General features: G+C 45.2%; 8 protein-coding genes, 2 long non-coding RNA genes, 2 other non-coding genes and 2 pseudogenes across 68 annotated transcripts; 4 read left to right on the top strand and 10 right to left on the bottom strand.

The window, feature by feature from the left end:
- Nucleotides 1-4,331: 4,331 nt before the first annotated feature.
- Il6r (interleukin 6 receptor) lies at nucleotides 4,332-51,976 on the bottom strand. Its single transcript, XM_085678193.2, has 10 exons — nucleotides 51,625-51,976; nucleotides 26,921-27,157; nucleotides 25,749-25,872; nucleotides 21,917-22,101; nucleotides 21,423-21,589; nucleotides 20,799-20,934; nucleotides 11,482-11,525; nucleotides 10,509-10,584; nucleotides 9,609-9,708; nucleotides 4,332-7,573 (listed from the first exon to the last, which is right to left on the bottom strand). The coding sequence occupies exons 1-10, from the start codon at nucleotides 51,707-51,709 to the stop codon at nucleotides 7,357-7,359; spliced, it is 1,371 nt and encodes a 456-aa protein (XP_085534319.2). The 5' UTR covers nucleotides 51,710-51,976; the 3' UTR covers nucleotides 4,332-7,356.
- A 20,323-nt stretch (nucleotides 51,977-72,299) lies between these two features.
- LOC125414629 (protein arginine N-methyltransferase 9 pseudogene) lies at nucleotides 72,300-77,484 on the bottom strand (annotated as a pseudogene).
- A 3,499-nt stretch (nucleotides 77,485-80,983) lies between these two features.
- Nucleotides 80,984-103,272, bottom strand: Atp8b2 (ATPase phospholipid transporting 8B2). Of its 6 annotated transcripts, XM_085678194.2 has the most exons (29): nucleotides 103,126-103,272; nucleotides 101,127-101,194; nucleotides 100,303-100,375; nucleotides 99,047-99,105; nucleotides 98,616-98,729; nucleotides 98,397-98,495; nucleotides 98,212-98,273; nucleotides 98,040-98,112; nucleotides 97,545-97,615; nucleotides 97,233-97,312; nucleotides 95,094-95,252; nucleotides 94,917-95,005; nucleotides 93,651-93,847; nucleotides 90,754-90,962; nucleotides 89,944-89,987; nucleotides 89,330-89,495; nucleotides 88,994-89,182; nucleotides 88,738-88,853; nucleotides 87,461-87,625; nucleotides 87,266-87,377; nucleotides 87,011-87,116; nucleotides 86,783-86,927; nucleotides 86,365-86,548; nucleotides 85,965-86,188; nucleotides 85,072-85,155; nucleotides 84,539-84,784; nucleotides 84,312-84,450; nucleotides 82,955-83,085; nucleotides 80,984-82,714 (listed from the first exon to the last, which is right to left on the bottom strand). In XM_085678194.2, the coding sequence occupies exons 2-29, from the start codon at nucleotides 101,184-101,186 to the stop codon at nucleotides 82,436-82,438; spliced, it is 3,675 nt and encodes a 1,224-aa protein (XP_085534320.1). In that variant the 5' UTR covers nucleotides 101,187-101,194; nucleotides 103,126-103,272; the 3' UTR covers nucleotides 80,984-82,435. The 6 variants fall into 6 exon arrangements, with proteins under 6 accessions (XP_085534320.1, XP_085534321.1, XP_048311685.2 ...); XM_085678195.2 differs by lacking the exon at nucleotides 100,303-100,375; XM_048455728.3 differs by lacking the exons at nucleotides 100,303-100,375; nucleotides 103,126-103,272 and adding an exon at nucleotides 102,063-102,081.
- Nucleotides 103,273-104,661: 1,389 nt separating this feature from the next.
- Nucleotides 104,662-108,419, bottom strand: Aqp10 (aquaporin 10). The gene is made up of 6 exons (XM_087897416.1): nucleotides 108,321-108,419; nucleotides 107,307-107,433; nucleotides 106,046-106,183; nucleotides 105,807-105,925; nucleotides 105,386-105,603; nucleotides 104,662-104,877 (listed from the first exon to the last, which is right to left on the bottom strand). Exons 1-6 carry the CDS (start codon nucleotides 108,417-108,419, stop codon nucleotides 104,688-104,690), a joined length of 891 nt encoding a protein of 296 aa, XP_087753542.1. The 3' UTR covers nucleotides 104,662-104,687.
- On the bottom strand, nucleotides 107,784-107,946 carry LOC125415152 (U1 spliceosomal RNA). Its single transcript, XR_007236538.2, has one exon. It is a non-coding gene; the product is annotated as a U1 spliceosomal RNA (small nuclear RNA).
- A 58,618-nt stretch (nucleotides 108,420-167,037) lies between the features above and the next one.
- On the bottom strand, nucleotides 167,038-170,773 carry Hax1 (HCLS1 associated protein X-1). The gene is made up of 7 exons (XM_048455969.3): nucleotides 170,616-170,773; nucleotides 169,817-170,073; nucleotides 169,471-169,658; nucleotides 167,843-167,894; nucleotides 167,632-167,738; nucleotides 167,426-167,516; nucleotides 167,038-167,302 (listed from the first exon to the last, which is right to left on the bottom strand). The coding sequence occupies exons 1-7, from the start codon at nucleotides 170,666-170,668 to the stop codon at nucleotides 167,217-167,219; spliced, it is 834 nt and encodes a 277-aa protein (XP_048311926.1). The 5' UTR covers nucleotides 170,669-170,773; the 3' UTR covers nucleotides 167,038-167,216.
- Nucleotides 170,774-170,920: 147 nt separating this feature from the next.
- LOC125414191 (uncharacterized) lies at nucleotides 170,921-178,718 on the top strand. The gene is made up of 4 exons (XR_007236180.3): nucleotides 170,921-171,682; nucleotides 172,243-172,354; nucleotides 173,122-173,245; nucleotides 178,483-178,718. It is a non-coding gene; the product is annotated as an uncharacterized LOC125414191 (long non-coding RNA).
- Nucleotides 172,208-229,075, bottom strand: Ubap2l (ubiquitin associated protein 2 like). 29 transcript variants are annotated; one of them, XM_048455800.2, is made up of 29 exons: nucleotides 228,936-229,075; nucleotides 224,561-224,690; nucleotides 221,716-221,793; nucleotides 220,378-220,488; nucleotides 216,282-216,483; nucleotides 215,821-215,916; nucleotides 211,782-211,827; nucleotides 211,215-211,327; nucleotides 208,150-208,209; nucleotides 205,688-205,740; nucleotides 203,816-203,901; nucleotides 201,123-201,294; nucleotides 195,462-195,660; nucleotides 193,367-193,644; nucleotides 193,028-193,200; nucleotides 191,313-191,502; nucleotides 190,630-190,684; nucleotides 188,981-189,155; nucleotides 188,528-188,600; nucleotides 187,090-187,285; nucleotides 186,917-187,005; nucleotides 184,534-184,587; nucleotides 182,407-182,488; nucleotides 181,750-181,967; nucleotides 180,977-181,082; nucleotides 175,624-175,691; nucleotides 174,262-174,459; nucleotides 173,800-173,850; nucleotides 172,208-172,322 (listed from the first exon to the last, which is right to left on the bottom strand). In XM_048455800.2, the coding sequence occupies exons 2-29, from the start codon at nucleotides 224,648-224,650 to the stop codon at nucleotides 172,284-172,286; spliced, it is 3,351 nt and encodes a 1,116-aa protein (XP_048311757.1). In that variant the 5' UTR covers nucleotides 224,651-224,690; nucleotides 228,936-229,075; the 3' UTR covers nucleotides 172,208-172,283. The 29 variants fall into 29 exon arrangements, with proteins under 29 accessions (XP_048311757.1, XP_048311777.1, XP_048311794.1 ...); XM_048455820.2 differs by having other exon boundaries at nucleotides 216,315-216,483; XM_048455747.3 differs by lacking the exon at nucleotides 172,208-172,322 and adding an exon at nucleotides 172,356-173,003.
- On the bottom strand, nucleotides 182,563-182,698 carry LOC125415166 (small nucleolar RNA SNORA58). Its single transcript, XR_007236542.3, has one exon. It is a non-coding gene; the product is annotated as a small nucleolar RNA SNORA58 (small nucleolar RNA).
- A 196-nt stretch (nucleotides 229,076-229,271) lies between the features above and the next one.
- Nucleotides 229,272-241,061, top strand: Ltap1 (lipid transport auxiliary protein 1). 5 transcript variants are annotated; one of them, XM_048455977.3, is made up of 7 exons: nucleotides 229,274-229,570; nucleotides 229,915-230,016; nucleotides 233,007-233,124; nucleotides 233,317-233,370; nucleotides 235,930-236,096; nucleotides 236,180-236,238; nucleotides 239,972-241,061. In XM_048455977.3, exons 1-7 carry the CDS (start codon nucleotides 229,505-229,507, stop codon nucleotides 240,165-240,167), a joined length of 762 nt encoding a protein of 253 aa, XP_048311934.1. In that variant the 5' UTR covers nucleotides 229,274-229,504; the 3' UTR covers nucleotides 240,168-241,061. The 5 variants fall into 5 exon arrangements, with proteins under 5 accessions (XP_048311946.1, XP_048311934.1, XP_048311939.1 ...); XM_048455974.3 differs by having other exon boundaries at nucleotides 229,275-229,570; nucleotides 233,314-233,370; XM_048455989.3 differs by lacking the exon at nucleotides 229,915-230,016 and having other exon boundaries at nucleotides 229,272-229,570.
- A 611-nt stretch (nucleotides 241,062-241,672) lies between these two features.
- Nucleotides 241,673-245,730, top strand: Cfap141 (cilia and flagella associated protein 141). Its single transcript, XM_048456008.3, has 4 exons — nucleotides 241,673-241,795; nucleotides 242,142-242,182; nucleotides 243,362-243,491; nucleotides 245,365-245,730. The coding sequence occupies exons 1-4, from the start codon at nucleotides 241,751-241,753 to the stop codon at nucleotides 245,464-245,466; spliced, it is 318 nt and encodes a 105-aa protein (XP_048311965.1). The 5' UTR covers nucleotides 241,673-241,750; the 3' UTR covers nucleotides 245,467-245,730.
- Nucleotides 245,731-252,248: 6,518 nt separating this feature from the next.
- Nucleotides 252,249-280,485, top strand: Tpm3 (tropomyosin 3). Of its 16 annotated transcripts, none has more exons than XM_085678202.2 (10): nucleotides 252,255-252,399; nucleotides 253,202-253,327; nucleotides 265,913-266,046; nucleotides 267,227-267,344; nucleotides 267,429-267,499; nucleotides 268,114-268,189; nucleotides 269,457-269,519; nucleotides 269,639-269,708; nucleotides 270,826-270,904; nucleotides 279,155-280,485. In XM_085678202.2, exons 1-10 carry the CDS (start codon nucleotides 252,286-252,288, stop codon nucleotides 279,156-279,158), a joined length of 855 nt encoding a protein of 284 aa, XP_085534328.1. In that variant the 5' UTR covers nucleotides 252,255-252,285; the 3' UTR covers nucleotides 279,159-280,485. The 16 variants fall into 16 exon arrangements, with proteins under 16 accessions (XP_085534335.1, XP_085534333.1, XP_085534332.1 ...); XM_085678203.2 differs by lacking the exon at nucleotides 279,155-280,485 and adding an exon at nucleotides 271,749-272,415; XM_085678209.2 differs by lacking the exons at nucleotides 268,114-268,189; nucleotides 270,826-270,904; nucleotides 279,155-280,485 and adding exons at nucleotides 268,725-268,800; nucleotides 278,038-278,445 and having other exon boundaries at nucleotides 252,249-252,399.
- On the bottom strand, nucleotides 257,162-258,919 carry LOC146891354 (uncharacterized). 5 transcript variants are annotated; one of them, XR_014997761.2, is made up of 4 exons: nucleotides 258,488-258,919; nucleotides 258,042-258,145; nucleotides 257,715-257,825; nucleotides 257,162-257,309 (listed from the first exon to the last, which is right to left on the bottom strand). It is a non-coding gene; the product is annotated as an uncharacterized LOC146891354 (long non-coding RNA). The 5 variants fall into 5 exon arrangements; XR_014997762.2 differs by having other exon boundaries at nucleotides 257,165-257,309; nucleotides 257,426-257,825; XR_015735200.1 differs by having other exon boundaries at nucleotides 257,165-257,309; nucleotides 257,482-257,825.
- Nucleotides 280,486-281,763: 1,278 nt separating the features above from the next.
- On the bottom strand, nucleotides 281,764-282,231 carry LOC148119504 (ubiquitin-ribosomal protein eS31 fusion protein pseudogene; annotated as a pseudogene).
- Nucleotides 282,232-284,010: the final 1,779 nt, after the last annotated feature.

Genomic DNA, 284,010 nt, shown 5'->3' with positions numbered 1-284,010 from the left:
ACTGTAAAAACAAAACGCTCGTGGAAAATGTCGCTAGGAAAGACGCAAGCACACGCCCTCTTTGACGTCCCAGTGTTCTTAGAGACTCCGCTGGATGTAGTTCAGGCCCAAGGCAGGTGCCCCAAGAAGAGCTGCACAGCAGCCACCAGCCCCTTAACAGCTGCCAGAAACTGCCTGGTGGTGAGTCGCACCCCCACTTTTGCCCCCAGGACATTGCCAGCCCTGGAGAAGAGGGGGCAGAAGCAGGAAGATCAGGGTTCAGGGCCGTTTGGAACTTCCTAGCAATTGGAGGCCAGCCTGGGATACCTGAGACTCTATCTCAAAAAAAATAAAAAATAAAAAATAAAAAAGGTGGGGGTGACACATTTAGTTCAGGGACCTTGCTTCGGTTTTTGTTGTTTCAGAAGCTACAGAAACCTCGTATTATAGGCTGCAGAGTTGACTCAGTGGTTAAGAGCACTAACTGCTCCTTCAGAAGACCTGGGTTCAATTCCCAGCACCCACATAGGGGCTCACAACCACCTGTAATGGGATCTGATGCCCTTTTCTGGTGTGCTAAGAAAGTATCATTATACATAGCATTCAGAAATAAAGAAATCTTTGTTTGCTTGGTTTTCAGTTTTTGAAGGCAGGGTTTCTCTGTGTATCCTTGGCTTTCCTGGAACTAACTTTGTAGACCAGGCTGACCTTGAACTCACAGAGATCTCCCTACCTCTACCTTCCAAGTGCTGGGATTAAAGGTGTAGGTGTGTGCCACCACTGTCCGGCCCAATAAATCTCTTAAAAGAAGGGAAGGGAAGGGAGGGAAGGGGAGTGGAGAGGAGGGGAGGAGAGGGGAGGGGAAGGGAGGAAAGGGAAGGGAGGGGAGGGGGAGGGGAGGGGGGAAGGGAGGAGAGGGGGGAAAGGGAGGGGAGGGGAGGGGAGGGGAGGGAAGGGAAGGAAAGGGAAGGGAAGGAAGAGCAAGACCGGGTCAGGTGTGGCACCCACCTTTAATCCCTGCACTGGGAAGGCAGAGGCAGGCGAATCTCTGTGAGTTCAAGACCAGCCTGGTCTACATAGCGAGTTCCAGGACAGCCAGGGCTCCATAGAGAGACCCTGTCTCAATAAAATAAAAACAAAGAAAGAAAAAGGAGGGAATCTGAAGTCCCAGCTTCTGCCAGGAGGACAAGTCCTGGCCTTTAGTTAGGCTTGGAGGTCAGAGAACATTGAGAAAGCCCAGCATGTCAGGGAAAACTATATTTAGCCTTAGCCTGACTCCAAAAACGAGATAAGAAAATAAGAAAACCATGCTTAGTTCCAGACTGCATATCAGAGTTAAGAGGACATGGGAGTTCAGGCTCTTGTAGCCTAGGCCAAAGGATTGCACCAGGGACAGTTGGTTAGAAACAGAAACAGATGGTTTGTTTAAAGGGGAGTGGGGAACTCCTGAGACTAGAAGTGGCCTAGTGAGCAGAGGGACAAGCCCTTAAGTCAAGCACTTGTTTGTCTTGAAACTGGCTGGGTGTAACTCCCAAACAGGGCAGGCTGTAAGGGAAGAGCTGTGAGCTGGAGGCCAGCCTGGGCTACTAGAAAGACTCTGCCGGGGAGGAACTAAAACAAAAGCCTCCTAAGGGGCACTTGGTTGCTTTCATCTTGTGAGATCTGAAAGATCCCAAGTTTGTAAGTCCCCACGTGAGCCCCACCCACAGGAAGCCAGTGGTGAAGGCTCTTCCCCTCCTCTCAGTAAGGCGTTTCAAGAAACTGAGAGATGGTTCTCAGAAACGGCTGTGATTTTATCCTGAGTGCTCCGTGTGAACATTTCCGAGATTTCTGGGTTTTCCGTGAATGATTTTAACCTTCTGGGAGAGCGCCTGGTGCTTCCTAGCCACCAAGCCGCCTTTCCAGTCCCAGATTTTAATGCATTTTATTTTATTTGTGTGTATGGTCTATCACATATGTGCATGTCCCCAAAGAAGACAGGAGAGCTGGGAATAGACTTAGAGAAATTGTTAGAAATTTTCTGAATCAAAACTTCTGTCTTGCCAGGTGGTGGTGGCGCACGCCTTTAATCCCAGTACTTGGGAGTCAGGTGGATCAAGGCCAGCCTGGTCTACAAGAGCTAGTTCCAGGACAGCTAGAACTGTTACACAGAGAAATCCTGTCTCAAAAAACCCAAAACAAAACAAACAAACAAAAAAAACTGTCTTCTGCTTGTAAAAAGTTCAACTCAGATGTTCAGGTTGGCCTCTTAGGTTGCTGGCCTTTCTGGGCCACCATGGGACGGAGCCCCACAATCCAGAGCAGAATTGGAGGGCTTTTAAAAGTCCATAAAGTATATGAAAATAGTCAGCTAGCAAGGAGCACATCTCACCAGGTCAAGTCCAGTTGAAAGGGAAGCCCCTGGCAACCCATAATAAGTTTAAGGAAGTGATCTCCGCCCCTTCTCTTTGGCTCTGACTCTTCAAGGTCAACCCTAGGCTACGCCTTTCCCGTGGGACTAGACTTCCAGTAGGCTCAGCTGTTGGCCTCATCTTGACAAACCAAGTAAGAAACCCCAGTGTCCCTGGCTGGAGTGCATGGGAGAGCACATGGCCTGCAGAAAAGACCTATCAAAGTAAGTCACCACCCGCTGTGGGACCTGAGCCCGTGATGAGGAAACAGCACCTGTCTAACTTTGGGGTCTTATTAGACCTCCTCACTAGAATGGGTCTCCTGGACCACTCTTTACCTGCAATGAACCTCAACTGCCACCTCCAGCCCTCCTGAGTGGATTCTGATAGGTCAGCTCTGCCGAAAGCTGGATAACCAAGAGGGTGGATGACAGCCCCTTTCAGTACCCATGCGTGTTTCCTAGCTGTTAACTACTGTGGCCAAAATTCCTTCCTTGGCAGAGAGTGAAGCAATGTCGGCCCCTCCTCTCAAGGTCCCAACCACAAACCCAAACCAAGGCATGCAGGAGTCTGGCAAAGTTTACTCTGGGGACCAGTTAATTTATTGGGTTTCCCTACAGAGTCTCAGGGAGGGGTGCTTACAGGGGGGGTGAACCTGCATCCCCCAACCAGCTACAGCTGGAAAGGCTTAGTGAACACCAGGCTCTGTGGAAGCCTCGTGCTCACTCACTCTGCAGCCCGTCATTGCCCCAGGAGAGCCATCTGGAGAGTTCATGTGGCTTTCTGAGACACACATTCGCCCTCAAGGGGAATATTCAAACTGATCTTGATAGAGTATTTCCTAGACTGGGCGTGTGAGCATTTCATGGCCTTACTGATTCCCCCCCCCCATTAAGGTGTCTGTGCAGCTTTGTGCCACCATTACCAATGTATGCAGCGCCAAGGGTCAAACCCAGGGTCCTGGGCATGCTGGGACTACATTCTGCCAACCGGGCCACATTCCCCATACCATTTTCTTCAGTTCTGTATCTTCACCTTGCCCCACTCCATTCCACCTAAGCTCTCACACAGCACACTGCCCCCCCACCCAAGCGTGACCACTGCAGTGGGGCCTACAATTCCCACAGATCTACAGAAAATTTAATTCCCTTGTGCCTTCAAGAGAAAAAAATGCTTCTTAGCAGAGACTTCCAGCATCTGCTCCTTGTGGAGAGTCACCATCTGCTCCCTGCGTCATCTGGAGAGCACAGGGCTGGGGTTAGGGGGACCTGGTCTCTTCACTCCCACCCACATAACCTGGCCACCAAGGAGCACATGACTTCTGAGTTGCTTTCCCAGCATTGTCTGAGTGGAGGCCTCTCCCTGGAGTGTCCTCTCCCTCCACCTACAAAGCGTCCACATGGGCTTTTCTTCAGTTTAGAACACTGGGATGACTGGGGCCCAGGTTTTTCTGGTCCAAGGCCCTTCTTAGCGTGGAACAGACTCAGTCTTGATAACCAAGAGTTCAGGGTGGCTCTCAGGATGCCACTGTCACCTCCACGATCCAGTGGACGCCTAAGTCGTGGGTCTTCCCAGGCCCACAATCCGGTAATGATGAGCGTTATGAACGCGACAGATACACGAGCCTCCTTCCAGAAATTTCAGGGCTTGGTATGGGAGAAACTTATTGACTAAAGCCTTTTGAGAAATTGCTAGTTCCTGGTCCTGGTTTTTTGTTTGCTTGTGTGTGTGTGTGTGTGTGTGTGTGTGTGTGTAAGTGAAACAGGGTCTCACTAGCCTCAAATTCGGAGAAATCGTCACCTCTTCCTTTCTAGTGTCAGGATTTTAGGAGTGAGCTACCATGCCCCTCGGACACTCCTACTTAATCATACTTAATCATTTAACCTTCCACACTCTGTACCCCCGTTAATCACACGAGGTTTTCCTTTTAATGAAGAGGTTCCCAAAGCAAGATACATCAAGTGCAGTTTGAAAAAGTATTTATTTCAATTACAGTTTTCACTTTTAAAAAACAGTGGTTCCCCCCCCCAAAAAAAAACATTGAAAAAACAAATTACACTACTCTGCCGAAAGAGCTTAGGCATCAACTTGCTGGTAACACGGGTAAAAAAAACCTTAAAAACACTGTCTCGAAACAAAACACATAGCATTGAGGTATTCTGCGTAACGGATATGATCTCTAGCCAAGAAAGTCTCTGTCGTTCCAGCATGCTCCACGGTCCTAGTCCTTCCCCTGCACACTAGATCTCCATCTGAGCATACGTTCACAAAAATGACAATTTTCCTTAATAAGCATCAAGGTTGCCATAGAAACTCCTGGAACTGGTACCCAACCTCGCGAGGACTAGAGGCTGGAAAGACCTTTGGCAGACCCTCCCCAGCACCAGCCCTAGGACCTGAGCCAGCTGGCCAGCCACTTCCAGCCACAGCCGCACCATAGGCTGCAGCATGGGAAAGGTTCTTGGGGTGACCCTGTAACCCTGAAGATAGGTTTCTCAGCACCTCCACCTGCAGCTGAGTGTGGGAATCCTCCCCAACTAGGTCAGGCATAAAAAGGAGGCAAGCCAGGCAGTCCTCAGACCTGCAGATCAAGGCCACAGCTGGCCTACCGTGCTGGGCTCTGCTCCCACTGGCTCCAGCCCAATTCCAGCGTGAACTTCACACCAGTTTCCTTTCTCCCAAGACACCAGGGACACAGCAAAGACTTGGTGTGAGCATACAGCCAGGTGAGAAACTGCAGAGACCACTCTCAAGGAGAGAAAGCATTCGGTCTCCAAGCGTCTCAGGTGCACAGCCCCTGCTACTCCCTTGAAATATCTTAAAGCTGTTTTACTAATGCTGTAAGAATCAAAGATCAGTTTAGAACTTGAGCCGGTCTGTGCTCTACTCTTCCCACCGTGCAGCGAAGCTCATGCTTATATGGCCGCCACATCTGCCTGCCTGATCCCTGACTGCGGGTGCCAAGTGACTCCAGTGACACAGATTACCTGTGTGTCTGAGCGAAGCCGGGGCTCAGATGAAACAGACTTCATTGACATTAGCTTATTAAAAGTCAAAAGGAAAAAGGGGGGAGGGCTAGCCTTTTATAATAATAGTGAAAGCAATAACAACTTGGGGATTAAAGCTATTTAGCTTTCGGAGATAATGAGTTATCTGGATTTCAATCTTCCACCAGCTTGTTCCGCCCGGCTTTGGTAACAGTGCGCGGGCAAAGTCAGGTGAAGAACTAAGCCTCGCGTGGGCTCAGTCGCCTGCTCCCTACAGATCGCTATTTCTAATGCTCCCTTTCACAGCGTTTTTGCTACTCTGGAGTCCCAGAAACTTAACAAAGGGGGGAAACATGAATACCTGCCTGGTTTTTGTCAGCTTACAAACTCTTTTCTAAGACAGCAACAGGCCCTGAAACACACAAAACCTGAAAAAGAGACTAAGTAGCGGCTTGGGGCAGTGGCACCTGGATCTGCAGGTGGAGAGCGCAAGGGCAGCCTCGGGGCTCCACCTCCTGTCCCCTGGGGGGGGGCATTTTCTGAAAAGGTAAGCTCCTAGCAAGTATTGGGATCTGGTAAATGATTGCAAGGCTCACTTTAATCCCAGCACCACTGCGGTCTCCTGGGTGACCATCAGTGAAGGGAAAGTGACGAGGGTTCTGTGAAGGGAGGAAGGCCACGGTGGCAGTGAGGTCTAACAGGAAGTGGACACTCTTCTTTCCTAAGCCTGGCACGTATTCCTTCCCTGAAGCCGAGCACAGACTACTTCTACACTTAAGACAGAAAACAAGACACAGAACGAAACTGAAGTCTTCTCTGTTACAGGAAACATTTTTCTCGATTTTCACTTGACTTGGCTTTTGTGCTAAACAAAGCTACTGTATCACCCCGCCATCCCCCACCCCACTATCATCTCCCACCTCCTGGGTGGTTCATATACCAGCACACAGTGAGTGGCCTCTTCCAGGGTCAAGAGAAAGGGGCAACAGTTTTCCTTCCTTGTTTGTTAATTTGTTTGTTTTGTTTTCCAAGACAAGGTTTCTCTGTGTAGCTCTGGCTGTCCTGGTACTCACTCTGTTAGAGGCTGGCCTTGAACTCAGAAAGATCCACCTGCCTCTGTACCCCAAATACTGGAATTAAAGGTGTGCGCTACCGCGCGGCTCAGACAACAGTTTTGCAAAAACAAAATGAAAATACATTCTTGCTAGTTAAGTTTTTCTTTTTTCATGAATATTGTCTTTCCCAGTAGCTCAGGTCCAGTTGAAACCAGTATGAGCAAGGCTGGAGTAAAGCAGCTATACTCTCTGCCCTAGCAGAGGGACTCACTAACAGCACCCTCCCCTGGGAGAATAGCGGGGGACAGAAAACATGTTTCCAGAGGCTGTGTCCCCTAGACTACAAGGGGCACAGTGGAGACCCGTCCTTCCCCTTCCTTTCTGCGTCTCTTCTCCTGAAGTCCTGAGTTCAAATAAGAAAATAAAACTTCTGCAGTCAGCAGTGCCTAGAATTATCATTCACATCTGAAGCTTCTTACAAGAGATTAATATTATTCTGCTTAAACCACCAGGCCCTGAGAGATTCGTCACAAGCGGGACTCCAGCTGCTTTTCCAGCGGCTTTCCAGGTATTGAGAAGGAGAGTGGGCATGAGTTCCTCCCCAGCCTTAGCGGCCTAGGAAAAGAGAGGGCCAAAGGTGCTTGGATTTTAAGAGTTCAGCTAAAAGGTGGGTTGGGGGAGTGAGTCAGAGCTAGGCAATTAGGGCAACCTTTGGCACCCCTACCTGAGGCTATCCTGAGGGTGTGGAGGCCATGTCCTCATGGGGGCCTGCGTCCCTCACAACCCCTGCCTTCGGAGCATGTGCAGCACACAGTCCTGACCCCCCGCACCTTCTGCAAGGCTCTCATGCGAAAGGGAAGCTGCACCCCACCCGCCACTCCCGGCCCAGGTGAGCAGGAGTGGCGGTGCTGACCTGACACCCGCTGCCAGGTCCCGTCCAGACAACTAGCTGTGGCATAAGCCGTCCCTATTGCCGGTGTCGTAAGGGCTCTGCAGGTCTCTGACACCCGGACAGCTGTCAGGCCTGGAGCTGTTGTGGGGCCCTGCTGAGGCGAGGAGAGGAACCAGCGTGAAGGCCGGCTTCAGCTGTCCCAAGGAATATGGCGGGGGAGAACTCGCCTTGCTTTCCCGCACAGCCGGTGACTTCCACGTCCTCTTGAGCCTTTATGCAAACACACAAAAACAAACAGACAGACATGAGCTCCTTCTCAGGTCAATGTCACGGTGAAAAACACCAGCAGCTGCTGTCTGCCCTGGTTGCTGGGTGTGCTTACAAATAGTCAGCTTACAAAAACGCTGACTATTCAGATCTCATATCATCACCAGAGGTGTCCTAACAAGACCGCATCTCACTGGCCCCATTTACAAAGGGAAAGACATGTGTGTTCCTCAATGCACTCCACGTGTTCCTCAATGCACTCCAAATGTCACCTGACGGCCAGGGATCAGCCCTGTGCCAGGTGTGAGGCACGCATCCTCAGTTCCCCATCCATTCACGCAAAAAAAAAAAAAAAAAAAAAAAAAGGAGAATATTCTTTCCGTGGGAAGGGAAAATGGAATTCGGTCCAACTAAGGCAGGCAGAGGGCAGCTCAGTCACAGCCGGCCATGAATGGCAGAAACAGGCTGTGTGGTCCCTGTACTCCGCTCTCCCCGTCTTGGGCAGTCAGGTTCCCATCCACCTCCACCCACCCCACCCCCAGGAGGGAGAGCCGTCGTGCCCGAGAAAGGCCCCACTGGGCACGTGTTGATTCATCTGACAGGAAAGCCGATGGTGGGCAGGAAGGAGATAGGCATCGCTCAGATCACAGCTCCTCAGCGTGCTGGCTGGGCCCCAGGCCAGACTCAGCAACCAAGAGAAAGTCAGCTGACAGCCTGAAGAACACTGGACTGCAGATACCGATCTGATCTGCCAAGGTGGGGGTGGGGGGCTCCTTCCCAAGGGGCCTTTGCTAGGTGTGCTAGACCGGGACCTCCTCTTCTCCCTTTGACCTCCTTCTCTATGGCTGACCCCCAAAGGGGGAGGAAGGTGAGCCCCCCTCAATTTCATTACATGCCAATTACCCAAGGAAGCGCTGTGAGGGAGGAGCGGAAGCCAACATCAAAAACAAGATCTGGGCATTTTCTTAGGCTTTCTGAACCAGCAGACTATTCTTGTTCTTGATATGATAGATGATTGACAGCTGGCTCTGAATCTGCCGTTGGCTCTTGGCCTGTTAGCCAAATGGCATAAACAATCTGCAGACTGTTGCAGTGGATGCAGGGAAAGAGCCCAGCAGGGCTGTAAAGGGAGAGCGCCCAGCGGCTGCTGAGGGCATTCTTTCTGTGAGAGGACACACCGCCTGCTGCCCCATGCACTGCAAAGCACTCGGCCCCTCTAACCCAGGAATTCACGCTCTGAGAAAATACCCTAAAAATGACTGGCGGTCTGAATAAGAACAGCCCCCATAGGCTCATATATTTGAATGCTTAGTCGCCAGAGAGTAGCACTATTTAAAAGGACTGAGAGGTGTGGCCTTGTTGGAGAAAGTATGCAGTCCCCAAGTGTTGACACACTCTGTTGACACACTCCTGTTTGATCTCAGGGTATAAAGCTGTCCCAACCCATCAGACCCTTGTCTTCTGCGCAGTCATTGGACAGTCTGCTCCCTACTTTCCTGGAAGTCACGGTTTGAGACCAGGCCTACAGCTCAGGCCAGAGCCCCTGCCTGGCCTTGGATTTGAACTCCAACACTAAAAACAAGGAAAGGAGGGAAGGATAAGAACAAGAACAATCCTGGGCTGTGTTAGCTGTCAGTCAAGCCGGCTCAGGGCCACTGTGAGGACCTCGAGAGCTAGCGTGTAGAGAACTTTCTGCCAAAAGTCCTCCTCTTCCTCCCTACCATGGCCACGTCAGTCCTTCCCTGTCAGGGACTGGCTTCCTCACTAGACAGTACCTATCCTTTCCCCTGCCTCCTGTAGCACCCAACCCAGGGCTCAGAGTAGCTGTATGTGTGTGTGTGCATGTGGTGGTATGTGTGGGGTGTGCGTGTGTGTTGTGTGTGTGTGCATGCATGCGTGCGTGCGTGCGTGTGCATGCATGGTGTGTGTGTGGGGGGGTGCTCATTTGCTAAATAAAGAAATGAGTGAGGTTCTGACAACCACAGGGCAGATGAGAGCTAAGACACAGAGGAGGACACACCCCCAGGACCCATCTCACCTCAGGATGATGAAGACACAGAGGAGCAACCCAAACACCAGGCTTCCTCCAGCCACCAGGAATGTGGGCAGCGATATCGAGGAAGAATCTTGCCCTAGGGCTGTAGGGGGGGGGGGGTAAGAAAGGGAAGGAGGTAGGGAAGGAGGGAAAATAAAGTCAGTCAGCGAGTACAGAAGCAGATGATGCTCTGGAAGGCAGCAAAACTGCCAGCTTGCGGACCAAGGCCAGCTCCTGGAGCCCCGTGCAGGCTCCTAGCATAATAATCACTCACAGGCTGAGACGGCTGAGCAGCCAACTCTCTGGCCATTTATTCTCAGAGTAACTTTCCTGGTGTCCTTGTATCGGCAGAGTGCTCTCGAGAGATATGGCTCTGAGGACTCCGTGGTGGTAAATCCACTAGGCTGGGTGGGCGAGGCACAAGGACTTCCATTCTCCACTGTCATCGCTTCCCTATCCCCAACGTGGCATTCAAGCTCCAGACATGCCATGTCCTTTCTCCTGCAGGGCTCTCCCTGATCTCCCTTCCGCCCAGAATGTTCCGTCTCCCTTTGCTGAGCCCCTTTGCCGCCCAGTCCCTGGAAACCTTCCTGAGTCGAATGAGAGCCCACACTCTTGGCTGGGCCAGTGCAACTACGTGAACAAAGCCAGCAGCTCCCTAAGCAGGCTTCCTCCGCGGACCCTCCTCCGCGGTCTCTAGCAAGGACGTCCACAGTCTGCTCAGCCGGACTGCAGTTAGCTCACGGGCAGAGGCTTGCCTAGCATGCTCAAGGCCCTGCCTGGGTTCAGTCCTAAATGCTGCGTGGAGTTACGGAAGACAATGGAAGACTGTCGCTGCCTTTGCTCAGTGTCTGAGCGCTCGCTCTTCTGCACGCGGAGGAATACAGAGACACTAGCGCTTACCGGGGAGGCTTGTCGCTTTTACAGGCCGGTTGTACAGCTCCTCCTCCTCCTCCTCCTCATAGTCTTCATCAGAGACCTAGGAGACGTGAGGTGACCATCATCAGCTGTTCGACAGCCATACACACTTCTGCAAAGCCACCACCTCTGTCTCCTGAGCCTCTCCGAGCCGATCTTTGTCAACCATCTACCTGTCGCTGGCATTGTTCGTGTGCCCCCTTCCCCATTCCAGGTGCCTGTCGCTCCGCCAAAGGCACAGAGGACGTGGTCGGTAAACAAAGCAGTTGTCCATGGGTCTGTTGCCAGGTGCCGTCCCAGCATCCCAACCCCACTCCCTGCTAGCTAGCTACATGATCCCTGAGTTCAGATAGGCTTAAGGTCTGCTTCTGGATCCAATTTTGAGACTTTACCCACACAGTGGAGAGGTTGGCCAGCCCTCAGCTACTATCGGTTCCTTAGGACCTGCCTGGAACTCTCTGGCCCACAAGGCAAGAACTCAGCTGCTTTTGCCCGTAAAGCCCCACATGGACAGCCCCCTGAAGACATCCCTGTGAAGCCAGCATGTGAGGCCCAGACCTCTGCCTCCTTCTCTGTGCTTTGGGGGGCAGAGGGACAAAGGCCCCAGCTCAGTATTGAGGGAATTAAGGACCACGCGAGGAGATAGAGCTGAGTGGGAAATTGGATTAGTAAAGGGATTTGTTAAGCAGCTTCAGACGTAATCCTCTTTCCAATACTTCATGATAGCAGGCTGCCACAGGGGAGGCCATGGATAAATTGAATCTGGTCTCAGACCGAGCCATCAGCGGTGTCCAAACAGCTCAGGATGAAACAGTAGCCACCAGAGCCAGGCAGATGGCGCCTTACAGCTTTGAGGGACAGGGAACTGGCCCACAGTCACACTCTGGAAGATCCAGCCGGCAGGAAACCAGATTCTGGCCTGGAGTAGTGCAGTCCTGGCCCTGCGGGGCAAGCTCACCTGTGTGGGGTTCTCCAGGATCCCTGTGGGAGTGCTCGGGGGCTCTGCAGGTACAAAGAAGGGCTGTGTTAGGGGTGACTCGTGGAATCCAGTCAGCTCAGCACAGAGCATGACAAAGAGCTCATCTGAACCCTAACACTCGGACCTGAGGAGTAATGTCTCAAGTTCAAGGCTCGTACTAGGAGACCCTGTCTCAAAAAAAAAAAAAAAAAAAAAAAAAAAGAAAGAAAAGAAAAAAGAAAAAATCAAGGCAAGGTTTCTCTGTATAGCCTCAGCGGTCCTGGAACTTGCCCTGTAGACCCAGCTGGCCTAGAATTCACAGAGATCCACCTGACTCTGCCTCTCTAGTACTGGGATCAAAGGCATGCACCACCACTGCTGAGAAACACAATGTCATCTTTAAAAAGCAGGATGCTGGGAATAAGGAATTATCCAACACTAGAGGACTAGCTATTTTATTATGATAGTCATTTAAGAGAGTAGCCTGAAGAAACCCTATTTTATGTTACACAATGTAAATGTGTATCACAGCGTTCCATGTGCCCACAATGTGCCTGATTACTCTGCAGCTGCTAAAAATAAAACTTCAGGGTACATGCCTTTAAGCCCAGACCTTGGAAAATCAAAGCCAGACTGATCTACACAGAGCATCCCAGGCCAACCAGGACTTAAAAACAAATAAAAAAATAAAACTTCAAGGGGGCTGGAGAGGCAGCACAGAGGTTGAGAGCACCAGCTGCTCCTCCAGGGGACCCGGGTTTGATCCCAGCACCCACGTCAGCTCAACTACAACAGCTCAACCCGCAACAACTACAGGCTGCCTGAAGCTCTGGCTTCTGTGGGCACCGCAGACAGGTGGTGGACAGTCACAGGTGCCGGCAGAACACCCACAGACATAAAACAGAAATGAAAAAGTTAAAATGAGAAGAGATGAAATAAATCTTTAAAAATAAAACTTCAGAATGTATATTTTAGAAAAATGTTGAAGATATGATGTATTGTGTAGAAGGAAGACATGCTTTGATCCAAAGTTTCTAAGACTCATGTTTATATTATCATATATTACATATTACAATATACATGCAGGAAGGAAAAGGCCAGAAGGATACATATCACAAGATAAAGCACTATTAACAATTCCTTACAGTCAGTTTTTTGCAATAAAATATATGAAGGATCATGCCTGGGATGGGTGAAGGACACCCTGATCAAGAGGGGTAGGGACAGAGCGGCAGAGGTCACGCTCCCCTGGGAACTGCTTTATACAGAAATTGCTGACCCAAGAGCAAGCGCAGAATCAAGGCTGAGCTGGGACCCAAGGGACCTGGCTCTGACCCTGGGCAGCAATAGTGAAATGACTCAGATTTTCTTGTCGTCTCTTCTTTTTCCACCAAGAAGTTAAAAATATCACCAAGTATAAGACATCAAGCATCCCCAGCCAGGAATAGACTAACAAATCACTAAGGGGTGGAGGACAGGGTGAGCCTGTTTCTGCTCAGGAGAGAAATTTCAATGGCTCTGCCGTCTCCAAGGAGAGAAAACCACACAGCAACACTGGAGGTGTTGAAAAAGAACCCACTCACCCGCTTCCTTGTATAAAAAGGAAATGGGTTCAGAGAGAGAAAGCAATTTGTCTAAGTTCACACAGCAAGTTAACTCAAAAACGAACCTCAAACTGTGGCAAGGACTCAGTATCTCCTACCTGTGTGCACCTCCCAGCTGTGCCTAAGAAGAGCAGTTCAGCTGGGCGGTGCTGGGGCACACCTAAAATCTCAGCACCCCGGCAGGGGAAGGCAGATCTCTGAGTTCAAGGACAGCCTAGTCTACAAAGCCAGTTACAGGACAGCCTGAACTACAGAGAGAAACCCTGCCTGGAAAACAACAACTCAAAAACAAAAGGCTAAAACCAGGAGGGCAGCAGTAAACAGATAAATAGATCCAACCACTGATGGCCATCCAGCCCAGAGGTTCTCCAGGTCCAGGCAAGATCAACCTCACATGGAACCTCTCAGGCCCATCCGTCGGAACCCCGGGAATAAAGCCTCACCGAATCCCACCAGAGACTGTACATGTGTGATGCTTGATGTCTTATACTATGTGAGACGGGGTCTCTCTATTGCCGACGATAGCTCGGAATGTATAACAGGCTGACCTCTGACCTTGAATTCCTGTTTTAGCTGGGATTACAGATGTGAACCACCACATCATTTCCTCTCCTGTTTGTTGTTGTTGTTTTTGGTTCTACTGTCCTGGAACCTACGATATAACTCAGGCCGACCGCAAGCTTGGATTGCTCCCCCTGCTCCGCCTCTGGGGTTGCGGAGGACACCATGCCTGGTGTTTTGTCATTGTTTGGATCTTTGAGACAGGGTCTCATTCTGAAGCCGAGGCTGGCCTGGAACTTGGAGCAATCTTTCCGTTTCAGCCTCTCAGGTGCTTAATTATAGGCGTGAGCCATCACACCTGGCTGGGATATTTAAAGATGGGGGTGGGCCGGAGAGATGGCTCAGCAGTTAAGAGCCCTTGCTGTACTTGCAGAGTTCCCAGTACCCACACAGCAGCCCCAAATCAGCTGTAAATCTAGTTCCAGGGAATCCAATGTGTTTTTCTGACCTCGCTGGGCACCAGGCACCAATATGGCGCACATACATACATGCAGGCAAAATACTCATAAAATAAAATTTAAAAAATAGTACGGAGTGTGCCAGCAAGCCTGCTCAGTAAAAGCGCTAGTAATACAAGTCAGAAGACCCGAGTTCCAAATACAGAGCTGGGGAGGCGGAGGGGGGATAAATTCCTGGAAGTTGTCCTCTGACCTCTACATGTGTGCTGTGGCAAGCATGCCTACTCTCACATACACATCCTATACTAGAGGGAAAAACATTTTTTAAAAATTTAAAGATGGGAAAATTGAGGCAAGAAAAAGGAAACTAACTTTCTCAAAGTTAGTAGAAAGTGGCAAAGCTGTAATTTTTATATGTGTTCCTGTGTGTGTGTGTGTTTGCCTGTGTGTGTGTGTCCATGCAAGTGTGTAAAGGCCAGAAAACATCAAGCATCCTGTTCTCTCTCCTCCTGCTCCCTCCCTTCCCTGCTCTGCACTGTCTGCTTCCCTGGAGACAGCATCCCTCACTGAAAACCGGAGCTAGACTGACAGCCAGGTCCCCTTGTCTCTCCCAGCAAGCATCCCCATCTCCTCAGCTCCCAAAAAGACATTCAAACCAAGGCTGTTTAGCTCCAATAATGAACATTTTTTAAGGTTTTAAATGCCCACTTTGGATCTAGAGATGTAACTCAGATTGGCCCTCAGCACTGCTTGCGGGGGTGGGGGGGGTGGCACTGGCCAGGACGCTCTGTAATCCTAGCACTGGGGAGGTTGGCGGCATGAGAAGAGAGGAAACAGCCACCTTTAATCCTAGCACTCTGGAGGCAGAGGCAAGTGGATCTCTGTGAGTTTGAGGCCAGCCTGGTCTACAAGAGCTAGTTCCAGGACAGGCTCCAAAGCTACAGTGAAACCCTGTCTCGAAAAACAAAAAGCAGAAGTGAAAAACATGTCTTGGAGTCCTGGTGAAAGCCAGCACACAGCCGGCTCTTACTGCCGCTTTCCACGAGGCGCTGGGAGGCAGGTGCTCGGTTTGGGTCTGAGAGCTGGCTCTGTCCCTTGCTGGTACGACTTTGGGGAAGTACCTAGCTCAGCCCCAGTTAGATTATTTGTCACTCAGGAGTACTGACACCTGCCTGAGAAACCCAAACCAGCACCTGCCCTGAGCGCCTCGAGGCTCTAGTGCCGTGGAAAGCGGCAGTAAGAGCCGGCTGTGCGCTGTGCGCTGGCTTTCACCCAGGACTCCAAGACATCTTCCTCTCTTCTCATGCCGCCAACCTCCCCAGTGCTAGGAGTACAGAGCGTCCCAGCCAGTGCCCCCCCCCCCAAGCAGTGCTGGGCCAATCTGAGTTACATCTCGAGATCCAAAGTGGGCATTTAAAACCTTTACAAATGGGGGTGGTGTAATTTAGACTCCCCTTCTCCATTTTCCTTGGTCAATTTTTGTTTCCTAATGCAGGGAAACTGAGGCAGTAGGCTTATAGCCTAAGAAGTGCCCCCCCCCACGTGTCCTGAAGTACAAACCTCTGGCCTGTGTAGTTCCCTTCCTGGGGACTGTGACAGGGAGCACCTAAGGCTTCAGTGCAGCTCAGCCGCCAAGGAGCCTTTGCACCGCAGGTGGGCCTCACTTCCCGCTCCAGCCTCTGTCTCATTTTACAAAACCAATTGCCAATTTCCAACCTAACCCCTCTGGTCTGAGAAGCACCCGAGCCCCTCCGCTGTACCCCCAGTGCAGGATGGCAGAGGCTTCTCTCTTAGACATACTGCCAGGTCAGAGTGGCTCCCCATTCCCGCCCAGGACGGGAGCTCAGTCTCTGGCTCGAGTGAGGAGGCATGGGCTCTGTGCAAGCTCACGGGGTCACCTGTGCTGGACCCCAAAGCTGGAAAGTCCAAGACCCAAAGCTGGCCAGGTGGTTTCCACCCCCGACATATCACTGGCCACCACCTTCCACCAGGGATTCAAGGCTAAGAGACTAAACAAGTGAGGAACCCCAAACCCTCCCAGGCACTCAATGGTCCGTGCGTGGGAGCAGCCCAAGCGGAGGCAGGTCGTCCAAGAACCCCAGGAGAGTTCAGAGAGCAGAGTGTCCAGGGAGCCTTCCTGCGGTTACTCCCCAGGGCAGAGTGAGATCAAACCAGGCCAATGCTGAGCTCACATAAGAAAGGCCTTTCTGCCTGAACAGACATTTCTCTAAAGGCGATAATAGTGGAGTGTGATGGTCGTGATTTAGTCTCTGTCTCAACAAAAGAAATCAGAAATGGCAACGACTAAAGAAAAATGGGCACTAGGTACACTAGGTACCTGTAGCCCTAAGCCCTAGCTACTAGAGAGGCTGAGACAAGAAGACAGTGGCCAGACTAGGAAATGCATGTGCATGCGCGCACATGTGCGTGCACACACACACACCCAAGAGAGAGAGAGAGATTTACATAGGTAGAACACAGTGTCAATAAGCTGAAGAGAAAATGGAAGGTTTTTAATCCCAGCTAATGGGAGGCAGAAGTAGGTGGATATCGCTATGATTTTTGAGGTCAGCCCGGTCTACATCGTGCATTCTAAGTCAGAAAGAGTTATACCCTGTCTCAAAAAGAGTGGGGGAACCATGGTGAACTCTCAAGGAACCTAAAGTGGAGCAGCCACTATAGAAAGCAGTGTGGCATTCCTCAAATGCTGCAAACAGAGTCGCGTGGACACAGTGAGGAAGCCCACATCTGGGCACATACACAGAAGAACTAAACTCCAGCGGTCAGTAGACTGTTCACAGCAGGTAAGTCACACACCACGTGTCCACTGTCAAACTCAGAGAAACAAGACACTCCCCAGTCTCTACCAGGAAGGAAAGGCTGACCCAGGCGACGGCTTGAGTGGACCTTGAAGGCACGGTGCTGAGCGAGATAAGTCAGACACAAGAGGTTTTCTATAACCCCGCTTATTTGAAGTGTTTAAAATAAATTCAGAAACAGAAAGTAGAATGAACATTGCTAGTAGCTAGGGAAGAGGAAGGGGAGTGGGAAGTGACCGTTTAAGGGCCTGGAATCTGAAGGTGGGTGGTGGAGACCGGTGGGCAGCCTTATGAATACATTTAACGTTATTGAACAACGGGTAAAATCAGGGCTGGCCTTGCAAGCCTGGGGACCTGAGTTCAATCCCCCAGAACCCATGTTAGAAAAAACCAAAACAAGCCAGGTGGTGGTGGCGCACACCTTTAATCCCAGCACCCAGGAGGCAGAGGCAGGCGGATCTTTGTGAGTTTAGAAGCCAGCCTGGTCTACAAGAGCTAGTTTCAGGATAGGCTCCAAGACTACAGAGAAACCCTGTCTCAAAAAAACAAAAAAAAAAAAAAGAAAGAAAGAAAAAGAAAAAAAACAAAACAAAACAGGTGTGGGGGCGTGCCTTGGGGTTAGGGGGATGGGGGCAGGAACATCCCAGGGGCTCTCTGCTCTGCCAGAAGAACCCACTCAGCAAGCATGGGGGCCAACGAGAAAAGTTATAGCAAAAAGAGACAGAGAGAGAGAGAGAGAGAGAGAGAGAGAGAGAGAGAGAGAGAGAGGGCGCAGTACATGAGGAAGAACACAGTAGGTTGACTTGTGGCCTCCAAACACACACAGTTATAATAACAAGGGGTGGGGGCGTGCGCCTGCAACCCCAGTGCGGAGGCCATGCAGAGCTAGAGTTCAGGACAGCCTGGCACACACGAGGCCCTACCTCAAAAATCTCCTGCAAGAGCTTCCAAAGTAAATTTTATGTCGTGCACATTGTGCCACAATCAAGAAAAAGCTGTGGGTTTTTGTTGTAGCTGTTTTGAAACAGGATCTCACTATGTAGATCAGGCTGGCCTCGAACTCACAGAGTGCCCCTGCCTCCACCACACCTAGCCAAATTTTTTTCTTTTTTTTTGAAGAAGCTGTTTGTGGACTGAGCCCAGGGATGTGAATCGGTGGCAGATATAAAGCCCTGGGCCTCCTAGCACAGCAAACAACACAACAGGGGTCAAGATTCTTAAAAATCATGTGTGCATGTATGCACGCGCATGTGTATGTGTGTGTACATACACGCATGTGTGTGCGTGTATGTGTGTGTGTGTGTGCGCGCGTGAGTGTGTGTGTGTGTGTGTCCATGCTGTGCAGAACCCAGAAGAGGGTGCTGGTGTTACAGGTGTTAGTCACCAGATGTGGGTGTTAGAAGTAAACTGGAATTCTCCAGAAAAGCAAATGCTTTATCCACTGAACAACCTCTCTAGTCCTCAAATAGGAAGTTTTGTTTTTTTTTCTCCCAGACAGGATTCTCTGTGTAGCCCTGGCTGTCCTGGAACTCACTCTGTACACCAGGCTGGCTTGGAACTCACAGAGATCACCTGCCTCCACCTCCCAAGTGCTGGGATTAAAGACATGCATCAACACACAGGGTCCAACCAGGAATTCCTGTATTTTTGGTTGAGAGCCTAGCCTTTAACGCCTGAGCCATCTCTCCAGCCTGCAAACAATAATTCTAGAGCTGCTTATGACTGTCTAAAGCTCATGACTGGGGCAGGGGGTGTAGTATAATCTATAGTGTCCTTGTCTAACATACACGAGGCCCTACGTTCAGCACCGTATGAACCAGGTGTGGGGAGATACACTTGTGATCCCAGCATTTCAGACATAGAAACAAGAAGTTCAATATCATCCTGAGCTACAAAGTGAGTTTAAGATTAACCTGGATATGAGACTGTCTGAAACGAAGTTGTTGAGACAGGAGGCAAACCGACTGTGGCCTGTACGGGAACGCCTTTGCACAGTGCCATAAGCCACACCCCTCACAAAGTGACTAAGACAATACTGTGCCCACATGTCAGGGCTGGGTGGTGAAGGCACACACCCTTAACCCAGCACTTAGAGGCAAAGGAAGGCGGATCTCTGTGAATTCAAGGCCAGCCTGGTCCACAGAGTGAGTTCCAGGGCGGACTCCAGAGCTACAGAGAGAAACCCTGTCGAGAAAAACAAAACAAACAAAAACCAAAACAAGCCAAAAAGGTGGGGTGGGGGTAGGGAGTGTTGTTGACCACGGTAGGAGGGTGGGAGCCATGGTTGGGAAATTGCTAATCGGTGACAATGAAGACAAGGATTTTCGGGCTAAAATGTAATCAGGACTAGTTTGGTTCAAGTATGCTACAGGATTGGGGAGATGTAAACGCCCCCCCCCCCGAAAGTGAGCCCAGACCCATTCTAGATCAAATGCTGAAGACAAGGAGATGCCCTGCTACAGGGATGGTGAGCCATGCATCTCTGGGAAGTGACATCATAGAAGTAGGGTGATCTCTCTCTCTTTCTCTCTCTCTCTCTCTCTCTCTCTCTCTCTCTCTCTGGTTATAGTAATGGCGTTTGAGGCATGGCGTTAATAGGGACATTAGCAGACACAGAAGAACTCTAAATAGCACTGGTTCAGGAAAGCGGGAACCAGCTGACGGGCAGAATCATGAGTCCTTTCGAACTCTTTCCCATGGGCACGTACTAATTGATAAAAATCTCAGGAGATGGGAGTGGTGGCACTTGCCTGTAACCTCTCAAATTGGGAGGCTGAGTCTGAATTTGAGCCCAGTTTAGGTTACCTACTGAGTCCTGAAGCAAAGCCAATTGCTGATAGTGACTGTCTCCCTCGCGTCTTCCTGGAGTGGAAGCGTGCGTTAGGTCTGGCTAGGAAGCACAGGTGACCCTCACCTGCCGTGGGCTTGTCTTAAATACAGTGCAGTAGGCAGAGCTGAGGCCCCGCCTCTGCCTTAACCTCTTCAAATTATTACTGTTGTTTTTTCAGACAGGGTCTCACTATGCAGCTCTGGCTGTCCTGGAACTCACTCTGTAGACCAGGCTGGCCTGCTTCTACTTCCGAGTATTGGGATTAAAGGCGTGTACCAACATGCCTGACTTGGAATCATAATGTGATATTGCTGGGAAGTGGGAACAACCTGGAGAAAGCACTTCTGAGTACCCCCTTGACGGGGACATCCTGTCCTAGTCGGTTTCTCCTGCTTCCTGTTTCGGTGCCCGGAGGTCCACAGCTCGGGTCTGTCACACCTTCTCTGCCACTGTGTTCTGTCCCACCTCAGACCCAAAGCAATGGAACCAGCCAAGGGGCCCCAGTCCTCTGAAACCCTGAATCAAAAGAATTCTTTTTCCCTTAAGCTGATTTGTTCAGACTTTTGTCATAGCAGGGAGTGGGGACTCACATACATGCTTTGGGAGCTTTCAATAATTCCCCCAAAGCATTATCACCTTGTCATTTCCTAGAGATAAATAGTATCACACCTATAATTCTCTGGAGAGCCTCCCATCCTTCTGCCCTCACCCCCTGCTGCCGTCAACTGAGGCGCACCTACTAGGAAGGAAGGAGCACAAGGAGAAAAGGGCCAGACTCCGATGAGCGCCACCAACACCCAAGTGCAGCTAGACCCGGACCCCGGACCCTCCAGGTCTGAGAGCAGCTGCATTAGTGACGTGCAGACAAGCTGGCAGACTCGGGACTGCGGCACACGGAGTGACCCAGTGCTTGGGAGATGAAGGCCGGAGAATCAGAAATGTAGGGTTTTCTTGACCATATTGTAAGTTCTAGGACTGCCAGGACTAAATGAAGCACTCTCTCAACGAAATGAAATGAAGGGAGGCTGATCAGCATGGCCTGCCATATTAAACTCGTACGCTGAGACGCACACCAAGCTCCCTCCACACAGCCCCAGGTACCTACCTATCCAAGGAGTGCCAGTGGCCTCCGCAGACCATTCGCTCCACTGGCCAGTCTCAAGGTCCTCCTTCCCACGGAGCTGCACCGCGTGCTTCACTCCTCGCAAGGCATCATGGATGATGCACTGGTGCTGGGCCACCTGGAGCAGAGGACAGAAACACAATGAGTCCCAGCGGCCATAGTGGGGCAGCACCACAGGGGGAGAGCACCCTTGACCACCCTATGCTCCATTTGGCAGACAGGCTCACACCACCCGGGAGGCTCAGTGACATGGAACTGTCCTCAGCCACAGGCTGAAGTCACTGTGGGTTCCAGAACCCTACAAGCTGCAGCCTTGCTTTACATAGAGCCCAGCACAGTCCTCACGAGTAGACAGGTCAGGAGTCTGGCCTGTCATTATCAGCCTCATTTTACAAGGACACAGCCAAGACTATGAAGAATAGAAAGGTACAAAGTTAGACCCAGAACCCATTTCTTTTCATCTAGGGGGCATTTTTCTGTTTAGAAATAGTTTTGCTCTGGGCACTTTAGTAATTACAGCACTTAGGAGGTTAAGGGGGGAGCATTGTCATGAGTTCAAGGCTACTACAGGGTGAAACTCGTCTCCAAAAGAAGAGAATGAATTACCAGCCACACCGTGAACGTCTTTGACCACACAGGTCGGTATCGAAGCTCAAACTTCAACATGTAGTAACGTGAGTCCCAGGACTCAGGGTCTTGCCAGCTGACTTTGAGCCAGCGAGGCCTTCCAGGTATGGCGGACACCACAAGATTCACAGGGGGGTCAGGCCGCACTGTGGAGTGGGAACAGGGCTTCTAAGCAGCAGAAAGCATGGTACAGAAGAAACCCTCAAAGGCTCTGCAGACATACCACCCCCAGGCATACGGCATACACCACTCCCCAGAAATGTTTAAACTGTATTTATTGAGTGAAAATGGAACCTAGAGGCTTGCACCCAGTAAGGCAAGAACTCATTCAATGGATCACTCCTATGTTCACCCTGAGAAGACCCCATCCGTGTGTCAGCAATGCCCCTAAAGACCCAGTTCCCCCCTCTGCACACCGTCCCTGCCTCTCCCAGAGGTAGACAGAAGCAGCTGCGGGGATGGGACTTGCTTACCAATTTTTAAACTATGAAATGCCACGTTGCTGCTGGATCTGCTCCCGACACTGTTTGCAACGCACAGCGACACTACGTGGTAATTTCTGTCGCCCTCTAGGATTTCCACCTGGCAGGAGAAGCTTCTGGACTTCTGGGAATACTGGCAGGGCAACTGGAAGCCATTCTTCGGGTTGGTGGTGTTGCTGTGTGATACAACAGAAGGGGCACACACATGCTAGCAAGTTCTGTTCTTTCTCAAGAGAAGTAAGTCTGGCCCAGGGGTTGAAAGCTTGGAAGTGATGGTTGGCTTCTGGGCTTCACCTCAGCTGATGTCTGCTCCTATTAGTTTCTGGACAAGTTTTTCAACCCAAGTGTTTTTCTCCCTAGAAAATGAGCATGCTAAAGGCATCAACACCCGCCTCATCTGATACGGTCTAAGGCAGAGCTCAGCCAATGCAGGAGGGGTGAGGGGAGGGACCCTCTAGAGCGCACTCTGTGTCCGTCCCTGTCCACGTCCCGTGTCCGTTCCCCACCCCCCCCACCCCCACCCCCGTCAGTGTTTCAGGACCTCTGAGTTACTTCCTGGGTCTTGTCCTTCACACTATAAAGAAAACAGAATCTAAAAAAGAAAAAAAAAGAAGAAAAGTCCTTCCCTGTCCCAGGGCTCAAAAAATCTGCCCTCAGGTCATGCAGCAGGCTTTGGAGGTGTTCTCAGGTTACCAAAGCTCACAAAACAGAAGGGAGGAGATAGAATAAGAAAGAATTCTGAAGATTGAAGAAGGTCAAGGAAGGTCAGAGACCACCCTGCCTGACCTTCCACCCGAGACACCCCTCCCCCCACTTCCTCTTTCCCTGCCACCAGAAAACAAGTAACCAACTGAGACTCAGGTGAACCTTGTGACCACTCTTGCTGGTCACCACACTGGTTCTTCCACCTGTGCTGGGGGTTTCCCCAGGCCCTTCAGTGAGAGACCTGAGAGTGCCACGCCCTGCCCTGGCACACCACGGCTTCTGATGTCCGGCAGTAGAGCCACCTCCCAGGTGACTCTGTTCTGGTGCCTGCTCCCATCACTGCCTGCTCCCCATCACTGCTCCCCATCCCTGCTCCCCATCACTGCCTGCTCCCCATCCTGCTCCCCATCACTGCCTGCTCCCCATCACTGCCTGCTCCCCATCCCCATCACTGCTCCCATCACTGCCTGCTCCCCATCACTGCTCCCATCACTGCCTGCTCCCCATCCCCATCACTGCCTGCTCCCCATCCCTGCTCCCCATCCCTGCTCCCCATCACTGCCTGTTCCCCATCACTGCCTGCTCCCCATCCTGCTCCCCATCCCTGCTCCCCATCACTGCCTGCTCCCCATCCTGCTCCCCATCACTGCCTGCTCCCCATCACTGCCTGCTCCCCATCCCCATCACTGCTCCCATCACTGCCTGCTCCCCATCCCCATCACTGCCTGCTCCCCATCCCTGCTCCCCATCACTGCTTGCTCCCCATCACTGCTCCCCATCACTGCCTGTTCCCCATCACTGCCTGCTCCCCATCCTGCTCCCCATCACTGCTCCCCATCACTGCCTGCTCCCCATCACTGCTCCCCATCACTGCCTGCTCCCCATCACTGCCTGCTCCCCATCACTGCTCCCCATCACTGCCTGCTCCCCATCACTGCCCGCTCTTGCTACTCTTGTTGGGACCAGGCTTGGTAATCACAAACACTGACAACCAGGTGACTAAGAGCTCTGTGCGATTGCACAGGTAGCCTGGGCGGGACAGCAAGGGATTATATAAGGTTACTCAGAATGACACAACTTAAAACATGTATTTGTTTACTTCTGGAATTTCCACTTACTATTGTGGGGTCGTAGTTGACTGACGGCAACTGAGCCCACAGAAAGGACCATACTCTGAGCACTCAAGTTTTATTACAAATATCTGGATTTAACAGACTCGGCTCGGGTATGGAGATTACACTTCTACCTCCCTGGCTGAAGCCAGTTCAGGTCCCAACTTCCCGCCTGGGTGGGTAGCGCCCACCTCCCGCCCATGACCACTCCCTGCTTTCTGCCTTTAGAAGGCTCACAGGGTCAAGGCTTAGGTAGCAGCCTTCCATCCCACACCCTACCACCCCCACCCCCACCGGCCATTCGCACTTTCTTTAGGGAAATGCCCCAAACTTTGAATCTTGATGTAAATTGGGCAGCCCATCCTGAGACTGGGTCCTCTTCCTGACCACCAAGAACCACTTCCTAGCTAGACAACCTTAAGCAAATGAATCCATACCACTGAATCCCAGCACCCACTTCCCATAACTGAATGAAGACCATGTCCGGCAGAGGGCTCACTTCCGTCATTCCAGAGGGATTCTTTTATTTATTTTAAATTTTGGAGTAAGTGAGGATCAAAGACAAGGCCTTACACAGGTCATGTGACAGGTTTGGAATAACTTTCTACTGCTAAAACATTGGTCCTGGGGCTGGAGAGATCGTTCAGTGGTTAAAGGCACTTGTCACTCTTGCAGAGGACCCTGGATTCAACTCCTAGCACCCACATGGTGGTTCATCACATCCATCCATAACCCCAGTTCCACGGTGAAGAGTCCAAGAGAATAAGAAAATAAAAATGTAGATTCCAAAAATAAGAATGTAGAAATAAAGAAATATAAAGTTATAAGTCTAGGAGAATGAGAACAGAATGTCAGCAGCTTTCTCAGCAGATCAAGGATCAGTCATTCACAGTGAGCTATTTTCTCGGATGCTTGGGAAGCCTCCATCAGCCTAGGTCATTTCATTTTACAAGTGGCTGTTCTATTTACAAGGCCAGAGCTTCTCCCTGCAAACTGAGAGTAGTGTCCTGGCCAGTCTTGATAAACGACAGATGTGAACTGAGTTAACCGTTAGGAGACAGAGATGCTGACCTCTGGGTTAGACACTGTCTCTGTTATGGGAAACTGGCACCATCAAAGGGGAGGATGGGGCTTCAGTATACACTGCCTGGAGGAACCAGGAGTGACAGTGGACAAGGTAGAAACACAGGTTTGACTAATGAGCTCTGATAATGGAGGTTGTAAAGTATGGCAGTCAGTATCTGAGTTTTACCTTGAGATAGTGTGAAGAACTTCATGCTATCTTCTAAGTTCTCAGTTTAAGAACCAATCACTCTGATTTATCAACCCTCTGATATTACTAGCAGTCCCTTTATGACTAATTGCTAAAGACACCTTTTTTTTTTTTTGCAATTAGTGACTTTCGCTGTAATCTACTCTAAAACGTATTTCATGATAGCTGCCTAGTTACCCATTGACATTAAAATTCACTCCCCTCCTTAGGGTCTCCGTTGACTGACCCACGGGTCAGGGCAAGATCATAAAAATTCCTTTGTTCAGAGCTAATGCTTGATGCCCTAACTATAAAAAGGTGGGTTCCGAAACTGGCCTTTTGCCACAGCCTAACAAACACCATCTCTGGTTGTGGTCTCAGCTAGCTGATAAGCTTCTGTGACCCGCGGTGTTTTTTTATTTTTATTTTTTATTTTTAAGTTTGCTTCTGGTTTTCCTGGGATCTGGTTTCTGAAATAAAGTTTGCTTCTGGTTTATTAGATTTGGTGGTGTTCTCATCTTTGTGCGATCCCCCCCCCCCCCCGGACCCAACACACGGGATCTGATAGGCATGCATGCATGTCGTACACATACATGCACGGAGGCAAAACATTCATACACACAAAGTAAAAGAAACCTAAAAAGAAAACAATGGTCCCTGTCCAGTCAATCCGTCGGTGCCCTGCGGCCCCCCCGACCTGTGCCCCCAGCTCTGGAGCCCTGTGAGCATCAGCTCAGCCCCACCCATCACTTACATTTTTTTCACAAACAGCACAGCCTTGGTCGTAGGAGAGGGGGTGCTGCTTGGGAACCACTCACAAGTAGCACTTACAAGGGGGTTCTTCCGGGAGCAGGAGAGTTTAGGCTGCTCTGGCGGAACTGAAAGAGAGTTCAGCAGGATGAAGGGGGTGCAAGGCTCCCTGCGCACATCTGATATGTACATCGCTCCCCCCCCCTCCGCCTGAGGGGCTACCTCGTTCACCCTGGAGCCACAGACAGGCACACACTGGCCACCAGATCCCCAGCGAGGGAAGAAAGGAAACGTCACCTCTGGGGCTTCTGTCCCAAACTATGACTCACGACCCCTCTGCTAATCCTCCATCTCCAAAAATATTTACATTACAATTCATAACAGTAACAAAGCTACAGTTATGAAGTAGCAATGGAACAACGTTATGGTGGGGGGGTTCGTGCAGCATGAGGAGCTGTGTTAAAGGGTCTCGGCATTAGGAAGGTTGGGAGCACTGCTCTGTGTTAAAGGGCCTCGGCATTAGGTAGGTTGGGAGCACTGCTCTGTGTTAAAGGGCCTCGGCATTAGGTAGGTTGGGAGCACTGCTCTAGAGGGTTGAGAAGATGACACAGAACCTTTACCTTTGACCTCACACAGACTCAGTCAGCCCCTTCAGTTTCCTCACCTGAAGTTATCTGATTTTGACATAACACAAACAGGGACACTGGAAGGATCAGATGAGATGCAAGGGAGAAGGTGGCTGAGAGCAAGGCCTGCACAGAGGGCATGGGCCCTCCAGTCTCCACTGGAAGCCAGGGAGTCCCTAGCCTGATAATCCTCGGGGTGTGCCATCTGAGGCTTTCATGTGTGGTTGGGCAGAATTTTCACCCTCACACTCTTAATCTTGTCAACACTCTACACAAACATGATGACGTTATTTTATTTTGCCGGAGGAATCTGAGGGATGCAGCAGGAGGTGAGCCCGGATGCCTGGCTGTGAGTCCAGCACCAATAAATCTGCCAGCTAGCATCCACCACCAGCCACATCCTCGAGTCACAGGCAGAGCAATAGCTTCTTTCCCAGAGCAACAAACTTAAAGGCTAAATCGGGGAACCTCTCTGGAATGCAGGGACATGTTTAAGGACATTGGAGCTGCCCTAGGAGCCAATTCCAAGGTCACTGAGGGCAAAACTCACCATCTACCAGCAAGGGCACAGTCCCAATCAGGTGATCACCCAGGAAGCATGAATAGTTGCCCGTGTCGTTGAGCTGCACTGCCCTCAGAAGCAGTGAGTTCCCCGTGGTAGTCCACCGTCTGTGCTGTGAGCCAGAGTACATCCAATGAATGGTGGCATTGCCTTCTGCTTCCTTCCCAGGGCAGACCAGGGTGACGGTGGCCCCGGGCAGGCTAATCACCGTATCATTTGCTACCTCTGCAGAAGAAAATACACAGAATGAGCCTCAGCAACCTGAAAATGGAATATTGCTTGTGATTTGGAGATGTCAAAGGCCTCCCGTGGTCCAGCCTGTATCACATTTGCTTGGTTTTCCAGACCACCCAGCTGTCTGCTAAAGTATACCTTCTCAAGCCGTGACCCAGCAACCCAGTTCCCTTGATTAGAAAGCCCTTTATGGAGACAGCTGTGGTGTCTCCCATAATCCCAGCACTTGGAAGACAGAGGCAGGTGGACCTCTGTGAGATCGAGGCTGAGGTCTCAAATTGGTCTACATAGCAAGTTCTGGGACAGTCAGAGCTACTTTGTGAGCTTGCCTTAAAGGAGAAAACAGACAAAAGCATGACCCTGTCCACAGAATGAAGATCCAGATGATCCGTAGGACCTAGGGCGCCTTCCACCCATTCCTGGCCTCTGGGCCTCCTCTCGCCGCCAACTGGGAAGGTCCAGAGTGTCGCTCTCTGTGCTGTGCTCTGCCTGGGTCCTAATGCTCCCCTTCCCGGTCCCAAGCCATCCTCACAACAGAATATCACGTGCATTCCAGGTCTCAGCCTCACACCCTGCCCTAAGCGCTCTTCCCTAGCCCTAGCTGGACGTAAGCCCGTATTTACATCAGCTTCCCCTCTCTGCCACCCACCACACAGGTCACACAACCAAATGCAAATCTGTCTTTACCTCAAGACTTTACCACAGAGCCAGCAAGATGGTTCAGCAGGTACAACCGCTTGTCATGCAAGCCCGAGGACCCGAGATGGACAAAGAGAACCAACTCCCCAAGTCGTCCTCTGAGCACACGTACGCTATGGCTGGCACACACACACACCCCCATACACACAATAATATTATTATTTATGCTTTATTATTAAATAAACATTAAAAATAAGCTGAGCGGAGGTGGCATATGCCTTTAATCCCTGCACTCAAGAGGTAGAGGTAGGTAGATCTCTGAGTTCAAGGCCAGCGGCCAGCCTGGTCTACATAGTAAGTTCCAGGACAGCCAGGACTACACAGAGAAATCCTGCCTCAAAACAAAAACAAAACACACACAATAAAGAAAACTACTCCCTAACTTAAAAATAAAGAAAGAAAAGGAAGGAAGGAAGGAAGGAAGAAAAAAAGACTCCAGGTACCACAAAAGCAAGCACCCTATTTTATGTGAGTGTCTAGAATAGTGCCTGGCACATGGCGGCCACCCTCTTGCAACTGACAAAACGCACAGGTGAACAAGTGGAATTCACCCAGCAGGAATCCAGCATGCGCAGACACCAAAGTCTCAGTGTCGCAGGGCGCACACGGGCCCAGTCTACAGATGGAAACCAACATAGAGGATTAGTATTGGTGAGGAGAAAAGAGCCAGGGCTTTGGACTCTCTGCTCCAACCAGGAATCTAAACACCCACTTATCTTATAAACATCTGGGCACAGTTGTTTTTATTCTAGGAACCAAGTTGGAAAGTAAAAACTAACAACACATCTTTTATTCCCTGAAAAAAAAAATTATGGGCTACACACAAGGAAAAAAGAGACTAAAGATTCAAGAAACACTGAGTCAGGCAGGAACAGTGACTCATGTCTGTAAACCCCACAGTTGGGAGCCTGAGGCAGGGAGATCACCAAAGGCTAGCCTGGGGCGTCTCAACCCACTTAGTTCAGATTAAGAACTCAGAGAATCTAACATAAAAATGAGACCAAGTGCCTGGGTATAAATTAACACCACTGGCTGGGGAGATGGAGTCTAGGAAACATGGCCTTTTCAGGTTAGGCATGTGTGACTCTTCAAACCAAATGTCACCAAGCAACAACAACACACCGGGCCAAGTGTAAAACGCCAAATGAAGACGGTCCTGTAGCTCCCGCCACTACAGGACTGCCAGGAACTAAGCTGGAGACTTAAAACCACATGCACACACAGACAGAGACACAGGGGAGGGGGAGAGACGTGGACACGGTCATCCTTGACACAAGAACGCTCAGGGGCAGCTTATATAGGGATCCCTAGCCACACCCAGCTCTCGGAACCTTTCAGCTGCAGGCCCATCAGTCTGCCATCAGGGTCTCCTGCTCAGAGCAACTGCAGGCAATGAAAGTCAAGGGGCCTGGGATCTATAGCTCCCAACAGCCAAGGATTCAGAAAAGCCACCTGCTGCCAGAGGGCCTGATCTCATGTCCCTCCATGTGCTCCGGACACTGAGGATAAACACAAGAGTCTCGTTTTCTCTGGTGCTTGGCCTGTTCTTTCTTGTCAAGCCAGGGCAACCTGACTGTCCGCAGCAGCCCAGGGTTCGGGTACCCTGCATCAGAGAATCAGGGCTTCTGCCTGGCTACACGGACGCCCTTCATGCCTCGTTCCCACTTTACCACCTGGAAGATGGTAGGATAAGCGCAACACCAGAATGGTGGTCACTTTGCTTTTCTCTTTACCTCTTGAGTCTTTAGACTTTGGCTGGAGAGATGGCTCAGCGGTTAAGAGTACTGACTGCTCTTCTGAGGACCCAAGCTCTCCTAGCACACACATAGGGCAGCTCACAACTGCCTATAACTTAAGCCGGTTCAGAGGAACACACACACACACACACACACACACACACACACACGGTATACACTTATAGACATGTATGCATGAATAAAAATAAAACAAATTAATTTAAAGAAATAGGAGAACACCTTTAATCTTCTTCCTTCTCCATCCTCCTCTATCCACCTCTTTCCTCCTCTTTTCTCTTCCTTCCTCCTCCTTCTACCTCCTTTCTCCTCCTCCTCTACCTTCTTTTCTGATTTTTTTTTAAGACAGTGTTTCTCTTTGTGTCCTGGAACTCAGAGATCCGCCTGCCTTCTGCCTCCAGAGTACTGGGATCAAAGGAGTGGGCCACACCACCCAGGTTGGCCTTTAATAGAGGCTAAGTGGGTCTCTGTGAGCTCTAGAACAGCCAGGGTTTCAAAGTCTAGACCTTGTCTCAATAAGATAAAATTAAATTGAATTAAAAATAAATAGCAGCTTGTTACCTCAGCCAGGTGGGTCTGAGGAGGTTCCCTCGACCTCTCTGGCCCATAGTGCGTAAGGAAGCCTTCCCCGGGTCAACCAGCATTCAAGCTGGGCTTTGCTTTGTCTTGTGTTTGAGACAGGGTCTCCTGCAGCCCAGGCTGGCCTCAAGCAGTTGGGGGTGACCTTGATACACACCTCCACCTTCTGAGGGCTGGGATTACAGGCAAGTACTTCCACGCCTGGCCTGAATGAGGTGAAGTTTAGCTCGCCCAATGACCCACCAAATTACCATATCAATATTCTTCGCCTTCCATTTTCCATTGGATAAAGCAGCTATAAGGATAAAACTTAGCACAGGCATCAAGTTCATGCATTTATTTTCCACATGTAGGAGCTCAGGTAGAAACGCCGACAAGAGAGAGCTCCCTGCTGGCCGACGGCTCCGCTGCAGTGCGGGCAACAGCCCTCTGCCAGCAGAAGAGAAAACAGAATTCACAGGGCAGTCTGGCAGTACCAGGGCACAACAGATACAAAGTAGTGTTCACGAAAGTCCAACAGCCATGGACAGCTCATGCTTTCTTTGGCATTTGCACACGCCACTGTCCTGAACTAGTCACAAGATGTCTTGGTCAACCACAGGCCACACAGAGTAAGGCCCCGTAAGATAATTAGTGTGGTTCGTGGCCAGGGATGTAGCCATCATGAGGTCACACCACACACGATACGTACATGTTCGCAGTGCCGTTGGTGTGCCCCAACTGCTGAGTCAGATAAAGGAGGCTCAGGAATCAGCTCTGGCGTATGGTGTGTTTACCTCCCATCTCCTTTTCAAGTTTTAGCCAGGCACAGTGTTCTATTGCTACAGAGACACCACAACCAAGGCAATTCTTATAAAAGACTGGAGGCTTGCTTACAGTTTCAGAGTTAATCCATTACCATCATACCAGCAGGTCCTGGAGCAGCAGCTGAGAGTTTCCTATACTGACCTGGAGGGGGGGGGGGAGGGGCTGCACCTACCCCTGGTGACACAACTTCTCCAACAAAGCCACACCTCCTCCGAGGCCACACCTTAGGAATATGTGTGACTTAACCCTTCCCCAGCAGTGCCACTAACTGAAGACTGAGTGTGCAAACACACCAGCCATTCAAGCTCCACAGCATCTGTAATCCAAGCACTTCTGAGGTGGAGGCAGGGGGATCAGGAGTTCTAGACCTTGCTCTCCTATGGATCCAGCCGAAGGCCATCCTGGGTTATCAGAGACTGACTCAGTAAGACAGAAACAGCAGGCCAGCAAAAGGGCTCAGTGGGTAGAAACGCTTGCACAAAGTCCTGACAACCTGAGTTTCATTCCTGGATCAAAGATCCCTGGATCCGAGTTGGCAGGATAGGACTGACTTCTCAAGATTTGTGTCCTCTAGTGTCTACATGTGTGTGTATCTGTGTGCATAAAACACACACACACATAATTTAAAAAAAAAAAACAGAGCTGGGGAAATGGCTTCATCTGTATGTTTACCACACAAGCAGGAAGCCTTGAGTTTGATACCCAGCACCCATGTGACAGCTGGGTATAGCAGCAAGTATCTGTAATCCAGTGCTAAGAAGGCAGAAGTAAGAGAACCCCTAGTTAGTCAACCTCGCTGAACTGGCAAGCTCCAGATCCAGTGAGACACCCTGTCTCAAAAAGTAAGGCGGTGAGAGCCAGCGAGCTGCCTCAGCTGGGGAAGGCACTCACTGACGAGCCTGAGAGCCGGGTTTGACCCCTGGAAGCCATGGGTGGAAGGAGAGCCAACTCCTGAAAGCTGTTCTCTCACCTCCATGTTCACAACACGGGATATGTGCACCGCACACTAAATAAAAACAGGCGTGATTTTGTTATTGTTTTATATTCTGAGACACGGTTTCTCTGTGTAGCCCTGGCTGTCCTGAAACTCACTCTGTAGATGAGGTTGGCCTTGAACTCAGAGATCTGACAGCCTCTGCCTCCCAGGCTCTGGGATTAAAGGTGTACACAAGCACCGCCTGGCTTTAGGAGTAGTTTTTTTTTTTTAATAAAAAATAAATTAATAAGGTGAAAAGTAACTGAAGAAAACACCCTATGCCACTCTCTGGCCTCTACATGCATATGTACACATACTATTTTAAATAAAATAAAATTTTACTATAAAACAATATGTCATGTTATGCTTGCAGGAGACATATCTGCTTACCGCATCTCTTGAATAATATCAAGAGACTACGTCAAGTGATTGGCACATAATTTCTAGGATTGTGCAACTCTATCTGCTCATCAACAAACCATTAGACATTTCAGAACATGTCCCCATTATCAAGTGTTCCTAACTGCATATACAGGCTCATAACTACATATACACGGCACATGTAAGCCATGGCTACAAGACTGTAAGGTCCAGCGAACACAACGGGTGCCTGTTAGATGCCTGTCTGCGATAGGACTCTCACAGACAGGGTCTCCCCATCGCACTCCCAGGACCAGTGGTGGACGACAAAGTGGCCCAAGTGGAGTCCTTCTTGAGGTGCAGTGGGCAGATCCTGCACTGGGGACCAGTCAGGAGCAGCAGCAGCAGAACGGGTGTGGGGGAGGGGGGCTCTCTTCTGTTTCTGCCCTTGTCAGTTCCAGGAAAAACGTTCCTCTGGCCTCTTCCCTGTCCCTTTTCCTTCCAACAGAAACCTTTGCCTGTTTGGTGGGCAGCTCGCTTACCGCACTTGCAGACAATGGCTGATATTTAGGCAACTTGGAGAAACACCAACCCCTTCCCCAGAACCTTTATTTTCTCCTCCACAAAAGCAGGGCAGAGGTAAGGAGCCACATAATGGCCACTTCCTCTGCCAAGAAACCTGACTAATGGTCTCCTGCAGCGTCAAGTCCAGTCACTGGGTTTTGCTTTTAAATCAGGAACAATTCATTATAAAACACCCATCTGTAAGTGGTACCAGCCAACCCACTTCAAAACATTTCTTCTGGGGCCATGAAAAAGGCTGTGTGAACTGTGATCTCAGAAGCATGCCAGACCTGACGACCAAAAGATGCTCTTACTGAGGAGGCGGGGACAAAGGAGCCTAGTGCCAGTCTAAGGACCTCCCCACCCCACCTGCTCTGCCTCCTGACCCAGCTCAGCCAGTGCCCAGGTCATGGAAGTGTTGCAGCCACCTCGGTGGTGGCTTTTTGAAGGGGAAAAAGTGCCAGGCAGTGGTGGCGCACACCTTTAATCCCAGTCTGGTCTACAAGAGCTAGTTCCAGGACAGGCTCCATCCAAAGCTACAGAGAAACCTTGTCTTGAAAAACCAAAAAAAAAAAAAAAAAAAAAAGCGGGGTGTGTGTGTGTGGTGTGATGGTCTTGGAAGCATCCTCCCTGGACTTCTGTCTGCCTAGCCAGAGGATGGACCAGTAAGTTCTTCCCTTTCCCTTTATCTTCCAGTCAGCTTTGCTACACTTTCCAAGTGTAGCAAATCCCTGGTTAAAGAGATCCTTCTAGGGGCTGGAGAGATGGCTCAGAGGTTAGAGCACTGGCTGCTCTTCCAGAGGTCCTGAGTTCAATTCCCAGCAACCACATTGTGGCTTACAACCATCTGTAATGAGATCTGGTGCCCTCTTCTGTCATGTAGGCAGACATGCCAACAGCACATTGTGCTGGGGGAGCTGGGACAATGGACATAACCTGAGTTTTCCAGGTTTTAAAGTTCTACCCGTGTCTTGTCTTATGCTTTTACATTTTTTTCTTTAAACAAAGACACATCACTGGGTTGTGGTGGTGCACACCTTTAATCCCAGCACTAGAAAGGCAGAGGCAGGTGGATCTCTGTGAGTTTGAGGCCAGCCTGGTCTACAAGAGCTAGTTCCAGGACAGGCTCCAATGCTACAGAGAAAAACCTGTCTCAAAAAAACAAAACAAAACAAAACAAAACAAAAAAGAAAGAAAGAAAGAAAGAAAGAAAGAAAGAAAGAAAGAAAGAAAAGAAAGAAAAAAGGAAAGAAAAGAACCAAAGGCACATTAAACTAATCTGGGTTATTAGGTGTAGAGGGGTATGGCATGCGTGGAGTGCCGGTGACAGGATGGACTCAAACACTTTCAGACTGGAGTGTACACCCCATCTTTGTATGTAGTAGCTCTTTTCAGACTGCACCCCAAGCCCACCCTTCCCAGTAGGTTTGACTCCCCAAGGGAAACAGCCTCCATTTTCCCCATCTGAGCATCTCGTCCTAGGAAGGTGGCCAGGCCTCTGCCTCAGTAGGCCCCACTGGAGGAGGCACAGCAGGTAATCAGGTGGCTAGGTACCCGGGGAACACCCTTCCTGTGAGGTTGCCCCAGTGACCATAGGCTCCCTCCCAAACCCGGAAGGCAGTGCGGGGTGTGGTCGCTGCTACACAGACTGAAATTCAGCAAAGAGCACACAACATCTGCCCTTAAGCAATCGCTCAGCCTGGGAGACTCACGCAGCAAGCTTGTGCCTGTCTCCTCCTGAAGAATTCAAAAACTTCTGCACAGCAGAACACGTGAGGCCACAGGTTCCCCGAGGAGAGAGAACCGGCAGCTACGGAACACCTGCTCTGAGCCGTGAGCCGCGTTATCCCCACCTCTTCCATACCACTATCTTGTTTAAAACGACCGGTAACCCGGCTACCCTGAAATAAAATGTTCCTGATGCTGAGACCGGAGGAGAGAGAAGTCGTTTGTTCTAAGGGGCAAAGAGAAACTTGAGAAATCACCGGGAGTTTGATAAGCAGACCCCAGAGAATCAGCTCACAGAAAGAACAGAGTCCTGGGGGCGGCTGGGGGCGGAAGCTTCCTTATACAGCAAGGAAGCAAGGGAGCCCCACAGGGAACAGGGAGTGGGGTGCATGAGTGGCCTCCAACAGGATGGCTCAGCACTGGCCCTGCTGGCAAAGAGGCCCCGGCTAAGATACGTTCAAGCTCAGTGCCATCCCACCTCTCACGCCAGCCGCCACATTTTTTTTTCCTGTTTCTTCATTAACCTTGAGAAGGAACCAGTTCCCCACACCCAACTCCTAGAGCATCAGGAGCACCACAGGCAGCCGAGGAGTGGTCGGTCGTCCTGGGCTTGCCAAGGTGTGTCACACGCAGAAAGGGACCCTTCATCCCAGGCTCTTGACAAGACATTGCAGGGAGGACAGAAAGACAGAAGTTGGGAGTAAAATCAGGAAAGAAGGCAGAATGCCCCTGCCAGTCTCCCAGAGTGTGGCCTTGCCCGTCAGGGGCGCTGGGTGTCTTACCGAGCTAGCCATAAGCTTAGCCGCTGGCTGGCTGGTTGGGGTTAGGCTTCCATAGTATCTTGCCTGGTCTTGTCCATTTTTGAAACAGGCTCTTGTTACGTGTCTCTGGTTGACCTAGAACTCATAAAGACTACGCTTCTGTCCTCAAAGTGATAGTCATCCTCCTGCCTCAGACTTCAAGGGGCTGAAGTTATAAGCACGTAGTACCCATGAGTTACAAAGAGTGTGGGTACTCGTAGCAGGACCCACTTGCCTTCTCTGAGCAAAATGAGTTCAGACTGTGGTCAGGAGGCCTCCGAGAGTTCCTCTCCTGAAGTCTGGTACCCCATCCCTTCCCAGAGGGCAGGAAGCAGCTCTGTTTCCCATGGGCAATGCCCAACTTGAAACATACACTTCATCTGTGGATGGTTATCATGGGTTGGGGGACGGTTGACGGTCAGGTCACCCAGGGGCCTCAGAATGATACTTTTCCCTCCCCGGACAGCTCTAGGGCAGGGAAATTTCCTCTACATTCCTTGCTTCCCTACCTGTGTGGCCTCCATCAGCCTACTCTCCGGGGCACTAGCCCCACCACCACCCAGACACCCCAGCTCTGGAAAGTGGAGTTCTCCCCCATCGCGACCTCAGGTCTGGTTCCAGAAAGCCAGAGCGCTGCTGGTGCTCTTGCCCGGCTCCTCGTCCCCGCTCATGTAAACTTGCAAATGTCAATAGCCAGAGAGAAGTATGCACACGACGACATATTTCTCAATTTCTCCCGAAGCTACAGCTGCTCTTGCCAGTAAAAACAAGTTCAGCTTCCTGGCCCTGTTTATGTAAGCAGCAAACCGACTGCCGGCCTGTCACGGAGGACAAGGGTTTACCATGTGCCTGCTAATCCCATCCCACTGTCCCACTTCAAGCAGCCCGGGGTGGCCTCCAGCCTCTTGGGTTGTAGGGCACAACACTGAAAGTCCTCTTGAGGCACTAAAGCATTTGATCTACAGGGCATGGGCGCACAACTGGGCAGTGTGAGAGAGTGAGAGACTTTGGAGCACTCGGTCCTAAATGGGCCTTCATGAGAGCCCTCCCCTCGGGGCTCAGGGAGCTGCTCAGAAAGGAAGTGAAGAGAGGGGAAGAGCCGGAGGGGACAGATAACTCCAAGGAAACTGCAGTCTGGACACTGAGGCACTAGTGAACTCACAGAGACTGTGGCAGCAGGCACAGGGCCAGCACGGGACCAACCCTGATGGGTCCCAGTGCTGGGAGGGGAAAGTGGACCGGGCTCTAACCAACAGCTAGCTGCAGCAAAGGAACTAGTCTTCTCCAGTGGAGGCTCCGTGGGATATTAACCACACCTCAGGACAGTCCACGCTCAGCAACAGATGACACAAGATGAACTCAAGGGTGTTCCTGTAGACTCCTTGTCTTACGTAGTTAGTTCTGCTTGAGGTTTTTGGCTTTGTTTTGTTTGTCTTATTAGTTTCAGGCTTGCATATTTGGTTTCTGATCTTGTGTTTTTGAGATACTGAGTGTGTATTGTTTTTGTTTTGTTTTCTTGGTTTTTGTTTGTGTTTGTTTGTTTGTGTGAGACAGGGTTCTTTGTGTAGCCCTGGCTGTCCTGGAACTCACTCTGTAGACCAGGCTGGCCTAGAACTCGGATCCCTCTGCCTCTTCCTCCCCAGTGCTGGGATTAAAGGCCACCACCACCTGGCAGGTTATTTGCTTTTTAAGGAGGGAGGAAAGAAAAGGGAGTTGGGTGGGTAGGAGGATCTGAAAGTGGCCAGGAAAGAGAAAAAGCACGATCAGAATATATTGTATGAAAACATTTTCTTTTTCAGTCAAAACACAAAAAAGGAAAAGGATCAGAGCAACAGAAAAAAAATAAAAGGGAGGTAGGAGTGGAGGAGTTGGTAGGTGATGCCAGGAGTCCGTGGGCAACTCACATTCAAGCAAAGCAAATGCAAACTTAAGTCTCAAGGGGTTAGGCAGCACCCCTCCACCCCCTGCCCAGTGTTCCAGTCTATTTTTGCATTAGCCACACAAGGGCTGGAACCCATCACCCACCTTCTGGTGTGGTGACTTTTAGGCCATCTTTATGGAATGCTCACTGCATACTGGGTGTTTCTCCGAGCTCTCAGAAGGCCTATAGGGCAAGGGGGCGCCATCCATACCATCCCCACCCCTGGTCACACTGTTGAGGCAGCGAGGATCAGCGAAGTTAAGGAACCAAGCAAGGAATAGTACCGCCTATAAACCCAACACTCAGGAGGCCTAGGTAGCAGAATTACGAGTTCAAGTCCAGCCTGGGAAACATAATGAGGACCTGTCACAGAAATGAAATAGGATTGCTAAGGAATTGGCCCCAAATTCCACAACTAGTGAGTGGGGCATGGACACTAGGCATGGGGGGGCAGTCATCCTCCCACTGTACCCCAGGGGCTTCTCTCTAACTCTCTGACCCCGACACACACACACACACACACACATACACACACACGTGACCAGCACCCAGCTTCTCTCGGATCTTTCTCACCCCCACACCCCCCAAAGACGACGCCCACAAATCAGCTGGAAGCAGTCTTGAGAATTCGCCGCCCCAATTCCTTCAACCTGTAATGTCTAACCTTCTACTTTTTATTATAAAAAGGATCCGGGAATGTTATTCTTTGCTATCACTTTAAGAACTAACCACGCCCACCTCAGCCACTTCGGCCCTCCCTCGCCACCATCTTCCTCTCTCTCTCTCTCTCTCTCTCTCTCTCTCTCTCTCTCTCTCTCTCTGGTGTGTGTGTGTGTGTGTGTGTGTGTGTGTGTGTGTGTGTATGCGTGCGTGTGTATATGTGTTTTTGTTTTGTCTCGTATGTACCTGTGTCTTTGTTTTCTCTCTGTTTTCTCTCCTTTAAGCAATAAATGTCTCCCTCTTCTTTAAATAATACTATGTCCTATGAGCCTTTTATCCGCCGTAACCTCCCGCCTGACTCCCTGGCCGCATGGCACTGCAGGGACTCACGGCCATCCTTGCCGGACTTCGTGAGCCGCCCGGGACTTTCCATCATCATATTTATCATAAAAGAACAAAAACACACACACCTAATCTCCCCTCCCCTGTCAGCTCTCCTCACATGTTCCCAGCTTCGGTGGCGTCTGTGCAGGCTGAGTTCTAATGAAGTGGGGGGGAGGGCTTTTGTGCGCCACACCGAGCGGACCCTGGGAGTTGGGGGGCTCAGGCTCTCTCCCTGCCCTGCACTAACAGTGACTGTGCGATGCCTCCTCTCTACCTCTGGATCTCCCGCTCGACCTAGTTGTCCCACTCCTGCACCTCTTGATTTCTCCAAGACATAGATGCCAAGAGAAGCTTTTATGGCCCACAGATCACAGCCAGACAGTACTTCCAGGCTCTGTGTCAGAGTTCATACCCCTGGTCTGAGTCAGCTCCCAAATGCTTCTCAAATGAATGGCTCCTGGCAGGACATCAGCCCTGCAGCCCACTAATGGGCTGTACTCCTTGTACCTGCTTGTATTTGCCTTGTATTTGGCAGAGTCAGTATTTACCTTGGCTAGGCCTTCCTCCCATCTACCCAGTGGACCATACCCCCATGGGAGGGAGGCCTGGGAGAGAAACTCCTCTGGTCCCACCGAAAAGTAACTCTGGGTGGGTTCTGACTCAGAGACCCACGGTGTGACCAGCTCCAAAACAGAAAAACACTGGGTCCTCCCTGGCTTCATCAGAGAAAAATCACCAGGCCCCAGGCCAGGAAGGTCTGGGCAGGCTATCTCTCCAAGATTATGAACTAATTAGAGGAAAGATATCTGGGGAGAGGAGTGGCCGCCACATCCCCACCTGAGGCGTATTAAGGGATGAAGAACTGAGAGGCCAGAGGAGGCCCTGGCACTACTTCCCCCTCACAGGGCCTCTGGGGACTTTGTCTAGAAAGCCGCTGTGGGGAGGAGCTGCCTCAGAAAGCAGACGCTGGGACAGACACCACTCAAAACCTAAGGACGCCTGCTGCTTGCTCCACAGAGTCAGACCCAGAAGTCACAGCGTGGTTAAAACTAAGTCCTGGGCTCGCAACTCTCGGTCCACGTCCACCCCACAGCTACCAGCTTTCCCAGGCTCCCGGGCCTCAGTCTATGTCAGCCACACAGCTGTTGGCCTTCCCAGCAGTACATTAAAGGGCTCTTCCCATTCTGATAATCTGGTTTTAGGGCCTGACCAGGACCCTGGCCTATAGCCAGGGTTTTCGTATTTCTGGAAAGTGGGAAAAAGTGGTAGGGAGGAACCTTCTGTATCTCCCTAAGGCCATCCCAAGGTAAATCCACCAACCCCATCCTCCTTCAGGCCTCACACCCACCCCTTTCGGAAAGAGGAAGCCAGCTCTAGAGCTAAGGGGGCAGAAAGAGATAGGAGTGCCCTTGAAGGGGAAGTCTCTGCTCAGGCTGCAGTTCCTACTGAAGGGCTTCATCTCCCATCAGCTCCAGAAAGCTCCCTCAGGGTCGCAGGCTCCCCTCACCTCCAGGGCCCCGCGGACCCCACAGAGTAGTCCTGTAGGCTGACAATAACACTCAGTCCAGCTCAGAAAATACACAGCATGGGACTGTCAAAAAACAAAACCCTTGTAACATCCAGGATGGAGTTACACCAGTGGCTGTGGATTTTTGTCCAGTGTGTGGCCCTGGAAAACCCTGGGCCCAAGGTTAGGAAGGATAATAGCCAAGCAGCCTTAGAAGGTGGTGATGGAGGGCTGGGGAGATGGCTCAGAGGTTAAGAGCACTGGTTGCTCTTCCAGAGGTCCTGAGTTCAACTCCCAGTAACCACATGGTGGCTCACAACCATTGTTTAGGACTTGATGCCCTCTTTTGGCCTGCAGGTGCAAGGCCAAATTGCAAAGCACTCATATACATAAAATAAAAATTAAAAAAAGAAGGTGGTGGTGGCTAAGGTAGACACTGACCACCACACACTGTGCTGGGGACAGTACCACTACCCGTTAGAGGCCTTCTAATGGGCTGCCAGATGGAACCTATTTGGGAAGGAACATAGGCAAAGTCACAAGTAAAATGTCCTCACCATGTTGTGGAATATTTTACCATACTGTGTGAAGATGTGTCGCTATTTTACCTTGCCTGCCTAAGGCACTTGGTTTAATAAAGTGCTGAGCAGCCAATAGCTAGGCAGGAGAGAATAGGCAGGACGGCTGGTCAGAGATAAGAACTCTGGGATGAAAAGAGGTGGATTCACCAGTGAGACACATGGAAGTTAGAAGTACATCATGGAGAAGAGGCAATGAGCCACGTGGCAGAATGTAGACTAAGAGTTACAGTTATAAACTAACTAAAATTAATTTAAGTTATAAATTAACGTATTTGGGAATGAGCCTAAGCTAAGGCGAGCTTTTATAATTAATAAGAAGTCTCCATGTCATTGTTTGAGAGCTGGAGGTCCCAAAGGAAAGCCCGACAGCAGCACCTTCCCTCCGTGGCCCTCCCTTCTACAGAGCCTCTGTAGGCCCAGCCGTGCTCCATCAAAAGTCTCCAAACGCGGGAGTTAGCAGTGTTCTGGAGCAAGTGCCGCTCCATGACCTCCACTGATCTGATGGATCCTCCTGCCCAGCTCCTTTGGTCTGCTGACTTGGGGCCTGTTGTTGTTTCCCCAAGATGCTACAAGGATGGAGGGAGCCACAGTTCAGCGTCCATCTCCATAGTCCCCTCTGTTCTGACCCCTGCATTTCCCTTTCTTGCTGTCATTTCATAAAAAGAAAAGAAGGAAACAAAAGGTCACCAGGTCGTAGGTCTTCAATAAAGAACAATATGGGTGGGGGCACAAGAAAAAGCCTTGGGGTCGGGAAGATGGCTCACTCAGTGAAGTGTCTGCATAAGAACATGAGTTTGGGTCCCCAGAAGTGACATAAAAAGCCAGCAAGGTGACAGGTGCCTGCAGCCCCAGCATTGGGTGGGGGGGATACCTGAAGCTCATGGGCCCCGTCAGCCCAGCAGAACTGAATATTGGTTCAGCGAGCCACCATCTCAAAAAAGGTGCAAAATCAGCCAGGTGTGGTAGTGCAGCACTCAGGAGGCGGATCTCTGAGTTTGAGGTTAGCCTGGTCTACAAAGCAGTTTCCAGGACAGCCAGGGCTATGTAGAGAAATCCTATCTCAAAAAACCGAAATAATAATAATAATAATAATAATAATAAATGTGCAAAATCATCGAGGAAAGACACATATCAGTCCATCTTTTACATGCACAACTGTACACATTTCTGCATACATATGTGCACACACGTACAGTAACATATACCGCACAACAAACACACACACACACACACACTTAAACAACAAAGGAACAGTGGATTGCATTTATAACAGCAGCCCTTAGGAGATCAAAGCATCATGGATTACAGTATGAGATCCTGTCCTTAAAGAAAGGCACAAAAGGGCCCCTCCCCGGACCCTCAGGTGCTTCTGCTGCAGCTGCCTTTGGTTCTGTGTGGTTCTGTGAGTACATCTGTGAGTACATCTGTGAGTACATCTGTGAGTACATCTGTGAGTACATCATCTGTGAGTACATCTGTGAGTACATCTGTGAGTACATCTGTGAGTATATCTGTGAGTACATCTGTGAGTACATCTGTGAGTACATCTGTGAGTACATCTGTGAGTACATCTGTGAGTACATCTGTGAGTGAGTACATCTGTGAGTACATCTGTGAGTACATCTGTGAGTACATCTGTGAGGAGTACATCTGTGAGTACATCTGTGAGTACATCTGTGAGTACATCTGTGAGTACATCTGTGAGTACATCTGTGAGTACATCTGTGAGTACATCTGTGAGTACATCTGTGAGTACATCATCTGTGAGTACATCTGTGAGTACATCTGTGAGTACATCTGTGAGTACATCTGTGAGTACATCTGTGAGTACATCATCTGTGAGTACATCTGTGAGTACATCTGTGAGTACATCTGTGAGTACATCTGTGAGTACATCTGTGAGTACATCTGTGAGGATCCAAGAACAGCTAGATTTCTGCTCTTCCAGGGACCCACTCACTGCCACCACACAGCCATACACAGGTTCCCAAGTCCCCACCACACCCCATGTCCCTCACTCTACGTGCTGTGAGTTTGTTTATGTGCACACACCCACTCCCTGTCACCAGAAAGGAAGCCTTCGGGACAGCGGGACACCTGCTGTTGGTGGACGGTGTCTGGCTCTGCGGCCCCAACTCAGTCCCAGCGGGGCTCCAAAAGCAAGAACATTGCGTTACAGAACAGTAACGCTCCTGGAGCTCTAAGGTTTACATTAATAAAAAGGCGGAACTGCGGGGACACACTCTCCCTAAAGCCAGCAAACGTACAAAGTAAGTTCTTTCGTCTGTTTAGACGTCTGTTTGTCTGAGGCAGGAGTCCGTGGTTGGCCTTGCCATGCAGCTAAAGATGACCTTAAACTCCTGACCCTCCGTCCGCAGCTCCTGAGTGCTGAGATTATAGTCATGTGCTCCTGCACTGGGCTCCACAGTGTGTGACCAGCGAGGGCGACCTAATGAAGCCCTGTGGGGGTGGGTGGAGAGGACACACAGGACTTTTTAAAAAGGTAGTTAAGTGGGCAAGTTGATTACAAAGCTCACATGGAAAAGTAAACAAGTTCAGATAGCCAGGACATCTGAAAAAGAAAAAGGTGAGAGTGAGCGTAGTCCTGCCCAATCTGTAGAGGGATAATAATTAAAACAGTGTGGCCACGTCACGTGATAGAGACCTAAACTGTAAACATGATGAGAAACACAGGACTCAATGTGGAGGCTATAGCTCAACGGCAGATCACTCGTCCAGCATGCTCAAAATGCCCAAATCTCCGGGTTCAACACGGAGATTGCCAGCACGGCAATCTCCAGCACGGGGGTGGGGTGCTACTGAAAGGCTATCTTAAAAGTGGTTGAGGGGATACCTCAAGTTCCAGGCCAGCTTGTGCTGCATGACAGCTTGTCTTAAACGAGAGAAAGGAAGAGAGGGAGGCAGAGAGGGAGGGAGGGATCAAAAGAGAAGAAATGTATCTCTGCAGAGAGCACTTGCCTAGCATTTGTAAAGCTTAATCCCTAGTACTGCAATTAACTAATTCAAATCAGTGGAGGAAAATTGGCGTATTCAATAAACAATAAAGGGATCTCACTGACAACTGGAAAAGCGGCAAACCTCACACGTCATTCTTTGATTAATTCAAAATGAATTGAACATTATTATTTCAAATGCATTTCCTTTTATTGTTTTTGTTTTTTTCAAGACAGGGTTTCTCTGTGGCTTTGGAGCCTGTCTTGGAACTAGCTCTTGTAGACCAGGCTGGCCTCAAACTCACAGAGATCCGCCTGCCTCTGCCTCTGAGTGCTGGGATTAAAGGTGTGTGCCACCACCGCCTGGCTTAAACGCATTTTCTTATTATGTGTATGATGGGTGCCTGACATTGGTGTGTGACTGTCATCGTACATGTATGGAGGTCAGAGGACAACTCTTGTTGAGTTGGTTCTCTCTGTCCACTTCTATATGGGCTCAGAGGATCAAACTCAAGTCACCAGGCTTGTGTCTCTGGTACCTTTACCCACTGAGCCATCTCAACAGCTCTAAATTCTTTTCTTTCTTTAAGATTTTTTAGAATATTGTGTATTTGTGTGTCTGTGTCTGAGTGTGTGTGTACACGCATGCTCATGAGTACAGGTGCCCACAGAGGACACTGGTAAAATCCCCTGGAATTAGCATTATAGGCAGATGTGAGCCACCGGTAATGGGTCCTGGCAACTTGGGTTCTCTGCAAGAGCAGTACGTTCTTGTAACCACTAAGCCATCTCTCCAGTCCCTTTAAAATAAGTGTGTGTGTGTGTGTGTGTGTGTGTGTGTGTGTGTGTATGTATGTGTGTGTATGTGTGTGTGTGTGTGTGTTAGGTTTTTGGAGACAGGGCCTTTTTAACTTGACTGGCCTTGAACTCCCAGCAATCCTGTTTCCCAAGTTCTAGGAGTATAGATGTGATTTTTTTTTGGTGTGTGTGTGGTTATTCGAGACAGAGTTTCTTTATAGCTTTGGAGCCTGTCCTGGAACTAGCTCTTGTAGACCAGGCTGGCCTCGAACTCACAGAGATCCACAAAGATCCGCCTGCCTCTGCCTCCTGAGTGCGCCAACATACCTGGCTGGGGTCACTTTAATGGCATGCTGGCAGGTGTGCAGACATAGGCTTGTATTTTGCTGGAGTATAAATTGGCACAACTTCCCCTCTCTCAAATTACAAAACTCATGGCATTTGACCCTGGAGGACTTTATCCTGTGGATGTGCTTCTGAAGTATGAAGGGTGTCAAAGTTATTCCCCACAACACTGTCCGCAGCAGCGAGGTGGGGTGTGCTATAGTGTCCACCAAAGGATAACAGTGTGGAGACATAGCTCAGTTGGCAGAGTGTTTGCCCCAGCTTCCATCTGCAGAGGGGACAGGCAAATAAGGTGGAAACAGTCATCTAATGAAATGGCCAAGGAGAATAAACAAACAAGCGCTGTTTAGGTGGTGCACATTTGTAACCCCAGATTTAGGAAGCATAGGAGGATCGTCGCAAGTTCAAGGCCGTCCTGGTTTCCACAGCAAGGACACACGGCTCTTCCCTCTCAGAGTGGAAACCACGACTGCTGTCACTTTGAATGGTTGCTGTGAGGGTAGCAACCATTGTCTGAGGTGAAGCCCTCTGCCTTCACAACACACCTATTCCTACCAACGTGAGCTGCTGTGAGCTGCCATGACCATCTCTTGCACTTCTGCCTCTTCCCCACCGTGTGAAAAGCCTTCACACCATGGCCTTCCGCCTCCTACCAAAACAGGATCCTAAGATCAGCAGCAGCTGAGCCTGCAGTCTTGTCTGTATCAGAAAGTACTGTTGTATCTTGGAAGGTATAAAGTGATGTCCTCAGAGGCTGCTGGATGGCCGAGCCCTAAAACTCAGGTGCCTCTCTTGGAGATGGAAGAGAGAGATAAAGTGGTGTGACCGGATCCTGAGGGGGTGTGGGGGTGGGGAGAGACTACACTGGGCTGGCTAATACCGCACCACGGCCTGGAGTATTCTTCAGCTCTTAGGAGAAGGCAGTGGAAACTTCTAGGGGTAGGAAGGGGACACTTGGTCACACTAGTCAGTATAGAATGAGGACACTGGGAAGAGAGGTGACCTTGTCCCTGTGTCCTGGGATCGTTGACAAATACATACAATAACAGGGGGCCTGGGGAATGGCTCAGTCAGTAAAGCCTGCACACAAGCGGGACTTCAGGTCCCCAGCACTCACGTAAAAAGCTGGGCACAGGGTACACATCTGTAATCCAAGACAAGGTACAGGGGCTAGGGCGAAGGCAAGCAGACACTCTACGCTTGCTGCCAGCCAATCTACTCAGTTGGGAAGCTCTAAGTTCTGAGAGACCCTGTCTCAAAAAAACTAAGTTGGAGAACATTAGAGGAAGACATCTAATGTCTGCGACTTCTTTCATATGTGTGTTGTGTATGCCCTCCACACGCATGCACATATATGTGTTTGTGAACCTGCTGCACACACATACCTTGGTCTGTCACATCCTTGCTGTATAACTGTGGGTCAGTTTCTTAGTCTCTCTGGGTAGCTCTCTCCTTCCTACAGACTCAAGGACACTGCCCCACCTGCCTTTACTGTGGTCTCTAGATCTTTACCATCAACTTGTACAAGTATAGTTGCAGATCCCAACTCAGGGGGCGATTGCTTGGTTCTTTTGAAATTAAGATAGCTCATTCTAGTAAGTCTGTGCCCTCCTGATAGGTGGTCAGGGATGTGCAAACATACTTCTGCTCCTTCTTTAGTAACTAAGAGGTCACTTGGGGAGGGAGGTCTTTAGAATAGTGACCTAGAGCACCTTTGCTACCTAGACAATAGAATGCTAATGATTTGATGTCTCAGAGTGATAAAGCCATTGACTGTGTGAGTTAGCCTTTGTAGCATGTTAATAAAGTCTTTTGTTACCCCCATCCACTCCCACCCCGGTTTATGTTGGGTATAAAAGCTGGGGGAAAATAAACGCGGGTGAATTTCAGGATTTCAGTCACTGGAATGCCCTCCCTGATACTTTCTAGGTTTCTGACCTATTATTTTTTATGAGTCTTTACATTCTTTACTTATATTTCTTCAATTCCCACGCCCCTACTCTGGTAAGAAGTATTTTTGTTGAGGCCGGTCCTCGGCAGGCTCCGATGGCCCCTTCTGGCCTCTTTGAGCACCATGCATGCCAGTGGAGCGCAGACATACATGCAGGCAAAACATATAAATGAATAAAATAGAAATCAAGACTTGACTCAAGATTCTGGACCTTGGTGTCTGGGTGGGGGATGCACACAGTCTCTAAATATCTCCCTACTTCCTTCAGGCATTCACTGAGATATGTTGTCAGGGAGACTCCCGCTAATGTACCAGTTCTGCGTCCATCCTATCCCTACCTGCCATGCAGTCCCACCCTTCCCCCGCACTTCTGCCCTCCACATTAGTCACTGCCACCTTTATCCCGTGCCACTCTGCCAGGAGGCTGCTCCAGCGAGCCAGGGGTGTCTGTCGGTCTTGTTCACTGCTACATCTTACTTCTTACAATAGTTACTGCAACTCAGTAGGAATTCAAACTACATTTCAAGACTAAATGGATTCGTAGTCACAGACATCTGGGCACTCACTCTGTACCAGAGACTGTTCTGGACACTGCCTAGCACCTGACTTAGCCCATTTAATCCTCATAGCCACCTGCGAGGCAGCAGTGGTCCTCAGGACTGCCACTGGTTTCAGGATCATCCTCCCAGACACCAAAACACAAGGATGCTCTTGACCTCCTACAAAATGATGCAGTCACTATGGGTAGCCTGGTACATCTTATTTTCCCATCATTTCTCGAGTATGCCTAATACAGTGTAAATGTCAGGGCAACAGTTGGCATCGTGTGCTCTTTAAAGAATAATAAGAGAAAAAGTCTGTGTACATCCTGAACATGCAGTTTTGTTTTTTTTTTTCCTCTCTCTCTCTCTCTCTGGTACCTTCAACATGGGTTGTCAGGATGCAAAACCTGCAGGCCAAATCTATAAACCATTTTGAGACAGGATTTCTCTGTGTAGACCAGGCTGGCCTTGCCTCTGCCTCAATCAGGTTTACAACCCATTTTTTCACTGTTTTTAAGATTTATTTTATTTTACATGTATGAATGTTTTGCCTGTGTGTATGTATTCACACCGTATACATGCCTGGTACCTGAGAAGATCAGCAGAGGGCACTGGATCCCCTGGAAGCTGGAGTCAGATAGATGTAAACCACCACGTGGGCAGTGGGAACTAAACCCTGGCCCTCTGCAAGAGTTGGGCGACCTCTCCACGTCCAATTTTATCTATCTCCCTATCTCTGTTTTTCCTAGATGAAAACACAAAGTCTCGGGCTGAAGAGGCGGTCCAGTGGCTTAGAGTACTAGATACTTTTCCAGAGGGCCCACAGCTGTCTGTCAGTCTAGCTACAGGGGATCCAGCACCTGCTTCTGGCCTATCAGGGCACTCATGTATACAGATATACATGCAGTCAAAACACTCCTACACACAAAGTAAAAATAAACAAACCTTAAAGACACATATAGTTATCGTGGGGTGACACCTGCCTGGCTCCCAAGCCTCGGCCATCACAAAAACAGAATGACTTCAAGTGGAGGAGCGACAGGGTCAGGCAGAAGGACGAGAGCAGCAGAGAGCTCTGGAAGACCCTGCACAGCTCTCTAGCCTGCACTGTCCAGTCCACTTTCCTTGATCTGGGAATACTCATGAGCAGCCCCGCAGAGCCATGCTGGCTTCTGCTGGATGCCGCACTGAAAATGACTGGGGGTGAAGAAGTCCAGGCTTGCTCTGTTTTGTTTTTTATTTTAAGGATCCTCCCCTACCCCACCCCCTTTCTGTCTCTGTAGCTTAGGCTGGACTAGAACTTGCAATCCTCTTGCATCAACTTCCTATATGCTAGAATTGCACCATCAAGCACATCTAGAGATCACTTTTTCCCTCTTTCTTGAATTTGTGTAGATCAGGCTGACCTCAAACTCACAGAGATCCACGTGCCTCTGCCTCCTGAGTGCTGGGCCTAAGGGAATATGCCGCTATACATTAGCTTTTTTAAAAACTACATTTGTTTGTTGTTTATGTGCATTAGCAAGCCACAATACACATGTGCAAGTCAGAGAAACAGCCCTTGGGAGTACTGCTACCTTCTGGGTCCCTGGATCATCATGCTTGCTAGCAAGTGCTTTTCTCTCCTTCTGAGTCATTCCACCTGCCCATTTGATTTTTCTATTAACTTAAACTGTAATAGCTACCAATGGCCACTGGCCCATCTGAGACAGTTTTAGCCCTTGATTCAGTCTGGTGACTGGGTTTGTGGCGCTCAGGCCTGCTGGGACAGATGAAAGGCTTGCAGAGGGAGGGAACATGTGTTTGCAGCCAGGAACTCTGAGGTTACTTTGCTTATGTAACACAGCAAGGGCCACACTTGTCTACAGTTTGATGAGGGTCAGATGAGGCAGAGAGCAGGCAGGCTGTTGATACCCTTGGGTCCCAGTCAGAGATGGTCCCTCTCTGCCTAGCTGCCTCCTGGGACAATGTGTCCCTGGAGAGTTGGTACCCAGTGCTCAAGTCAGAGAGAATGAACCATCTCTCTCCAGGATTTGCTCTTGGCCATATTCAGGATCCTTTTAGGGTGGAGTCTGAATGACGGATCTCACACAGTCCCCAAGGGCTTTAGGGGAATCCAGAATGTGAGCAGCAGTGAATAAACAGGGGGAGAAGCCAAAGTGGGGAGAGGTTTCTGGTAATGGAGCTGATGAGGGAGGAGAGCCTTTACTCAGCTCTTCAACCATGTAGGCAAATGTTCTCAACCCTGGCAGTGAATTACGAGCAACAGTTTGATTTTTAAAAATCTAGAACTTACTCTCTGATACTCTGATACAAGCTTAGTGAATGGTCAAGGACCAAGAATCGTCACTTTGGGTTGAGTACAGTGGTGCACTTTGATCCCAGCACTGAGGCAGATGCAGGTGGATATCTGAATTCGGGGCTAGCCTGGTCTACAGAGTGAGTGCCAAGACAGCCAGGGCTACACAGAGAAACCTTATTTCACAACACCGAAACAAAACAACAACAACAAAGTTTTAATTGTCATTTTTACAAAAGTTCATCCTTCCTAGTTAAAATCCAAGGCTAGACAAAATAGTATTCTCCAGAAAAACATTGGTAGGACTGCAGGTGGGTTTTATGGACAGAAAAGAGGTTGCCCCAAAGGGAATTCAGAAGTCGAGAGGTGGCTTAGATACTTAGGCATCTATGCTGCTGTGTGTTTTCCTGCCTTGCAGAAGGAAGGGGGAACTGAAGTCACCCATACTCAGACGGTCCTTAGCCAGCAGTACCTAGAATGTTGACCTAGCAGAAGTCTCAATCCCAGGTGGTCCAGGACCTTACCTAGGTAGCAGGACACTTAAGGGGTTCTGGGGGACCCTAGCAGGGAGACCGAATCCCACCGATGGGTTTTCCCTATGAGCCAGCTGCAGCTGGCCTCACTTCTCCAAAGCCAAACATCTCAGTCATCTGCTCCACACTTCCTGTTCGATGCTTGTTTCTTGATTGTCACTCTGGTCTGTACTGTGCAAGTGTGGGTGTGGGAGATGAGCTGGTACTTCTCTGCATTTTCCTTCTGAGATGGGAGCTTTCACTTCCTCCCCAGACTCCCAGTTCTGCCTCCTAAAGGCTGTTCAGGTCAGAAGATACCCCACCCTTGGGGGTCCTTTCCGAACCACAGGAAAACAGAGCTCGGTTGTCCCCAAAGTGCCTTGCGACTCCTCAGTAACAAAGGAAAATGGCAAGGGCGGGGGAACAGAAACTGAGGCAGGCAGAGGGGCCCACTCCTGCTCTCCCATCCGTGCCTTCTGCCCCAGAATTCCGCCACATGAGAGTGATGCTCAGCTTGCCCCAAATGCCCTCGGCTCTGCCTGCTGGCCTAGCTCAACAGTGAGAAGTATTAGGGAGCTAGGGAATGCTGAATCATGAAGGGCTGGGGATCCAACAACAGGCCTGGCAGCTTCCCGTCCCACCTTCTGCACCTCAGGCTCCTCTCAAAGCTTTATGTCAATCCAGTAGAGGATTAAAAATATGTGTAGAGCCGGGTGGGGGTGTAACATGCCTTTAAATCCCAGCACTCAGGAGATGGAGGCAGGGGAGACACAAGTTTGGGGCCAGTCTGGCCTAAAGAGAAAGAAAGAGAAAATATATGCCGTAGTGTCAAGCCGAGCATGTGGGGTTCTGCCTTTCAGAGAGAGAGAGAGAGAAGGAGAGAGAGAGAGAGAAAGAGAGAGAGAGAACTAACAATATGTCCTCCACAACCAACACAGCGGAAATCTCCCTAGTGACCCTTGACTCCACGTCCTCGCCTCGCAGAAGTCCTCAGCCCCTAAAGCCAGAGCCCACAGAAAGGCCTAGACCCTAGAGCCAGAGTGCAGCGAAGCCAAGCACAGTGGCACAGTGCCCCTGCCCTGTGCCTGGTCTACCCGCTTATCAGGAAGGGATGGGGCGGGGGCGCGGGGTGGGGGGTGGGAGCACAGCTCCAAAAGGTCCCACATCCCTTGCTGTCAGACTCACAGGATTGGGGTGGGGGTGGGTGTTGGCATTCTGCGTGCCAGGGCTAGTACTAAGGACTAAATATGTGAGGCGGGAGCACCCATGACTCAGAACCCATGATGTCAGACCCTTCACAATCAGGTCACTGTCAGTACACACGACAGGACAAGCAGTGGCACTGAGAGTCAAGCGGGGTGCCACAGCTAAAGAGGAAGGAGCTAGTGGCCCAAAGAACTCTCCAGAGGGACTACTACTCCGCTAGGGCGCGCCCTTTGGGTATCTCCCTTCGGAGTGACCCGAGATGCAACTGAGTAAGACACATGGGGACACTGGGAATCAGACACCAGAGTCAGGTTTCGGGAAAACAGTCCTGTACACAGTCAGACTTTAGGCAACTGCCCAGACAGGAGCGGGCAGCCAAAGGTGCTAGACGCAGCAGGGGGCGCGCGAACCACCATCGCGTCCGCACAGGTGGGCCAGCCCCAGGCGGGCACCCCGTGTCCGCGTGGGCTCTCGCTGCCCACGGAACGAGCCCATGTCACATCCCCCTCTGCCCGATCCAGGTTGTCTTACCCAGCGGGCGGCAGCTCCCGAGGACCAGCGCGACCGCGGGCGCGGCCAGCAGGGCGGCCAGCAGCGCGCAGCCGACGGCCAGCATGCTTCCTTCTGCGCCGGGCGGCGGGGCGGCTCGGCAGCCCGGACTGGGGGAGGAGGCCGAAGGAGGGGAACCGGGGTGGGGACGACTGGGGCCCCGAGAACTGTAGCCGTCCGCCTTGGGCTCCGCACTCAGCGCCGACTGTGAGCGAGCGCTTGGCCTGGCGCGGCTCAGCTCGGTGTCGCCGCGACTTCCCACTCGCACGTGACGCGGAGCAGCGGGCCGTCCTGGCAACCGCGAAACATTTGAGGAACCGGTGCAGAAGCTCCTCTTGGCAGCCCCAGCTCGCTGTTACGAAAGCCGGGCTGGATGGCGCAACCGCCCGGCGCTCCGGGCCACTGGAGGGGGTAACTTCCTGCAGCCACGCCACACCTGAGCCGAGCCGGCGAGGGACCCCCACCAGGGCCCCTCCCCAGCTCGTGACGCTGAGCGCAGGGGAAATAGCGCCCGGGGTTTAGGTTTTGCTTTCCTTAACAGAGTTCTGGAGGTTAAGTGCCTCTGGCGGTTAAAGTAGAGCGCAGGGCAGCAGCACCCCCCTCCCCACCTCCCCGTGCTTTCACAATCTCTATGGGGAGTCCGGAAAGACACCGATGTTTGCGTCGACCCCAGAGGCTGTGATTTAATTGGTCTGATGGAAGACTTAGGCATCCGAAACCTATTTGAGGAAAAGGTTTCCTCTCGCCTTCCAGCAGCCCCTTTGAAGGCTGCTGCAGAAGCAGCCAGGCAGTGTACGCTTTGGAGTCCGAAGCAGAGAGACCGGGACCACCATCTTCAAGATTACAATTTCAAATCCGGGCGTCTCAGTTTTCTCACCTGTGGGATAGAATTGCTGTTGTGTGTGTTGTTGTTTTTGTTTTGTTTTGTTTTTCTTAGGCCCATGAAGATAGAGATTTTTTAAAAAAAAGTCCATGGAAGATTCCTGGAGACACCATCTCTAAGTACCTGAACCCCAAGCACTCAATGAGTCAGGTCTTGGCTTCCCTCCTGACTTGACTGGACAGAAAGGAACTGATGCTTTGGATTCACCAGGACAGGCAAGGTTCCCCACAGAGCTTGAAGCTACTGCACAGCTTCACATGCAAATGCGGAGGGAAGGAAAAACACTGAAAATAAAATTTAGACGAGAGGCCCCTGGACTTGCACCTGTGTGTTATTATGTGCTCTTCCACTTTGGGCTTCAAACCGACTAGAGTCCATGGGGCAACTGGAACGGGGGTGTCCTGACTGAACTCCTAAATAAGACATGATACGGCAGGACAACAACCAACATGCAGGCCTCAGACTGTATCCACACTGTCGGCGTGAACCACCCTTCAGCAATGGCAGAACCAAATCCGTGCCCAGGACCATGGGACTGGATTAGATGGCCCCTTTTCAGTCATTGTCCCCCACTCCAAGTGCAAGTACTTGGGAAGCAGAGGCAGGTGGATATCTGTGAGTTCGAGGCCAGCCCGGCCTACACAGCAGATGCCAAAGCAGCCCTTCTACACATAGAGACCTTGTCTTAAAAACAACACAAAACAAACAAACAGAACCCAAGCAATCCTCCTCTCCCCCCCATTAGAGATGGATTGCCGGTGGGTGTGGTGGCATGCCTGCCTATAGGCCCAGCACTCTTGAGCCTGAAGCAGGAAGATCCAGAGTTCGAGACAAGCATAGTTGACACGCTCCCTATCTCAAAAATAAAATTAATTTCCAGCAGGCTCTCATTGTGGTGGCCCTTTCCTTTCTGTGGGGCATGGAGAACTGAAAATAATTGCGGAGAGACAAGTTGCTGGTCTGAGGCAGGAAGGCCGCAGAATCTGCCAGCCCAGATAGGAAAGTATAATGAAGGAATGTTGAAGGCAAGAACAAGCATCTCAGGAATGGCCTGGCATCTGTGCCCAAGTGGCTAACCCCTGTTTTGATCCTAGGAGGGGGTAGGGAGTGTGTGGGGGGCACTGTGTTCTACAGTCAAGCAGGTCTGGTAGCCATTCCAGGTCTGCTGCTTGCTGGGTGTAGGATCTGGGCAAATTATCATTAATCTCTTTGAGCCTTACTGACTTCTAAAGGAAGATTTTGCAATATGTTTCAAAGCCAGGTAGGATAGCTCCTGCCTTTAATTCCAGCACTTGGGAGGCAGAGGCAAGCAGATCTCTGTGAGTTCGAGGCCAGCCTGGTCTACAGAGTGAGTTTGAGGTCATCCAAGTGAGACCACCTTCACTTTCCCACTCTTTCCTGCACCAAAGCCATGCATGTGTTGTTCATGGCTTCTCGTCTGCACGCCTTACTCAAGCTTTTCCTTCGGCCAGGCCCTCCCTCCCTTTGTCCTTCACCTTACTTGCTTCCAACAGATGTGCTGGTGGATGCTTGTAATCCTAGCACTCAAGAGGCTGAGGGGAAACCTTGGCAAGGACAAGGACAAGCTGAGCAAGACCTTATTAAAAAAAAAAAGCCAAGCATGGCTGTGAGCACATGCATTCCCAATTTTCAGGAGGGAGGGAAAGGATTTCCCCAAGTTTGAGGCCAACCTGGTCTATATAGCCAGGAAAAAAGGAAGGAAGGAAGAATGGGAAGGAAGGAAGGAAGGGAGGGAGGGAGGGAGGGAGGGAGGGAGGAAGGAAGGGAAGGAAAGAAGGAAGGAAGGAAGGAAGGAAGGGAGGGAGGGAGGGAGGGAGGGAGGAAGGAAGGAAGGAAGGAAGGAAGGAAGGAAGGAAAAAGAGTCAAGCCTGTGTTGGGAACTGTGGACCTCAGACCCTGAATTTTCTATGACCCCTTGTCTACCAGAGTAAACACCTTGTTTTCCTGTGCTGCAGCTGCTCTGGGCCCGAGACCCTCATGAGTTCCTGATGGCAGGGGAGTGGTTTCTGCTGGGCTTGCATCTGAAAAATCCCGAGAGCTAGGACGTGACCATTAGTCAAGGAGAGCCCCATATAAGCTGCCCTGGACCACAATAAAATTGGCATTCTTGTTTCAAGAGTGACCCGTGTCTTTGTGCGTTCTTTAATCTCCAGACCCTTGCTGGGGCCTAACACACTTTGTCCTAGGTGAGAAAAGAGATTCCTCGGGGCTCTGAGCAGATCTCCTGGAGGCCTGCCTGAACTCCACACTTAGTGGAGGTTCAGTTTGGGAGCCAACATTCCAGGTTGATGTGACAAACACTGATAAGGAGGGAAGAAAACATCTGTGGATATTAGCCTTGCTGACAGCTCCCACCATCTCCCAACCTCCCACTCAAATCAGACTGAGTTACCAGCTCCTCCTGTGTGACTGCCAACCCCAGGAAGAGCCCCTATTGGTGTAGTGGAAGAAACAGCAGGCAAATTTCAACTTGGGAACGGAGACATCTGGCTTCCGGGAAGCAGCCGAGTGGCAGCTGAGGCTGAAGTACAGGGCATTCAGACAAGCCACTATGGCTGCAGCAAAGGAACAGAAGACTTTGCATCTGAACCAGGCACCTCTCTTGGCACATTCTCTCAAGAACACAACCAAACACCTTGGAAATTCTCAGCCCTAAGAGCTAGGAAGCATTGTTGCATGCCAAATAGACTCAGAGAGGTGAAGTTATATCTCCTCTGTCAGCTGTGGGCTGAGGTCTGGCCCAGGACTCTCACTGAGAGAGGTCTCAGTAGACCCAGGACCAACTTTGTCTACCCCATCACAGTAGACACCAAGGGACTGCACAGGCCGGGAGGGATTGTGCAGTGGCAGACTTGAGTTAGGAACGCTTGCCTCTTCAGGTCCCCAGTACCAGTGTCGCTGCAGTTACTCCCCTTGTCCCCTAAAGGGAAAAGCCCGGGCGGACAACCAGCAAGCAAGACCTCTCTTACCTTTGACCTGAATAGATTAACCTGCTTTTTAGGGACAGAACAGGACCGTGTGGCCCAGGCAGGCTCAAACTTGCAGCCCTACCGCCGCCACCTTCCTAGTGGTGGGACTTCGGGTTGCTTACCCCAGGTCTGGCTAACTAAGTCATGGGCTCCACTTCTCTTGCTTTCTAGACAAGAAAACTGAGACCCCAGAGGTGAGCTAAAGATGGTAAAGAGGACAGACAGTATGGACAAGAGATGTAAGACCCAGCTGCCCTGACTGGAGGTGGGTGTGCTGTCTTCAGTGGTTTGGTTTCTGTTGTTGTTTTTTAGTTTCGTTGTTATTTGTTTATTTTTGCCACAGGTTCTCCTGTAACTGAGGCTCGCCTTGAGCTCTTTGTCTCTGTTTGTTTTTTCAAGGAACTAGCTCTTGAGACCACACAAGCCTTGAACAGAGATCTACCTCCCGAGTGCTGGGATTAAAGGCCTGTGCCATCACTGTCCAGCCCTTGAGCTCTCCTCGACCCAGGATCCGGCCTCCACTTGGCCCTGCTGGGAGTAGAGGTTTGTATCACCACACCCTACTCCACCAGTTTTTTGTTTTTCAAATAAATCTCTTCCCAACGCCCTTCTCCAGAACTGATCTGAGAGCTCTGATAAGAGCACTCAGTGACCTCCAGTCCGGGTCCCATTCTCGGTGAGGGACAGGGTTTTCTCTGTTCACCTGTGGTACTGAGGAACTGTCCCCTGATATCTGATGCTGCAGTCTGCCCTTGCATAGGAGGTACAGCTTCTCTGGGGTTTCTCCCCAGGAGGGGACAATGTAGACAAACATGGGGGCAGTACCCTATAAGCAGCAGAGCTCCAAGTGCCTGCCTAGGAGACTCAAGCTCGCAATGGGGGCTGCAGATGGTAGATGATATTCACCATCGCCAGCCGAGGCCACCCCAGAGACGGGGCTGCTAAGACCTTTCTCATAAAGAAGTTATAAGCACCCCCCCATAAAAGTTATCGAATGTTACGTTGTTATAAAGATCCACCCCTAATAATTACGGAATGTTATGTTTTTATCATTTTATTTTGTTTGAAACAGGGTCTCGCCATGTAGCTGGATGACTTGGACTGTTAAGGTGTTAACTGCAGCAAAGCATCACACCTAAAATTAAGCATAGATGGACTTACTGCTCAAGCAGAACGTACTTGTAGATTTCCCCGACCTCATAAAGGGCCAAATATTCTGGCTACACAGTGAGACACTGTCTTGGAAAACAAGCTGGGCAGTGGGGTCTCACACCTTTAATCCCAGCACTCGGGAAGCAGAGGCAGGCAGATCTCTGTGAGTTCAAGGCCAGCATAGTTTACAGAGTGAGTTTCAGGACAGCCAAGGCTATAGAGAAACCATGTCTTGAAAAACCAACCAACCAACCAACCAACAACAACAAGCAAATGAACGCCAGACGTGGTCCTCACATCTGTAACCCTAGGCCTGGAGAGGAAGAAACAAGAGACTGCTGAGGCAAACAGATCTTCCTTCTGCTTCCAGCCTGAGTTCCTTCCTTTCCATCTCTCTCCCAAAGAGGTAGTTGCTGCCGTGGCTCCTCTCCCTCCCTTCTCTCTCTCTCTCTTTCTCTCTCTCTCTCTCTCTCTGCCTCTTCTCTTCACCCCCCTTCTCCCTCTCTTCCTTCCCCTTTCCCCTTCCCTTCTGTAGCCCACTTAATAAATATCCAACCTCACCCTGCCTCTCCACCTCCGTCTCTTACCCACCATGCGGCTTCCTGCCTGGGACTTGCTGCTCCTCATGGCCCACTGCCACCACCGCAGTGCCGGGACACCACACACCTCATAAACTCACTAAGTCTTACTTTCCTGTCTGCAAAGTGGAAATCGTAAGGGCTTTTCCCTGCATGGACGTGCTGTAAGGAGTCTCTGGCTAGAAATACGGTCAGCTCAGTCCTGGCATCGTTCAATAAACGCCAGCCGGAATAACTACAGAATAAATAAAGTAATTAAAAAGAATCATCCCAGCAAATAGCAGAAGTTGGGTGGCATTTACTCTCTAGTTTTTCCTTATCAGCTAAAATTCCCCTTGTAGGAAAAGAAAACCACCTTTATTTTCTAATATTATGTATGAGTTTTTGAGATGAGGTATTATGTAACCCAGACTGGCCTTGAATTCACGGTGTGGTTGAGGATGGCTTTAAACTCCTCTTCTTCCAGTTTCCACTTTCCGAACGGTGGTTTTACCAGTTCCTGCCGTACCAGCAAGATGAACAAAGGAGCGGGGTGTGAGACACAAGCCTTTAATGCCAGCACTCAAGGCAGCAGCCATTCCAGACTACCAGGACTACAAAATGACACCCAGCTTCAAAAACAAGAACACCCGCCAGACCAAAAGAAAAAAAAATAGATAAAATTTTGTGATTTACATTAACCATTATTTAAAAATTAATTTAATTAACCAATATCAGAAGTGCCTTTCTTAAATGAACTATACAGTTTTCTGACTTATAAAATGGTCATACCGAACATAACTTCCTTAACTTTGAAGTAATGTGCAGTAGTAATTAGAGACTTTCAGATAGCTAGACTCTAAAAGTCAGGTGGGAAGCCAAGCTCAGTCAGATAGGAGCTGGGGACAGCTCAGCAGGACAGGGTGTGCTTTGCTGGCTCAAGGCCCTGGTTCTGTAGCACCAACCAACAAACAAAAACAACCCAATAAAAGTGCAAAAGGAGAACACGTAGCCACTGCTGGTGGGAATACAAAATGGCCCCAAACAGTGGAAGTTCCTCTCATGACTAAACGCGGAGTCAGTCACCATATGACCAAACAACACCTCCAGGTATTTGCCTAAAAGGACTGAAAACCTAGACACACTAACTTGCACAAGATTGCCCAAAGCAGTGTTGCTCAACGGTCAAAACGGAAACCCATGGTGTCCACGAACATGGAAGCACGTAGTCTATGTTTACAATAGGATAATACTGGGCCATAACATGAGTGTTTTTTTTTTCATTTCATTTATTTATGTGTATGTGTTTTGTCTGCATGTTTATCTGTATACCACATATGTTCCTAGCACCTGTAGAGACCAGAAGAGGGCATCAGATCCCCAGTCTGTAAGGAGTTACAGAGGATTATGTAAGCAGCCAAATGTGCCAGCCCACATGAAAGAATTTTGAAAACATTAAATGAAAGAAATCACCAACCACCAACAATGTCCACATATCCTGAGTCCATTACTATGGACGTTCAGAACAGAAGCCAGACATGCTTGCCCACAATCCCCAGCACTCAGAGGCAGAGGCTGAGGGTCAGAGTTCATCAGTCACCGTCATCTGTCACCTGAGGCTTTAACCCATGAAACATGCACTAGGAGCCATCCCGTGTCTCCCTTCCCTTGCCATGTCCACACTCCCCATCCCAGGAACTAGGGTAGACCGTTATTACTCCTTGCAGCCTAGCAAGCCCTGCCCCCTCCCTCTGGCCATGGCCAGGGTCTGGTAAGGACTCTCTAGTGTCAAAACTCAAAGCCTTCACTCTAGGAGGTGTATGTCCTCACATCTCTACCTTCTCTGTCCCAGTGGGAAATGCTCAAAGTATCTGACCCCACAGCCAGTCAGTCACACAGGGACAGGGACAAAGCCAACAGTCAAAGCCTAGGCCTTGTGGCTTAGAGCTTTATGGCTGGCTTATTGCTGCCTCTACTTATTCTGTCCGCAGGGTCAACTCATCTGCTACCTCTCTACGTCCACCTTGGTTCTCGGTGCTGTGATCCCCAGACAGTCACAACAAACGTAGGATCAAATGCATACACAGTTGGGAGCTGTTTTCTGGGCCTCCTCTCCCCATCTCTGGTCTCCAGGTAGTAATGGGATGTTGGGCTAGTGCAGGCTGGACAGATGGAAGAACCTGCCTGTTTCTCTCTTCTGACTTTTGTTTTGTTTTCCAAGACAGGATTTCTCTATGCAGTCTTGGCTGTCCTGGAACTGGCCAGACTGGCCTCGAACTCAGAGAGATCCACCTACCTTTGCCTCCCTAGTGCTGGGATTAAAGGTGTGTGCTACCACTGCCTGGCAGGGATGCTACTTTTACAGTTAGCATCAAAGACTGCAGACTCACTGTTGAGAAAGAAGGACATAGAGGTGTAACAGGCTTTCTTTCTGGGCCACCAACAGCTCCCAAATCATGACACAGAGACTTGTTATTAGTTATGAATGCTCGGCCTTAGCTTAGGCTTGTTTCTTTTTTTTTAATATAAACTGATTGGCTCATTAGCTCAGGCTTCTTATTAACACTTATAACTTATATTAGCCCATTATTCTTGTCTATGTTAGCCACGTGGCTTGGTACCTTTTTTGGCAAGGCAGTCACATCTTGCTTGCTCTACCACTGGGTCATGACTGCAGACTGAGCTTTCCTCTCCCAGAATTCTTCTGTTCTCATTTCCCTGCCCCTACTTCCTGCCTGGCTGTCCCGCCCATACTTCCTGCCTGGCTAGTGGCCAATCAGCATTTTGTTAAAATACGATTGACATGGTACAAACCATTGTACCACAGTACTCCCCCCACCTTTTTTAAAACAAGAACTCTGAATAGAATCTCCTTTGTTTAGCTTTTCTTCTGACCATTATCCATAACAACTTGTAACCAACACTTTAAACAAAGGCAAACATCCATAATCCAGTTTTTGGGAATGTGGTGTAGTTTTCTAGGCTACTTCCTGCTGATTGGGGGTGCTGATAATCTTATGGGGACCTAAAGAAAATTTAGAATTATGATAAAGTCCTGACTGGAGTATCCTGTGAAGCTTGATCATCTCAGGCAGCAGTTTTGAAACTGTTCTGGACGTAGAACTCAGACTTCTGGGCCATCCGTTTCTCAGGGGATCTTCCTTGATCAACCCTATTTTTCCTTAACCTGGGATGAATCCACAGCCTCTCATTTCCTGTGAAAACAAAAACAAAACCTCTTCTCCAAAGTAACATACCTTTTGACTTCAATTTTGAAGTCAAGGTAATTTCAAAATACAAACCTGGCTCTAGAAAAATTCCCAGGAATCCACAAGGATGGCCCCAGCTAAGATCCTAAGCAATAGAGGAGAGGGTGCCCAAAACTATCCTTTCCCTGTAGTCAGACTGATGATTATCTTAAATATCACCATAGAACCTTCGTTCAACAACAGATGGAAACAGAAGCAGAGGCTCACATTGGAGCACTGGACTGAGCTCCCAAGGTCCAGTTAAAGAGTAGAAGGAATGAGAATATGAGCAAAGAGGTGAGACCATGAAGGATTCAACCATTGAAACAGTTTACCTGAGCTGATGGGAACTCACCAACTCCAACTGGAATGGGAAGGAAAAAGCATAGGATCAAATTAATCCCTCTGAATGTGGTTGATAGTTGTATAGCTGGGGCAGACTGAGGGGCCACTGGCAGAGGCACTGGGATTTATCTCTGGTGCAGGACAATTGTCTATATTCTGTCAATTATGTTTCAAATAAATGTTGATTGGCCAGTAGCCAGGCAGGAAATATAGGCAGGACAACCTATAGTAGTAGAAGTGGGTCAATGAGAATAGGAGAATTCTGGGAAGGAGGAAGCCCATTCCTCTGCAATCCTGTCTAGACACAGAAGAAAAAAGATGTGACTTTCCCTGTCAAAAAAGGTACTGAGCCAGGTGGCTAACATAGATAAGAATAATGGGTTAGGCCAGGCAGTAGTGGTGCACGCCTTTAATCTCAGCACTCAGGAGGCAGAGGCAGGCGGATCTCTGTGAGTTCGAGGCCAACCTAGTCTACAAGAACTAGTTCCAGGACAGGCTCCAAAGCTACAGAGAAACCCTGTCTTGAAAAACCAAAAAAAAAAAAAAAGAAAGAAAGAAAGAAAAAAAGAATAATGGATTAATATAAGTTATAAGAGTTAATAAGAAGCCTGAGCTAATGGGTCAATCAGTTTGTCATTAATATAGACCTCTATGTGATTTTTTGGGGGGACTTAATGACTGTAGGAATTAGACAGAACATAAAACTCAGTCAACAAATGGTGCCCATGTGGACAACTATATCCACAAAAAACCTGAGAGATCTTGGGAAATAATTCTAGACAGAAAAGAATAGAGTAAAGCATGGCTTCTTGGTAGCAGCAATTTCTCGGATCTGCTCTGCTTGCTAGAGGCAAGAGCTCTCATTTAAGAGAAGCTTCCTGACTCAACTTTAGCTGCAAAACCCTGCAGCTCTTTAAGAGGTCTTTTCACAAAACACTTAAATGGTGTTGATAAAAGCTGACTGCATGCTTATTGGTTTTCAGTGATAGCAGGGAAAAAAAAAAAGCTGTGCCATTTTAAAATGCCGGCTTTCTGGGCTGTCCTGCCAGTGCAAACTCTGACTCTTTGAGGCAGGAGGTCTGGCTACAAAGAGAGCATTTGAGTGTTGTTTGTGGACACACTGTTGCAGCTTGCTTGCTGGCAAGGACCTTGAAATGCCATAGAGTTGTGGCAATAAACATGGTTCCGGCAGGTACCTCTGCCATGAGCCTGGAATTTCAGAAAGCTAAGGAATGGGCTGGATCCGGCTGTCAAAGCCACGGCTTTAATCCTCTTCATATTGCTTAGCAAATTAAAGACTCATGTGGTCAGAAAAAAAGAGAGATATACAGTAAAGAGAGAGTCAAAGATGAAGAAAACCTCTAAATGGTTTACAGTGTGTTAAAAATATATGCAGGCTAAAGGTTAAAGTTCTTGAAATAAAAAAGAAAGAGAGTAGTTGGGTGTGGTGGTACACACCTTTAATCCCAACACTTGGTAGACAGAGGCAGGCAGACCTCTGTGAGTTCAAGGTGTGGTGGCACACACCTTTAATCCCAGCACGTGGGAGGCAGAGGCAGATGGATCTCTGTGAGTTCAAAGATTGGCTGTTCTGGAACTCTGTCTGTAGATATACAGAGAACCTGTCTGAAGAAGTAAAAGTAAAAATTAAAAAAAAATAGAGGTTAAAATAAAGCCACGTAAAGATGAAAAATACACAGAGAATCTTGATACTGTGTGTTATTATGCTCTCTTTGAGTTGTTTGAAGGAGCAACAGCTGCTAAAAGATATTTGTTTATAAATCCTGCTAAATTAATCCAAGATAGGTATTTTGAAAATACCTTGACTTCAAAATTGAAGTCAAAAGGTGTGTTACTTTGGAGAAGAGGGTTTGCTTTTGTTTCCACAGGAAATGAGAGGCTGTGGATTCGTTCTGATTTAAGAAAAATCAGGTTTGATCAAGGAAGACCACCTGAGAAATCTCTGGTAGGAACAGATAGCCCAGATGTCTGAGTTTTACACCCAGAACAGATTCAAGACTGCTGCCTGAGATGATCAAGCCTCACAGGATGCTCCAGTCAGGACTTGATCATAATTCTACATTTTTGCTGGGTGGTGGTGGTGCACACCTTTAATCCCAGCACTCGGGAGATAGAGGCAGGCAGATCTTTGTGAGTTCGAGACCAGTCTGGTCTACAAGAGCTAAGCTAGTTCCAGGACAGGCTCCAAAGCTACAGAGAAACCCTGTCTCGAAAAACCAAAAAAAAATTCTAAATTTTCTTTAGGTCCCCATAAGATTATCAACACCATCAACTAGCAGAATGTAGCCTGGAAAACTATGCCCACATTCCCCAAAAAAATGGACTATGGATATTCTTGTTTTTTTCCCTAAAGCCTGCAGTTTGTAATGTTCTTGTTATTTAAAAAAAGGGGGGGGGAGTGGTGCAGGACAATTGTCTATATTCTGTCAATTATGTTTTAAATAAATGCTGATTGGCCAGTAGCCAGGCAGGAAGTATAGGCAGGACAACCAGACAGGAAGTAGAGGCGGGTCAATGAGAACAGGAGAATTCTGGGAAGGAGGAAGTCTATTCCTTTGCAGTCCTGCCCAGACACAGAAGACAGAAGATGTGACCTGTCCTGCAGAAAAAGGTACTGAGCCATGCGGCTAACATAGATAAGAATAATGGCTTAATATAAGTTATAAGAGTTAATAAGAAGCCTGAGCTAATGGGCCAATCAGTTTATCATTAATCTGTGTGATTTCTTTGGGACTTAATGACTATGGGAACCAGGCAGAACAGAAAACTCAGTCAATATATCTCTACTGCATGTACTGACTTTTGGGGATCCTATTCTCTTTGAATGTATACCTTGCTCAGCCTAGATATAGTAGGGAGGGCCTTGGACCTTCCACAAAACAAAGTTAGGTTCATTTCTTGTCAGCTCTTGTAACTTATTTAACCTGTTTCTCTTCATCTATATTTTGCCTCAGGGTTTTTACCTTTCTTTCATTCTGTATGTCCTACCTTTCCTGCTTCTTCTGTGTCTGGCTGGCTAGGCCCAGGCATCTCCTTCTCTTTTTCCCTTGTTCTCTTTTCCTTCCCCTTGAGCCTAGATTCCTCCTTCTACATATTCTGTCTGCCTACCAGCCCCACCTATCCCACTACTACCTAGCTATTGGGGGTTCATTTTTGTATTAGACCTATCAGATGACTTAGGCAGGTCACCACTCCTGGGTTAAAATAGTCATTTTTGGGCCAATGAGGTGAGTAAAGTTATATGGGACATTCTGTATATGTGTTGTTTTTATTTGCTAATGAATAAAGCTGTTTAAGTCAATGGCTTAGCAGAATAAAGTCAGGTGGTAATCTGAGCAGAGATACAGAGAAAAAGAAGGCAAAGTCAGATTAGACTCCAGCCAGTTGCCAAGGGAACAAGACACATAGAAAATGAGGTAACACCACAGTCACATGGTAATGCATAGACTAATAGAAATGGGTTAATTAAGATGTAACAGCTGGATAGAGATATGCCTGAGCCATTGGCCAGTGTTATAATTAATATAGTTTCTGTGTGATTATTTGGGTCTGAGCAACTGGGAAACAAAAGTATATTTTTAGTTTAGAAATGGCACCCAATATGGGGCAAAAGTTTCCACAAAAAGCCTGAGAAAGCTTTAAAAAAAAAAAGGTGCTTCTAGATCTACAAAAATGAGAGTCAATTGCAGCTTCTTGGTAGCAGCCTTCTTTCAGATAGGCTCTGTTAGCTGGCTGCAGGCAGAGGTGCAGTTTCTTTAAGAGACAGCTTTCTGGTTCATGCTGATAGTACTAATGACTCTGGCTATTTGGGGAGGTCCTGCTATAGAGCACTTAAACAGAGTTTGTGAGCAGTGTGCTACTAGTTGCTTAATGACAATATAGACCTGCTGCATTCGTGGAGCTGGGGTGGTAAGCATGGCTCACAGAGGTAGTGAGAATATCTCTGCCATATTGATGGGGTGGAGTCAACAGGCAAAGCTGCAGTATTAGTCCACACCCACTTAGCATTTAAAAAAAAAAACACTCCTGGCTTTACTTTTCTGACCTTCAGGCAAGCTTTATTTATTAAAATACAAATGAAATGCCACTACATAAAGGTGCTTCCTGCCAAACTGATGACCTGAGTTTGATCCTTGCACATGGTAGAGGGAAAGAACTGACTTCCACAGGCTGTCCTCTGACCTCCATGTACTTGCTGTGGTGCACATCTAACATACACCCCACACAATAAATAAATACATTTAACATTTTTTTCATTCTCTTTTTCCTTTTGCTGTTTCCAGAACTCTGTGCTAAATTCCACTTTATGTATGTAATATTCAATGCACTCATTCCCCCAGCATGTGCATGCTGGGTCCAGGTTCTGGGTCCAGATGTAAGGACCATGGGGTGTACAGGCCATGGGATGTAAGGGTTATGGGGTGTAAGAGCCAGGGATGTAAGAGCCATGGGGTGTAAGGACCATGGGGTGTAAGGGCCAGGGATGTAAGGGTCATGGGGTGTAAGGGCCAGGGATGTAAGGGCCATGGGGTGTAAGGGCCATGGGGTGTAAGGACCATGAGGTGTAAGGACCATGGGGTGTAAGGGCCAGGGATGTAAGGGCCATGGGGTGTAAGGACCATGGGGTATAAAAGGGCCAGGGATTCTGCTCTGTGTAGCAGCTGTCTCACCTTGTGAGACCCTAAGATCCATTCCCAGTAATACGAAAATAGTGAAGTATATGTATATAACCTATACATAACTAACTCTCTCTCTCTTTCTGTGTATGTGTGTATATGTGCGTGTGTGTATATGTGTGTGTGTGTGTGTGTATGTGTGTGTGTGTGTATGTGTGTGTGTGTGTGTGGTTTGTAGATGGATTTTTTTCTTTAGGCTGTCAATTCACAAAAAGCAACACAGAAGCTCACTATTAATTATGAAGCTTGTCCTATAGCTTAGGCTTGTCCAACTAGTTCTTATAACATGACTTAGTACATCTCTTCCATCTTGCACCTCCTGTTTACTCTCTGTGGCCTTTGGCATCTCTCCTGCACCTAGATTCATCTCCTCTTCTCTCCCTGCCTGGAAGTTCCATCTAACCTCTTTCTGCCTAGCTATTGACCATTCAGATCTTTATTAAACCAATCAGAAGTTGCCTTGTCAAAGACACATCTTCACAGTGGAGAGAGAGAGAGAGAGAGAGAGAGAGAGAGAGAGAGAGAGAGAGAGATAGATTATTTCACAACATTTCCCACTTTTGTCCAAATAGAAAGAAAGGTTTTAACTCCAACTCCAACACAGGGAAACTATAAACAACAATATCAGATATTATCTAAATAAAAAGGGAAGGTTTTAACCCTAACACAGTTAAACTATATACAATAAGAACAGTTATAAAGTAAGAATTGCATTCAAAATGTCCAATTCATTTGCATTTGGCAAATTCAGAGAAAATTCTCCATTATCTGTCTTTTATTGGTGAGTTCAAAGTTTTGTACTTAATTTACTTTCTGCCATAACCATGGAAAACTGTAACTGTAACTATCTAATTTTCAACACCATGAGAGACCTGAGGAGGATATAATACTAACTGAGTAAACAGGAAGTGCAGAACAAACAACTTCCAAAACTATGAGAAATGACAGAAGCAGAACAGCTGCCTGGATGGTCGCCCCAGGTCCAATGTTGGAGTATCCATCTTCATCCTACAGACACAGAATAGCTGACAGACTTTTTAGTGAAGTCGAAATTTTGAAGGCCTCACCTACCTTGTCTTGGCAAAGTTTGACAGTTATCTTCTGTTGTGTCTTGGTGGTTCAGTTTTGGACAGCAATCTGTCATTAGTCAAGGCAAGGACAGTTTCTTCTTCCAATGATTAGCTTTTTCCACAAAGCAAGCAAGCTCCATATGGAGGTTCTTTGATGCCCATCATCCTTTTTTTTTTTTTAAAGTAAATTGGTGCTGCCAGGAACAGGTTTATCTCACTGTCATGAAAAGCTCTAAGTTATTAAAACAATAAAATGTTTCAACAGTAAAAAAATTCTGGCGGTCTCTGAAGTGTTAGAAGACTATCTATTTAAAATATGTCTTTGATTGACCTTGAAAACACCTAACATGACACAAGTTTGATTATTATAGTTGACTAACTACTAACCTGTAATTCTTTATTCTCCTAAAAAACTTTCAAGGACTAGAACTTTATATTACACTTCAAAACAAGCTGTATAGGTACAACACCTTAAACAAGAAATAGAAACATACAATACGGTATAACAAAAACAGCCTTAAATTTTGTATCAGTCTATAAAAATCCAGGCCATTGTAAAATACTTGAGATTAATAGTTGCTTTTTAGTTTAAAGTAGAGGGATAATTGGATGATGGGATAATAGATTGGTATTTGTGACTTATTGTTTTTAGACAATTATATTAGTATAGATTCTTATATATTGATACAAAGTTAAATTTATTGAATATTGTATACCTGTATGCTTCTACCTCTGTTTGAACCATTGTTTATGTATTGACAAATATATTTATCATATTGCAGTGTATATTACTACCTCTAATCAAAATACTTCTACATTGTTTACATTTGAAGGTCATTGTCCTCATTATTGCATAGTTGTTTATTGTCTTAGTCTTTAAGTTAGATAAGTATTAAAAATTATAGATCAATAGTCATCTATGCTTGTCACATTTATAATTAGGCTAATCAGGTTCTTTAGATACATAAAGATTATATTCAGTATAGATAGTATAATCTTCAATCTCTTCAAAGAGCTGTAGAAAATGGCCTGTAATCTAACCTAGAGTTCTGTGGTAGTGAGACACAATCGCTCCTGGCAACACTGATCTATTCCCGAGAGAATGTTGAACACCAAAAACACTCCACCTGGAGCCTTTTTTCTTGGCAGAACAGGTCTTTGGGCAAAGAAATGCCCGTACCTCAACCACTGACAGAGATACAGAGTATCCGTAAATGATAAAACAGGAATGTCATATCCTGCCAAGCCAGTTCTGAAAAGTTTCTATTCTAGCCTTTGAAAATGGTATGTCAGTTACATTAGGCCTTAGCCAAAGTTGGTTGCCTCAACATTGCAAATGAGACTTTGGGTGATTGCCCAGGTAGTCAGTTGTCTCTGTCATTTGTTGCACATTTTGGAAGTTTCTCGATTGCACTTCCTGTTTACTCAAGTAATATTGTTTTCCTTCTCAGATCTTTGATCGAGTTGAAGATTAGATAATTATAGTTACCTTCCTCATGATTTAGCCAAGCTTAATTTCAATACAATATTTAGACTCCTTGAAATAAAATGTTTAGTAAAACTTTTGTTATGCGTTCCTTGCTTAATATTGTTTATTATTTGTAATTTTATATTTGGTATCTGTTCCTATTGTATATAGTTGCATTGGGTTTGGATCGATCTTGTTTAAACAAAAGGAGGAGATGATGGGGAAACTCTATCAACCAATCACATCTAATTAGGGTGTCGCTACCTGGGGCCCAGATAGAAATACTGGGAGAATCCAGGTGTGCACTCTCTCTGCATGGATCACGCTGGATGGATAGGAAGTTGGACCTCCCATTCTTGTGGCGTGAGTTTCCCCTCATAACCATTAAAGTATAATTGTTACTCTTGAGCTGGCCTGGTTATTTACTGTACCTACCTATTTCGCAACATATGTTAATCCACATTTTGCCTCATGACTTTTTGTCTCTCTTCCACCTTGCACCTCCCATCATCTCCTCTCCTTCTCTCTCTGCTCGGAAGTCCCACTTAACCTCTTCCTGTCTAGCTATTTGCCATTCAGCTCTTTATTAAACCAATCAGAAGGCGCCTTGGCAAAGACACATCTTCACAGTGTACAAAGATTATTCCATAACAATGGATTATGTACGGAGGTAAGAGGGAGACTCTCTCCTTTCACTACGTGACTTCTGGGGAATCAAAGTCAACTTGTTTGTTTGGCAGCAAGTGTCTTTATCAACTGAGCCATCTCACCATCCCAATATATCTAATTTTCATAAAGCAAGACGTACGATCAAGCAAATAATAATCCTTGGGGCTCGAGAGATATCTCAGTGATTAAGAGCACCAACTACTCTTGCAGAGGACCCAGGTTCAGTTCTCAGCACCCGCTTGGTGGCTCACAACCACCCATAACTTCATTATTTAGCAAAACAGTCATATACATAGTACAAAGTAAAATATACATAATACAAAATAAAAATAAATTTTAAAAATTAAAAAAAAATAATCCAGATGGCAGTTCACACCTGTAATCCTCACACTTGGGAGGCAAAGGCAAGATTTCTTCAAATTGTAAACCAACCTGAACTACTTAAGAGATTCTACTTCCCAAAAAAGTTTAAAAAAAAAGAATCTAGGGCTGGAGAGATGGCTCAGTGGTTAAGAGCATTGCCTGTTCTTCCAAAGGTCCCGAGTTCAATTCCCAGCAACCACATGGTGGCTCACAACCATCTGTAATGAGGTCTGGTGCCCTCTTCTGGCCTTCAGGCATACACGCAGAAAGAATATTGTATGCACAATAAATAAATAAATATTTTAAAAAAAAAAGAATCTAGGATGAGGGCACAGGACAATGACAGATCTCTTACCTAGTGTGTGTGAGGCCCGGGTTTGAACCCCTAACACTGAAAAAAAAAAGTCCTACCCTCCAACAGCCACAGTTGTACTTCTGTGGCCTGAAGTCAGCCTTGACTCAAAAATACTAAGGAAGAAATTCCAAGAATAAATAATACTTTATTGGTTTTTTTGAGGCAGGGTTTCCCTGTGTAGTCCTGGCTGTCCTAGAACTCACTCTGTAGACCAGGCTGGCCTTGAAATCAGAGATCTGCCTACCTCTGCCTCCAGAGTGCTGGGATTAAAGGCATTCACCACCACAACCCAACAATAATTCTTAAATTTTAAATAATCAGAATCTCTCATCCATCCTGACCAAGGATAGTCCTGTGTCTAGCGCATCCGGGCTGTGTATTATGCAAGCGTTTGCGTTCAAAGAGCCCACTGCTCAAACCTTAAGCAACACCCTTGAGGCTCTGACCCTCCAAGCGCTTTGTCTCCCATGCAGGGATGAATTCACAAGAAGATGAGTGAGCACAGTACTATGAGACGGTTTCAACAGGAGAAGCCACACTGGGCTAAATGCTCAGCTAAGTCTGGTGACCTGAGCTCTATCACTGGATCCCACTAGGTAGAGGAGGAGGACCGACTCTTGCTGATTGTTTCTGACCTGCAAAGGCACACATGCATAAATAAATAAATAAATAAACTTTAAAAATGAGAAACCATTTTCATTTCTTTTTCTTAAGATTTATTTAGTATGTATACAGTGGTTTGTCTGCATGTGTGTCTGCAGGCCAGACCAGAAGACGGTACCAGATCACATTACAGATGGTTGTGAGCCACCATGTGGTTGCTGGGACTTGAACTCAGGACCTCTGAAAGAGCAGCCAGTGCTCTTAACCTCTGAGCCATCTCTCCAGCATTTTCATTTCTTCTATTACACTCTATGTACCTACTTCCTCACCTTAGGGGAGACAGCTGCGATGGAGTCCCAGTGTTGCCATAGAGACTGTAAGGATGAAGAGGAAAGGGTGTCAGCCCAAGCCAATGAACTTCCATCAAAGTTGCTGGGGCCTCTACTGTTGTTAGTTCTGATGAAGTCACAAACTGGCACTTTGCCGTGTGTCAGAGGCCTGCGTTCCTGCTCTTGTTGCAGGAACACAGGGCCCAAAATACCTGTCACTGTGCTAATTCCTTCAGGCCTGGACCCCATACAGTCACTGTAATGCTGAACTGTCACTGCCATTGCCACCGATGAACCCGTGCCGAGGACACATGTGCCTGCCACCATCACCACCATCGCAAGAACACCACAAGTCAAGAGAAGAGGAAAGCATGTCTCTGTCTCTAGTTTTCCATCCAGTCTGCCACCATGACTTCCACTGGTAGCAATCAGTAGCCAACTGGAAAAAGTCAGCGGAAGTTGAACACAGGCTCTCAACAGCCACTGTGCACCGCAGCAAGAAAGGGCTTTGATCGTCATGTCTACCCTGGGGTGCCCTGACTGTGGCCCGGGCACTGTTCTGAGTGTGTCTGTGGCATGTTTGGAATGCAATGACTCAACAGACTGAATGCAGCAGGTCTCCCTGCTGTGGATGCATCTCATCCAACCCATGGCTGGTCTCAGCAAGGTAGGAAGCTGGAACTCTCCCAAGGAAGATGGCATTGCTCCTGCCTATGCAACTCAGAGCCGAGAAAGAGACTTCTTCCAACACGGCTGCCTTGAAATGACCCGTGAGCACCTTCAGAACCCTCAGACTGAGGTGGGACTGTCTGTTCTCATGACTCAGACCACTGGGCCAGCAGAAGTGACACCTTCTGTGACATGTGTTCTGCATGCTGGCTCACCTAAAGCTGTCTGGGTTTAGCCTCCAAAAAAGGACAAGCCAATTTATTGTGCACTTGAGTGTGTGTGTGTGTGTGTGTGTGTGTGTGTGTGAAAGAGAGACAGAGACAGAGAGAACTGTGTGAGAGAAAGAGAGACAGAATGATATGCCTCTCTGCAGAACCTTGACCAAGGCAGGCAGGCAGGAATGGAAGTGGGAACAAAAAGGCCACTGCAAAGGCCACATATTGGAAATGCCTGCTCAGCTCTGAAGGCAGGCATCCCTTCCTTTTTATGTGGCCACTCTAACCCTATAGCTCGTTCCCAGCCTTTTCCACCTATCATCTTTTCTCTCTAGTCCATTTTTACTTTATTTAATTACTCACTATTTATTCATTTCTTGAGACATAGTCTCACTATGAAGCCCTGGCTGCCCTGGGACTCCCTATATAAACCAGTCTATACTTGAACTCACAGAGATCCACCTGTCTCTACCTCCTGGGTTCTGAAATTAAAGGTTTGTACCACAGTGCCCAGTTGTGGAATATTCCTTTACACTATGTCAAGATATGTCACTGTGATTGGTTTCATAAAAAGAATTTGGGGGGCAGAGAGAACACTGGGAAGAAAGCGAGATGGGCAATACGGAGGTGAGGTAATAAAACCATGAGGCAGAAAGTAAATTAATAGAAACGGGTTAATTGAAGTTATAAGAACTAGTTAGGAGCAAGCCTAAGCTATCAGCCGAGATTTCATAATTAATAAGAAGTCTCCATGTGGTTATTTGGGAGCTGGCAGGCAGGACAGAAAGGTCTGACTATAGTGCCTTCTTTTTTATTTTTTAAATTAATTAATTTATTATTTTATGTGCATTGGTGTTTTGCCATGGGTATCAGGTCCCCTTGAACTAGAGTTACAGACAGTTGTGAGCTGCCATGTGGGTGCTGGGAATTGAACCAGGGTCCTCTGGAAGAGCAGCCATTGCTCTTAACCACAGAGCCACCTCCCCAGCCCCTCCATTTTTATTTCGTTTTTAAAAGCCCGCTACCATGCGCTCTATTAATGCTTTACTTTGACCACGACAAGGAAATGTACACTCGACCCGTGATGCTGACGTTGCTCTTGTGACGCTGCACTCTGAGCACAAGCTCCCCTCCCGCCTGCACCCAGATGGGGGTGTCCAGAACCACGGCAGCTTGCTCCAGTGGGAGGCTTCACCCGAGGTGTCCAGCCTGACCTCATCATCAAGGCACAAGTGAAACCAAAACGGGACAGCGGTCACTCGTCCAGATCTACACATGCGGACATTCACTTCTCTACTGGAAGTGTTCAGATATGGCGTCATCAGTTCTAATCTTAAGAGTCCCACTGACTGACTTAAAGGGACACATGGCCACGAAGATAACTCCAAAAACACACGGATAGGCCCTGGAACTGGCTAATAAAGGTGCTGTGCTTAGCCCAAGAGTGTGCTCTGCTCCTTGAACAGCGCTCTCTTCTACCAGTGTCTGCGACTCCACGAGCATCCCGAGCATCCAATATAATTATGCTCCACAATTTGTCTGGTTTGGACCTTTGCAACGCAGCAACTTCATCTTCTCTATGTCTCAGCCAAAACTCAAGAGTTTCCTTAGGGAAGTGATGGGCTTCAGATATGAGGTCCAAAGCAACACAATGCTGGTCTTTCTCCACGGAACTGTAGGGTTTAACCTCACCCAGAGTTCCAGCAATTACAGGCAAAAGAGAGAAGCCTTCGGACACATCAGCACAAAGAGAGGGTCAGAGGTGCTCAGTGCAGTAGACTCTGTGCACTTCCAGAGTTCATCTCAGAGTTCTGACACTGAGGATCCATAGGCTGGCACAGTTTCTCTGGGGCCAGTGAAGACCTTCATGGCCATCCTAAAGCCTTCATGATATGGAATGTTATTGAGCAAAGCAATCTCTGCAGGTTCTAACACATGGGGCTGTTCCAGATAGTCTGAAGATTAGCCAGAGCACTTATTTCATTTTTTTAAATATTTATTTTGTATACAGTGCTCTGCCTGCATGTATGCCTACACACCAGAAGAGGGCACCAGACCTCATCACAGATGGCTGTGAGCCATCGTGTGGTTGCTGGGAATTGAACTCATGACCTCTGGAAGAGCAGCCAGTGCTCTTAACCTCTGAGCCATCTCTCCAATCCCCCACTTTTACTTTTATATTTGAAGTTAGTGCCTTTTTGAGACAGTATCTCCCTGTGTAGCTCTGGCTACCTTAGCTATGTAGACCAGGAGGGCCTTGAAATCACAGAGACCTGTCTGTCTCTGCCTCTCAAGTGGTAGGATTAAAGGCCTACATTACTATGTCTTGCTTTAAATTAAAAAAAAAAATAATTTGTGCACATAGGTATTTTGCCTGTGTGTACATCTATGTACTACATGTAAACAGAGACTGCTTGCTCATTTCCCAGCTGCCCAGATCTAAATAATCACACAGAAACTGTATTAATTACAACAATATTCGGTCAGTGACTCAGGCATATTTCTAGCTAGCTCTTACATCTTGAATTAATTAAATTAATTGAAATAATTAATTTCTATTAATCTGTGTATTGCACGAGGCTGTGGCTTACAGGAAAGGTTCCGGGTCCTTCTCTTTTGGCAGCTACATGACACCCTTGACTCTGCCTACTTCTCTATATCGCTTTCAACCTGGATATATTCTGCCCTGCCATAGCCCAAAGCAGCTTTTTTCATTAACCAATAAAAGCAACATATATACAGAAGGACATCCCACATCACTACATGTGTGCTTTTTCCCCACAGAGTTCAGCAAAGGGCACTGGCTCCCTGGAACTGGAGTTACAGATGGTTGTGAGCTGCCATGTGGGTACTGGGAATCGAACCCAAATCCTCTTCACAAATTCTCCTGGAGGTCAACACTGTGATCCCCAAAGAAGCAACTCTCCCTGGTGAGCATGGCCTCTGCTCTGGCCTGGTCTACAGCAGCACCGCTGCCACCACATGGCTCTCTCTCTGGCCTGTGAAACTCACAACCTTCTGCCCATGAGAGCTGCTTATGGTGGGGGCCTTGAGCTTGAAACCTGGCACCCAGCAGCAAAGGGTTCCTTCTGCATCAGCAGCAGCTTGGCAGGGAAAGCACACACTTTAAACCTGCACCAGCATCTGATGCTACAGAAGATGAGTTTGAGGGTCACGCAGGGAGATCATTCCCAAGAAAACAAACAAACAAAATCAAAAATTGCAAATGTCAATTGTGTTTGTTTCGTTGTTTTAGAAGTGAAACTGAGTTGGGCTGTGGTGGTACACACCTTTTAACCCAGCACTCAAGAGGCAGAGGCAGGCAGATCTCTGTGAGTTTGAGGCCAGCCTGATGTACAGTGTTCCAGTTCAACCAGGGCTACAGAGAAACCCTGCAACAAAAAACCCAGAACAAAAACAGAACAAAAGTACAGGCTGGGCACAATGGCACACTCCTTCAGTGTCAGCATGTTGGAGGCAGGGACAGGTGGATCTCTGTGAATTTGAGGCCAGCCTGGTCTACAAGGTGAATTCCAGAAGACATACAGAGGAACGGGAGGAAGGATGGGAGCACCAGAGGAGTCAGGGACACCACTAGATCACGACCCACAGAATCGACTGACTGGGACTCATGGGGGCTTGCCTATGCTCTCTGCATATATGTTATGGCTAAGTAGTTTGGTCTTCTTGTGGGATCCCCAGCAGTGGGAGCAAGGCTGTCTCTGACTCTTGCCTACTAGTGGGACCCTTGTCCTCCTACTGGGTCGCCTCATCCAGCCTTGATGCATGGTATGTGCCTTCTCACTTTATTAGACATGTTAGGCCGTGTTTGTCTGATTGTTTGTTTGACTCTGAGGTCTGCTCTACAGAGGCAGGGGTGGGGCGGATCTGGGGTAGAGGGGAGGTGTGGAGAAGAACTGGGGGAGGGGAGGGAAGGGAAACTGTGAACAGGATGTGATATAGGAGAGAAGGGAAAAGAAGAAAGAAAAGCACCCACCGTGGAGCGATGGAACCCCTGCTCTACCCACACCTCAGCCAGCATTCACCCAAGGTGGTGTCCTATACTGATATTTTGTGCCCAAATAGCCTGTGCCCACTCTCAGAGCTGTATACCTAGCAACAGTAAGAGTCAGGCGCAGTGCCTGTGAACCTCTGAACTGGGCTGAGGCTGTGCCGAGGCAGGCTGCCTCACAGTCCCATTGAAGAAGGAAACACCCGAATCAAACTGGAGATATTATCTCCTCCCTTGCCCTGGGAAAGCCAGGGCCAGTAGCCCCCACCCCCCATCGCCTGCTGCCTCCGGTGGACAATCAGCCTCCCACCCCTGCCTGAGCTACTGCATCACCAGGCCAGCATCCCTGCCCACGCGAAGGGTGGGACAAGTCCTTTCTTTCCACCAGCTGCCACGTCCTCCCTCCTGCGGAATATTGAGTAAACCTAGCATGTTCGCCCCTTCTCTCCGTCCTACTGACGCCTGGAGACAAGAGAAGTCTTTCCCAAGATAGCTAAAGTCTCCCAGGCCTGCCCCCAGGGAGACACTGAAAGACTACACACAACATATCCAGTCTGCAAAGTTGAGGATCTCTTAGTCCAAAGAAAACCCTTGTTCTCTGTCCACAAATAATTTGCTGGTGTTTGTGGTGCTGGGGATGAAACCTAGAACTCAATGGAGCTGCACTGCAAACGTACACCCGTCCCCAGAACCCAGCGCGCTCGCTCTCTCTCTCTCTCTCTCTCTCTCTCTCTCTCTCTCTCTCTCTCTCTCTCTCTCTCACACACACACACACACACACACATATTCAGTTCAAACTAGGTCTGCTATTGAGCTACACTGCAAATGCACACCCGTCCCCAGAACCCAGCACTCTCTCTCTGTCTCTCTGTCTCTCTCTGTCCTCTCTCTCTCTCACACACACACAAAACAGGGTTTGTTTTCAGTTCTGTTTTGAGACAAATCCTCATGCTGAGTGAACTCACTCACTATGCAGTGGAGGGTGACCCTGAACTTCTGGCCCTCCTCCCTCAAACTCCCAATTCTTGGAATTAGAAACTGATCACATCCACCACACCCTCTTTAGAGAAGAAACACCTGATACATTTTTTTGCTGTTATTTTGTGGCACAAGGATTAAATCCAAGACCTGCCACACCTGGCCTGCAGCAGCCCGAAGCTCTAGGCAGCACAGGGTGTCCCGGCTGACCTTTTCCCCTCCACTTCCCGTGGCGCTTTCATCCTACCGAAGGCTAACACTCTTGCCAAGATCTACCTGATCTTCCTGTCCCTGGAGGCCTCTTACCAGACCTGTAGTGAGGATTTTCAGGGTGGAGGAGGGTTAGTCAGCTACAAAGAGAACCCCCCGCCCCCATTTTCTTTTTGGTGAGAGTGCCTTGTGTAGCCCAGGCTAGTCTTAAACTCCGTGGAATGCGGGGATTACAGGCATGAGCCACCAAACCTTTTGTTTATTGAGACAGGTTCTTACCAGTAACCTAGGCTGGCCTGGAACTCCCCGAATAGACAGACTAGAGTGACCTTGAATTTGTATGAGTCCTCCTGTACCCCTAGTTCGGAGGTGTACCTCCACACCCGCTCCAGGCCTCGGTGCTGGCTGACGTGCCTTCCTCTCCTTGCCTTAGCCACACTTTGGTCTCCAGGTCCCTTGTGGAAGCTGGCGTGCACTGGAGCCTTAAAGTCTCCTCCGCTGTGGTCCCAGAGCCTGTTGTAACTGTGGGAGCCACCTTGGACGTCTACACTGTTCTTCAGCGGCAGCTGTGTTATTGTTCATTTTTTTACTTTTTATGTGCATGTACTTTTTGAGCTAGGGTCTTACTCAGTAGCTCAGGCTGGCCTCCTTGATACTGGGATCATTCATCTCAAGCAAACAATCAAATGGTCACCCCTAGGCACTCCACTGTGTTCGAAAATGGTTCAATCTCTGAATTTCAGTCTAGAGCGTGACTTTCAGGATCCTGGCGTGACTGTGACCTTCCCTTTAAGCACTTCCTTTCATCCCATCATTTCCTGTCCTTGTATGGTGTGCATACCTGTATACACACCCGTGCGGCCGGTGAGCGTTAGTACCTGTGCATATAGTCCAAAGCAGGCCTTCCTCTGTTGCTCTGTACATTACCGTCTCGAGGGTCTCGCACTGACCCGACCCGGAAGTCTGCCCTTACAGTTGGGCCGCTGGTCAGAGAGCTGTCAGAATCTGTCTGTCTCTTCCCTCACCCATGCTGAGTCTCAGACACTCACAGGCTACAGCTTTTCCTGTGGTTGCTGGGGAAATAAACTCCTGTCCTTGTCTGACCCAGTGAGCTCAGGGTCTTGCTGTGTTGCCCCCGCCCCCTCTAGTGTTCCTCCTCCGTGGCCTTGAGTACTTCAGCAGTTGTGACCGCCACCCTGAGCTGTTGGTGACGGCTACCTTCAGCTGTTGGTGACTGCCACCCTGAGCTGTTGGTGAGCTACCTTCAGCTGTTGGTGACTGCCACCCTGAGCTGTTGGTGACGGCTACCTTCAGCTGTTGGTGACTGCCACCCTGAGCTGTTGGTGACTGCCACCCTGAGCTGTTGGTGACGGCTACCTTCAGCTGTTGGTGACTGCCACCCTGAGCTGTTGGTGACTGCCACCCTGAGCTGTTGGTGACTGCCACCCTGAGCTGTTGGTGAGCTACCTTCAGCTGTTGGTGACTGCCACCCTGAGCTGTTGGTGAGCTACCTTCAGCTGTTGGTGACTGCCACCCTGAGCTGTTGGTGAGCTACCTTCAGCTGTTGGTGACTGCCACCCTGAGCTGTTGGTGACGGCTACCTTCAGCTGTTGGTGACTGCCACCCTGAGCTGTTGGTGACGGCTACCTTCAGCTGTTGGTGACTGCCACCCTGAGCTGTTGGTGACTGCCACCCTGAGCTGTTGGTGATGGCTACCTTCAGTTGTTGGTGACTGCCACCCTAGGCTGTTGGTGACGGCTACCTTCAGCTGTTGGTGACCACCACCCTTAGCAGTTGACTTTCCAGCCCAGCTCAGGCTGTGACTGTGCAGTGTGAAAGGCTGGTGAGGAGCCCAGAACCTGTGCTCACATGATGGGCTCCCCTTCCAGCCGGTTTTCAGCGCAGCGGCCTTCACTCTCCTTGCCCTCCCTTTTGCTCTCCTCCCTACACTTCCCACCCTCCCCTCAGCACTTGGTCTGTCCTGTCTCCACTTTGCAGAAGTAGCTGTTACAGTTCCTACACCAGTACCTCAGTGACTGGACCCACTAACTCTGTCCTGAAGATAGACTGTTCATTGAATGTGTGCAGCTCTGATTTTTTTTTTTTTTTTTTGTCAGCTTGATACAAGCTTGGGGCAGGGGGTTGGAAAGAGAAAACCTCAACTGAGAAAACGCCTCCATCAGATTGGCCCGTAGGGAAGCCAGTGGACATTTTCTTGATTAATGACTGATGTCGGAGGGTCTATACCACAGCGGGCAGTGCCGCCCACACCTGGGCAGGTGGTCTTGGGCAGTATGAAAAGCAGACTGAGCAAGCCATGGAGAGCAAGCAAGTAATCAGCGCTCCTCCATTGTCTCTGCTTTAGCCCCCACCCTGAGTTTCTGTCCTGGCTTCCCCCAGTGATGAACAGTGATGGGGAAATGCAAGCCAAACACCCCTCCTTCCCAGGACGCTTTGAGCTAGGAGAGTTGAGATGCAAATGAAATTCTCTAAGCCAGCCTGGTGGCTCTAATCTGCTGTCCCACTATGAGTTTGAGACCAGCCTAGGCTACATAAAGACTTCCCGGAACAAAGGAACATTACTAAACGGTAACTAGGACTTGATACACCACCTTCCCAGAGAACAAGACTAGAGCACCAGGCTAGCCGGACAGGCAGCTACAGCAACCCACTGTTGCCAAGGAGGGCACACAGGAGGGAGGTGCAGAGGAAGAATCAAGACTGTAGACCTTGCCCGCCAGCCTAGAGGGAGCTCTGTCGCACTGGCTGCTGAGTTCTGCTGAAGGGAGAGGCAGAATTCTCCCTCACCTCTGGTCCCGAAACTGCATCTGCACCTCTGCTGCCAAGTGGCAGAGTCTGAGTTTTCAGATTTGTGCCTCCAGGGAGGCTGAGGTGAGAAAGACTGGCTCTGCCCAGCAGCAAAGGGTCCAGTGCGCTGCTTCAGAGAGTAGACTCCTCTGACTCACCTCTCTTTGAGACTGTGCTCTGACCTCAGTGAGGACATGGACTTGTCTGACCCTCCCAAAGCTTTCCAGCAGGCTATCCAGTTCTCAGAGATGCCAGGAGCTGCCCCGCCCTGTACCCAGCAGAGGAGGGGTGGGTAGCCTGGTCTACCTGAGACAAAAACAAACAACAACAACACAAAACCAAAGACCAAACAAACAACCCAGACTGTTCCTAGGTGTGTGATCCCTCTTCTTGTCCTGGACTATTTGTAACAGAGTCTTGCTGATATTGCCAAGACTTGTCTCAGTCTCAGAGCAATCCTCCTGCCCAAGCCTCCTCTCCCCTCTTGAAGGAAGACACTGCTCTTTACGTCTTCCTTCTGAGCTTAGCATCTGCTAGGAACGCCTGAGAGGGAGAAAGCGCTGCCCGGGCACCGACAGGTTACACGGGGTGGCCCCAGCGGCAGGTTAGATTGCCAGGCTGAGAGTGCCCGGCGTCCTGGCCTACTACCTCAGCCTGAAGTCATGGCCTACAGTGCTTGGTTGGGCTGATACTCACCGGAGAAACCAGTTAACTGTGAGGCTAGGAGGACGCTCTCAGAGGAAAAGAAACCAAAGAAGATTAAAACGAATAATCCTTGAGAACATGGTGAATGCCTGCAATCCCAGCTACTCAGAGGCTGAGAAGGAAGAGGACACCTCAAGGCGGACCTGGACTTATCTGGGACACTTGGTGAGATTCTATTCATCTCTAAATAAAAAGGTTTTAAAATTGAAAAGGAAGGTTGGGGGCTGTGGGTGTAGCTCGGGTGACAGTCTTGCCTAGCACGTGCCAAACACCACACAAACATCACAGTGGTGCAGCCTGGGATTTGAGCACTGGGGCTGCAGAGGCAGGACAATTCCAGATCACCTGTAGCTATGCTGGAGGCCATAGGGACGGTTGACACCGCTGTTGCTTCTTTAAGGTGGTGGTTAATACAGAAACTCAGAAAGTGACAATCACTTCCCTCTAAGCCTCAGGGAATATGGAGGATGAGTGGGCAGGGAGAATCAAGAGCCAGGGGCTGCAGAGATGGCTCAGTAGTTCATAGCACCCCCATGGGGCAGCTCATATCCACACAACATCTGTGCTCCTCAGGCCCTGCACTCGTGGATCCATGCACACACACACACAAATTTAAATCTCTTTACCATGCTCAGACTCTAGGTTCAGTCATCCCTGGAAGTGGAAATTAGACCTTACAACGCTTCCTAGGCATTTTCCACGCACCCTTATCTGCATGTGTGTCTGCCGTCTGCCAGGGACGTGGACTAAGTTCGTCTCTGTTTACAACGGCAGTTGTAAGTCAAAGTCCGAAGCATCACGTGGCCACTAGCTGAACACAAAGTCCACGTACACTGTCTCAGCACTGCCCACAGTCCTGCTGAAATTCAGAAAACAGTGTGTACAGCTGCTCCCCCAGGCTCAGCTTCCACCCAGACCCACCCACAAATCCCACTGCAGACTTTCTGCCTGGGCTTTTTTTTTTTTTACCCTCAGTCTTAGGCAAACATCAAAAATGAGACAAATTACCCACATCTCAGAAATTGGAATTTTATAAAAAGGCATTTTTCTTTTATACCCATAAAATGATATAATTTTTGCAATTATAGAAATGTCATAAATTATACAGAATGTTCCTTAATTACAGCTCAATGCACTCAATGCAACATGGTTCTTTCCTCCCTCCCTGAAAAAACGAGAGAGAACCAAAAATAATAATATATATAGCTATCTATATATATGTATTTATATAATATAGACAAACAAAATACAAAAAAAATTCATTTCCTCTTTGGTATAAAAATCAGACTTTCCTCTTAAGAGACACACAAACAGACATGATACTGGGCTTGTAAACTGTGTGGCCAGAAGGGGTTTCCCCGTCCAGACTTCCCCTTCCTACTCCCCACCCAAGCAGCCCCTGCTCACGACAACCTCCCTCCAGCTCCACACCATTCTGCCCCCTTACTCTGCTGCTAGCAAATAAGGGTTCTTCTGGGAACTGACAAGGTAGCAACTACTCGAGGAAGGCAGGGTCCCTAGTTCCTGGGACAAAGCAGCAGAGGCCAGCTTCCTTCTCAGTCCCACCTCAGGGTAGGCAGAAACAGCACCGGAGAGGAGAGGAGAGGAAGGAGGGAAGTGGGAAGTGGCTAAGGAACTGGAACTCCCTGGACTCCAAGGACACTACTGCCCCGGCTCCCTGCGTCAGCTCACTGAGAGCGATGGGCCTGTCTGGGCTGCAGCCCGGCACCAACAGGGTTTAGGTAACCCAAGAACTCACAAGTGCCCTGGAGAGGCAGGAGCAGGACACTCTTCCTTTCCATTCTCCATGTCTCTGCCTGACAGTTCTTCCCTACCTGGTAGCTCCTGTACCCATAAGGACAATGGCACCCTAAAGGTGACCCATGAGATGTGGCCCCTCCCAAGCCACTCCACCAGGTAGGGAATCCCAGTGTGCGCCCGTCTCCTCTTCCCAGAAGAGTTGAGACACTAACCATAACATAAAGTCACATGAAGGCCTCCTCCGCTTACCAAATAAAAAAGACAAAATCAAACAACACAAACACAAACCAAGAGGACACACGATGATGTGAGGGGCTTGGAGGCCCCAGCAGGTCTCTGGCTTCCCGGCATGATACATTCTTGTGTAATTCAGGAACAGGGCACAAGGGCCCCTCTGGGTAGTAGGAGTAAAAAAATACGGAGATTATAGTCTCCCTGTGGATTCCAAGCAGGACAGGGGTGGACCCAATCTCATAGTTTTTCATGGTTTTTGGTTCCACAGCTGGTCCCTCACTGCGGCCCCTGTCCAGGGCCCAAAGCCCTGGTCTTCCCCTGGGGCCCACTCCCTCCCCTTCCAAAAGCCGCTGAGATCTGCGGGGCAGTCCACCAGACAGAGGAGGCAGGCTGCTGGGAGGGAGGACGAGCAGTTTCCCGACACCGGCCCGCGAGCTCTGGTCCCGGGCACAAAGGGTCCCAGTCCAGGTCTTTAGCCCTTGAGGGGCTTCTCAGCCCCTCCACTGGGGCTGTTGGCACCATCACTCTTCTTCCTGCGCAGGCTCTCGATCCAGCTGGAGCTGGAGCGTGTGCTAAAGCTGGAGAGGGCCAGCGAGCTGAGCCGCATGTTCTTGCCAGACATAATGAGCTCCCCAAAACCTTCCTGGTGTGAGAAGGCATAGCCGGAGCGCCGGGAGCCCGTGCGGCCCACTCGCCGCATGCAGCGGTGCTGAGCCTTCTGTTTCTTCCTTACCAGCTGCGTGTAGCGGACCTGAGGAGGGCACCAGGAAGGGGAACCCTTCAGTGTCTGCTCACAACATCAGGCAGCGCCATGTACAAGGACCCAGAGTACCATGGCGGCTCATCACAGGAACTTCTGTAGCCATGTGCAGCATGAGCCCCCAGCGTCCCGCAGCCCAGACAGCTCTACAGCACCCAAGCAAGAGAGGCTTTTCCTGTCACATTGCAGCTGCCCCCCAAGGTCTACGGCCAGCTTTGCCAGGCTTCTCACCGTGTCGGAGAGATCAGGCTTCAGGCTAAGCCTGAGGAAGCGGAAGGCAACCACAGGCATGATGCAGACCGCCGTGGTGAGCACGATGGTGAGCCACACGGTGGGCTGGGCCAGGGTGTTCTGGGCATTCCCTGGGGGACAGGAGTCACCAAGTTGACAGAGGAGATCTTCTCACTTCCCCGTTGCTATTTCTGATGGTTCCATGTCCTCAACCTCAGAGCCCAAGCCACCTTGGACTTCTCCTTTCTCTCTGGGTTTAGCTCTAGATCTGTCTCTGGTCTCTAGCTCTCCCCAAACACCAGCCCTGCTTCCTCAACCACCTCAGTGAAGCTAGCTCTAGGCTAATAGGGCCTAAGTAACAGACAGTCTCCTCCTCCACCCCAAATCTGCTCTGTGCTTTTTCCAGCTAGGGAAGTACTGCCACCCACCTGGGCTGAAACTACACTCACTCCTCCCCCGCCCTCACACTCACAATCTAACCAGCTGGCTTCCTTTTGTAGATATCTGAAGAATCCCAGTCACTGGGTTCCAGGATCCCACCTGTCCTGCTGAGGTAGAGGGCCTAACTGATCTGTTTCAGTATGGTAAAGCAGCGACTCTTTAAAACAGGGCTTGGCCTCTGCACCTCCTGCTCAAACTCCGGTGGAGCAAGGCCTTTGTGCGCATTAGCCAAGCGCTCTGCTGCGTTCTATCCGCAAACCCGACCGCCTCTTTTCTACACACACACACCCCTTTTTCTTCTTAGAGACAGGACTTCGGGTCGTTCAGGCTATTCTGAAACTTGTTATGCAACAGAAAAGGGCCTTGAACTCCTGGCCCTGCTGCCTCTACCTCTCAGGGGCTGGAACTGGAGGCCTGTGCTAGCCGACATATTTCCTAAAGGGATCTTTTGGAAAGATCAAAACAAAAAAGAAAGTGGCCTTTGATACCATGGGTCTCCTTGCTCTAAGGAAATGAAGACTTCAGGCAAGGCAGAGCAAGGCACACTTGAGCCTGCCATTCACGGGCCTTTCCTTCTCCCTCTGCTTCCCCAGGCTTCTTGCTCCACCCTAGCTCAAGGACCCTGAACTCAACACTCTGCTCACTGACAGCAGTTTCCTCGACAGGGCTATCCCCAGCCATCCCCACTGGCTCTCACTCTGCTAACCATGAAGCCCGCCACACCCGACTTCTTTGGAGGTCAGGCAAGGGCTGCTCGTCACTGTCACGGACACAGACTCTCCTTGGCAGCAGGGCCTGGGTCAGTTACCCCTTGGTAATACATTGTACCTTGCAAGATACCTGGCATTAAAGTATAGTAAGTGCTGTCTACCCTGCTGTTCCCAGAACTGATTGGAAAGGATGCTCAGGGACTCACCCACAAAGCGGAACTGGTTGGGAAACATGTCAAAGAGCCCATTGCTGTGCATGGCGAAGAGGATGGCAAAGTACACAGCGAGGCTGCCCCAGATGAAGAAGTGGTTGATGGCTGTCCAGTAGCCTGTGTCCAGTCCGATCTGCGGAAAGGAGCAGTGCAGGTAGGAGGACCCCCAAAAACCCTACCTGTCAGAAACAGTGACGGAGTGCCGAGGGCGGCCCTCATACCTGCACACTGACCACGATGACCAGTGATGTGGCCACGGTGACTGCGAAAGACTGGTAGTCTGCCAGCTGGGTGCCATCATCCCGCGTGGCCTCCGCGAACACCCCGTAGGGGATGAAGAACATGAGCACAGAGGTGTAGATGCCCTGAGCGATGCAGATGAAGAACTCGCGCTTGTTGAACAGGAGGTTCAGCTGGCCTGGCTCATACAGCTTCGGGTACTCCATGCTTCGCTGCTCTGGGACATCCTGTGAGGGAAGGGCCCCACAAGTTGCCACAGTGATGCTCTCCAGTCAAGGACAGACAGATGCTCGCCCTGGCTCCCCCTTCCGAGTATCTTAGATAACAGATTCAGGCTCAAGCCAGATTCTCCCTATCAGTGTTCGGCAACCCAGGAGAATTACAGGTTCTAGCCACAGTGGAAAGAATCCTATGTCCTCCCCAAGTGGAAGTGTGCACTGGCCGTGGGCCATTGTCCCACAGCTGCTACGTCAGACAACTTTCCCTCCAGTCTGAACACTGACCTCCCCCATACCTGGTCAAAGACCCCCATGGCCAGCACTGGGAGTGACGTGTACACGATGTTGTACAGGGTGATAAAATACTGGTCATACACAGTCTGGAAGAGAAGAGGGCGAGAGAGTGGGCGACCAACCTCCTCTAGGAATCAGGCGCAGAAAGATAGCTCCACACCATCAAGCAGCCCTAACAACTTCCCCCAGGTCCTAAGATCTCTACTCTCCCAGTGAACACTGTCCTTTTAGGTTAGTTATTTAAGACAGGGTTCACGTTGACATGGAACTCACTATGTAGCCAAAAATGACCTCAAACTTTCAATCCTTCTGTCTCCACCTACACCTACTGAGTGTTTGGATTGTAAATGTGCACACCATGCCCAGATTCAGAATTCAAGGTCAACCAGTGCTACATAGTAAATAAGAGGGTCAGCCTGTGTTACATGAAACCATGCCTCCCCACTCCAAAAAAAAGAAAAGAAAGAAGGAAAAGAAAAGCAAACATTTATTGACTGCATGTACTAACCATGAGGTCAGCTAACAGGAGAGATGTAATATCTGCTCCTAAGAGTTTATTTATTTATCATGTGTATAAGAGAGATGTAAGTGTGCCTGTCTGGGAACACGTGTGCTACGGAGTGTGTGCAGATCAGAGAACAACCATTGTGTCTCAGTCCTCAGCTTCCTGCCTTGTTTGAGACACAGTCTCTGCCACTGTGCAAGCCAAGTTAGCTGGCCCACAAGTTTCTAGAGATCCTGTCATCTCCAGCTCCCACTACCTATGGGCACAGTGGCCTACATTGCGGCTTCCACAGAGATTCTGGGGATCCAAACTCAAGCCTTCAAGACGGCACAAGCACTGGCCTCTCCCCAGCCTAGAAATGCAGCTTAGAGTTCTAGAAACACTTTCTACCTGGGCTGAGAAGCCACAGAAGAAGCCAAACCAGAAGTGGACCATGGTGAATGCAAAATTCTTGTAGAAGAAATAGCAGAGGAATTTGCACATGCGCAGGTAGGACCAGCGCCCATGCACCAGCAGGAGGCGCTGCAGGAACTTGAACTGGGAAAAGGAATAATCTGAAGCCAGGACGGCCTGGATCCCTTCCTGCCCGCTGATGCCCACACCAATGTGAGCAGCTGCAGAGACAAAGATGACATGAAGAATGACCATAAACTTCAGATCCCACTAGTTACAGACCCCACCCCTCAGTCCTCCATCCTAGTTATAGCCCTGCCCCTCACTGCCCCCCAACTCTTCCTAAGAACACTGCAGCCTTCCTGCCCAGCCCACCACCCGCACAGCCCACACTCACTTTTAATCATGCTGACGTCATTGGCCCCATCCCCAATGGCAAGCGTCACAGCCTTCTTGTATTTCTTAACCAGCTCTACCACTTGTGCCTTCTGCAAGGGTGTCACCCGGCAGCAGATGACAGCTTTGCATGCACATGCTGTCTCCAGAAATTCTAGCTCCATGTCAGCTTCCAAGGCATGGGCCTGAAACACGGGGACACCTCAGCTCTTCTGGTCACTGATGATTACACCCCCACCCCTCAAGTCAAGGGAAGCTGTGAGCAAGATAAGACTGCAAGACCATACTGAGAGAGGGCATAGCCAGTGACCACAGTCATCTCTGAAGAGGGAACAGAGGAGTTGTGGGCAAGCACTCAACAAGGTCTGAGCATTCCCCTGTCTGACAGCCTGCTCCAAGCTAGAGATGGCAAGTCTTACCAGGCTGTGCCCATTGATGACCAGGGCATACTCCCCAGCAACAGCCTCAAGGACAGAAGTGAGCTTTGAAGAAGAGAGTTTCCCCTGGTAGGTGAAGCCATTGCCCACAGTGTGGGATGAGTCCACCATCTTCTCCCGGGCTTTCCTGTGAAGGCAGGGATGAGGAAACTAAAGCCTGCCAGTCCCCAGGCATGTTCAGGGCATCTGTGTCCCCAGCCCTTTGTTTACCTGAGCTCCTCTCGCACCTCCAGAACAGTGTGGCCCGTGACTACGAACACCTCTGTCATGTCATCAGTCAGCATCTTACACGAGTAGCCAATGTTCACAGCTGTCTCTGCCGAGAGAGATCAAAGGTGCACAGTCAGGTGACGACCAGGGACCGCATGTGTCGTCCCGTCCCCGTCCCCCCCACCGGGGCCCAGCTCCACACAAGGGCACAAAGGCATGAGAGCACCAGTGTGCCCATCTGCTACCAATTCTCACCTTGTTTATCTCCAGTGAGCACCCAGATCTTAATGTTGGCCAGAGTCAGGAGGGCAATCGTCTCTGGAACTCCCTGCTGAAGCTTGTCTTCAATGGCCGTGGCACCCAGCAGCTGAAAACACAAGGGCCCCTGAGCACCCTGAGCAGAGCTGCGCTCTCCACCGTCTCGCCTCACCCTGCCTGTCCTGTCCATACCATCAGGTCAGTCTCAACCTCTTCGTAGACGCTAGCCAGCCTGTCCTCTCGGCTGTCGTGGGCCAGGCTGGCCTGGAGGCGTCTCCTGGCCCATCCCTCATAGTATTCTTCATCCAGGTCTTTGTAGGCCAGCACCAGCGTCCTCAGTCCATCCCCTGCATATTCCTAGACGAAGAGTTGGGGGAGTCAGATGAAAGGAATTCTAGAAAACACAGCAAAAGAACTGCAACTCAAACCTCAACAGACAGCTTAGATAATCTTCAGTTGAATTTTAGACAATGTTTAACATGACTTTGTTATTTGTGTGCATATGTAGAGGTCAAGGAAGTAAGCCACCTCCTCCCACCACATGGGTTCTGGGACCAGACTCATGTCATTAGGGTTGGCCACAAGTGCCTTGGCCTCATGGGCCGTTTTAATGATCTTCCTGGTTGGTTTATTGAGACCAAGTCTCATGTAAGCCAGACTAGCCCCAACTCCTCATCCTCCTGATTCTATGTGCCAAATACTGGAATCATAGGCACAATGCAATACCAGCCTGGCTCATATTCCAGGATAACCAGGACTGTTACACAGAGAAACCCTGTCTCAAAACAAACAAAAAGGAGGAAGAGGAGGAGGAGGAGAAAGAAGAAGGAGGAGGAGGAAGAAGAAAGAAGAAGAAGGAAGAAGGAGGAGGAAAAGGGAAAGAAAGAGCAAGGAAGTAAGGGAGGGAGGGAGGGAGGGAGGAAGGAAGGAAGGAAGGATGGACAGACACTGTGGGCTGCTGAGATGGCTCAGCAAATAAGGGTGCTTGCTATCAAGCTTGAAGATATGAGCTAAATCTCCAGAGTCCACACGGTAGAAAGACAGAACCAATTCCTTCCAGTTGTTCTTTGCCCTTCACATGTACACTGTGACATAAGCACATACATCAACTACAAAATATATACATACACATAAACACACATATGTATGTGTACACACACACACACACACACACATTTTTATTTTAAAAAGGACAACATGGGGTTGGAGAGATAGTTAAGCAGTTAAGAGTACTTGTTGCTCTTTCAAAGGACCTGGGTTCAATTCCCAGCACCCACATGGCAGCCTACAACTGTCTGTAACTCCAGTTGTGGGGGATCCAACACCCCCACACAGATAGGAATACACAAAAAATACCATGGCATATAAAATGAAAATAAATAAATCATTTTAAATAAATAAATAAGGAGAGCATGCCCTGGCCACCTCCCAGTGCTGAGAACTGAAGAAGCCCAGGGCGTCACACCTACATTCAGGTGGTCAGTGGTACTGCTGAGCAGCTCCTGCGTGCAAGGGTGGAGTCTGTCTAGCAGGATTGTGTCGGCCCCTTTGCAGTAGAGTCGGATCTTACCCTCTGGATTCCGCACTGTGAAACACAAGGGAGAAGAGTGACAGAAAATTCAGACAAAATCTAAACTAAATGGATCATCACGAGTCCTCCAGAGCCATCCCCACCCAGGCCTGCCTGCTGCCCCAAGTCTCCTCAGCTCCCTAGTACCGCCTCACCTATAACTGACATCCGCTTGCGAATGTTGTTGAAGTCCAGTATGGCCAGCAGTTGGTAGGTGATGGCTGTACCGAGCTCATGGACAGTGATTGTTTTAGGGGTACGGGAACGGAACACAAAACCAAAGTTCCTGGCTGCGGTGACCAGAGCCCCCTCATCCGGAGACTGAGCTTTGTAGTACAGCTCTCCTGGTGGGGACAAGGACCATGTGCAGAAAGTGGCCACTGTCCAGCCACCTACCTCGCCCAGGAAGCCCAGCACAGCAGCATGGCAGAGCAGCAGTGCCCATGAACATGAGCTGGGCTGTGCCCGCGCTGGGCTGTCCCTCAGCTCACCTTCGTTCTTTTCTTCTGACATGACGGTGTGACACAGGGAAAGGAGACGGAAGAACTCATGCGTGTGTGGGTCCCCCATCTTGACAGCCTCTAAGAGGCTTGGGTCCCAAAATAAGAATGTCTTGTCAGCCAGAGGATTAAAGGAGAAGTCCACAGGCGCTGGTCTCTGGAACAGGCAGGAAGCCTCTTGAGCTGCCAGGCGACCCTCAGGGAAGTCACTGCCCCCCCCACACCACTCAGCCAAAGAGCCAAGATCCTGGCTGCCTTGGGCCTCCAAAGTCTAGTTGGCCTTTACTTTTATTTTTCCCTCTTCTTTGAAACAAGGTCTCATTATGGAGCCTGGGATGGCCTGGAATTCTCTATATAAGCCAGGCTCGCTTCAAACTTGTGATCCTCCTACCTCAGCCTCCCGAGAGTGCTGAGATTACAGGTGTGCACCATGCCTCATCTAGCAATTCCCACCCTGCTTCCAGTTTTCCTCTAAACATCCGCGTCCCCAGTGTCTTCCATTTTCTGCCCAGATAGCACACTGCTCCCATCTATGCCTGTATTGCTAGCCAGACGCCCAGACTGTATCTAACTGGGATAAAGAATATTCAGAGACTGGATCTTACCTCTCCCAGTTCAGCTTTGTGTCCCAAGACATCAAACACGTCACCTGCATACACCCAAAAGAAGGAAAAGCACGTCAGCACTGGACCGCGCCAGAGCAGCACGGGAAAGCCTCGAGTACAGACCCCATGGTCTGTAGGACCCTCAGGCCTACTCATCCTGTAGATGCCACCGCCCACATCCTGCAGGTACCCAGGATTCCAGAATCCAGAAACCTGGCCACAAGGGTCGTAGGGCCCCCCGCTCATCCCAGCCACCTCCCAATAGCTCTCCCCACAAAGGCAGCTCCAACTCTCTACCTGACCCCAGCACTCCAGGTCTGTGAGGTGCCTGGCACCTTCCAAGCCCAGAAAGCAGATAAAGCCTTATACCCTGACAACAAGGTCTAGGTTTAATACAAAAACCAGCTACCTGCAAACACCCTGCCCCCCACCATCCCCGCAGCTCAGCCTCAAGGCCACTATGACAGGCCCATACCAGGAAGACTGCAGTTACAGTCCAGAGATTCACAAGGGCCCCTTGCAGCAATAGTGGAGGCTGTATTCCTTTGGGCAGCCAAGGTAGGTCGACCCTGGCCAGGATGCCCAGAGGCCAGTGTCTTGGGGCTCATTTCAAATAACCAAGGTGTTCCCCTGGCGCAAACCCCAAGATTAGTGCAAGGGCTCAAGGGAGGGCAAGAAAGGGATTCTCAGTACAATCTCAGCACAGGGCACAGAGTACACCCTTTCAAGGTCCCTCATTCCTAAACACAAAAGAAGTCAAACCCAGTGTCAGGAGTGATGGAGCCCCAGCCCCCAGTAGTGCCACATTACCATAGCTGTGGCCATTGATGGAGCACTTGTTGAACACCATGATGTTCTGGGTGAGGGTGCCCGTCTTATCAGAGAAGATGTACTCCACCTGGCCCAGCTCTTCATTCAGAGTGGTGGTACGGGCCTCTGCAGGCGTCCGCTTCTTCATGCAGAACATCTTCTTGTCCCAGTTGATGAAGTAGCTGTGGCCCAAACGAATGACTTCCACACTGCATAGGGGACAGGAGGTGAGGCCTGGGAAGCAGGAGGGAAGGAAATATCCCACTCACTGGGCCTTAGCTGCAGGTGCTCGGCCTGGGAGGAAAAGGAATGAAGACACCCGGGCAGGGAACCTGGACGGAAGGGGCAGGGAAGCCTGCAGGTGGAACTGACCATGTACCACTGACAAAGGTCCAACCCGACCCTCCTGATGCTCTTCACACAGAAAGGGACACAGGCCCCGGGCAGGAAGGACAGATGGCACAGGCAGAGAAGGAAGAGGGACCAGACACAAGGCACTCGGCCAGTTCTTACCTCAGAACTAAACACAGAAACCATGCAGAGAAAAATAAGAGAAAGTGCAAGAGGGAAGGGAAAGAGAAGAGAGAGAGAGAGTGAGGGTGCTATGCAGGCACAGCGGCACCAGAGGCTCCCAGTCCTGTCATCCCTCACTGCCTAGCACAGACAGGGCTCCACTTTGGCGCTGGAAAGCAGAGGTCTAGAAACGTGGGGGTGACAGCACGTCACAAGCGCAAGGACTCTCAGCTGATCGTTACTTTTATGACCTGGGTGTTCACATTCCCAGAAAAGAGCCCTGTGTTTGGTCCCGGGTGGCCAAGCAGTGGCCACACATCTGGAACCTTCCTTCAACATGACTGAGGCTCCTATCAGGATCCTGCTACTGGGCAGAAAAGTGAGATAAGCAGGAACGTGGTCAAGGCTGTCCCCAGGCGCTAGCCAGCCCTACTTCCACCTTCCCCAAACCTTCCTCAGGCAGCTACCAAGAACTCCAAGCGGACTAAGATACAAGGCAAGATCAGCAAAGCACAAAGTGGGAAAACTAAATGAGGGCATAAGCAAAAATTTAAATACCAGCAAAGAAGCAAAGTGATCAAGACAGCGTTAGGGAAGTAACCAATACTTGTAAAGGGATTTGTTGCTGTTGTGGTTGGTTTTGTTTCTTATTTTGGGGGGATGCAATGGGGTGGGGACAGGGTCTCGTTCTGAAGCCAAGGCTGACCTCAAATTTGTGGTAATCCTCCTGCTTGAGCATGTGCTGTGAATACAGGCATGAGGCGCCAGGCCAGACTGACACAGTAACCTAACCTTTTATATGTATTTTCCAATCCAGTGTCTTCTACCAAAACACCCTTATGAAGAAAGAGACACAGGCATCGCGTGGGAGGCCCTGGGTGACTGGGCGAGCCTGAGGCCCCGTGGCTAAGCAGGCAGCGGTCATTTTCTCACAGCTGGCAGCACTAGGATTTGGGCTGGGGAGCAGAGCTGAGCAGTCTGGGCATTTCTGCTAAGTGAAATAAAAGCTAGGGAAGAATTCTGAGCAACTGGATAAATATCTCCTTAAAAATGCATAGGCCGAGCCCGTGTGGCATACAGACCTGTGCTCCCAGCACTAGAGAGGCTGAGGCAGGAGGATTGCCAGCTCTAAACTGGCATGGGATACATAGTGACTGATTAGAATACAAAGGATCGCAGGCTCCCTTATCGTAAATGCAAGGCACTGTAGGAGACTCCTCCACCTCCGCCCTCTCCTTCCTCTGTCCTCACTGGCCTCGGCCCAACATTCTCCTTCCTTTTAATGTCCTATGAGTGCCCACAGCCCATCAGCGACTGCTAAAGCATTCCTGAAGACTTTTAGATCACAGCCTTCAGGTGTTTTCAAAACCCATTCCTAAAGGTCCCCAAGCAAAGGTTGAAGACTCTGACCGATCAATCCAGTCGAGACTTGTTTCCAGACCCCTCCCCTACAGCTCCCAACTGCTCCTAACACCTCAGCTTCTCGTCTGTACACCCTCGTTTTCCCTCCTGCTCCCCAGCCTCCACCTACCCATCCCCCTCCACCTCCGCAGTCATCTCCGTGTCTGAGAAGTATGCCTGACTGCTCAGAGCAATGTCTCCCTGCCCTCAAGAACGGTGCCTGCCGCTACCTCAGGGGCTGGCACTGGTTCTAGTCCCGGGTGAGCCAACCTGCTACTCTGAGGGCAGAGAAGACCTGCACAGCTTAGCAGCCCCAGCATTCCACAGAAGACTCATGGGAGAACAGCTTCTATTCTGTGACATGCTTAGGGCGTCCCTCCTCCACCATATTTAAGCTTTACAAGGGAAGGAGATCAATTTTTTTTTTCTGTGCATCTTTGTGCTTATTTCCCAGAATGCAATAGCATGTGGTGCTGAATAAATCAGTATAGTTTCTACCCCACTATAATCCAAAGCCAGGAAACTTTGAGAAAAAATAAACAGGTAACATAAAATGGCCACAGTACAGAAAGGACTCCATATTCCTTGTCAAGGATTTCATCTTCCTGGAGAAGTTGGCAAGGAAGCCCCTGAGCTCCTGGAGAGAGCCACGGGCAGGGAACACACACCTGACATACAGGGAGACAGGAAACCACGGGCAGAGAACACACACCTGACATACAAGGAGACAGGAAACCATGGGCAGAGAACACACACCTGACACACAGGGAGACGGAGAGCCACGGGCAGGGAACACACACCTGACATACAGGGAGACGGGAGAGCCACAGGCAGGGAACACACACCTGACATACAGGGAGACGGAGAGCCACGGGCAGAGAACACACACCTGACATACAGGGAGACAGGAAACCACAGGCAAAGAACACACACACACACCTGACACACAGGGAGACGGAGAACCACGGGCAGGGAACACACACCTGACATAGAGTGAGATGGGCACAACGGTGTTGAGGATGATGATGTAGGACCAAAAGGAGAGGAAGCCAGAGAAGAAGGCACTGTCCACCGCCTCATCCCAGGGCAGGTAGACCTGGAAACGTGTCCCGACTTCGTGCTCCCAGATGGCATTGCCGATGGCCAGGATCACTCCCATGCAGACCAGGAACCCAAAAATCTGAGAAGGAATTAAAAGCACAGATAAGGCCAGGACTTAGAACTAGGATAGCTACTTCTGACACAATTAAAAATCTATTCCCTGTGCTAGCCCACACAAGGCCAACAGCATACTCCACAGATTTATTGTATAGAATGCCTTTTTCCCTTCTTGGGAATTAAACCCAGAGCCTTGTGCATGCTAGCCAATCTACTACTAAGTTACAGCGTAAGGCCTTTTCTCTCATTTTTGATTTGAGACAAGGCTGACTTCAAATCTGTAGCAATTTGAGGCCCTCAAATTCTGAGATTTCGGGTGTACGCCACCAGACCTGTTTAGGAAGATCGAGCGGTCAAGGACAGTCTAGGCTACAGAGCAAGACTTTTATCTGAGTGAGACAGGGGACAGGGAGGGAACAATGGAGTCCACTGTCTGGTGTCCAACGAGTACTTCCAAAATTGCACCTATGTTCTGACTCTGAAAAGCAGGTATCATCCAGGTCAGCGGCCACCAGGGGGCGAGAAGAGTCTTTGTAGGAGGAATTAGCCCGACGTCAGCCTGGGTTTCTGGAAACCTCTAAAGCTAAGAGGGGCAACTCAACTGCACTGTCCTCAGGCTTCCCAAGATGGCGTGTTGGAAGCAGGCAATTGGCAGGAGGGGCACAAAATGCGGAGGGAAAGCCCAAGAAGGAAACCCAATTCTGGACAGACAGGAGAGCCCAAGAACTGCCAACACAAGCACAGAGACTTCCTCTTGGGAGCCTGCATTCTTAGAAGCCGGGGAAGAAGCTGCTAACCATCTTCCCCATGGGAGTTTTCCTTTAACTCTGACTCCATCTCCATGAAGGCCTCCTTGTCCCCGGCAAGAGCTAAGAGGTCCCATGTGTATTCAGATGCCACCATAACCAAGCCACAGAGGGTGGCTTAGCTTAGCTCTCTTTAAGTGTTCCTAAGGTTTTTAAAACAACATCTTCCAAGTCTGAAAGGCGTCTGAAACAAACACTGCCCCGAGAGGCCAAGCCTGGCTGCTGCCTAGAAAAGAACCAAGGGGCAGAAGGGCCTATCGGGAGAGCCTCAGCTGGGAAGCTCACCCAGAGGACCAGCGTGTTCATCAGGCGGTCGATGCTTGTCCTCTTGAACTTTGTCCTGCCACTGTTCTGCATCAGCTTGGTGTCAGGGCCTTGGAAATAATGGGAAGTCAAATAAACACGGTGGCATGCGAAGCCGGAGCAGAAGCGCTAGGCGGGAAGGGACGCCAGGAGGCCCACCGGCAAAGATGACCAGCCCGAAGCACCACTCGGTGTTTCTCAGCACACAGCCGCGCAGCAGCATGTTCTGGTTGCTCAGGGGGAACTTGTTTTCCTTCCAGTACAGTGTTCCACTGAATTTGTCCAGCTTGTTGTTGGGAGGCTCACAGATTACTTCACCTGGATGGGAGACAAAAGTGCCACTGCTCAGAGTTCAGTCACATGATAAGGGGACAGAAAAGGTAGTGAGGGGGCTGGGAGAGGCTTAAAGAACACTTCCTGTTCTTCCAGAGGACCCGACTGAGTTTCCCAGCATCCTCGGGTACCTCACAACCACCTAGGGGATCTGACACTCCCTCTGGCATCTTCAGGCGTCTGCACACCTGGCACGCGCGCGCGCGCACACACACACACACACACTCATGAATATTAAAATAATACAATTTTTTAAAAATTTAAATACCCAGACTTAGTGGTGCACCCCTTTAATTCCAGCTCTGGGGAGAGAGAGGCAAATGGATCTCTTGAGTTTGAGGATAACCCAATCTACACAGAATTCTAGGCCACAGGGCTCCATACTGAGACCTTCTCACACACACAAAAAAGTTTTAATAGAAAAAATATCTGTGTGTGTGTGTGTGTGGCAGGGGGGTGTGCTCTAAAGACATGAGCTATTGACATACTGCTTGTAGGACTTACTTAACACCACATAAACTGGGTGTGGTAGTGCCTGCCTGTGATACAGAAATCTAGAGGGTGGGAAAGGACAGTCAGGAGTTCAAGGTCATCTCCACAACATAGGAAAAAAATAACAGGGTGGCATGAACTAACATTAAAAGTACACATATTCATGCCAGGGATGTAGCTCAGTGGAAGAGCATTTGCCTAGGTCCTGGGTTCATCCCTAGCAGCACAGAAAAAATATGTACACACACTTAGATCCCGCAATACTGTGTGTGTGTGTGTGTGTGTGATGTCGGCATGTGCCACCCACATGCACATGGAGCCAATGTCCACACAGTAGTTTCTTCCTCCATCACTCCCACTTTACTCCTTCCTATTGCACGTATTCATGTGTGTGCGCATATGTGTGGACAAGCATGCGTGGACACACATGTACCATGGTGCACACGTGGAGGTCAGAGTCCACTGCAGGATTCAGTGCTTTCTTCCCAGAAATTCAACTCATGTAGGTAGGCCTGGCAGCAAATCACCCACTGAGCCACCTCACCAGCCTCTACCCATTTTCTGGGGCAGGGTCTCTCCCTTACTGAACCTGGAGCTCACCGATTGGCCAGCCTAGATGTTCACAAACCCTAAGGAGCTCCTGGCGTGGGACTGCAGGTGTGCTGCTATGCCTGGCTTTTAATGTGGGTACTGGGCATCTGAGCTCAGGGCCTCAGGCTTGTACAGGAAGGACTTCAACAACTGATCCATTTCCTTGGCTCCCCAAAACCACAAAGTTGAGACTATTCTACATGCAGAACCGGTCACAACACTTTTTACTTATCCTTCAGCATCACTGGAACAAAAGACTAAATGGCTGAACAGTGGCAATCTACGAGCACCGGTCACTAGAGAGGACAAGGCGGACAGACTCCTTCTGTGGCGGCCAGGCACAGCAGTGTGACAGCAGTGTGCCAGCGCTCCGAGGGCAGAGGCAGGCGGATCTCTGAGTTCCAAGTCAGCCTGGTCTACGTAAGGAGGTCCAGGCCAGCCAGGCCTTAGTGAGGCTATTATATATCAAACACATGTACTTAACAGGCAAGTAGGCACGTTGTAGAGATTTTAGAAAGGTTACACATGTAAGTAAACTGTCAGCTAATACAGCGATGAGGAGGCAGAGCTGGAGAGGAAGCGAGAACATGGACTTCTCATGCACATCTACACAGGCTGACTGGTTACGAGGAAGAAAAGCCCTGTTCTTGGCTGATAAGAAAAAGGAACATGCTGAATTTCTCTCAGTACACCATCAGCCACGAAGCTCGCCTGAAATAACCATCAGCTCAAAAGCTCAGGGTACCACCTGGCATTCCAGACACGGCCCTCCAGAAAACCTCCAGAGAACTTGTGCCAACCAGAATCCAGAAGAAAAGATACAACAATGGACTCCAACCCCAGCCCACCGTCTCTCTCCAATCTTGCTCCAGGACTACTCACCGTCAAACTTGGCCAGCTTACTGATGTCCCCCAGCTCCGAAGTGATTGGAATTGCCTGACGCACTTTCATGTTGGTCTCTCTGGAAGAACAATAAATACCCTTGAGTCCTGGCCGCTCCCAGAAGCTGGAATCAATCCTTGGGCACCTGATCCTAAATGTCTTGGCCTAGAAAACTCCGACACATCTAGAGCCTTTCTTACTCCTCAGTTTTCTAAAAGGTACAGAGCCCTGGCCTGGGAACTGCCTTCAAACACATCGTTTCCCCTAAGGGCGCAAGGAGAAAGGATAGTGACAGCAAGCACGCCACTCACCCGTCCAGTTCTGCGGTCTCTATGTAGCACAGCCCGTGGGGCTCGCTGCTGGAAAGGAGGAGCAGGTCCGCCTACACAGAAAGCCTGATGAGAGCTCCATGCACACCTCTGCCCTCTGTGGGCTCTTAGCAGCAATCACCCTCCAGTGAGCAGAGGAGGTGGTCTGGGCTCTTCTGAGACAGTGTCTCTCATTGTATACAATCCTGTTTGGTCTGAATTCATTATGCAGACCAGGCTGGCCTTGTCTCTGCCTTTGCCTCTGTCCTGGGATTAAAGGCCCATGTCATTGTGACTGGTATAGAGGTATATTCTTTTGTTTTTAATTCAAAAAGCATGAAAAACTAATCTGAGCATGTTAACATGGCCCAGAAGCCATCATCTGGAAAATCTCTTTCCATGAGTGTTAAGAGGCAACAGAAAACCAGGAAGGAATCGTCCTCTTCAACCAAAGAGGACAAACAACCCTGCAGACTGAAAAGGCACCTAGGCTCTTACCGCCACAAACTGGTTATTTTCTAGCTTGATAATATCACCAACACAGACATTCATCCATTGCTCTCGTTGGAGGCTACAGCAAAGAGAAGACAGCAGAGGCCATCAGTCACTATGAAGGTTTCCATGGAAACCTCCTTCCTCCCCAGAGCCCTGGACGCCAACAGCCACTCACACGCCATTGATCAGCACCTGAGAATGCCGGTTATTCACCTGGTTATCACTCTTGTGGCGGAACTGGAAGAGAACTGAGAAAAGTGAGACACCTTCCCTCTCCCCCCACCTGGAATTAGATCAGAGGAGCTCGGAGCATCCTGGGAACTCTCCCTAAAGGCGGTTGCGGTGGGGGTGACAACTCACGTAGTCATCAGTGGCGTCTTTAACAGCCGTGATGGTGAGGACAAGAACCAAAGGCACAATGGTGGTGAACCAGGACAGGGACGAGATCTGGGGGATCAACTGAAACGAGAGGCGCGCTGTGCTGAAGTCCCTGTCCAGGGGTTCTTGCCCCTGATCCCGCCTCTTCTTTGGCTTAACTCAGTTATGTGAGTGACAGAAGATATAAGACAGGTCACTTACCTGCAGAATGAGAAGGAACAGGAAGTAGGTGTTGGCAACTTCCTGGAACTGCTCAAAGAGGTTGACAGGCAGGAAGGTGAGGATATTGTACTTGGAGGTCTTGATGCAGTTACTCTATGGCAGTAGGAGGGGAGATAATGAGGAGGACACCCTCACCCCAACCGAGTCAGGCTGGGGCTGCCTCTTCCTTCTTTATACCTCCCAAACCTTCTGCACACTCTCCCCTGGCAGCACCCCAGGTGTGGCACAGGGAAGAGGAGGAGGAAAGGAAAAGTCTCTCCAGGCCAATGTACTTTGCTTCAGTGAGAGCTGGAAAATTTAGCCCAGCAGATGGAAATTGGCCAAAGCCGTTTCCCTGCCTCGCCCAAGTCCCCTTCCCTCGGCCTCAGCTCCTGATATTCTTTCCCAGCTCTGGAAGAGGGAACACGTACCGCGTACTGGAACTTCTCGTTGTATTCACGGTCATTAGCCCGCGCCCTCCGCTCTTCTTCTGCAACAGAACAAGGCTGTGGTCAGAAGGCGCGAACGATGTTAGCCGTCTCTGCCTTTGTGAGGGTTCCACTGAGCAATGCTTCTCTCCACAGAATACAGCTTTGGTATTACTAGACTCTTTGCTCTAGCCCACAGTTGGCCAACAGCTTGAGAGCACACGGCCCTGCATGTGGCTCCCCCACTTCCCTTTTAGAGACAAAGTCTCACTGTGGCATGCAGGCTGGCCGCGGTCCTTCTCAGCCTCCCTTGTGCTACCATTCTTCAGGTCGAATCACAATGCGGGACAAGTCTCTGTTCCTGTCATCCCCTCCCCCGCCACGCACATTCCCCAGGTCCCTCCGCTCTTGTTAATAACACATCCATCATCATGGTCAAGGTGTGGGGCTGAGGTACAAAGTTCCCTCCCATGTGGAGACTACTGCAAACCTACTCCTGGCACTGTCCTCACCCGAATCTGGGGAGGAACACGGTGGGTGGTGCCAAGACAGAGGGTCACAGTGCCCTGGAACTGCTCTGCGGCAACATCCCAGGCCCACGTGCAGTGTCTCTAAAGGAGCCTCTTGTCACATGTCACCATAAGCAGTTTCTGACTGGTGGACAATGACATCATCCTATTGCAAAGCGCATCTTCAAGTGTGGGGGTGTGTGTGTCAGAGATGTGGGTCATGCGGACTGAACAGAACAGAGAAGATGAGAGGCAACTGCAATCTTTCTTCAACCATTTTCAGATATTTTTCTTAAAAGGAAATGTCACTGTTACCGATCCTTATTTAGTTACACCTAACAGAAACCCTGAAGACCCAGGCAGGCTGCAGGTGCCAATTTCAGGGACAAGAATAAGAGATGTCCTATGAAGGGTTCCCTCCTCAGACCTAAAAGGGAGTAGTAAGCCCGCCACCCTATATCTATCTGACAGAGAATCCAAGGTAATATTCCAGACCTCTTTCCCCAACAAGCACAATGCAGTAACAAACCCCAGGCCACAGAATCACCAGACAAACGAGCCCTTTGAAAACCAGAAACTTCTCTCAGAGGGTCCCCTTTCTACTGAGACTCTAATCGCCAAGGGCCATGCAAAGGAAGAAGGAGGATCCCAAAGGGCCAACGGAGGAAGGGAGGCTCAGGACAAGGGAATGCGGAGGTCAGAGGAGGGAAATCACGGATGTGAGAGCTGCCAGACACTGCCTCCCGTTACCTGTCCCCCAAGACGGCTTCTTCTGATTCCAAGATGGAGGCGCCCCGGTCCGGGCCCACTTCTCAGGCATCTCCTTGGGGACCGTCATGATCCCGTTTTAAGAAGGTGCACTGTCTGTCGTTGGCCTCAGCGGCGCTTATGGGGCATAGGCGGTCCCCCGGGGAGGCGCAAGAGCTGCGGCCACGCAGAGGGGAGCCCCGGCCGCTGGGCGCGCATGCTACCCGCAGCCCAAACCATCCTCGCGGCCACCTGCGCCTGGGACCACCAGCTCTGCAGGAGCTCCACTCCCGAATCCCAGGACAGAGGCGGGAGGTGGAGCTTTGGGTGGCCGGAACGGTGCCCACGCCCCAGGCTCCGCCCCACCTGCTCCCACTGCAGAGCTGAAGTCTGCCAGTGCCGCGTAGGCGAAAGCCAGCGCGCGGCCCCGCCCCCTCCCCCAGCCAATGCGGGAGAGAGAACCGCCCGCGTTGTCCAGGGCAACGGCTTTCATCCCACACCCCCCTCCTTCCGCGGGAAACTGAGGAGGACTCCGGTGGGTAGGCAAAGGAGGCCAGAGCCCAAGAGCCCAGACCAAAGAGTAGAATCTGCAGGTGTTTCTGAGCAAGGGGCTGGTGATTAACAGTCACGGCTGAGTTCCAGCCAAGGATGAAATGAGGAATTCGATTTCTCAGGCTACCCCCCCCCGCCCCCGCCCCCATGCCTGGCAGCCTTAACCGCGCGCCCCTTCAGAACCATACTAGCAATCCCTCTTCCCTTGGCTCCCTAAGTCATAATGACAGCCCCTTTGATCATGGTCCCAGAGACCCACTCCTTGCTGCTCTTACCTGGGGGGCGCTTTTTTGCACACAGTGCCATCTCACCCAGCAAGGTTCCAGCAATCCCATGGGAGACCCTGCAAGAAAGCAACAGACACACGTGGTCGAGAATTCTGCATTCCCTTCTGAAGTTTATTCTAGCTATGGCCCTGCCATCCCCCACAGCCTCCAACTCTACCAAAACTCTCCTCTTCCTGCTGATATGGATACTTGAGTGTGTGTATGTGGGGGGGTGTTCTTCTCTCTGTCCTGGATAACATGAGGAAACTCAGAATTAATAGAAACCAAAACCTACAGAGAAGGGCCTAGAAGAGACCAGATATTGACAAATGCCACGCAGCTCTCAAGGTATCCCCTCAGGAACAATGGGTGGCCCGTGTGCACTCCTGGTCGAGACGAATACTGCCTGTACTAGAAAACAGAATTTTCCCAGCAGGTTGGGTGGAGATAACATGAGCCAGGAAACACCTGGCAGAGCATCAGGAAACAGGGAGGGCACGTCCCACCCTTCTAGAAAGTTCATAATTTCCCGCCCCCACTTTCATTACTGGGTCTCCCATTATCACCTCCTCCCCAGGGTTCGCATCAGAGGCATGGCCACCACTTCCTGCAGACAGTCCCCAAACCACTTCCTCGCAATTGGGGCCATCGGAGAGGTCTTCCCAAGCCTGCTGAAGAGTCCGCTTTCTCTCCCACCCCAGGTCTAGTCCAGCCAGTGTGACACTAGATACAGGCTCAGGAGCCTCTGCTTCCTTCCACCCTTTCATGAACTTTCTCCTAAAAAGGTGCAAGTCCTGGCCAAGGAAGCTCTTCCTTTAGATGGAAAATCTTCCCCCTCCTTTCAGCCCCAAGAGCTACTAATTGCCTGTCTGCCCAATCTCTATAATTACTGACTTTGGTCCCAGCCCAGTCACCCACACCAATTCTCCCTTCACTAACACATACTCTCTCCTTGACCTCAGAGCAGACAATCCTGAGAGGCATATGTCCTTTTCACTCCTGACTCTCCACGACCGTGGCAAGCAACGGTGCTGTCCCCTTGGCTCGGGAAGGAAACCTCAATCACATTTCGGTGATGCCAAGGCCTCTTCCAGGGCCCCAGCCAGGGTCTCCACCCAATCGAGAGCATGAGTCATGGGAGGGTGGGGAGCGAAGCCAGAGGTTAAAGAGGATGGAGGGTGGGCATTACTGGCTCCTACCTAGCCCCACCCCGGTGGGAGGCTACCAAGCATCGTTAGCCCTAAGATCTGAGTCTTCCTCCTTTGGAAGAGTTAACAGTAGAACTAGCTGACCATCAAGAGTCAAGGCTGGACACGGGTCAGGAAAGTTCTTTTACCTCTAAGACCCTGGGGAGACTGAAAACAAGTTTGGCCCCAATCCTCGAAGGGGACACAGTAACCAGAAATCACTGGCAACAGGGTCTCCCTCTCAGGATATCCTGGGTTTTCTAAACCGGGTAGGCCCATCAGCCACGTCGCCTTGCCCCGTCACCCTACCCCAGCCCCCTCTGCAGCCACATCTGGGATAAAAATAGCCAGCCCTGGGAAGGAGGCAACGCTCCACGAAGGAAAAGGGCTCCTCCTTTGGGTCTGGCCTCCGCTCCTTCCCAACCAAGAGTCTCTCCCGAGGAAGCTAGCAGGTCGGCGAGGCAGGAGAAAACAATAACGCCAGGGGCCAGTTTCCTTCCCCGCCAAGGACAGTATCCAGGACCCACTGCACAGCTCTGAGTTGCCAACGCGAACACCCCTGGCACCCTTGGTTTTCCTGGGGCACAGAGCCCTCCACCTTCGCGGGACAAATCCGATCGTCCCCAAACTCCCTCTCCGGGCACCTAAAAGGCTGGGACCAGGGTAACTCCTCGCACCCCAACTCTCCGCGCGCCCCATCTTCCCAGGCTGCGCACAGCGACCGGCTCTCTCCATCCAGGGGAAGCCTTCGCCCCAGCCTCCCCAGCCGCTCCCCGTGGCCCCGCGGCCCTCCGGGTCCACACCCCCGGCGGGCGCCTCACCTCAGCGCTCGGCGCTCGGCGCTCCGCCCGGCGGCCCCGTCCAGCCCATGCCGGGGGCTGGGGCGGGGGCGCTCGGCTCCGCTGCCCGCAGGCTCCCGCCCCCCAGCGGCGGCCCGGCTTCTCCCCACCCGGGCCCCGGCCCGCTACTTTGTGTCAGTTTCGGCCGCGGGGCGGAAGTGACGGCGGCGGCCGCGGGCGGGGGGCGGGAGGGGCTTTGGGGAGGTGAGGGGCGCGGCGTGCGCCATTTTGGTGCGGAGGGGAGGGTCCCACGCTCCAGCCCCGGACACGCAGGCATTCGGCGAGGCTGGAGAACGCCGGGATGCTGTTTCTTTATTTTGGAAGCCTGAGACCGAGAGAATGCTGCTGTCTCAGCCAGAGAACATCTGCGGGGAGGAGCCTGATGCGGGAGAGGCGGCGAAGGAGCCCGTAGCGCATTTCCCTCCTCGCCCTGGCTCGTCTCCTGGCCTTTCACCTCCTTAAGTGGCACAGCCCCGCATTGCCGGGGTGTTGTTTTGTGCCTCAGTTTCTCTGCCTGGTTGTCAGACGCTGGGAAGATGGCTCTACCCTTACCACGCCCCTTGGGTGGTGCGCGCGAACACACCTTTCTAGGAACCCTCTTTCTCTCTCTCTCACTCTCTCACTCTCTGTCTCTCTGTCTCTCTGTCTCTGTCTCTCTCTCTCTCTCTCTCTCTCTCTCTCTCTCTCTCTCTCTCTCTCACACACACACACACACACACACACACACACACACCTCTAAGAACCGTCTAGGGGTCTTTGGAGTACATTGGAGGAGCCCTTGTCTGGCCAAAGATCGAAGCTCCGAGATTGTCTGGACTGGCAGCCAGAAGACAGACAGACAGCTCCGAGGAAGAGCACTTGCCCAGGCCTTGAATTCAATGCCTAGTACCGCAGAACTTTAAGGGGTTTTGGTGTGTTTTGTGTTGTTGTTATTTGTTATTTTGAGACGGGTCCCACTCTATCTCTGCCAGGCCTGGACGTCTCAGAGATCCGAGTGCTCCACCACTCCCGACTTAAATTGCTGTTGTTGAGTTTGTTTTTTGTTTGATTTTTTTTTTAAAGAATCATTCTTGTTGGGTCACATGCTGTACTCCTACAGTGGAGTCTGAAGTCAAGGCCAGTATGGTCTACATAGAAAGTTACAGGGTTACATAGGGAGACTTGTCTTAAACGGAAAAGGGCGGGGGGGGGGGGGGGGAGGGGAGGGAGGACGGGACGGGGAGAGCATGAGGGAGCTGGGAGTCAGAGCAGTGGAAAACAAGCTTCCCTCCCGAAGCCCCAGGGCCCTACCCCTCAAAGGATGGTAGTACCCCTCCACCCAACAGATTCTAGAAGCCTTCCCAAAGCTAGCACACACCCTGGTGTGGCACACCCCCTGACGGCCACTTTAGGGCAAAGACCAGCTTGAACAAGGAAGCGCCAGATCATGTCTTCTGGTTCTCCCCAGTCTAAGCGGCTCGGAATCTGGCATATTAACACAGAGAACATCTGTCTCACAGGTTGCCAGCTCCTGATGCTCTTGCAGAGTGAGATAAGGTTGGTAATCACAGTTTACACTCCAGCTGAGCTGGAGTTCCCAAGACTGAAGCCTCGAGTTGAGCTGCTGTCATCTTTGGAACTGGCTCTGGATCCTCAGGGTGGTGCAGAGCCACTAGGAGCTGGTATGTGGCTGTGCCGAGGGTGGCCCCCACCATAGGAGCCACCACAGGCACCCACCACCAGCCATTACCAGCACTGCAACGGGAGGACAAACGGACAAACAGGAGATGTCAGAGGTGTTTCTCCCAGACACACTTCCCCTATGAGCTGGGAATAGTAAGACAGGTCCCACAGTGAGCATGGGGTCATCTTCATTAATGGGAAGCACTTAGGAGGGAACCTCCAGCACAGCTTAGTCCAGCCTCTAGGGGAACTAGCTGAATAGACTTGTTTTATGGATGGGTCACTAAAGCCCCAAGAACTAGTATGACAGCCAAGGACACTTCTCTATCTGCTATTTCCATGGAAAGGGTTGGGGAGCAGGAGAGCCATGAAGGAAGGGAGACTAGTTTAAGAGGAGAACTTGGACTGGGCATGGTGGCACATGCCTTTGGTCTCAGCATGTGGGAGGCAGGAGGATCTGAGGGAGGTCAGCCTAGTACATAGTGAGACCCTGTTTCAAAATGGGAGGGGGTAGAGAAACCCAGACAAAGCTATTAATAAAGGTGAATGGAGGACTGTACCAAGGGAGACTGTGCCCTACCTGAAGACTTCAGGGCCCCAGCCAGCCAAGTAGGTGAAGAGCCGTGGGCCCAGGTCCCGGGCAGGGTTGAGTGGAAAGCCACAGTTAGAACCCATGGCTAGTCCGATGGCGAGGATCAGCAGTCCCACCACCACGGGCTCCAGACCTGCAGGCACGCCTTTATTGCATCTGTCTAGGATGGCTAATAGCCCTACAATCAGCATCCAGGTGCCCAGAACCTTGGGTGATGGTGGTAGGAGGAAGTCCATCAACAGGCAGGCAGGTGCTCCATCTGCCCTCCTTCCCTCAAACTCTTCACCACCGCCTCCCTGCCATCTGCCCAACAGAAGCTAGGGATACCAAGGTAGAACTAACCTTGGGGTCCCAGCAAACAAGGCAAAGGTTGGGACTCAGTGCCCCAGGCCCTTCCCTCCACACTCACCTGATCCAAGAAGCCATTGTTCAGGGACAGATAGGGGGACGGATAGGTGGCAAAAATGGAGGCTGTCTCTTTGGGACCAGTCACTGTCAGGTTCCCACCTGTGTAGTGCTGGAGGGCATCTTCAGGAGAGAGGGGGAGAGAGAGAGAGAGAGACTCGAGAGTTTCTGTCTGTGTTTATCGCAAACCACTGCGAGGCACCCCTGCCCACAACAACTGCCCTGGCCGTGTTGCTCTGTTACCATAGTAGAGAATGTAGGTAGCTCCTGAGGCACAGAAGGCAGACAACAGTTGCACAAAGCAGTAGATGGGGAGCTTGGTCCAGGGCATGCATCCCACCAAGCACATGGCCAGAGAGAAGGCTGGGTTTAGGTGGGCTCCTTCGCAAGATCAACGGGGGAAAGACAGGATTAGGTACCACTGCCAACCCTCTCACAGCACCAGGCTCTCTTGTACAAGGCTTATCCCCGTCATACAGTTTAAACAATTAGGTCTCAAAAAGAAAATGATTTGGGGACTGGAGGGATGGCTCAGTGATAGAGAGCACTGGTTGTCGTGAAAAGGACCTTGGGTTATCAGCACCCACGTGGCGGCTCCAAACAGTGTGTAACTCCAGTCCCAGGGGATCCCATGCACTCACACAGACATGCATACAGGCAACACACCCAAACATACATTTCTCTAAGTGATGTATCAGAGGCCCACAGTGACCCCAGGTTCTGAACCTGAGCAGATTTCCTGGTTCCCCTGCAGCACACTGTGTCTCGAGGTCAGGGCCAGGCACGCTAACACAATATAGATTGAGCCAAGCTGATGAGGTCCTGAGCAGAGAGGAGAGCTTCAGGTGTGAGACACAAAATAACAGTAATTATCCTCAGTGCCCTGCTATAGATTATCTGTTTGAGCGAGGCAGGAGGCTGCTGTAAAGAATGATGTCTTAGTTAGGATTTCTATTGTTGCAACCAAACACCATAACCAAAGCAACTTGGGGAGGAAAGGGTTTGGCTCACACTTCCATATCACGCTTCATTCACTACCAAAGGAAGTCAGAACAGGAACTCAGGCAAGGCGGGAACCTAGAGGCAGAGCTGATGCGGAGGCCATGGAGGGGTGTACTGATTACTGGTTGGCTACCCTTGGCTTGCTCAGCCTGCTTATAGAACTCAGGGCCACCAGCCCAGGGATGGTTCCACCCACAGTGAACTGGGCCCTCATTATCATTCATTAAGAAAATGCCTTACAGCTGAATCTTATGGAGGCTTTGTCTCAACTGAGGTTTCCTCCTTTCAGATAACCCTAGATTGTGTCAAGTTAACATAAGACCTGGTGGGAAGTTAGCTAGAGGAAGGAGAGGGACTTGATGAGGTCAAAGGCATATCTCAGTCCCGGGCACTGGCCAAGCTCAGGGAGATAATGCCCACGCCGAGTCATCAAAAGGACCTGCTTTCCCACCACTCATTCACATGCACATCTGCTCCCACATTCAGGCCCCACCCTGCTCACCTGAGACATTGCCTGCCACGTAGATAGCTATTGTAACAGCCAGAGAGCCGGCCAGAAATGTCGTAAAGAAGTTGCCTTTGTCTTCTTCACTGGTGACAGCCTGGGCCACAGAACCCTGTGTGAGGAGCTGATGGAGAGAGGGGCGATGGGGAGGGAGCACCCAGGAGACCAATGGGAGAGAGAGAGAGACAGAGCGAGAGAGAGAGAGAGAGAGAGAGAGAGAGAGAGAGAGAAAGAGAGAGAGCGCGCAGCTGCAGGGACCCACCAGGAAAAGTGAACAAATCTGAGAGACTCAAAAAGAAGAAAATAGGAGAACTGGAGAAAAGTGAGGGATGAGAGAAGGAAACTCAAAAGGGAAAAGGAGCTGCCAGGTGTGTGTGGTGGCACCATGCCCTGTCTCAGCACCCACGGGAGAGTCTGCAAGTTCCACACCAGCCAAGGTTAGATAGTAAGAAAATAGGTAATTTCTTTTTTCTTTAGGAGACAGCATGAACAGAGTTACCACTACCACAAATTACACAGTTGAGTTTCCTATATCTTGGAACATCTCAGGGTTTAGCACATCCAGGGTGCAAAGGACAAGCCTTGCCCTGAGAAAATCACCTTCATGATCATGGCCTATCCCCTGCTAGGTAAGAATAGAAATAAGAAAGCTTTCTTTTTTGGGAGCCTGTCCTGGCACTAGCTCTATGTAGACCAGTCTGGCCTCGAACTCACAGAGATCCACCTGCCTCTGCCTCCCGAGTGCTGGGATTAAAGGCGTGCGCCACCACTGCTCGGCAAGAAAACTTTCAAAAAAGTGAAAATAGGCTACGCTGGGAGGTTTGTGGAGGACCCAGCCTAGGATACAAAGCAAGACCTTAAAAACAAGGTGAGGGAGTAAAAGAGAAAAGAAGAGATTGAGAGAAGGAAAAGAGAAGAAACTGGGGCGAAAGGAAGTGGGTTACCAGGGGAAAATGACACCAAGAAGAGCCAGAAACCCTGACCCTCACCTCCCTCAAGTACCCCACTTACCAACAGCACAAATACACCCAGAAACTCTGCCAGGCACTGTCGGACCACGAGGCTCCGGATCTGGAGGTGGGTCCTGATTTCACTCAGAGCACGAGCCATGGTGGGCCCCTGTCTCTGTTCACTGCTCCCTCTGTCTGCTCAGATACACAACTGCTGCACACACAATTAATGCCTGCGGAGAAAGAGATAAGGAAGAGACTTTAAAACCAATTATCTCAGCTTTGAAATAATAGTTATTGCTGTGACACGCGTCACCTAGAGAAAAAGGCTCTATCTGACATGCAGACGCCAGAATGTAAGAGGTTGGTCAGACTCTATCTTTGCCCTTCACCCCCCGTTCCTCATGAACTGGCTTCCCCTGTACTGACGGGAGGGACCCTACCGTGCACGTAGTTCTCTTGGTCCTGAAGACAGCACTGTAAAGTTGTACTGAGGTAGGTTAGAAAGGCAAAGTAAGGGAGCCCGAGAGGGAAAAGCAGCCCTTCACCCAGGATTCTAGTTGGAGCGTCTCAATAACTAAGCAGCAAGAGCCCAAGACAATTAGCAATTGCTTAAGGCAGTCATCACTTCCCCTCTAAAAACCTTCATTTTCTAGGACTCTAACCAGACACTGTTGTACAACCTTGGTGCCTCCTGGCTGTACTTTATCAGATTATAATTTCATCCAAGGCTCCTCTGCAGCTCTAACTTTGCTTACCAAGAAAGAGAAATTGTTTTGTTAAGTTTCTATAGCAACCCTTTGAGATATAACATGCACACCGCAGAAAATGTACCTATTGACCAGTGCTGAGACAATTCTGACTCTCCCTTGAGGAACCACACCCACCCCTAAGCATGCCTTATTTCTGTGACTCTCTATTTGAGAACCCCACACCCATGCTAAAATATCTAATAGCCAGGCATGGCGGCACATACCTGGAACCCAGCACTTGGGAGGCAGAGGATGTGGATTCTCTGCGCTTAAGGTCGGCTCGGTCTACATAGTGACTTCCAGGACAGCCAGAAAGAAGCTATAAAGTGAGACTCTATCTCAAAAAACAAAATACATTAATTAATTTTAAAATATTTAATAAAATCTCCAATTCACTGAGTATAGTGACGCGTTCCTTTAATTCCAGCATGGACAGACAGACCTCTGTGAATTTGAGGACAGCCTGGTCTATACATCAAGTTGCTGGCTGGCCAGGGATATATAGTGAGACCGTGTTTTTTTCTAGGGAGTGGTCCAGACAGGGTTTCTCTGTTAGCTGTGGTTGTCCTAGACCTTGCTCTGTAGACCAGGCTGGCCTTGAACAGAGATCAAGCTGATCTGTTTCCCTAGTGCTGGGATTAAAAGCACACTGAAATTCTTTTCTGTATCAAAACCATGCATCCTGGTTTGATCTCAGTCAAGGTCACCAAAAAATTAGAGAAAACTTCTCATACTATTAAGAATAACAGAACCTAGTCTACAGAAGAAAATACTGAGCCCATGCAATTCACTCATGACCACACAGTGGCTAAGTGAATTCAAATCTAGGTCTATCTGTCTGGTTTTCTCCAATGCTTCTCATATGTAATATAACCTGAGCTACTTGGATGCATGAAGAACTTGAAAGATATCTAGAGACACTGGACTGAAGACTGTTGGCTATTGTAATGATTGTTGAGTTAGGTCCAGGAGCGAGACAAGGTCTTTCCAGGTAGTCCAGACTGCCTTGGCCTCTTGCATGTTAAGATCGCTTTGACTGGGTGTGGTGGCGCACACCTTTAATCCCAGCACTCAGGAGGCAGAGGCAGGCAGATGTCTGTGAGTCTGAGACCAGCCTGATCTACAGAGCTAGTTCCAGAATAGCCAAGAGACCCTGTCTCGAAAACAAAAACAAACAAAAAGATCACAGGTGTGTGCTGTTAAACAGCACTCCGAATAGAACCTTCTCGGGACCAATACGCCCAGCTCTTGGGAATACAGCTGCTGATACCACACAGTTCCCTCCCTCACTGGGCAGTGCCTTCCAAGACAGGGCATTGTGTCACTCAAAGTTTTATGCCCTACTTCAAGGCCCACATGTCAAGACTGATTGAGGCAGTGATTGTAGCTTTTCTTTGGTTACCTCTATTTGGGAAACTCTAATGGACCATTCCACCGCCAGAGTGTGCAGTTAATAGGACCAACTAAGGCTACTGCAGGACAACACTCTTGTACATTATGAAGCTGTGTCACCCGTATTAGTTTAATAAAATGCAGATTGGCCAGTAGCCAGGCAGGAAGTATAGGTGGGGCAACCAGACTAGGAGAATTCTGGGAAGAGGAAAGAAAGAGACGCAGTCACCAGCCAGATGCAGAAGAAGCAAGATGAGAATGCCTCACTGAGAAAAGGTACCAAGCAACGAGGCTAAACATAGACAAAAATTATGGGTGAATTTAAGTTGTAAGAGCTAGTTAATAATAAGCCTAAGATAATAGGCCAAACAGTTTATAATTAATATAAGCCTCTGTGTTTCTTTGGGGTCGAATGACTGTGGGACTGGGCGGGACAGGAACTTGCATTGACACAGGCTTTTGATATGACTTGTCAGTTGGTGCAGGAGAATTGTCTGTATTCTGTCAATCATGTATTTTAATAAAACGCTGATTGGCCAGGCAGGAAGTATAGGCGGGTCAACCAGACAGGAAATAGAGGCGGGGCAATGAGAACAGGAGAAGGCTAGGAAGGAGGAAGCCCATTCCTCCATTCCTTCCCAAACCACAGAGAAGCAATATGTGACCTGCCCCCGCTGGAAAATGTACTGAGCCACATGGCTAACACAGACAAGAATTATGGGTTACCATAAGATGTAAGAATTAGTTAATAAGAAGACTAAGCTAATGGACCAATCAGTTTTATAACTTATGGAGATCTTTGTGTGATTTTCTTTGGGGCTTGCCGGTTGTGGGGTATTGGGCAGGACAGAAACCCAAACAAGCAAGCTGGCCCTCATGTTACAGTCAGTGAGTTTCTCCTGGGCCTGAGCCTGCCTTCCGAACTCCCTCACAGACTGCAGTGGTTTCTCTTCCCGGTGCTGTGATAAAACAGCTGACTACAGCAACTTGAGGGAGAAAGGGTGTGAGGAGCAGGGTAAAAATGCCTCTCAGACACGTGAACATAGCTGTCAGGAGCCCCACTCTCTCTGGCTGCTGCACCTGATATCCCAGGGACAGCACTCAAGATAGCCAGACGCACGGCTGGAACTCCACAACACCCACTAGACGGTATATAGGTGGAAGCCAAGAGCAACACAGCGCTCTGCACTCTTCAGGACTGCTGGGGATACTCTATCCTGCATCTGGAGAGTCTCCCCTGGGATCTTGATCCTTGAACTGGAAACTACCATGAGAGACTGGACCTGGCCTTCGGTTCAGGTGTGCTACACACAGGTGAGCAGCCTTGGGGAGACAGGCTGAGGACCATGGTGAGGACTTAGAGTATGAGTGTTATGTGATACCTCTCGGAATAGTTTTTTGCTATACCGACTTTGCTTACCTACCTTCTTGCTTGAGACAAAGGGCTTATTTTATCTCACAGTTCAAGGGTACAGCACCCAAGTCAGAGTCCATTGTGACTAGAAGGTCCTGGCCGAGAGGATGGAGGCAATGGGTTGTACTGCATCTGCAGTCAGAAAGCAGAGAGCAGTGAATGCTCACGCTTAGCTAGCTTTTCTCCTTTTTACATCGTCTGGGACTCAAGCTGATGAATAGTACTGCCCTCTCAGGGTGGGTCCTTAACCCAACCAAGACAATCCCTCATAGGCACAGCCAGAGATCAAGCTAGAGAATCTGTCTGTCAAGTTGAGACGATTAGCTATCACTTGTGTGTTTGAGTCCTAACACTCCTCAGTGAATCTTGTGCCTGTACAATCTCCTCAATCTAATGTGTTTCCAGAGAGCCCAATTTAGGATGGTTGGTGTGAGGAACCAGTAGAAAATGCTCACTACTGGAGCATCTTCATGTAGTTCAGCACTCCATGGGACTTTCAGGCTGGATGTGATAACCCACATCTTTAATGCTAATGTTTGAGAAGCAGAAACAGGTGGATCTCTATGAGTCTGAGTATAGCCTAGTCTTCTTAGCAAGTTCCAGGTCAGCCAGGACTACATAATGAGACCCTGTATTAAAAAAAAAAAAAGTCAGTCACAGTTAACATAACTATGTAGAAGATCTACATAGAAGTCCTTATATCAGCCGGGTGGTGATGGCGCACACCTTTAACCCCAGCACTCAGGAGGCAGAGGCAGATGCACCTCTGTGAGTTCAAGCCTGGTCTACAGAGTGATGTTGAAGGAGGCTGCTTGTTAGTTCCTGGCTGCTCAGCCCTGAAATAACCACACCGAAGCTATATTACTAAAATCACTGCTTGGCCCATTAGCTCTAGCTTCTTGTTGGCTAACTCTTATATCTTAATTTAACCCTTCTCCATTAATCGTTATATAGCTGTGAGGCTGTGGCTTACCCGGTACAGTTCTGGCATCTGTTTCCGGCGGGGCTACATGGCTTCTCTCTGACTCTGCCCTCTTTCTCCCAGCATTCAGTTTAGTTTTTCCCACCTACATCTATTCCCTGCGCAGGCCCAAGAAGATTCTTTATTAACCAATGCTATTTACAGCATACAGAGGGGAATTCCTCATCACCTCCCCCTTTCTGTTTAAATAAAAAGAAAGATTTTAACTTTAATATAGTAAAATTACAAACAACAAAATAGGTATCAAGCAAGAATTATAGTTACAATATTTATATCTATTTTATCTTTTATCACAATTAACAAAAACTATATCTACTTTCTACCTACTCTTCAAGTCCATCAAAGACACCAGAAGAATATAATATTACCTAAGTAAACAGAAAGTGCATTATCAGCCACTTCCATAACTCTAGAATTGACATAGACATCTCGCTGCCTGGACAGTCACCCAAAGTTCTTCTGTATCATTGGGGCATCCGTATTCAGCCCACAGGCCCATAATATCCAGCAGACTTTTCCATGATGCAGGAAATTTCAAAAACAGTTCTGCCTACATTAGCTGTTTACCAGTCACTTTCTTCTGTGTCCTGCAGAATGTCTGACAGACTCTTTCATGAAGCTTGAATCCTGAAGGACCGTCTCATCTTTAGGCAAGTTCAGCAGTCATTTCTCTGTGGGTCCTGCATGTCCAGTTCACATAGCATACCATCAAGCAGTCCAGGCAAAGGCAATTTCTTGCCCAAATGGCTAACCAACTCCATAAGGAACCTCTTCAGTGCCTATCTTTCTCTTGAAGTAGATTGATGCTGCCAGGAGCAGATGTGTCTCACTGTCATGAAAAGTCCTAAGTTCTTAAAACATTTCAAATGCCATATTCTGTCTTTGAAAGGTTTGAAGAATGTCTGTCCATCTGAAATACATCTCTGTCCATCTAGAAAATCTAACTAACATCACTACAAGCTTGACTATTATAGATGATTCTCCATTAACCTATATTTTTTAATTAAACATAACACTTTTAAATGGGCTGCACAAACAATATTTGGGAATATGGGCATAGTGCTCTCCAAATTGTTTCCTGCTGTTTATTGGGCAAAATAATTTTTGGGGGTGTTCATAGCAACCTTTTGGGGGGTCTTGGTCCATCAAGCCACATTAGTCTAAAAGCAATCCATTGGTTCTCATCTTCTGTGGAAACAAAAGAAAAACCTCTTTTCCAAAGCAACATATCCTTAGACCCAAATTTTGAAGACAAAATACCTCTCAAAGTATATATGTTGGTTTAGCTTAGCAATCCCCAGAATCAAATGTCTCTTTGCAGCCAAAAAATTTAAAGAAAACACAATAGTGCTGTGTGAGTACCTTCCACTGCTTCAGCCAATAGTCGCTGAAGCACGAGCCCACTGGGGCATGGTATATTTCTCTTTAAAAGAAGAGTGGCAAGCTCGGCTCAGCCTCTTGGTTCTGGCTCCTGCTCCTGCTCCAGCGACTAGGCTCCCTTCCTGACGGTTTATGGTGTATGTAAGTTCTACCCCCCAAAATAAATACCCCTTTAAAACATAACTGGTGTGGGATTGATTCGCCATTACAATAGTATACATAATCCAGACTCTTTGAGTATATTTCATCTTTACATGGCTTATTTGTTTTTACTCTATTACTTTTTAATATTTATTTTGTTATATTTACCCATTTAATCTATGACTGTCTATACTCTGTCTCTTTAAAGACTTTACCTTTTTAAAAAAAATCATTTACTCCTTTTTATAACCCTCTATACTCCTTTTTCTCTCTCTCCCAAACCGATGTATATTTATCCAACACTATGGCCCATTTAGAGGTCTTCTTAATCTTAATTTGTCTTTATTGTGTATTTATAATTATTTTCTGACAAGGGCTGCTTCTTAAAATACTAAGTATTTCTTAAAAACCTAAGCTGTAAAGCCCTGCATCTGCTCAATGCTCTACAGTATGGTATATGAGTCTCGGAGCTGGACTGGAGATTTAAACACATAGACAGAGATAGGCACAGACACAGGTCATCCTTGATACAAGAATGCCAAGAATACCAACTTTATTGTGCTCAGGGGCACAATATATATAGGATTCTGGCCACGCCCCAGCTCTCGGGATCTTTCAGCTGCAGGCTGCTCAGAGCAGGGGAAAACAAGTTGTTTACAAGAAATTCAGGGTCTGGGGGGTCCACAACCCCAACACTAAGCGGCGGCATTGCTAGGGTATATACAGCACTGCCTGCTTACCCCATCCAGCCCAGCGTGGCAGAACTGTTTGCTGCCTCTGAGAGCCAGATATATTGCCCCACTTTTATGTACCCAGCCAGTCTATGTTGCCATTAAGCAAGTTGTAGCACTCTGTTCACAAACCCCATTTAAATGCTCCATAGATGGACCTCAAGAACAAGTCAGAGTTTGCACTGGCAGCACGGTCCAGAAAGCCAGCATTTCAAAACCACAACTTTTTCTGCTACCGCTGAATCAGGAAAACCTCTCTTAAAGGAGCCACAGCGTTAAGCCATGCTCAACTCTGCTTTTTTTCTCCTTAGAATTCCTCCCCAAACTCTCTCAGATTTTAAGTTTTAAGTGGATTTTAGTCAACCATGTTGTCATGCTGATTTGTAGTAGGAGGCAGCTTGTTGGTTCCCGTCTGCTCAGCCCTGAAATAACCACATAGAAGCTATATTACTTAAATCACTGCTGGTTCTATTAGCTCTAGTTTCTTATTGGCTAACTCTTACATATTAATTTAACCCTTCTCCATTAATCGCTGTATCGCCATGAGGCTGTGGCTTACCGGGTAAAGTTCTGGCATCTGTTTCCTGTGGGGCTACGTGGCTTCTCCCTGACTCTGCCCTCTTTCCCCCAGCCTTCAGTTTAGTTTTCCCCACCTACCTCTATTCACTGTGCAGGCCCAAGAAGTTTCTTTATTAACCAATGCTATTCAGAGCAAACAGGGGAAAATTCCACATCAGAGTGAGTTCCAGGACAGGCTCCAAAGCTACACAGAGAAACCTTGTCTCAAAGAAAAAAAAGTCCTTATATCAAGTCACTTATATAATAGTAATACAGGGCAAAGCATAGCATCTGAGAGCAGCAAAGGCTTTCTTGTCTTAGGTCAATAAATCAAGGGGCTTCTGTGTACTTTGTCTCAAAAATTCAAAGATGAATTTAATGCAGCAGGAGTAAGTTTTAGAAAGGAGTTGACCAGATGTTCATAGGTGAGAGCTCCCATATGTCATGAACAAAAAGCCAGCAGAGCTCCTTGGCAGCATGAGAGTATCCTAAAGATGGGCTGCCACACGGAGCCCCTGTCTAGCTATTCATAAGGCTTTGTTGGGTAGAAGCAAGGGGGTGAGGTGGTTAGTCCAGTTGCCCTGCCCATGAGGTATCAATGGACCACTCCATGCCAGGGCCTAGGGTTTCAGTCATACTATACACATAACTTCCAGGCCATACTCATTCTCACTGCTGGGTTAAAAAGAAATTGATCAGAGATCAGAACAAGATCAGCATCCTAAACATTCAGCACTTCTGGCTCTGGCCAGAACAAGGTGCCAATAGAACCAAGGACACTGCCAACATCTGGTCAAGGACAAGAATCAAAATTGCTTGTTTCCAAGGACCCTGTGATGGCGACTCTGTGATGGCTACCCTGTGATGGCCACCCTGTGATGGCGACCCTGTGATGGCTACCCTGTGATGGCCACCCTGTGATGGCTACCCTGTGATGGCTACCCTGTGATGGCCACCCTGTGATGGCTACCCTGTGATGGCCATCTTGATGTCATCCTGACTACATCTGGCTACCCAAGCGGCTGGGTTCACCTGTGAGGGATTCATTGGAAGTGGGAAGATGCACCTTTGAGGTGGGAAGATCCATGTTCAATCTGGGTCACTTTCAGGTGGCACCTTATCTAAAGGGCAAGAAAAAGGAAAGAAAGTTCTCTCTTTGCTTCCTTACCCTTGACCTCCCTGGAAAGTCCATTCTTCCACCACATTAGAACCGACTTCTTCCGGATTCCAGAGTATACTAAAGGCCAGCTGAGATACCGAACCTGCTGGACTGAGGAGCTACTGGATTCTGGGACTTTTTATTGATAGACGGCCGTTATTAGTCCAGCTGGACCACAGCCTTTAAGCTATTCTAGTAAACCCCCTTTCTCTATCTATATGGAGATTTACTCTATCAATTCTGTTCCTCTAGAGAACACTGACTCATAAAGCCCCTGTCTCTGTGATGCCTGGTTGCTCCCTTTCTTCTTCTCATTTCCCCCTATGGAAAGGTAAACCTAATGGCCATTAGGGGATTGGGCTGATGACTGTTGTGACTGTTTACAGCTAGTTGAGGACAAGAGCAGTGACAGTCAGGGAACCTTCCGTGTGCACCTAAGGAACCACAAAAGTGCATCGGTGGGTGCCACTTGCATAGCAGGAAGTATTTGCCTGGTTCCAGGACTGGGGAGAAGGAGTGAAGTTGAGAGAACAGTCAGAGATGGCATAGAGAGGTTAGGGTTCCCTTTCCAGTTGACAGTCAAGGGACAGCCAGATGGCATTAATGACACAGGGCCATCTGAGGGTGGACGAACCGTAAGTGGAGATCAAATTAAGAGAGCAGTTGAGTATATAAGGCCTACAGGCGGACAGCCTCACCATTAAGATTATAACAGGCGGTAAGCTCTCTCTGCTGTGAAGATCCAGAAAGCCCCTTCCAAAGCTCTCGCCAGACAGCATGATGCTGTCTAATGTGGCTTGAACCTGTCTTTGTAGAGCTTGTTGAACGGATGAGTGTTGTGGAATGTTGCTGAGCTACGTAAAGGTGGGTTACCTTTGTTTACATTGCAGAATATTACCTTAACTATGTAAGTGTGTGTTAGATTTGTTTATGCTGCGTTTGTTTTTTTTTTAATTGATATTTATTGAGCTCAACATTTTTCTCTGCTCCCCTCCCTGCCTCTCCCCTCCCCTCTTCAATCCTCCCCCAAGGTCCCCATGCTCCCAATTTACTCAGGAGATCTTGTCTTTTTCTACTTTCTACTTCCCATATAGATTAGATCTATTTAAGTCTCTCTTAGTGTCCACATTGTTGTCTAAGTTCTCCGGGATTGTGGTTTGTAGGCTGACTTTCTTTGCTTTATGTTTAAAAATCACCTATGAGTGAGTACATGTGATAATTGTCTTTTTGGGTCTGGGTTATCTCACTCAAAATAATGTTTTCTAGCTCCATCCATTTTCCTGCAAAATTCAAGATATCGTTATTTTTTTCTGCTGTATAGTACTCCATTGTGTAAATGTACCACATTTTCCTTATCCATTCTTTGATCGAGGGGCATTTAGGTTGTTTCTAGGTTCTGGCTATGACAAACAAAGCTGCTATGAACATAGTTGAGCACATATCCTTGTGGCACGATTGAATATCCATTGGATATATACCTATAAGTGGTATTATTGGGTCTTGAGGAAAGTTGTTTCCTAATTTTCTGAGAAATTGCCACACTGACATCCAAAGGGGCTGTCCCAGCTTGCATTCCCACCAGCAATGCAGAAGTGTTCCCTTTTCCCCACAACCTCTCCAGCATAAGTTGTCATCAGTGTTTTTGATCTTACAGTTCTTACAGGTATAAGATGGAATCTCAGAGTTGTTTTGATTTGCATTTCTCTGATGACTAAGGATGTTGAACATTTCCTCAAATGTCTTTCAGCCATTTTCGATTCCTCTGTTGAGAGTTCTCTGTTTAGGTCTGTACTCCATTTTTTTTATTGGATTATGCGATCTTTTGGTGTCCAATTTCTTGAGTTCTTAGGTCCCATTTATTAATTGTTCCTCTCAGTGTCTGTTCTACTGAGATTTAGGAAGTAGTTTCCTGTGCCAGTGCGTTCCAAGTGTACTTCCCACTTTCTCTTCTATAAGGTTCAGTGTGGCTGGCTTTACGTTGAGGTCTTTGATCCATTTGAACATGAGTTTTGTGCATGGTGATAGATATGGGTCTATTTTCATTCTTCAACATGTTGATATCCAGTTATGCCAGCACCACTTGTTAAATATGTTTTCTTTTTCCATTTGATATTTTTTGCTTCTTTGTCAAATATCAGGTGTTTGAAGATGTGTGGATTGATATCAGGGTCTTCTATTTGGTTCCATTGGTCCTCCTGTCTGTTCTTATGCCAATACCAGACTGTTTTCAGTACCGTAGCTCTGTAGTAGAGTTTGAAGTCAAGGATTGTGATGCCTCCAGACGTTCTTTTATTGCCCAGGATTGTTTTGGCTATCCTGGGTTTTTTGCTTTTCCGAATGAAGTTGAGTACTGTTCTTTCGAGGTCTTTGAAGAATTTTGCTGGGATTTTGATGGCATTGTGTTGAATCTGTAGATTGCTTTCAGAAAGATTGCCATTTTTACTATAGTAATTCTGCCTACCCAGAATCATGGGAGGTCTTTCCACTTTCTGGTGTCTTCTTCAATTTCTTTCTTCAAAGATTTAAAGTTCTTGTCATACAAGTCTTTTTCACGTGTTTGGTTAGAGTTACTCCAAGCTGCATTTGTTTAATGATATAAAGATGTGTTACTGGGCTGGAGAGGGAGCTCAGAGTTAAGAGCACTGATTGCTCTTCCAGAGGTTCTGAGTTCAATTCCCAGCAACTACGTGGTGGCTCACAACCATCTGTAATGAGATCTGGTGCCCTCTTCTGGCATTCAGACATATATGCAGGCAGAACACTGTGTATATACATAATAAGTAAATAAAATTTTAAAAAAAAGATGTGTTGCTTTTTCTGCCTAAGGCACCCAGTTGTTCTAATAAGAAGTTGAATATCCAATAGCTACACAGCAGAGGGAAATGTGGGGCTGGTAGGCAGAGAAAATAAATAGGAGGGTGAATCTAGGTTCAGAGAGAGAGAGAGAGAGAGAAAAATGCCCAGAGCTAGCCAGGCAGATGTGGAATAGGACATACAGAATGAAAGAAAGGTAGAAAGCCCTGAGGCAAAATGTAGATAAAGAGAAACAGGTAAATTAAGTTATCAGAGCTAGTGGGACACGCATAAGATAAGGCTGAGCATTCATAACTATTAATAAGTCTCCGTGTCGTGATTCGGGGACTGTCGGTCTGAGAAAGCCTGCCGTAAACAAGACATTGGCAGAATATCAGAAATATATACATAGCGTTCAACCTTGAAAATACCACAGTGTTTCTTTAGCTAAGGTAGGGTCAGCTGATGCCACATTGTTTGTGCAACTGTTTTTCTCACCATGCGAACTTCAGAACTAAGGGAAATTCAGGTCAGTGAGATGGCTCAGGTTAAGACCTAATGCTTTGATGGGCCTGACATCCTATTCGTTGGAAGAATATGGAAGATTTGGGGACTTTGGACTAGAAAAATGTAGGAGACTTCATGTGGGGCTTAATGGGCCATCCTAGTTGGAGTAAAGACAGCGATGGGAAGGGCAATGTGAACAGCAGGGACCCAGATCAACAAGTTCAGAGGAGACAAATATTAGTAAGTAGCCTGGAGACCGCCATTCTTGTAGTATTTTTTCACAAAGAATGTGGCTGCTTTTTGCCCTTGTCCTACAAATCTGCTGAGGCTAAAGCGTGTAGTTTTGGTGCTGGCAGAGGAGATTTCAAGACCCTCGAGTATTGATCCTCTCCTGAGGGTTATTAGCAATTACCCTGTGATGATGAACAGGAACAAGCTGAACAAAGAGAAATACAAAATGCACAGTTTGAGGAGAAAAGGAGCACCAGGAAGTGTAATGAAGTCAGATCCAGGACTCAAGGTGAAAACAACGTTTAAAGAAAAGCCTAATGCTAAATGAAATAAATGAGGACCCCGGGGCAAGGCCCCACCCACTTAAGCTTCCAAATTGTGAAACGGAATTAAAGGAAAACTTTTTTTCCCCCAGAGATCCACCTGCCTCTGCAGGGATTAAAGGCGTGAGCCGCCACCACCTGTCTGGAATTAAAGGAAACCTAAGCAGTGAAGGGAACCATCAGCAACAGAGTTTATGCAAGGGCAGATGAAGGAGGGGCCACATTCCAGCCCCAGCAATCAGCAGAACAGGGCAGCTTTCGGCGTGTGGTTCTGGCTTTAGAGTCAAGGATAGAAGGTTATAGGAGGGTTATGGAATCTCCCTCCATGGCTAAGGAAAGACACTGAGGCCAGGTATGTGTCAGGGGTGCCTCTGAAATTATTTGAGTCCTTCTCAGAGAGGCTGTTATATGAAGTTATGAAGGTAAAACCTGGATTGCATTGGTGACCCCAAGTTGTTGACAATACCAGAGTCATAAGATACCTTTCGTGAAAAGCTGCAGACTGGGCATGGAACCAGCCTGAGAGAGGGAAGTGCGTTCCAGTCAACAAAGGGATGGAGATCTGCAGAGCTCTTTAACGTCAGACAGGGAAGGAAGATTCAGAGTTTGCCCTGCTAATTTGTTCTTGTTTTGGTCCAGTCTCTCTCATTATGTTCCATTTCCTCTTCTTTTTCTTTAGTTTTTTGAGACAGGGTTTCTCTGGATAGCCCTGGCTATCCTGGAGCTCACTCTGTAGACCAGGCTAGCCTTGAACAAACAAAGATCCACCAGCCTGTCTCCCAAATGCTGAGATTAAAGGTGCAGGCCACCACTGCTCAGCCCTCGCTTTTGGAATGGTAATGGTCATTGTTGGAAGAGATCTGCTGTTTGATTTTAATTTACATGGGATTTCAGTTAAGAGATTACCAAAGTCTTACTTTGGACTTAAAAAGTGTTGAGACTGTGACAGACTATGGGAAACTTTTGAAGTTGGACTGACTGTGTTTTTGTATTGTGCTATGGCTACAAGCCTGTGGGGGTCAGGGAATGGAATGTGGTGTTTGAATGACAACGCCCTCATATTTGAATGCTTAGTCATCAGGAAGTGGAACTGTTTGAAAGGATTAGAACAGCAGCTCTCAATTTGTGGATCTGAAGGACCCCAACTTGTTTTAACCACAATTATACCGTTTAGCTTAATTCAGAACCTCCGGAATGCTGAACAAAGATACCTGAGATTAGAGCAAGGACAGCCTTATCTGGCTGCGAGACAGGAGATTTATGGACTAGCTATAGAAACAAAGAAAGAGAGGATTGCGAGGTGAGGCCTGAGTCACGGGGCCTGTCACAAGTCAGGGACTGTGCAATCAGACATCTAGTCGCCAGCCAAGCTAGGAAGGCAGGAAGAGATAAGAAAAACAGGTAGCACAACCCCCTCCTTGGTATCCAGGTGGGTCTGGATAACCCCCTCCTTGGTATTTAGGTAAAAGGTCAGGAATGTGCCACTCAGCTTAGCCTTATTTAAATTGACCAATGAAATGAAAGCTTTTTTTGCTTCTGTACCCGCGCTTTTGCTCTCCTATAAGAACCCCTCATCCCCAACCTGCAGGCGCGCAAGTCCTCCGAGAGACTTGTCGCCCCCAGGTACCTGTGTATCCAATAAACCTCCTGCTGTTTGCATCCGGCTGCGTGTTTTCGACTGATCTTTGGGCATGGGGTCTCTCCCGAAGGAAGACGCCCACGGACGCCCACGCGGGAGTCTTTCAGATCAAGACCCCTATGGGGATCAAATAGCGCTTTCACAGGGGTAACATCAGATATCCTGCACATCGGATATTATTACAGTTCAAAGAGGAGCAAAATTGCAGTTATCAAGTAGCAACAAAATAATTTTGTAGTCAGAAGTGACCACAATATGAACCAATGGATTAGAAGGACTAGGAGGTGTGACCTTATTGGAGGAAGTGTGTCACTGGGGGATGGGCCCAGGCTTGTTCTCTCTATTTCTGTTCTGTTCTCTCTCTCTCCCTCCCTCCCTCCCTCCTTCCCTCCCTCTCTCTCTCTCTGTGCTTTCTCTCTCTCTCTCTCTGTTCTCTCTCTCTCCATTATCTCTCTCTCTCTTCTCTTCTCTCTCCCCTCTCTCTCTCTCTGTGCTTTCTCTCTCTCTCTCTCTGTTCTCTCTTTCTCCGTTATCTCTCTCTCTTCTCTCTCTCCGTTATCTTTCTCTCTCTTCTCTCTCTCCGTTATCTCTCTCTCTTCTCTTCTCTCTCTCTCTCTCTCTCTCTCTCTCTCTGCCTGCACATCAGGATGCAGCTCTCAGCTGGTGCTCCAGCACCATGCATATTCTGTTCTCTCTGACATAGTAACAGACTAACCCTTCAAAGCTTTAAGCAATCACCAAAATAAAGATTTTCTTTTGTCAGAGTTGCCTTGGTCTTGTTGCCTCATCACAGTGCAGCACTGAGACGCTGTCCAGCAGATGCCTGACCTCGGGGCCCCGCGGAGGCAAATCATTCTGATGCATGGAGGACAGTATTTTTCCATAAGTCAGGAGATAATCATCTTAGGTGTGGGTCACTTTGAACAGGTATTGGAAGCATCCACCTTGTGGGATGTCTCATTCAGCCTTGATGCAGGGGGGAAGGAGCTTAGTCCTGCCTCAACTTGATTTTATGCCATGCTTTGTTGACTTCCATGGGGGTCTCCTTTGAGGAGAAGGGAAGTGGGGGAGGGGTGGAAAGAAAGGAGGGAGGGAAAACTGTTGTGAAGGTGTCTACCAATTCTAAGCAGGGTCTTAGTCTCTGGGCTTGGACATGTGGATGAAGTCTATTTGCCAGTCCTCCCTGGTACCTCCCGCTGATAATTATTCATGAGTTGTTTTCCTGACAAACCGTTTAATGATCTTTTTTAAAAGACTTATTTTCCTGATGGGTCTAGTCTGCCCCCAATAGTAGGGCTGGTGAAGAATTTTAGGAATTTTCCATTGATTAGCTTCAGGGAAGAGCAATTTTCTTTTCTCTCTATGAAGTCACCCTGTGTATTGCAAGGCGTGTCCCCATGAATGGTCCCAGTCCTTTCCTCCTGGTAATATCGTGGACCTGTCCCCTCTGGAACATGTTCCCAACTTAGGCATGCCTGTGTTGGCTCCGAAGGGAGAGTGCTGCTAGCAATAACTTTGACTGCCTGCTCATCCAATCTGTTCCCTTCTGACATTCTCTTCCATCCCCTTCTGAGGTTCTTTGCTGAACATTGCTGCAACCTTGGAAGGAAGGGGGATGTCGGCCAACAGTTGGCCAGGGTCATGGTGATATGCACTAGGAGATACAATGGCTGCTGTATGATGTCTCTCCTTCCACATCATGGCACGGGCACAGAGAACCGGAAAGGCACGCTCCAAATCTATAGATACCAACACTTTGACCTTTGCTGAGCTCCAGTTTGCCAGGTGAGCCTGGGCTTGGAGGGAAAGGTGCCCACTGAGTGGTCTCGGTGAGGGTAAGGACTTTGTAGCCAACCCTGTGGCTTTCTGTCCCATAAAGGAAGCAACTTCCGTAAAGAGCCCAATGTGAGTCTACAGGTGTCTCTTTAGTATCTTCTCACACCACGTGCTCCAAGAAATTATTTTCTCAAAGCTATGTTCTGGGCCTATAGCCTCGTCTGGGAGAAACAATTACTTTTTTCAATTAAAAATAAATTATGTGGCCAGGAGGTGGCAGCTCACATCTTTAATCCCAGCCCTTGAGAAGGAGAGGCAAGCAGATCTCTGTAAGTTTAAAGGCAGTCTGGTCTACAGATTGAGTTCTAGCACAGCCAGAACTACACAAAGAAACCCTGTCTTGAAAAACAAAACAAAACAAAACAAAAAAAAATGGCACATGCCTTTAAACCTAGCACTGAGGAAGCCGAGGCAGGCTGACCTCTGTTGCAGGAGAATTGTTCATACAACCATTCCACTGTGCCAATAAAGGAACCTTGAATCAAAGGGCAGAGTCAATGATTGGCTGGCTGGAATTAGCCATAGAGTTCTTGGAGGACTGAAGATGTCGGCTTCATCTTCAGGACAGGAAGACGAAAGAGGATTTCCAGGGCAGGTGGTTTGTAAAAACAGGGAGAATTAACCAGTTGGCTTTTTTTTTTTTTTTTTGTTCTTGAGTTTATCTCAATTTCTGACTCCAAATTTTATTATACTGGAAGAATTTAGATATTTGTTACATCTGGTGCCCGATTTGAGGCATTATTAAACCACGCCACCACTGCCACCAGCAGCCAGCTGTATCTCCCTCCCCACAGGACATCCATACCTATTTTTCCACATTTGAGAGTTTTCTGTTACAGCTTTCAACTGCTGCCTGTCCCCAGCCCTAAAACATTATGGGGTTCACCACCCCACCACTGGCTACGCCCTCACTTCTTACCATATGGGCCTCCCCCAACGTCTCTCACAGGGCTGCCAACTCAGGTCAACTCAGCCACCTTGAGACCAATCAGGGCTCAGGATTTTACTGCTGTTGCCACCACCATAAGCTGCCAAGGGGCCCCATCTTGCACCACCAGGGTCTCCTACCCAGCCATGCTGAGCAGTGACAACTAGCTACCACTATCAACAGGCAAAGTGGTCCTGTCTTGTGCTCCATACCAGCCCCACAGCCCCACAGATTTCTCCTATGGTTTCCTCCCCGCCTGACACGTGAGCAGTCGTAGTGAGTCCTCAGGGCCAGCACAGTCGGACAGCACCACAGAAACTGACTACCCTGCCTATCTCTGCCTGTGCTGTCAGCAGCAACGGAACTGGTAAGACCCACAGAAGTCACAAAACAATCCCACACCAGTTCAGAATGATGACTAATAAAAAGGGTTATTTATTTAATGAGAAAGCTTACAGAACACTGTTCTAGACAACAGTCCTCTGCATGAACAGGAACAGAGTCTAGCAGCTGGAGGGAGCCGGAAGCAAGAGAGAACAGGTGCACATTTACAGCTGCTTTTTACAGTATCAGAGACCACACCCAAGTGGGCTGGTATCTTAAAGGCAAAATGTGCTCCCACAGCACCTCCCTCTTTTGTTTAAATAAGAGAATTCCAAACCCAATACAAAATTATATACACTAGGAACAGATATCAAGTATAATTAGAATTATAACCAGCATAAACAACATTAAGCAAGGAACATATGCTAAATATTTTAATAAACATTCTATCCTATGGAGTCTTAAGTCTTATATAGGAAATGGCGCTGGGCAGTGGTGGCCCATGCTTTTAATCCCAGCACTTGGGAGGTAGAGGCAAGTGGATCTCTGTGAGTTTGAGGCCAGCCTGGTCTACAAGAGCTAGTTCCAGGACAGGCTACAAAGCCACAGAGAAACTCTGTCTCGAAAAACAAAAAAAAAAAAACCAAAAATAAAAAAAAAAGGAAATGGCTTGGCTAGATCATAAGAGTACAGTAATCTTCAACCCCATCAAAGGCCTGAGGAAGGAGATAATATTACTTGAGCAGGCAGGAAGTACAATCAAGCAGCTTTCAAAGTGAGCAATATATGACAGAGACAATTAGCTATTTCCTTGCCCAAAGGCCAGTTTTACTGAGAAGAAAACAAGCTCCAAGTGGAGCGTCTTTGGTGTTCAACATTCTCTTGGGAATAGATTGGTGCTGTCTGGAGCAATTAGGTCTCATGTCAACAGAACCCTAAGTTATTTAAATGCCTTGTTCTATAGATCCTTGAAGTGGTTGAAGATTACCTATCTAGAAAGAATATAATCTCTATGTATCTAAAGAACCTAATTGATCTGACTGTATGTACAACAAACATGAACAACTATTGACCTATAATAATTAATACCTGTATAACTTAAAGACTAAAATTTCATGTCAGAATATTAAATAATCTGTAAACAAATGTGCAACAAATGAGGACAATGACCTCAAAATGTAAACAATCTGTAAGTATGTTGATCAGAGGTAGAAGTAATATATAATGCAATATGAAAGTATATCCTAAAAGTTGTATCATATATAAAATGTCCTCAACAGAAATAAGAACATACATGTATACAGTCTGACAGAATAACTTTCCATAGGTATACAAATAATGTAAACAAAAATAATAAATATAATTTGAACTTGTATCAATATACAAAAACTATACCAATGTAATGCAAATTATCCATAAATAATAGCTCACAAGTGTTCACTCTATTACCCACAAAAAAAACAATTTTTTTTTGTTTGAACAAACATAGTTTTCACCCCAACCCTCTATCAAGTACAAGTAATAATCAATAACCCCTAAACAGTGTTCCCAACCCTAAGGACAAACATTTTTGGGATAGGGGGTGTTATCCTCTAGAATTGCTTCCTGCTGTTATGGGAGCGATGTTCTCTTAATGGGATCCTGCAAAAGTAAAGTGATAGTTAAGTGTCAAAATTACTGTCTAGTATAATTGCAAACAATTTCCGAACAGTCAATAGGGTTTGTTTTGTTTTGTTTTGTTTTTTCAAAGTTTTTATTTGGAGTTCTGGTCAGAACATCCTGAGAAGGTAAACTATTTCAGCAGCTGGTACCCAAAAAGATGGTCTTATAGTAGTGCTGTCTACATCATGATGTCATCTCAACTGGGTGGAGTTGTTGCTGTGGGACCCCATCTTCTTCCTGGAAACTTCAAAGATTACTGCAAGAAAAGGATCCGTAGGAAAATCTATTGTTCATCGTGGAAAAGTTAAACATCATTCATATTGAAGAGTCCAAGAGTAAGAAAATAAAAATTTATATTCCATAAATAAGAATGTAGAAATAAAGAAATATAAAGTTATAAGTCTAGGAGAATGAGAACAGACTGTCAGCAGCTTTCTCAGCAGATCAAGGATCAGTCATTCACAGTGAGATATTTTCTCAGATGCTTAAAAGCCTCTGTCAGCTTAGGTCATTTCATTTTACAACCAGTTGTTCTATACAGGGCAGAGCTTCTCTCTGCAAACAGAGGGTAGTGTTCTGGCCATCCTTGATGAACAACAGATATGAACTGAGTTAACCTTTAGGGGACAAAGATACATGACCTCTCGGTTAGGCACTGTCTCTGTTATGGGAAACTGGCACCACCAAAGGGGAGGCATAGAACTTCAGTATACACTGCCTGGAGGTACCAGGAGAAACAGTGACCAAGGTGCAAACACCTGGTTTAACTAATGAGCTCTGATAATGGAGGTTATAAAGTATGGCAGTCTGTATCTGTGTTTTACCTTGAGATAGTATGAAGAACTTTCTGCTGTCTTCTAAGTTCCCAGCCTAAGAACCAATTAATTCTAATTTATTAACCTTCTGGTATTACTAGCAGTTCCTTTTCTGACTAATTGCTAAAGACACCTATTTTCTTGCAATTAGTGACTTTCGCTGTAAACTACTCTAAAACATATTTCATGATAGCTGCCTAGTTACCCATGGATGTTATACCTCACTCCCCTTCCTTAGGGTCTTCATTGATTGACCTGTGGGTGGTGGGCAAGATCATAAAAATTCCTTTGTTCAGATCTAATGTTTGGTGCCCCTACTATAAAAGGTGTGTTCAGAAACTAGCCTTTTGTCACAGCCTAACAAATACCGTCTCTGGCTGTGGTCTCAGCTAGCTAATAAGCTTCTGTGCCCCACGGTGTTTTTTTTTTATTTTTTATTTTATTTTAAGTTTGCTTCTAGTTTTTCTGGGATCTGGTTTCTGGAATAAAGTTTGTTTCTGGTTTATTAGACTTGGTGGTGTTCCCATCTTTGTGTGACACCCCTGGACCCAACAATATAAACATACATTCAATGAAGAATACGATCTAGACAAAGTAAGCATGGAGAAAGCAAAATTTTTCCTAAAGTCTTCCTTCTGTCCCATACCAGATGGCTCCTGATATGAGACAGAAACTCTAAATGTTCCTTTTAACAACACACTTGGATTTAGAGAAGTACAGAGCCATTGTCCAACTCCAAAACCAGCTGAATATATTAATGTGTGTGTGTGTAAATGTAAGTGTCACCAGTACCTGGATTCATAATCCATATTTCGTTTTCTAGATAATCCTTGGTGGATAGTTATTTTTCCTTCTGTCAACATTCAAACATCTGGGGTCTCTTGAATTTTGATGACGTGTAGTTTCCTGCAAAGATAAGAACAGAACCCTGCCCCAACCCTGTATGACTTTCCTTACCACCTGTATGGTTGTCACCATTGTGGATGAGCTGTCATTTCTCTGTTTCAATAGGTTTCTCCTTTTCAAAGTGAATCTTTATTAATTTTGATGGTATCTACAATTTTTCTTCTTCTGTGGAAACAAGAGTGAAACCCCTTCCACAACATCTCCTGGTTTCCACTGGGAGGTCAACACATCCTTGAAGTATACTGGTTGATTCAATTTTTCTATTATTCAATGTCCCTCTGCTGCTGTTGTTCCTTTCTCATTAGTGTTAAGAAAATTCAAGGTTAATAAAGCATTATGCAATCTATTTCTGGGAGTATTTTCCATCCCTTTCTGTTTGTTCAGCATATCCTTTATAGTACTATTTTGTTGCCTGCACTTTTCTGTGAATTCCCAAACCCGAAACAGGCACGCGCTTTCCCGAATCGAGCCCACGAGAATGGATGAATATCCTAAGAGTTGAAACAGACAGACACAAAGAGACCATGCTCATTCACCAAAGAGTAAATGGCAACTTTATTAAACACAGGTCGGGTATATATACTAGGGGGCAAAGGGGCAAAGCCCCCTCCCATCAGGAGCAGTGGAAGAGGTTGTCAGGTGTCAGGTGCCCAAGGCCAGGAGCAGCTGCGGGTGGCAGGCGTATAGGGCCTACGGGATCCTTGCTTGCAGGTGGAATTACCATAACAAAAGAGGGCCAAGTTCTTTCTAAGCCAAACCCTCAGGCCGGTGCAATAACAGAGAAGCCAGGAAGCCAGAGGTAAACCGGCCCTGCATAGCGCCACGAACAAAAGGGGAAGAAACCTGGATACCTACACTATTTGACCTTTCTATAACTGCCTGACATGTAGGATTCTTTGTTATACCTGTAATGTGCTTTATATTATAATAAGCAAAAATCATTTTATTTTCTTAGATACATATGCTAGACCATTGTCTGTTTTTATTTGTGCAGGTATACCCATGATGGCCATAACTTCCAATAAATGTGTTATTACTGAATCAGCCTTTTCTGAGGTCAGGGCAGTTGCCCATTGAAAACCTGAATACGTGTCTATGGTGTGGTGTACCTATTTTAATTTACCAAATTCTGTAAAGTGGAACACATTTATCTGCCAGATTTCATTCCTTTGAATACCCAGGCAATGGTGTTTGGTTATAGAAAGAGCAAGTAGGACATCTCTTTATAATCTCCTTAGCTTGTTGCCATGTAAAAGAAAACTCTTTCTTTAAACCTTTGCTATTGACATGATTTTTTAAATGAAATTCTGAGGCCTGTAACATGCTTCCAATCAATAATTGATCAATTTCTGCATTACCTTGTGTTAGAGGACATGGCAGACCCATATAGGATCTGATGTGTGTTATGTATATAGGACAAAGCCTACTCTTGATTATGTCTTGCACCTGGATAAATAATGAAGTCAATTCTTTATCATCTGGTATAAATTCAGCAGTTTCAATATGCAAGACAACTCTTTCTGCATATTGTGAATCAGTAACCATATTGAGAGGTTCTTTAAAATCCCTTAGTAACATAAGAATAGCATATAATTCTGCCTTCTGGATGGAATTATGAGGGCTTTGTTTCACCTTACTTAATTCTTCTGATTTGACCCTTCTTCCCTGATTTATTTGCATCAGTATAAAATGTAAGGGTTCCGGTTATTGGTGCATCACATTCAATTCAGAGAAGAAGCCAAGAAGTTCTCTTTATAAGGTTAAGTCTATCACTTTGGGGATAATTGCTATTAATTTCTCCCAAAAAATTAGCACAAGCCCTTTGCCAGGGTTCATTGTCTTCTCATAACTTTTTTATTTCATCAGCAGTAAAAGGCACTATAATCTCTGCTGGGTCTATACCTGCTAATTGATGAAGTATCAATTTACCTCTTATAATTAAATCAGAGACCTTTTCCACATAAGTTTTAAATTTTTTACTTGGTTTATGTGGTAAAAAGAACCATTCTAAGATAATATTGTCCCTCTCATTAAAATTACTGTAGGAGAAATTCTGGAAGGCAATATGACTAGAATACAATTCAGATTTGGATTCACCCTGTCCACTTGTGCTTCCTGTAATTTCTCCTCAGCAATAACCAATTCCTTTTCTGCTTAAGCTGTTAATTCTATGGGACTATTCAAGTCTTTATCATCATCTAAGGTTTTGTAGAATTATTAGATCTGGTGTTATCCCAACAGCCAGTCATAGACTGGAAATGTCTCCTAATAAACTTTGAAAATCATTAAGAGTCCATAATCAGTCTCTCCTAATTTGTGCCTTTTGTGTTCTAATTTTCTGTGTGTAATTATTCTGTAACCTAGGTAATTAACAGAATCTCCTCTTTGAATCTTTTCAGGAACAATTTGTAATCCCCATTTAGGCAAGACTTTCTTTACTTCTTCAAACATTCTTTCTAAAGTATCTGCATTTGAATCAGATAACAAAATGTCATCTATGTAATGATAGATTATAGACTTAGGAAACTGCTTATATTTTATTTCTAATGGCTGGCTGACAATGTAATGGCACAGGGTGGGGCTATTGAGAATTCCCTGTGGGTGGATGGTCCATTGATATCTCCCAGTAGGCTGAGAATTATTATAAGTAGGCACTGTGAAGGCAAACTTTTCTCTATCCTTTTCTTGTAAAGGTATAGTGAAGAAACAATCCTTTAAATCAATAACTATGAGAGGTAACAGAGAAGGCAGAGGAATTCCATACTGTAGAGGGCCCGTAGGTTGAATAACCTTGTTGATAGCTCTTAGATCTGTCACCATTCTCCATTTTCCAGATTTCTTTTTAACAACAAATACAGGAGAATTCCAAGGACTGGTTGAGTCTTCAATATGACGAGCATCTAGTTGCTCTTATACCAGTTGTTCTAAAGCCTGCAGATTTTCTTCAGCTAGAGGCCACTGCTTAACCCATTTGGGTTTCTCAGTTAACCATTTTAAAGGTAGGGCTGTTGGTACCTCTGAAGGTTTATCAATTGCTTTGTGTTCTTGTATAGCCCAAATGGCTGGTGTTCGTCGTCTATAATATCTTCTAATATTTTCCGTAGAAACATAAGTTTTGAGGCTGCAGGAATGTTAATCTGGGTATTCCATTGCTGCAATAGGTCACAACCCCATAAATTCACTGTAATATTGGCTATATATGGCCTTAGTCTTCCTATTTGCCCTTCAGGCCCTATGCATTCAATCCATCTCATGCATTGCTTTATCCGAGATAGGGTTCCAATTTCCAGGAACCGAACATCTACCTCTTGAAGAGGCCAATTCGGATGCCAAGATTTTGGAGTAATGATGCTTACATCCGTACCCATGTTTAATAAGCCTTCAATAAAAATGCCATTTATACACATTTATACACACTCTTAGCTTTGGTCTTTGACCATTTATAGAAGTCTTCCAGAATATACGTTTCCTCTGTCCTACTAGAGTGTTTGACTGATCCTCCACATTTAAAACCCATCATTCAGACCAGTATTGTTAACAGCAGGAATTGGATTTTTTAATTTTCCTGATGAGACACGTTTTCTGTTAACAGCAAGAATTGGATTTTTTAATTTTCCTGGTGAGACAGTAACTGGTAATGATTGGACAATATTCATCTTGGGGGCCCCACTGTGTTTCCTGATTGTATCGGGTTGTCTTGTCTATCTTTTGTTGACCTACATCCATTGGTTTAATGTTGGCCTTTGCCATACTTCCTATATATACCTGAAGGCTGAGTCCTCCTATTTCTGCCATTCCCAGTGGAGGCATTATTCCTAGGAATCCATTGTCTACAATCCCTACTCAGATGTCCCACTCTACCACAATTAAAATTTGGTATTTTGATGTCTTCTCTTATCATTGAAAAATTGCTTCTCCTACCCAAGACTCAGTATCATAGTCAGGTGTCTCAGCATTCATTGCATGCAGGACCCATTTATCCATGGGTGCTGATTTGATCTTTAAAGGTCCAAGGATTCTTTTATATTCTATGTTGGCATTGTTATAAGCCAAATATTCAATTATGATACATATAGCTTCTGGGTCAGTTACCCCTATTTGTATAGCCCTAGGGAGTCTTTGCAAAAAGTCACTAAAAGATTCTCTTTGACCCTGTTTAAACCTAAGATATGATTCAACTCTCTTTCTTGTTCCTGAATCCTGTCCCAAGCCTTTAAAACTGCTGTGCTACACAGGGACAAGGTGTGGTCATCATCAAGAGCTTGATCCTGAGGATCAGAGTAAAGTCCTTTGCCTAGAATTATATCTAGGGAAATCTCAAGTCCTTTTGCTTTTTCCTGTTGCTCTAAAATTCTAGCTTCCTTTTAAAAAAGCACCTGCAAAGTAATTGCAGTCCACTTTCTAGGACTGCTGAGATTAACTGAGCTCAATCTTGAGGCATTGCTTTGCTACTGAAAGCCCACATTTTGACCATTTCCCTAACAAAGGACGAATGTAGTCCATAAGCTACAATTGCTTGATTAATTTCTTTTAGATCAGTCATACATATGGGCTCCCATGAATATTCTTTGACAACCTTAGGGTCCTTGGGGCCAGACACCTTTTCTGATGTTATTACTGGAAAGGCAGGCAGAACTCTGGGAAAACTATCCTGGATATTTTTACATAACAACAAGGTTTGTACCTTTTGTCCCTGGTTATCAAATTCAGTAAGTTCCTCAATCTTTTTTAAGTGTATTTACCACTGCCTTTTGTAATGTCTGGATCTCCTGTACAGTGTTCTGTTCTAATGCCCACATTGAGGATTCCGGGGTATGAAGTCTGTCCAGTAGAGATAATGTCTCATTGTTGGACGTAATCTTCATAGCATGCATATTACCTTCATGAAGAGACATTCTATCAATCTGTCATACCCCTTTGACAGAGTCTGATTAATACACTCAACAGTGCGAATTCTTTCATATAATGTTTCAGCACCCACTGTCATTGATTAGGTTTTATGTGCCAAATCGGCTGTTTCCTTCTCCAGAGTGCTTAATCTTCCGTTAAATAAATTACAGTCAGTCTGTACCATTTCTAAAAGTACCTCAGTTGACTGAGTTTTGTTAGTTAAATTGATTATATCCTTCTTCAGAGTTCCACCCTCTTTTTTTGAGAAGCCTAGTATCAGTCTGTAAATACTGTACCATTTCTAAAAAAACCCTCATTCTTAGCCCTATTATCAAACCATATTTTTAAGAAAAAAATATCGAGGACAAGACTAATCCCCAGAATCCAAAATAGTGATGTAGAATGGACATAATATAAGTCTTGTAAAACCTCGTACATGGTGTAAGAGGCTAGTAAAACCTTGGACAGTTGTCTGACATATTGCCCTTTTAAAATAGAAACTTATGGTTTATATTTTAGATATTAAATCTTGCCTGCAGTTTATTAGCTGGATTAGGTGCAACAATCATTATGTGCCAGTAGGTGTTGCAGGTCACCTATAAAATGCACCCAGCTGGGCCCAGCAGTGTACTTGGAGTCACGTGACTGGTCTGAATCTGATTTTAGAGTGAAATGTTTAAAGATATGTTTAGATCAAAAATAATTATTTAATAAAAATCACAGACTGTGTGTATTGCAATGGGCCCTGATCGGTCAGTAACCACAGGAGCATAGGGACAACAAGATAACAGAAGTCACCTGGGAAAGACTGTATCCTGTCTGAGTTTCTGTGTGGTGTACAGTGGCAGGGTCCAGGCACTTGAAGCTGCTCCGAGGTGTGTAATGAGATAATATAAAGAACCACAGCTGATCTGTAGCAAGAAAAGCCACTGCACAAGAATTCTATATGAACTGCTGACTCTGAGCACAGGCTGAGGCAGACTGAGGGAGGACTCATGCCAAACCAGCACGTTCCAAGCCTGGGGGCATGAAGCAGACCCAGGATTTCTAAAACCAAATATTGGGTGCCAAAACAATCCCATACCAGTTCAGAATTATGAATAATAAAAAGGGTTATTTATTTAAGGGGAAAACTTACAGATCACTGTCCTAGATAACAGTCCTCTGCATGAGCAGGAACAGAGTCTCGCAGCTGGAGGGAGCCGGAAGCAAGAGAGTGCATGTTTACAACCGCTTTTACAGTATCAGAGACCATGCCCAAGTGGGCTGGTATCTTACAGGCTATTGGCTGAAGGAGCAGAATGTGCTCTCACAGCAATTAAGTTTTTAAAAAGAGAAAAAATCTTTCCCATGTTAAGAATCAGAAATATAAAGCAGGGACTTATGAACCTGTTTAGTGCTAAGCTAATGAATGGCTTAAGAATGGAAAAAAATGGTAAGTGAGGAGATAAACAACTTTGCTGGGATTCACATAATGTTGATCATAATTATTATCAGATTGGTAATTCATATTTTATCCTTAAAAATGGCTTGATAACTGTGCCAAATATGAAAATTTGACAAGATACAAACCTTAGAAAGACTCAGACTCAGACAGGAATTTAGAGCAGAACCCACTATACTGTTATGTTATGAAGCTGAAGAGGAATGACATAGGGTTCTTTAAAAAAAAACAACATAATTTATCCAGAGTCCATAGAAGAACAACCTCCAGATAATAGGCACCCCCATGACTATGCAGAAGTTACTGGGGATCCTGTAGAAATGTTAGGTTTGAAGAGATTTAAGGAAGCAGTCATTACATAAGATATGCATGCACCCTTTGTAAGCAACTAGGAATAGAATTATTCCACAACTGTCTCCATCCATTGGATCTTCAATAAGAAGAATCTGAAGCACACAGAGAGGATGACTCTGTCTCCGACAAAGTGTGGACTCAAAATAGATCTTGTCAGGAGTGAGGAGGATGCTGGAGAGTATCAGTGTGAGGTCTCCAACCAAGTCAGTTTAAAGACCAGTCTCCCAGTTTCCTGGGGCCATGATAAGTGAGTGACCTCTCCTCTCATCCCATATCAGAGTGTAGGTATTTCTTTATCAATGGGGTACAAAATGGAGACATACTATGTGGGGAAAATGATTAGTTACTACTAAGATACAGCCAGTATGGTGACTCATACCTATAATACTGGGATACACGTGTGTAAAAGGAAAGACCAGGAATAAAAGTGATGTTGTCTTAAAAGGAAAATAAAGACATCAGTACGATAAACAAACAAACAAACAAAAAAGAATTATTCCACAAGATTGGAAAGGCTTAGTTACAACAATATTGGAAGCTGGTCCTCATTTACAATGGAAAACATGGTGAAGAGAGGAAGTTAGGGTCATAGAACAACAACATAGAGATAGAAGTATTGAATTTTCCCAAAATCAGCTACTTGTTGAGGCCAGTATGCTGATTTACAAAGACAGATTACATTTGATGATCACATTGTTGGACTCTAGTGTCCAAACTGAGAAGGAGTCGCCCCCAGAGACCACCTCATACACCACAGCCGATGCAAAAGCATGAGGATTTTATTAATTCTGTCATGGCAGGGTCCCTCAGCATTCGGGAAGCTGAGAGACCCTGACTAGCTGGTACAGTCTACTTTTAAAGGAGAAGGCCCTGTAGAAACAAGAGGGGTTGTTCCTTGACCATTATGATTGGCTTATTCGAAAAGGGCTAATACCAATAATTGACTGGAGAACTATTGTCAGATCAGATGAGGTAAGAGGTCATTTTGACCCTGTTTCCCAGGGGACTGAGTCTAAACATACGTGTATGGGTAATTGTTCAGGAACTGAGTACGTGCATGTGTAGCTGTTAGGTCCTTGGTTCCCAGGGGAGGAGGGGAAGCACTAAGGCATGGAGGCTGAGAGGGTTTGGAATTGTCAGAAATGGCTTCAGAATTGTCTTAAAGACTTACAACATCTTGGTTCTATGTAGCACAGCAGCTTTGAATGCTTGGGACAGGGTTGAAGAATCAGGAAAATATGAGTCATTTACTAAAATTATACAAGACCCAAAAGAAGCCTTCACCAATTATTTACAAAGATTGACTTCAACTGTAAATAGAATGGTATCAGATCCAGAAATTTAGACAGACACTAATTGAATCTTTGACTTTTGAAAATGCTAATTCAGAATGCAAAAGGGTAATTAGGTCTTTAAAGGCAAGATCAGCACCAATAGATGAATGGATTAGAAATATAGCTGATATTAGACCCACACTTATAAAGCTGCTTAGACAGAAGTAATTTCTAGAAAATTGTTTAAAAATCCAAATGTCAGATGTTTTAATTGTCATCAACAAGGTCATTTGAAAATGAATTGTGACAAGATATTCCTAGAAGCAATGCATTTTCTTGAGATAATCTAAACAAAAGGCCCCAGCCTTCTGCAGTATGCAGAAGGTGTGGCAAAGGCTGACATTGGACTAATGAATTCAGATCAACAAGAGATAGGCAAGGTAACTGTAATGGTAAAAATAAAATGTTACAGGTCCCCAAGTGGTGGCAGTGGGCAGCCGCGAGACCATGGTCTGCCAGTGTACCAGGACTAGGTTGGCTCCCAGGGCTGGATCTTCTCCTGGCTTCTGCTCCTGGTGGAGCTTGTTTTCTCTGGCCCTCTCTGTCCTAGGAGTCTCATTCAGTTCCACTCCTGTGGAATTTGTTGCCCAAGGTGGAGTTCCTTTCCTCAGGGCAACTTTGGCTTAGGTTACCAGCTTTGACCTGTATCTGTAAATCCTGGTCTGGATTCCTCCTGCAGAAGTCCCTAGGTTGGAGTTGGACCTGGAACTGGTCCGATCTACTTCCTTGGAGGTCCCAGACTCGGGTGTGCCTGAACCTGCAAAGGATCTGCTTACTTCCTCAGAGGTCCCAGGCTCGCGCTCGGACCCAAAGGGGTTCCAGGTTCCTGTCTATTCCAAGACAGGGTTTTTGTGCACCTTTGTCCTGGAGTTCACTCTGTAGATCAGGCTGTCCTTGAACTTACAGAAATCTGCCTGCCTCTTCCTCCAAGTGCTGGGATAAAAGATGTGTGCCACCTCACCTTGAATTCACAGAGGTCTGTCTGCCTCTGTCTCCCAAGCTTTGGGATTAAAGGCGTGTACAAACACACCCAACTATGCTCTTTCTTTCTTTTTTATTTTAATGACTTTAACCTTTAGCCTGCATATATTTTTAACATACTGTAAAACATTTAGAGGTTTTCTTCATCTTTGACTCTCTCTTTACTGTATATCTCTCTTTTTTTCTGACCACATGAGTCTTTAATTTGCTAAGCAATATGGAGAGGCTTAAATCCATGGCTTTGATGGCTGGATCCATCCCATTCCTTAGCCTTATGAGAGTCCAGGCTCATGGCAGGGGGAGGTACCGTCCAGTCAGAGCCATGTTTATTGTCACAACTGTACGGCACTTCAAGGTCCCTGCCAATAAACAAACTGCAGCAGTGTGCTCACAAACCACATTCAAATGTTCCGTAGTCGGACTGCCTGCCTGAAAGAGTCAGAGTTTGCCCTGGCATGATGGCCCAGAAAGCCGGCATTTTAAAACAGAGCAGCCTTTTTCCTGCTATCGCTGAAAACCAAAAAGCATGTGGTCAGCTTTTATCAACACCATTTAAGTGTTTCGTGGCAGGACCTCTTAAAGAGCTGCAGGGTTTTGCAGCTAAAGCTAAGTCAGGAAGCCTCTCTTAGATGAGAGTGATTTCTTGCCTCTAGCAAACAGAGTAGAACCGAGAAGCTGCTGCTACCAAGAAACCATGCATAGTACAGTTATTTTGTTCTAGAATTACTTCCCAAGCTGTACGGGCTTTATGTGAATGCAGTTGTCCACATGATGGTGTCATTTGTAACATGAGGGCCTGCTTGTTGGGGTTTCTGTCCTGCTCAGTTCCCACAGCCAGCAAGGTCCCAAAGAAAATCACACAGAGGTCTCCATAACTTATAAACTGATTGGCCCCTTAGCTCAGGCTTCTTATTAACTCTTAAAGCTTATATTAACCCATTATTCTAGTATATGTTAGCCACATGACTCTGTACCTTTTTCAGTGGGGCAGGTCACATCTTCCTTCTTCGGTGTCTAGACAGGACTGGGGAGCCAATCCTACCTTTAAAATGGTTAACTGGCAAACCAGTCAGGGTTTAAGAGTGGCTTTAATATCAAAAAATTACAGGCATTAAAATAGCTGATTCAGGAACAACTAAATGCTCAACATATGAAAGAATCAGCCAGTCCTTGGAATTCTGCTATAGCTGTCATTCAGAAAGTCTAAAAAATGAAGATTTTTTAACATATTTAAGAGGGATAAATAAGGTGATCCCACCAGTGGGATCTTTACAGTCTAGAATTCCCTTGCCTTCACCCTTACCTGAAGGATGCTCTGTTATCATGACTGATCTAAAAGACTGCTTTTTTACTATACCTTTACAAGAACAGGGTAGAACAAAATTGCCTTCACGGTGCCTACTTAAAATAATTCCCAGCCTGTTAAATGGTATCAGTAGAAAATTCTTCCACAAAGGATGTTAAACAGCCCCACCTTGTGTCAATGTGTTGTACAACAGCCATTGAAAATAATTTGCAGTTTCCTTAATCTATGATTTATCATTATATGGATGATATCTTACTACCTGATTCAGATACCTTAAAAAATATTTAAAGAGGTAAAAAGTTTGCTTTATTGAGGATTATAAATTGCTCCTAAAAATATGAAGAGGAGATCCTGTTAATTACTTAGAAAGATATAAAATAGGTTTACAAGAGATTCAACCACAGAAAGTACAAATGAGGAGAGATCAACTATAAATTCTTAACAATTTTTAAAAATTGCTGGAAGATACTAACTAGCTAGCTAGCCCACAATTGGATTAACAACTGAAGAACTAAGTAATTTATTTCAAACCTAACAAGGTGATAAGGACTTAAATAGTTCAAGAAAATTATCATCTGAAGCTAAAAAATTATGTTTGGTTAAAAAGAAATTACAGGATGCACATGTAGATTGTCTGGGTCCACAGCTTGACTGTGTTCTTGCTGCCATTCTACCTTCTACACATTCCTCTACAGAAATTCTAATGCAAAGAGAAGATAATATTTTAGAAAGAATGTTTTTGCCACACAAACAGAGTAAAATATTAAAGAACTATGTAAAACAATTTTCTAAATTGATTCTGACAGGAAAAGTGAAACCTTGTCAATTAGCAGGAACAGACTCAACAGAAATTGTGGTACCTTTTACCACGTTTCCTCGTTCTGGGCAAAAAATAAACACAGACAAAGAGCTTGCAGTAAACAAGAGACTTCAGTTTATGTGTGTGTGTGTACGCGCGCGTGTGTATGTATGTGTGTATATACACATATACATATATACACACATATAAAACAAATTGGATTCTTCCTCACATTGTTCAAGGAACACCAATTTCTGGAGCCCCTACATCCTATACTGATACAAAAAATCAGGAAAACTAGGTTGTAAGTCAGAAAATTCAAGTAAAGTCACTCAAAACCCTTATAATTCCATATAAAAGTCAGAATTATATCCTATTCTCATGGTATTATTAGATTTTTCAAAGCCTTTCAATATAGTTACTGACTTTCAATATGCAAAAAGAGTTGTTTTACATATTAACACCATTGAATGTTTCCAGATGCTTCAAAATTAAATTAGCTGCTTATTCAATTGCAAGAAATAATCAAGCACACCTTTAATCCCAGCACTCGGGAGGCAGAGGCAGGTGGATCTCTGTGAGTTTGAGGCCAGCCTAGTCTACAGGAGCTAGTTCCAGGACAGGCACCAAAGCTACAGATAAACCCTGCCTCAAAAAACCAAAAAAAGAGAGAGAGAAAGAAAATAAAAGAAATAATCAAAAAAGATTCCTTGTATATACCACATGTCAGTATCAGATCCCATGTGAGTCTATGAGACCCTCTGTCACAAGGTAATGATGAAATTGATCAGCTCTTGGTAGGGAGTGTGCTAGAAACCTCAGAATTTCATTTAAAAAATGCATTATGTTAACAACAAAGGTTTTTTAAAAAGATTTTTTTCTACCACTTGGCAAAAAGCCAAGAAAATTATAAAGAAATGTCCTATGTTTTCTTTGTATAACCAAACACCACTACCTACAGGAAGTAACCCAAGGTACTCAAAAAAATTTGCCAAATGGAAGTGTATCATTTTACAGAGTATGGAAAATTTAAATATGTGCACCATACCATAGATTCAGAATCTCAATGGACAACTGCTGATTCTGTAATTATATAATGCCCCAAGAAAAAGATCAAAATAGTCTAATGGTATAGCATATTTCCAACACAATAAAATCTCATATATCTTCCCAAATGTTTGTCTCTACTGTTCTCTACAGACATATAAGGAAAATGGTCTTTTCATAGTCCCAATTCAATTAAAAATTAAAGTTGGTTTTGAAGATGGAGTTTGGCTCTCTCCTACTCTAAACTCAAGCATGCTTGTTAAGTGAAAATCCAAGATGTCTGTCTCATGTTAGCAGAGCAACTGGTATGGAACAGAAGAAAAATCAAAATTTGGAACTATTCTATTGCCACTAGTCTCATAATCCTTTAGTTTTATTTTGACTCTTTAAAACTTTTCTTAAGGTATAAATATTATCTCAGAATTTTAAAGATTTTATTTGTATTTGTATATATATATACATATATGTGTGTATATATATACACACATTTAAACCTTTTGTTGTGATATTAAATGGTAATATTTGAGTACTAAATGATTATAAAAATAGTATTCATCTAGCTTCCTGTATGTGATTTCAGGCTTAAGTCTGACAAAGGTAGCTAAGAATTAGGTTTGTGTACCTAGTAGTAAACAGACTGTGGTCCTTTAGCCTCTCAGGGATCTTTTGCATGTATCATTTAAAATGTTTAAGTTTTGTCAGGTGCCATGAGAGTCACAGCAGGTGACAACTGGTGCTCAGATGTCAGTCCACCAGAGGAGTGGTTATCTGATGGAGGTTAATCCTGTCCTGACAAGGTCTGCAGGGCCATTGACTCTGGAAATGTTGCTCGCATTTGCAGGTTGGTGTCTCCCCATTACCTGCATTGTAGTGTGTAATCTCATGTGATGTAATCTCACGATTGCATCTCAAACTTATGGGTGGTCAGGAAGATGACTTATCATTTAACTGTATAGTTTTACTATATAGAATATATACTGGGGCATGCTTCATAACTGGATCTATTTGTCCCACAAGACTGTGAATGCTTAAAAGCCTGCCTTGTACTTTTGCTTATTGGGTGACTTCCTCCCACTCTGTGGGACCCCTGATGAAAAAATTTAGTCACGCAGTCAAAAACCTTGGTTCCCACAGTCAAATCTCTGCTCATTCTCTGAGATACAACTTAGAAGTCAGCTCCCTGTAATTACCTTTTATTTATCAGGGCATTTAGTCAGGAGAGGAGTCTTTCAAATAGGTCACATTTGGAACCTTCAAAGACAGGGGCATGGCATGTCTGAGCTTGTTTGATTCACAGTCCTTTCCTGATAAGGAGGCTGGGTGTCCCAAGTTCTCCAAAGCTAACCTGGGAAAGTGCTAACCTCAGCTAACCCCAGTTCTAACCCTCGAAAAGCTATGAATTCCCTACACTTACCCTCACTTCAGTTTACTCATGCAGATTTTAACCTGGGAATGGAGTATCATGCCTGGACTCCCCTCTCCCTTTTTAGAATGTAAAGCCTCCTAAATCAGCATTTTTGCCCGAGCATCTTTCTAACTATGCTTCGCTGAGGCCATAAAGATGCTGACAGTGTCACTTTGGACAGCTCTTGTATCTGTTTTATGACCCTGAAAACTTGAGTCTTGTAACTTGCTTTTTTTTCTTTTTTAAAAAATGTATTTATTTATTTATTTTTATGTGCATTGGTGTTTTTGCCTGTATGTATGTCTGTGTGAGGATATCAGGTCCCCTGGAACTGGAGTTACATACAGTTGTGAGCTCCCATGTGGTTGCTTGGAATTGAACCCAGGACCTCTGAAAGAGCAGTCAATGCTCTTAACTGCTGAGCCATCTCTCCAGCCCTGTAACCCTGCTTTTTACCAGAGAATTGCTGAGTGTGTGTGTGTGTGTGTGTGTGTGTGTGTGAGTGTGTGTGTGTAAACCAGAGACTTTGCAACACTGCAGAACAATAAAGAAACTGGCTCAAAGAAGTATGGAGTGAGTATTTGTTAGTTCGCCTTCAGGTAGCCAGAGGAAAAAAGTTCTTTTCACTTCTTGTAGCTTCTAATCTGAATCCGAGAGGGCATTGAAGTTGGCCCTCAATAGCCCTCATTAGTGAATGTGACCATTCCTAACTGTCTTCAAAAGGATGTTGGGGACCCACAAAGATGAACCTGATCCTGATAACGTCAGTAAACTGACAAACACTACCCAAAGATCAGCTTGTACTACAAACTGCTCAGGACAGCTTCAAATCAATTAGCTAAAGATGGTTCAGCCTCATAGACTACTCCAATCAGGACTGCAGATAAGTCTTACACTCTCTCCTCACACCAAGAGTGGACAACAGCCAAGTCTCCCAAAACTTGATCTTTATTTCAATTTTCAGGGGCCCCTAAAGACACTATTGCCCCCAAGCAACAGAAAGTAATTTTAAAACCATGATGTCCACATTCCCAAGAGGTGGCTTTTGGTCACTCAGTGAATGTTTGTCAGTGTTTAGGGGGTTGGTCACAAATTCTTATTGGTCATGGTCAGGAAGGGAACTAAAAAAGAAAATTAGAATCAGGATCTCATTCTGAAAAGAAAAAGGGAGTGTAGTTGGTTTTTTACACTCTTCCCTCTCTGAGGGCCTATCGCCCAGTTCCCAAATAAATACATGGAGACTTATTCATATTTATGAATGTCTGACCTTAGCTTGGTTTGTTTTTAGCCAGTTTTTCTAACTTAAATTATCCCATTTCTCTTCCAGGTTTTGCCTCTGGGCTTTTTACCTTTCTTTATTCTATATGTCTTTCTTCCTTTCTTATTTCTAGCTGGTAGGGAGGAGCTAAGTGTAGCGAGGGTTCTGCATTGGCAGCCGAGCAGAAGGGCAACCCCTCACTTGAGAGACTATAACAAGGAGAGGTTAGCTATTTGCTATTCAGTCTCACTGAGTTAGGAGGATTTCACCTCAAAAAAGAGAGGGCTGTAGGAATGATAGATTAAAGGGTAGATTACTAAATCTCCTTTAAACTAAAAAAAAAAAAAACAGCTATTAATCTCAAATATTTTGCATTTGTTTAACTCTGTAAAGCTGTGTTATTTGGCCTGTCTAAATACCTGATTTGTCTAATTAAGAGTTAACTGCCAATATCTAGGCAGGAGAAAGAAATAGGCAGGGCTGGCAGGCAGAGAGAGTAAATAAGAGGACAGAGAAGAGCTAGGGATGGGAAAAGGAAGAGAGGAATATGCCAGGGGCCAGCCTCCCAGGGGCCAGCCTCCCAGCCACACAACCAGCTACACTTGCCCAAATGGCTAGCCTTGCCACACTGAAAGCAAACTCCATCATCCTTTTATGAAATAGATTGGTGCTGCCAGAAGCAGACATGTCTCACTGTCATGAAAAGCCCTATGTTAACAAAACATTTTAAATGCCATATTCTATAGGTCTTTGAAGTGTTTGAAGATCATTTACCTATCTACAATATATCTCTGTATGATCTTGAAAACATGCCTATTATATTTACAAACTGGATTGCTATAGATGACTATTGAGTTGTGGTTCTTGTTTATCCTAAATACCTTATAATAGTAGCTTCCAAAAACTAGAACTTTACCTTACATTTTAAAATTAACTGCATAGGTATAATACCTTCAACAAGAGTAGAAACATACATACAATATGTTGTAACAAAAATAACCTTGTTTGTATCAAAATACAAAAATCTTTTAAACAAGAATAGAAACTATATGCAGTGTGTAATAACAAAAATTACCTTAAATTTCTATCAATATACAAAAGTCCATATCAATACAAAACGTTTTAGATTAATAGTTGTTTTTTTAGTTTAAAGTAGATTCTGTAATGTACATTTTTATCTTATCATTCCTATATCCCCCCCCACACACTTTTTAGGCGAACTCCTCCTAGCTTAAAAGGCTGAATATCAAATAGCTACCCTCTCTTTGTTCGAGTCTCCTGAACAAGGAACTGTCCTTCTACCCAGCTGCCACTAAAGAACCCTCACTACACTTAGCTCCTCCCTACCACTAGTCGCTGACTTGTCCTCCTGATCCCAGGTTAATTTTGTTTAATAAAACAAACATAACGCATTGCTGCATTGTTAACAAAAGCAGCAGAATCAAATGTAATATACCTTTACAGAATTAAAATAATATTCTACAACAGGGGAGAGATAGAAATTATGGGATAGGCGCTGGAGAGATGGCCATGCAGTTAAGAGCACTGGCTGTTCTCCCAGAGGACCCAGGTTCATTCCCACTACCCACATGGCAGCTCACAATTGTCTGTAAGTTTCATGAAATCCGGTACTTTCACACTGACATACATGCAGGCAAAACACCAATGCACATTAAAAAATAAAATATTTTAAAAAAAGAAATTATAGGATAAAGGATAGATTATTAAATCTACTTCCAAATAAAAAAGATGACCACTAGTCTCAAATATTTTACATTGGTATAGATTCTTGTATATTGATATAAATTTAAGATTATTTTTGTTACACTGTATTATATGTTTTTATTTATTGCTTAAGGTGTTATACCTCTACAGCTCATTTAAAAATGTAATTAAAGTTCTAGTCATTGAAAGCTATTTAGGATAATAAAAAATATAGGTTAGAAGTTAGTCATCTATAACAATCAAATTTGTAGTCATTTTAGATGTATATTTAAGGGCAGTCAGAAACATTTTAAATAGATGTCTTCAAACACTTTAGAGACAAAAGAATTATTAATGTTTTAATAACAGAGTGCTTTTCATGTCAGTGAGACACATCTGCTCCTGACAGCACCAATTTATTCCATAAGAGGATGATTAGGATCAGAAAACCTTCATATGGAGTTTGTTTTCATTGGTGACAAAGTTAGCCACTGGGCAAAAAAACCCTGCCCTTGCCTAAACTGCTGACAGCATGCTGTTCAAATGGTACAAACAAGACACGAAACAAAACAACTACCAAACTTTGCCAAGACAAGATAGGAGAGTCCTTCAAAACTCCTCTTCACAGTAAAGTCTATCAGATATTTTATGCCCCTAGGCCAAAGATGGATGCCCCAGCATTACAGAGGAATCTTCGGGGACTGTCCAGACAGCCAGATGTTTCTTGTTTCTTAGTTTTGGAAGTTGCTTGCTCTGCACTTCCTGTTTACTCAATTAATATTATATCTTTCTTGGGTCTCTGATGGTGTTGAAGATTAGATAGTTATAGTTACAATTTTCCTTAGTTATGATAGAAAGTAAATTAGGCACAAAACTTTAGACTCACCAAGGTAAGATAGATAACAGAATATTTTTTCCGAATTTGCCAAATACTCGTGGACTGGACATTGTAAGTGTATTTCTTCTAGGTAATTATTCTTATTGTGTTTAGCTTTACCATGTTAGAATTAAAACCTTTCCTTTTTATTTAGACAAGAAGGAAAAAATATGTGTGAAAATTGTTCATTCAGCTATTCCACTATGCCAATAAAGCCAACTTAAATCAAAGGATAGAGTTAATGTCTGACTGGCCAAAATTAGCTGTAGAGTTCTTAGAGGACTGAGGAGGTCTGCTATTGAAGACAAAAAGAGAAAAGGGGGCTTCCAGGGGATTTCAGAGCAGGTAGTTTGAGAAAAATGTGGAGCTAATTGCCTCTCCCCTGTCTTTGGATTTATCAGATCTTTGTCTCAATTTCTGTCTCCTGAGTTTTTATTGTACTTGAACAATTTAGATATTTGTTACCTATCTTTGAGTTCAAGGCCAGTCTAGTCTACAGAGTTCCAGACAGTCAGGGTTACATAGAGAAACTCTGTCTCAGAAAAAAATTGTGTGTATGGATTTTTTGCCTTTGTGTATGTCTGTGCACTGCTTGCATGCCTAAAGGCCACAGAGGCCAGAAGTAGACATTGGATCCCTGGAAGGAGAGTTACAGATGGTTGTGAGCTACCATGTGGTTGCTGGGAATTGAAACCAGGTCCTCTTCAGAAGCATCTAGTGCTCTTAACTGCTGAGCCATCTCTCCAACTTTGAGGAAAAAGTTCTTAACTGAATAGCCGGCCCCTTCAGAGGGGATGCCTCATATCTTAGGAGTCCATTATCATTTAATCACAAATGTTCATTACAGGAAAACATGTCTGACATACCATGAAGTTTGTTCATAGGTTGTTTCTCAAAGTTAATTTAGTAACTTCAGGGATCAAGAGAGCTGCTGGCACTCCTGTCCTAAGTTACAGCCTTGGCCATTAGATCTAGACTCTCTCCTTAAATTCCTAGTTGGCTGATGGACAGGCCCTTGCCTGGATCAGGACCCCCAAAACCATCTCTTTCCTTCCTGACACACAGACCTTGAACAGTCTTTCAATTGGGAGGCTCAAGGGCCTCAATCAGGGGCCATTTTATTTTATTTTACTTTGACACATCTCCCATGGAGATGGAAGGTTTCTCCAGGGGGGAAATTTCTACACAACAGAACACACCCCAAGTCCCTGGGAAGCTGCACCTGAAGGATCCTGGAAGGCAAAAAGATATTGGCAGCCAAGGTGCATTACAATGTAAAAGAAGGAACTTTTAACTTTAACCTTAACCTTCGAACTGTGGATCATTTAGTTCCCTGAGAAATTTGAGTCAACAGAGTGTACAGATTGGGGGCAAGCCCTCAACAGAGTGTAGGGTAGATTGGAACCACCACCTCATTACTTCAGATGGTGCAGGGAATATTGCAGGATTTAAGAAGACCTTGTGACTTCAGATTATCAACTATAATTGTTAATATTTTTTAGACTCATTTATGTGTATAGGCATTTAACCCTCATGTATGAATGCGTACCACACGTGTGTCTCATACCCCAAGAAGTCAGAAGAGGATGTCAGGTCTCCTGCAAACGCAAACGAAGTTATGGATGGTTGTGAGCCACCTTGTGTGTACTGGGAAGTGAACTCAGGTCCTTAAGAACAACAAGTGCTTTAAACTGTTGTACTATCTCTGCAGGGTCTGTTAATTTCTTTTGATCCGTTGGCCGAAGAGGGTATTGCCTCCAATGGAGAAAATAAAAATGGTGTTTTTAAGATAAGCTTGAATTGGCATAATGGCTTTGCCATTCTTCTCTGGAGTTGTCAGACCTCTGAGTTTATGTCCACCTCCAAGGATAAGCAAAGAGTCATCCTTTGATGGTAAGAACCATAAACAGTGCCTATGGGATGTTTGGTGGGTGAAGGCACATTCCATGGATGCCTGATGACCTGAGCTCCATTCTAAGAACCCATTCTTGCTAAGGGTGGACTGAGAGATTTAATTCCACAAAGTTGTACTCTGACTTCCTCATGTTTTCCATGGTATGTGTAAAGGGGAGAGAGAGAGAGAGAGAGAGAGAGAGAGAGAGAATATGTTGGATGCATGCATATCTCTACAGGCTGAAGGTGTTAGAGTCTCAGGCATGATTAAGAATGGCTGGGGGCACTGGAGAGATGGTGTGGTCATTGAGAGCACTGGATACTTTTGCAATTGGACTTTTGGGAAGTTCAATTCCCAGCACCCACAAGTCTCCTCATAAGCATCTATAAGTCCAGTCCTAGGGGATCTGATACTCTGCTGTCTTCTGACCTTTGTGTACACTGTGCACACATGTGTGCATATACATACATGTAGGCAAACACTCATGCACATAAAATAAGAATAAATTTTTTATTGATTTTTTGAGACAGGATTCTCTGTGTTGCTTTGGAGCCTGTCCTGGAACTAACTCTTGTCGACCAGGCTGGCCTCGAACTCTACCTCTCAAGTGCTGGGATTAAAGGCGTACGCCACCACCTACTGGCTAAAAATAAAAATTTTTAAAGTAAAAAAAAAAAATAAGGAATTAATGGGGAAAATGGCTCAGTGGTTCAGACTGTATGCTGTTCCTGAAGAGAACTCAAGTTCATTTCCCAGCTCAATTCCCAGCTCACAATCACCCATAACTCCAGCTCCAGTGGATCCAGCACCACCTTCTGGCTCCCACAGGAATCCACACTCAAATGTACCACGTACACACACACACACACACACACACACACACACATACACTAAAAGTAAACCAAATCTTACAAAAGAAAACAGTCTGGAGAGATGGTCGAGCAGGTAAGAGCACTTGGAGCCCTTACAGAGGACCCAGATTTAGTTTTCAGTGCTCTCTGGTGCCTCACAACCATTAACTCCAGTTCCAGGGATCTAACTCTCTCGTCTGGCCTCTGTGGGCATCATGTACAGATATGCAGGCAATGAGCTGGACATGGTGGCACACACCTTTAATCCCAACACTAGAAGGTGTGCCTCCGCGAGGTCAAGGTCAGCCTGGTCTACAAAGTGAGTTCCAGGACTGCTAGAGTCACTTAGCAAGAGCTAAGTATCAAGGTAAACAAAAACAACTATGGCTGGAGAGATGGCTCAGTGGCTGAGAGCACTGGCTGGCTCCGGGTCAAATGCACCCACATGGCAGCTCACACTTGTCTGTAACTCCAGTTCGAGGGTGTCTGACACCCTCACACAGACACACATGCTGGCAAAATCCCAATGAACATAAAATAAAAATAGGTTATGTATTTTAAAAAGGAAAAGAAAAACAACCAAAAGCTAAAACAAATAAACATTCATGCAGGCAAACACTCATATACATAAAATAAAAATAAAATTACATTAAAAAATACATCTACTTTAAAAAGTCGTGGAGAAAATGTTCTCTCAACGGTAGCATAAACATTAGGAGGATGGTATTAAGAGTAATGCTTTCAGCTGGGCTTGGTGACACACGCCTTTTCTCCCAGCACTTGGGGAATAGAGGCAGGCAGTCTCTATGAGTTTGAAGCCAGCCTGGTCTACATTGTTAGTTCCAGGACAGCTGTCTATAGAGACCCTTTCTCAAAAGAACAAAAAATATAGAGAAACCCTGTCTTGACAAAAATAAATAAAATACAAGTATTACTTCCTTCTAGAGGCCATTTTTCTCCATCCCTCAGTTTATACTCAGACCAGGCTCAAGTATAGAAAAACTGTCAGAGGTTTCCTTTTCAAGATCTGTAGATGAAAGCAATCCCAGTGGGTGGGTACAGCCTAAGGTGCCTCATTGTGAGGGACGGCTGCCTACTTGTGAGATAAGGAAAGTTATATTCTCCCACATCCTTTGCCTCCTCAGCGGGGCACCACCTGGAATACCATCAGGAAATCCCCTTGTCTGCTTGTCGCCATGAGTGATCAGAAGAAAGGAGTGGCCTTCGAAGAAGTCTCTCCCTTACGTGACTATGATTCTCGACTCGCTGAACTCTCCCTGCATTTCCCCTGGCTAATTCTAACCCTACCTGTGTTGGTCCCACCATCAGTGAAAGACCCTCCATGTTAGGGAAGGCAGCCAGTTTCTATTAACTTTGAGTCTGGAACCTCTAATCTTCTCCTTAGATGTTCGCGGTGACCCTTTCTCCTGTCGAGTTCTTATCTGTGAGCCAGTGTTACATTCCCGGGTCTGGTAGGGAGACGGGCATGCTAACATGGAATGAAGCTGCCATTAAGGAGGGCGGTCAGTCGGGCAGCCTGCACGAGAACTTCACCGTATTTTACTGTATTTTACATCTTGCGCTTTATTCCCTCTAACCTAGACACAGACAACAAAAGCATATATTTTAAAAAAACAAAACAAAACAAAACAAAAAACAGAAGGAGATGGTATCAGAATACCCCTTTCTAAGTCGGGCAATGGTGGAGCATGCTTTTAATTTCAGCACTCAGGAAGCAGAGAAAGGCGAATCTATGAGAGTTCGGGACAGGCTCCAAAGCTACACAGAGAAACCCTGTCTCAAAAAAAAAAAATTAGAAGAAAAGAAAAAGCATTCCTCTTACTGTATATGGCATGGTAGCAAATTTCAGACTGAAAACAGGGAGTGGGGAGATCAATGAGGTAACGTTGAAGCAGGAAAGAAGTAGGGTGGTGACTTGCGTATTTACCCTCCTGGATTTCCCGGCCAGCTTACCCTCTAATAGAGGGAGCGGAGGGGTTCTTGAGAGCAACAGAGGTTTTCTTGTCTCAGGTCACAGGGTCCTGTAACCGCAGCTCCGTGCGATCAGATGCCCTCCCCCTGACCTCATCACAACCCCACTCACGTGCCGGACCCATATACACGCAATCAAAAACCAGCAAGGCGTAGCGGAACATACCTTCCATCTCAGCGTTCGGGAGTCTGTGGGTTCAAAGCTGCCTGGTCTACAGAGTGAGTTCCACACCAGTCAGCGCTGTATAATAAGACTTTGTCTCAAAGTTAATTACTAAATCTTTAATCTAAAAAAAATGTGAGAAGATGGCAGGCAACTGTTTGTGAGTACACACTGCCTTATATTCTCCTCAGGTCCCCCAGGGAGATACTGTATGAAGCACACAGATGAGTTCTCAAGTAGCGACAACTTCTTTTTTAATTATTTATTTTTATATCATGTGCATTGGTGTTTTTCCTGCATGTGTCTCTGTGTGAGGGTGTCAGATCCCCTGGAACTAAAGTTGCAGACAGTTGTGAGCTGCCATGTGGGTGCTGGGAATTGAATCCAGTTCTCTGGAAGAGCAACCACTGAGCCATCTCCCCAGCAACAAGCAGCAACAACTTGAACAACACCCTTCTCAGCATCTTCATGAATCCCCACTATTGATGGTATAGTTGGAAAGACAACATTTGTTTTTATTGCTGTTATTATGTATTGTGTGTGTGTGTGTGTGTGTGTGTGTGTGTAAGCATGCATGTGAACGACAGAGGACAACTTTGTGGAACTGATCCTCGCTTTCACCTTCATTTGGAATTGAAGAATCAAACTCAAGGCCTCTAGATTTTTGTGGCAAGTGTCTTTCTCCACCGAACTATCTTGATGTCCCTAAAAGCAAAATTTTAAATGCATTCTGGGTATCTGTCCCTTATAATTTATTCGTTTATTTATTTGAGACATCATCTCACTATGAACCCCAGAATGAACTAGAATTTACTATGTAGATCAGGTTGGCCTAAAAACACACAGAGAGTCTCCTGATTCTGTCTTCCAAATGCTAGCATTACGGGTATGTGCCACCACACCTGGCTATCTTGACTTTATAATGTATATTCATACCAAATCTACAGCATTAGCAGGCTTGGAGGCTGCCGCGGATGGCCCCTCCCTCCGGTCAAGTGGGCGGTGTTGGCATTGCTGTGGTGGTGGTTTCCTCCTTGTAACTCCTTCCTTCTGTAGGGCAGGTGAACCCCACTTTCTCTCAGTGCAGCAGGGGGCAGTGCACATACACCCTAAGTTTTGTATTGCTCCTGAGCTTACCATTTGAATAACATCTTTTTTTTTTTTTGAAAAAATATATGTGTTAGCCAGGACTGGTGGCACATGTCTTTAATCCCAGCACACGGGAAGCAGAGACAGACAAATGTCTGTGAGTTGGAGGCCAGCCTGATCTACAAAGAGAATTCTAGGACAACCAGGGCTGTTACATAGAAAAATCCTGTTTCAAAAAATGTGTGTGTGTGTGTGTGTGTGTGTGTGTGTGTTGGTGTTTGGCCTCCATGTATCTCTGCACACCACTTCTGTGCATGGTGTCCACAGAGGCCTTGAACTAGAGTTACATATGATTGTAAGCCATCATCTGAGTGCAGGGCAACCAACCAGGTCCTCTCCCAGAAAAGCTAGTGTTCATAACTGCTGACCATCTCTCTAGCCCTTGAATGACGTGCGGATGGAAGGTTAGCTCAGGCCAAACCATTGGTGGTATATGTGTATAGATTCCTTTCTCCAGCATGAAGCACTCCTGTCTGCACTGGCTGCAGCTTGGACACGGGCTGGGATAGCTGAGCTGTGACTTGTGGCCATGGCAGGCGTCCTTACAGGCACACATCTTCTGTTTGCCGCCTCCCTAATCCTACACAGGTGCTGAGCCCACCCTGGCCAGGATGATGATGGCACTGGCTGCTGCAGAGAAGATCAAGGCATCGTAAGTTCATGGCCAACTTGTGATCCAGTTGGTGCAGCTCAGCTCCCTCTCTTATCCCCATTGCTCCTCTTATCTAGCCAGGCAGTGGGTGCACACGCCTTTAATGCCAGCACTTGGGAGGCAGAGGCAGGCAGATCTCTGAGTTCAAGGCCAGCCTGGTCTACAGAGTGAGTTCCAGGACAGCCAGGACTACATAGAGAAACCTTGCCTCAAAAACAAATCAACTTTCAACTTCAACTTCCACACCTTTCTGCTCTCTGGGTTGGGGCAGATGTCCCATCCAGCCTCTGCATTACACCGGGTTGGGTCTACACCGAGCCCACCTTAGGCAGCCAAAGACAGGTGCAGATCTCTTTTATCCAAATTATACTGAAATAAAAAAATTATTTTACGAAGACCATGAAAGCATTTCAGTCTTTTACAATATAAAAACTTTGCTTAATTGAGGTAGTTGTATGTGAACAAACAAAGCAAAAACAGGATCAAAGTAAGGACATGGTATCATCTTTACCTATAGTCTTTTTTTAAAATTTATTTTTATTTTATATACATTGCTGTTTTGCCTGCATGTCTATGTCAGGGTGTTGGATACCCTGGAGCTAGAGTAACAGACAGTTGTGAGCTGCCACATGGGTACTGGGAATTGAACTCAGATCCTCTGAAAGAGCAGCCAGTGCTCTTAACTGCTGAGCCATCTCTCCAGCCCTCATCTTCACCTTTGTAGTCCTAACAAAATCAAGAGTAGCACCACTTTTATTATTTAGAAATATACCAAGCCCCATATTAGGAATTTTAAATTATAAAACTACAGTCATTCCTTTAGGCTGCAGTCTTCTTCAGGCATGGAATCCTGTTGCCACTGCTCTCTGGGAGTTTCTGGTGGAGCACTCAACAGCCACTGCTCTCCAGGAGTTTACAGTGGAACTCTCATAAATAGAGGGAGGTGTTGACACAGCTCTTAATCCAGATGATGGGGGATCATAGACTCAATGAATTTGTGTATTATAGACAAAATTTATATGGATTTAAGTTTTGTCACAGCAAAATAAGTGTAAGATCGCTATATAACTTATTTGAATGACTTAACCAGGGATATTTCTTTGTAACACTATCTTTTTCTGCCTTTAAGACAGGGTTCGTTTAGCAAGGGAAGGCTTTACCCAATAAGAAAACATATCCAACATTTGGAGACATCTAACCACAAGTTTTAAATATTTTTCTTAGGAAAAGGATCAAGTAAAATCCCTTGTTTTCTATGCCAGTTTTTTTTGTGAACACCAGTATCATATGATACATTTTCAAGAAGCCTTTATTGTGACCAGAGAATCAGGCACCAATTTTATCTCAGTGTGACAGAACTTTGACCTTAGAAATTATAATTAAATTATAACTGTATTATAACCAACCTTTAACAAAGCCCCATGTAAGAATCTTTTTTTGAAAATGCCTTCTTGTCAGGGGTTGTGGCACATCCACTTGGTTGTCAGAGGCAGGTAGATCTGGTCTACAGTGAGAGTTCCAGGACAGCCAGGGCTACCCAGAGAAACCCTGTCGTAAAAAACCAAAAATAAATAAAAATGCCTCCTTCACAAAAGGCTCACTTTATAGCTCCTTTCTTGAAATCTCTGCTTGTTTATTTTATGCATCTGGGTGTTTTGCATGCACGTGTGTCTGTGCAGCATGTGCATGCAGAGTCTGCAGTCCTGATCCTGGAGTTACGGGCAGTTGTAGCCACCATGCTGAGAACTGGACCCAGGTCCCCTGGAAGAGCAGTCAGTGGTCTTCTAATGAGTCATCTCTCCAGACTCAGACCTTCTCTCTTAATAAACAAATGAACTCGTGAAGTCACATTGCATCACAGAGTTTAGTTATCTGAAATTCTTTGTAAAAGGGATGATATGTTTAAAACTTACTAACATTGTAAATTTTAAGGTATATCTGTATGGTTTTGAGCAAACCCAAAATCTCTGCTTTCAAATGTTTATATAAAAAGATACCTATGATAGTTATACAAATGGACACAACTTAAAACCAAGTATATAGCACTTTAGGACCTTGACTATGAAGTCTTATGAAACATCTTGGGGAATCATTATGGAAGGTCTCAGATTCAAGGTTCAAGAGGAAACTAAAATAGATTGTTGGGAGTAAAGAAATTATTACAAGAGTTATTACTTGAGACATTGCTCTTTGGCTAAGAGCACTTGCTACTATTGCAGAGGACCCAGGTTCAATTCCTAGCATGCTCATGGTGGCTCACAACTTGTCTATTCAGGGAATCTGTGCTGTGGAATACTCCTTCTTTACACGGTGAATATATATTACTCTCATTGGTCAATAAATAACTGACTGTCTGACTGCCAGGAAGGAAGTATAGGCAGGACAGCCAAACAGAAAATGCTAGGAGGAAGAAGGATAAAGTTAGTGGGGTCACCAAGAGACACAGAGGGAGAAAAACATGCTGGAGAACAGGTAAAGCCATGAGCTATGTGGCAATACATAGATTAAATGAAACAGGTTAATTTAATTTATAAGAGCTAGTTAGCAATAAGCCTGAGATATTGGCCAAGCATTTACAATTAATATTAAGTTTCTATGTGGTTATTCAGGACAGGAAAACTTCACCTTCAAATGGCACCCAATGTCCAGGGCCACATACATCCACATAAAGCCTGGAGAAGTATAAAAATGATTCTAAGTTGTTGTAGGAGACTGCTTGTTGGTTCCCAGATGCTCAGCCCCAAAATAATGACACAGAAACTGTATTAATTAAATCCCTGCTTGGCCCATTAGCTGTACCTTCTTATTGACTAATTCTTTTTTTTAATATTTATTTATTTATTATGTATACAATATTCTGTCTGTGTGTATGTCTGTAGGCCAGAAGAGGGCACCAGACCTCATTACAGATGGTTGTGAGCCACCATGTGGTTGCTGGGAATTGAACTCAGGACCTTTGGAAGAGCAGGCAATGCTCTTAACCACTGAGCCATCTCTCCAGCCCCTTGACTAATTCTTACATCTTAATTTAACCCACTTCTATTAATCTGTGTATCAACATGTGGCTGTGGCTTACCAGGTGAAGTTCTGGTGTCTGTCTCCGGCAGGGCTACATGGCTTATCTCTTGACTCCGCCTGCTTTCTCCCAGCATTCAGTTTACTTTTTCCTGCCTACCACTATTCTACCCTGCGCAGGCCCAAGACAGTCCTTTATTAACCAATGGTATTCACAGCATATAGAGGGGAATCCCACATCACCTCCCCTTTTCTGTTTAAATAAAAAGAAAGGTTTTAACTTTAACATACTAAAATTTCATATAACAAAACAGGTGTCAAGCAAGAATTACAGTTACAATATTTATATCTACTTTATCTTTTATCATAACTAAGGAAAGCTATAACTATATATTCTTCAACTCCATCAAAGACTCCAGAAGGATATAATATTACCTAAGTTAACAGCAAATGCATTGTAAACAACTTCCAAAAAACTCTAGAATTGACAGAGACATCTCACTGCCTGAACTGTCACCCAAAGTTCTTCTGTACCATTGGAATACCATCTTCAGCCTACAGGCCCATAGTATCTGGCAGACTTTCCCATGAAGCAGGAAATTTGAAGATCTGTTCTGCATTATAATGGCAAAGTCCATCAGTTGCTTTCCTCTGTGACCTGCAGAATGTCTGGTAGACTCTTTCATGAAGCAGGAACTTTGAAGGATTGTCTCACCTTCTTTAGGTAACTTCAGCAGTCATTTTTCTGTGGGTCCTGCATGTTCAATTCACACAGCATACCATCAAGCAGTCCAGACAAGAGCAGTTTCTTGCCCAAATGGCTAACAAACTCCCTGAGGAGCCTCTTCAATGCCCATCTCCCTCTTGAAGTAGATTGATTGGTGATGCCAAAAAATCAGATGTGTCTCATTGTCATGAAATGTCCTAAGTTCTTAAAACATTTTAAATGCCATTTTCTGAAGGTCTTTGAAAGGTCTGAAAAGTATCTAACTAAAATATATCTAGAAGACTATGGGCTTGACTATTATAGATGATTCTCTATTAACCTATAATTCTTAATTATACATTACATATTTAAATGAGCTGCACAAACACAATACCTTAATCAAGAACAGAAAATATACATATAACAAAATTGACCTTAAATTTGTATCAATAGAGCAAGATCCATACTAATGCAAAGTATCCATCTCTATAGCATATACCCTTTTAAATGTAAAGAAACATTTATAGGCAATATTCTAGCCTGGACTAGAGACAAGCCCTGCACTTTCCCATTATGCAGAGACTGGACAACAAATGACACAGCTACCTCTCCCAGGACTTGACAGTTACCCCCAGTTTTTCTTTTCAGGATCCCATAAAGATGGTGTTGCCCTCAGACAGCAGGAAGAATGTGACACCTACATTCCCAAGAGGTAGTGTGGGTGGTTTATGATCATTCAATGGGTTATGGATATTTGTCATTGTTTAGAGGGGTTGGTTACAAATTGTTATTTGTTATGGTCAGGAAGAAAGTTGAACAAAGGTGATTAGATTCAGAGTTGTTTTGAAAAAATGGGAGAGGATATAGTTATGATAAAATATAAGAGTAGATTATTGAATCTAATTTCAAAAAAATAAGGGGTATAGAAATAGGATTAAAAGGTAGATTATTAGATCTACTTTTAAACCAAAAAAGCAACTACTAGTTTTAAATATTTTACACTGGCTTGGACTTTTTGTATAATGATACAAAGTTGAGATTATTTTCATTAGAACATACTGTACATTTATTTATTTATTTATTTATTATGTATATAATATTCTGTCTGTGTGTGTGTCTGCAGGCCAGAAGAGGGCACCAGACCCCATTACAGATGGTTGTGAGCCACCATGCGGTTGCTGGGAATTGAACTCAGGACCTTTGGTAGAGCAGGCAATGCTCTTAACCCCTGAGTCATCTCTCCAGCCCCCTGTACATATATTTCTAATCTTGGTTATGACATGGTATCTATGCAAGTCATTTAACAATGTAATGCAAATTTCTAGTCCTCAAAAGTTATTATTAGCAACTATTTAGGATAATGAGGAAATGCAGGTTAGTAGTTAATCACTTATACAATCAAACTTGTAGTCACATTAGGTATGTTTTCAAGGTCAAACAGATATATTTTAGATAGACAGGTCATATTCAAACACTTCAGAGATCTACAAAAAATGGCATTTAAGTTGTTTTAATAGCATAGGTTCTTTTTTTTTTTTATGACAATGAGACATATCTGCTCCTGGCTGTTGGAGGAGGGGGTTGCTTGCTTGGTTCCCGGCTGCTCAACCCTAAAATAATCACACAGAAACTGTATTAATTAAATCACTGCTTGGTCCATTAGTTCTAGCTTCTTATTGGCTAACTCCTACATCTTAATTTAACTCATTTAGTTTAATCTAAAACGAGGTCATGGCCTACCAGCAAAGTTTCAGCACATCTATCTCCAGCGGCAGATCCATGGCATCTCCCTGACTCCACCCTTCTTTCTCCAAGCATTCAGTCCAGTCCTCCCCACCTACCTAAGTTCTGTCCCATCAACAGGCCAAGGCAGTTTCTTTATTCATCAATGGTAATCACAGCAGACAGAGGGGACTCCCACATTACCTGTCAGCACCAACCTACTTCAGAGAAGATGATGGATGGGCATCAAACAAACTCCACATGGAGTTTACTTTCTTTGTGGCAAAGGTTAGTCACTGGGTAAAAAAGTGCTCTTGCCTCAACTGTTGACAGTATGCTGTACAAATTGGACAAGCAGGACACAAAAGAAAGGACTGCTGAATTTTGCCAAGACAAGGTAGAAGAGCCCTTAAGAATATTCTGCTTCATAGAAAAGGCTGTCTGATATGCTAGACCCATAGGCAAAAGGTGGATGCCCCAATGTTACAGAGGAACCTTGGATGACTGTCCAGGCAGCAGCTGTTTCTGTCATTTCTCACATAATTTGGAAGTCACTTGTTCACATTTCCGGCTTATGCAGGTAATATTATTTCCTTCTTGGATCTCTGATGGATTTGAAGACTTTATAGTTATAGTTTTCCTCATTATGAAGTTCAGAAAAAAATTCAAAAAAGAAATGTAAAGTATATAAGGTTGAGGAACATAAAAAGATAGTTTTTGTAATGCAAGTCAGAATAAAAAGTGAATTAGGTACAATTTTTAGACTCATCAAGATAGGATAGACACGGAGTATTTTCAATGTGTTCATTGTTAATGGACTAGACATTGTTGATGTATTTATTATTTGTATATATTGCATATATTTTTTGTACTTACTGTTCATTTTTCTTATATTAGCTATAACCTTTCTTTTTAATCTTTAGACAAAAAAGGGGAAATGTGATGATATCTTGTTTGTACAAATAAAGCCTGCCTGAAGATCAGAGGGTGAAGCTAGCCACTAGGTAACTATAGAGGTTTGGAGGTATGTACAGACAGACAGGAAGTGATGTGGCTGGGTGGAGAGAGAAAGTGATAAGGAGGAGACAGGAACAGTCTCTTTTCAGCTGGCAAGTTAATTAGGTAAAGTGGCTGTGGTTTTGCTCCTTAGGTTTCTCTGATCTCTCAGCATTTTCCCCAATATCTGACTTCAGGCTTTTATTATTAAGACTTACTATAACTTGTGCTACCAGAAGACCGCTTCCTAAATATAACAACAGTAGCACTGTTGGGGGAGGACATTTGTTCGTTCTCAGACCATGAAATAATCACTCAGAAACTATATTATTTGCAATACTGTTTGGCCAATACCTTAAGCATATTTCTAGCTTGCTCTTATATCCTAAACTAACCCATCTCCATTAATCTGGGTATCTTCACATGGCTGTATCTTACCTACAAGGTTCCATCCAGTGTCTCCAGCGGGGGCTACATGGCTTCTCCCTGACTCTGCCTACTTTCTCTATATATCTCTTTTGGACTGCTTTACTCTGTGAAGCCATTGGCTGAGAGAAGCTTCTTTATTAACCAATGGCAATAACACATATTCACAGCATACATCAACTCCCACATCAGCAGCACAGACACTGAGAGCAACAATTAAGAAATGAGACCTCCTGCAACTGAGAAGCTTCTGTAAAGCAAAGGACATGGTCAAAAAAACACCTGCCTACAGAATGGGAGAAGATCTTCACCAACCCTACATGTGACAGAGGCTGACCTCTAAAATACACAAAGAACTCAAGAAACTAGACATCATACTAAATAATCCAATTTAAAAGTGGGGTACACATCTAAACAGAGAATTCTCAACAGAAGAATCTCAAACGGCCGAAAGACACTTATAAGGAAATGTTCAACATCCTTAGTCATCAGGGAAATGCAAATCAAAACAACTCTGAGGTACCATCTTACACAGATCAGATACACATGGCTAAGATAAAAAACACTCATGACAGCTTATGCTGGAGAGGATGTGGAGTAAAGGGAACACTCATCCATTGGTGGTGGGAGTGCAAACTTGTACAGCCACTGTGGAAATCAATATGGTGATTTCTTAGGGAATTAGAAATCAGTCCATCTAAAGACCCCACAATATCACTTTTGTACATATACCCAAAGGAGGCGTACTCACACCAAAAGGACATTTGCTCAACTATGCCCATAGCAGCATTATTTGTGATAGCCAGAACCTAGAAACAATCTAGATGCCTCTCAACAGAAGAATGGATAAAGAAAATGTGGTACATTTACACAATGGAGTATTACTCAGTGATAAAAAAAAATGACATCTTGAAATTTGCAGGCAAACGGATGGAACTAGAAAAAACCATCCTCAGTGAGGTAACCCAGGCCCAGAAAGATAGATATGATATGGTATCATAAGTAGACATAAACAAAGAATAACCAGCCTACAGTCCACAATATCAGAGAAGCTAGAACCCTCCTCTTCTAGAAATAGATGGGAGCAGATACAGAGATCCACAACTAACCAATGGGCTGAGTTCCCAAAGTACAATCGAACTGAGTGAGAAGCAATAATATGAACAAAAGGGTCAAGACCATGAAGGGGAAACCCACAGAATCTGTTGACCCAGGCTAGTGGGAGATCACTGACTCCAGACTGATAACTGGGGAACCTGCATAGGACCAAACTAGGCCCCCTGAATACAGGTGACAATGGTGTGGCTTGGGCAGTACATGGGGCCACTGGCAGTGGGACCAGATCTAATGTGGAGCCCATTTTCTATGGAGAGATACTTTACTCAGCCTAGGCACGGAGGGGAGAGCCTTGGCCCTGCCTCAACGAGGTAATGGGGCAGACCTAGTTGACTTCCCAGGGGAGGCCTTACCCTCTCTGAGCAGCAGATGGGAGTCGGGGGAAGGAGAGAGCAAGAGAAGAGGAAGGAGGGCAAAGTGGGATTGACATGTAAAAAAAATAAAAAAAATAAGTAAACTATGAAAAAAGTCATAAATATATATACATAAAACTATATACAATAAAAACACTTTTCAAGCAAGAATTTTATTTACAATGTCCTGCCCATATGTATTTGGCACATTTGGAGAAAGCACTGTATTATCTATCCTATCTCAGTGAGTCCAAAGTTTTAGACCTAAACCACTTTTAATCATAGCTTCTATTACCAACCTAAAAATACCTTTTTAGACCTTAAAACATTTTCTTAGATAAACAACTTAAGCTTTTATGTCTCTCAACCTTATACATTTTACATCTCTTTTGTAAGTTTCTTTTCTGTATTTGGTAACAAAGAAAACTATAACTATCTCATCTTCGCTGGGCGGTGGTGGTGCATGTCTTTAATCCCAGCACTTGGGAGGCAGAGGCAGGTGGATCTCTGTGAGTTTGAGACCAGCTTGGTCTACAAGAGCTAGTTCTAGGACAGGTTCCAAAGCTACAGAGAAACCCTGTCTCGAAAAAACAAAAAAAACAAGCAAACAAAAAAAAAAACCTATCTCATCTTCAACTCAATCAGAGTCCTGAGAAGAATAAACTATTACTTGAGTAAACAGGAAGTGCAAAGCAAACAACTTTCAAAACTAAGAAATGACAAGAGACATCTGGCTGCCTGGACAGTCACCCAAGGTTCCTCTACAATGTTGGAGCAACCATATTTGGCCTATGGGCCTAAACCATCTGACAGACTTTCTGTGAAGCAGGAATTTTGAAGGACTCTCATACTTTATCTTGGTAAAGCTTGGCAGTTGTCTTCCTTTGTGTCCTGCTTGTCCAATTTAGACAGCGTTCTGTCAGCAATTGAGGCAAGGGGCAGTTTCTTGCCCAAATGACTAACTTTGCCATAATGAAAGCAAACTCCATATGGAGGCTCTTTGATGCCCATCATCCTTTTATGAAGTTGATCAGTGGTACCAGGAACAAATGTGTCTCATTTTCATGGAAAGTCCTATGATATTAAATGCCAGGACTGGAGAGGTGGCTCAGAGGTTAAAAGCACTGGCTGCTCTTCCAGAGGTCCTGAGTTCAATTCCCAGCACCCACATGGTGGTTCACAACCATCTGTAATGAGATCTGGTGCCCTCTTCTGGCCTGCAGGGAGATATACTGTCTTTCTCAGGCCTTATGAGGATATATGTGGCCGGATGCCGGGTGTCATGTGTAGATGGTTCTTTTGGGAGGCCACCAGCTTTCTCCCATCTTGTACTTCCTGTCTCCTTTCATGGTCTCTGGTGTCTCTCTCATGCCTAGATTCATCTCCTCTTTCTCTCCCTCTGCCCACAAGTCCCGCCTAACCTCTTCCTGCCTAGCTGTTGGTCATTCAGCTCTTTATTAAACCAATCAAAAGGTGCCTTGGGAAAAACACATCTTCACAACGTACAAAAAGATTACTCCACAACAGAGCTAGTATGGCATGCCTTTAAGCCTAGGACTACAGTTCCAGGGGACCTGATGCCTTCTCTCTTGTGATTTCTGAGGGCACTGCACCATGAAAGTAGTGTAGAGACAAGACATTCATACACTTAAAATAATTTTTTAAAAATTCAATGACTTGTACTGAGTATTTAAAATTTTTAAAAATGTATTTATAAATAGTAGTGCTTTTGTTTGAGACATGATTTCTCTGTGCAAACCTGGCTGTCCTAGAACTCACTCTGTAGACCAGACTGGCTCAAAACTGCCTGAGTTTAATCCTCTGGGATTAAAGGTGTGTGCCACCACTGCCATGCTTCTATTGGGGTGTTTTGTTGGCATGTAACTAACTCTGTGCACCACATTCATGACTTAGAAAAGGGCCTTAGATCCCCTGGAACTGGAATTACAGATAGTTATGAACCACTGTGAGGGTACAGAGAACTAAACCCAGGTTCCCTCCAAAAGCAATAAATCCTCTTAACTGTTGAGAACGCTCTTAACTGCTGAGCCATCTCTCCTCGCATATACTTTGCAAAATTTCTTCATCTTTTTCTTCAAAATATTTTTTCTTCTTTTTGTTTTTTTTTGGGGGGGGACATGTGTCACAGTACCCATATAGAGGTTATAGGATAATTTGGTTTTTTTTGGGGGGGGACATGTGTCACAGTACCCATATAGAGGTTATAGGATAATTTGGTTTTTTTTGGGGGGGGACATGTGTCACAGTCCCCATAGAGAGGTTATAGGATAATTTGTTTTTTTGGGGGGGGGACATGTGTCACAGTCCCCATATAGAGGCTATAGGATAACTTGCAGGAGTTCAGTTTTCTCCTTAAACTCTTCTAGGTCATGGGGATTGAACTCAGGTTGACAGCTTGGTGATTAGCGGCCTTATCTGCTGAGCCATGTCACTAGCCCTTCAAAATCTCATAGTTGACTTGTTTCCCCTCACTTTTTTTCTTTTTTTTTTTTTGGTGTGGCTGATTCTGTTTCAAGGTGACAACAGAACCATAGAGGAAGACAGTCAAGAGTCAAGGTCTTGCTCTGGCCTCCACGAGTATTTTTGTGTGTATGCATCCTCTGGAACTGGAGTTACACGTGGTTGTAATCTGTGTAACATGGGTGTTGAGGACTGAACCTGAACTTGGTCCTCTGCAAAAGCAGCAAATGCTCTCCAGTCCATGCAGTATCTTTTATTTAAAAAAAAGAATTGCGTGGGTGGTAAGAAGTGAGCATGCATGTGTATGGAGCCAGAGGTAAGAAGTGTACCTGCATGTGTAAGGAGCCAGAAGTAAGAAGTGAACATGTGTGTGTATGGAGGCCAAAGGTTGACAATGGGCATTTTCCTCAAGTGCTTTTCCCCTTTACCTCACTTTTTCAAATAGAATTAAGGTAAACCTGAAGCTAATTCTGCTTGACTGGCTGGCAAGCAGGTCTAAGATTCTTCCTTCCTGTGTCCTTAGCCTTGAGATTACAAGTATGTGACATCTAGCCCAGCTTTTCATGTGTGCTAGATGCAAACTCAAGCCTCCTGTTTGCACAACCACTCCACCTACTGAAGCATTCCAGCCTAGTTCATTATTTTTTCTTGTTAACTTTTCTAAGTGAACAATTAGCTTCATTTGTTTTATATGGAATATATGCCACAGGGCCAGTGTAGAGGTGATAGGGCAATCTGAGGGATGATTCTCCTTCCACCATGTAAGTCCTGGGGATTGAATTCAGGTTGTGAGCCACAGTGGCAAGTGTTTGTTTTACTTTGTTTTACTGAATTGTCTTGTTGAATCATTATATTAATTTTTTATTACATCTGTATGTGTATATAGGCACATGTGTCATTGTTGGAGGTCAGAAAACAACTTATGAAAAATCAGTCCTTTCCTACTGTGTGGGTCCTGAAGATGGAACTAAGGCAGCAAATGCCTTTATCTACTGAGACAATTTGGTAGTTCCTTTGTGACATTTTCATATACTATTATCTCATATTTCTAAAACCACAGAGACTTGTTTACTTGTCAGGTTCTCCTCTCTCTGTATAGAGTTTATTCCAAGTTACTTCTCTTCGTATAAAGCTCTATTACTCATGTGAGATGATTTCCTTATATCTGGTGATCTTTGGCTTAATATTTATGATTAAACACTGAAAAGCACATTGGACAATCAATTGTATCCCTACTAGTAGGAAATCACCTACTAAAGATAAGATTAGCACTTGTATTTTTGAGAGGGTCTCAGTGTGTAGACCAGGCTGGTCTCTGCCTGGGGTTACAGGTGGCACTACCATACCTGGCCCTATTATATTTAAGAGTGTTACAAAGAAGGGCTGGGAAAATGGCTCATCAGCTTAGAGCACTGGCTGCTCTTTCGGGGGACCTGGGTTCACTTCCTAGTACCCACATGGTGGCTCACAACTGTCTGTAACTCCAGGTCCAGGGAATCCCATGCCCACTTTTGACTGCTGCTGGCACCAGACATGCACATGGTGCTCACACATATATGGAGGCAAAAAACCCTATATACATATAATAAAAATGAACCTTTTTCCAGATTTATGCCATATATAAAGATCAAATTCAGAATTAAAAATCTAAAAAGTACTAGTATAAAAATCATATCAGGCCTGGAAATACAGTTCAGGTTCAAAGTTCATGCCTCCGTGGCCTACGCCACCACTGCCCAGTTCACATGACACATTCAGAACAACAAAACTTATCAAGAGCTGGGCAGTGGTGATGCACACCTTTAATCCCAGCACTGGGGAGGCAGAGGCAGGTGGATCTCTGTGAGTTCAAGGCCAGCCTGGTCTACAAAGTGAGTTCATTCCAGGACAGCCAGGACTGTTACACTGGGAAACCACGTCGATAAACCCAAAACAACAACAACAAAAACTTAGCAGCTAACACAGAGGAGTACCATTTTAATCTTGGTGTAGAAGAGATTTCAAAACAAACAGTGCACATTAAAAAAGAGTTTAATACCCAAAGATAATTTTGGCTACAGTAAAATAAACAAAAAGTTCTACCAACCAAAAATAAGAGAAAATAACAGATTTTGTTTGTTTATACTAGGGTTTCTCTGTATGAACCTGAAAGTCCTGGAACCCAACTCTATAAGAGTAGGATTAAGAGATCTGCCTACCAAGTGCTGGGACTATAGGTGGGCACCACCATCTCTCCCAACCCTCAAGAGATTTTTTTTTTTAACTATTATCTCTTGTCCTTGATTGTTATATTTTTGTTGTTATGGCCCATAGGTTAAGAACACTTGCTATTCTTCTACAGGATCAGGCAGCTCAGAGCTCCAGGGGATCCAACACCTCACAATGCAGGCACCCTCACCACACGGCACACAAAACTTCACACATACACAAAATAAATAAAGCTTTTTTTTCATTTTTTGAGACAGGGTTATGGATTTTTTGAGACAGGGTTTCTCTATGCAGCCTTGACTGTCCTGGGATGACATAATTAGTTCTAGGACAGCGGGCCATAGTCTATAGTCAGACCCTGTTTCAAAAAAAGTTAACAAGAAAAAGAAAGAAAAACTTCAGCTTAGCTAATAAGATTTTTTAATTTAAAAAATGTTTCTGCTAGTTATATTTTTAACATTAATTAAAACCAATAAATAGTAATTACACCGGAAATAAATAATAAATCAAAACATAAAGAAATAAAAGCAGTCTGGAGAGACGGCTCAGAGGTTAAGAGCACTGGCTGCTCTTCCAGAGGTCCTGAATTCAATTCCCAGCAACCACATGGTGGCTCACAACCATCTGTAATGAGGTCTGGTGCCCTCTTCTGGAGAGCAAGCATGCCTGCAGGCAGAACACTGCGTACATAATAAGTAAATCAATAAATCTTAAAAAAACAGTGAGACCTGACTACCTGCCCGCGGAGTTGTCCAGCCGGTGGTCCTGTATGTAAGGAAGCAGCTATCCTAGTTCCCTACCAGAGTCTTTTGGCGGCCTGAGACGGCCTTCTTCTAGAAATGTTACTGCAATTACCTCTAGTTATTTCCTTAGTCATAAAATCATTTTCTCCTTCCATCTAATTTATTAAATCTCGTTTTGGAAATGGAAAAATATTTCAAAAATTATAATGAAGGGCTAGAGAGACACCTCAGTGGGTAAGAATATCTGCTGCCAAGTCTGAGAACGTGAGTTGGAACCCACACTGTGGAGAGAACTCATTCCCACATGTAGTCTTGACTTCTACATGTGCACACCACTCCTGTGTACACACACAATATAAAATTGCAAGTCAAGATAATTTTGAAAGCCCTGGATGGGTAAAGAAAGCAAAAGAATCTCGACAAAACCAAGACCAGGACCTTTAGCATAAATAAAGGCTTTATTGGTCAATTCGGATTAATGACAGACTGGCATAAGCTCAATGCATTGTTTCACACACTCACAACCCTTAGGATGACACACAAAGCTAAGCTTATTGGCAATGGGCAATTTGAAGGGAGTGGAAAGGACCTGAAGACTTCGGAAGGTTACTGACAAAGCTACCGGGACCGAAACCAACTTCCAAGGAGCAAATCCAGGATGGAAAAGGGATCATCCAGAGTTGAAGATCTTTCAGAGACTGGATCTAAGGAAGAAAATCATACACATTGACAGAATAAACAAGACAGAGGAAACGTATCAGTAAGTAGGCGCAGCCTTTCCCCAAGGAGTTAAAAAAATGGGCCTTTCTGAGTAACTCTTAACGTACCACTGGTGGAACTGCCATGTGCTTCGTGATGGGTCACTGTGGTCTCGTTCCGTCCTTCACTGTCCACCACAGTGCGGCGCTCCTCCACGACCTGCAAGAAGGTCTGTATATCTCTAACACCACTGTTGAGTCTCGTGTTATCTTAACAGATCCTCCTTTTCAGGGCATTCTCTAACCAGTTTTTTAACTCTTCTCTCTCAACTCACCCCATCTGGCTTAGTGATCTTGGTCACAGAGATGCTCTTGAAATAGGGTTTGGGCTGGGGTTGAAGAAGTGGACCGAGACCTTCCTGGGAAACCTGGGAGTCAAGATCTGAAAAGGCAGAGAGATAACAGCCAGGAGAGAGTGGGAGGAGGAGACTCCTGAGATAGCTGGAGGAGGAGGACATGGCAAGTGTGCCCTCCCGCCAGACTCACCGTTGTCCTCTCTGGCTCTAGAACGGGGGGTCACAGACCATATATCATCCAACTGCAGAAGAAGCCACACAGAGTTGGTGAAACTTGAAGAGTCAGAGGCCCAGACTCCTCCTAAGTTCCAAAACCCCCAAACACTTCCATCTGGGCAGCTAATGTTCACACACCTTCAGTAGTTCTATACGGACTTCTACCAAACTGATCTCATGAAACACTTTCCTGCATCTTGCATCTTCAAGATCTTTCTTTTCAAGACAGAGTTTCTCATCCTGAAACATACTCGATAGACCAGGCTGGCTTCGAACAAACACAGATCTGCCTGCCTCTACCTCCCTGGTGCTGGGATCAAAGGTGTACACCATCATGTCCGACTCAAGATTTTTTCTTTCTTTCTTTCTTCTTTCGTGGGTGTATAGACCAGGATAACCTTGAACTCACAGAAACTGGCTTGACTCTGTCTCAAGAGTGCTAGGATTAAAGGCATGCAATATCATGCCCAGCCTCAAGACCCCTTTTTAACCAAGAATTAAATTAAAGAATTAAAACTAGTAATTAAAAAAAAAAAAAAGCAGAGTCAGGTGGTGGTTCAAGGCCAGCCTGGTCTACAGAGTGAATTCCAGGACAGCCAGAAAGACACAAAGAAACCTGTCTCAGGGGGGAAAAAGGGGCAGAATATTTCCATCTCCCCTTTGTATTCTATTCTCCTGTACTGCAAAAAGAAAATGGAAGCAACAGACTGGAAAGATGGCCCATAGGTTAAGAACACTTGCTATTCTTCTATAGGATATCAGGCAGCTCAGAGCTCCAGGGGATCCAACACCTCATAATGCAGGCACCTACACCCACATGGCGCACAAAAATTCACACAGACACAAAATAAATAAAGCTTTTTTTAAAATTTTTTGAGACAGGGTTCCTCAGTAGTTATGGCTCCAGTCCTGGAACTCCCTCTGCAGACGATGCTAGCCTAAAACTCAGAAATATGCCTGCCTCTGCCTCCTGAGAGCTGGGATTAAAGGTGTGCACCACCACCACCCAGAAAAAAAAAATCTTCAAAACAACAAACAGCAACAAAAAACCAAACTAACAAACATAAAGGTAGGCAGGTCCCTGAGTTTGAGTCCAGCATGATCTACACAACAAGTTCCAGGATAGCTAAGGCTACAGAGAGACCCTGTCTCAAAATACATACATACATACATAAAATAAAAGATAGGGTAGGGAACACTCTTGCAGGAAACCATAGTTTATAGCTCCCAGTACCAGTATGGTGGCTCACAACCACCCACCATAACTTGAGTTCCAGGGTATTCAATGCCCTCTTCTGACCTCTGTGAGCACCCGGCACATGTGGTACAGAAACAAACAAGCTGGCAAAACACTCATACATATAAAACAAAATAAATAAGCCTTGGGCTACATGTGCTAGCACATTTTAATCTAGAGGCAGAGGCAGGACTCTAAATTTGAGACCAGTCTAGTCTACACAGTGGGTCCCAAGACTCAAAACAAAAAGCCCAACAAAGAAGAAAATTAAGATAAATGCACTAATTAGAGGAGCTAGAATTCCAACTCAGAGATTCCAGGAAAGGGTCTAGTCACTGCACTTTAGGTGCAGACAGAGTACTCACCCAATGAAAAGGTCCCTGAGACCCCCAATCTGGAGCTGGTTTGGGGGATTCAGGTCTTGCATGACTCTCCAAGACCCCCTCAAAGATCCTGGGTTGGTGACTATCAGGGTACTTAAGCATCGAGTCCCTCAGCGTCTGCCCTTCCCGCAATCTCTCACTAGGTGTTTCTGAGTCGGGACCTGGAAGTTCTGCAGAAAGTTGGGAGGTGATACTGGGATAGGAAAGGACTTAAGACACATTAAATCTTTGTGAAATCAGCTTCTGCACTCTCCATCCCCAACTACTCTACAAGGTCCGTATCTCACCCAGTAACCCAGTAAGTTCTCCCCCAGGGAAATCTACACACCAGGAGAGTGGGAAGGTAAGGTCCAGGCCCCCATCTCGCTGAAGATGCTATTGAAATCTCGTACTAGATCATCAAAGCCAAAGTTGTCGTGCAATCGCATCCCTCCTCCTGGGCTGAAGCTGAAACCGAATTCCTCCGGAGGCTGAGAACCATCAAACCTATAGCTTCCTCGACCCCACGTGCCTCTGTCTTCCTCTTCTTCGTCGTCGTCATCATCATCATCTCGAGTCATCCCTCCAAAAAAGGGATCTCTGTGGCTGCGAGTGGAGGCAGACAAGCCACGAAGATTTCAGCACTATCTAAGCAATAAAATCAACCCAAGGCCAGCAAAATGGGACAAGGGTAAGGGGCTAGGCAGCTGAAGAAAACACCGGAGGGGTGGCTTCCAAGTCAAAACAACGCTGATGAATCTATTCGGGTTTTGTGTGTTTCTAATTAGAGCCTATCCCAACCTCCCGACATCTCGCAAACGCCTCCCTGGTTTTTCTTCAGTGTCTCACTGCCCACTCCTTTTGACCAGGGTCCTGCTTACTTGCTCACTGTCCTCTTCCCCAAACCCCCATTGTTTTCTCCGCCCAGGTCCCTGTTGCATCACCCCACATTGGAGACAGGCACTGTCTCTCTTCTCTTCAGAACCGCTTTGGTCACTGTGGCGAGGCGAGTACTCAAGGTACAGATTTTTATCCTCACAGCAGGAGTTGAAGGGGGCGGGGAAGAAAGCTTTCCAAAAATACGGCGAAGGGGTCAAACATCCCCAAAGAACTCCCCTCCCTCATGTTCAGCCCAGAACTACACTCACCTCCGAGGTCCACGAAAGCCGAAAAAGCCCCGGAAAAGGTCAAAAAAGCTCATTACGATAGGGGCACTAGAAACTTTAAACTTCTGCAGGACATGGGCGAACACCCTGTCAGATATAGCTCGGGCTCAGCAGTCGCTGCCGGAAATCAAGACTGCGACGCGGCATTGTCGTAAAAATGCCGTAACCCGGAGGAGGAAGAGGCGGGGTTGATGGCGCTCCACAGACGCGAAGTTTCTTTCTCATAAGCCACCATTCAGTTTTGAGTGAAGGTGGGCATGTGGAATCCCCACGGTCCGAGACCGTATCCCTTCTAAGAGATTCTTCTGCCTGCCCACCTGACAGGTCCCAACGGATGTTTCTGTTACTCTTTATGGTTCCGAGTAAGCCGCCAGAGGGAGCAGCCTGTCCCGAGCCCTGCCTCGCCCCCCGCTCAGAAATCGCCCCCACTTTGTGTTTCTAGACTGATGTAAGTGACGTCCAACACTATTTGTTGGGCAGTGTTTTGCCAAGCTCTTTCCTGAGCGACTTCTTTACTGCTCAACAGAGAAGAGGAAGGATACCAAGAACCTCTTGAGCTAGTAGGGAATTAGTTTTGGCCATAAGAAATTATCTTAAACGTGTTTATTCGACACATGGTTTCTCTGTGTGGCCCTGGCTGTTGGGAATTCTTTAGACCAGACTGGCCTCAAACTGCCTGCTCTGCCTCCCTAGCGCTGGGATTAAGGGAGGTTACCACCACACCTAGGCACTCTTTTGAACTTGATAACAGACTGTAACCAACAAGGTAGGATTTCTACTAGGGAGGGAAGAGAAACTACTGAAGCACCCCGAAAAGAAAAGGAACAAAGAGCGTGTAATTATGAGATTCGGCACTCCAGAGGCAGAGGCAGGCAGAACTCTATATGCGGCTTGGTGTACACAATTTCATGCCAGACTGAGCTACGTAAGACCCTGACTCAAAAACACACCCTCCCCACCCAAGCCAGGAGGATACTTGCAGTTTGGGAAGTCCGAAGCAGAATCTCTTGAATCCTTTGCAGTATGATGAGTTTCAGGCTCTTATAAAGGTAAATAAAACTTCCTTTCCCATGTAATTCAAGTTCAAAACCTTTTACGGCACTATGCCCTCACCCCAGGTCTCGCTCTTCATCATCCACCCCTTTCCCAGAAACTGGGCATTTCTAAGCCACATAAATAGGCAAGGCAGGCAGGCCTCTGGAATTGAGACCAGCCTGGTCTCCATACCAAGTTAGAGGGTTAGAGGTCAGTCAGGGATACACAGACTGTCTTAAAAACAAAGCTCAGACAACAAGTACTGTAGTCTACCTCTATAAAGGGAAAAGGGCCTAAATTTGAGTCGTGCCAGTCAATAGCTACTGTTGGCTTCAGACTGCAGCATCCTTTAAAAGCACGCTCGGATTCCCGGTCCTTCCTCCTTTAAATGTTCTTACTCCTTCCCACCTCACTTCCTGAAACTTGCTGTAGATGAGACAGTTTCTAGGAGAAATGATGATTTGTAGTGGTTCTTTCCAGTCACAGGGTATGAAAGGGAATCCCCTTAAGGGCAAAATACTAGCACATTAAGGTGAGAGTTCTTAAAGGGCAAAGATTTCACTTTATTCCACAGCCTTCGAGCCTGCTAGAGAGGCCCAGTTGGTACGATAATACTTATTCACCAAGCTGGTCATCGACGAGAGTGAGGATATCCTAGACGGAGCAAGAATGGGCAGAGGCTGAAGGTAGAGGTTTGGTTTTTTTTTCTCCTTTTTTTATATATATATGTATATATATACAAGACACATTAATCCATTAAGTTTGAGGACACAGTACAAAAAAAAAACACTTCAACTAATTCATATGACAATGCTGTTCATATTTATGACGCCATTTTTTTGTGTGTTGTTTGGTTTTCCTAATAATAAAGGAGAAGACTTAGGGCCGTTGGGCTGATATATATTTGAGGGGGGGGTGCCTCCCTACCTCATCCATACACCACCAGGGTGAACAGGAAGAAGCGAAGGAAAAGGCAAGGCCCAGAGCAAAGTTTCATAATCTTGAATGCAAAGAGGAAGGGGGTAGGGTGGAGGAGAGAAAATACAAATCCTATAATACATACAACAGGGTGGGATGGTATAGGAATGGGACAGACATGAAGCTGAGGTGTGGGATGGGCCGCTGGGGTGTGGAGCAGCGGAATCGCCCCACATTCTTTTCTCTCTTTGATGCTGTTTCCATAGTTTCCAGGCTGAGAGCCCTCTCAGAAGATGGGACCGGGAGAAGAGGGTCAGGGCCTCAGTTGGCCCCCCAGCTGTAGCTGTTGTAGGCAGACTTGTTGGTCTGGGGCTTCTGCGGGATGGAGCTGGTCTGGCTACGTTGCCCGCTGCCCGTCTGCAGGGATGGGAGGGTTATGGGGGAGGAGAAAGGTGTCTAGTTAGTGGGACCAAACTGTAACATCTTGACGTGGAAATGTGTAAAATAGTTCTACTCTCTCATTTCCTTTACTTAGAGCCGACTATGAAGCCATAGAAAATTGATTCTACATAGCCTCTTTTACAAGGCGATCTTTTTCTTTTTAACCTTAAAGTACAGGAAAAATGAAAAGTGGACAAGAACACTTTGGAGATAATATGGTGAGTTGGTTCCATTCTTGTCAGTTGTCTTCCCCACTACCTATTGTCCTGATCTAAAAAAGGCAACTATGAGAATTCTGGCCTTTTTGAAGTGAGTGATCACAAGATGATTACATTCTCATTCATCTCTGTGAATGCCTCAATATGGAAAGCTTTATCTTTGAGAGCAAGGAAGTTGCCCAACCACCTATGTTGGAGGTCTTAAGTGGTCTCTTTTACCACCATTCAGATCCACCCACCACCACACATTAATTAATGTGAAACCAATCAAACAAAGGAAAGACCTGAGGCACCAGGCTCCAGATGCTGCCCCTAGAATCTTTTCCATTGTGGTAACCAAGTGTTTTCCAGAGTTGGGGAAGGGTAGAAAGATAAAGAGGGTGTTGAAGAGGGAAGGAAGAGAGGATGGGGAGGCCAGAGAGCTTAGCATAGTGTTTCTGTTTGTGTATCTCGATTTGTGATTGGGTAGGCTTTTCAAGTTATCTGAGGCTGTGGAGGTGAAATGGGGACTAAAAAGAAGTTGGTTCAAGCATATTATCATTCAGTTTCATTACCTGCTCCTCCTGCTGGCGCTGGCAACAGAGAATCATCTGCAAATATGGTAGCTGAGGCAGAACCAGGATATATGGAAAATAAAGGGACAAACTTTTGACAATAGAACTCCACCATTAGAAGGGAAAGCTAAAATGTCAGGGAAGGGAGAAGGCTGGGAGAGGTTACAAGGGAAGGTGTGACCCAGGTCTGACAGGATGAGGACAACTGTGCCACGGGAGGTGGAGGAGAAAGGTACCAAAGGAACTGGGCAAAAGGGTTTCAATCTGGCCCATTCTCTCATGTTTCCTTTGCCAACTGCTCATGTTATGTGCGCTTGTGTCTGTATGTGCTGTGCCCCTGGCTGGCACTGGGAGGGCTGGGTGAAGGTGGTGGTAAGGAAGGGTAAGAAAAGGAAAAGGGAGGCAGTTTTAAGGGATAGGAAGGAAGATGAAGGGAAAGGAGAAAGGGGGAAGGGCTATTACCTGGCCATCCTGCTGCAGGTGATGATGAAGGATCTGAGAATGTGGCTGCTGATGGGGGGTCAGAATATGCATAAAGGGGGCAGGTGGGTAGGCAGCAGCTGTGGCAGGATTGATGGGCCCTCCACTTCCTAGGGCTGAAGGCAAGTTGAAGGAGGCAGCAGGAGTACCGGAATGAAACCCTTGTTTCTCAAAGGACTGCTATCCCAGGAGAACAGGAGGAGAAAGAGTAAAAGGGATCATCAGAAAAACCTACTGAGCCCAAATACCTCTGTCCTCAGAAAGCAGCATGGTCAGAAACAATAGCACACTTCAAGTCAAACATTCAAAAGTCTTAGTCCTAGCTCTTCTTTTTTTCATAGCTCCATGATCCTAGGCTAATTAACCACTCAGTCTCAGTTTCCTCAAAATAAAAGAGATAAATCAGGCAATGGTGGTGCAAACCTTTAATCTGATTTCAAGGCCAGCCTGGTCTACAGAGGGAGTTTCAGGACAGCCAAGAATAGCTACTAAGGCTATACAGAGAAACCCCGCCTCAAAATAAAGAGAGAGAGAGAGAGAGAGAGAGAGAGAGAGAGAGAGAGAGAGAGAGAGAGAGAGAGAGAAGAGAGCGCTACTACTGACCTCTTGTCATAAGGATCAAGCAGAAAGATGACTGTCAAAGCACCCATAAAATCTTAGTCAGGCATGATGCTGCACACCTTAAATTCTAATTACTTGGGAAGCAGATGGATCTCTGCAGTTTGAGACTAGCCTGATCTACACAGTGAGTTCCAGGCTAGCCAGGACTAAAGAATAAAACTCTTCCTCAAAATAAATAAATAAAAATAAAATTGTACATTTCATGTGAATACAGGGAAATATGCTCATTAGTCTGGACATTCCTGCCTCTGTGGCTTAGCATAAATTAAAATTTCGTAGATATCTCTGAAGAAATGAATAAAAAACTGAAGAGATATCTTGAGTATGGAAGGTTCTGGGACATAAAAATGAAAACAGACATACCTATAGATAACTCAGTAACAAACTACTCACTTCATTTCCACTCATGATTACGAACTTACAAAGAAGGAAATTAACTAGTTTCCCTTCATTTCCATATTTATTCTCTTGCAAAGTTATGAAAATACTAAGTGGGTAGGTCAAAAGGCCAAGACTATTTGCACAGTAAATAAATGACATTAAATTACAATTTACAACACTTGACCTTCCTATGACATTTCTCATAAAGTCCTAGAGAAACTGAAGTCTACAGACAACTCATTTAGAAAAAGTAGAATGGCTTTTGGACACCTCTCCTCAGAGTTGTTCTAACTGTGACTCCACCTCCATCTCTTTCTACTTTCATCCACACCAGGCACCTACCTGGGTTTTGGAGTACACAGAACCCGAGATATCTGGCACGCCCGTGTTACTGGAGGTGACTGATACACCTAGGGGAGGAGGAAACAGAGAGGATTAGCTCTGTCTGCTATCAGCCTAGTCTCTGTTCCTAGGAAACGTGATGTCTGCAGCCTTTCTAGCTATGGCACTGCAAAAGAATTTTGGTATGTTTTTTTCCATCATTACATCAGCTCTGAGATGTTAGAATTCATAACATAAATGCTGCCTAAGAGTTCTTTTGTCCTTTCTAGATATGTGTGGAATATATGTATGAACCTCTTTTTGATGGGAGCACAAGGGGTATGAGCAAAATTTCAGTAGCATGATTTCAAAGCAAAAGGGTATTATAAATTTAATGTCCACTGTGAATCAGTCTACTCAAACTCCACTCAGTTTTGGCTCTTACTGTTCTACAAGACACTTTGGGACTCAAAATCCTTAAAACTACATTGCTAAGTATTAGGAACAGTTCAATGCAGAGGCCCCAGTGCTTATTCTCAGAGTCTCAATTCACTTCATGAACCTCACTTCTCTGGTTGAACAAATGCTAGGCTTATATCCTTGTGACTTAAAGGGCTTGCACAAGATGAATTTCTAGTTCTATAATTCTAGTGGTATGGAGGTGGGGAGGACACCTATATGAAACATAAAGGCAATGTCATTTTCATTACTTCAGTTTGCCCACAAATAACAGCTTTAATCCATATTTAACTCATGTTTCCTGTTGAAAAATTCCCTGCCACTACAGTTTAAAGTAGCCTGTAGTAGTATAATCCATTTTAATTTGTTCTCAGGCTAAAATAAACATACTACTACACTCTTCCTTCCTAACAGTATTGGTCAATGAATCAAGAGGACAGGAAAAGCCATGAGATAATCTAGCATGTCATTAGAGACATTTTAAACAAAATGTGGAAAATAAGTTAATTTAACTAGAAATTCACAATTGAAAAAAAAACATTATTAGCTCCTGTAAAAAGACATCATTAGCTCCTGTAAAAATAAAAAAGGAAACCAGAGAACTACATTCTTATCTTTTAGATTCTTGCCTCCAGAAGTACAGCATTCTTTAATTTGAGAAGCATTCTGATGGAGCTTTGTTTGGCTTTTTTTTTTTTTTAAGAAGCGATATATTAATGATAAAATCACAAGGAATCTTCCATTCACTCCATACAAATTCCAGAAACTCAAATTCTCCTAACCAATGCCTAAAAGAAAGGCAACCGTTAGGAGTTAAGTTCACAATCACTTTAGAATGTTCCAATAGAATTGATTTAGTCAGTGACTAGGTGCTTTTCTAGCTAGCACAAGGACCAGGGTTTGACCTCTAGCACCAAGAGAAAAAAATTAACGTTAAACTCTACCATATCCTAAGTCCAGATAGTGCCCTTGAAAAGGAACAAATACAATTCTAGGGGAAGAAAAAGAAGCATAGAAATAAAGCATAAAAAAAAAAAATACTTCCTTATCTCCAAAGCTTCTAAGGCACAAAGTAAACAAAGGGAACAGTGTATCAAACTCTTTTGGAGGTAGCAGAGATTTTCTTTTCAGACCCCAGATGCCTAGCTGAGAGAACAATGGGTTGCAGGCATAACTTTAAGTTCAGTTATGGGAAGGACTAAAGTTAGTGAGGTTTGATGGGGAAGGGAAATGAGCCAGGTTACAGAATATTTTCAAGACAAAACCAGAGACAATCTTTAATAGATAAGTGCCTACAGCTGACTTGGTTACACTCTTGCCAAGAGAAGCTAGGATGCTTACACAGGGTGGGAGAAACTACTTAACTGGAGCCACGCTGGGTGGTAAGGAGAAATTAGTTCTAGCAAGCTCCTACCTTGTTTATTTTTACATAAAAAGTTTAGTTCAAGTTTTAAATTGTATAGAAGAACCAGAAATGCAACAGGGAAAAAGAGAATCCTGTATAGTGGCTATAATAGCCTCTATGTAAGTATTAGAAAACCTAAAAAATAGCAGGCTTTGATTTCCCTATTTTTACTAGCTATTACAGAGATCCTCAGACTAAAGTTTTGCTCTCCTTCCCATCCCACATGTCCTACCTACCCCAATTACCCAACCGTGATAAAAAAAATAAATTACAAAACAATGTAGGTGGTAGGCAGAAGAAAAAAAAAATCATTTCTTACTTAGCGTGGCAGCAACTTGGAAAATTGGCTAAACTCCATAGGACCAGAGGGGTAAGGAACTGTACTAAAGGAAAGTTGGGTGTATGGTTTCTGATTAACCAAGGGTGGTTGTCTAATTGTTCAATTCTGCTATAAACCAACGGCTGACGGTGTACTGGTTAGTGAGTGCATGGAGGACAAACTTCCCAACAGGATGTCTGACCAAACATCTCTCACATAGCTTTGGCTACATCCACTAGTAAAAAAGACTAAAAATTCACAATCTCTGAAAAGCCATCAAAGGACCACGAATAGTGTTCCAGGCTAGCACCGTTTCCACAAAGCCCGAGCCATCAACTAAGTGATCACCTGATGAGATATTAATCAGACAGTCAACGTTGAGAACCAGATGTAGAAATTAAGCCTTGGACGATACTTCCCCTAACAACAGCTTTAGCCTTTCACTATGACGTGACACTAACTTCTTGTCCCTTGCCCTCAGCTTGAGTCAGAGGCAAGGGGAGGATCTACATGAAAAAGTAAAGACATAAAAGCATGGGAAATCAGTTTTGTTGTTTTTGTTTATTTTTAATAGCTTTACCAACCAATCAACAGGCTGGAAACGGACTGTTTTAACTATGCTGAAACACTAACAGCTCTTTGGCTATACTAGGGATTGACTCAAAAGACCGCCCTCCACCCTTTATCCACAATACAGCATTGGCTCCTAGTGTCCAGAAAGACATGCACGGAAAGAACGCAGAGTTAGCTAAAGAAATACCACAGTTTATTGAAGACTACAAATATTTTTTGTTACAAGTTGGAACTACATGCCTTCCAGAAATCAAAAGCAACAGCAGGCGTGTGCATTGATGCTTCGGAGGTGCTGCACCGCTCGAACTCGAAATGGGTAAGACAGGGTCAGACACATGGGGGAGAGGGAGATGGGGAGGGGGGCAAGTTCAAAAGCCCAGAAGGTATCCACCAACTCATTTCCCCAAGCCACGCAGGCCATGGCCTCAGCTCAGCAGGCTCTCCTCAGTGGTCTGGTTTCTGAAACAAGACTTCAGTGCAAATTTATACACACACACAAAACACAGCCCCCAGGCTTGGGCCAAATTAGCTCTCAGCCGTCCAGAAATGCTTGTAAGGGGGTGGATATTTTCTTCCTAAAAGGAATCAAATACATAAAAATAAATGAATTTAAAGGTTGATGAGGAACAGAATGACAAGAGCCCTCTGTTGGGGATTGGCAACTGGGGGTTCTCGAAAAGCTGCTATAGCAGATTTCTGAAATTTTAAGATAGGTTCAAGCTAAGAGTTTCAAAACCAGATTCCAATCTGATTCTGGACCACTTAGTACTTAAACCTAATGGTAAATTTGGGAGGTGAAGCCATTCTAAGTCAAAAAGCTTCTATCTCTATACTCAACCAAAGATTAGGGTAGGCCTTGTTCAATGAGAAAAGTAGCCAAAAGGAGTATGGGCATTAAATCTCAGAGGTTCCTCAAGATTTTGAAAATGTGTGTCGTGACCCGGTTTTATAGGTCACAGTTCAAACCTCTATCTATCTATTAATACCTAAGCCTATCTGTTGTCTTCTGTGCTCAGTTCTCTAATTACTATGAAGTTTGGCTATTTACCCACAGAGTCCACAGAAGAATGAAGAACACTTGTTGGTAACTCTAAATCTCATAGAACTGTAACCAGGATGCAAGCTTTTAAAGATAACCCTCAAGTCCAACCCATTAGCAACTGCAGCAACACCTCCCCAGATTCACTCGAAAGTCATTAAGAAAATTACATGGAATTCTTTCCAGTTCTCTCAGGTATGGTATATACCCCAGTGCTCAACAGTGGTAAAGACTGCTAAAAATTAGAGGCAAGCCTGGGCTATATAGAGACCTTGTCTCAAAAGCAAAACAAAACAAAACAAGAAAACAAGTAAGACAGATGTGATGGTGCAAACCCTTAGTCCCAGCACTCTGGAGGTAGAGTGGATTCCAGGCCAACCTAGACTACATACTGAATGCCAGGACAGATAGGGCCACATAAAAAGAGCCTGTTTCAAAAAACAAAAACAAAATCACATTTTAAAAATCCATAAAGTGGGGGCTGGAGAGATGGCTCAGTGGTTAAGAGCATTGCCTGCTCTTCTAAAGGTCCTGAGGTCAATCCCTGGCAACCACATGGTGGCTCACAACCATCTGTAATGAGGTCTGGTGCCCTCTTCTGGCCTGCAGGCATACACGCAGAAAGAATAATGTATACATAATAAATAAATAGATAAATAAATAAATAACTATAAAGTGGGGTGGGGGAAAAAAAAACCATAAAGTTAGGCCGGGCAGTGGTGGTGTATGCCTTTAATCCTAGCACTCAGGAGGCAGAGGCAGGCGGATGAATCTCTGAGTTCGAGGCCAGCCTGGTCTACAAGAGCTAGTTCCAGGACAGGCTCCAAAGCTATGGAGAAACCCTGTCTCGAGAAACCAAAAAAAACAAAACAAAACAAAACAAAAACAAACACAAAACAAAAAATCATAAACTTTAAAAAACCTACAAAAGCAAAATTTTCTCTTCATCTCCATCGTCCAAAAGTAAAGCAACAATGTCAGTTAGAGAAGCAAGGGCTAGGCTACATGTGTCCATAAAATCCCTACACTACTTTCCTGCTATCAGATGTGCAACAAGTCTGTGCAAGAAGACTAGCTAAAGAAATGAAGAAGAAACCTAAGGGTTCAAGTCTCACTCCAAAGAGTAGTCAGTCGTGTCTACTCATTTTTCTCCACATTGTATATAGATCTTCTAGCTAGGGAATTAAAAAATGGGAAGTCATGTAACAAAATTAGTACTACAAACTTATGCCAAACCTATCATACATAGTCCGTTAGCTAGGAAAATATCTAAACCTTCTCTTCAGTACTCTTCCACTCTTGGTGCCATGCATACTACCATTTTCCCCAGTGATATTTCAGTGAGATCTTGGGACCCCTGCCATTTCTCGCCCAAACTCAGATTAGCCATTTGAGCATTCCCACTGTGAATAGTGGATACATGCCCTAGTACAAGCTCTTTGTTGGTACTGTTCTTAGACCTCTAAGCCAACCAAACAATTAACAATCATGTGGAGGGTGAGCTTATCTCAATGACCCACTTTCTCCCATCTAGTAATATCCCACACAGACCACTGAACAAGGGCCAAAGGGAACTTACCAGTGTTGTATCCATGAGACCCATATCCACTTGGCTGTTGGAAAGGGGTGGCCGAGGCATTCACACTGACATTCACACCATGCTGCTTGGAAGAGGTAGGAGCCACCTGAAGAACAAAAAGGACAGAAATGGAATAGAACAGCAGCAGATGGCGTCTGTCTCACCTGTTCTACTCCATCCTAAAGTAGGGCTGCCAGCGGTTGGTCCTTACTGACTGTGGTTGAATCAGAAATGCTTGAGGAGGTTATAGAATCTTCAGGAGGAGGAGCCTTACTGGAGGAAGAACGTGAGTGGGATAGGATCTGAAAATGTATCCCATCTTCCTGTTCTCTCCACCTCCTACTCCTGGCATCACACCATTATGGACTCTCCCCATTCAAACTGTAAGCCAAAACTTAACTTTTTCTTGTGTGAGTTGCTTTTGGTCATGTTATTTTAAAATGACAACAAAAAAATAACTAGAACACTAATGTCTTCAGAACTGACCTGAGCAGTTAAGAGATAGTTTGGGGGGGGGGGGGAGGACAATGGTAGCAGAGAAAGGAGGAGGTGGCGAAGATATAATGTATCACAATCCTCCTTTGGCTAACTCTAAGATCAGGTAAGCCTTGTTCCAATTAAAATCCCACATCCCTTCTTCCTAAATCAGAAATAGGCCAAAGGTACAAGTTGTTCCTCATTTATTATTAAGGGGTCATTTAGCCTTGAAAGCAGCTAGAATGATGCCCAGAATTGGGATCCTTCGCAACAAGACCAGTCAGTCAGTTACTCACAGGGAACACAGCAGGCCCATACTGGAAGGTGCTGGGGAGGCCCGGGACCCCTGTATAGTATGGCAGGCTGGTGTAACTGTAGCCAGGAGGCAGCGCCGGGTTCAGGAATGTCTGCTGCGTGGTGTGATGAGTCTGCGTCTGGTTCTGTTGGGGTTGGGCCAAGGTTGTGGCTGGGGCTGGGGAGGAGGCATCCCCACGGCCGAACTTGGTGAGGTCACCTAAGAAAAGAAGGGCTAGCTGCATACTCTATAATGTGCAAAGAGATCCCCAAATGAAAAATCCCCATCTTCCTCTGCCAACTTGTTACTTGTTTTCTTTAATCTCCATCCCATCCTTTTCCTATACCTTGCTTCTCCAAGGGCTTGAAGGACAACAATAGTTAAGGGAAGATGAGAAGACAGTGATCATTATGCATAAACAAAAACCCAAGGACTAGCTAGCAAGGCAATGAGATTGCCACTGTACACAGGGCAAAGTGGCATAAGGGAATACAGAAGAGGGTTCAATCAAACTTCCTAGAAAAAGATGGAGACTAACAGATACCCCACTCCCACAAAAATCACACTTCTGCTAAAATCTTAATTATGGAACTCTTCTTACTACTAAACACATTTGTATCTACACATCTCCCTGTATTCAGCTCTATCCCAATCCTACCAGAATAAGGGTTGCTGGCCAGGCTACCATCCCTCCCAGTAAGTGGAGTGGTGGGTGTGGGAAACGGGATACTGTAGTAATCCTAGAACCAAAATAAAAGAGGAGAGATTAAATTCCACTCATTCCCCAGCATGGAAACCACAAGAGGAAGCAAGAGAATGTTTGAGTACTGCAATTTATCCTGTTACTGATTAAGCAGGTTAGTGATAACATGAACACCAATTAATCTTGCATACACTGTCCCCCCTGCCTGGCCATGAGTAAGAGTCAGACAAGGTCTACGGATATTCTTGTTGGAGTACACATCAAGGTCTAGCAGGACAGACAAGGTTTAATCTTACATAGATCCTTCTAGCTAATTTTGAGAATAGGTTCTTCTTTCTGCCAAAGTGCTTAAGCTGAGTGTGGGGCCAGAGAAATTGGCTTAGTAGGTAAGAGTGCTTGCTACTATGAAAAGTAGCCATGGATATGACCATGGACATGCCTGGAATACTAACATGGAGGGTATATGGAGGGGTCAGAACAGAAAGCAGGACACACAGAATATCCTCCTCTGGCACTGCATGCACATATACTCTTAAAAATGTGATGCACAGGAAGCAGAGGCAAGTGGCTCTCTAAGAGTTTTTTTTGAAATCAGCCTCTACATAACAAGTTCTAGGCCAGCTAAGGCTATATAGTCCTAACTACATAGAATGAATGCTGGGACTAAAAGCATGTACCACCACACAAAGCCTTGTGTCTCAAAACAAAAGCTGCATGTGGTGGTGCTCCCATAATTCCAGCATTTGAAGATTTGGGAGGCTGAAGCAGGACAATCACCAAGGCCAGACTAGACGACATAGCCTACACAGTGAGATTCTGTCTCAAAACAACAAAGCTGGACCTGTTAACACAAGCCTGTAATTTAACTACTTGGGGACACAAGTCAAGTCTAGAGCTCAACACCAGCCTGAGCAATTTAGTGATACTAAAGGCATCGAAATATAGTATTTTTTAAAAATGCAAGAGGCCCTAGGTATGATCCCAAGAACTACAAAAAAATCTTAAGACATTAAAAATATCCTGACCATCTGAATAAGCTGGCTAGAGTTCCCACTAATTCCAATTACTCTTGTAAACTGCCTAAGACAATAAATGCTTAAAGTACCCCATTCTGGGGATTCTGGGAAACTCATTAGTAAAAAAGAAAGATAAAAGAGATGACACAGAGAAACAAAAAAATGAAGAAAAGCCAGGAAGGTTGGGTGTGGTGGCAAATGTCTTTGAGTCCAATACTCCATATACACAGGTAGGACTACGTAGAAAGACCTTGACTCAACACATTTACACACACACACACACACACAAAAAAAAAAAAGAAAGAAAGAAAAAAAAAGGTAATGATAGATGATAGATGTCAGTGACTTAGGAAATAGAGGCAGGAGAATATGAGGTCCAGTAGTTTGAGGCTAGCATGAGAAACATGGTGAGATACTCTCCCATTATTAAAATGAAAGAGTAGGAATATAGTTCAGCCTAGCACACATAAGTCCTACTTTCAATCATAAGGGAATCAATTTAAAAAAAAAGCAGAACAGAAAATTGATGTTGACAAATAAAGTATGCTAACAGTTTTATTAGTCCATCTGAGCTGCAGGTATGTAGCATGTATTTTAATTCAAATTACCAGTGTGTGTGTGTATGTATGTATATATACCATATATATATATGGTAAAGTATACGGGGGAAAAGACTGAGAAAAGGATAGCATATTGAACATCAGAAAATTCATTCATCAATTTTATTTGGCTTTTGTTTTTTTCAAAGAAAGGAGCTAATATAGTCAAGCTGGCCTTGAACTCACTATATAGGCAAGTTTTCCTGCCTCACTTCTCATATGCTGGAATTACAGGCAAGAGTCACAACTGATTTTAACATTAATTTTAATGTTTTCTGCTGGGAGGTAGTGGCACATGCTTTTACTCCCAGCACTTGGGAGGCAGAGGCAGATGGATCTCTGTGAGTTTGAGGCCAGCCTGGTTTATAGAGTAAGTTCCAGGACAGGCTAGGCTATATAGTGAAAACCAGTCTCAAAAAAACACATATTTAGTGTTCTTTTTCCAGATTTCAATCCCGCATACTCACCAATGGAAATCTTGTCTGGAGCATTTGTAAATCATCATAGCCATATACTTGTGGCTGCAAGAAAGACATTTAACAACATTAAGAGGAACTAGTCATGATGGCGTAGTAAAAGACAAGAAAAAATTTAAAATAACATTCTCATTCTCACGACAGATTATTTCCTTCTGTTTTCTTTATGTGGAAAATAATAAAGTACAAAGAGATTAAATGATTTATGAAAGGTCTTAAAGCGTCCCTTAAACCACATGCTATATATATGTAATGACCAGGCTGACATTAGGGGACCAGTATGGAAGAATTAATAGATTTAAGTACATGAACAGCGGGCTTTTTATTTCTATTGAGCAAGTACTATCTCTTGCAGACCTTAAAGCTTATATTGAAGTTTATCTTTTTATTTACCCATATTTCCAGGAAATGTTAAAAAGTATGCCAAAAAAATTTTCCCAGGACCCAGGTTTGATTCCCAGAACCCACAAAGTGTACATCCACCTGTAACACAAGTTCCAGGGAATCCAATGCCCTTTTTCTGGCCTCCAGAAGAACCAAGTACACACATAGGACACATAAATACACCCAGGCAAAACACTAATACAAATAAACACACAGAGACACATACACACTTAAGTATGCAATGTGGGACTGGAGAGATGGCTCAGTAATTAAGAGCAATAATTGCTCTTCTAGAGGATCTGAGTTCAGTTCCCAGCACCAGCATTATTATGAGTAACTCTAGTTACAAGGGACCAATGCTCTCTTTTGACCTCCATAAGTATCTACCTCTGCATGGCACACATACATAAATTCAAGCAAAACATTTATAGACCTTAAAAAAAATGTTTTAAAAGTATACAATGGGGGCTGGAGAGATGGCTCAATGGTTAAGAGCACTGGCTGCTCTTCCAGAGGTCCTGAGTTCAATTCCCAGCAACCACATGGTGGCTCCCAGCCATTTATAATGAGATCTGGTGCCCTCTTCTGGCTTGCAGGCACACATGGAAGGAATGTTGTATATATAATAAATAAATAAAATATTTAAAAAAAAAAAGTATACAATGTAGGGGTTAAGTTAAAAGCGCTGGCTGCACTTTCAGAGGTGCTGAGTTCAATTCCCAGCAACCACGTAGTTGCTCACAACTACATTAGAGCTCTACAATGAGATCAAATGCCCTCTTCTGAAGCATCTATAGTGAGATCTGGTGCTCTTCTCTCCTAGCACATAGGCTCTAAAAACCAAACACTCAGAAAACAGAGACAGATCTCAAGAGTTCCAGACTAACTACATAGTGAGACTCTAACTCAAAAGACTAAAAAGTTTAAGAGTGTGATTTGGATATATAATCCATTATCTAAACTTCTTCCCTAAAGTAGAAATAGGTAGGTGGCTTTTTTTTGTTTTGTTTTGAGACAGGGTCTCATTGTATAGTGTTGGCTGGCCTAGAACTCAGATCTACGTGTCTCTGCATCCATAGCACTGAGATTAAATGTATTTATTACCACACCCGACCCAAGAATAGGTAGTTTTTTGCTTTGAGTTGATTTGGTTTTCCAAGACAGGGTTCTCTGTGTAACAGTCCTAGCTTTCCTGGAACTCATTATGTGGACCAGGCAGGCCTCAAACTCACAGAGATCCACTTGCCTCTGCCTCCCTTGTACCAGGATTAAAGGCATTCATCAACACACCAAGAAAAGATAGGTGTTTTTGAATAGAATTTTTATAAATAATTTCCATCTTAGTGAGTACTTGAAGGTGACAGAAGACACTAGAGAAAATACTACTATTGTCAGTCATTTATTTTCAGGTAGTTCTAGATTTGAAGAAAGCAAAGAACTATGGAGGTAGAGAATCAAAAGCATGTGAAATAACATACACTACACATTCTGGCTATTGATGCTTAAGATCCAGAAATCATATTTCACATAGAACAAATGATCAGCAAAGGGCCTTGTCAAAGTTCAGCCCTTCCTCTACAAAAACTACTACATTTGGAGGGTAGGGCCTGGAGAAGTATCTCAAAGAAGCCAAGTTTTTTTTTTTTGTTTTGTTTCCCATAGGGGTGCTTACAGCTGCCTCTACAGACACCAGGCGTGCTATGAAGTATAGACATACATGTAAACAAAAACCCTGTTACTTTTCTTGGCTAGTGATTGCCACCCAACCATGCAAGCCTAACTTGAACCTGCAAAAAGGTGAAAAGGAGAACAAACTCGTTTCCTCTGATCTTAGCACATAGCAGGTACACACACACTAATGAAAACCTGTATGCCTGTATGTGGATACCATTTATTCTGCTTTAATTATTGTACTCCATCTGAAACTGAAGCTACAAAGAATAGTCACACCGTCCTCGCTTTGTAGAGAAGATCCTTCAGTCCCACTTACCGGGTAGGCATGTAACAGCCCTGGAGCCATAATATATGGATTAGGCAACAATGGCGGGACTCCAGGAGGAAGGTTGGGTGGAGCTTTTCCTAAAAGAGAACATTTTTATGTTGTCATACAATTTATTATCTCCTCCACCCCAGAGGAAATGCCACCCACCTATGCAAAGCTACCTGAAGTTGTAGCAACTGAGCTTCGAGTTGAGGCTGTGACAGTAGAGTTGCTGCCCAGGCTAAGGCCTAGACTACTGCCACTATTCAGACTGGAGGAGACACTGACCACTGGGGGAGGTGCAGAGACAGTGCTGGATGTGGTAGAGAAAGTGCTGGAGGAAGAATGGAGACTCGCTTCACTCTCCACACTTGTGTGCTTCAAAGGGGAGCAGTGGAAGACAGAAGGAAACAACATTAGCAACAGATGGGAAAGATAAGGATTGATGAGGTTCTCATCAAATTTGCAATTAAAAAAGCCAATCCAAGGTACAATTTCCACTGCCAATGCAAAAGGAAATCTCTAGCTACAAGCTCCTTGCAACTGCCTGCTGACCAACATCAACCTGTTCAGAAAAACAGCAAAGTAGGTGAGGACATACATTCCATAGGGACCAACATCTGTTAGTAGGGGGATAAAGCTTAGAACTAAGTGTATCACAGCCTTCTTTTCCACACTTTGCTTCACTAGTTCAACTTATAAGACTAATTCATTTGCTAGAAGAAAGTACAGGCTCTGACTTAAACTGATATTGTGTAATTTTTAAAACTCGTAAGAAAGTTTGGGCTCCTGTAACCCTAGCTCCCTTAGGCTCCCTAGATAACCCTAGGATAATTCCACACAAAAGAAGTTATAACCATAAAGTAATTCCTTGACCATGAGGTCTCATCTGAATATTACTTTGATAATAATGTCCTGCTTCAAAGTCTTATATTCATCATTTCCAAATTCTACCAATTAAAATAGATGATTTTTGTGTTGTTATGTTGCTAGCTTTTTTCTCCCCAACATAGTTCTAGAAATCTAACACAGGGCCTTCTGCATGCTAATGATGCAATCTATCACTGAGCCATACCTCCACACTGCCCTGGCTGTCTTGGAACTCTCTGCAGACCAGGATATCCTTGAACACAGAGATCAGCCTGCCTCTACCTCCCAAGTGCTGGAATTAAAGGTGTGTGCCACCACTGGCTGTGAGTATACTTCCATTTTTTAAAAAGGTGTATGTTCTTCTACACTTATTAAAAACACAAAGCCCCGGTCTATTTTCAGTGAAAAGGAAAAAACTGCAACTTTTAATTAAGCTCCATTAGTGCAAAACTTCTGGATTCTTTTGGCTTCTCAATATCCTTTTACTACTTTTCCTACAACCTCAGTTAAGTCCTGAAGAAAATTCCTAGCATTCCCTACTCAGTGAACCAGGTGTGCTTAAACGCAACCTTGTAATCCCAACACTAGGCAAGGGGAACTACCCATGAATTTGAGGTCAGAGAGGGCTACATAGCAAGACCCTGACGCTCGAGAGAGGGAAAACCAAACAAACAAACTATATAACTTCCTCTTGGGGCAATCTTACGATTAGAAATCTAAGTTTCTATTTCTCTGAAGCATCATACTTACTAAAAGAGTGGATGTTGAAGTACGCCCAGAAGATGTTGATGAAGAAAGGGTATTCTGCTGTGTAGATAACGCACTATAATGGAAGAAAGGTTGGCATTAACAGAATGCTGTGGTTACCCGACCTGGAGCTTGAGTTATGAAACACACACACACAAAGCAGAATACAAAAGCAAAACTGAGACCATATTGACATGTTTAATAGCCAGTCTCTCTCTCTCTCTCTCTCACACACACATACACACACACAAAGCAGAAAACAAGAGAAAGATTGAGACCATATTGACACGTAAAATGGCCAGTTTCCAGGGTTGTGTGCAAGAGCAGATGGGAAAAAAGCAGAAAGTACATTTCCTTTGTCTTTACTTTCCACAAAAGCAGGACTGTTATGGTCTCTGACAAGTAGGGATTAAGATAAGACAAAAGATCCCAACTGAAAATTTCTCCCCAAATCACCTGCTGTGTTGTGTGGTGGTAGTATTTGGAATCTCCTCACTGTGGCTCAAGCCACTTAAGGAGGATGAATGTTGATTGGCTGTCGTCAGTAAGGAAGCTGCAGGTACTGTTTCACTGAGAGAGGGTATACTAGAAGTGGAAGGTGAATCAGATTTCACTGCAGAGCCTGTAGCACCTAGAAATAAGAAAAGATTTCCCTTAATCAGAAAACAGAAACACTATGAATAAAGAAAAACTACAATTTTTACAGCTCTCAATTTCTTTAAAAAAAAAAAAGAGTTATTCAATGAGAATAACTTTTTAATTTCAGGCAATTAACAACACAAACTTTTTTTTTGTCCAGTGAAGAATATTAATGGACTTACCATTTTTAAGGGGGAAAGGAAAAAAGTTAACCAAAAACTTTGGGCTGGATAGCTCAGTAGTAGAGTGTTTTCTTAATCATAAATCAGGCCTCGGGTACCATTCTTAGCACCACATAAACCATCTGATGGCCTGAGTTTGATTCCCGAGACCCCAGTGGAATATGAAAAAAAAAAAAAAAGACTCCTGAAAGTTATTTGGCATCCACAAGTGCTGTGGCATGTGCATGCTTGTGCTCACAACACACTAAAAATAAATTTAATCCTAGATTTTTTAGAAAACAAAAACAAAAACAAAAAACAAAAGAGAACTTGCTATGTATGGTGGATCATGCCTATAATCTAGCTCATGGCAACCTAACAAAGAACAATCACCATGATTATAAGGATAGTGGTGATTACAGCGTGAAAATGTGTTTCAAAAACCCAAAGACGGGGGCTGGAGAGATGGCTCAACAATTAAAAACAAAGGATACTCTTCCAGAGGATCTGGGCTTGATTACCAGCACCCACATTCAGTTGTGGGGGATCTGGCACCTTTACACAGACATAAATGCAGGCTAAAAACCAATGCACATAAAAATTAATTTTAAATTGGGCAGTGGTGGTGCACACCTTTAATCCTAGACCTTGGGAGGTGGAGGCAGGAGGATCTGAGTTCAAGGCAAGCAAAAAAAGGAAAAGAAAGACATGGGGCTAAAGTAAGAGCACTCAGTTCCAAGAGCAGACAAACTATTCCCAACAAGCCACATGGCATCTGCAACCAGTTCCAGGGGCTCTGACACCCTCTTTTGACCTTTGCAGGCACCTGGTAAATAGTCAGTCATACAGGCAAAAATCCATATGCATAAAAAAAAAATTCATAGAGAAACTGAAAGCTATGATCCCAGCATTTATGGTACTCAAGGCCAGTTTGTTTTACAGCAAGACTTCATTAATTAAATAAGGGAATAAAGAAATGGCTCAGAGGTTAACAAGGGTTTCTCTTGGCATTCATGATGGTTTACAACTGTCTGCAATATCAGGACTGGAACATCCAATTTCTCTTCTGGCATCTTAACAGCAACAGGTACACATGCCAGGAAAACACACACACACACAAGCTGGGTGCAAGTGGCACAAGTTTTTAATCCCAGCACTTAGAAGAGGGTAGATCTCTTGTGAATTAGAGGCCCACTTAGTCTACACAGCAGGGCCCTGTTTTACCAAAAACAAAACAAAACAAATCCACATTAGCATTGAGAAAAACCACTGAAACCAAAACGAAAAAGCCTGGAAAACACTTACCTTCAACAGATTGCGTGGTCTGCAACTGCGTGGCCTGCACAGAACTGAAACCATTCTGGAGCAAGAAATGAGCAAGAACAGACAAACTTGTAAAAGAGACATTATCAGTCAGTTTAATTTTGGTCAAATATATATTAGGGAAACTGGAAAGATAACTCATCTGAGTACCTGAGCTCAGTGCCCAGCACACATGCTGGACAGATAACAACCACCTGGAACTCCAGCTCCAAAGGCTCCAATGCCTCTGGCTTCTGCATTCATGTGTACATAACCACTCCCCTCACCTAATAATTTAAAATAAATCCTTAAGACCTATCCTGCTGGACAGGTACTCCACACCACCTTTGGTATATGCTATCCCTTTCACCAGAGGAAGGTAGACTTACTAATATATATGCACCCTGAATTCTAGCAATCAGATCTTCCATGAGAAAAGGACAGGTATTTGAGACAGTTTTTGCTATAACCAACAAATCTTTATTGCAAAGACAAATGTTTTGATTCTTCACTTGCTGAAAGGAACTTTTAGTTTCCCAATCACAGAAATGTGCTTTTTGTCAGCATCTCAGTCAGCACCTTCAAGATTTTGTAGCACCATTTCCAGAAAAGTAAAACAATAATATTCAAGGGACTTTTACCCACTACTTTGCTAACCAAGGCCCAGGGAATCATTAAGCTACTACCTTAGCCTGAGTCAGGTCCTTTTGGGGTGATGAAGAAATGGAGCTGGGATACCGTCGCGTCTGAGTGGATCTCTGTTCATATAGAGGGCCCTGAGCATTATTTTGGGAGGTATAAGTTGTTGACTGAATTGGGCCACTCTGATAGCCAGACTCCTGACTCTGGTTAGATGAAACTGTAGATGAAGATTCACTGTGGGAAATGAAAAGAAAAGCCTTAGGAAATAGTGGAGATCTACTATTGGAATAAAATAATTTTAATTAAAACGAAACTAGAGAGAGAGTAATAAGGCAGTAATATGTATTTTAATTTCTAATAAGATTTTAATTTCTAAAATCAGACACTCCATCTTTTGATCAATTTTATTTTAAGCTACTGTGAGTTTTAGAATCTCCTGACAACCTTATCAAAGATTACTGGCAGATTTTTTTCCAGAGGAGGAAAACTAACATTATTTTATGTTTATCAGTGTTTGGCTCACATGCATGCCCAAATGTCATGTGAATCTTGGAAGTAGTTATGGATGATTGTGAACCAACATGTGGGTGCTGAAAACTGAACCCAGGCCTCTATATGACCAACAAGTCATCTTAACCACTAGATCACTCTCCAGACCCCTTTTGGGGGCAGGATGTCACTAGGTAGCTCTGGTTGGCTTTAAATTTACAGAGATGAACTTGCCTCCATGCCCAGCCTTTCTTTCTTGAAAGTTTATCTTCAATTGAATTGTTTTTATTCCAACACCAGATCTTCACTATTCCCTGTATCATAGCACCTGCTCTTATCATAAAATTTCCCCTTCTCCACTTTTTGAACCACAACTATCTCTCAGAGAAAATTTAAATAAAATTTCACATGCATTATGTGAAATTATGTCTCAACTGATCTAGACCAAAGTCAGATATTTGTGTTTTTAAATTCCAAGGATTAAGGGAAAAAAAATGTTTGTTCCTTTCATATTCCTCTAAGATTGTGTAAGACTGCTTTCCTTGTTTACTGCCAGGAGATAGAAAAGGTCCTTTTCGTTTCCTTTTATGGTTACTTATAATTTTAAATTAATGCTTCCCGAGTTCATTATTTTTCTTTTCGCAGGCAAAGCCCCATAGTACTTTTCAGTGTGGCATATGCCAAAGTACTGTTAGAGGTGCCCTAGCCTATCATTCAAAACCAACGAAGATTGAGGATCTAGGGAGATGGCTCAGTTAGTACAGCATTAGCCATGTAACAGTGAAGGCCTGATCTAATACTGAGCACCCACATAAAAGCTGGGAAGAAGACAGCATATATTCTTAGTACCCAGAATAATTGGAGACATGAAATTTCCTGGACTTTACTGACCAGCCAATTGGGCTAGTGGGCTCTGATTCAGAAAATAAAGTGGTGAGTGATTGAAAGACACCTGATGTGGACCCCTAGCCTCCAGGTAGGATGTAAGAGTAAGTTAGTGAGAGAGAGAGAGAGAACACATGCACATGAGTGCACATGCACACATGAAAAAACTTGAGCTTGAACATTCAAGAAGTACCTAAATAGCATTTAGCTAGATGTTTGAGGTCATAGATAATCTTATAGTAAGAATGTATTTCTTTAAAAGCGCACAACAAAATGATATGATTGACTACTTTTATCCAGTCAAAGAGATATGGCCTCTCCAGATGAAGAAATAAGCACAAAACTAAGCTACCAAAAGAGGTCTTCTGGGTGATGATTCCTCTACCTGGCCGTGCTGGTATACAGGCTACTGGGAGCCTGGCTTGAAGAGGCGCTCGTGGTGGGGGTGGACTCATAATCAGAAAGGACAGGCTCTGACCCAAACTGCAATGCCCCAAACTGCAGATTTAGCCCTGAGATATCTGCTGAGCCAGGCATCTCCACAGCCAGAGCAGGAATCTACAAAGAAACGGGGGTGGGGAGGTGATGTAATTGTTTAATACAATCCTTTTGTAGAATAAAAATTATTTCTTTCAATTTTAAATTCCCAAACACACCTTTAGAATACATTTCCTAAATCCCCTAACTTCCCTGCCTTAAAACAATCTCTGAAAAGCTTAAGTACCTTAGATGTCAAGGAGGTTTTCTTCTTTTGTTGTTTCAGTTTCTGTTGAGCCGGCTGAGGGCTGGAGGATTGGTTGTCTGAAGACCCCGGAGACATCTGTGGAGCCGAGGTGGATTTGCTTGGCAGAGGAGAAGAGGGAGGGGGAGGTGCAGCTGTTGAGGTAGCCACTGCAGGTGGCTTCTCCTGAAGGAACACCTCCATCATGGTTGAAGATGGGGTGAATGCCTGGCGTTTTGAAAAAGGGCTGTGCACTGTTGAATCACTTGCGCTCTTCAAATCTGCAAGAAGAAATACAACATAAGAGGTCAGAGATATTGTTCCATACTAGTACTAGGAAAAAGACCTTCAGGTCTCAAGACTCCAGCTAGCAAAATGGCTCAGTACAAAAAGATTCCAGCCACTTGACAAAGCTAGAGTTATGTGGGAAGAACCTCAGTTGAGAAAATATCTCCATCAGACTGACTATTGGCAAGTCTGTAGAACATTTTCTTTAAAAACAAAAAACAAAAAAAAAAGGGATTTACTTATTGTATGCATATAGATATCTTGTCTGCACATGTCTATGGTTTCCTCTGAGACCCTGGGGCTGCAATTACCTATTGTTGTGAGCCACTTTGTGTGTGCTAGAACTGAATTTAGGTCATCTGAAAAACAGTCACTGTTCTTAGTTACTGAGCCACCTCTCCAGCCACTGCATTTTCTCGTGCTCTCTTTCTCTTCTTTCTTCTTTTGAGACTGGGTCTCTTTGTAGCACTAACTGTCCTAAAACTAGTGTAGACCATGCTGTCCCAGCCTTGAACATAAACAGATCCATATACCTCTGTGTCTGAGATTAAAGGCATGCATCACACCTGGTCCACATTTTCTTAATTAATGACTGACGTGAGAGGGTAGTGTAAGAAAGCAGGCTAAAGAAGCTATGAGGAGCAAGTCAGTAAGCAGTGTTCCTAGAAGGCCTGTTTTAGTTCCAACTTTCGAGTTACTGCATTGGCTTCCTCAGTAATAGCCCATGATCAGGACATTTAAGCCAAGTAAACTCTTCCAAAATTTACTTTTGGTCACGTCTTTATCACACCAACAGAAGCAAACTAAGACATGTACCGTGACACATACACACCCCAAATCTGTCCATCCACCCACTAACCCACCCAAATTGCATATAATCAGGAACTTTTAGGACAGAATCTCATTTTACTTCTACAGGTGATAATCACTGAGTAATTTCAGTAATGAAGTAAGTACGTCCAATAAAATCAATAGCCAGGCGGTGGGGGCACATGCCTTTACTCTCAGCACTCGTGAGTCAGAGCTCTGAGTTTGAGGTCAGTCTGGTCTACAGATCAAGTCGCAAGACACCCAGGGCTACACAGAGAAACCCTGTCTTGAAAAACACACAGAAAACCAAACATAACAAAAAACAATACCATTGTTCTGTCTGTTTAATTAGACGTGTGTAGAGCCACACATCTACAAATCATCCAAGTTTAAAGTATAAAATTTTAAGACAATCAAAGCCATGAGACCAAAAGAAATATTACTTTCAAAACTGAAGATAAATCTAAGAAGAATTTAGGGCTGGGTAAGCAGTCTCAGTCAGTAAAGTACTGTGCAAGCATATGGATCTGAATTCAACTCCTAGTAGTCATGTAAACAGGATGGGCACAGTGTCATACGCCTATGATCCCAGTGCTGGGGAAGCAGATACAAAAGCATCTTTAGGGTTTGCTGGCTTTTCAGCTGAAACAAGATTCAAGTTCCTTAAGAGACCACCTGAACAAGATAAGAGGATCTGGTGCAGTCAGCCTTTAATCCCAGCAGTCAGAAGGCAGAAAGAGAAAGATCTCTGTGAATTGGAAGCCACCCTGGTCTATGCAGGAAATTCTAGACCAGCCAGAGCCATCACACAAACACAAAATCTAAAGAGAATTCTCTCAAAATTAGAGGTCAATAAAGAAACACAGAACTAGAAGTAAACTAAATGATATATAGCCTTAAATTTTATTACCACATAATTTTCCAGAATGTATTAAACAGCCCCCTGCTATGTTCTAGACAACAAATTTATGTGTAAAAGATTTGTCACTCATCATCTTACCATATTGCACCAGTGATGGCGATTGTGTTGTTGAGCCCATATCCCAAGAGGAGGTGGTGGTGCTTCCAGATTGAGAATGTTGAGCTGCCAGCTGAGCCAGGGCTTGTGCAGTTTTGAATTGCTCCAAGAACTGGGAGCCTGTTGTACTGCCACCTTTAGCTTCCCCAACATCACCAAATCCTTTCCCCAACATGCTCACCTGCATATCAACAAAGAGATTAGGAGTTTACCTTACACAACGACAGACCTAAAGCCCATAGTTTAAATAAAGGATGCTACCAAGCAAAGGAGGATGGCAAATACCTATAGTCCCAACTAATAAAGAAGAGTTTAAGATCAGTCCTGTACAAGACAGTATGACACTGCCAAAATAAATAAATAAATAAATAAATAAAATAAAATAAAATTAAGAGCTACCAGACCAAGTATAGTGCATTATTATATTATTATGAGCACACATTCTAGAGTCACAACACCTATATTCAAATTCTGAATTTGTCTTTTTGGGAAAATTACTCATAAACTAAAATAGGAATAAAAGTAATACACATCATAAAGTTGCAGGAAGCTGGAACATTTGTATTAAATATAGCATACACGGTACACAGTAAGCACTTAAAAAATGTAGTTCATATATCAGTTACAAAATAAATCTAAGAACAAGCATGGTGGTATATGTCAGAAATTACTCAAAAAAAAAAAAAAAAAAAAAACCTGAGGCAGAAGGAACACAATACATGGCAATACCCCATCTGAAAAAATAAAAAAAAAAAAGAAATTTAAGCACTTGGGAGGTAAGAGGATAATGAGCTTTAGCCAGTGTGAGATACATAGAGAGACAAAATGAATGAGAGCCATTAAAACCTATTATCACCATACTATCAGTAGGGATAAACCTGGATTAAGTGGAGAATACGCCAAACTTTCACATTTTCAAATCAACCAATACTTGAGTATTATATTAACATGAAGGTGACCTAAGTATATGCCTCAGGTGTAAGTGCACAAAGCCCTGGAAATGGACTGCATAAACCAAGCACATGCTTGGAATACTAATACTTGCAAGCTAAGAAGCCGAAGATCAGTAGTTCAAGGTCCTCAGGCACGATGACATATACTGCCTTTAATCCCAGCACGTGGGAAGCAGAGGCAAGAGGATCTTGCCATCCAGGTCTTTACAATGAGACCCTGTCTTAAAAACAAAACAAACATAAAAAAAGGAAAAAAAAAAAAAAACCCGTCCAAGGTCAGTTCAGGCTACCTTGGACTGTGAGACCTTGATTCAAAAAAGAAGAAAGGTAACTATAAATCTGGTCAAAAGCTAGTGGCCAGGGAAATTAAAGGCACAAGGAGGGAACAATTGTTATGCAAAATGGATATAATGTGCCTATCAAATTTTTTTCTAAAGAACTGTACAGGTAGATGGTGGTGGTGGTGCATGCATGCCTTTAATACCAGCACTTGGGAGATGAGTTGGTGGACAGCCTGGTCTACAGAGTCAATTCCAGGACAGGTTCCAAAGCTACACTGAGAAACCTTGTCTCAAAAAAAACAAATAGACAAAATAAAGAACTGGATGTATGCTATCAGTTTTAGTCAGAGAAGTAACCTGCAATGGGGGATGGTAAAAAAAACATGAAAGAAGAGGGACTACTTAAAAAAGGAAAAAGAACAGACAAGGGGGTGAGGGTGGGGAGGTGCACATCTTCCATCTGCGCACTCAGAGCACGCATCAAGAACCAGCATGGTTTACACAGTAAGAACCAACACAGCCAGGACTGAATAAAATGATGCAGTCTCAAAAAACAAAACAGAACAAAAAAAAAAACAAAAAACAAAAAACTGGGCATGGCGGGCACACCTTTAATCTCAGCAGAAGGCAGGGATCATAAGTAAGAGAATCTCAGTAAGTTTGAGGACAGTCAAGTCTACATAGGGAGTTCCAATATAGTCAGAACTACATAGAGAGCTCAAATAAAAAATGGAAGAGGGTGAATAAGAGGGGGTCAAGAGAAAGGAAGGGAACAAATATAACCAAAACTAATTATAACTAATTATATGTACGTAAATGTCATAAAGTCTACAATGTAAGTTGTTATACTCTAGTAACATTTAAAAATAAAATCAATGTTCATTAAACAACAATCAAAACTAACCAACTGGAACCTTGTTTGAATATTATTAACTAGCTAAGACAAAGGAGGGGTCATCCCAAATCTTACACTAGAAGATCACCAAGTTCACACATCTTGGCCTGTTTTGGGTGTGTATAATGAATGCATGATATAGTGCTTCCTGGTTTCTCTTCTTTTACTTTATTCCAGGTATATTAATGTCTTGCCCACATATAAGTCTATGTGAGGGTGTCAGATCTCTGAGAAATGGAGTTAGAGACATTTGTGAGCAGTCATATAAGTGCTGGGAATTGAACCGGGTCCTCTGGAAGAAAAGCCAAGCCAGTGCTCTTAACAGTTGAGCCAGCTCTACAGATCCCACACAATTTATTCCTACCAGTTCTCTCCAATCCCCACAGCAAAGCCAACCAATCACCACAGATAGAACCCTCTGAGATGACAAGCCAAAATAAAATTAACCTCCATTAAGTTGATTCAGTCAGGTATTCTGTGAAAGCAAAAATGTATGACTAACACAAGAAAAAATGTTTCCCACTATATCAAAACTGCAAACAAAAATCTCAGAAGTTGGGCTGTTGAGATGGCTCCCCTGGTAAAGTGTTTACTGATGACTTGAGTTTGACTCCCACGACTCTCATGGATGCCACAAGTTGTCCTTTTACTTCCACATGTGCTTGAACAGATATAATGGTATACGTGCAGATGCAAACTCACAAACAGATAAGCACAGTTTAAAAGAAAAAAATGTAGAAAACCCCTCAAACATCTATTTGAAAGTAAGAAACTATGGAAAAGAGATGGCTTCACACAACTAATTATTATCAAACTCTTCTGAAAAATAATTATTTTTATTTTTAGCTATACACATTTGTATGTCTAAGTGAAAACCTTCGGTGTGGGAGTCCACAGAACCTAAGAAAGAACAACTGAACCCTTGGAGATGAACTTACAGGAAGTTGACAGTGCCAGGAACTGAACTCTGGTTCCTGTGGAAGAGTAACAAGCACTCCTGCCTACTAAACCATCACTTCAACTCTCCAGAAATATTCTTCAAATAGACAGTATCAAAAACACAGAAGAATGCCAGGCATGTCTCACATCTGTAACTACAGCACTCTCGTAGCAGAAGCAGAAGAAATTTTAAAATTAGGTTCAGGACCAGACTGTGTGTGTGTGTGCATGCATATATATACATACATGCGCACACACACATATATGGTAAAAAGGTAAGACTGTCCAAGAAAAATGAATAAAAAAAGAAAGTATGTGTATATGTAGACCTTACTTTAAGAAAACAAAAACCCCAGTTCCCATAACCTAACACTTCCTTTTGATATCAGTAAACACAGCAAATAAAATAAACAAAAGTCTATGATACAAATCTATTAATTGTTGTGGGTTTTTTGCTTGTTTGTTTAAGACAGGGTCTCTCTGTGTATCCTTGGCTGTCCTGGAACTTACTCTGTAGAGCAGGCTGGCCTCAGAGAATCACCTGCCTCTGCCTCCTGAATGCTGGGACTAAAGGTGTATGCCACCACTGCCCAGCTAAGATTTATTAAATTTTAAGGAAAATTGATCCTTTCACATGTATTCTCAATGAAAAATAAGGAGGCTAGCTCAGTTGTTAGAATGCTTGTCAAGCACACACAAGAACTGTGTATTACCATCAGCAGTATATAAAACAGGCTGTGTTGGCTGTAATGGTCTGTAATCCCATTCCCCAGGAAGCAGAGGTAAGAGATCATCCTCCATTATACAACTATAATAATAATATTATTATATTATATACAATGTCTGAGGCCAGCCTGAAACATTAAAGACCATGCCACAGTAAATAAGCAAAAGTTCAAAAACAGCAATGAAAGAAAATAAATTAGGGTGGGCATGGTGCACATGCCTCTAATCAACTGTTTCAGGTTTGAAGTCACGTGGGATATGCAGTTAAGTTTTAGGTCAGTAAGAGCTACATTAAGAGAAGCTGTCTCAAAGAACAATGAACAGCTAGCTACTGGTATCTATTACCTTACTCATTTTCCTAAGGTCTAACAAGATAGGACAAGCAAACACTCTCATTTCCATTTAAAGGCCAAGTGGAGACTATACATATACTAACAGGCAGATCTGGAAAGACCTTAGGTTTTTTGGTCTACAATTGGTCTACAAATGTATAATGTAAGAAAAGATATGAGGCAATTTTCTAGAAATAGGAAACTGCTACAATTTCATCTATTTAGTGAGGACTGCAAAAAGAACAAACTTGTTGACAGGTTTAACACCACTTTCTGTTGAGGGAGTGACAGGAGGTGTAAAGGTTCAGCACTATAAATATTCAATAAATAGATCTCAATCTATAAAACAATTCAGCCATGTTCGCCTAGAGCTACTAGCCAACATCATCTCTATCCATGAAGTTGTTTTTAAGGGTGACAAAGAGGCTTTATCCTGCTATAAACCTTGGCTACTTTTGAAAATGTTATGCACCCAGATAGATCACACCAAAAATCAAAATTTATTCTAAGTTCGTAAGTTTTCTTTTTTTTTTTTTTTTTAATATTTATTTATTTATTATGTATACAATATTCTGCGTGTGCCCGAAGGCCAGAAGAGGGCACCAGACCTCATTACAGATGGTTGTGAGCCACCATGTGGTTGCTGGGAATTGAACTCAGGACCTTCGGAAGAGCAGGCAATGCTCTTAACCCCTGAGCCATCTCTCCAGCCCAGTTCGTAAGTTTTCAACTGAAAGTAAATTGTCCTTAAACCTGAAAAATCAGAGGAACCAAGTCTCCTAAGCAGGGTGATTTTGAGTAGTACAATAATCAAGTTCCTTAGCACGAACCCTTCTGTAGAAAAAGAATAGGTTAAGTTACTTTTCTATTCTTCTGTCTACTTAACTCATAAGGAAATTTACTTTAAAAGGACCAATGTATTTTTTTCTGTTATTGTTCTACTTTTATTTTGTGAGGGGGGGATTCTCGAGAAATGGTTTCTCTGTGTAGCCCTGGGTGTCCTGAAACTCACTTTGTAGACCAGGCTGGGCTTGAACTCACGGTTATCCACCTGCCATGCCTCCAAAGTGCTGGGAATAAAGATGTGACCACCACTGCCTAGCTTATTTATATTTTTATCGGTCCCTTTCTGTATATAAAACACCTTTTTTCATGGCATCATGATATACCTGTAGTCCCAGCACCCAGTAGAGAGGAGGATCACCATAATCTGGAAGCATGACTGAGTTCTGCTGAGTACACAGGCAGCCTGCCTACTAAGAAAGACTGCTTCAAAAATCCAAACAAACCCAGAAACTTTGCTTGGAATATTGGAATGTTTATTCCCATTTTAGGGAATGAAGTACTTACTATACGACCTAAGGATTGAAAATAAGGCAAGCAGCTGTGCATAGTGCTCAAATTTGTAATCCCGGAGGCAGACAGACCTCTCCTCAGCCTATACAGTGAGACTATAAAATAAGTACTTGACCGTGTGTGTTTTATGAGGTTACTGTGATGGTTTATTTCCTACTTACCATACTATGATGAGAAAATGTATTTCCTGAAGCAGGCTGTGATATGGCATTCTGCTTCGAATTACTGAACACCAGAGGCTGGGCCAAGGAAGGAGCCTGAGATGGATCCAGATTAGAGGAATCATTCTCCATTGAAGACGGTGTCTTCCCCAACAGAACAGCAAGGTCAATTCTAGTTTGGGAAAGAAAGGTATCTTTATGAATAATGACTGAACATTCTGACATTTCCTGCACCTAACTTGAATCATGTTTAGATCAACATGCAGGATATTTTCTGATGCTAGAGTCTCAAAAGTTTTAATATGTTATGTTAACCAAAATAACTGAGGTATAAGAGCCACTACAGCATTCAGGGAAATCCTACTGGTGCTTCCAATAACAATAATTAAATATTCAATTTACTGATAGCATTAATTAAATGAAATAGCAATCTTCAGAATTTGGTTTTTCTTTTTTTCTTTTGAAAAAGGGTCTCACTATATAGTCAATGCTTGCCTCATATTTACAACTCTCTTGCCTCCGTATCCCAAGTGTTGAGATTATAAGCATGGGGCAAGATATATATCCAGCTGTGTTTTTGTTGTTGTTCTGTTTTTTCTTTCTTTCTTTCTTTTTTATTTTTCTTTATTTTTTTGAGATGAAAAATGTGGAGATGTAGCACTGGTTGGCCTCAAACTCAAGAGATACACCTGCATTTGCCTCCTAGTACTCGGGAGGCAGAGGCAGGCAGATTGCTGTCATTTTTGAGGCCAGCCTGGTCTACAAGAGCTAGTTCTAGGACAGGCTCCAAAGCTACACAGAGAAACCCTATCTCAAAAAACAAACAAACAAAAAATACCCGAACAAATAAACAAAAATTAAAAGAAAAAAACCTGAAGACACTATCATCCGAGTGATAACACTCAATAACACCTGAGTATATGCTAAAATAGTGACCCAGAATAATGTAAGGATAAGTATGACCACTAGAAAACTAAAATTGAAAGACAGAATACTCAGCTTATCCAAGTTCTATCCATGTCCTAGAGAAGAGAATCAGCTATTAATTAAAATACCAATGGTCAACAGTATAGCAAATTCTACTTAAATTAGTTAAACATCTATTAAAAACTCAAAACTAGATTTAGAGAGTTTCTAGAAGTCTGAAGAGATGCTTGTTTGTACCACTAGAGACACACACACACACACAAACATGCATACACATTCATTCTCTCTTTCACTGCCCTGTATAGTATTTCTCCATTTGGCTATTTCTGAGATTGTAATAAAATAGTGAATAAGTAAAACATTTTACTGAGTTGAGTCGTGACAGTGAATTATCAAACCTGAGGAAGACCATGGGAACCTCTGAGTTTGGAACTGGCAAGTAGACTACTGAGGCTCAAAGGTAGGTCAGTCTTAAAGGGAAGAGACCTCAGCTTTTTGGTCTATATCAACTCTCCTGAACTAAAACTCCTGAACACTGAACAAGTATCATAGACTTGCACAATTGTTAGGAATAACAACATGCATTTGGTTACAGAAAAAAAAATACAGTATTATTTCTTTTGATGACATTCCCAACATTCTATTCCTCTTATACTTCTCTATGTTTGTGCACAATATGCATACCCAGTGTCCACAGAAGCCAGAAGAGCACTTCAGAGACCCTGGAACTGGAGTACAGGTGATTGGAGTACATATGATTGTGAACAAGCCCCCAAGAGCTTTTAACCAATGAGCCATCTCTCTCTCCAGTCCTTTTAAACTTTTCTGTTTATCGTTGCTGTTTTGGAGACAGGGTTTCTCTGTGAAGTCCTAGCTGCCCTAGAACAGCTCTGTGGACCAGGCTGGCCTCTAACTCAGAACTCTGCCTGCCTCTGCCTCCCAAGCACTGGAATTAAAGACAAGTACCACCACAAGGCTAACAATCTGAGTCATCTTTAGATTACTTATGTCTAAAAAAGTGTGCATATGTTCAATGCAGATATGGTTCTTTTTCATTTCTCTTTTTCTTTCTGTGTAGCCCTGGCTGTCCTGGAACTCACTCTGTAGACCAGTCTGCTCTCAAACTCAGAGATCCACCTGCCTCTACTTCCCAAGGGTTGGATTAAAGGCGTGCACCACCCTGCCCAGCCATCTCAGTATTTTGAAACTATGGTTAGTTGACTACATGGATGAAGACCCCACAAATACAGAGCTTGAACTGTTCTTAATGACCTGAGAAGATAAAGAGAATTATTGTAAGCTACTAAATACTGCTGCAAAATTCAAAATTACATTAAAGAAATTCCTTAACTCTTCTTTCCCTGGTTTACTTCAAAACAAATTACATATTCAAAGCTGGTTATAAAACTGACTGATCTATGTAACTGAAGAACTATTTTAGGTTGGAGGCTATAAAGATGGCTCAGAGGTTAAGTAAAAGCAGTTAATGCTTTTTTACGACTCAAGTTCAGTTCACTGCACCCGTATCTTACAGTCCAAAACCACTTATATCTCCAAGTATAAGGGAGTTCTGGTACCCACTTCTGGCCTCCATAAACACTCACATATGTGGCATACACATGTAAAGATAAAATTAACTATTTTAGGGATGAACCAAGTATGGTACTACAGCATATGAACTTCTATTTAGTACACTAAAAATTCTTAAATCCAACAAAAGAAACCCATGTGTTTTAAAAAGGTACTCAATTTTACTACACACTTGCCTCTGACCAGCAGTGATTGTCACATTCTCCGCAGGCAGAGGTACTGAAGACACATTAGAGGCAGTAAAGATCTTGGTTTCAGAAAGCTGGAAAGAGAGTAATCGGTTACTTCTGGTGTCAGAAAGGTTAAAGGCAGAAATTTGCCGCAGGTAATGTAAATTCAACACCAAGAAAAAGGGAAAAACTGTATGAGAAGACTATCTACCCTAAGAAATTCTGAATGGATTAATATCAAGTCTGCTTGACAGTTTTATCCAAGCAAAGAACAGAATAAAGAAATGCGATTAAGACATAGTCACATCATATACATACTTAACTCACAGGAAGGATCTCTGTGCTAGTCAAATATATTAAGAAAATTTCTTTTTATTTTTTTCATTACAAATCCCAATTCCTACCTCTACCCAAAGGACATTTATCTTCCACCATTTTCTCTCTCTCATTGAAAGGAAAAGCATGACCAAGACGAAGAAAGAAATAAGATTAATTGCTGGCTGTTAAGAGTTCAGGTCCAAGTGTTGGTCAAGAAATATCTTTTCAGGAATTTTAACTATATTCAACTTTTGCATTGACTATATTAGACTTCTGAGGACTATAATTAGGTAATCAATTACAGGGGATGACTCTTCCTCCTAAGAGTTGTCTTAGGTTTGTTTATTTGGATTCCTGATTTTAAATCTCTTCTCTAATAAACAGAAAACCCACTATTTAGAAAGTAGAACTTGTTCATATTCACAGGGCAGATCAGCACAGCTAGAAAGTTCTGGGAGAGCCTGGTCTACAGTGAAGGTCTGCCTTAAGAAAAAAATACATATACACATACACATATATTACAGACATATATATGTATGTATATATGTATATATGTGTGTGTATATATATAAATAGATAGATATAGATATCCATCCATCCAGGCAGTGGTGGCACATGCCTTTAATCCAAGCACTTGGGAGGCAGAAGTAGGTGGATCTCAGTCTCTGAGTTCAAGGCCAGTCATGGCTACACAGAGACCTTGACTCGAAAAAAACAAAAATAAAAACAAAAAAAAATCATTAACCTTTGATGCTGTTAACACTGGAATTTTTAGGAACCTAAGACTGACAATCAAAATAATCTGACAAAGCTACCTTACCTATCAATATAAAGGGATGCAGATTTAAAATATTGAAATAAGTTTATCCATAATCACTGAAAACAATTTCCAAGTAAAAGTTTGACTGTGACAAGAAAACATAAAATTCACTTACTTAGGTAATACTAATGAAAATTTTTTACAAACCAATCATCTGCGAGTTTTCCAAGTTGAGTCAAGCTAGCAGATAGTTAACTGAATAGTCATTTCAACTGCAGTATGCTTGAGGCTTAGATATCAAAAATTTCTCTGTATTTGCTGCCAATTCATTTATAAGACTTAATAACAAATAATACAATTTCAAGTAGGTTGTATGCCATCAGCAGCTGTTACTCAATGTACTACCTACTATCTGCCTAACTAAAAACATTTTTTTTGCAGTGATGGGATTTGAATGCAAGATTTCACACATACTAGTCAAGCATTCTACCACTTAGCTTGTTCCCAGTCCTAATTCCATTGTTGGTACCCTACCCAACCACTCTATCTTCCTGGGTCAATCTGAGAATCAGGTATTGGACTTACACACCTGAACTTGCCCTTTCCATAGTGTGGTTCCAGAGTCCTGTCCATGCCCAGTCTCCTTCATATTACATATGTGAAATGTTCTGGCTCAGAACACTATTTTGGATGTAAAAGTTTTAGGTCAGAATCTTAGAAGTGCATTTTACAAAGTAGAAACATATCCATTTTCTATCCCTAAACATGACTTAGGGATAGAACAGACCAGGAATACCTACATCTTCATTCCAGTCTTCAGTTCCCCACTCTTCTGTTGCAGTTCTCCATGCACCTAGGAATTTTTTTTAAAAAGCAAAATAAATTTAAGTGACATTATAAAACATGTTCAGACAACACTACTACATTAACATTTTGACAAGCAATAGTATGATTAGAATTTAGTAATCAGAAAGAATTTGTTGACTTCAGAGGTAGGGAAAGACTACATAGAAACACCAAAGTAAAAAGGGCTTTAATAAGATTATAATGATTATTTCATAGCCACTTTCAGTTGGGTTACAGAGCTGCAAGAGGAGTGGAAGAGGCAGATAAAAGAACAAACTGTAAGTACACATACATACATACATACACACATCTAAGACCCTTTCCTACCTCCATCCCACAAGATTCAGCATGCCATGCAGTATCTTTAAGGACCTCAGCTTTGTCTTAGCGGTCATTTAATGAGATGGTTGCAACTAATCCAAACAAGAACATGCAAGCTACATCCATCTATTTATTTTGTATAAAACAAACAAATAACAAAAACCAAAGTAATCTGAAGAGAAATGACACCAATGGTAGAGAACTATAAAAGGTTGACATATGTGTAGTGAAAGAGTCCTGCCAATGTCATTGTACATTTTCCTCTTCTTTTAAGCTGAAAGTTTGCACAGAAAATTTCTATGTACAATCAACCCTCTTCCATATACTTTACCTGGCACCTTTGTTTTGTTTTGTTGTGTGTGTGTGTGTGTGTGTGTGTGTGTGTGTGTGTGTGCGCATTGTGTCTATGTTCACATGTGTAGACACGTTTGTGCTTGTACGTGTTCAGATGAATGTGAAAGCTAGAAGCTGATTTCAGGTATCTTCCCCTATTACTTTGTTTTACTAAGGCAGGGTTTCTGGTTCAACCAGAAGCTGAGCTTGTTGGGTAGTCCAGCTTAAAGTTTGCACTGGGGATCCCACCTCCTCCTCCCAAGTCCTGGGTTATATGCAGGCCTCTACATCTGCCTGATTTTTAAGTGGGTGCTGGGGATCCAAACGCCAGTTTTCATGTTTGAAAAGCAAGAGCTTTATACATTCTTTAACACTCCTTATCCTCACAATTTTTGTCTCACATATAATCTCAGAAAAAAATAAGACATTTTTGAAAAATAGGATTCTTCCCTTCTACCAAAAGACTAATGTAAGAATTTATCTGTACCAGAAACTAGAACTTACTCTTTTTTATTTTTAAACTCTAGAACTCAAAATATATAGAGTGAGTCTTGAAGCCTATCTAAAGAAAGTTTCTACAAGAACTAACAAGCAATTGCTGGACATGATGGCTAATTCCTTTAATATCACAACTCAGGAGGTTGAGAATCTTTTTAAGTTCTAGGGCAGTCTATTCTACATAGCAAATTCCAGGCCAGCCCAAGCATCACAGTAAGACCCTGTCTCAATAAAATAAAAATTTCAAGCTAAAAATAAGAAATAATTAACAAATAGTTGAGTATGCCTCCTCCCAGTACACGGACATCCAAAAATGGAGGGTGTGAGGCAAGGAAAGATGATAAAGTCTTTCTATGCAAGCATGAGAACCTGAGTTCAATTCTCATCAACCACATAGAAGTTGGGTACAGGGCTGGCATTTGGCTCAATGGGAGCATGATTTGCTTAACATCACAAAAACAAAACCAAGCATGAAACTAATGCTGTAGCAGGATGGCAAAAAAGAATTACTAGAGCTTGCTGGACAGCAACAGAATGAAGAAGAACTCAACATTGACCTCCGGGCTTCATGTGCACACGTTTACACATGCAGACAGACAAAAACATGTGATACACACACAACAGTTTTGAGGTCAATCTTGTCTACATAGTAAAATCCCACCTTATTAAGAGAAAAAAAAGGAAAAAAAAATAATGACACAGGGAAAAAAATCTAAAAATGTCAAAGCACTTAATAATGGAAATGATCTTCTATAGAGAAATACAAATCACAAATCACATCCTCTCACTCTGGGGTTCTTTTCTTTCTCCTCACTGACACCTGCACTAACCCAAAGGAGTTAGCACTTAACATGATCTTGGAGTTAGAACTGACTAAAAAGCTGCCTAAACTAGATGTTTTTGTGCAAGAATATTCTTTCTTCACTCTGGTTACTTTGATGTGATAGGAAACATACAAAAACTAGTACTTGAGCTTTCCTGTACTGGAAGGACGATCATGGACAAGGAAGCCAGGAACAGCAAGATGAAATGTCCTACAAAGATTCAAGTTTGCATTCTCACAACACAAAGCTCAGGCAATGTAAATGCCAAATATTTACTAAATGAATATATTTTGGTGAGGGAAAAGTGGGCACAGAAAATGAAAGAAAAAGGCAGAAAGAAAAAAAGCAGAAAGACAGAAAAATGACATATCCACAGATATTTCAATTCATAAAAATCTATAAAAATATCCGGGGCAATTAGGCGCCTGGATGTATCATACCAGGAGCAGTCTCAAATTTTCGGGGATAATTTGACCCCTCAACCCCAATGAAATCAAGTCCTGAAACAAAAAAGAAAAGAAAAGAAGAACAACCAGTGAAATTTTGCTTGTGAATGAGAACATCTGCCCCCAATACATAATTCCCATTGTACCTGTGGATATTTTAAGGGTAGATTTGAATTATTTCTTAAATTAAAAAAGGAATTTGAAGTTTGTTCTATGAAAACATAAAAGAGATCATGCATAAAGGTATGTCACATCATGAAGTTGACAAAAGGAGCTTACGAAGCTACCACCAATTCTTTTGCACCAAGATGACAGTGGCATCATCAATCATTTCATTCTAGCCACACATAAGTGATTTATGACTTCAAACTTCAAAAATCTAATCTTTTCTAATAATTACAACAGTTCTTATTTACTAACCAGATTCTTAGTTAAAGATAGCTATGGATTCTTCCTCACCCCGGTCCCTGATACACATACATACACACACACACACACACACACACACAAACCACTAAGTTTTCTATTCTAAACTAAGAAAGTCACTTCATTTTCCACTATCTCTTCTTCCCAAGATTAAAAAGCTAAGTATTCAAGAATACACTGTAAGTAAAAACGAGTAATTTTTTTTCTATTGAGACAGCTACCAGTGCCTCTACAAAACTAACAATAAATAAAGAACAATTCTAAAGTCTATACAACTTATTAAGTGAAAATATAATTTTATAGCCAACTGACAGAAAAACCTAATAAGATAACCACAATTTTTCAGTACCTCAACTTTGCCTTCACCCATGGTAAATATTAAAACTTTTTAAAAGTCTGGAAGATGCCTCCATGACTAAGAACACTGGCCTCTTCCAGAGGACCAAGGTTCAATTTCCAGCACCCACATAGCAGTAAGTAACTATCCAATCTCCAGTTCTAAGAGATCTAACTAACACCCTTTTCTGGACTCTACAGGCAAAAAGCACACATACTGTATACAAACATACATACAAACAAAACACTCAAAACATTTATATATTTATATATCTATATGCATAAATCTATATGCATATATGTATGTGTGTATACACATATACACACACATATATGGTAAAATCTTCAAATTTTAATAGTAGCATGTCAACAAACAAATTTCAGGCCTCTGTTAAACCAAGACCTCTTTTTTTTTTCCTTTTTGAGTCAGGGTTTCTCTGTGTAGCTCTGGCTGTCCTGGAACTCAATTTGTAGATCACGTTAGCCTCAAACTCAGAGATCTGCCTGTCTCTTCCTCCCAAATGCTGGGACTAATGGCGTGTGCCACCATCACACAGCCAGACCTCTTTATAAACAGGAAAAACAATAAACTCTCATGTGTCAGCTCAGACAGGAAAAGTTAGATGATATCACAAAAAAGAAGGCACTCTAGAGGCCAAGGACAGTGCTCTTGTTTAGCATGCACACTCCCCTGGTTCAATCCCCAGCACCATGAAGATATCAAACAAAACAAAAACTAAGACATTCTTAAAGATTCTGGAGCTGCTCTCATTAAACAGCACATTGTCTTTTACCATTGAACATAACTTGGTGTATCCCATAAGTCTAAATATATCATTAAACATTTACATGAAACCTAGATGAGGTACAAAAGTTAGTCAGAAAATGTGGTTTTATTCAAATCCGATAAATACTCTACCAAGTGACCACTTAATGGAAAACTAGAAGTACTCTTCTTGATATGATACTAAGATACATCAAAAAATGAAAATTAAAAAAAAAAAGGACATTCCAAACTGGATGTTGTGGTACACACTTTTAATCCTAGTACTCTGGAGGCAGACACAGGCAGATCTCTGTGAGTTTGAGATCAGACTAGTCTACACAGTGAGTTCCAGGACAGTCAAGGCTACATGGAGAAACCCTGTCTCAAAAAAACAAAAAACAAAAAACAAATAAAACCTTGGGGGGAAAATAAGGAAATATTTCTATTTTATTATCAGAAAACAAATCAATAGTGTTGACTTTGATTCTAAGTCCTATTGATCTTGACAATAAGTAACTTAATTGGTTTGATTATACACAAAAGATGAAACTACCCTAATAGAGAACACTAAAGGAAATACATTCAGACATAGAAGCAACCATATGAAATAATGCAAAGAACATCAAGTTTTAGAGTCAAATAGTTCTGAATTCAAATACAAGTAAATTCATAATTTCTTTTTCAGTCTTAAGCTTTATCATTAAGATGGTGATGATACAGTCTATTTTAAAGCCAGTTATAGTGTATGCACGTATTCCTGGTCAGGAATAGGAAAAATTCCTGGACAGGTAGAGGGAGGAAGACCAGAAGTTCATTCTAAGCCATCCTCGATTACATAGTTTATAGCAGGAGATCTAGTCTTATCAGTAACAAAATGCACAAAATTTTCTTAAGCGAGGACTGATATCAGGTCAGGTGTATTGACTGACACACCTCTATCACGCCAGCACTTAGGAAGCGAAAACAAAAAAATGAGTTCCAGGCCATCCTGCAAGTACATTAAAAACAAAACAATAATAAGGGGGAAGAGGAAGCACAACACCGTGCTGGCTACTTCATAAAACAGTGATCAAGATGTTAACAAAATCATGGCTAACCAAAAATATACACATTAACATTTATATAACTCTTCATCCTTGTATCATCACCTCTATTTCAGGTCTTAAAATTACACGAGTTTTTTGGTTTTGTTTTTTCTATTTTGTTTTTTGAGATACGGTTTCTCTGTTCATCCCTGGCTGTCCTGGTACTCGTTATGTGGACCAGGTTGGCCTTAAACTCAAGAGATCTACCTGTTCCTGCCTCTAGAGTGCTGGAATTAAAGGGGTGTGTACCACCACTGCCTGGGTGCTCTCTGGTTTTAAAGCTAAATATAACCTTAAAATAACAGAAATGATTCAAACAAAGCAAACAAAGTTATTTCCAGGACTGAGTACAGCTCCATGGCAGAGCATTTACCTATTATGCAGACCCTGATTTTTGAATCCACAGCACCATGCCAAAAAATCCCAAAGACAGAAAAGTCACTCACTTGTTCCATCATCTGGTTCAAAGTGGCCAGTGTTGTTCCATGTATTGCCACTACTATTGCCATAGTTATCATCAGTATTGGTTGGCTCTGCATAATCAGCTGGGTTAAAGGTTCTGGGGGGAAAAAAGAAAGCTTTTGAATTTCTAACTTCATTAGCAGATTCAACAAATGTTAACTCAAATAAAACAATCAGAATAAAACTATTTCCTTTTTAAGGGAGCTGAGTTACTCACTGCCCATTCTATAATCTCACATTCTTGTTTTTCTTATCAGCAATGCAAAATGGCAAAGCATAAGCTATACACAAGTGATCTAGATGGTAAATGCCTGTATCTGAGAAAAGAGCACAAATCTACACTTTTTTATTCATCTACAAATCAACCAGGTATCATAGTACACATCTATAACACCACCATTTGGGAGGCTGAGGTAAGAGGACTGTGAGCTTAAAGCCAGCTCAGGTTAGTAAGAAAGCAGAGCTCTCTTCAAAAAGCAAGTCTACAAACATTCTGATCTCATTCTGGCTAAGATTCTAAGGGCGAAAAATTAGAAATCAAGGAAACTTACCCCATTCCTTGAGCAGAAAACCTTCCCCCTCTCCTACCAGAGCTACCTGCAGAAAAAATAGGCATATTTTAGAAGTTGATACTGAACATCTTACCAGCCCAGACACTTATGAATAGCAAGTGGTTGCTACCAAATTTTCTTTCACTCAGTCCTATGGAACACACCAGTCAATCTAACCTGGGACAATTACTACGGTCAACAGCTGTTTATTTGTTGCTTAAGTCTTTGATTGCTGAGTCTTAGGCTAGGGAGACCTAACAAAGTGTTTGACATCCACGCATTAAGATATTACTAGTGAGCTCCAGGCCAATGAAACCCTGTCTAAAAAAAAAAAAAAAACAAAAACAAGGTGTCATTCTTCAATTGGTCCAGCAAGAAAAATTCTGCGTCACTTTTGGCTGATAGGAGCTGTTCCTTTAACTGGGTTTATGAAATTGCAACTGACAATTCTGAATCAGTGGGTCTGAATGTACAGGAGAGATGAGGAACAGTGCTAATCGCCCCACCACCTTGAGTCCTCAGCTGTGGACTCTCCATTATCAATGAAGTACTAAGAATAAATAGATGCCAGATGTTGTGAACTGTACATAGAGAACAATTTCCCAAATAACTTTGCAAACTTTTCAAAAAGTAGAAAATTAACCCAAAATACAAAGTAGGACTGTTTAAGATCAAGGAACAGTAAGTGAACAGAAACAGAAAAGGGAGAAAGAGGCCAATTAAAACCAGAGCTTTCTACCAAAGCTTACTAGAGCCAAACTCAGAGCAAATATATATGTAACAAAAGTGTATCATCTTACAAGTTTTAAAATAAATCTTTTTTTTTTAAATATTTATTTATTATGTATACAATATTTTGTCTGTGTGTATGTCTGCAGGACAGATGAGGGCACCAGACGTCATTAGAGATGGTTGTGAGCCACCATGTGGTTGCCGGGAGTTGAACTCAGGACCTTTGAAAGAGCAGGCAATGCTCTTAACCACTGAGCCATCTCTCCAGACCCTTAAAATAAATCTTGAACCCATAGTTGTTTTAGTTTTCTGTTTGTTCATTGGTTATTTGTGCAAATTTTCTCCTACAATGTCTCATTAACAGATAACATAATTGATGTTATTCAGAAAAAAATGGCCAGAGGTGGATGACAACAGCATTGAAGACCTTACAGCAGCAAGTCTGAAACCCCATCTGACCCGGCCAGAGAGAAAGACTCTTGGTAAAGTGTAGACTACCTTTTCCCTTGGTACTGTCGCTGTTCTGTACAAAGCATTTAGGGTTTTTTGTGGGTGGTGGTGTTTTGGTTAAATTCTGGTAAAATAAGCAGACTGCCATGCTTATCCATGAATGTGAATTTAGTCAAACTTTTTGTTTTGGATAAATACTGCACTTTCCCACCTCAGTGCAAGGTATCAAACCCAATGCATGCTAGGCCAGCCTTGCCATTAAGCTGAATGACCATCCAGGTGACTTTTTTGACTGCTTAAAAAAATATATGTATTATTATTTGATTATTTTTCGGAATCATGGTCTCACTATACAGTCTTGCCAGGACTGAACATGCTATGTAAATGGAACACCATTTCAAAGTCTATCTATGTGCATCACACAAGAAGAGCTTGAGAAGGTCAAAGCAAGCATCAGACCTCCTAAAACAGGAGTTACAAATGGTGGTGAGGCACTATGTGGATGCTGGGACCAGAACCCAAGTTCTCTGGTGGTGTGGGAGGTTCTTCTATCTATGTGTTTCTTTGATTGGCTAATGAATAAAAGCTTTGGGTCTATAGCAGAGCTATAGGGAAACAGAGCTAAGAGGGGAAAACTTAACAGAATGCTGAGAGGAAGAAGGCAGAGTCAAGAGACACTATGGATCTGTGGCCAGAGGTAGATGCGCTGAAACTTTGCTGGTAGGCCACGACCTCGTGGTGATACACATATTAACAAAAATGGGTTAAATTAAGGTGTAAGAGTTAGCCAATAAGAAGCAAGAGATAATGGACCAAGCAGTGATTTAATGAATAGTTTCTGTGTGATTATTTTGGGGCTGGGCAGCCAGGACAAAAAAAGCAGCCTTCATGTCACACTATGCAAGAACAGCAAACACTCTTCAACACCAGTTTTTTTTTTTTTTTTTGACTTTACAGGAAGCATTTCTGATGGTTGCCTTACTGATAAATAGCTGAGGGGCTTTCTTTTTCTTTTAAGAATTTTAATTTTTCTTTCCTTACCAGTACTATGTCTCCTTATTTCTTTAATGTGTTAAGAATCTAACAGTTTATGGTTCATAATAATTTGTTTCATCTTTAACAACCGAGTCAACTCTGTTGGTATAACTGGAGTGGAATAATTGGTAAGTTTGCCTAAGCTATTACAATAATTACTTAGTAAAGGGCATTACAAGTCTGAACATATCAAAGGCATGGTGGCACACATCTGCAGTTCCAACACTCAGGAAGCAGAAACAGGTTAATCTCTGTGCGTTTCAGGCCCCAGCCTGGTCTACATAGCCAGGGGCTGCAGAGTGAGACCTAGTCTCAAAAACAAACAAACAAAAAGTAAGTAAAAACTTACTAGAAAATACAAGTCTTAAAACCAGAAAAGGGTTGGGTGGTGGTGGCTTAAGTCTTTAATCCGGCACTGGGGAGGCAGAAGCAGGTGAATCTCTGTGAGTTTGAGGCCAGCCTGGTCTACAAGAGCTAGTGCTAGGACAGGTTCCAAAACTAAAGAGAACCCATCTCCGAAAAACCAAAACAAACAGGAATAGTGGGACGGTTCAATGGAGTAGAAATATTTGTTGCCAAATCTAATGAGTTGAGTTCAATCCTCAGGATTCAATTGTGGAAAGAGTTCCTCTGCCATCTACCTATATGTCACACATATATGCACACAAAATAAATAAAAATGTAATTAAGTGATTTTATATTACTTAACATGGGGGTAAGACGGTGGGACAGACCTTGAGCTGGGAAGTAATGGAGTGACATTTACCAGCATTGCCCAACCATAAGAAAAAAAGGTCTTAAAGCCAGATGCATTTTAAGTCACTTTTTCAACACTATCCTAAATAAATAAATAATCATTCATTTAAAATTTATGGATTGGTTACAATGGTACTTTTAAGGCCAGGCACTGATGGTACATGCCTTTAATCTCAGCACTCAGGAGGGAAAGGCAGAGAGATCTCTGAGTTCAAGACCAGCTTGATCTACAAAGTAAATTCAAGGCTACACAGAGAAATCCTGCCTCGAAAAACCAAGTAAATAAAGACAAAATAATGCTACTTTTAACATTAAGTGGAAATTGTTCAGTGGTTAAAAGTGCTTCTGCCCTTATAGAAGACCTCGGTTTGGTTTCCAGAACCTACAAAGTAATTCCTATCAGTCTGTAATTCTAAATCTAGATCTGATGCCCTCTACTGTGGTTATAACACAAGGTTAGAGTTCTTGCCTAGCATATACAAGCAAAATAAAAAAACAGAAAAACAAACAAAAAACCCTTTAGTCATCTCTCAGAAACTTTGAATAGAGCCAAGGAAAATGGGTAGGAAGAAGTAGAGTGAAAAAAGACATTTAGAATCCCTGAACTCACTGTTTATCATCAGGCAAATATAATCTTTCTGGGGGGTGGGGTGGGCTGGGGAGGAGGTTTAATAAAGTTGAAAGACAAGATCTTCTGAGTAAATTGGGAGTGTGGGGGGCAGGAGGGAGAGTGTAAGAAGAGAGGGAAGAGAGAGAAGGGAGTAGGGAAAAATGCATAGCTCATTTAAAAACAATAAAATAACACTAAAAAAACAAAAACTAGAAAATAAAAAGTGCGTGGAGAACACTGTCACCTAAGGTTGACCTCTGGCTCCCCATCCACCCACAAACACACACACAATATGCTTACACACACTGCTGAATCTTCAAACAAGTGTATTACATTAGCAAGACTAGATACTTTCTTTCCCATCCTACCCAGCACAAATATATACACTAGTACATATTTGCCTGTCAATCATACTAAGGTAAATGCCTACTAATCATCTCCCCACCAAACTGTCACCTCTGCCTCGGCCACGGCCTCTTCTGCCTCTGTCAGTGCCTCTTCCAGAAGGTCCTCCACTCTTGGTGCCATCCAATCCATTTTCCTGGCCCCGAACTGAAATATAAAACATACACAGCCAGAAACAAGGTCAATGAAGATGCACACTTTATATTGACATATACGGAATACTGAATACAGTGTCAAGGAGACAAAACTAAGAGAACATGACTTGGCAGGATGGAACATGAAGGTTACTAAAGAAGTAGTGACGAGACACACAGAGAACTGAGTCAAGTAACTTTACTAATGACTACATGGTCTTTTAGTGACGTGTTAGTGACTGTTATAGGAAAGGCTACATGCAAAAGATGTCAAGACCTTAACAGATGGGTGGCAAGAAAAGCAAACAGGTGACATAACAGCTCCAGGTCCTGCCTAGCAGGGGCCTGACACATCCCTGGAGTCTAGACATTACTGACCCACAGCTGGTTTTGATAAAGCCCCATGCATACACTCTCGTCCACGGCTGGCACCTCTCCCCCGTCTTGGTGGCCCACCACGTCGCCGACTATAGTCTCTGTCCCGGTCTCGATTTTCTTTTCCTTCTTCATTTGACTCAGTTTGTCCACCATCCTTCTGTCCTGAGACTCCTTTCTTCTTCCCAACCATCTCCCAGGAATGCTAAAGAAAGGTAGAGCACTCGTGACTGATCGATATGGACTACAAGTAGTACACCAGAGGTGAAAGCTGGTAATATTATTTTCTCAGAATTCCCAGCTTAAGAAATTTTGAGCTGGGCAGTAGTGGCTCACACCTTTAATCCCAGCACTCAGGAGGCAGGTGAAGGCAGATCTCTGAGTTCAAGGCCAGACTGGTCTACATTGTGAGTTCCAGAACATCCAGGGCTACACAAGAGAAACCCTGGCTCGAAAAAAGAAATCCGTGTGTCTATTAGCTTCAGACACCAGACTAAGTTCTGTAATGAAAAAGAATTACTGCTCATTACTACTCTGATCATCTTTAGACACAGGTTTTTATGATCTCGTCCACTAAAAAATATTCAATGCCACCAGTACTGCCATTTGATTTACTATTGTAGCTGATTTAGATATGCCCTAAGCTTATATTCTGTAGCTTGTTTCCCCTTTTTGATATAGTGAGAGATCAAATTTACAGCACTAGACAAAAGCCACAAGGTGAAAGAAAATAAGCAAAATATAATTTCTATAAAGAAAAAATGTAAGAACTTTTAAAAGGCATGAGGACAACCAGTGAGAAAGCTCCCAGGTAACAGGACTTGCCTTGAAAACCAACCCGACTGCTAGACTCTGACTTCCATATGCACATACCCCTACACATACCACACAACAACAAAAAAAACAGTAAATTTTTAAAAAGCACAAAATAATAGTAAAACAAGACTATCCATAAACAAAAATAAATATTTTAAGCCAGACATGGTGCATGGTGGTCTACACTTGTAATCCCAGCACCAGGGAGTGATGGCGGTGGGAATTTAAGCAGGAATGTTACCAAGTTTGAGGTTTACATTTTACTCCTGTAAATAAATGTACAGGGTTCGAGAGAAAGTTGATGTGCGATTCACCTTTGTATGCTGTGAATATGTTTTATTACCATTGGTAATAAAGAAGTTGTACCAGGGCTGGAGAGATGGCTCAGTGGTTAAGAGCATTGCCTGCTCTTCCAAAGGTCCTGAGTTCAATTCCCAGCAACCACATGGTGGCTCACAACCATCTGTAATGAGGTCTGGTGCTCTCTTCTGGCCTACAGATATACACACAGACAGAATATTGTATACATAATAAATATTTAAAAAAAAAAGTTGTACCAGTCAATGGCTTAGCAGAGTAAAGCCAAGTGGGAAATCCAAAATAAGACAGACAGACAGACAGAAAGTGAGAAAGAAAGGGAGAGAGAAAGAGAGAGAGAGAGAGAGAGAGAGAGAGAGAGAGAGAGAGAACAGTCAAGAAGACGCCACGTAACTGTCAAAGGAGATGGCCATGGGAATCTTACTTGGCAAGTCACAGCCTCGTGATGATACATACACAGAATAATAGAAATGGGTTATTTTAAGATTTAAGAGCTAGCAAATAAGAAGCCTGAGCTAATCAATGTTGTAATTAATATAGCTTCTGTGTGATTATTCAGATCTGGGCGGCCAGGAACAAACAAACAATCTCCATTTAGAGCAAGTAGTTAAAGTGCTTGGCCACACAAGTATGAGAATTTGAGTTTGAGCCCCAGTATTCACATTAAAAGTCCAACATGGTAGCATATACTTGTAATTCTAGTACTGGCGAGGTGGAGACAGGAAGATCCCTGGTGCTTGTCTAATTGAGTTCCATATCTTCTGAGAGAGCCCCTTGTCTCAAAAAATACAACAGCCAGGAGGTAGTGGTGAATGCCCTTAATCACAGCACTTGGGAGGCAGAGAAAGGTGGATTTCGATGAGTTCAATTACATCATGGTCTACAGAGTTCCAGGACAGACTCCAAAGCTAAGGAGAAACCCTGTCTTAATAATCTTAATAATAATACAAAATACATGGCTGAGAACAACACTGGAGGTTACTCTCTAATCTCACACACTTGTACCTGCCCCACCACACATATGAACACACACTGAAAACACTAATACTCAGGAGACTATGGCAGAAGATTGATGTAAGGTTAAAACCGTTATACACACACACGCTAAAACCCTGTTACATACACACAGATACACAAAGGAAGGAAGGAAGGAAGGAAGGAAGGAAGGAAGGAAGGAAGGAAGGAAGGAGAAAACAACTAAATGGACAGGGTATTAAACTGAATTCTAAATATTTACTTTTTGTTTTTTCGTGACAAGATCTATACAGCCCTAGCTATTTTTGAACTCACTATGTAGACCAAACTGGCCTAGAACCTACAGATACCTGTCTGCCTCTGTCTATCCAGTGCATGCACCACATCCAGCTCTAAACAATTTTTTTTTCCTTTTGTTGTGAGCAACATTTGATAGACTCATTAATTGATCACAGTGGTGAGAATAAGTAAATGCTGAATACTCAGCCCTAAGTAGGGTATCACAACACCCCTCCCAAGACTGAGGGAGCATGTCAGAACATGGCTGAAAGAATGTAAAAGCCAGAGAGGATAGGAAGGAGTGCTGTGAAAAGCATCTTCTGGATATGACATGGCATGTACACCATTAACTCCTATCAGCAGTGGTGACTTGGCACAAGACTAGGTCCATCAACATTCCATCATGGATGGGAGAAGGGCTCAAAAGGCCCCACCCCTGCCTAAGGAGATACAGGCAGTTAATGGTTGCTAGAAGAGGGGGGAATCATATTCCTCAGTGATGTTGCACTGAAAAATTACCCTTGTTCAAGTAAGGAACTCCCAACCCATTTTCACACAACCAAGTCTAATTAAAGGTACACACATAAGCAGTAAAATAGGAGCAAGACATGTTGGAAAGAAGTTTGGCAGAAGAAGATAAGAAAGACTAATGGGGGAAATATGATCAAATATACTATATGTACATGAAATTGTGAGACAGTAAGTAAAAATTAAAAATAAAAATAAACCCATTTCCCACTATTTGCTTTTATCCTAAGAAATTAATAATTTTGTAGTAGCTTGCTGACAGCTGATATCTTTAAACAGTTGAGTTGGGTGGTGGTGGTGCACGCCTTTAATCCCAGCATTCCAGAGGCAGAGGCGGGTGGATCTCTGAGTTCAAGGCCAGCCTGGTCTACAGAATGAGTTCCACAACAGCCAGGGATACACAGAGGAACCCTATCTCAGAAAAACAAATGAACATCTTTAATTGACATATTAAAGGATGAAATCTATCCCAATCAAAAATCCTCAATGTAAGACCAGTAAAGTGAAAATGTTTCAAAATGATCTTCTCACATAAAAGTTCTCTAGTGCTATAGCAATATCACAAATGTAGTAAGATAATGTTGTTGTTAAAAACATGACAAACACAAAAAGAAAAAGTCTTATTAGGTGGGAAGGAGATATGAGAGCAGTTTGTCTAAATTCCAACACAAGCGATGCTCCAAGATATTCTCTATCAGATCCAGGAATGTCAACGGCCTATATAGCTTGTTTTTAACTAGCAGAAAAAAAACTATTTAAGCATTAAAAGAGCACGTTGATAAGAAGCTAATAAATATTAGAGGAAAGTCCTGTATTTAGAATCTAGCAATTTGTGACTCTTTATCAGCAACTAAAACGAACAGAAATCTTCCATGATTAGTAATCAAGACTATAAGTAATACATCTAATTCAAAGTAACCTAAGCCTTATTAGCCTTGAAATCAGTCTTGTGGAATGAACAACTTATTCCAGACTTCACTTGTTTTCTCCTATGATTCTCATGAAGAGGATATGTATATATAAAGCATAATATTTGTAATCTACCACAATCTCCATAGAAGTTTCTTATTCTATTTAGAGAAAGAATATGTTGGTTTAAGATCATCTGTCCACTGGATATTTTTAGAATTACTAGCTTCCCAACCAAGGAACCCACTCTATAAACACTTTATTAGCACTCTACCGTATCTGGATTTCCTTCCAGAAGAACATTGATGGCTCTATTGACATCTCCATTGCAGTCATGTAAAGCAATCACACATTCATCCTGGTTTTTGCCTGTGATATCAATCAACTGAAAGAGAAAAATCAGTAACCATAAGCAAGTTATACTCCATAAAAGAAACCTGACGAAGGGAGGAGACACCAGCTACAATTTAAAGAAACAAGATTAAAAAGCAACATATATAATACATAATTGTACTTTCAAAAGAAAAACTTTTAAGGTCTAAGAGATGGCTAAGCAGGTAAGGGTACTTGCCACTAAGTCAGACAACTGGAGTTCAATCCCTAGGACCTACAGATAGGAAGAGAAAATCGACCCCCACAAATTATCATATTGCCTACACACTGAGTACCATAACATGAAACCTACAAACATATCCAAATGTTATAAAAAGCAAAAATTTAACACTCGTGGCTTAGGGATGAGGTCAAAAATATTCGAAGTAATTAAACATTAAATGGAGAATAAAGCTAAAACACACAAGCTTCTGTTCTATATATCATTTTCCACACTTCATAGATCCAATTTAGTATTCACAAGATTCTGTGTATATCAGAACACACACAGAATAAAACTGTTAAGATAAAACTTTTTGGACAAGGTTAATTATTCAAAGGGATGCAGTACATAAGCAATGAAAACAATTATTTAATGGTCTAAGCTAACACTGAATGTAATTATTTTTCCCTGTATGTGCATATGTGTACTTAAATTTCTATGTATATAGCAGGAATATGTTCATCACAGTCCTTATGTGGAGGTTAGAGGACAGCCTTAGTGTCAGTCCTACATTTCCATCTTCAGAAAGCCTGTCTTTGGTTGTTCACCACTGTATACAAAAGCTCAGATTTTCCTGTCTCCACTTCCCATCTCACAGTAAAGCACTGGAATTACAGATGTGTGCTCCTATAAATGGTTTACCAGGTTTTATAGAATTCAAAATCTGGTTTCAAGCACTTTCCCCACTGAGCCATCTCCCTACCCAGGATAATTATATTCAATGTATATACAATTATTCAATGTAAGCATCAATGACATTTAATACTCTTTCATTCTGATATTTTCTTGGCTTAAAGAAAATTAGTTGGGGGGGCTGGAGAGATGGCTCAGCGGTTAAGAGTATTGCCTGCTCTTCCAAAGGTCCTGAGTTCAATTCCCAGCAACCACATGGTGGCTCACAACCATCTGTAATGAGGTCTGGTGCCCTTTTCTGGCCTTCAGGCATACACACAGAAAGAATATTGTATACATAATAAAATAAATATAAAAAAAAAAGAAAATTAGTTGGATACTCACTTGTTTCACCTTCTCCTCAAAGTCAGCATCATTGTGGTCCGAAATCATCTGTGCAAGCCGAATTTGCTCTGCAGTAGCCTAGGAATTGAGATAGGATCAAGAAACTTTAATTAAGAGATAAGAAATTAACTAAGAGGGACCTAAGTAGTAAATTTTTACCCTCTAGCATCCTAGTTTCTTTTTTCTTATAATAAAATAAAATAAAAGAGCCAGACAGTGGTAGCACGCCTTTAATCCCAGAGGCAGAGGCAGTTGGATCTCTGTGAGTTTGAGGCCAGCCTGGTCTACAGATTGAATTCTAGGACAGCTAGAACTGTTAACACTGAGAAACCCTGTCTCAATTCTCCCCCGCCCTCACCAAAAAGCAGTAAACTGTAGATGTAGCTCAGCAGTAAAGCACTTGCCTAGCAAGTAGCTAGGTTCAATTGGTAGCTCTGGGTTCAATCCTTAGCAATGCAAGTTCTCCTGCAAAAAAAGGTGGTCTGTTGATTCAAGTCTGTAATCCCAGTTACTTGAGAGGTGAAGGCAAAAAAATAAGAGCTCAGGGCTGACCTGGACTATAGAATGAGTTCAAGGCCAGTCTAGACAACTTTATGAGATCCTGTCGCAAAATTTCAAACAGTAAATAAAAACAAGGCTGGGGAGATAGCCCAACGAATGAATTTCTTCACCCAGACTACTCAAAGCTGTAGGATCAATTCTCAGCACCACAAAAACTTACATAAAAAATTAAGGCAGGATAGTAGTGACATACATCTTTAATCCCAATACTTGAGAGGAAGAGGCAGGCAGACCTCTATGAGTTCAAGACCAGCCTAGTCTATGAATGAATGAGAAACCCTATTTCCAAAAACAAAAAACTGAACAAAGATCAGTGATGGTGCACACCTTTAATCCCAGCACTCAGGAAGCAGAAACAGACTGATCTGAGACTACAGCCAGCCTAGTCTACAAAGTATGTTCCAGGACAGCCAGGGATAGAGAAACCCTACCTAAAAAAATCAAAATAAATAAAGTAATGTTTAAGATACTTAAAAAGGGCAAATACAGAGTGAAGTACTATTTTATAACTCGAGAGGCAATGAACTTTAACAATGTTTCATAGTTTGAGGGGATTTCATCTTAAAATTACATTACCACTTTGAAATATCTGGACATTAATTCACATTAAAGTATTTGGGTTTCTGTTTTCTCTAAATTTATTTTTTATTTTTTTGTTTTTTAAAGACAGGGTTTCTCTGTGGAACAGCCCTAGCTGTCCTGGAATTCGCTTGGTAGTCCAGGCTAGCCTCAAACTCATTGAGATCCACCTGCCTCACCTCCCAAGTGCTGGGATTAAAAGTGTAGACCACTTGAAGTAGGGCTTCTCTGTCTAACAGTCCTAGCAGTCCTAAAATTCTTATAGACTAGGAGGGCCTCAAACTCAAGAGATCTGCCTGCCTCCATCAGTTAAAGGCTATCCAGGGCAACACAGAGAAACCCAGTCTCTGAAAAAGAAAAAAAAGAGAAAAAAATAAATAAATAAAAGTTTATTTATTTATTTAGAGAAAAGAGGGAGTAGATCGTGATGACGGCACATGTCTAAGCTGAGACACAAGAGATTCCAAGTTTGAGGTCCCTGGAATACATAGTGAGTCCCAAGACAGTCAGGGCTACATACATAGCAAGGCTGGAAGAAAGCCAGGAAACAGAAAAGGGAAAGGAGAAAAAGGAAATCAAGGAACATATGGGGAAACCTTCAATCTAGTCTTATGTATTCAATATATTTGGACAATAGCTCAATTTAAGTAATTAACTCACATTGGTACCAACACATATAACACTAATTATGGATTTTGTGATTTATAGCACATCTAAATCAAACTTAATACCCAAGGCTAATTTATTTTTCTAAGACTTACTATGGTCTATGGCAGTGGTTCTCAACCTGTGGGTCCTGCCCCTTTGGGTGTGGAATGACCCTTTCACAGTGGTTGAATACCAGGTATCTTGCATATCAGATATTTACAATTCATAACAGCAGCGAAATTAGTTATGAAATAGCAATGAAAATATTTTTATGGTTAGGTTCCCAAAACGTGGCAGCTCACAACTGTCTCTAATTCCAAGATCTGACACCCTCACAGACATACACATGCAAGCAAAATACCAATGCAAATGAAATAAAAGTAAATAAATTACTAAAAAAAAAATTCCCACTGCTCTATAGTGTCTCATTTATTAATTTAGAAGGTTCTAGTGAAAGTCCTAGCTTCTCATGGAAAAGAAAAACTCAGGTAAGGTCTCAAGACCCTAGGAGAAAATAAGAGCATAAGTCAAAATCTTTGAGGTAAAAGGTATTGGCTGGGCGGTGGTGGCACACGCCTTAAATCTCAGCACTCGGGAGGCAGAGGCAGGTGGATCTCTGTGAGTTCCAGGACAGCTAGGGCTGTTTATACAGAGAAACCCTATCTCAAAAAACCAAAAAACCAAAAGAAAAAAAAAACACAAAAAAAGAAGAAAAAATATCATGATATCACATCATTAGAAATCACAACATAGGACCAAAAAATAAGTAATGTACCACTTAATTAGCTCAGATACCAAATGAAAAACACTGTTAGACATACCTAACACAGTACTCAAAATGAAGCCCTAAGCCTCACAATATTAAGCAACTAAAAAGTAAATGTGCTATATCATAGTATGTCACTGACAGTTTTCAGGCCTGAAACTAAAAGAGCCAAGGAACAGATAACAAGATTAAAGGACCTAAATAACCACTCCAAAGTAGAGAATGCTACATTTCATGGAAACCACTATCCACTAGCTAGTATTCAGGGATTCACATCCTTGGGTTCATTACCTGTGGCCGCTGCTTGTGCTGTGTCTGGTTTTGGTTTTGAGGTTGTTCCCAGTTTCCCCGGGCTCGGTTAGTGCCCACCGACGTCATCATTTACAGTATATACAAATAACAGTATTTACAAGGAAGAATACTGAAGAAGAAAAAAGAGATCGTTAAATGTAGGTAATATTTTTTTTAATTGTTTTATCAGAACTTTACCACCAATCACTTTACTTTTCTCAAAGGAACAAACCAAGGAATTCACTTTTTTTTTCTTACCCACTCTGAAATTTCAGTTCTATTGGTGCTGAGGAATCAAAATCAGGCCTTTTTATATGCTAGGCAAGCTCTCTACCACTCAGCTACATTCTCAACTCAAGATTCCCCTTCTTGAGATACATTTTCCGTTTTAGTTTGATCTGGTCTCAAACACAATGTAGCAATACTGACCTTGAAAACCTAATCTTTCCTCTACTTCCCAAGTGCTGTAACTACAGGTGCCAACCACTAAGACATTTTATGTTGCTGTTTAAATATGGCTGTCAACCCATTTTTTTCTGTCTCAGTGATAAAACATATGCTTTGCATACATAAGGTCTGAGGTTAGAACAACAAATCCTGAATCCAAAAATGTACATAAAGCATGTGTAATGGTTGTTCGAAGACAGTCTCACTATGTAGCCTTGGCTGGCTTCAAACTCAAGGCAATCCTCCTGTCTCTGCCTCCCAAGTGCTGGCTTGTGTTACTATTTTTAAAAAGATATTAAGAACATAATTTGGTTACTGTTATCTTGCAAATTAGCAAAAACATCATCAATATTAAAAAGCTTTCCATACGTATGAAAGTAACTGAAGTGTCTTTGACAAATAAATGCCTTCCATGAGTTGGGCACAGTACATACCTGTAATCCCAGCACTTGGAAAGCTGACCGGAGGATTGCAAATTTGAGGCCAGCCTGGGCAACACAGTAAGATCCTGTCACAAAAGACAGACAGACATGAAAGGAGGAAGGGTGGCAGAAGGAGAAATGGGGCTAGGAAAGGAAGGAGGAAAAGGGAGGGAGGAAGGAAAGAAGGGGAAGCCTTCTAGGTTAGCCTATAAGTCAAAGTAATTACAATTTAAAATATTTTAGGAGCTGTGGGCATGACTCAGTTAAGGACCTAGGTTTATAACCGTTAACAGGGAGCTAGGAGAAAAACAATATACCCAGCATACATTAAAAACTATAGCCTTACCTGCCCTACAACTGTTGTTTGTGACTTCTACTACTTGGGAAAAGTCAAATTCATAACTAGCCTTTTCTTTCCAGTTTCAGCTCTTCATGACTCTACTAGGGCACGTGTTAGTCCTAATGACTACCCAGAATCCATTTCCTAGATAATTCCAACACATGCCTTTGCAGCTGCTTCAGTTGGTCTCCCGTACACTTTCAAGTAAACAGAATGGCAATTACTCTCCACCACTCACCTTAATACAAAGAGAATCCCAAATCTGCCCCCAATCAAATGCACCTATCACCAAGTTTTATTAGGAAGGCCTTCTAGGAAATGACTTTAAGTTTGAGTTACTATTTGCAGAATGAGCTCACTCTTTAAAGAAGCATAGAACACAAGAACCTTCACAAAACTAGACATAAGTTCCTGTCTTTTCTATCAAGTTAAGTGTTCTACTAAATTCATGTTCCCTTTCTTCACATAGTTTTATAATGTAATATCAGCAGCTGCTTTGAGTAAACAAAGAAAACATTCATCACCGTGACAGAGGGCTCAAAATCAGGTTACTTTTCATTGTTTTATTCCTTTCGAAAGGAGACAAGTTTATACTTTCCTGCTCTACATTTTTTTCACTAGCGAAAACACTATACAGGATAATTCCAGGCTGCCTAGATGACACTAGATTTTGAAGTCATGAAAGTTCTAAAGAAATATGCAAAGACTAGCTATTAGGAACATGAACTTCACTTATTTCTTGGATAACACAGAGAAAGAGGACTTTCCTGAGGATAAATCCTTCACCAAGTAGTGTCAATAGGTTGCACAGATCTTTGTTCTTCATGTGATCAAGAACAAAGACTTCTACTACATTCCTTATCATCAACATAGGACTTTTTAATTATTATGTTTTAAAATTGGCTGTAAGATAACCCCAACCTACTCCTGTAACTTAAAAATGCTGAATGATTTCTACTCCATGTATAATATCAATTTTTGAGAATTACACCATAAATACAAGCTGTAAGACTAGCTGTATAAACCACTGCACATTACAAGCTAGATGCAAATATATTACAAAGTCATACTAAAAAATATATAACTAATCAGGAAAAAAAATCCTTATCATTCTTGCTTTTAATTTTCATTTCCCTCTTTGGTAATACACCGAAATGTAAAACTAAGAAGATTTTACCTCCTTGTTAGTAACAATGAGCAACAGGTCAAATCATCTGGGCAGACCACTTAGGGGCACAGAATTAGTAGCTTTTTAATAGCAAACAAAGACAAATACCCAGAGTTATACAGTGGGAGTGAGTGACCATGTTTGTTAACTCCTAAAAAAAAAAAAAAAAGGACTTAAGGGAAAAAGGATGAGAAATAAGTATTGGAAACCAAGAGAACGCTACAGGAACAAGTACAGGGTTCAACAAAGAAATGTCCTTGACTACATTTTGAAAGCCAGCTACTTGAAAAAATAGCCAGAGAAATTTTACTGAAAAAAATAAATAATAAGTATTTATTGAGTATCTACTATGTGTCCAATACTTCAAGAAATACAAAAGCATTGTGACTTAGTTGCTGCTCTCAGGGAGCTTACAATCTAATTTGAGAAACAATTCAGACATTCTAAAGTTGGACTAGGATGGGTTAGGCTTACCACCTCTAACAGAGCAACTAATCCCTAGATGCTTAGTTGCAAAGACTTGTGTCCCATTCCCCAACCACCTTCACTCTAATAAAGAGCCTTCGGGAGTTAGAACACTTGGGGGCGGGGAGCAGTACATTTCGCCCTTCTTCACTATTTTACACGACAGCGGTGTCTCCCATTCACAACAGAAACAATCATTGGGGTAATCTAATAATTAAAGACAACGGTGTAGGACCACAACACAGTTTTATCAACAGATACACATCCAAAATGTTTTAATCTCTAGTAACGCTGGTTGTCAAACTGACCCACATCCCCTCCCACCAATCACATCAGATATCCCCAACGCAGAATATGGGAGGTGGAGACAAAAAGGGATTTCTCCAATTAATAATCACAGAGAGTCAAAGGCAAAAAGACAAAAAACGTTAACAACAAAATCGCCTTTTACTGTGGCGTCTTTCCACAACAACCTACACCAGAGGTGGCTAAATTTTAAGAATCGTGGAAAAGCAGTCTCGTTTGTGACATCACTTTGCACAGCAATTTAGGGGCTGTCCACCAGGTGAAGGGTCTCAAGAAATCTGGAATTCCATTCCCATTATGAGAAGGATGAACAAATGCCCAGTGAATTAGTGACGTCCCTCTGGAGGAATACAACCCATGGGGGCCTCCATATCCAGCTTCCCAAATAATATAATGGCTTGGGTACCCAAAACTACACTAAAGACAACAGGGAGCTAAAGACAGCCGCAAAACATATATTCCATGATGAGGGTCGGTAAGAAAGAAGGCAGGGGAGGAAGAGGAGCTGACAAAGAGGCTGGAAACGAACAGGACAGAAGCCCACGCGCGGAGGATGGGAGCCTCACCCCTCTCCGCGCCACATCAAGAGCCCATGGGGCCATTCGCCTCTCTACCTCCCACCCGGAACAAATTAATCCTCCGCACTCCAAACTGAGGGCCACATGGGGGAGTTTAGGGCAGCTCCACCCCATCGCCCCCCCCCCGCGCCCCCAGACCAGGCCGGATCCGGATCAGAGGCCCGTAGAGAACTGGGAAGGGAGGAGGCTTTCTCCGCAGACACTGGCTCCAGTAGAGAACCCTACCTCAAGCTGGGCCCGGGCCTCGCTCGCCCGCGCTCTTTCTCGCTCTCCCCCTTCAGGCTCTAGCCGCATGCCCCCCCCCCTCCGGCTGCCCCAAGCCCCGCCCCGGCCACGCTCCCAAATCGAGGCCCCGGCTCTGGCGCGGCCCAGTAGGCCGCGAACCCAACTATAAACAAAACCTCCGGCGGCCGACACGGGGGGTGGGGGGGAGGCTGGACGCCCGGGTTCGCAAAACTAGAAGGGTGTACAGCGGGGAGACACACGGCGTGGGGGGGCCTACCGCGGGAGGGGGACGGAGGGGACAGGGCAGAGGAAGGGAGGGGAGAAGGGGATCGCGGATTTAAAGGGGCCGCGGACAATACCCGGCCCCGCCGCGTTGCCGCTGCCGCCGCCGCCGCCGCCAACGCCGCTGCGCTCCCAACTTTACCTCAGTCTCCTCCACACTGACACCCCGGGCCGCGCCGCCCCTGTCACGTGATCGAAGATTCCCTCCTCCCCACCCCCTCCCTCCTTTTCCCTCTCGCGCTCGCTCTCGCGCCTTCCCCCTCCCACTTGCCTTCCTGCGTCCCTCAGCACGTGACGCGAAAGGACCGTGCACGTCAGCGTGCGCGCGCCGCCACGCCACGAAACACAGCTCCGGAGTTCCGCGCGCCCGGCCCGCCCCCGCCCCCGCCCCGTACGGCTCCTCCTGCATCACGTGACTCCCGGACGGCCTCGGCTTCCTCTTACTGGCGTAATTCCGCGTCTCTCCACCCGGCACTCCCAGGTTTCCTTGCGGCCGGGGGTCACGTTACGGGGGTGGAGCGGAAAGGCGTTGTGCTTAACTAGCGCCCCCATCCACCATGTTTTCTGACCGTTTCTAGTTTGATTTGTCCCCAAAACCAAATGGAAATGGCCGGGAACTCCAAGGATCATAGGCGCCCTGGCTTCCGCTGAGGCTGGGCTAACGCGCTAGCGCGACGGGAATATCCTAGCAGGTCTTCGCGGAGAGAGACGATGGCGTCTAGCAGTAACTGGCTGTCCGGAGTGAATGTTGTGCTTGTGATGGCATACGGGAGCCTGGTGAGGAGGTCCCCATTCCATTCCTGCTGTGGCGTCTGTCCCAGCCGAGACCCTCGTGAGCTGTTCTTTGGTTCCGTTCCTCAGCCACTTGCTTTGTATTTAGGGTTTTGCGTGGTATCCTTAGAATGCCCGCCCCTGACTGAAAACCCTCCCTCTTAAATTCTAGGGCCAGATATCACGCCTCCCTGCTGTTAGCCTTACACCCACCCTATCCTCAGCGACCTGGCTTTGCCCTAAGTTTTATCCCACAGCATTCTGCTCAGAGAGCCTGAGCCCAGGCATTTAGAATGTTTTTTCACTTGATTATTGTTATTATTAAAGATGATTCTAATCTTTTTGGGCAGGTTTTTGTATTGCTGTTTATTTTTGTGAAGAGACAAATCATGCGCTTTGCAATGAAATCTAGAAGGGGACCTCATGTCCCTGTGGGACACAATGCTCCCAAGGTAGGTCCTTAGGGCACAAGGTAAACATGATTCTTTTGCTATTTAGGCACAAGGAGACTTGCTCTGATTTTAAAAGATGACCTAATTCATATATTTTTTATGTCCAATTCATTTTCCCCTTCACAAACTAAGCAAAACTTCCTGCGGGCTTGGTCCCCTTGCTCACTGCTGCTGCACATGTGTTTAAGAGTTAAGCCAATTCAACTGTAAAATGTATCTCATGCCCATCTTAAGTTACCAAGCGTGATGTTGGGAATGGTTACAGTTCACTCCAGCTGTAGAATCGTTGTTGCCTTTGCAGAATTTTAAAGATGCCCATTGTGCTTGTCTAGAACACATAAGTCTTTGAGTTTGATCCCTGACACTAGAAAAAGGAAGAGGGAAAACATTAATAACCCCCATCTCCTCTGAAATCTTTTTATTGGTGGTTGGTGGATCTCCTGTATATTGGTCTAGAGCTGGTTATCTAAGTAAACATGACATTGATCCTCCTGCTTTCAGCCACCAAGTGCAGATATTATATAGGTAGCCACCACCACTCCTGGTTTAGGTGGTCTTGAAGGCTGAACCCTGGTGCATGATTGACAAGCACCCTCTACCAACTGAGATAACATCCCCAGCTCTAAACTAGAATGCCTGGTATCCCATTGCCATCCTCATATTTTTCAGTCTTAAACTTTGTAGTAAAAAACAACTGACTTTACCAACTTCCTTTTCTGATTCTCCCCAATACCAGCATCAAGCTCTACTTACTGAATTTCATAACTTTGCACACACTGTCACTAACCTGAAATGGTCTTCACTTGGCTGCCCATTCATTCCTTTGTGGTTATTTTTAGGCTAGGGTCTCTTGTAGGCCAAACTGACCTCCAGAACTCACTATGTAGTCAAAGTTGCCTTGAAGTCCTGAGTGCTAGATTTACAGGTATGCATGACACACTACCCAACTCCTTAGTTTAGATCTCAGTTTAAAAGTTATTTACTCAAGAGAAGATGCATATTACATATTTTTTATTTTGTTTTTGTTTTTCTGAGCCCTAGCTATCCTGGAACTTGCTTTATATAGAGCAGACCACCTCTACCTCCCAAAGTGCTGAGTTTAAAGTCCTGAAACACCACAACCAACACATTACATATTTTAATGCAAGCTTCTTTGTATTCTTATGGTACTTCGAATTTTTTATAACAGTTTGCCCTTTATGTTGGTTAAAACGTGCTTTCTTTGTTAATATAAATCTCAAGATTTCTGACACATTGGAGGTGTATCTCAATCACACTATGTTCTATACATAGGAGGTAGTCAATAATAATAGTAGAACTAATATTAACACGTGATTCCTTTATTCCTAGAGTGTGTTCATTCCTTAATGATATTGTTTCCCATGTGTTTATTCTGGCACAGTGGAAAGTCTGAAGGAAGATGCAGTGAACTGGAATGTCAACAATATTCTTTCCACTTGGCCATATGAAAGAACACAGGGGTTGGTTTCTAGCACATGATGGCCAGTTAGAATTTAGCTATTTAGTAATCTCTATACTATGTGATGTCAAAATTCCTTTAACTTATACATGTATGTATAGGTACATATAGAGAGAGAGAATAAAAAAGAAAATCTAAATTTTTTTTAATATTTATTTATTATGTATACAATATTCTGTCTGCATGTATGTCTGCAGGCCAGAAGAGGGCACCAGACCTCACTACAGATGGTTGTGAGCCACCATGTGGTTGCTGGGAATTGAACTCAAGACCTTTGGAAGAGCAGGCAATGTAACCGCTGAGCCATCTCTCCAGCCCGAAAATCTAAATTTTTACTAATTTAATAAATTTACTAAATTTTTATCTATTAATAAAATCACTTGGGGGAAATGGTTGAGCATGATGTAATAAGAATGTACATATATGCCCTGTAGCGATGGCGCACACCTTTAATCCCAGCACTCGGGAGGCAGAGGCTGGGGGATCTCTGAGTTCGAGACCAACCTGGTCTACAAGAGCTAGTTCCAGGACAGGCTCTAAAGCTACAGAGAAACCTATCTCAGAAAAAAAAAAATACAGAATGTACATATAGCTGTCTAATCCTTGGCTCAAGATTCTGTCCTGGACTAGAACAAATTTATTTCTTTGGACTCTGGCATCCCCTAAGGTTAGATGGGTTCAAAACTGATAATGGTGGTTACTTCTGAATGTATGAGGACTGCCACATTAAGTAATTTTTAGTACTTTTTTTTTCCTTTTTCATGACAAGGTCTTATGCTGTAGCCTAGATTGGAACTGGACCTAGGCCACGCTGACCTTGAACTTGGAGCAGCCTTCCCGCTTTAGCTCTCAAAGTTTTTCTGGCACACCATGTGGGATAAAGTTCTTTACAACAAGATTCTTCTTAGTCTGACTTAAAATCAGAAATCATGTTGGTGTTCAGCCTGAAGAAATTCTGACAAGTTAAAAAAGGTCTGGCTTAGGGGCCGATGAGTTTTGGCCCAACACATATGTTAGAAACCAGGGGTCCCTGTGCCCTTGTAACCCCAGCTCTGAAGGTGGCAGAAACTAAAGGATTGCTGGGGCTAGCTGACTTTCCACCTCCGTGAGAAAACCCAAGCCCTTGGACTGGGAGAATGATAGAGGAGGACACGATGCTTGCATGCATGACCATTCAGGTACATGTACAACTCACACACACACACACACACAAGTCTTCAAAAGAGAAGAGCTAGGTAAGGTGGCACGTTCCTTTAATCCCAGAACTCCAGAGGCAGATGATTCTTTGTGAATTTGAGGTCAACCTGGTCTACATAATGGGCTTCAGCGCAACCTAGCTACATAGACCATATCTCAAAAATCAAGAGATTGAGATTTGCTTGGAGATGTATGTTAGAGAATCCCAAACTATTCTTAGATTTCTTTGTTTCATCTTAGTTTACATGTTCTGGACCTGTTAGGGAGTGGAATACAAGGTAATGATGCTGTCTTGTTTCCTCTGAATGCACAGGACTTAAAAGAGGAGATCGATATTCGACTATCCAGGGTTCAGGACATCAAGTATGAACCCCAGCTCCTTGCAGATGATGATACAAGACTACTGCAGCTGGAATCCCAGGGGAATCAAAGTACGTGACAAGCTCCTGGTGGGTTTTCAGCGCGGAGACATCCACAGCTTTAGACCCTCTACTGTGAGAGCCCTCAGCACCTCAGTTATCGAATATGTGCCAGATACAAGGAGGCAGTTTGCTAATTTACTATAATCTGGGGTGTTTTGAGAGTAATAGCTGAGACTGGTCTTTTTTTTTTATTTTCAGCAGGTTGCTACAACTATCTGTACAGGATGAAAGCTCTAGATGCCATCCGTGCCTCTGGTAAGCTGGCTGATAAGGTATACTCTAGAATCTAAACCTAGGGAACAGAGTAATGAGCCACCTTGTTAAGATGGCTCTAGATGCCATCCGTGCCTCTGGTAAGCTGGCTGATAAGGTATACTCTAGAATCTAAACCTAGGGAACAGTAATGAGCCACCTTGTTAAGATGTGTCCTTTTGCACATTTTAGCTAGAAGGAATTTGCTAGAGTTTTGATAATACTAGATTAAAAGAAATGAGCGTATATATCCAGGAGTGGTGGTGCACACCTTTAATCTCATAACTCAGGAGACAGAGACAAGCGGAGCTCTGGGAGTTAAAGTCTAGCCTGGTCTACAACAGTGTTCCAGGACATCCAGGGATAGCTACAAAGAGAGACACTGTTTCAAAAGACATAAATTACCTTGTATAGTTAATTATTGGTTTTTCGAGACAGGGTTTCTCTTAGTGGCCCTGGCTGACCTGGAACTCATTCTGTAGACCAGGCTGGCCTCAAGCTCAGAGATCCACCTACCTCTGTCTCCCAGGTGCTGGCATGAAAGGGGCATGCCGCCACCACCCAGTGGTAAATTATTTCTTCTCCCAAGAGTCTGACTTATTTTGGTTTGGGTTTTTGGTTAATTTTTTAAGTTGGAGATAGGTGCAAACTTGCTGTGTTTCCAAGCATGACCTTGAGCTTCTGAGCATCCTGCTTCTACCTCCCAGTGCTAGATTGTGGGCATTTTGCTACCACAGCCAGTTTATTTGTTGCTAAGTACCAAACCCAGAGCTTCTGGTACTCTAAGCAAACAACTGAACTACATCCCTGGATCAGTTTATGGTTTCTTTCTTTCGTTTTAGTTTTTGTTTGTTTGGGGGAACTGTTGGTTTGTTTGGATTTTTAAGACAGGATCTCAATATCAGCCCTGGCAGGCCTCCAACTCACAGAACTTCCCCCCTACCTCTGTCTCCCCAGAACTGGAAAAGGGCATACACACCTCACTCTGCCCTTAATTACTATTTTTATGCTGTATGTATTATGTGCCTGCATGAGTTTATATGTACTGTGTGTGTGCAGGGAGACAAAAGACGGTATCAGATCTCCTGAAACTAGAATTATGGGTGGTTGTAAGCCTCTAAACCCAGGTCTACTACAGTCCTAGTCAGGCTGTTAACTTCTGAACCATCATCTCTCTAACCCCGGTGTATGGTTGTGGGTTTGAGGTTTGTTTGTGTCTGTTTGAGACAGGTTGTAGCACCCTCCTGCCTTAGCCTCCCAAATGCTGGGGTTATTGGTGTGTGTCGTATACTACACCTAGCACTTACGCGTTTCAGTTTTTTTACTGAGACCTCAAGTTTCACAAATTGAATGATGATGATTGTTTTCTCACAAAAGAATGATAGCATCGCCGGGCGCTGGTGGCGGTGGCGCACGCCTTTAATCTCAGCACTCAGAAGGCAGAGGCAGGTGGATCCCTGTGAGTACCAGGCCAGCCTGGTCTACAGAGCTAGTTCCAGGACAGGCTCCAAAGCTACAGAGAAACCCGGTCTCGAAAAACACAAACAAACAAATAAAAAAAAGAATGATAGCATCTGCTTTTTCACTAAGTCCACGAGAGATGGTTGGGTTTTTTCACGTTATGTGACTACTTGCACGGTCTTATCTTCAAGTTTATATCTTATATCTTAAAGCCAGATGGCCAAGTAGAACAGTATAAAAGGATGTTAATGCATAGAGCTTAGAATTGTGTAGCCACCACCCAAATGACCACTTGAATGTAGCTGTATTCCTCAGATCTTAATTCTGTTAGAAACTTTTTTCAACTCAATCATGTCATTAGATGTTCTCTTTTTATTAGTGTATATTAACTTTGCAAGATGGAAGGTTTCATGATGGGGCTGGAGAGATGGCTCAGAAATTAAGAGCACTGATAGTTCTTTCAGAGGTCCTGAGTTCAATTCCCAACAACCACATGGTAGTTCACAACCATCTGTAATAAAACCTGGTGCCCTCTTCTGGCCTGCAGCATACCTGCAGATAGAACACTGTATACAAAATAAATAAATAATTTTTTAAAAAAAAAAAAAGGTTTCATGATGATAAATTGAAGATATTTTTGTTTTTCAATTTTGTGGGGTGGTTTTAGGGATTTTGGGGGGGTTGGTTTTTAATTCAGTTAGTTGGGGATTTTGGTTGTTGTTCTCGTTTTTCTTTTTCTTTCAAGACAGGGTTTCTCTGTGTAGCTTTGGAGTCTGTCCTGAACTCACCCTGTAGACCAGGCTGGCCTCGGACTCAGAGATCCACCTGCCTCTGCCTCCCAAGTGCTGGGATTAAAGGCATGTGCCTCCACCGCCCAGCTGTTTTTTGATTTTTGAGACAGGGTTTCTCTATAGCTCTGAGTGTCCTGGAACTTGAACCAAGCAGGCTTTGAACTTAGATATGTCTGCCTCTGCCTCCAGAGTGCCAGGATTAAAGGTGTGCGCCTTCACACCAGACTTAATAAAAGTTATTTCTAAGTTTGAAAAAATTAACTAGAAAAAGACAGGGAAAAGAGATATCCTAATGCTGTTGTCTTCTCAGAGATTCCATTTCATGCTGAAGGCCGGCACCCCTGTTCTTTAATGGGTAAGAATTTCCGCTCCTACTTGCTCGATCTGCGAAACACTAGCACTCCTTTCAAGGGTGTCCGCAAGGCTCTTATTGATACCCTCCTGGATGGATATGAGACCGCCCGCTATGGGACGGGGGTAAGTTAGACAGTTTTTCCTTTAGAGAACTAAAGGATGGAATGCTCCAGACAGAGACTGATTTTTCCTTTCTCTTTCCTAAGGTCTTTGGCCAGAGTGAATATTTGCGGTATCAGGAGGCCTTGAGTGAGCTAGCCACTGTGTGAGTAGTACAGTGGGGCATGTCATGTTTTGTGTTTTGTTTTTTGTATAACCCACTAAAATGTCAAAATGATCTGATGATGGTGGTGCAGGCCTTTAACACCTGCACTTAGCAAATCTCTGTAGGCTACATAGAAAGAAACCTGGTCTGCATAGCTAATTTCCTGACACCCAGGGCTACATAGAGGAAACTCATTCACAAAAACAAAAGGTCTGGAGAGATGACTCAGAGGTTAAGACCACTAGCTGCAGATGACCAGGGTTCAATCCCCAGCATCCACGTGGTCCCTCACAACCATTTGCAACTTCTGTTCCAGTGGGATCTGATGCTCTCTTCTGGACTCCATAGGAACCTGGCATTTATGTAGTGCACAGACTCACACAAAACACAAAACATCCACACACTCAATAAAAATAAACATCTTTTTAAGAAAATAAATGGTATAGCTAGTAAAGGAATGAAGATTTTCAGCACTTAAATATTCCTTCTGTTCTAGAGTTCTCTCTTTGTGCCTTGGTCCAATAAAAGCAAGAATTAAATTCCACCGATTTTTTTTTTTTTTTTTTTTTTTTTACCATGTAAAGCAGGTGATCCTGTCTTTCAAGAAAGTACATCAATAGAGAAACCCACTTTTGAGCATTTATTTGTAGAAGAATCTGACTGGTGAATGTTTTAAAATAGTTTTATTTTGCCTCTTAGGCAAGTTGTAATGACTATGCATATTAAAAAAGGAAAGCCAATCTACAGTTAGTTATGGGGAGGAGGGGACTAGAATTCAGTTGCTGGGTTCAGTCCCTAGTACTGCATAAAACTGGCCACATAAAGCTGGCAACAATGGTATACACTTGAAAACCTTGCACTGAAGGTGGAGATGTGAAGACTAGAAGTTCCTAGTAGTGTGTAGTTATTAGTAGTTCAAGGCCACCTGGTGATGATGTGAGACTTTATTCCAACATCAAAAACCAACAAGACTGGAGAGATGACTTTGCTGTTAAGAGCACTTATTGCTGTTGGGAGACCAGCATCCACATGGTGGCTCACAGCCATCTATAACTCAAATTTTATCTGATGCCTTCTGATAGGCATGCACGTAGTACACAAGGTATACATGCAAGCAAAACATTCATACACATAAAACAGTTTTTTTGTTTGTTTTGTTTTTCAAGACAGGGTTTCTCTGTGTAATGGCCCTGGCTGTCCTGGAACTTGCTCTGTAGACCAGGCTAGCCTTGAACTCACAGAGATCAGCCTGTCTCTGACTTCTGAGTGCTGGGATTAAAGGCATGTGCCACCGTCGCCCAGCCAAATTTTTGAAAATATTTAAGCTAACAGCCATAAAAATAATACATGTTTTCTACTGTGTTCTTTTGTGTAGAGCAGTAATGAAAACAACCACATCTTACTTTTCTGTTGCTGTGATCACTATGAGCAGAGTTTCAGAATCCATGACCATCATGGGGGTTATCATGGCAGCATACAGGCCAGCACCGCACTAGAGCAGTACTGTAGAGCTCACATCCTGATGCACAGGTACAAGGCAGAGAGAGACTGGGAATGGTATAAATCTTTTGAAACTTCAAAGCCCACCCCAGTGTCATACTACATCTAACAAGGCCACACTTTCTAATTCCCCAAAACAGTCCACCAATTGGGGACCTAAGTATTTAAGCCTATGGGGCCATTCTCATTCATACCAAAATAACATTCAAAACTAGAAAAGAAGGCTGGAGAGATGGCTCAGCAGTTAAGAGCATTGCCTGCTCTTCCAAAGGTCCTGAGTTCAATTCCCAGCAACCGCATGGTGGCTCACAACCATCAGTAATGAAATCTGGTGCCCTCTTCTGGCCTGCAGACATACATGCAGAGAGAATACTCAGAATACTGTATACGTAATAAATATATCTTTAAAAAAAAAACTAGAAAAGAGCATTTGGTTTAGGCAAGGGGTCTGGAGAGATGACTCAGCGTTTATAAGTGCTTGCTACTCTTCTAGAGGCCCAGAGTTTAGTTTTCAGCATCCATGTTAGACAGTCATAACTCTCTGTAACTTAAGCTCCAGAGGATCCAACACCTATTCTGGCCTCCAAGGTTACCTGCCCACAGGTAGCCTATATTCACACAGACATACACACATAAAGCAAAATTTAAAATAAACCTTTGGAGCTGGAGAGATGCTTAGCGATAAAGAGAACTTCTCTTCTGGAGTGCCTGGGTTGTTTCCTATCACTCACATTGGGTGGCTCACAGTGGCCAGTCTAGGGGATATGATGCCAACTTCTGATGTCTTTGGGCTCCTGCACATGTGTGGTGCACATACGCCCATAGGCACATACACACAAATAAAAAATCTTAAAAGAAGCTAGGAAGGAAACCTAAAATTTCACTTGAGCCGGGCAAGGTGGTATATGCTGTAATCCCAGGAGGCAGAGGCAGGCAGATCTGTTAGTTTGAGCTAGCCTGATCTACAGAGTAAATTTTTGGAATAGCCAAAGCTACACAGAGAAACTTTATCTCAAAAAAAAAAAAAAGAAAGAAAGAAAGAAAAAAAAGAAAAAGATCACTTGAAAGATAAATGCTGGTTTCACTTACATGGTCTAAGTAGTCAGACTCAGGATGTAGAATGGTAGTTGCTAGGACCTGGGAAGATAAGAAGCATTATTTAATCAACATAAACATTAGTTAAGAGAAATGCAAAGCATTTTGAAGGTTGGCAGTACAATATTGTGATTGTACTTAACAGTATCAAAGCTTATAGTTTAAAATAGTCAAGCTATTTTTCCAGCCAGTCGTGGTGGAGCACATATTTAATCCCAGCACTCAGGAGGCAGGCAGACCTGTGAATTCAAGGCCAGCTTGGTCTACAGAATGAGTTCCCAAACAGCCAGGGCTACATAGAGAAACCCTGTATGGGAAACACGTTTCCTGTGTATTTCATTAGATATTTTGTTGTTGAAGCTGGGTGTGATGGCCTACTTTCCTGTAAGGCCCACCTAGCCTGCATAATAATAAGACCCTTTCTGTCCCCTCTTCCTCCACACACATCAAAAAAGATTATAATGGAAAGCCGGGCGGTGATGGCACATTCCTTTAATCCCAGCACTCTGGAGGCAAAGGCAGGTGGATCTCTGTGAGTTCGAGACCAGCCTGGGCCACAAGAGCTAGTTCCAGGACAGACTCCAAAGCCACAGAAAAACCTGTCTCGAAAAACAAAAACAAAGATTATAATGGAAATAAGGACTTAAAATTTGTTTTTCCTGTCATACCTAAATCATCAAATGACTTTAGTGTAATGAGTTGTTTGGGGTTTTGTTGTTGTTTTTGTTTGTTTGGCGGTGGAGGTGGGTCATGGGGGGGTATAACAGACAGACAAACTTATCACTTAGACCAGACTGACCTTGAATTTACAATAATCCTGCCTCTTGGAATTGCAAGTGTATGCCTCCATGCCTGGTTTAGTAACTGGTAAAATACATCAGAGACCATTGTAGCTGCATTTTGTGGGTGAAATAATTTCTGTATTGTATTCTGTTTTTTTGTTTGTTTTTAAATATTAGTTTTATTAGTTTTAGTTATGTATACTGGCCTAGAGCTAGAGTTATAGGCACCTGACATGGTTGCCAGGAATTGAACTCTGGTTCTCTGGAAGAGCAGTATATGCTCTTAACCACTGAGTCATCTCTCCAGCCTTTTCTGCTAGCTCTCATTCTGTCCGTGTCTTCTGTGTGTTCTTCAGGGTCAAAGCACGAATTGGTAGCTCTCAGAAACAACACCAGTCGGCAGCCAAAGACCTAACTCAGTCACCCGAAATGTCGCCAACAACCATCCAGGTCACATACCTTCCCTCCAGTCAGAAGAGCAAACGTCCTAAGCACTTCCTGGAACTGAAGAGCTTTAAGGACAACTATAACACGCTGGAGAGTACTCTATGATGGAGCTGCAGACGCCGCCTGTGCAGCCTTCACGCCGTCTGGCTCAGCAGGCCCAGACTTACTTTGCCAGCCAAAGCTTCTGTTGAGGCCAGAGTTCCTTCAGAACTGTGGCTGAAGGGTCATTCCCCAGTCGTTTCTTAGGGGCATTGTCAAATACTGGCTAAGACCTCATTATCTCCCAAAAGCACTTTTTCTGGATTTGAATTCAGATGTCATTAATGTTTCTGTCAAAGCTTCCTTGAAAATTGCCACTTGGTTTTGTTGTTGTTGTTGTTGTTTTTAAAGATTTATTTATTTATTGTGTATACAGTGTTCAGCCTCCTTGTATGCCTGCAGGCCAGAAGAGGGCACCAGATCTCATTACAGATGGTTGTGAGCCACCATGTGGTTGCTGGGAATTGAACTCAGGACCTCCGGAGAAGATCAGGCAGTGCTCTTAACCTCTGAACCATCTCTCCAGCCCCTCCACTTGTTTTTTGGCTATAATTCACCTACCCTGTTCAATGCTGTTTAGTCCCAAAGGTGTAAACTGAAGCGAGATGTCTTCTATGTCAAGCCTATTGTACTCAGTTGAATAGAAATATTTGGGTTTAGAGCATCTCAGATTTGATTGGTAGAAGTCAGGCAGGACCTCATGAGAAAAAGGGAATGAGAAAGTGGGTAGAATGTCCTCTGAAATTTTGGTGCTCCATTTAAACAGGTGTATTAAGACATGAACATGACTTTCCTGGAGTGGAGGGATCTGTCCTGCTGTCACCTAATACTGTTATGATGAATAAATAGGAATGTTCTGGTACTTGGAATAACCAAGTTGGATAGATGTGAAGTGGTTTCCTCTAATGTCAGTGTATTAGTCTCAGTTCACAAATTAATAAAATTAACTACTAAACATGATTTATTATTATTACTATTATTATTATTCTATTGGTGTGTTTCTCCGTTTTTGTTTTTTATTTTGTATTTTGAGACAGGGTTTCTCTACCTTTTGAGCCTGTCCTGGAACTAGCTCTTGTGGACCAGGCTGACCTCGAACTCAGAGATCCACCTGCCTCTGCCTCCTGCGTGCTGGGATTAAAGGCATGTGCCACCACCGCCTGGCTGGAGTGTTTCTCTGTGTAGAGATTGGCTGTCCTGGAACGTGCTTTGTAGACCAGGCTGGCTTTGAACTCATGGACATCCACCTGCTTCTGCATCCAGTGCTACAATTAAAGGCGTGTGTCACCCACTCCTGGCTGTGAGTCATTTCTTTAGAGTGAACTTTAGAACAGCAGGCATTTGATGCGTCTGCATTCCCTTACAGGATATAGGGTGTGAAGCTCTGTTCTCAGGACATGGTTGGATTGTGTGTCTGGATCTAGACTTCGCAGCAGAAATCCTAACAGAAATAGGGCCTGTGTGGTTCATACTCATAGCCTGACCTGGTTCCTAATAGAATGCTGGAGAACCAGGATTCCCTTTAGGTCACTAGGGCAACAGGACCAGGGTCATTGTTGGACGCCTAAATGTTGCTATAACTACTGAAACCTTGGTGACCAAACTAAACAGAAAGGAGAGCCTTCCCAGTAGCCTCAGAAACACCAAACATGTCTGTAGATATGTCTGCGGAGAAGATGACAAAAGTTGAAGAGGTGTGCAGTCGGGAGGGGGGGCGGGAGAGGTGTGCAGTCGGGTGGGGGGGCGGGAGAGGTGTGCAATCTGGAGTTTCCCTTGATGTGGTTTCCACGTGGGTTTACCCAAAGTTTACCTGAGAGAGGCCCTTGGAAGAAGGAGAGTTAGCAAAGACAGGGAACTACTTCTCAAACAATAGCTGTTCACATATGTCCACTCTGGCCCCAATATTTTCTCCTCAGTTTATTTTAAGAAATGGAGCGTTTTCTCTCTTTCCCATAGGAAACTACTTCATTCCTCAAAAGTAGGTGCTGAGGGTCAGATTCTAATAATCAAGGCAAATCAGTGGAACTCCTTTTCTTGCAGAATTTGCAAAGAATCGTGGCACTTAAGAAGATGGTCAACAGGTAATCTGTTTCCATTGCCTCCCATCAGTTGGTCTTTTCAGCTCTCCTCTCTGGAGCCACCAACCAGATCAGCTCTCCTTTGGGGACTCACTCCAAGAAAGAAAGAAATGGAGCAGGCGGGGCAGCCTTGCTGTCGAGCAATCAATGCTCCCTCACTCCAAGAAAGAAAGAAATGGAGCAGGCGGGGCAGCCTTGCTGTCGAGCAATCAATGCTCCAAGAGGAGTGTGTCAGTGCCTAGTAGATGAGGCTGTTTTTCTCTCTGCCTGCTTCCCAGTCTCTGGAAAAGGCACAATACTATATGTTCTTGCCTGCCTCTGTACTAATTATGTAGCAGGTATTTCAGCATTTGGTGAAGGAGTGACAGAATACCCAGAAGACTGGACTTGTGTTTCACCTGCTCAGAGTTTCATTCTGGACACTGGGGTGTTGAATCCAGGGCTTTGTGCATGGAGGTGCTCTACCACCAGCTATATCTCCATCTCTAAGCTCTAGAGAGAGCAGACACAAGTGGGTCTCTTGAGTTTGAGCCCAGGCTAGTCTGCATAATTCCATGGAACCGGGTTCTATAGTAAGACATTATTTAAGGAAGTTTGCAAAGGTAGCTCACTGGTAGACTGTTTGTCTAGCATGCACAGAGCTTGGTTTATTTCCCAGTGTTCTGGGGATACAGACAGGAGCATCAATTTCACAGTTAACTACATAGTGAGTTGGAGATCAGCCTATGCCATATGAAACTGTCTTTTAAAAAAGGTAGCTGGACAGTGGTGTACACTTTTAATCTCAGCACTCGGGAGGCAGAGGCAGGCAGATTTCTGAGTACGAGGCCAGCCAGAGCTACACAGAGAAACCCTGTCTTGAAAAACAAAGAGAAAAGGAACAAAAGGCACTGGTTAGGAACAGTGAAGTGAGACCCAGTTCTAAGTGGCCTGGATGGCACTGCTTTGCATGGCCTTTCCTGTGTGCTGAAACAGCCGGCAGCTCTGCTCTGTTCGTGCTGTGCTGTGATTTCAGTAACAGTGCACTTAACACACTAGACTCTGTTAGTTCTGGCTGCCCTTTCAAGAACTGCAGTCTTCTGACAGTGGCAGAGTTTCTAGTCACAAAGGAACTGCTTTAGTAAGGATTTACCTCTACTCCTAACTCTCACCTGCTTAATCCCCACCCTAAACCTGGGACAGGTGGCAGAATTCACATACTCACTGTATGTGGCAGATGACCTTAAGCCAGCGGAGAAACCTGTATGCTACGCTAAGGATGCAGAGCGCTATGGAAGAGGAGTTAGCGCTGTCCAACAAACAGCTGCTGACGGTGAGTTCTAGGAGGGCAGCCTGGAGTCTCCCCTTCCTGCTCTGTGTCCCTGCCAACAGCATGTCAAGCTCTTCTCTGTCGTGACTTAACCGTATTGTTTACATCTGAGATTTTTATAAGAACATTAACATCAAATGTCAAAGCTTTTTTTTTTCAGGAAGTGAGTTTTGTAAATTTTCACATTGTTTGCATTGTTTAGTTTGGGGTTTAACGAAATTTTATTTTCTTGGGTTCCCTGGGTTGGGTTGGATTTTGTTTGAAACAGAGTCTCACTTTGTACCCCTAGCTGACCTGGAACTCGCTATGTAGACTGGGCTGGCTTCCCTGAACTCAGAGATCTGCCTACCTCTGCCTCCTACATGCTGGGATTAAAGTGCACCACCACCACCCCCCAGTCAGGGGGTTATTTTATGTTTAATTTTTTTGGCATTTTATTTTTTATTCATTTATTTTTTTTAAATATTTATTTATTATGTATACAATATTCTGTCTGTGTGTATGTCTGCAGGCCAGAAGAGGGCACCAGACCTCATTACAGATGGTTGTGAGCCACCATGTGGTTGCCGGGAATTAAACTCAGGACCTTTGGAAGAGCAGGCAATGCTCTTAACCACTGAGCCATCTCTCCAGCCCACTTTTTTATTTATTTTTATTTTATTGAGCTATACATTTTTCTCTGCTCCCTTCCCTGCCTCTCCCCTCCCCCTTCAACCCTCTCCCAAGGTGCCCATGCTCCCAATATACTCGAAGATCTTATATTTACTACTTCCCATGTAGATTAGATCCATGTATGCCTCTCTTAGGGTCCTCATTGTTGTCTAGGTTCTCTGGGATTGTGATTTGTAGGCTGATTTTCTTTGCTTTATGTTTAAAAACCACTTATACCTTCGTTAAGACCCAGCAATGGGCTGGAGAGATGGCTCAGTGGTTAAGAGCACTGACTGCTCTTCCAGAGGTCCTGAGTTCAATTCCCAGCAACCACATGGTGGCTTACAACCATCTGTAATGAAATCTGGCGCCCTCTTCTGGCGTGTGGACATACATGGAGGCAGAATGTTGTGTGCATAATAAATAAATATATCTTAAAAAAAAAAAGACCCAGCAATACCACTTTTGGGTACATATCCAAAGGATGCTCAATCGTACCACAAGGACATGTGCTCAATTATGTTCATAGCAGCATTGTTTGTCATAGCCAGAACCTGGAAACAACCTAAATGCCCCTTGACTGAAGAATGGATAAGTAAAATGTGGTACAGTTACACAATGGAGTACTACACAGCAGAGAAAAATAATGACACCTTGAAATTTGCAGGCAAATGGACGGAGCTAGAAAACATCATATCAAGTGAGGTAACCCAGACCCAGAAAGACAATTATCACATGTACTCACTCATATGTGTTTATTTTTGAAACAAAGTCTTGCTCTACATCACAGGATGGCCTGAAACTTGCAAACATTCTGTCTCAGCCTCCCATATGCTGAAATTATAACCATGTCCCATCACCCAGCGGCAGCTGACACATTTCCAGTTCCCAATGCATTACTTTGTTCTTTCCATCCAGGTGAGACCCTAAGCTGCTCTTCTCCACCTGCGGTGCCAATGGCTGTGTCACCTCTTAGTATCTTGAGTACCTGGCAGACTTCCTAGTTCATGGTGCATTCTCAGCAAATTATTTGTTAACAATGAGTCTTGGCCCAAGGGTGGGGAAATTAGATAGGCTTCCCTCCACTGATTTACACTCTTCTACTACCTCCTTTTATGTCCCTACTAAGACCAGGTCCAAGGGAACCCAGGGATGGGGAAGGCAACCCGAGACTGAAAAGGAGCATTAACCACCCAATACCACACGTTACTGCCTTCCCTGCCAGGTCCGTCAAGCTGCCTTACACCAGCTGTTTGCAGAGGAGCATCAGCAGTACCAGCAGGAGCTCAGTCGGATGGGCAAAGCTTTTTATGAGGAGAGACTGTGACGCTGCCCAGACACTGCTTTTCCTCATGCCTGCCAACCCCGCCCCTAGTCTCTACCACGAGCTTCCCAAAACACACCTAGGCCTGGGACCTAAGACCGCCCCCTTTTCACCATCACGTCAGCTGTTGCCTCTGAAAACAAGAGTGACGCCTTGTGGTCAGTGCGGGATTTGCAGGGTTGCAAGAGGAGAGAATGCAATGCACAATGTCTGGTTTAAAGAAATCCTGATTTGGTTTAACAAATAAAGATTTAGATTTAGACCACAGGGTTTAGTATCAGCCCCGAGTCTTGGTTTGTTCTTGGCTGTCATAATTTTACTTCCTAGATTCTGAGCACTGTTTCTCTTCTGGCTAGTTTTGCGTGTCAACTTGACACAAGCTGTAGTTATCAGAGAGGAAGGAGCCTCAGGTGAGGAAATGTCCCCATGAGATCCAGCTGTAAGACATTTTCTCAACTAGTGAGGGCCCAGCCACGGTGGGTGGTGCCTTACCTAGACTGGTGATCCTGGGTTCTATGAGAAAGCCATACGGAGCGAGCCAGTAAGCAGCACCCTCCATGGCCTCTGCATCAGCTCCTGCCCTGTTTGAGTTCCTGTGCTGACTTCCTTTGTGATGAACAGCAATGCTGAAGTGTGAGCTGAATAAACCCTTTCCTCTCCTACTTGCTTTTTGGCCATGGTGTTTGGTCCCAGCAAAAGAAATGCTAAGTAGGACAGCCTTGGACCTCAGTTTCACTGGTCTTTTCTGAGTTCGTGGAAGAATAGCTTTAAACATGGTTATTAATCAATAGGCACTGTGGTGCTTGAGTGTCAGGGGCTGATTATGTTTGGAAGTTATCTCATTATTGTGAAAACATGGATTAGCTTATTCTAGGCCTCAGTTCCTCCTCTACAAAACTGATTCCAGACTCCCATCCCTCCTGGCACTGGATGTGCGTTGTAGCAGGTGTGAAGTATCAAGTGGCGGGCTTGAGGGGCTGCAGAAAGCATGCCCATTCTCAAGGTACTGGACACTAGAAAGTCTAGAGAGTGATAGCATGTGTGTCTGCAGGCCACGGGGAAACACGCCATCCAGAGATCTCCATTTCACAGTAGCTGCTGGGAGAAGATGCCCTCCGGTGTGATTTCTAATACTTTCCCTAAACTCTCACCTTTCGTCAGCAGCCACTGAGTCCCTCATCTTAGCCATAGAATCGTTTCCTACTGCAAAACTCTCATTATCTCTCCAGTCCATCTCTATCCTTAGTCTCTTACCAAAGGCTGCATCTTTTATTTAGCCGTCAGAAGCTGCTACCTCCAACCCCTCCACATCCCACCCAGGAAGCCCATGGAGAGGCAGCAGGTACAAAGGGGACAGTACAGGCTTGAGGGGCAGGTATGGGGCCACAGTATCGGACCCTCTTCTGGAGAGGACTGACCCACCGGCTGTAGTCAGGATTAACCAGGTACGTAGGAGGAGAGCACAAGCCCAGAAACTGTAGCTAACCCACACCCAGTTCAACGTCATTGTTTATCACACACACTTCCCTCTCTGCCCTCGTCATCAGTAACCAGCCATGAATACTCACTTCAGATGAAATGGCGCTCCCTTCATCTGAAAATGCATTCACCATGACGGCTGGTGGGGAAAACAGGCTGTGCACAGTGATTTGAGGTGCAGTGTGAGTTCTGTAGGAGATGAAGCCACAAACACCTCACTTGGATTTAGCACCAAACAAGACTGAATTTCCATTTCTTCTGTCTCCCTGACCTGTTACTCTGTACCATCCACATCTCTCTCTCAGCTTCCTTCCTTCTCTATCAGCTTCCTCCCAGGCCACTGCTATTCACAGGTACTGTGGCCTAGAGGAGAGAACAGTGGACAGGCCTGGTTCTCAGTCTTCGTCCTGCCGCTTCCTGTGTGTTTGGCCAGGTGCACATTTAATATTGGAGGCTGGGGTGGGTGGTTTGCTGGAGAGATGGCTCATTGTTAAGAACACTGGCTACTCTTGCAGAGAACCCAGACTGGAGTCCTAGCATCCATATGGCATCTCACAATTGTCTATAACTCTAATTCCAGAGGATCCTCTGCATGCACATGGTACACAGACAGACATGCAGAAAAATAGGAAAAAAAAATGCCTATGCACATAAAATACTTAAGTCTGAGTTTTGGTTGCTTATTTATAAAATGAAAACAATCTCTACCTTATCGGGGTGTTGTGGGAATTAAATAAGTCACTTAGAAGAAATCACACTTAATATGTAATATAAACAGAAAGCCATGATGCTGTTTTGCTACTCCAGGATACTTTCTCCCCTTAATTCCACTCCCACTACTCTCTATAACCAACCTCTTTGGTTTCCCTGTTGGACTCGCTGGATGCCCTATCCCCTCTGCCTGGATCTCTGACCTTGGCCTATTACCTCAGGGCTTGTCAGTGCCAGGCTGGCTCTATTATTGGCAGGTTGGCCCACTATAGCACCCATGTTCCCTGACCCTCCCTGCCGATTCTGTGTGCTCTGATGACATCACTCAATTGTGCCCCTCCAGCCCCTGATACTGCTATAACCCTCGTCTTGTGGCTTAGAAGAACTTAGATCTATTTGAAATAGATGAAGAAGGCGGGGCTGGAAAGATGGCTCAGCGGAAGTGGGGGCTGGAGAGATGGCTCAGCAGTTAAGAGCACTGACTGCTCTTCCAGAAGTCTTGAGTTCAATTCCCAGTAACCACGTTGTGGCTCTCCACCACTTATAATGAGATCTGGTGCCCTCTTCTGTCCTATAAGCGGGATACAGCATAAATAAATAAATAATTTTTTTTTAACACCCACAGACAGAGCTCAGTGAGATGGCTCAGTGGGTAAAGGTTACCTGATGACCTGAGTTTGAGGCTGAACTCCACATAGTTAAAGGAGGGAAAAGAGTCCTGGAAGTTGTCCTCTGACCTTCACAGAGGCACAATGACACAACCACAGAGGTTAAAAGCACTGCCTGCTCTTCCAAAGGGTCTGAGTTTAATTCCTAGCAATCACATGGTGGCTCACAAGGATCTATGATGAGATCTGGTGCCCTCTTCTGGCTTGCAGGCATACATACAGGCAGAACACTGTATAGATAATAAATAAATAAATCTTTTAAAAAATAATATATATAAGTGTAGTTTTTTTTAAAAAGGGAACACTAAAGTGATTTTATCAGGCTTGCTGTGTCTTCCCAGAGTGCCACAGCTCCACATACCAACATTCCCAGGTGTCTTTGTTCCTCTATACCCTAAACACTAGTGTTTTCAATTTTTTTTTGGTTTTTTGATTTTTTGAGACAGGGTCTCTGTGTAGTCCTGCTGTCCTGGAGCTCACTATGTAGACCAGGATACCTCAAACTCAAAGACCCACCTGCCTCTGCTTCCTGAGTACTGGGATTAAAGGTGTACATCACCACCGATTTTGGCAAGTCTTCCATTCTTTCTAGTCCCTGTCCAGCTCTTTCCCTCCGCCTGTTTTCCCATTGTGACCAAGGCTTCAGAAAACAAGACAAAACAAAACAAAACAGAACAAAACAAAACAAAAAACAGAACTTGGAAGGTGAGAGCTGAGTGAGTAGAGGGCAAGGACAGAAATGCCCTGTATACACCACACAAATGTGGGAACACCAAAGAGAAAAGATTGCCACACATGCCTATCGGGGCCTTAGGCCCATTTGTTAGTCTTTCCCTGGAAGGCAAGTGCCACACGATAGGAATTGACTGGGTGTTGGGACAAGCTATTGATCTAGATCAAAGTCACTGTGTAGTGGGTGTGAGGGGGAGGGAGATGTCAGGATTAATTAGAGCAAGGACACATGGAACATGCCTGGAGACTGATAGAAACTGTCCTCCCACCCTCCCTACACTTCCATACAAATTCCCCACCCTCCAGACAGCTATAACTTGAGTTAGTTCTACCACAGTGAATGAAACATCCGCCTGCCAAATGATGCTGCATAGATCCAGTTCTCTCGTGTTGAATTTCTGTGAAGGAATAGCCTTGAAGAAACCAGCCCAGGAGCTCTGGTGATAAGAAGGAAAGAAGGAGAGAGAGAGAGAGAGAGAGAGAGAGAGAGAGAGAGAGAGAGAGAGAGCAGAAAAGAGGGGGTCCTGAAGGATGCAGGCCACTTCCTGACAGAAGCAACTCCCTCTTGCTCTTGATCTAAAAGCCTTAGTTTCAATTGAACCAGGCAAGAGAAGCTGTTGGTCTTCTTGTCTGGAGCCCAGACTGAAGCCTGCGAGTGAAACGGCTTTTCTTTTCTGGACACCCAATGATAACTTGAAGAAGGTTGCCTAAAGGACATGAGAAGGAGACAAGGCTCGAGATATGGAAAAGTCGCAGCCCAGAAGCTCAGAAGCTCCCCATGGCTACTGCTCGGTACTAGGAGCTGTGGAGTCCACTGAGAAGACTGAGCAGTCTCGTGGGGGAGATGTGGGACGGTTAGAGTTTTGCTTGCAAAGGGAGAGCATAGCATTTGCGAACCCCTAACCCTACCCCCGGAAGGTCCTGGGCAGCTCAGATGGCATCGAAGGGCAGGTGGCAAAGCTGTTGAGGAGCTGTTGACACTGGTGATCCTCTGGAAGCTGGTGCTGTCACAAAACAGGGTGAGGCTTCATATGGGAGCTTAAGGAAATGGTAAGTGCCCAGATGTGAATCTGTGCCCAGTGTTTTTGCTTTAGGCAAACATGATCCAGCAGACACCGGACACAGTGAAAGAGGGGTTGTGGCAGGGATGGCATGAAGAACAGAGAAGCAAGAACGTGTTCCGGGAGGGGAAAAAGAGCAAGGGTGCCCTTGAAGAAGATGGGCTCCCATCTGTACATGACTAGACTCTGGTTTGCCTTCCCTGACCTTTCTTCACAGTGGGGAGAAAGGCAAATCTCTATGAAAGCTCACCTACCTGCTTCTGTGTGATATGTTTGATATTGGGTTGTTAAATTAGGAACCAACTAAATGTCAAACATATTCTCACAGCAGTGAGGAGACTTGGCATCAGCCCTCTGCTACTTCAGTCCCTGGGGTTCTGAGACTTTTGTCTGTCGCCTCCTCCTCCTCCTCCTTTTTCTTCTTCTTCTTCTTCTTCTTCTTCTTCTTCTTCTTCTTCTTCTTCTTCTTCTTCTTCTTCTTCTTCTTCTTTTCTTCTTCTTCTTCTTCTTTTCTTCTTCTTCTTCTTCTTTTCTTCTTCTTCTCCTTCTCCTCCTCCTCCTCCTCCTCCTCCTCCTCCTCTTCTTCTTCTTCTTCTTCTTCTTCTTCTTCTTCTGACAGGGTCTCTATGCAGCTCTGGCTGTTCTAGAACTCACTACATAGACCAGGATGGCCTTGAACTCACTTAGATTCTCAGGCCTCTGCTTCCAGGTAGCTTGTGCTACCATGCCCTGTGCCTGTTGTCTTTTGTTTTTTGGGTTGTTTTGTTTCTTGAAACGTTGGCAATTGAGCCTGAGGACTCACAGATTCTAGACAAGTGCTCTACCACTAAGCTCTAGTCATAGCTTGTCTGTCTGTCTGTTTACTGAATTTCTCTCCACAATTCCCCTGGAAGAGAAATAACTGGAGCCCATGTTAATCTTTCCCTGGTTCTTTTTTTGTTCCCTATCCCCTTTCCTTGAGTGGCCTCTGAAGTAGGAGTGCTTAGCTTCCTTGCTTTTCTCCAACAGTTAGCAGATGGTCTATCTAGCAGTCTGCTCCTAAAGTGGAGGCTCTCATGAGTGAGACAGCTCTGCCCTGCCCCCACCCTGATGCTTGACTCAGTTACCACATGGCTGTGGTTTAACCTTGACACTAACTATCCTTGACATTATGAGCTAATTAGAACCATTTCTATTTTGCCCTCGCTAGCTCTGGTCACCTTGAACAGTGTCCACTTCTCTGGCATATTTGGGTATATGGCAACTGTGCATGGGATCAATTGCCACCTGTCGATAACAAGAGTCCAAGTGGAATTATGAACATGGCTGGCACTACACTTGGGAAAACAGAGCTGGTGGTGATGATTATGATGGCATGGCGGACAGTAGGCTGGGCAGGGCTTTACAAAGGGAGCACAGACTTTGATGCATGCGGGTATGAAAGTTCTAGTTTAAGAGCATTATGAGAAAACAGAAGTTATGATTTTGTACCGTGACCCTCCTTATTTCTCATCCCACTTGAAGCCTAGGAGAGCCTTTCAGATCCTAAGCCTTCTACGCTGTCCTATGGCTCGTACAGGCTGATGTCTCCCCACCAATTAGAGAATCCCAAAATAGCACAGCAATTCCAACTGGCAATCTAGGGGAATTGTCAAGGGCCATGAGTGACCTCCTCTCTTCACTGTTGCTCATGCTCCTTAAATACCAGGAATCAAAAGATGAAGCTCAACCAGTAGAGTCTGGTCTATGTCCAATACGGTCCAGGGCAAAATGAAGAGCTGAAGACAGCCAGGACCCTCTGATGGCCAAAGCTGCCTATGAATGCTTTTGTCCAGCGTTCCCCCCTCCTGTCCCTCTGCTTTTGAAAGACCCACAGAGCTGCCAAGAATGAGTGGAAAGTTTCAAGGTCAGCGTCCCACCACCCCCACTTTCCATTGTCTAAAATCAGCCTCAGCTGTCCCTCAATATTTTTTTCTTGCTGGTGATGTCATTCTATCAATGCGTGTGACCCTGGGCTCCCCTAGGAGAACAATGATGGGGCAGGAGGGAGCTAGAAAGACCATGTTAGGAATTGGAGGTGGAGCCATGACAACAGATAAATGTCCAAACTTTGGGGAGCATCTTGTCACTCGGGTGGCAGCCCCTCCATCTTTCAGTGCTCACAGGTGAGCCTACAACAGCCGCAGCTCAGGATGGAGGCAATCAAGAAGAAGATGCAGATGCTCAAGTTAGACAAGGAGAACGTTCTGGACCGGGCTGAGCAAGCTGAAGCTGAGCAGAAGCAAGCAGAAGAAAGAAGCAAACAGGTGGGCACTGGCATTGGCCTTTCTCACTGGTTACAAAACAGAGGTGAGCATTTAACCCTGCACTCAGGAGGCAGAGACCAGCCTGATCTACATAGCAAATTCCAGGACAGCCAGAGAGAGAAAGAGCAGAGAGAGAGAGAGAGAGAGAGAGAGAGAGAGAGAGAGAGAGAGAGAGAGAGAGAGAAGGTTTGTTTTCATGGGAAAATGGAGGGGCAGAAAACATCTAGGGCAGTGGTTCCCAACCGGCAGTGGCTTACGATCCTGTTGGATTTCAGAGGGGCTGCCTAAGACCATCAGAAAATGCATTACAACTCATAACAGCAGCAGAAAAATTTATGGTTATGAAGTTGCAATAAAATAATTTTATGGTTGAGGGTCACCATGATATGAGGAAGTGCATTCAAGGGCTGCAGCATGAGGAAGGCTGAGAACCACTGCTCTAGGGTCCACCTTGGACTGTCCACATGACCTTGAGAAAGCCGGTGGCCTCTTCTGTGCCACAGTGTGTCCGCTAGACTTAAGCAGAAGTAGACCATGTCTTTGAAGAAAGTGTGACTTCTAGGGTGAAAGGTAAGACCACGCTCCCTTTTTCGCCTCTCTTCAATAGCATCATTGACATCTTCCCCACTAGATGTTTACCATCCAACAGACTTGGTGGTTTTAGGGCCAGGGTCTGATGTCAAGCCACAGCCTAACACACGGAATGGTGGCTGCAGAAAGTGTGTCTCTCTGGGGGGTGTAATGGGGAGGCCGAGCTGCGTGGTTATGTTTATGTCTCTGGTTACTGTTCGGGCTGCTACAGCTAGAGGATGAATTAGCAACCATGCAGAAGAAGCTGAAAGGAACAGAGGATGAGCTTGACAAGTATTCTGAGGCTTTAAAAGATGCCCAGGAGAAGCTGGAGCTAGCAGAGAAGAAGGCGGCTGATGTAAGTTTTTACGGACTTGGCTTCACTACGGGTTCATAGGCTGTGGATACATAGCCAGCATAACGCTTTTGCATGAACCACATGCTGGCATGCTCTTATGTTGGAATATACTTTTTTACTCAAAGACATATTAAAGCTGAGAGCATAGTTCAATGATAGTACTGCTTTCCTAATATGTGTGAATCCCTGGGTTCTATGTCAAGCACTGAAAAAAAAAAAAGAGACATATGAAGTCTCATTTCTGTACTACCCAACCTCCTCCCCAGTAATCTAATGACCTTTCCTAGGACCTGTACCAAGGGAGGGGTTCCCACGTCCCAAGCACGCTATCAGGTATCCATTTCCTCCCCTGTGCCGCATTGTTAGCTTTTGTGTACAAGGCTTGGCATGTGCATGTGTGTATTAATAGGGAAGCTCTCATCTCTCAATTACCCAACAAAGACAGCTTCGATTTCACAATAGGAAATGGAGGTCACATTGACCCTGACCCTGTATGGGTTCATTTGTCCTGGTCAAGGTGAGTACCTGCCCTTATGCCACAGAGATGCTACAGGGAACGCTGATCATCGGAGAGCAGTGAGGTATCAAGGGTGGACTAGACCAGAAACTAGGAAGCAGGCAAATATATCACCCTAGACCTTATTTCATGGCCCTGAATAAATTACATAGCTCTTTAGGGCTTTGCCCTCTTAAAATTGAAATTAGCTGCCTTCACTCACTGCCTCTTCTAGTTCAGCACCTACTTTCCTTCGTCATCAACCTTGATGTTCTCTGCATAGAAACGAGAGACTATAGAGGACATCTGTTTTGAAGAAAAGTAACAGAGGATTGTCTATTTATTTATTTATTTATTTGGGTTTTTCGAGACAGGGTTTCTCTGTGGCTTTGGAGCCTGTCCTGGAACTAGCTCTTGTAGACCAGGCTGGCTTCGAACTCACAGAGATCCGCCTGCTCTACCTCCCGAGTGCTGGGATTAAAGGTACGTGCCACCACCGCCCGGCTATTATTTCTTATTTGGGGTACTGGGGATTAAATCCAGTGCCCACCAACACTGACCTAGCTCATGGGGATCTTGGAAGTCATGAAAGAGTATGTCAGTCACACAGGCATTTCTCAGCATCTGGGCAAGGAGAAAAATAGAAGCTGATCTTGTTTAAAATCACATTTGCTGTTGGAAAACAGCTTAAAGGACAGAGTGGATCCCTTACAAATGCATTTAGATCTTCACATTCAAAGGCAAGCCCTCTTCTCTTTGGCTCTTCACTTCCAAAGGCTCAGACATAGTGAATGTTGAGCACATGACACCAGAGGCTGGTGGTGTGAGCAGGGTGCTGCGCACTGCACAGTCGCAGTGTCTAAAAGTCTTATCCCTTACACACTGCTATGTCTGGTTTAGGAAAACTGGAAAAACAACAATATGTTGTCTCCAGGATTGAGCAAAGACTTGAAGCCCTGCTTGAATCACTTAGACTAGCTTACAGGTACAGATGGATAGATCTCTCTGATCCTAAGTCTGAAGGCAGAAGGACAGATGTTTTCACAAACTAGCACTATGACAGGTTAGCAGCAATTTTGTTAGATGTTAAGTAACCTCCCTGGGAAGGTCCTGAGCCAGAAACAGCTCAGAACCAGGAGAAGAGGTCAGTAGGATGCAAATCTGGGGAGAAGGAGAGGGAAGGAGTCCCAGAAAGTATGCCAGTATATTCAGAAGGATAATGGAATTCCCTAGGAGTGAATGTTGCCAATTTTAGGATGTTTTGCACACAGGAGTACAACACACACACACACACACACACACAAACACTCACATTCTATACAAACCTTGTCTTACAACTATATTTATATAGGAATCCACAAAATATTAGTTTGTTGAGAGAGGGTTGCCCTGTGTAGCTCTGAATGTTCTAGAACTCACTGTAGACCACACTGTCCTCAAACTCAGAGATCCACTTGCCTCTGCCTCCTGAGTCTACCACTGTCTGCCTAAAATATTTAAATATGTAAAATGTCTTAAAATTTAAAATCCTCAACCTAACTCTGTCCCCTTTGTTACCTTTCTTACAGTCAGTGAGTGCCCCTCATAGATATGTACAAGAACAAGAAACAGACTAGGCCTGGTGACATATGCCTTTAATCCCAGTACATGGAAGGTGAAGGCAAGAGGATCTCTATGAGGGTGAGGTCAGCTTAGTCTACACGGTTAAGTTCTGGGACAATCAGGGCCATAGAGAGAAACCCTATTTCAAACAAATCAAAGGAAGAGTGAGAGGGATTTGTTGAGACAGAAACAGGAAGTTTTCCCAAAGTTCCATCTGTGGGTATAGCCCTGCCACAGCCTGGTTCTGTAAGTAAAGTTTTATTAGAACGCACCCATGCTCTTTCATTTACATATTGTCTAGTGGTTTTCTCCCTCCAATAAAATAACTGCTGCAGAGTTTGTATGACCTGCAAAGACAGAAATTCTATCTGGCCTCTTACTGAAAACCTGCTGACTCTTCATTTTAAGTACAAGAAAGTAAGTAGGGTGTCTATAGGAACTGGGAAGAGACCGAGATTTCAATATAGAGCGAGGATCATAAGGTGCTCATCTTTGTGGAGAGGGTGCTTTGTCTAACAGAAAAGGCTCACAGCTCAGCTTCTGACCTTGAGATTAAAAATAAATAAGCAGCATATTATCTTGATGTAACTGTATAAGGGAGGGAGAGAGAGAGAGCGCGCGAGAGAGCACCAGTAACCCCATGTTTACACCGGTAGTTTTAGTTGTCTGAGGAACCTTTCTGAGTGTATAGGATTTTCTAGAACTGCTTGAATAAAGAAAGGGCAAAGATGTAGTAAGGTCAGCCCAATCTTGTGGGTTTTTCTTCCAGAGCAGTGGTGGTGCTCACCTTTAATCCCAGCACTTGGCAGTCGTAAGCGTCTATTTACATTTTTGTGCAACCATGTGTAATATTTTTTTTGTGCATGTATGGATGTGTATGTGCTTGCCTGTGAGAGTGTGGAGGCAGAATCTCTCACTCAACCCAGAGTTCACTGACTAGCTAGGCTAGCGGGCCAGCAAGCCTAGGATCTACCTGTTTCTGTCCCCCAGCTCTGGGACGGCAGATGCACAGAGCCACACCTGACTTTGTGTGGGTGCTGGAGAACTGCATTCAGTTCTTCATGCTTGTACAGCACATGATCTGTCCAACCTATAAGATCCTCTTAATCCAAGATGAAATCAGAAGCTGTTTAGGGAGAAACAAGAGCCAAGAGGAATGTAATGGGTCGGACTGAGGACATGAGAATCATAACACCCATTTTTTAGGAACAAATGTTGGGAGGGATGAGGAAAGAAGAGAACGGGGATGGACAGAGACACCTGTTGGTAGGTTGTATTGTTTGTCACCAGGAAAACAATAGCACTGTTTGGTCTCCCTCCTGCCAGTCCGGCATGCCTTTAAAAGCTATCCGGAATCTACCCATCTGCTTCCCTGGATCAAGAGATTATCTGTACACGCCTCAGGAACGCAATGCAGTGTTGGCTCAACTTTTTGGTTTGCCTAGGATGAGGTCTAAGGGTACAGGGAGGTATAACAGTGCCGCCTGCTGGTCAGCACTCAGAGGATAAACTTTTCACTAGCAACTCCTCTGAAGAGACTTAAAACAAACTTAAGAAATACTTAGGTCATCAAGACAATGTTAGAACCGGGCTTCTCGGTGGGAATCGACGTGCACAGGAGATACTCTACTGAGAAAATTACTGTTTGTCCAAGTTGTTTCTTTTTTTTTCTTTTTTCTTTTTTTTCTAGAGTAAATTTTATTAAATTATAAAAGTTTCCATTTCCGCCCCTCTTCCCAACACCCTCCCACTCCTCCCACTCCCTCTCCTCCTCCCTCTTCGTCCCTTAGGGCAGTCAGGGTTTCCTGCCCTGTCCAAGTTGTTTCTTCTGAATAATTTCATTGTCGAGCGGTCTTCTTTTCTTTCCAAAAGGAAGGGAGATACCTGAGAACCAGATCGTGCAGAGAGAGCAGTTAAGAGTCTTGCTGAGCCGAGAGCCTCCCCAGGGTTAATTCCCCAAGCCCATGTTAATAGTTTTAGTTCCAAGCCCTACTCCATACCCCATTTCTCAAGGGAAGAGAAGAGTTCTATCAGAGGAGAAATTTATGGTTATTACTTTCCAAGAAGGCAGGAGAAATAAAGATTGGCTGTGATAGTTCACACCTGGAAGTTCAGCACTTAGGAAACTGATGAAGAAGAGTCCAGAGCCTAAGACCAACCAGGGCTACAAAAATGAGGTGAAGCCAACCAGGACTCCCTGAAACACCATCTCAAAAACAAAAACATAGCAAGCAAGCAAAGAAACAAAACCAACAAAAACTAGAGTAGCAAAGAGAAAATAAAGTAAACCTCTTTACAGTTGTGTGTCCAGAGACCCTGTAGGCAAGGCCTGTAGACGCAGAGTTTAGTTCATATCATTTTCCTTGGAGCAACTGAAAGCTGGAGTGGCAATCAATCACACTGGTGGAAGGAATTATAGTTTAGAGGTTAAATTCTACAATAGTTTCCCAGATGTTTGTATCTTACTGTTGCACCAAGGATATAATAGGGGAACAATAATAAGGAATTTTTATGATAGAATAGAGACATAAAGAATCTTGTCTTCAAAAGGGTTTGTAATTGGTCGTGCATACAGACGCTCAGAAGCAACAGGAGCCGGGCAGTGGTGGCACACACCTTTAATCCCAGCACTCGGGAGGCAGGCGAATCTCTGAGTTTGAGGCCAGCCTGGTCGACAGAGCAAATTCCAGGACAGGCTCCAAAGCTACTAGGAACTATGTCTGTCTTAAAACAAAACAAAACAAAACAACAAAAAAAAACAACAAGAAACAAGACTGGTATTCTAAACCAGAACACTAAAATCTAAAGAGAACACTAAAATCCACACCTGACCTTACAGAATGCCAACTTGTCCATCTCTCCCACCCCTATAGTTCCTTTATTGACTCCCAGGAGATGGGAGAGATTTTTATCTGAACAGTTTTGGGTTTTGTTTTGAAACAGGATTTTATGTAGCTCAAACTAGCCTTGAATTCACCACTTAGCCAAGGATGACCTTGACTATTTTATTTTCTGTCTCCCCCCTCCCCCTCCCCCCCAGTACTGAGGATACAGATACTTGCCACTCTTCCAGTTTCCACGCTTCTGGAGCTCGAGCCCAGAGCTTCGTGCAGCCTCTGCTAGCGCTCTACAAACTCAGCAACATCCACAGACCCTCTGAATAGATTTTTAAGGGAGCTCCCTGGGACTCTGCAGGATGAAGTCTAGAGTCTTTGGGGGCTTTTCTCAGAACCTGGTTTTGGAGTCTGTCGTTGAGTGAGTAAAATAGCATGTGGGCTATTTTATATTGCAGAGTGGAGAGGACACACAGAAGAGAGGGGTCAACTGCTGAAATATAAAGACAGCACCATACTTGTAAATGGGCCAGCCATTGTTGGGAGGCAGCCTGGTGGGTGAGGCTAGACCACAGCGCCTCTCAGTTACTATGGTAGCCTTACCCAACCCCGCCCCCCTTTACTGGCCTGGGGAAAGACCGCCCTGAGCGGTCACCTAGGGCGACTGGGAGGCTCCACCCCTCACTTTCGCCCGCGTCCCTCGAGTGGACTGCCTTCCCGCCTGCTTGGCAGGGGAGGTGGGGAACGCGCGGTGGCAGGCGTCACATCCGGGCGGGTGGGTGAGTTCCGGTATTTCAGGGCGGAGCAGGCGGAAGTAGGGTGAGAAGCGGCTACAAGCCGAGCGGAGGAGGTAGGACCCCGAATTCCAGAAGCAGCTGGGTGGGCACCATGGCCGGGATCACCACCATCGAGGCGGTGAAGCGCAAGATCCAGGTTCTGCAACAGCAGGCGGATGATGCCGAGGAGAGGGCCGAGCGCCTCCAGCGGGAAGTGGAGGGAGAAAGGCGGGCCCGGGAGCAGGTACGCGGAGGGCGAGGCGCAGCAGGGAAGGGATCGGCGCCCCTCGGCTGTGGAGCTCAGCTCCACGGTGGCGTCTTGGAGGCCCGGACTAAGCGCGGAGCCTCCAGGTTGGGTGGGACTCGATTACTCGATTACGATGGCCCGGTAAGCGAGCACGGAGGAAACTAGGTGCTCACGCGAGCAGGCTGCACCCTGGAAAGAGCCGAGCCCCGCACGGCGCGGGCTGCCCTTTCCCTTCTCCCCCCCCCCCCCCGCCCTCCCAGCTCATTCATTCGGTCCCTCGGCGCCGGGTGCGGCTAGGGGAGGGGCTCAGCGGCCTTTCCCCCCCCCCCCACTTCTCCGCAAAGGGTGGGGACCCTTTGCTCTCGTTTGAGGTTTCCGGCCAGAGGGTAGAAGTAAATGTGTGCTCCTCTGGCCCGGGAGGGGCCAAGCCTAACCTGTGAAAGATGAGGGTGGGAGGTGGGAACCGCCGGAAAGCCCCCGGCTGGCCTGCTGGCTGCTTTTCCGCTCCCTCCTCCTGCTCAGGAAATGAGCCAGCAGTTGGCTGAGAGGAAGCGCGGTTCCCTCCCTCACTGGCGGAGCTTAAGGCCGCCGCACCACCTCCTGTCCTCGAGCTTGGGGACCTTTTGTAACTAACTGGTACTCCCGCTCTTCAGTCGTTGTGAAGTAGGAGAGGAGATGGTATTCCTCCCGACGTTAGCAAATGCCGGAGCCAGCAAACTTCCTAGGCCCTGCCCATCATGACCTGAAAGGCAGGAACTTCTGCCAGATTCCGGCCTGAAGTGTGAACAGTGCAAACTTGACTTATGGGGAACATTTCTCCTAAGCAGGGCTGATAAGGGAGTGTATAGCAGAAAGCCAAATGCCAGGCCAGTCTCAAGGTTCCTGATTGATCTGAACACCGTGGAGGATGGAAATAGATTAGTGAGTGGCCATGGTGCTGGGGGGAGGAGGGCTGCGTTCTTAGTTATCCTGTACAGTGGTTTTTGGGATGAATGGATTCTTACCAAAGACCTAATGAAAATAACGTTAGTGGCTTATTGGTGTTCTTAATTGCTCTTGCTTTTGGTGTCTTTCTTCCACTTTGCTGCTTGTTTGGGGAGAAACTTAGAATGTTTTTGAGGGCCTAAAGGGGTGAGCATAGCTCCCTTCCAAGTTGATGTTTAGAGGTTATTAAAATACTTGTATGCATGGGCATGGAGATGCCAGGGCTTGTCTTCACCATCACCGTTTCCTAGGCATCCAATGTGATTGTTTGAGACTGGGTATCCTTTTGTATTCCCAGCAGTCCTCCTGCCTGACCCTCCCAAGTGCTGGAATTACAGGCTTGCTTGACCACTCCTGGCATGCCTGCAACTTCTCCTTATCAAATCTAGTGAGATTGTTCTAGAGATGAGAAAGTCTTCAAAAGGAGAAATGGAGAGTATGGGGGAAGGAATTACCCTGCGCTACAGAGTCTTAGGCTGATTATTTAGGTATGGGTACCTTGGGAGTGGCTCTAGGGTAGGTAGGGTGTGTCGGTCTGTCCCAGAATCTGGCCCTTTTCCGTGTAGGAAAAATTGAACTCTCCTTCCTTCTGCAGGCTGACTCTGGAACGATAAGCATCAGCTTGAGCGTTTTCACGGGTGCAGAGCTTACCAAATGTGCACATTTCACGGAAGTCTCCTGAGGAAGTCCTCAGAATGGGGAAGTGGGCTGTAGTTAAATATTGATGAGACTAGTCTTTTCTTTGTGAACTTTTGGCTTAATGCACCTGTGAACTTTGAACCTCGGCCGTGGAGTCATAGTGGGAAGAGAGCCCTTTGGGTCTCCTGTTCTCTAGGGTCACTGGAATGCGGGAGCCTATGCTGTTATATTAGTGGACCATCAGGTCTTTTTCTGGTTACTTTGTAGGGGCCCCCTAGCCTGCCCCTGTTACACCGGGTGAGGCCAGAACTGAGAGGCAAGTTCTGAGGTCAGTGTTTCCCGTTCTTGGCCTGGAGACAGGCTTTTATAGTATAGCTCCTGCTAGCTCCTGCTCAATCTCACTTTCAGTTTTTTATTTAGTAAGAGGGTTTTATTGCTTGGCTTTTTAGGTGGTGCTGGGATCAGACCTAGGGCCTTGCGCTAGACAGGCTTTCCGCCACTGAGCCACACCCTCGGCTCTGCCCCGTCTAAAACAGGTGACGACTTAAATGTGTTTATTGTAGGTGATAAAAATGCATATATAGCTTAAAATTTTGCCTGTTGAGGCTGACCTTGAAGTGCTGGACTCAGTGATCCTTCTGCTTTGGCCTTTGGGATATTCTCTGGTGTTCACTGCTATGCCAGGATCTCCATTGTAACCTTTCTTTTTTATTACTATTTTTATTTATGTGCATGTATGTGTGTCTGACCCCTGGAGCTGGAACTACAGACAGTTGTGAACACTGTCCCCCAAATTCACCTTGTAGGTACTAGGTGGGGGCCAAAGTCTGCGAAAGCAGCCAGTGCTCTGCCTGCTGAGCCATCTCTGTAGCCCATTGTAACCATTTTTAAGTGTATGGCCCATCTTACCCTTTGAAACTATCTCTCTTCAAATTTCCCATGGTATTTTTCATTTTGTTTTGGTCCAAAACATAGGAAGTCCTGTTGAGGGAAGGAGAGTGGGCTTTGGACTGTGGTTCTGGCAAGAAGCCCAGATTCTTGGTCTCTGAGGGGGCTAGTGCGTGTGGCACTACACTAGTTGAGGATGTGCGCGTGTTTGGTGGACACGTACCAAGCACTGTGGCCTCTCTGGCTTAGAGGCTTGGATCGTTCTGTCTGCGACTTGTCTTTCTGTGCCCCCCATTTCAGAGCGCACTCCTACAGAAGAGGCAAGCAGCCCTTGGCTCTAAGTTGCTCTGCTTAGACCCCACCTTTGTTGACTCTGGGGCGGACAGATTACTCTTTCCAGAGTCTGGAGCTCCTGGCAGCGGTGTCTGTGGACGCCATGTGCTCAGCAGTCCTTTCTTCAGCAGTCTGACTCTTAAAGTCTCTCTCTACTTGGAAATACACCTGTGACATATCTAAGAGAAACCCCAGGCAGCAGAGGGCCAGATTGAGACTTATCTCTGTCCTTGGCCCCGCTCGACCCTGACTACCAGTTCCCCATCAGCTTCTTACTTTAAGAAATGTAGTATGTATTGGGCCTCTTTACATTTTTTTTAAAGTTATCTTGTTATTATTGAGTATGCATATAATGTATGTGTGCCAGCATGCATTCCATAATGTGTGTGGAGCTGAGTACAACTTGGTGGAGTCTATTCTCTTGCCATTATGTGGATTCGGGGGATCAAACTCAAGATTGTCAGTCTTGTATTGAGGCAACCATCTTTACCCACTGAGCCGTGTGGACAGCCCAGGGTAGTACGTAAACTAAACTGGTGTCATGGCCAAAGCTGTCAGCCAGCTTCTTTCTTTTTCATTTCTTTTTGATTTCTCTGTGTAGTCCTGGCTCTCACTCTGTCTTGGAACTCACTCTATAGACCAGGCTGTCCTTGAACTCCTACCTCTACCTCCTACCTCTACCTCCAATGACTGGGATTAAAGGCGTGCATTAGCCATCTTTTATTATGACCAAATGACTGCACTTCCCACCACCAGGATTTTGCTTCCTAAATGGTGGAAAATCCTATTATTGAGTGGAAGACCTCACACTGTATCCTCCAAGTTTCAGGGGGGTAGGGAGTATCTGCTGGGCTTTCAGGTAAAATTTAGGATTCATTGAAAAAGTACTAAGTGTAGTGTTTCTCTGGATCAGGCTCGTCTGCATAAGGACTTGGTGTTGATCTGAGTGATGTGTATAAGCTGTGCTTAAAGGAAAAATCAGGTTATCTTCTTTATTCCGCTAAATGGAGTACCAGAGCTAGATTTTGCAGGCTTTTGTTTTCTTGTAAAGAGAACTGATCTGCTGCAGGCCAAGAGGAGCATCCTGTCCTGGACTGGCTGCCCTCTGGTCTGTCTGCCTGAAGCTTTTGCAGGGATTCCTTAGTCTTTGGTTCTGGTGTTAAAACAGGCTTGCTATTTATAAGAGCACCAAGATGTATTTTCTTCCTCTTTTTTTTCACCCTTGTGAAGAATTCAATTGTAAATGCTGTTTTGTAGGAGAAAGTGCCAGAGCCAGCCTGTTGCCATGGAAACTATACCCTGCCCCCATAGCCTGTTATCTTTTTCCAGTTGGAGAAACTAGGAGCTGGATGGGGGCTTACATTTCATGTGCTTCCTACAAATCCAGTTGTTTTTCTTTTCTTTAATTTTTTTTACGTTTATTTTATGTATATGAATGTTTTACCTGTGTGTATATTATGTGTGCCGTGCGTGAGTGTGCCTGGTGCCCCCGTGCGTGAGTGTGCCTGGTGCCCATGGAAGTCAGAAGAGAGCTTTGGAGCCTCAGGCACTGTAATTATGAATGGTTATGAACCACCATGTGGGTGCTAGGAATTAAACCTGGGTTCTCTACGACAGAAACAAGAGCTCTTAACTGCTGAGCCATCTCTCCAGCCCAGCCAGCTGCATTTTTTTTTACATTTCTGTTGAGGCATCTGAAGGGGGTAAGTACTGTATAGTATTGTGGGTGTTTCAGAGCCCCGTCCTGATAGCCTGACTTGTCCTTGACTGCTTGGCCTTGTTGGGTTTGTGTGAAGTCTGTGCTGTCCTGACTCCAGGACGTCTGTTTTCCTAGAAGAGACAACAAGAGAATGCTTGTCTTTGTAGGACTCTGAATGGTACAGTTAGGAATTTCCATTTATGTAGACTTCTCAGTCTTCTGTTCCTATAGCCTGGCCTCCTGCCTACTTTCCCAGTCTTGTGAATCTCCTGTGTTTATATGTGGAAATTTTTGTTCCTCTCCTGATTGTTAGCAGGAGTCTTGTCCGGTTATATCCCTCCCCATAGGGCTAATGGCCTAGATTCCTCAGCTGCCACCCCCTTGCCTGTTAAGAGGAAACCAGGGTAATAGGATTCAGGCACAGTCTGGGCTGGAGAAAAGAGCTAGAATTCACCAGGATATAAGCATCTGAACATCATCGCGTGCAGCAAAGACCTTACAGTTGGATGGTTTGGTTGTCTTATTGAAAACACAGCCTCCCTGGGTAGCCCAAAAGTTAGCCTTGAACTCACAATCTGCCTCTTGGTCTCCAGAGGGCTCAGATTACGGCCATGCACTGTCACACCTATGAAGATGCTTTCTATATAACCTACATCTTTTTGTCTGTTTCTCATTTATAGCCGGTTCATGGCTTACTTGAGCTTGTACATTACTGTGTGGAAGCCAGGGAAGTTACTGTTGTGGATTGTACGGAAGTCCAGTGAAGCTTAGGAGGCTGTTAGACTGCCCGAGGAGAGGCAGAAGGTGGAAGCTAGGTTTCTTGTTTGGTTGTTGTTTTTATAATGTTATTTTTTTCTTAAGGGAATAAGGGAACATTGAAGGGCTGGGGTGGGGGAAAGATTCCAGTTTGTTTTTTTTTTAAGTGGGCGAATTCGAGTGTACGTGGGCAACAGCGGGTGTGTGGAGGTCAGAAGACAACTTATAGAAATTGCTTCTCTCTGCTGATTGGGTCCTGGTCTTGGCATCTGGGGTCTTCACCAGTTTCAGATACCCCGATCTTGCATTCTTTTGCTTTCCTATCAGGAAAGCTGTTCCAGAAGGCATTAGTTGGTCATCCTCCTGATGTGTTAGGGTGAGGTGATCAGAAGGTTACCAACTTAAACTACAAACTAAATTAATTTATAGAGAAATATTATAAAATGTTGTAAATACTAGCCAGGCGGTGGTGGCACATGCCTTTAATGCCAGCACTCTGGAGGCAGGGGTAGGTGAGTCTCCGTGAGTTCGAGGTCAGTCTGGTCTACAAAACAAGTTCCAGAACAGACTCCAAAGCTACACAGAAAAACCCTGTCTCAGGGATAACAAAAACAAACAAAAAAATTATATGTGTGGGTCTCTGTGTGTGTGAGGGGGAGGGGAGGGAGGGAAGGAAGGGAGAGAGAAATAAAAGAGAATCTGGAGTTGAAATCTAGAGTCAGGTATCAATTTGTTGAGCATGAGGCAGAAGTCTGTCTTCTTTGGCTGCTTTTTTGAGACAGGATCTCACCATGTAGATCAGGCTGGCCTCAGACCCACAGAGACTCACCTACCTCTGTCTCCTGCATGCTGGGATTGAAGGTGTGTATCATTACACCTGGCTTTGTTGACTTTTATAGGTTCTGGAATTTGAATTGAGTCCAGAAGAGAGAGGATAATACTGTCTGTACAAGGAACTGAACTTTAAAACACTCTTCAGGGTTGAGGATACGTCTCAGTTGTTAAAGTACCTTCTAACATATATGAGTCCTAGCTTTCGTTCCTAGCATAGCATAAATTGGACATCGCAGTACATGACTGTAATCCCAGCCGAGGCCAGATTTGGACACAATGAGATTGGTTCACACAAACAACATTTTATGTAGTACAAATGGGAGTTCTTAGTTGGAAAGTCAGAAATTGGTTTATACTCCTGTGTGTTAGATCTGTTAGGCATTTGAGCCAAGACAGGATCTTTATTAATTGACTCTAGCGTCTCTGTAGTAGTGAATCCAGCTTCTGGTGTGTTGGTTCTTTTCACCAAATCTCTTTCCTTTCCTCACTGACTTAAGGCTGAAGCCGAGGTGGCCTCCTTGAACCGCAGGATCCAGCTGGTTGAAGAGGAGCTGGACCGTGCTCAGGAGCGCCTTGCCACTGCTCTACAGAAGCTAGAGGAAGCAGAAAAGGCTGCTGATGAGAGCGAGAGGTATATGGGGGGTGTGAATTCCACAAGCATCTGCCAGCGGGTAGCTGAGGGTGGAGCATCAGCTACTGGCCTGCGATGTCCTAGCTTCCATTCCCAGCACTGCAGACAAAATAGTAATAGTGGCTCTCTTAGACCTGTTCACTCTGGTTCTATTTTTTGTTTTGTTTGGGTTTTTCTTTTGAGTCATGGTCTCTTGTAGCTCAGACTGGCTTTAAACTCTTAATCCTCCCACTTCGACTTTCCAAGTGCTGTGTTACAGGCCTGTGCTACCACATCCTGTTCTACACTTGTTTCTGTTTTTGCACATTGAGCCCAGCGTCTCCCTTACGTGCTAAGCACATCCTCTAGCATTGAGTTGTACTCCCAGTCCTGAGATCTACTTTTTTTTTTTAAATATTTTTATAGTTTATTTAACTTTATTTTATGTGCATTGGTGTGAAGGTGTCAGATCCCCGGCAGCTGAATCTTCAGACAGTTGTGAGCTGCCACGTGGGTGCTGGGAATTGAACCTGGGTCCTCTGGAAGAGCAGTCAGTGCTCTTAACCACTGAGCCATCTCTCCAGCCCCCGAGATCTACTTTTTAAATGGTAGTGATTTGTGTATTACTCGTGTCTGTGCTTCATGCATGAGTTGAACTGGGACCTTGCACTTCCTAGGCCCCTGCTTTATTGTGAGGTCCTTTCCATTATCTTTTTGTTGTTGTTGTTGTTTTGGTTTTTCGAGACAGGGTTTCTCTGTATAGTTATGGTGCCTGTCCTGGAACTAGCTCTTGTAGACCAGGCTGGCCTCGAACTCACAGAGATCCGTCTGCCTCCCGAGTGCTGGGATTAAAGGCATGTGCCACCACTGCCCAACACTTTCCATTATCTTAAATTGTTCATTTTATAAGAAAAAATTTTAACCAGGCAGTGGTGGCACACGCCTTTAATCTCAGCACTCAGGGCAGAGGCAGGTGGATCTCTGAGTTTAAGGACAGCCAGGATTACACAGAGAAACTCTGTCTCTAAAAACCTGAAAAGAAAAAAATTTAAATTAAATGGTACAGGCACTCAAGTGCTATTAAATTTCCATTTGGGTGGCAAACAGAAATGGACTTTAAAAGGGTGTGATTTTTGAGTCATTGGAACAGAGCTGGGCACACACCTCAGTGTCATTGCTGTGTTTGTCCTGTCTCTGGCAGAGGGATGAAGGTGATTGAAAACCGGGCTCTAAAAGATGAAGAAAAGATGGAACTTCAGGAAATCCAGCTAAAGGAAGCGAAGCACATTGCGGAAGAGGCAGACAGGAAGTATGAAGAGGTGAGGCACTCTGCAGTGACATACAGGCTCTCCAAAGACGGTATTGCCCTTGCTTGCTTGAGCTATACCAGACTCTTCTTATAGGTGGCTCGTAAGTTGGTGATTATTGAAGGAGACTTGGAACGCACAGAGGAACGGGCCGAGCTGGCAGAGTCGTGAGTATTTTGTCTCCAGATCTTGTCAGACTGTTCTCCCTGCTTGGGCACTAATTTGAGTAAACTAGCATTCTTCGACCTTGTTAGACAGGCCTGGTGGGGTGGGGCTCAGCTCGTGCTTTAGCCTCTAAGAGTGGCTTTGGGCTTTCTCCCCTCTTGGCTAGTAACTGGTAACAAGGCTTGCTTATTCTTGGGAAGATTCTCACATTGAGAATAAATGGCATACAGCTAATAGGAAGATCCTGTTGGGTCCTTCCGCCTGCAGTCTCTTCTCCCTTGGCCTGTACTGACTTCAGACCTGGTCTGTTTTTACCACTTTGCCAATCTGCCTGGGAACTTGAGAGCAAAGGCTTTAGAGAAATCACCTTCTGCCCATTGGTACCAGCTTGGCCTTGTGTAACAAAGTCAGCATGGATGAGTATATGTTTGTGCTTGCCTTGCTCCTCCTCTTCCAGACATGACATTTCATGACCATGGTGGTGTTTTCTTCCCATTTGTTTGTTTATTTTTACCCACTCCCACACCCCATTTTGCGGCTTGTTTTCTTGCTGTTCCTTTTTTAACCTTTTCCCCCACAACCTGGCTTGTGCCATTCCCGTGACTGTCACTAACAGCCGTTGCCGAGAGATGGATGAGCAGATCAGACTGATGGACCAGAACCTGAAGTGTCTGAGTGCTGCTGAAGAAAAGGTACTAACCATTAAGCCCACGGAGAGGTTCCGTGCGTGTGTATCGGTTTTGAGTTTGGTTTTGTTTTGCAGCTGCCTCCCCTCCGCCAGCTGATTTGTTGAGTGCTTCCTCATCTTCATGGAATGCTCCATTCCTTCCCACTTACTCGCATCTCTTACCTCTTCTTTCCTAGTTGCTTCACTGCCTCCCCCAAGGGTCTCTGCCTCCCTTGGGTGACTTGGGGGGTAGTTTGGGTTGGGCATCTGTCCCCACCTCCACACCCAAGGAGCAGATGTAACTTGTTTGTGATTTCTCTCAAGTGTTGTTTCTTTCTTAAAGCCACACCTTGTGAGCACAGGAGGGCCAGCTCCTGCTCTACATGTTCCGTGGTAGAGGGAGGTGGGCTGATGCTTGCTCAGGTTCCTCAGAAACTTTCTTCCTTGATATGCAGTCCAACTCTGTCCACATAGGTTCAATTCACATCTGTGTGTCTCTCTCCTTTTTTTATTTCTTCCTCTTCCCCTTTCCTCTCCTGCGGTATTTAAAATATTCACAGTAAGTGTTCTGAGCTGGAGGAGGAGCTGAAGAATGTCACCAACAACCTCAAGTCTCTTGAGGCTCAGGCGGAGAAGGTAGGGGCTGGTTTGCGAAGATGACAGGCTTGGGGCCTGGGCCCAGCCCTGCCCTTAGTGAAAGAGTAGACACACCCATTCCTTATAAACCTGTGAAGTGTTTCTCCCTACCTCTGTCCATCCAGATTGTAGGTTTAATGCTAATTCCCATCTACCTCCATTGCTTAGGTTCAAATAACTTTGTGGTCTGGTGTGGGCTTGGAGTCCTGTACTCCTCCAACCAATAGTGCTGTGCTAAAAGGCAGTTAAAGGGGCTGTGTGGACTTTGAAGGATGAGGTGAGGTCAGCAGAGCACCAGCTCTCGAGACCTACCTAGCAGCAGTCAGGACAGATGGCTGCCGTTTGCCATGATGGGGGAATGTTTCAGCCGTGGATTTCTGCTGGTTAAGTTGGACAAAGGCAAACACTTTGGAATGATAGAAATAAGTTCAAAGTTAGGTCTGTCAACAAAAACAATCATGGCGGAGTTTACTCTGAATGTTTGTGTGGAAATGGCTGGGTCTTGAGACCCACTGTTAAACACTGGTCCTTGCTTTTGGTCCTGAAGCCTTTGTACATCAAGTCTAGGAGAATGTCTGTGACTGATGTAAGATTAACATGGCTGTTGTCTGTGAGACCCTTTCTACTCTGACGTTTGTATCCACTTTTCTTCACAGTACTCTCAGAAAGAAGACAAGTATGAAGAGGAGATAAAGATTCTTACTGACAAACTCAAGGAGGTGAGCTGGGGGAAGGTAGAAGGCATTACCTTATAGTAATAATTAGCCTTGCTGCCTTGGCTCTTGGTGGCCTGCAAGTATGACCATCCTCCATTCTGACTGATCTTCTGTTTCCTCAGGCAGAGACCCGTGCCGAGTTTGCTGAAAGATCGGTAGCCAAACTGGAAAAGACCATTGATGACTTGGAAGGTATGGAGCATGGGAGGGAAGGAGGAAGAGGAAGGTCTGGCCCATTAATCTTGAGACTTCTCTCCATTCATCCGAGGGAATTGGTAGTGACTTGGAGGCTATGATGTGTCCTGTCCTATGTCATGGCAGCTAGGCAAAGTGGTCAAACCCGAGAGTTGGATTTTTAATCTTTTCCTTTAATAAAACTTTACCTATTTCTGGAATCTGCCATCTCTCCTTTGAAAAGATTGAGAGACTATCTTTACCTCTAGTTTAGTAGTCTTAAATCTTGGGTCTTAGTTGAAATGGAAGCCATGAATTTTTCAGGTGATGGCGAAGTCCTGTATGTCACCCTGTGGCCACTTCTGGGAGCTCTTTTTGTCACTCGAGTTGCATGACGCTTGTCCAGGAAACCACTTTAACAGGGACAAGTCTTTTCCTTTGGGAACTCCCTGGATATGCTCTTAGGAACTGGCTGGTTTTTGGAAGGGCTTGAGGAGGCAGCCTGTGGAGCAAAGGGCCCATGAATAACGTTCACATTGAGTAAACAGAGGCATCCCCCTGTATGTGCTTGCTCCCTCTTCTGTCTTCCGTCAGTGTTACCGCTGGTTCGGGACTGGGTGGGAGCAGTGTCTCTGCCTGTTGTATCTGGCTTGTGCTCAGTCTCTCCGTTCTTGATACATTTGCTTGGAGACGGCAGGAAGTACTGTTGACTGTTGAGGAAAAGTAGACTGAATGTCATATAATTAAAGGAGGTTCACAAGAGCCCGTAATTAAGGATAACATGTTTATTGGGGAACACTCACAATAAGAAGACTGCTGCGTTCCTCTGCTCTGTGGACACTAGGAGCTACCAGCTGAACCATCAAACGATCCCACTTCCTGTCTGTGCTTATAGTACCTTAGGCCATGCCCTAATGGCTGGTATCTAAAAGGCTATTGGCTGAATGAATTCCCAAACAACTGAAAATGGCCAGTCACAGCTGCCAGAATAGTTTTGTTTTGTCTTTTTCCTTTCTGGTTTTAGACCCACAGTCACATTTTTTTCCTATTTTCTAATGATTCCCTTTCTTCATCTGCTTCTGATACCCCTCACTTTATCCCCTCCATCCTCCCCGTGGTTCCTGTGCCTATCCAGACGAACTCTATGCCCAGAAACTGAAGTACAAGGCCATTAGCGACGAGCTGGACCACGCCCTCAATGACATGACCTCTATGTAACTATCAGGCAGCAGTGGGGTTGGGTTCCTGGCGTGGGTGAGGGCGCAGGCTGCCGTGCAGAGTGTGCTTGGGTTTGGCCTTGAATCGCAACCTCCACCCGCTTAAAAACGTTGGTGCTGCTTATTTGTTGGGCAGAACCTGGGAGGCGTTTAATCTTGGATATAATCTGTGTTCTCTCATTGTCTAATTCTGAGAGCCGCCTTAACCTCAAACTCCAAATTCTTCTGACTCACCCTTACCGCTGAGATCACAGCCCTGTGCCGTTGTGCCCGGCTCTTCTCTGCACTGCATTTTCACTTTTTTTCTCAGTGCTAGGTGTGGTGGCACACAACTGTAACCTTTGCATCAAGATGCTAAGGCAGAAGGATTGATGCAGGTTCAAAGCCAGCTAATGCTGCCCGGCAAGACAGCAAAACACTGAATGGATGTGGCGGCGTGAACTTTTAATCCTGGCATAGGCAAATTTCTGAGTTCTAGGACAGCCTGGTCTACAGAGTAAATTCCAAGACAGCCAGGGTTACGTAGAGAGACCCTATCTCAAAAAACAAACAAGAACACATGCACACAAACCCTGATTTATACCCTGAAATGAAAGCTAATGTGACCAGGATGAGAAGCAGCCAGTTTAAGAATTGAGCTGAGTCTCTAAGCAAGCCAACCAGTGAACAGCACCAAAAGTTTTGGGGGCTTTACCTGATCCCTAGTGCTAACCTGCCTCTTCTGCCCACTACCCGGAAGTAGCTGAGTACTGCAGCCTGAAGGTCGGGGTCTGGGTCTCTGTTGCTTTGCCTTTTCCTCCTGAGCTGCCTCTTCTCACCTGGAGTGTCCTTTCTCATGCAGATAAACTGCCACGTTTCTGCTCTGTTCTGGATCTACCCCCTTTCCTTGGGGAACCCAACACCCCACTCGCTCTGGATTCCATTTGGGTCAGCCTGGCTGGTTCCCAAAGCCTTAGGGCTGGGGGGGGGGCACAAAGCAATTTACATACTTGCTTTCACCCCATCCCAAATTAAAATGTTAAGCTGCCAGAAGCCTCGTGCCCTCTGCACTTGTTATTGACAAAACTGTTAAGGAGCCTCTGGTGTGCTGTAAGCACATTCTGGTTTATGTATAATCAAAGCTACTTCTCTGTGTGTGTTTCTTCTTGACACTTAAACTTGCTGATTGGAGTCTTGTCAGTGGTGAACTGGTAAAAGCTCCTCATGGTAGGAAGTCTAATGTTACTCCTTACATCCATCTCAAGCCTTTGACTTCCAAGTTCTTAAACAGTCAATCTGGAGCATTTTCACTTTTTTAGGCCCCTTTCCCATATAGTACGGTCAGCAGACCATTGAATTATTTCCTAATATGCTACCCTTTTGCTAAAGATTCAGACATTACATCCTCAGAGCACATTTGTGCTCTGTGTGATCCATTCTTACATTTAAATAATTCTGTCATCCCAAGTCACAGAAAAACATGTAACATAGCGGGTTGAATTCTCAGTAAATGTGCCTTCCGTCTTTAAGCCTTTCTCACTTATTTGAGGCTGCTACCATTTGTTCAGCTTTATTTTCTAGTGGGAGATCACCAACACACACACACAGATGATTGGGAAAATGTACACATGGGGATAATGACTTACTATTAAATTTCTACTAGTGAAATTCTGGGTATTTGTAGAATTGAATGTCCGCACTTCAGGGTTCGTTCTATACAGCAGATACATTTGACATTATAGATAAATGTTGCATAGTATTTCAGTTTCTTGTCAAAGTATGATTTGAAACGTATTTTTCTTCTCAGCATCCAGTGTGGTTGATGTGGCACAGGGGGAGAACACTCACTCAGTGTTTGAGCCCCAGTGCAACAAAGAAAGGGGGGGGAGAGAAAGGAAAGATAGAGCTAGGTGGAGAAGTGTTCCCCGGTCTAAGTCTCCAGCAAAGCACACCCCATTACCTGTACTGTCTTCCTGCCACATGGCCTGACGTTGTTTAGCTACCCTGTTCCGGTGGCGGATCACTCCAGATGGGGAACTGCCTGCACGCTCTGTAAGGGGAGAGCACAAGCCCAAAGTCCAAGCTGCAGGGTGAGCTGCAGATAGGAAAGTTTGGGAGCTAAATGGGAGGGGCACTGATTCCATGATTGCTCCCAAATTGGAATTTTTGAGCTCTTTGTCATTTTGAGATAGTTTTGCACTAGCCCAGGCTGTCCTAGAACAGTATGTGCCCAAGCTGCTCTTGAGCTCACAGCAGTCCTGCCTCTGCCCTTCTGAGACATGCTCCACCCCTGTACCAGATTTGGATGACATTTGTTCATGTTGTCTGGGTGATAAAGATTCTGAACACAGCCTTTACCTCTGAACTACATCACCAGCCTCAAGACTGATTTTTAATGAGCAGAAACAAGGTTTAACACGTGCATGCACACGCACGCACGCACGCGCGCGCACACACACACACACACACAGAGCTAGGGAAAGACACAGCAGCTGTGAAGGTAGATTTGGGAGGCAGATTTGCTAAAAGTGCTGCTGGGAAGCTTTGTGGTTGGGTAGGAGATGGAAATGCCACGGTGGTGTGTGAATAAGAGTGCTATGGCATGAGCACCGCCCTCCTAAGAAGAGTTCATCTGAAAACTAAGAGAAGGAAGGTTGTTGAATCTGGGCAAGCCTGTAGTCCCAGCACGACAGAGGGAGGCAGATCTCTGTGAGTTCAAGGCCAGCCTGAATGAGTTTCTGGACAGCCAGTACTACACAGAGAAATCATATCTCTGAAAAACAAAACAAAAAAGACCGAATCTATTAAAACGGACTGGAGAGATGCCTCAGTGGGTAAGAGCACTGACTGCTCTTCCGGGGATCTGGGTTTACTCTCCAGCACCCAAATGTCAGTGCACAACTGTAAATCTAAGACCTGACATCCTAACACAGGCATACCTGCAGGCAAAACACCAATGCACACACAAACAAATAAATAAAGGAAGCTTCAAGGCCGCATCAAACTATGTAACAAGACCCTGAATCAAAATACGCAAGGCAGGGTATGGTGTTATATACTTTTAATCCTAGCAGTGGATCTCTGGTGGGATTCTGTCTTTAAAAACAAAATCTAACTTTTCCAATTAATAATTAGTATATATATGTGTGTGGGTATATTGGAGTGAGAACAAATTAGCAAAATGTGCCTGCCCCAAGTTGCAGACATTTGCATACCATTTTCTGTGGTCACTGTCACATTGGCCTGTTACCCGTGTTCTCTTCAAAGTCACCCTGGGAGCATGTTTTATTTAAAGTCCACACAGGCATGCTATGAGTGCACACACCATTAGCCGTGGATCTGCCATGCTTTAGGAAATCCTAGGTGAGGCTGCAGGTTTCTGGGGGTGACTGGGACTTGTGCTCGAGCAGTAGTGGTAGGAAGGTAACACTGAAGCTGCCTTCTTATTCGTCTGCTGGCATCTCGCTTTGTAGCCCAGGCTAACCCGAGACTCAACAGTCCTCTGACCTCAGTCTCTAATGCTGGGTTCCAGGCATGTGCAGCCCTGCTGGTGAGGTGGACACTTCAGAGCCTGACAACTGAGTGTGTGGAAGTAAAGTTACTGAGTTTGGTGCCAAAAAAGTGGTGGTGGTAAAGGCACAAAGAGGTGACGTCCTGGTTCAGGGGTGTGGGAAGCAAGAAAAGTGTGAGACCCGGAAACGTGTGCAGGTGCAAACAGGATCCCAAAGCTGGAAGGAGAGGAGTTGTAGAGATTGTGGAACCCAGAGGGATTACAGCTTAAGTAATACAGACGCCTCACAACCATAATGAACATCTACAGGCGCCAGTCATAGCACAGGCCTTTTAAATCCCCACACTCAGGCAGCTGGATCTCTGAGTTTGAGGACAGCCTGGGCTACATAAAGAGACCCTGTGTCACAAAAAAAACAAACAGAACAACAGAATCAACAACTGCAGGTGTGAAAAGGAGTAAATAAAGAGAGGCTTGGCCAGTCTGTAGAGTGAGTTCCAGGACTGCCAGAAGCCCTGTCTGTCTGAAACCCCCACATAGGGATGTGGGGGAGCTTAGCTGGCAGGAAGTGAGTGAACTTGTTTGTAGTGTAGGAGGAAGGAGAGTGGCTGGGGCTGGTGGATTTAACCTTTAGCAGACAGACCTGGAAAGATGGTAACCCTGCCGTTTTAGGAATTTGAGGGTCTGTTTTGAGTATTATGGTCAACGGCAAGGAAATGACATATTCAAGAGACAGGAGAGAATGTTTAGAATTTGGGCACTAATGTACAGTGTGATTGTCACTTGCTTCTTTGACTCTTAAACATGTTTTGTGGAAAGGCTAGGAGTCCAGTTTTAGTATTTGTAACTGAATAAAATTCATTTAGATTTAATGAATAGTTATCCCACTGACGTTTGGGATAACTATTGCTCAGCAGTTACAGACATTTAGTGTTGGACAGAAGTATCAGACCAGGCTGAGAATTTAGTGAGACTCTGTTTCAGAATAAGTTAAAAGCAGGCTGGTGCTTACTTAGTGTACCACTAAATAGTGATTGTTTGCCTGGTGTGCGTGTAGGATGCTAGACGCACCCAATCAACCAAATCAACCCAATCAACCCAAGCACCATTTGAAGAGCAGGACAGTGAGCTAAGGACAGTGGGGGACTACGAGAGAGCTGCTCTCTGCTTCCTGCCGTCTCCTGCTCACCCCCATTGGTGGGGTCTTTCTACAAGAAAAGTGAGGGTGTCTTCATGAAGTATGAGCCATGGCCGTGCTAGGTTGGATCCTTTCTTTCAAAGTCTTGTGTCACGACTCTCATCCTGGTTCTTGCTGGGGTCAAGGAAGGAAGGACTTGGCCCCTTAGGCAGTGGGGAGTTGATTTACTCTTCCCTTTTTGCCACTGTTGAGTGAGGAACAAATGTGCTTGGGCCCCTGTCACCTAGCGGTGGATGTCACCTAGCAGTGCAGCTTCTTCTTTAGGAATAGCCACACAGCAGCTCCCTGGGATAACTCACATGTACTATACGAGTGAGTGCTGCAGGCATGGTGTGACATACAGGCATGTGCAGAGACGGAGCTCAGAGGACAGCTTGTAGGCACTGCCCCTTTCCCAAGCCAGTCGTGGGACTCAATTTAAGATGGGAAATGTCCACAGTAAAACAGCTTTACTACTGTGAAAGCTGAGAGGTGAAAACTTTTGGGTTGGAAGGCTTACTACTTGTCAGGCCTGTCTCCTGAATCAGAAGCCCAAGACCAGGCCTTGTGGAGCCTAATGACCACTCCTGTTCTGTCATGTAAGGGTAATTGTACATAGGAAGATTCTGTACGTTAACATATTGCTGCCCTCTGGCCACACATATCTTTAGAACCTTCTAGTCACTGTGCCAGTCGAAAACCTCTGCATAGCCAGGCATAGAGGCACACATCCATAATTAAAGATACACATAGATTTTTTTTAAAATTCAAATTAATTGGAAGGAAGGAGGAGCACACAAGTTTGAAGCCATTCTGAGATAGTCTTAGAAAAACATACCTGTACAAATTCCCACACTTCCTGGGAGGGAGCAGGGACAGTGTAGCTCTCTGAGACCCACTCACTGCTTTGGCTAAGCAATTCATCCACGCAGTCAGTCCCAGCAAGACAGCAAGGCCTGTTCCTAAACTAAGACCTTGTCTCACATCGAAACAGGAAGTTGAACTTAGAACTTCTGAGCCAGGCACCAGGCATGGTGGCGCACACCTTTAATCCCAGCACTCAGGAGGCAGAGGCAGGTAGATCTGAGTTTGAGGCCAGCCTGGTCTACATGGTGAGTTCCAGGACAGCCAGGGCTGCATAGTGAGATTCTGTCTCAGAAAAAAAAAATGAATAAGTTAAAAAAAAATTAACCTGAACTTCAGAGACTGATAGAAGGGTGGCCCAAGAATAATTTAACTTTCCTATTGCCAAACTTTTGTTGCCTCTGTGTTTAGAATGCACCTATAGCTGGGGGGCGGGGGGTGCGTGCACACACACCTTTAATCCCAGTCATTTGGGAGGCCACAGCTGCAAGATCAAGTTTGAGATAAACTAGTGAGCAAAATCTTATCTCCTTAGGGGGGTGGAGTGGGGACGAAAATCTTCATTTCTAAGATGTACTCTGAGGAAGGCAGGGGGCCTGAGCACTGGCTAAGTGTTTACCTGAGTGATGTTTTAACTTATGAGATGAAAACACAGCAGCTAAGGAGTCTAGCCACCGATGAGTAACTGTAGCCTATGAAAACCAGAGTTTCTGTGATATTCTTAAGATTGAAATACATAGCACTGGGCTGCACATTTATATTCAAAGCAAGATAGAAAGCTAAAATTTTCTTTTGAGCCTAGGCCTGAATTAGAATCATGACCACCCTGAGTAAGGAGACAGCATAATTATTATTTAATTGTAACTTACTATTTTATGTGGGTGTTTTGCCTACCTAAATGTGTGTGCACCACATGTATGCCTGGTGCCCGCAGAGGCCAGATAAGGGCGTTGGATTCCCTAGAACTAAGAGTTCCAGGTAGTTGTGAGCTGCCATGTGGGTGCTGGGAATTGAACCCAGGTCCTTTGGAAGAGCAGCCAGTGCTCTAAACCTCTGAGCCATCTCTCCAGCCTCTACGATAGTTATAATTGACTGATGTCCTTTTGACTGGTGACCCTAATAGGCCAGATTTCATATCTAAAAGGGAGACCTGAGCGTGAGTTGGGGACGACTTGAGGATGTGTCTGGTAGATAACACTACAGTAAAGAAGCATTTGAAAATGAGCTAGTTAAGCGTGGTGTTGTATCGAATCCTTTGACCGGGGAAAGTTGAGGGATTGCCATTGGTTTTTCCAACCCCTCATGGCTGAATGGCTCTTTGTAAGCGCACTATATCTGCCTTGCGACTGTCTTAGCCCCGGAGACAAATCACGTGAAGGGATTGTTTTCACATTCAGAATGGCCTACAGCTGGTAGTCTTCCCACCAACTGGCTGACTCTTCCTGACCTGAGTCCCCATGCCCTCCTGCCACACGGTGCATGTTACATAGACCATCTAGTTGAAAGACACATTTGCCTCGGCCTTCTACTAACCTCCCCTTTTCTCTCTCTCCTCCTGTTCCTCCTTTCCTCTTCCCCTCTTCTCTGTTGCTGCTGCAGAGCGTCTCTACAGCCAACTTGAGCGAAACCGCCTGCTTTCTAATGAACTGAAGCTAACGCTGCATGATCTGTGTGACTGACGGGCAGGGCTCCCTGTGCCCAGTAAACCCACACCACTGACCCGGACCCCAGCAAAAGCAGATTGTCTTTTTAAAAAGTTATTGTTTTGCCCTAAGCAAGTTAGTTTTTATTGAGGGCAGTTAGAGTACTGTTCATTTCCTGATGACCCCCAGGAAGCTGCAGTTCTTCTCTATTTTAGGAGAAATTGTAGATGATGAAGGAAGGGGCCTGGAAATTTAGTGGGGGACTTGGGAAGCCTTAGCTGCAGCCTTCTCCCCTGTGCACCCGCTTTAGGGTTGGCACTTTTGCATGGATTATTTTCTAACAATAAAAAGACTGACTTGACAAGATGTTGTAACTGCTTCATCTTCAGGCCCAGAGATGGGCTCTTCTGACTGGATGGAAATGGGCGGGAAAGAAGGGTGCGTGGCACGAACATCACTGACCTGCGAGTTTTCCTCCCTTCCCTGGAGCGCCATAGTTACCCGCAGGTTAACTGCTTGGTGTCCTACCACTGGCTTTCTTCCTGATAGTTTCCTTCTTGCTGCTTTTGGGTTTAGCTGTGTATCACTGTCTGGGGCCTACTCTGTTGATGCCTCTGCTGAAATCTCAATGGGGCTTTGCTCGCAAGAATGTGTCTGGGTAGTATTCTTGACTTAAACCTGAGGACCCCTGTCTCTCCACTCTGTGGAGAAAGTACCTACTGCAGGGGGTTCTTCCTGTGCTCTTTCCTGAGGTATTGGTGTTTGTCCTCATCCGCAGCGGTCACACACCTAGTGTGACATTTCAAGGAGATGCTGACCTGTGGGCGGAGTGCGGAGTGGTGCCTGGTGCTTTCAGCCTGACTCTGGAGACTGAAAGCTCAGTGCCTCTTGGCTGCCTGTGGGAGGAAGAGGGAATGGCTGAAGCCCCCCCCAGGCAGCGGAGAAAAGCCAGAGTCCCCGCAGAGCCCAGGGATGCCTTAGCCGCCTTCTATAGCTTCCTTGCGACTGGTGCAAGTCTCAGAATAGGGAGAGCTTGAAACTGACTTTCTGTAACTCCTCTCTGTTCCCACTAGATAAGCTGAAGTGCACCAAAGAGGAACACCTCTGTACACAAAGGATGCTGGACCAGACCCTGCTGGACCTGAACGAGATGTAGAGCGCCCTAGTCCCCGCCCCGCCCTGCGACCGCTCCTCCCTCTGACCCTGACTCCGCCTGAGGCCAGCCTGCCTGAAGCTGACCTTGAAACCGAGGGCTGATCTTTTTAACTGAAGGCTGCTTCCCCTCCTGCCACCCCCTTTACCCTTCATGTCTTTTTCATAAAACTGTGTCAGCCTCTTCCCAGAGTTGCAGCTGGAGGGGCTGAGCACCTTTGGGAACAATATTTAAGGGAGTGTGAGCACAATGCACTTGTCTTCAGTGCACTTGGGATCTGCGCATTGTGATTCCTTTTGTCCATTGTAACATTCCAAGCGCTTCCACAGCTTGGAGCAGCAGCCCAGTTAGTTCCTTGTCACTGTTGGAAGGTGACTTGTCGGCCTAATGGATACTGCTCTCTCCATAGAGGAGGAACACAGGACTGGGCCTGCCTTGCTGACAGCCAGAGCCCGGCAGGCTCCACTGTGGGACACCTCGGTTCTCTGCACCAAGTCCTAGCCAAACCACAGGGAATTCTAGGAAGTTAGCCAAAACAAAAAACTCTTCCGGGCTGTGAAGGTTTCCATCTTTGATATCTTTGAACAACTTTAACCTTGTTTTTATGTTTTACTTTTTCCATCAGACGTGACCAAATGAGCCGGTGAGGCGTCTGAGATGCCCCACTCCCCGGCCTTGTGCATGCCAGGCAGGCATGCTACCCTGCGGCCCAGCCCCGAGACCCACTGGTCTCCCCTCCACCCCTTCCTAACTGCTCACACGGATCATGATGCCCCTTAGTGTTCGCCTGCCCTGAGGGAGAAAGAAAAGGAAGATTATGTTTGTGCCACTGATTTAGCCGTGTGGATCATCTCATTGCCTTTCCCGAAGCTGCTGTCTCTTAAAGTGCCATCTCGTTGTGCTTCATATCAGTCAGTGCTGGAGAAATCTTGAATAGCTTATGTAAAAAAACTTTTTAAATTTTATATTATTTTGAAATTTTGATTTTGGGGACTTGGGTTATCTTGGTCAACCCATTGGCTGTGAGAATCCTTTGCAGTCTGTGGGCTGGCGGTGTGCCGATCTTTCTAGTGTCTCCGCCCAGTTGCCATGTTCAGGCAGTCTCTTCAAGGCCTGTTGTAGGTGGGCACGCTGCAGCTTCCTGGCTTATTTGTACTCCTGTCCAGAGAGAGAACCCCATAGTGCAACTGTTTTGATACTGAATATCAACACGTGACATTTTGAAATAAAGAACCAGTCCTTCCACCCTCAGACCGACTTGACTCTATTAAACCAAGTGTGCTTTCTCCTCCACAGGGCTCCACAGACCAGGCTGAAAGTCAAGTCTTTGTGCCTGAAAGCCTCAGAATTTAACACAGCGCGCACACACTGGAAACAGACAAAATTAAAAACAGGTTCAGAGTGTGACTGGGATTAGGGAGATGGTACCCATCATCCATAGACCCAGCCCACCAGCCAGCAGACAGGAACATCCCTAGGCCTTACTGGCCAACCAGGTGGCCAAATCAATAAGCTTCAAGTTCAGTTTAGACCCTTTCTCAGATGATCAGACGTGGTGTTGTGCGCCTTTAATTCTGGTACTCGAGGCAGAGACGGTTGGATCTCTTGAATTTCAGGCCAGCCTGGTCTATAGAACAAGTTCCTGGACAGCCAGGACTACACAAACACTGTCTTGAAAAAATACTCATCTCCAAAAATACAATGTGCTGTAGGGGTGGCTTGGGAATTGGGAGCACCTGCTTTGTGGGGGCACTGAAGGGGGGTCGCCAGCCTAAGTGGTGACCTGATTCCGTCACTCCAGTTCCAGGTGTCTGAGGGCTTTGCACATGTCTTCCACTTACACTCTGAAGGCTCACACACAGACAGACACATAATTTGTAAAATTTAAAATAAGATTGGCAGTGGTGGTGCATACCTTTAAATCTCAGCACGCCGGAGGCAGAGGCAGGCGGATTTTTGAGTTTGTGGCTAGCCTGGTCTACAGAGTGAGTTCCAAGATAGCCAGAGCTTCAGAGAAACCCTGTCTCAAAAAGAAGAAAAATTCCATTTTGTTTCATGAGACAGGGTTTCTATAGATAGACCTGGATATCCTGAAACTCAAAAACTCACTATGTACACAAGGCTGGCCTCAAACTCAAACTGTAGCCGGGGCGGCAGTGGCACACGCCTTTAATCCCAGCACTCGGGAAGCAGAGGCAGGTGGATCTCCGTGAGCTCGAGGCCAACCTGATCTAAAAAAATTTTTTTTTTTAAATTAAGGTAGTATTTCAGGAAGATCTCCTAGGTTGATGTTTGACTTCTTTTTTAAAAAAAATATTTATTATGTATACAACATTCTGCTTCCACATGCCAGAAGACAGAGCCAGATCTCATTACAGATGGTTGTGAGCCACCATGTGGTTGCTGGGAATTGAACTTAGGACCTCTGGAAGAGCAGCCAGTGTTTTTAACCACTGAGCCATCTCTCCAGCCCGACGTTTGACTTCTACATGCTTGCCTTTTTTCCAATTCCTGTCTATTCATACATAATTACTTGTCTTCTGGCTTGTTGAAGCAGTAAGACAGCACTTGCTACAGTAATGTCTGTCAAAGTGGCTAGCCATGAAAGCTCCAGCACCACATTCATCAGAAGGACACTCGACGAAGACGACTAATTTTGCCATTTTCATCCACCTTGTACTTCAGTACAGCCAGCTTCACCTTCTCTCTCTTATGCTTGTTCTTCTTGGGAGTGGTGTAAGACTTCTCCTTCCTTTTCTTAGCACCACCACGAAGTCTCAACACCAAATGAAGGGTGGACTCCTTTTGGATGTTGTAGTCAGACAAAGTACGGCCATCTTCCAGCTGCTTGCTAGCGAAGATCAGCCTCTGCTGATCAGGAGGAATTCCTTCCTTATCCTGGATCTTGGCCTTGACATTCTCTATAGTGTCCGAGGGTTCAACCTCGAGCGTGATGGGTGATGGTTTTCCCGTAAGGGTCTTCACGAAAATCTGCATCCTGGTGGCGCTGCCACCACAGATGGTGGATCGGAAGAGCCTCGCAAGTCAACGGGGTTTTTTTGTTTTTTTTGTTTTTTTGTTTTTTGTTTTTCGACAGGATTTCTCTGTAGCTTTTGAAGCCTATCCTGGAACTAGCTCTTGTAGACCAGGCTGGTCTCAAACTCACAGAGATCCACCTGCCTCTGCTTCCCGAGTGCTGGGATTAAAGGTGTGCGCCACCACCTCCCGGCTCCCACACTCATTTTTTAACTTTTGTGTGTGATAGTCTCAATATAGCCCTGGCTGGGCCAGTACTTAGAATACAAACCAGGCTGGCCTTGAACTCAAAAGAGCCACCGGTATCTGCCTCCCAAATTCTGGGATTAAAGGTACAAGCTACCATGTCCAACGTTTTTCTTTTTAAAAAAAAAAAACTGTTTATGTGCATTGGTGTTTGGACTGCATGCTGTCTGTGAGGGAGCTGGACTCCCTGGAGCTGAGTTACAGCTGTGAGCTGCCGCACGCCAGTGCTGAGAATTGAACCCAGGTCCTCGGAAAGGGCAGCAAGAGCTTTTAACTGCTGAGCCATCTCTCCACACACTTTTTTTTTAAAATTTTGTTTTGTTTTTCGAGACAGGGTTTTTCTGTAGCCCTGACTGTCCTGGAACTCACTCTGTAGACCAGGCTGGCCTCAAACTGAAGAGATCCACCTGCCTCTGCTTCTTGAGTGCTGGGATTAAAGGCATGCACCACTGCCGCCTGGCAATACTCAGTTTTAAAGTACTTCTCTTTCTCTATTTTATTTGGGTTTTCAAGACAGGGTAGTCCTGATGGTGACTGACAGTTTTTCTGCATAGTCTTGACTGTCCTAGAATTCACTTTGTAGACCAGGCTGGCCTGCTTCTGAGTGCTGCGATTAAAGGTGTGTGCCACCATGCCTGGCTCAAAATATTTCCTAAGCAAAAAAACTTAGCTCCTAAATTCTTGGGTCCTCCAGACATGATGACTCATAACCATAATTCCAGTAAGGACAGGAGGTCAGGGCAAAGTCTGAGGCTATTCTGGGACTCGTACTAAGTTCCAGACCAGCCTGGACTACAAAGTGAAACAGCCTCACACCGAAAGGGACCAGGGAGATGGCTCAGTGGCTAAAGACACTAGCTGCCTGAGCCTAAGGACTGTGGTCCCCGGGGTCAGTTGACTCCTGCTGATCTGCTTCTGACCACTATGCCCATGCTGTGGACTCGTGACAACGTGTACTCAACAGGCACACCCAAATGTCTGGATGTAAATTCTTTAACGCCATCACCTGAACAGTGGAGACAACGTGAAGACAGGCCACATACTCTAACAGACTGAACTACCCTTATGTCATTACAGCCATGTGAACTCCATAGACTTAGACTCCTTAATATGTCATATTGCTTGTACTCCTGACTATTCTTTTGAATACTTGGAGAAAACAAGTTTTTTTTACATTTGTTTTGCTTTTGCTCTCGTGTAAGGGGATTTCGGAGGCCAGGGGCCAATACCCGTTGCCTTCCTCAATCACGGTTCACTGTTTTTTGAGACAGATGGAGTCTCACGTGAACCCATTGTTCACAGATCAGCTAGACTGCTGGCACTGTCTTCGCCTCCCAGTGTGCTGGGATGAGAGGCATGCTGTGCCTCCACTTTTATGTGGATGCTGGGAACTCAAGACAAGCACACCATATCTCCAGCTTCTTTGAAAGGGTTTATTTTGTAGATTAGGCTTTTATATATATAATTTATTTAACTATTTTTTGTGCATTGGTG

Source organism: Myodes glareolus, chromosome 17, assembly GCF_982192425.1.
Source record: "Myodes glareolus chromosome 17, mMyoGla1.1, whole genome shotgun sequence".
NCBI lineage: Eukaryota > Metazoa > Chordata > Mammalia > Rodentia > Cricetidae > Myodes > Myodes glareolus.
This window is presented reverse-complemented; position numbering and strand designations above follow the sequence as displayed.

What these genes read in the sequence shown, in the direction of transcription:
- Ltap1 (XM_048455974.3), top strand. Translation starts at nt 229,505, where the DNA reads ATGGCGTCTAGCAGTAACTGGCTGTCCGGAGTGAATGTTGTGCTTGTG. An exon ending in AGATGCCATCCGTGCCTCTG is followed by an intron (nt 233,371 to 235,929) that starts GTAAGCTGGCTG and finishes TTGTCTTCTCAG; the next exon opens with AGATTCCATTTCATGCTGAA. An exon ending in CCGCCCGCTATGGGACGGGG is followed by an intron (nt 236,097 to 236,179) that starts GTAAGTTAGACA and finishes CTCTTTCCTAAG; the next exon opens with GTCTTTGGCCAGAGTGAATA.
- Atp8b2 (XM_085678194.2), bottom strand. Translation starts at nt 101,186, where the DNA reads ATGGGATTGCTGGAACCTTGCTGGGTGAGATGGCACTGTGTGCAAAAA. An exon ending in GAGGTGCGAGAGGAGCTCAG is followed by an intron (nt 86,928 to 87,010) that starts GTAAACAAAGGG and finishes CTGCCTTCACAG; the next exon opens with GAAAGCCCGGGAGAAGATGG. An exon ending in TCATCGTGGTCAGTGTGCAG is followed by an intron (nt 84,451 to 84,538) that starts GTATGAGGGCCG and finishes TCCTTTCCGCAG; the next exon opens with ATCGGACTGGACACAGGCTA.
- Aqp10 (XM_087897416.1), bottom strand. Translation starts at nt 108,419, where the DNA reads ATGGCTCGTGCTCTGAGTGAAATCAGGACCCACCTCCAGATCCGGAGC. An exon ending in TGGGTGTATTTGTGCTGTTG is followed by an intron (nt 107,434 to 108,320) that starts GTAAGTGGGGTA and finishes TCTCTCCATCAG; the next exon opens with CTCCTCACACAGGGTTCTGT. An exon ending in TACCTACATTCTCTACTATG is followed by an intron (nt 105,926 to 106,045) that starts GTAACAGAGCAA and finishes TCTCTCCTGAAG; the next exon opens with ATGCCCTCCAGCACTACACA.
- Tpm3 (XM_085678206.2), top strand. Translation starts at nt 252,286, where the DNA reads ATGGAGGCAATCAAGAAGAAGATGCAGATGCTCAAGTTAGACAAGGAG. An exon ending in TTGAGGCTCAGGCGGAGAAG is followed by an intron (nt 268,801 to 269,456) that starts GTAGGGGCTGGT and finishes TTTTCTTCACAG; the next exon opens with TACTCTCAGAAAGAAGACAA. An exon ending in GACCATTGATGACTTGGAAG is followed by an intron (nt 269,709 to 279,154) that starts GTATGGAGCATG and finishes TGTTCCCACTAG; the next exon opens with ATAAGCTGAAGTGCACCAAA.
- Cfap141 (XM_048456008.3), top strand. Translation starts at nt 241,751, where the DNA reads ATGTCTGTAGATATGTCTGCGGAGAAGATGACAAAAGTTGAAGAG. An exon ending in AGATGACAAAAGTTGAAGAG is followed by an intron (nt 241,796 to 242,141) that starts GTGTGCAGTCGG and finishes CTTTTCTTGCAG; the next exon opens with AATTTGCAAAGAATCGTGGC. An exon ending in CTTAAGAAGATGGTCAACAG is followed by an intron (nt 242,183 to 243,361) that starts GTAATCTGTTTC and finishes AACCTGGGACAG; the next exon opens with GTGGCAGAATTCACATACTC.
- Ubap2l (XM_048455747.3), bottom strand. Translation starts at nt 224,650, where the DNA reads ATGATGACGTCGGTGGGCACTAACCGAGCCCGGGGAAACTGGGAACAA. An exon ending in GTCTCATGGATACAACACTG is followed by an intron (nt 175,692 to 180,976) that starts GTAAGTTCCCTT and finishes CTCCTCCCCTAG; the next exon opens with GTGTATCAGTCACCTCCAGT. An exon ending in AGCGCCAGCAGGAGGAGCAG is followed by an intron (nt 173,004 to 173,799) that starts GTAATGAAACTG and finishes CCATCCCTGCAG; the next exon opens with ACGGGCAGCGGGCAACGTAG.
- Hax1 (XM_048455969.3), bottom strand. Translation starts at nt 170,668, where the DNA reads ATGAGCTTTTTTGACCTTTTCCGGGGCTTTTTCGGCTTTCGTGGACCT. An exon ending in CTCAGGGACCTTTTCATTGG is followed by an intron (nt 167,895 to 169,470) that starts GTGAGTACTCTG and finishes CTTCTTCTGCAG; the next exon opens with TTGGATGATATATGGTCTGT. An exon ending in AGATCACTAAGCCAGATGGG is followed by an intron (nt 167,517 to 167,631) that starts GTGAGTTGAGAG and finishes ACCTTCTTGCAG; the next exon opens with GTCGTGGAGGAGCGCCGCAC.
- Il6r (XM_085678193.2), bottom strand. Translation starts at nt 51,709, where the DNA reads ATGCTGGCCGTCGGCTGCGCGCTGCTGGCCGCCCTGCTGGCCGCGCCC. An exon ending in CGGGAGCTGCCGCCCGCTGG is followed by an intron (nt 27,158 to 51,624) that starts GTAAGACAACCT and finishes TTTCTTCTGCAG; the next exon opens with AGGTAGCAAATGATACGGTG. An exon ending in CACTGGCACTCCTTGGATAG is followed by an intron (nt 11,526 to 20,798) that starts GTAGGTACCTGG and finishes TTGTACCTGCAG; the next exon opens with AGCCCCCGAGCACTCCCACA.